General features: G+C 38.4%; 24 protein-coding genes, 3 long non-coding RNA genes and 2 pseudogenes across 35 annotated transcripts; 16 read left to right on the top strand and 13 right to left on the bottom strand.

Annotated features, from left to right (window-relative positions):
- The first annotated feature begins 5284 nt into the window (after positions 1–5284).
- On the top strand, positions 5285–9349 carry LOC103400832 (uncharacterized). The gene is made up of 5 exons (XM_008339511.4): positions 5285–5460; positions 5568–5736; positions 7573–7656; positions 8759–8962; positions 9075–9349. Exons 1-5 carry the CDS (start codon positions 5395–5397, stop codon positions 9161–9163), a joined length of 612 nt encoding a protein of 203 aa, XP_008337733.1. The 5' UTR covers positions 5285–5394; the 3' UTR covers positions 9164–9349.
- Positions 9350–13370: 4021 nt separating this feature from the next.
- Positions 13371–14894, top strand: LOC139192148 (uncharacterized). Its single transcript, XM_070813583.1, has 2 exons — positions 13371–14145; positions 14260–14894. Exons 1-2 carry the CDS (start codon positions 13487–13489, stop codon positions 14387–14389), a joined length of 789 nt encoding a protein of 262 aa, XP_070669684.1. The 5' UTR covers positions 13371–13486; the 3' UTR covers positions 14390–14894.
- A 5587-nt stretch (positions 14895–20481) lies between these two features.
- Positions 20482–22309, top strand: LOC139192147 (uncharacterized). The gene is made up of 3 exons (XR_011576014.1): positions 20482–20583; positions 21122–21190; positions 22122–22309. It is a non-coding gene; the product is annotated as an uncharacterized lncRNA (long non-coding RNA).
- Positions 22310–24450: 2141 nt separating this feature from the next.
- LOC103415880 (L10-interacting MYB domain-containing protein-like) lies at positions 24451–24929 on the top strand. The gene is made up of 2 exons (XM_008354159.2): positions 24451–24810; positions 24903–24929. Exons 1-2 carry the CDS (start codon positions 24451–24453, stop codon positions 24927–24929), a joined length of 387 nt encoding a protein of 128 aa, XP_008352381.2.
- Positions 24930–33393: 8464 nt separating this feature from the next.
- On the bottom strand, positions 33394–34803 carry LOC103415872 (UDP-glycosyltransferase 91C1-like). The gene has a single exon (XM_008354152.4). The coding sequence runs from the start codon at positions 34801–34803 to the stop codon at positions 33394–33396; it is 1410 nt and encodes a 469-aa protein (XP_008352374.3).
- Positions 34804–42812: 8009 nt separating this feature from the next.
- On the top strand, positions 42813–43574 carry LOC139191730 (secreted RxLR effector protein 161-like). The gene has a single exon (XM_070812736.1). The coding sequence runs from the start codon at positions 42813–42815 to the stop codon at positions 43572–43574; it is 762 nt and encodes a 253-aa protein (XP_070668837.1).
- An 8463-nt stretch (positions 43575–52037) lies between these two features.
- LOC103400830 (uncharacterized) lies at positions 52038–53702 on the bottom strand. Its single transcript, XR_011576698.1, has 2 exons — positions 52995–53702; positions 52038–52920 (listed from the first exon to the last, which is right to left on the bottom strand). It is a non-coding gene; the product is annotated as an uncharacterized lncRNA (long non-coding RNA).
- A 14838-nt stretch (positions 53703–68540) lies between these two features.
- On the bottom strand, positions 68541–78495 carry LOC139191729 (lycopene epsilon cyclase, chloroplastic-like; annotated as a pseudogene).
- Positions 78496–86679: 8184 nt separating this feature from the next.
- On the bottom strand, positions 86680–87030 carry LOC103450648 (acyl carrier protein 1, chloroplastic-like). The gene has a single exon (XM_008390017.4). It carries the CDS (start codon positions 87028–87030, stop codon positions 86680–86682), a length of 351 nt encoding a protein of 116 aa, XP_008388239.3.
- A 296-nt stretch (positions 87031–87326) lies between these two features.
- Positions 87327–87638, bottom strand: LOC103453298 (blue-light photoreceptor PHR2-like). The gene has a single exon (XM_008392838.3). It carries the CDS (start codon positions 87636–87638, stop codon positions 87327–87329), a length of 312 nt encoding a protein of 103 aa, XP_008391060.2.
- Positions 87639–89598: 1960 nt separating this feature from the next.
- MYBR13 (single myb histone 3-like) lies at positions 89599–101014 on the top strand. The gene is made up of 6 exons (NM_001293977.1): positions 89599–89826; positions 98367–98716; positions 99436–99520; positions 100144–100227; positions 100392–100602; positions 100695–101014. Exons 1-6 carry the CDS (start codon positions 89677–89679, stop codon positions 100724–100726), a joined length of 912 nt encoding a protein of 303 aa, NP_001280906.1. The 5' UTR covers positions 89599–89676; the 3' UTR covers positions 100727–101014.
- A 328-nt stretch (positions 101015–101342) lies between these two features.
- Positions 101343–103433, bottom strand: LOC103400828 (glycylpeptide N-tetradecanoyltransferase 1). The gene is made up of 2 exons (XM_008339506.4): positions 103145–103433; positions 101343–102901 (listed from the first exon to the last, which is right to left on the bottom strand). Exon 2 carries the CDS (start codon positions 102853–102855, stop codon positions 101554–101556), a length of 1302 nt encoding a protein of 433 aa, XP_008337728.1. The 5' UTR covers positions 102856–102901; positions 103145–103433; the 3' UTR covers positions 101343–101553.
- Positions 103434–103976: 543 nt separating this feature from the next.
- LOC114821741 (THO complex subunit 6-like) lies at positions 103977–104760 on the top strand. Of its 2 annotated transcripts, XR_011576790.1 has the most exons (4): positions 103977–104287; positions 104349–104380; positions 104491–104591; positions 104685–104760. XR_011576790.1 is itself a non-coding variant. In XM_029094968.2 (3 exons), the coding sequence occupies exons 1-3, from the start codon at positions 104042–104044 to the stop codon at positions 104516–104518; spliced, it is 306 nt and encodes a 101-aa protein (XP_028950801.2). In that variant the 5' UTR covers positions 103978–104041; the 3' UTR covers positions 104519–104658. The 2 variants fall into 2 exon arrangements, 1 of the variants encoding a protein (XP_028950801.2); XM_029094968.2 differs by lacking the exon at positions 104685–104760 and having other exon boundaries at positions 103978–104287; positions 104491–104658.
- Positions 104519–107830, top strand: LOC103400826 (THO complex subunit 6; the record flags this gene model as incomplete). Its single annotated transcript, XM_070812735.1, is given in 12 exon segments — positions 104519–104583; positions 104698–104774; positions 104934–104979; positions 105123–105183; positions 105305–105375; positions 105496–105575; positions 105793–105843; positions 105846–105908; positions 106055–106167; positions 106270–106380; positions 106848–106964; positions 107387–107830. Coding segments are annotated over 12 exon segments (945 nt in total), but the record flags the coding sequence as incomplete, so codon positions are not given.
- A 318-nt stretch (positions 107831–108148) lies between these two features.
- On the top strand, positions 108149–111315 carry LOC103400827 (eukaryotic initiation factor 4A-11). The gene is made up of 5 exons (XM_008339505.4): positions 108149–108362; positions 108954–109020; positions 109178–109284; positions 109460–109890; positions 110385–111315. Exons 2-5 carry the CDS (start codon positions 108956–108958, stop codon positions 111018–111020), a joined length of 1239 nt encoding a protein of 412 aa, XP_008337727.1. The 5' UTR covers positions 108149–108362; positions 108954–108955; the 3' UTR covers positions 111021–111315.
- A 2956-nt stretch (positions 111316–114271) lies between these two features.
- On the top strand, positions 114272–120807 carry LOC103400825 (diacylglycerol O-acyltransferase 1A). The gene is made up of 16 exons (XM_008339502.4): positions 114272–115222; positions 115397–115477; positions 115587–115660; positions 115783–115858; positions 115944–116011; positions 116455–116578; positions 116795–116893; positions 117652–117753; positions 117847–117983; positions 118120–118201; positions 118317–118337; positions 118825–118887; positions 118992–119039; positions 119792–119854; positions 119949–120002; positions 120424–120807. The coding sequence occupies exons 1-16, from the start codon at positions 114833–114835 to the stop codon at positions 120526–120528; spliced, it is 1587 nt and encodes a 528-aa protein (XP_008337724.1). The 5' UTR covers positions 114272–114832; the 3' UTR covers positions 120529–120807.
- Positions 120808–121889: 1082 nt separating this feature from the next.
- On the top strand, positions 121890–122276 carry LOC103415871 (uncharacterized). Its single transcript, XM_070812734.1, has one exon. The coding sequence runs from the start codon at positions 121890–121892 to the stop codon at positions 122274–122276; it is 387 nt and encodes a 128-aa protein (XP_070668835.1).
- A 1444-nt stretch (positions 122277–123720) lies between these two features.
- LOC103415870 (casein kinase 1-like protein 1) lies at positions 123721–127827 on the bottom strand. Its single transcript, XM_008354150.4, has 13 exons — positions 127151–127827; positions 127013–127053; positions 126519–126588; positions 126289–126437; positions 126097–126192; positions 125903–125973; positions 125678–125739; positions 125481–125544; positions 125296–125380; positions 125080–125206; positions 124835–124978; positions 124412–124548; positions 123721–124237 (listed from the first exon to the last, which is right to left on the bottom strand). Exons 1-13 carry the CDS (start codon positions 127224–127226, stop codon positions 123980–123982), a joined length of 1380 nt encoding a protein of 459 aa, XP_008352372.2. The 5' UTR covers positions 127227–127827; the 3' UTR covers positions 123721–123979.
- A 3252-nt stretch (positions 127828–131079) lies between these two features.
- On the bottom strand, positions 131080–132597 carry LOC108169592 (uncharacterized). Its single transcript, XR_011576789.1, has 3 exons — positions 131905–132597; positions 131688–131743; positions 131080–131570 (listed from the first exon to the last, which is right to left on the bottom strand). It is a non-coding gene; the product is annotated as an uncharacterized lncRNA (long non-coding RNA).
- Positions 132598–137674: 5077 nt separating this feature from the next.
- On the bottom strand, positions 137675–141063 carry LOC103400821 (IQ domain-containing protein IQM1-like). 2 transcript variants are annotated; one of them, XM_008339498.4, is made up of 8 exons: positions 140516–141063; positions 139846–140384; positions 139572–139752; positions 139349–139437; positions 139183–139270; positions 138852–139082; positions 138625–138726; positions 137675–138460 (listed from the first exon to the last, which is right to left on the bottom strand). In XM_008339498.4, the coding sequence occupies exons 2-8, from the start codon at positions 140334–140336 to the stop codon at positions 138002–138004; spliced, it is 1641 nt and encodes a 546-aa protein (XP_008337720.1). In that variant the 5' UTR covers positions 140337–140384; positions 140516–141063; the 3' UTR covers positions 137675–138001. The 2 variants fall into 2 exon arrangements, with proteins under 2 accessions (XP_008337720.1, XP_008337721.1); XM_008339499.4 differs by having other exon boundaries at positions 139846–140381; positions 140516–140988.
- A 13045-nt stretch (positions 141064–154108) lies between these two features.
- Positions 154109–174797, bottom strand: LOC114821321 (uncharacterized). Its single transcript, XM_070812732.1, has 5 exons — positions 173501–174797; positions 173161–173356; positions 155486–155623; positions 155317–155400; positions 154109–154250 (listed from the first exon to the last, which is right to left on the bottom strand). The coding sequence occupies exons 1-5, from the start codon at positions 174795–174797 to the stop codon at positions 154109–154111; spliced, it is 1857 nt and encodes a 618-aa protein (XP_070668833.1).
- A 10397-nt stretch (positions 174798–185194) lies between these two features.
- Positions 185195–187018, top strand: LOC103425011 (uncharacterized). 2 transcript variants are annotated; one of them, XM_008363096.4, is made up of 4 exons: positions 185195–185354; positions 185586–185826; positions 185944–185996; positions 186507–187018. In XM_008363096.4, the coding sequence occupies exons 1-4, from the start codon at positions 185315–185317 to the stop codon at positions 186866–186868; spliced, it is 696 nt and encodes a 231-aa protein (XP_008361318.3). In that variant the 5' UTR covers positions 185195–185314; the 3' UTR covers positions 186869–187018. The 2 variants fall into 2 exon arrangements, with proteins under 2 accessions (XP_008361318.3, XP_017184955.3); XM_017329466.3 differs by having other exon boundaries at positions 186477–187018.
- Positions 187019–188120: 1102 nt separating this feature from the next.
- On the top strand, positions 188121–209421 carry LOC103425019 (BTB/POZ domain and ankyrin repeat-containing protein NPR1-like; annotated as a pseudogene).
- Positions 209422–210130: 709 nt separating this feature from the next.
- On the bottom strand, positions 210131–212577 carry LOC103425010 (heat stress transcription factor A-2-like). 2 transcript variants are annotated; one of them, XR_527852.4, is made up of 4 exons: positions 211858–212576; positions 210532–211386; positions 210392–210446; positions 210131–210295 (listed from the first exon to the last, which is right to left on the bottom strand). XR_527852.4 is itself a non-coding variant. In XM_008363095.4 (3 exons), exons 1-2 carry the CDS (start codon positions 212458–212460, stop codon positions 210541–210543), a joined length of 1449 nt encoding a protein of 482 aa, XP_008361317.3. In that variant the 5' UTR covers positions 212461–212577; the 3' UTR covers positions 210131–210446; positions 210532–210540. The 2 variants fall into 2 exon arrangements, 1 of the variants encoding a protein (XP_008361317.3); XM_008363095.4 differs by having other exon boundaries at positions 210131–210446; positions 211858–212577.
- A 10892-nt stretch (positions 212578–223469) lies between these two features.
- Positions 223470–228816, bottom strand: LOC103400820 (uncharacterized). Of its 2 annotated transcripts, XM_070813802.1 has the most exons (9): positions 228552–228816; positions 227035–228302; positions 226749–226817; positions 226493–226621; positions 226285–226335; positions 226031–226171; positions 224534–225843; positions 223970–224433; positions 223470–223841 (listed from the first exon to the last, which is right to left on the bottom strand). In XM_070813802.1, exons 1-7 carry the CDS (start codon positions 228727–228729, stop codon positions 224554–224556), a joined length of 3126 nt encoding a protein of 1041 aa, XP_070669903.1. In that variant the 5' UTR covers positions 228730–228816; the 3' UTR covers positions 223470–223841; positions 223970–224433; positions 224534–224553. The 2 variants fall into 2 exon arrangements, with proteins under 2 accessions (XP_070669903.1, XP_070669902.1); XM_070813801.1 differs by having other exon boundaries at positions 223970–225843.
- A 3396-nt stretch (positions 228817–232212) lies between these two features.
- LOC103400819 (small ribosomal subunit protein bS16m/bS16c) lies at positions 232213–234106 on the top strand. Its single transcript, XM_008339495.4, has 3 exons — positions 232213–232536; positions 232842–232887; positions 233591–234106. Exons 1-3 carry the CDS (start codon positions 232404–232406, stop codon positions 233811–233813), a joined length of 402 nt encoding a protein of 133 aa, XP_008337717.1. The 5' UTR covers positions 232213–232403; the 3' UTR covers positions 233814–234106.
- An 846-nt stretch (positions 234107–234952) lies between these two features.
- On the top strand, positions 234953–238271 carry LOC103400818 (nucleosome assembly protein 1;2). 2 transcript variants are annotated; one of them, XM_008339494.4, is made up of 12 exons: positions 234953–235196; positions 235305–235348; positions 235508–235603; positions 236018–236110; positions 236411–236495; positions 236592–236653; positions 236748–236932; positions 237061–237238; positions 237320–237363; positions 237487–237682; positions 237798–237815; positions 237932–238271. In XM_008339494.4, the coding sequence occupies exons 1-12, from the start codon at positions 235151–235153 to the stop codon at positions 237992–237994; spliced, it is 1110 nt and encodes a 369-aa protein (XP_008337716.1). In that variant the 5' UTR covers positions 234953–235150; the 3' UTR covers positions 237995–238271. The 2 variants fall into 2 exon arrangements, with proteins under 2 accessions (XP_008337716.1, XP_008337715.1); XM_008339493.4 differs by having other exon boundaries at positions 234953–235199.
- A 1275-nt stretch (positions 238272–239546) lies between these two features.
- LOC103400817 (DNA repair protein recA homolog 3, mitochondrial) lies at positions 239547–243448 on the top strand. 2 transcript variants are annotated; one of them, XM_008339492.4, is made up of 8 exons: positions 239547–239833; positions 239999–240056; positions 240465–240682; positions 240855–240942; positions 241536–241708; positions 241931–242077; positions 242308–242442; positions 242767–243448. In XM_008339492.4, the coding sequence occupies exons 1-8, from the start codon at positions 239777–239779 to the stop codon at positions 243151–243153; spliced, it is 1263 nt and encodes a 420-aa protein (XP_008337714.1). In that variant the 5' UTR covers positions 239547–239776; the 3' UTR covers positions 243154–243448. The 2 variants fall into 2 exon arrangements, with proteins under 2 accessions (XP_008337714.1, XP_017178896.1); XM_017323407.3 differs by having other exon boundaries at positions 239548–239833; positions 241536–241717.
- Positions 243449–254565: 11117 nt separating this feature from the next.
- Positions 254566–258497, bottom strand: LOC103400870 (putative transcription factor bHLH041). Of its 2 annotated transcripts, XM_017322745.3 has the most exons (9): positions 258039–258497; positions 257694–257954; positions 257476–257598; positions 257277–257382; positions 257168–257182; positions 256866–256928; positions 255885–256673; positions 255212–255622; positions 254566–254799 (listed from the first exon to the last, which is right to left on the bottom strand). In XM_017322745.3, exons 2-9 carry the CDS (start codon positions 257882–257884, stop codon positions 254722–254724), a joined length of 1776 nt encoding a protein of 591 aa, XP_017178234.1. In that variant the 5' UTR covers positions 257885–257954; positions 258039–258497; the 3' UTR covers positions 254566–254721. The 2 variants fall into 2 exon arrangements, with proteins under 2 accessions (XP_017178234.1, XP_017178235.1); XM_017322746.3 differs by having other exon boundaries at positions 257690–258491.
- Positions 258498–259120: the final 623 nt, after the last annotated feature.

Here is a 259120-nt window from a genome sequence, read left to right as displayed (position 1 = left end):
CATAATATTTTTTTTAATACTGACATGAAAAATGTTAAACTATAAAATAACAGAAAATCATTGAAGATTTCCACTTTAAAAACATCTGCTTAGGATTTCTTTTACATGAAATTCATGTTTTTTTTTTTTTTTTGGAAACTGAAATTCATGTTCTTTGTTGTTAATGAAGTTCTTTCTCTCTAGGCTTTAGCTTTTAGTTTCTATAGACTTCGATTTATTTCCAAGATTAAAGTGGCTTATTTTTAATCACATTGACCCAAAAGCTATTGGTCAACGTTGTTAATTTCAAAATTACATGTGATTGATAGTTACATAATTATTTAAGTACAAGTCTGAAAGAAGAACAAAACGGTACATGTTTGAAGACTAGCATGCGGTACGTACGCGGTGACTCAGGGCTGGTTTAGTATTGCTGTGCTTTGAAAAAAAGCTGCTGTGAGAATAAGCGGCTGTGCTGTGAGAATAAGCGGCTGTGAAATAAAGCCAGTAGAGTGTTTGGTAAACTTTTTTGTGAAAGTGCTTTTGGAAAAAAAAAGCAGGATGATAGTGTGTCTTTTCATTAAAGGAGCACTGTAGCTCCATGTGCTTTGAAAAAACTGGCTTTTTTTCAAAGCAGCAAATAGCAGCTTCAGCTTTTCCTTTGATTTTCAGCTTATTTTCACAGCAGCTTCCAAAATAAGCTTTTTTTTTTCAGTTTACCAAACACAAAAATGACCCTCAGCTTTTTTTCACAGTGGCTTTTTTTAAAATCACCTCAATCCCAAACGGGGCCTCACACACCTACATCATCGGCTGTTTGACATTTTACATGTCGACTTAAAACATTGCAATCGCAACCCAAATAAATTATAACCATAATTATTTACATGTATTTAGCGTGAATTATTTTGCAATCTAACACGGTTCACCAAAAATATAAAAATGAAATCAAATAACTCAAACGCCAGTTCGCTATATTAGTTTGACCGTCTCATTCCACTTGAGATTGAATTCGTAAGTTAAAGTAATTTATAATTCAAATTTGCAACATTTTCAATAGAGATAAAAAAAATTAATGAAAAAGACTTAGAAATTTTAAGTTTTAATGATAAGGACAAAATAAAAGGTAAAATGAATAGTATTAGAATTAACTTTTTGGCATAAAAATATAATTTTTTATTAAAATAAACAGTATCATAAATTTTTCGTTAAAATTCCCTAAAAAAATAATGACGGACTAAAGCATGATCTCATTCGCTGGCCATCCCCCATAGGTTTTTGAGTTTTGTATTGTTTTATTAGCAGCTTGACTTGCATGTCAATTGTCAACAGATTTTATAGTCTTCTTCCCTTTGGAATTATTGACTTTCAATTTATTTGTGATATGATATCAGGCTTATAATTAATTAAAATACCCATATAAATTAGTCTCTATTTTTTTATCAAGTGGTTGAAAAGCCAGCTCTTAGATTGTTATAATTATTTTTCAATGGCAATACAATTTTATTCATAATTAACCAAATTAGGCACGGACATAGGACCTTACCGTGTCACGATGAGTGAGATATGAACATAAAAATATTACAAAATTATAGTAATGATCTCTCGATTAAAATTTAATTAGAGCAATAATTTCTTAACAAAAAATCTATAATTATTGGTCCCTTAATTAGGGGTGGGTTTGATTCCTTTCGGTTCGGTTTTTGGTCGAAACCGAAAACCAAACCGAAGTTACTATTCGGTTCGGTTCGGTTTGATTTTTCCTCGGTTTTTTTCGGTTTAGTTTTTTTCAGTTTCAGTTTTTTCCGGTTCGGTTCAGTTTTTTCCTTTTTAAAAAAAAAATTCTGCATATTGGTAAATTAGCCCAAAAGGGACTTGCCAATTTAGCCCAAAAGACCCAACAAATGGTAAAGGCCCAAGCCATAAAATACAAAAAAAAAAAAAAAAACTGGGCTTCCATTGAAGCACTCGCCGCCACCAACCAACCGATGCCTCACCGATTGCAACATCCAGCCATGAGCACCTGTCCGAACACAGCCAAACAGACGAGAACCAAGGGTTTTAATAAAGAGTAAATACCCAAAAACCAAAGATCTTTACCACATAGACAAATCCAAGAACAACATCAGCAAATTTTTGTTCAAAAATTCATCACTTAACCTCGAAAATAAACAATTGAGACTTGTTGGTTTATTCGGATACAAAATTATGAAATGAACTAATACTAATCTTCCATAAGAACAAGCAAAGTAAAAGTGAATGCATAAGCAAATTTCAGAAAAAACAAAGCAAAAACAGAACCAAACCTGCAATGCCGGCAAGGCTTACTTCACCGCGCCATCCAGCGTGTGCCGCGTGTTGATGAGCGCGCCTCTCTCCTCCGACCTCTGTTCCCTGTGCATAAGGAAGACGAGGCCCATGTGGTTCGCGGGACCTTCAAGAGCCACGAGGGCAAGGTCGTCCAGGTCCACCGCCGCAAATGGGTCATCCACATCGAGCGAATCACCCGCGAGAAGGTCAATGGCTCCACGGTGGGAGAGAGAGAGAGAGAGAGAAAGACAAAGAAGACAGAACTAGGAGTAGATGAAATGGGAGAGTAAATGGGGCAGCTAGGGTTTTGTGTTTGGAAATCTTATAATGAATTAAAGATCCAGAATCAGTATAAATATTTTACTAGTACAATTTTAGCAACAGAAAGCCTGTTGTCAAGTTGGCTGAAACAAACACTCTCAACCAAGAGGTAAGGAGTTCGAAACACCTTGCCTCTAGGTTTTGAGTATTTATATATGATTTATATAATTAATATATATTAAATAATTATATAAATCGGTTCGGTTTGGTTCACTTAGTTTGGTTCGGTTTTTTTCGGCTTCGGTTCGGTGTTCAGCTTGTTTTTTTTTCGGTTTTTTGAACCCATCCTTACGCTTAACTCCTCAAAACGTGCAATTATGATCATTTTCATCAACTCCGTCAAAATGAGTCATCTTAGAAGAATTATTGCTACAGTTGGGTTAAAGTTAATATACCATTGTTCCAATTGGGTTAAAGTTGAGGGACCAATTTCTCCAATTGGGTTAAATTTGAGGGATAATTTCTCCAATTTTTCTCATTTAGTCTCCTATATTTGCCCTTTAATTCAGTCTCATGTGCATGGCACGTGACTCATTTTAATGGAAGTTTTAACGGAGTTGACGAAAAAGATTATAACTGCATGTTTTGATAAGTAAATAGATCAATGGTCATGGATATTTAGTTGATAGATTATTACTCCAATTGAGTTAAAGTCTTTCACCATTGCTACAATTTTCTGAAAATATTATTTTCGTGACACGTAAATCATCAATACTACAATCCATAACATGTTTAGTTTAAGAGTGAGGTACTACATTATTACAAGTTATTATAAAGGGAACTTTAACGAAAAGCTCATGGTACTGTTCATTTTAACAAAAAATCACATTTTTACACTAAAAAGTCAATCTTGGTACCATTCACTTTACCATTTATTTTGTCTTTATCATTAAAACTCAAAGTTTTTAAGCCATTTTCTTTAGTTTTCCTTATTATAAGGGGTGTGATATCCACACACCCCATTTTACTTCTCATACATCTTTTTAATTTTCAACCGTCGGATCGGATGAATTGAAGAAAATCAATGGACATAAATTATCAAGGGGTGTATGTATAGCACACCCCTGTTATAAACCCAAGGAGTTTACCTAAGCCTTAAGAAGAATATGTGTTTTTACTGAAACTCGGTGATATTACTTGTCTTTAAGCACTTAGTACAATTGGTGTACCTTTCTTTTTTATTTATTTATTATTTTTAAAACATGTGTTCACATTATACAAGTGTTTTGCAAGTGATCATATATGTTTTTGAGTACATTGATATTTTTGCACTAAGAAGAGGGGGAGTTCGGCAAATATGCTCAATGGGCAGCCTAATTTGGTATCGAATTCGCCATTCACGAGATTCGAACCTAAGATCTCTCACTTTCAAGTGAAGAGAAATACTATCAGATTGTAGTACTGAGTGACATATATATGTTACTATATCAATCATAACAACTGACAAGAAGTGAAGAAAATGACATGTAAAAATTATTCTCTTTATTAGAACCAAGCCTAGAAATTAAAAGCCATCATGTGGGAAAATCAATTCTTTATGGGGGGCAAATGTGAAATTTAACCTCTCACAGTTTCTCTCTAGAAACCCAGATTTAAACCTTTTATTCGGCTTCAACTTTCAGTCGCCGACCCTTACTCTTGCTTGGGGTAGGTAGCAACCCGCTACTTCCTAATTTTTTCAGTCTCATTCTTCCCTCTTCTTCCCCTTCTTCTCCCCTTCCCTCATTTGCCTTTTTCTTCTTTTCCTCCCCCATTACTTCCTCTGCTCCACCCATTCCCTGCATCCATCTCTTCTTCTCATCTTTCCAGTCTCTTTCTTTTGTTTTATTCTTGATTCTTTCTGAGTTTATCTCAGTTTTTCCTGAGCTGGGTCTCAACTATCCCAGAGCTTGTTTTAGATCTAGGCTTCTTGCCACTTATCCGGCATCTTTTGCCTACTTTTACTGTTTTCTGTCTTTTAACTTTCTGTCATCCTTCCTCCTTAGTTGTGATCCCACCCCACCATGTACTCGGATAGGCGGGCTACAATTAGGAATGGGATACCAAATCCACTTCCCTCCTTCACTCCCTACCCTCCCTAAACGGCATACATATGCCATAACCCTATTGAGGCCAAGTGTTGGGTATTTTACATACCCCCTTAGCCTCATCCTCTACCCATATGATACTTTGTTTGTATATATTTGCAAGGGCTCGTGAAGGAGAATTGGATCTGGTGTCTACTTTCTCTGTTCGGAGTTTGGCCTACTCCGAGGACGTGACGGCAAAAACGACATAGTCTTTGTTGATGGAGATTAGGGTTTTTTTATTGTCTGTTTTCTGCTGCCTTCGGGTCTAAGCTTATGTGGGCCTCGTGTTGTACTACATAGTATTACGGTCTAATGATACTTATCTTCACTTGTAAATTAGAGGTTTGAGGTTTGATTTTAAATCATATTATTGCTAGCCTATTGTGAGGTTAAGCTCACCCATCTTTTTTAACATACATAATATCATTTGTTAAAAAAAAAGAGGGAACTGTTATTAGCACTCTAAAAATCTCATTTTACACTTCTCACAAATGTATTTTTCTAATTATAGAAAATTTGAAGTACCAAATGAGATTTTTGAAATGATAATAACAATTCCCAAAATAATAACCCCAAAACATAAAGTAATGGCTCGTGATTTTTCTAATATTTTCTAATTTATTTATTTTATTAGTATATCTGCAAAAACATTGCGAGGTAGGAACTGTAGGGAGGGCCTGGCCACAAAGAACACAAGAAACAGACAAAAACCCAGATGAGCAGCTGCTCTTCCATGGCTTCCCTTCTCATCCCACCTCCCACCCTTCCCCTCCAACTCAAGGTAAATTTTATTATATCACGCATTTTTCATTCTTCTTTTATTTATTTATGATTACGATTTAATTTTACTTTATTTAATTTGGGTTTTGTTTATTTGATCGATTGCAGGAAGATGGGATTAGAGTCAGCACTTTACTTACGAACCCATCATCTAAAATTGACCGGACCGGTCTGAGAAGTTGCAGGCGTCACGGACGGTGTTCTGTGGCGAAAGCTAAGGCGACCGTTGAAGAAGATGTACTGGAGAAGCAATCAGTCGGTGCTCAGGACAAAAATGGTAACTCTTCTTATTCTTTGGTCACTTTTATTTGATTGCCAAAAATTGTCTTCTAAGTTGGGTCTTGGAAATTTGGGAATTTGGTGTGACTGAGACTTGTAAAATGATAAAATCCATGGCAATAAAGATAAATTTTTTGTGATTGTTTGTTGTTTTAAGAAAAGATACGAAGTATTTGGTCTTAACGGAAAACTTGATGCAAAATCGAGCGTAGTTACGCTCTAAGGTTCATACAGCCGAATTTAGTAAGATAAAACTTTGTTGTTGTTGTTTATTGTTTTAAGAACTTCAATTTCGTGTTGCATCCCCAACCTCATGCCACTTAGTACTACAGTCTAGTGATATTCCTCTTTTCTTTGTAAGTGAGCGGTCTTAAGTTTGTTGGCGGGTTTGAACTACATTATTACTAGCCTATTGTAAGGCTAAACCCACCCCTCCCTGCGTAGAGAATATTGTTTGTTAAAAAAAAAAACCTTTAATTTCACGTTTGAGTTTCGGATGAACCATTTTAAGTTATTTTTTGTATGATCGTACAATGTTTTGAACAAGTTTCTAAAAAACGCTAGGCGCTAGTCGGGCGGTGGTTTAGCGCCTAGCGCCTAGGCGGATTTAGGTAATTTTTTTATATATTATATGAATTAATTAAATTTACTATATCAGATGTAAATAATTATTGAATAATATGTTATTTCTTATAGAAGAACATACATATGTGAATGTTTTATGTACATATCTAATATGCTTGCCTAGGAAAAAAAAACAAAATATTATCTAAATGATTTATAATTTATAATTTATATAACATTTATATACATATAATATACATCCCAAACTTTTAAAACTAAAAAAAAAAAACCCATGGGTGGTTTCATATTTAAAACCATCTGATGAGTGGGTGGTTTCATAATTAAAACCATCGGACTCTTTCACATCACCCAAGAACCCATCACCAGCTTTTGAATTTCGTTTCTTCTTCTTTACCCTTTCATAACCTAATCTTTTAGTCTCTCTTGGCACTCTCTTCCCTCATGCCTCATCTTCCCTCTTGCCTCATCTTCGTTCTTCTTCTTCGGCCTTTCACTTTCAGAACCTCAAAATTGGATCTCAAATCCAACTTGCGCCACCACCGATTGAAATGTTTAATACTCTCTCTCTCTCTTCCCTCATCTTCACAGAGACACAGAAATTCCCTGAAGCTCTGCTGCTATGTACGAGATCGGAAGTTGTAGATCCGGTTGTGAAAATTGCAGCGAGATTCAAACCGTCTAGACGGCCGCCTAGCACCACCTAGTGAGCGCCTAGGCGGCCGCCTAAGTCCTCCCCGCCTAATTGAATGTTTTGGTCTAAATCGAGTTGGAGCTCCGCCGCCCAGCGCCTAGGCGTTGCTTAGGCCGATTTTTAGAACACTGGTTTTGAATAAAACATCCTATTTAAACAAAAAGTGAACTTTAATTGCATGATGTGATATCGTTTCACACACTCTAATTTGCGTGCTTAACTCAATCTTTGGGACATGTTTGTTTTGAACACTGGTTGCCTCATTACATGAAAGGACCAACCTTTCTTATGTATCTACAAATCACAGTTTAACACATATGTTACAAAATACTCTAAAAGTTAGTTTGAAGCAGTGTGCTCCCTCTCCACTCTTTATTGTAGACTATGGCTCGAATCACAGAAAGACAAGTTTTTGTATGCGTGTCAAGTTTCAACTGTGATTTGTCTGTAAGGAGAAACGCATGTCGCTCATGTTACCCTAAATTAGATTTTCCTTGGTAGTGCTGCATATGCATTCTCTGATGCATCTTACTTGTTCATCTTTTGATTCTCATGCAGATTTTGGAGTTGTTAGTGTCCACCATGTCGGATTGCTGTGTGAAAACCTTGAAAGATCTCTCAGCTTTTACCAGAACATTTTGGGTAAAATTTTCAAAATTCTCATCTTTTACTTGCATATTAAAAGTACATGATTTGACATCATTGATGGATAAAAAAAAGCGTATACTGTCGATTTGCCCCCTAAACTTTCACCTAACTTTCGATTTCCCCCCTGAACTTTTCGATTGGAAAATTAAGGACCCAAATTAATTTTTTTAGCCAATTTACCCCCTACCGTTAGTTTTTCAAACATTCCATCCAAATTTCTGTTAAGTAAGACCATGTGCACAACATGTGAGGGTAGTTAAATCATTTCTCTTAAAAATGATTAAAAAACTGAAAATAATTTAAAAAAAAAACAACTTTCCCTCTATTTTTTCCCTCTAATTCCTTTCCTAAATTTTATTTTTCACTCATTCCTATGCATGAGAAATGACATATGGTGTTATTGTCTTCAAAAGTATCTAAGTTAGTCTTTTTCTTGAAGCATGTACTGCCATTTTTATTTTCTCTAACAAATTAATAATTTGACAAATCATAAAAAAAAAGCATATCATACCCACGCAGTTCCACAAAGCTTTACTTGCCTCCTCAAAGTACAATGTTTTCAACTAATAAATTAATTATAAAAGAGAAGAAAGTGCACAACTCAACTTAGAATCAAATGTTGGATATTTCAACTGCATTCTTGCACATTTAACACCATGAGCATTTGTCAAATTATTAATTTGTTAGAGAAAATAAAAATGGCAGTACATGCTTCAAGAAAAAGACTAACTTAGATACTTTTGAAGACAATAATACCATATGTCATTTCTCATGCATAGGAATGAGTGAAAAATAAAATTTAGGATAAGAATTAGAGGGAAAAAATAGAGGGAAAGTTTTTTTTTTTTTAAAATTATTTTTAGTTTTTTAATCATTTTTAAAAGTGAAATGATTTAACTACCCTCACATGTTGTACACATGGTCTCACTTAACAGAAATTTGGATGGAATGTTTGAAAAACTAACGGTAGGGGGCAAATTGGCTAAAAAAATTAGTTTAGGTCCTTAATTTTCCAATCGAAAAGTTTAGGGGGGAAATCGAAAGTTAGGTGAAAGTTTAGGGGGCAAATCGACAGTTTACTCTAAAAAAAAAATAGGGCTTGAAATAAATGAGGCAAGGCCACATGATAAGCTCCCCTACAGAGGTGCTTGGTTATGGGTTGGTTCAGAGATGATTCATCTCATGGAACTTCCAAATCCCGACCCTTTGACCGGAAGACCAACGCATGGAGGCCGCGACCGCCATACTTGTATTGCAATCCGGGATGTGTCTAAGCTGAAAGTAATCCTCGACGATGCTGGTAAGCTTTAGTTTTCCTCATCTGCAGTTCATATCATTTTCAATAACATGTCGGACGGATGTTGATCTATGGAAGGAATGTGGGCGACTTATACTGCTATCTGCTACTGCAGGTATCCCCTACACGCTGAGCAAGTCCGGGAGGCCGGCGATTTTCACTCGAGACCCGGATGCAAATGCTCTGGAGTTTACTCAAGTTTAATAGCTGAGAATTGCAGCATCCATATCGTAACCAGCTTTATATGTTGATCCCAGCTAATAGGGATTATAGACTGTGTACAGATTGTTTATACATTTGAAAGCTGATTGTTATATGGACTGTTGGCGTAAAAAGCTACACTATCAGATTATGATCATATAATAAAGTACTTAATTTGCAATGTTTGAATGGTTGGAGTAACTTGGTAAGTAGTCACAGCTTTTCTTTCTTCAAAGAGATGTATGAAGTTGCTGGTCGTCGGGGTCTTGGAATGGACGGTAGAGGAGTCCATGCCGCCATCTTCCAAGATCGAATTCTAGGTGGTTGTCACCCACAGGGAGTGGCGGCTAGAAAAAAGAAATTGCCTAGGTCGACGGGTAATTCGAGATCGTTCTAGGTGGTTGTCACCTAGCTCGTTTGGTTGTGCTTTTGAAAGAGTCAAAATCGTTTCCTAATGAGTAAAAGCGCTTTAGTTTTAAAAAATGATCGTTTGGCAAATACTTTAAAAGTACTTTTAGTTAAAAGTAGAAGCACTAATAAGCATTTTCTAAGAAGCACTTCCTAGGTGCTTCCTCCTAAAAGTGCTACGCATAGAAAACAAGGGAAGCACTTTGCTTCCTTTAATGATTTTTTTTTCAATTTCCGAATTATCCCTATTTTTTAATTTGCAAAGTCTAAAATGTCATTACACTTGGAAAAAAACATCAAAATTGCCATCACCAATTTTTCTAGGTTTGCACGTTAAAAACCTAGAAGTCTTTTTATTTTCATAATATTTTGGTGGCTAGAGAAGTGATCTTGGTCTCCATCTTTTCCTCTCCATCTTCCCCAAATCTCTCTGCATCTCCATCGCCTGAAATTCTTGTGGAGGTATGTTTGCTATTTCTTATCTTAAAATTTGTATGTAGTTTGTGAATTTGATTGTTGGTATGTATTTTTATCAAAATTGTTGTGATTTTTGAACTACACAAAAATAATTTTAGGGTATAGTGATCGTTCATTGACATTCCAATGCTATTTTCTGCATTTTTTTATACATTCTTCAGAGTCACTCTAGGTACGGGCGGGTGATCTAGTTTGTTGCTAGGTATCATTGTGAACATATATTTACAACTTAGTTTGCTTCGAAAATTAATTTGTAAATACTACATGAAAATTAATTTGTAAATACTACATGCATTTGAGCAAGTTAAATATTTCTAATCAGGTTATTGTTAGAGCGAAATTTCCTACGGGAAGAAATACCTCCACAGATTTGTTGTCCGCAATCCTCACGTTCGCCGAATCCTTCGTTAGAGGTGTCCTCGAATAGTCTTCCTCCATAGCTTGCCTGGGTGGGGTTGCAAGAGATACTCCGACGGTCAAGTTAGGCAATTGATTTTCTATTCTCTGGTTTCTCTCGAGTTCTCCTTACGTCCCTTGTTCTTTGGCACCTATCTTCCTCTCCCACTTCTCCTCCGTAGTGGGAGCAGTTATCTAGGCACGTTCCTCTTGCGTCTGTAGGGGTAGTTATCTAGACACATTTCCCTTGCGTCTGTAGGGGTAGTTATCTAGACATGTTTCCCTTGCGTTTGTATTTTTCTTGTGGGCTTTCCTCACAGTTTATCTTGCACAACACCTTCTCCTTAGATGATTGGTATTGGCCCATGAGTCGAAACCGAATTTTATCCTCCCACAATGCCCCCCTTTTCCTTTTTTTTTACCGTATGTAAAATAGGGGAAAACTGATTTTTTCGATCATGAGGCCTTGAAACTATATTCTTTAAGCCAAGCTAAAATCATTTCTTGCTAAGGCCAAATTTGTAGAAGTTATTTTTTCCAAAGGCCAAATTTACTGACGCCTAAACCATAATTTACGACCGCTGCATAACTTGTTAAGGCCGACAGAGATCTTTGCATGCTTTATGAACGCCAATTGACATCTTACCACGGTTTACGAAAGTGGACTAATATGATTTACGAACGAGGGTTGACACCTTGTTGTGAAAGTGGACTAATATATGATTTAAGAAAGTGGACCAACACTTTCGTGTGACTTACGAATGAGGATTTATGAAAGTGGACTGAACACATTCGTATGATTTACGAACGTGGATTTACGAAAGTGGACCACTTTCGTGTGACTTACGAATGAGGATTTACGAAAGTGGACTAACATATGATTTAAGAAAATGGACTGACACTTTCGTATGACTTACGAACGAGGATTTATGGACTGACATGATCTACAAAAGTTGAAAGTTGACACCTTTGTATGATTTACGAACAAGGATTTAGGAAAGTGGACTGACACTTTTGTTTGGCTCACGAATGAGGATTTACGAAAATTGACTGACATACATATATTTATGTATATTTATTATATAAATTTCTATCCCATCTTGTCTGCACACCTAGTTTGTTTCCTTCTCACACGTACGATCCACAATTCTGTTTCCTCCTCACACATAGCTGCACACCTAGCCTGCATGTCTGCATCTACACACACACACACACACACATATATATATATATATACACACGTGTGGCTCCAAAGCTTGGTTGTTCACCTGCACATAGTGTGCTTTATCTGCACGCCTAGTTTGCACATATATATCTACACACGCGCGCGCGTGCGCATATATATATATGTGTGTGTATGTATATGTGTGTATGTATATGTGTACACACATATCTGGACGCCTAGTTTGTACGTATATATATGTGTGTATGTATATATGTATATGTATATGTGTACACATATATCTGAACGCCTAGTTTGTACATATATATATATGTATATGTATACGTATATGTATATGTATATGTGCGCTCGCGCATATATATATATATGTGTATATGTATATGTATACACACATATCTGGACGCCTAGTTTGCACACATATATATGTATATGTATAAGTATATGTATATGTATATGTATATATGTGTGGCTCCAAAGCCTGGCTGTTCACCTGCACATAGTGTGTTTTATCTGCACGCCTAGTTTGCACATATAGGCTCACCGACCGACATTTACACACACATACGCATGTGCATATCTTTGCTCACCAACATGCGTATCTCTGTACACACTTTTTCGTACCTTTATATATATATCTCCCTCTCTCTCTTTCTCTCTCTCTCTCTATACACACACATATATACATATTAGTGTGTAATTACTTGGGCTCAACATATTTCATATCTCTAACTTTGGAACATGTGCTTCGGAACAAGCTTTTTTCTTTCGCTCTCGTTGTCAAATCTACGTCTCCCGTCACCTAGATGGTGACTACACATTGAAATATATATGAGAAAATGACACCTTACTTTCACGTCCTATCCCATCCATCAGGTTGTCTATAGCTTTTGTCCTCTAAATTGGAGTTTCATCTATCCTATAGGGTTGGAAATTTACATCCAAACTGCCCTCATTTCTCTTCTTATAAATTGAATTTCTCCAATCCTTGCTTTTCTTCACTTCATTTGCTCAGTTCTCCACCAAGTTTATGATTTCTCGTTTCAGATTGGCCTATTGGCTTACAAGTAATTTTTCCATTTCAAACTCCTCCTGTGGGAATCTTTCAAACATTCCACTTATGTTTATAGGTACAAATTCCTCTTCTTGTCTTCTCGAATCAATTTTGGCCGGCAAGTCTCCCATCCCGTTCCTCATGTTAGGACGTACACATTGGTCTAAATATGGAGTATCACCACACTTTGAAATCGTCAAGGTTAGTGACCAATGCCACGTTCCAGATGACATGCACATCAGCCCACTTCCCACCGGAGCCGACATGTACTCGGGCTCCGGTATCCCAATTCAATCTACCGTTTGTCTCTAGACCATTTGGGGACCATTAGTTTTCCACTCCACCCCATGATTCATCTCATCTTATTCTTCACAAATACTCACCCTATGCAACTGAACCCGAACTCTTACTTGGTTATGTCGACCTTCCTGGCATTGGGTCTGAAGCTAGGCGTATCCTTAGGTTTGAAAGACTTCCTCTATCTCTTCGACTTAACCACCATTAAGGGCGAAACTAGTTTCTTTAATTTTAAATCTAGGTATTGCAAGAAATTCTTGTCATTGGATCCCTCGAAAGACAGAGATTGGAAGAACCACCTTCTTCTGATTTTGGGGAACTGGAAGGCTCCCGAGCTGTCTCAACTATTTATCTATTCTACTTTTGGTCCTAAACCTGGTATATAAATTTACTTTTGCTATCAGTTTTTCAACAAATATGTAAACATAACTTACCATGAGTTTCTTTTGCAGCTTTATCGGATGGTCCCGAACAAATAATCTCCAAAGGTCAAAAGTGTTGGCTAAAGAAGTTTATGACGAAGAAAATATGGAGCTCTAGAGAAGTTGCCAGCACTCTTACTCAAATCATTTCTTTCCACAACTCTGTCATTTACTTCCCGTATTGCTTAGTCGATCGGTCGTTGCCCCCAGATCCCTTGCTTAAATCTATCTTCGTTCTTGATATTGAGCTTCAATTTAACATAGACTCTCCCATACTTATGACCGACTCCCAAACAGAGGGCTTAGAAGAAGGAGACAAAGGAGAAGAAGATGAGGAGACAGGGCAAACAGACACAGATTCTGACTCGAATTATTCTCCCATGATGGCTTCACCACCTTCTAACATTCCACTGCCCCGCTGCATTGCATCGCCTCATCGTGATCTTCCAGTGCCCAGAATTGCAGGCAGGTCAGATAAACGTCCTCTGGCAGATAGGCCCAAAAAGCCTAGGCGTGGTTCACCGACTATCTTTGGCACAACCCTTAGACCCATGCAATGGCAATCGGTTCCTCCCACATTCGGCTCGGCTAGTGGCGATGGTTCCAACAATTCATCTCAAGCTTGGAGGCCTGAATTCACAAAAAGAGATGGGAGTTTCGTCACCCTTGGCGATGATCTATGGGGTAATGCAAACGCCACTACTGCTGTGGTGAGAGGCTTACTCATCTTAATGATGCCAGTCGCTTTGAGGTAATGCTCGATGACGATGTCGACTCCTATGAATCTCATTGTCTTATGAAGGTATTCTCTCATTCTCTCATGTTTCATCATTTTTGTAACCTTTAACCCTACCGTTGTTTTCAGATGGCTCTACTTCAAAGGGAAAAATCAGATAGACTGGCTGCTAGGTTGGAATCCCTCAGCCTTAAACAGTAGCAGGTCAGAAAGTGTCAGGCTAGACTTTACGAATATGAGGAAGAGATCTCAGGTTTGAAGGGAGCTCGCGATGTTGTGACGTCTGAAGTACGCTGCACGAAGGAAGAGTTGGTTGAGGTCAAGCAAGCGAGGACCACTAAGCGTGAGATGAACATGCAACAAATACGCAAAAAGATGGCCTCTAGCTTCAGATTTAGTTGGGTACAAAGCCAGCAATGTCCGAAACATCGATTTGTAGCTGATTTTGACGTGTATAAGTGGTACGAGGGGATGGATCCTAAGGATCGGAGACCCTCAAACCAGCCTGCTTCTTCTGATCCTATCCTAAGCAGCGGGTTTAGGCTTTGGAGGCTTTCAATTCGGCTCTCGTTTTGGCGCTCAGTAACTCATGCAATCGCGTGATCTATTCTTATGGGCTAAAACCCTATTTGTGTTTGTGATCTATTCTCATGGGCTAAAACCCCATTTGTGTTTGTATTTACCGTATTTTACTTATTATATTTGTTTGTATTTTTGCGTAATTGTCGTTCGCAAGTTGGGCATTCGCCCTTCCATTGCCCCAACCCTTTATAGCTGTTTCTTTTGATTTTCAATTTTAACTGAATGTGATCAATATCATTTATCCTTAAATTTGAGTTTTCAAACGAGAGATTAACTTATCACAATAAGATACGATCATCTTAGATTTTGAATTCTTATTTCTAGCAACCTCGAATTGTCTATATATAAAGCGGTGTTTGAGAGCCAGTAGGTAGTATCTGGATCATATGGTTAACAATCGAAGAGTGAAGCTCAACTACCGGCTCTATGCTGATGTCCCAAAAAAAGGAAGCTCCTGGAAGGGTTATAGGAATGTTATCGAGCTATGTTATAATTCATCTTCTCGTTCGCCAATGAGGGTTTCTCACTCTTCTGAAGTCCTTAACACTTTTTGTGAATCCACGTACCGGTCTCGAACAAGGTCGGGTGGAAAATAGGCTTTAGACTTCGTTGTCGGTGGAAGGATTTCTCCAAGGCTGAAATATACCACTCGAGCTCATAATTATGTTATTGATAGAATGGTCTCTTCGGGAAGGAGTTACGCGACTTGGGCTTTTGACTCTATCGCTCATTCTCCTTACCCTTATGCAAGAGATGAAGCGGGCGCTTCTCGCGTACATTCCTGTCTCCACCTATGCTATCCCCAGTGCTTCGACTATTCCTTGCTATTGGACGAGCGTGAAACTCTGAAGGGATACTTGCAACACGCTGAACACCGAGTGGATCGTCTCAGGGGGGATTTGATGGTTGCTGATCGTGCCGTGTCTGTTGCTCACTCAAATGACATACATGATGGTTTTAAATAGGGCATTCACTATTTTTGCTCCAAGAAGAAAGAGGCATTTCCCTCCGTAAACTGGGATAGTCTCTCCACCTCGTTAGACTAGATGTCATTTTGCTTGTAATAAGTTGGGCCCTTTGGTCCAACCACTACTAGGATATCTAGTAGTGATGTTGTCTTTGTTTTCACCTTCTACTTGTAGGTTTACTTCTTTTTTCATTCTTATCTTTTATCTCACTATGTATCCAACATCCAAGAGGTTTTCCTCTTTTAAATAAATGATATTCCCTTTTATAGCAGGAAAACAATGTCCCATTGCTTGAGCTTTTACTTTTGCACATGTAATGCCTCATTTTCCTCTGCAAACACACGACGTGTTCGAGGAGGAAAATCAGATTTATTAAATTCGCCCTTTCGTTATCGATCTCAAAACCGTTCAACCTTGAATTCTACTCTTAATCAGTTTTTTACCTATTTGATCTTAGATTTTCGATCTTGGTAGACCTTTGCTCATTCGATCTTTGTTTTCTTTTCCCGCTCGATCTTAGATTTCGATCTTGATTGGGTCTTTGCCCATGGGCTTTCCTTTCCTACTCGATCTTAGAGTTTTGATCTTGATTGGGTATTTGCCCATTCAATCTTGGGCTTTCTTTTCCCACTCGATCTTAAATTCTCGATCTTGACTGTGTCTCCGCCCATCCGCTCTTAGGTTTTCTTTTCCCACTCGATCTTAGATTCTCGATCTTGATTGGGACTCCTCCTATCCAATCTTGGGTTTTCTTTTCCCACTCGATCTTATGTTTTTGATCTTGATTCAATCCCAATCCATGGTTTATGCTCTTCAACTTTAGACTTTAGTCGAAGATTTGAATGAAATGCAACTTTATTTATCATACAATAAGGAGATGTCAAGAGACATCTAGGGATACACTATTTGACATGCAAGGAAGACAAGAAGGGATTTACCCTTCAACATTGCTGGAAACAGAAATTTAAATACAGAAAACATAAACACGAAAAGCTAAATGTGGTACTTTCTCAAATGAATTGCATTCCATGGGCGTGACACATACTGACCTGTTTCAACGTGCCTGAGTTTATAAGTTCCCTTTCCGAAGGTTTCGGTCACCTCATATGGTCATTCCCATATGCGTCTAAGCTCCATTGCATTCAAATCTTTTGTGTTTTCCATGACCTTTCTCAATACCTATTCACTTACCTTGAACCTTTTTTACTTGACCCATTTGTTGAAGTAAGTGGCAACTTGGTTCTGGTAGTTCGCAAGTCGTAGTGCGGCGATTTCCCTTTGTTCCTCGACTAAGTTAAGGTTATGGGCTAGCTGTTGATCGTTCTGGCCATTTTCCACAACTGATGTTCTAATCGTAGGTAGACCGACTTCTGTGGGGATAACTGCTTTAGTGTTATAATCGAGAGAGAATGGGATTTCTCTTATTGGTTTCCATTTTGTGGTACGATATGCCCACAATACATTGGGGAGTTCCTCATGCCACTTTCCTTTGCGATGTTCTAACTTTTTCTTTAAGCAATAAGAAATCGTTCGATTTGTCTTCTCCACTTGGCCATTACCATGGGGATAACTTCTAGAAAAGAATTGTAATATGATTCATTTCTTTGTGCAATAACTTCTAAATCTTCGATTGTCGAACTGTGTCCCATTATCCATCACAATCGCCTTTGGTATGCCAAACTAGCATATAATGTTTCGCCATACGAATCTTACAACGTCATCTTGCGTAATAGAAATGTACGTTTCTGCTTCCACCCACTTAGTGAAGTAGTCTGTGGCGAAAAAGACAAACCTGTTATTCCCGGACGTCCTTAGCAACAGGCCTACGATGTCCATTCCTCATTTATTGAATGGCCAGGGTCCTACGATTGGATTGAATTATTCGGCAGGTTGTCTAACAACCGGTGCATATTTCTGGCAATTGTCGCACTTTCTTACATATTGCTCTGCGTCTCAAGCCATGTACGGCCAGAAGTAGCCTTGGGTTAATGCTCGATGCACTAAACTTCTTCCTTCAAAGTGATTCCCACACATTCCTTTATGTAATTCTCTTAAGACCCATTCAGATTGCCTTGGATTTAAGCACCTTAGGCATGGTCTTGAGAATGACCTCCTATAGAGCGTGTCATTAAGGATTGCATATCTTACTGTTTTTATTTTGAGTTTTCTCGCTTCCACATGATTTTCTGGCTGGATCCCTTTTGTCAAGTAGTTTATGATTGGTGTCATCTAACAGTCATCATCTTCAGCTTGAGCATGCTCTAGCAACGAGTTATCAAGTCTCACCCCTTGCCCATCTACCTGCATCACATTTGATCTCACTACCTCGATACTCAGGGAGTACAGACATTCTACTTTGGTTACCCGTAGGTTCTCTTGTACGGCTAACGCCGCACACGCTAGTTGATCCATTTTTTCGTTCATTTTTCTAGGTATTTGCTTCAGCTCGAAATACTTGAATCCATTCGCCAGCCTTTTAACCAGCTACTGATATGCTTCTATCCTCGCATTTTTAGTTGTATACTCTTCAGTGCTTGGCTAACGATAAGTTATGAATCATTATGCACGGTGAGACGACTTATCTTCAATTGTTTCGCAAGTTTGAGGCTTAGTATCAGAGCTTCATATTCCACCACATTGTTGATGCAGGAAAATCCAGCCGAACCGAACGCTCTGAGTCTACACCCTCAGAAGAAATTAAAATGATCCCTGCTCCAGCTCCTGCTTGATTGGATGACCCATCCACATACAGCTCCCACTTGGTCTCATTAAGGTCGACTTCCGCAATTTCCTCGCATTCACCCTGCAAACTTTCATGAGGATAACACTCTACAAGAAAGTCAACAATTACCTGTTCTTTAGTTGTGCTTCGAGGCTGATACTTTATGTCAAATGAACTAAGTTCAATGGCCCACTTCGTAATTCTTCCCAATAAGTCCAGTTTAGATAAGATAGCCCTGATTGGTTGATTAGTTAACACCACAATGGTGTCTGCCTCGAAGTACTGACATATCTTCTTCTTTGCGGTTATTAAGGCCATCATCACCTTCTCAATGGGTGAATACCTCTTCTATGCATAAATTAAACTTTTGCTCAAGTAAAATATGGGTTGTTGAACTGAGCCTTCTTCTCTGAATAATGCAGCACTTACTACCCTTTCGTTTACGGCCAGGTACATGCACATCGGCTCACTTTGCTTGGGGATAGTTAACAATAATAGGCTTGTGAGATACTTCTTCAGTTGTTTGAAAGCTTCCCTTTGCTCATGCCCCCACACACTTCCTCTCCTGTTTTGTATGGCTTGAAAAAAAGGTTCACATTGATTGAATGATCGTGAAATGAAACGGATAAGGGCAACAACTCGCCTAGTTAACACTTGAATGTCTCTAGGTGTTATTAGATCCGACATGTTACACAAGGCTTCAACTTTCATTGGGTTTGGTTCAATGCCTCGTTTGTTCACTATGTGCCCTAAGAACTGCCCAGATGATACACCGAATGCACATTTTTCTGAGTTTAGCTGCATGCGATATCTTCTCAATACGTTGAAAATGTTGTGTAGATGATCGATGTGTTGGCACCTTTCTCGGCTTTTGACAACCATATCGTCAATGTAAACCTCCATTGTATTTCCAATTTGATTTTTAAACATCTTGTTCACTAACCTTTGATAAGTCGAGTTGGCATTCTTGAGTTCGAAAGGCATGACGATGTAACAATACAACATACGCTTAGTGATAAAAGCAGCTTTCTCTTGATCTTTAATAACCATAGGAATTTGGTTAGAACTGGAATAAGCGTTTAAGAAAGACAACAATGCATACCCGGCAGTAGCATCCACCGTCTGGTCAATTTTTGGAATTGGAAAACAGTCTTTCTGGCATACCATGTTCAGGTTGGTGTAATCCACATATACACGCCATTTTCCTTTTTCTTTCTTGCCTACCACCACGACATTTGAAACCCAAGTTGGGCACCAGACATCACGAATGAATCCAACTTTGAGGGGTCTATCGACTTCTACACTGATAATCTGATTTCGCTCTAGCGTAAATCTCCTCTGTTTTTGTCGGTGTGGAGGACAACTCGGATCCACATTCAGCTGGTGACATGCCACTTCCGGGTCAATTCCTGTCATGTCCCTATGGAACCATGCAAAAACATTAGTGTTGCTCCTAAGAAATTTCAACAACTCTTCGACTTCCGTATCAGATAGAAGGAAGCCCACCCATTTTTGTTTATCAGGATCGGTTGAATCTAAAACCTATTCCCTCAGTGGTTTTATAGTCGGGGGTTCTTGATTGTCACAGTCCGTCCCGGAATTTTAATTCCGAGGACGTGAAGTTACGAAAATGTCCCTAAATGGGACTAAAGTGCGTAATTTGGACACTTGTTTTTACTTAAGGTTCTTAAACTTTGGTGAATTAGAATATTAATTGGTTTTAGAAACCTAAGCCAAGACTTTTACTTAGGTTTCTATGTTAAAAGTTTGAAATTGAGATTGAGTTGGACACGGGGACCCCCACATCCCTCAAAACCTTCCCCAATTCCCGTACCTTGTCATTCTCTCTCTCTCCTCCTTCACGATTTCTCACTCTCTCTGTCTCTCTCTCCTTCGAACTCACGGACCAACTTCAAAAACACCCTAAAACTTCTACCAAAGTCGGATCTAAAACCACCATTGCATTCCTGAGGACTCCACGATCACGTAGGTACCAGTTTAAGGTAAGTTTCACTTCGAAAACCCTAGTTTCTAAAGTTGCCGTGAATGTGTACTGTTCATGAGCTTTGAATTGGTTGTGTTTTAGGCCAAACCAAGCTCACAGTGAGCTTAAGGAAGTCCCAAGGAAGCTCGGAGTGCTTCGTTGGCATGAATTGGACGTCGGGATCACCTAGTTCAAAGGTAGGCCGAATTTTCATATTTTTGGAAAGTTTGATTCCGTTGTTTTTGAAGCTTAAAATTAGTCCATCGTGATAGCTTATGATTGGGGCTTCAAATCGGTATAAATTACGTGAAAAATGGATGAAAAACGAAGGAGAATAGCAAGTTTGAAAAATTTCCAGAAACCGGCGAACAGTCGCCGGAGAAGACAGGGAATATTCCGTCAGTTTTGACGGAATATGCTAACGGCGTGACTGACGCCGTTAATTATTTAACGGAATATGCTAGGATTTAACGGAATATTCCCTAACTGCCGTTACTGTGCCGTCAGTGTGCATGGCACGTGGCCGCGCGTGGGGGGCGCGTAGGTCCGTGCCACGTCAGGCGCGTGGGGGCGCGTGAAACCTCCAAAAATTATTTTAAAAATATGGGGATGATCCTGAGGTTGTGTAGGTCACAGTGGTATATTCATATACCCAATTTGAGGAATATATGAGGAGTTATTAGCTAAGAATTGGGTTAGGCGTTAAATAACGCCAAATTGGTTACTTTTGTATAGGTGAGGCTTATGCGGGCATCGGGCATAGCCAAGGGATGCTCAGGGACCTTCGACACGTTGATGTATTCTGTGAGTGGGCAGTTTTGTTTTCCATATACATATATACTTGCCGTTTTCCCAGAAATTGAAAATGCATGAAATTATGCTTTAAATGAAAATGTATAAAAGTATATGAGATATATTAGTTGAAATGCCATGCATAGAAGTGTGCGAAAAGTATACAGAATTATATGAAAAGTATATAGAAATGTGAATCGAATTGCCATGCATGAAATTATATGAAATGATATGAATTGAGATATGATGCATATATATGAAATGGTGCGGTGGACACACAGGTGAGTATCAGGTGAGTATTATTATTGTTATGATGATGTTGATGTATATTGAGCTCAAATCCTGCACCATAGTTTAGTGCTTATAGTATTCACCGCATCGCACGCTCGTCTTGGATCCAAGTAGATGCTAGTCGTACAGTCCACGCGGAGTGGGTACGACAGGCCAGTCGCGAGAGTGTTAGTGAGATTCCGACTGGTGGGTGACCTTAGATTATGTGCACAGATGATTTATGAGAAGCACTAGAGCGTAACTTGTGTGCAGAAGGCCGTACAGGTCACGCGGAGTGACTCCGGCAGAGTGTGAGAGTGATAGATTTTGAGCTCTAGGTTCAACCGGGCTAATAGAGGGCCTCCGGTTGATTATCTTATTGCACCTGATATGATTTATGTTGATGCATTCATACCTTATTACTGTTGAGATGATGTGGCATGGCATAATTAATATGAGAAATGTTGAGATGATGTGGCATGGCATAATTATGATGAAAATGTTGAGTTAATGAATTGAAGTATTGAGAATATATATATGTATATTTATATTTTATATTTCTGGGAAAGTATACAGGTTTTACGGAGAGGGGTTACAACGTTTTGAGAAATGTTTGGATTTGGAAAAGAATTGTTTTACTGACCCACTCAATTTTGGTTTTGCGCCCCTCCAGGTTCAGGAATCACAAATGTGTGGTGACTACGAGGAATTTGACGGTGTTCTGACAGATTGGACAAAATTAGGACTCACCTTCGGGTGTATCAACTTGTAAATTGTATTTAAAAGCTTCCGTACTGTGCAAATGGTTACGTCACTCTCGCGTGACGGCCAGCATGCCCTCCTTCGGGACGGGGTGTGTCATTGATGGTCACTTTTCTGATCTTGTTGTGGTGGGTCCTCCGCTAATTGCTATAATGGTTTATTCTCATGAAAGTCCAAGCTCTGTTGTACTTCCCTGGTTATCTTGATGTTTGTTGCCATGCTGTAGCACTTTCTGGCCTCCAGCTGATCCCCTTTAATGTCGATTGTTGTTTGACCATCCGTCGACAAACACCTCATTACTTGACATATGGTTGACGCTTCCCCATCCATTTGATGGATCCAGTCCCTTCCCATAATGGCATTATACGTACTTGGTGCGTTGATGATGACAAAAGTGACGAAAATAGTCTTACCTGCTGCAGTGACGGGAAGAGTCACGTCTCAAATGGGCTGGGCTTTAGTTCCTTCAAACGCACAGATGGGAGTTGGATTCAACCTTATCTCTTTCTCGTTTAATTCCATCATTCTAAATGTGCTCCAAAATAAAACGTATGTGCTGTTCCCCCCATCAATCATTATCTTTTTCACTCTTGAATTGGCAACGCGTAACGTCACGACCAGTGCATCATTGTGAGGGAATTAAATTCCTTCGAGGTCTTTTTGGCTAAAGGAGATGACTCCGAAATTCTCTAATGCTTTGGACGCTTCAGGGGTTGATGTTATGCTATGCACGCGTCTAGACTTCTCAGCTTCTCGACTTTACGATCGAGAGCGTGCTTCGTGTCCCTTAGGAGGTTGAGGTCCACCATGTATGACATTGATATCCAACAACCTTTCATCCGCCCCGATGTTTCCTATTATTGCTTTAAGTCCTTTGTGAACGGTGATTTGTGGATCTTTCTGGCCGTTTCTAAGGCAAGTTTCACCGGGGTCTGTGGTTTGTATCCCTTCACAATCTTCTCAATTTGTTCTTATAGATCAACATCTTTTACTTTTTTCGATCCTTTTCCCTTATGATCTTCTTCGCCCTGATTTTTCATCACTTCATCACAATTGCTGGATGACGCGCTACTAGAGCTACCCTCCTTATCTTCATCTTCTGCACACTATCTCTTGGTGCCGATCACATCTTCCACTATGTTTCTCGCTTTAGCCTTCTTTAATGCCTCATCTGTTGTCTTTTTTTATTTTAGGCAATTCCCTTGTTAGCTTTCTAAATTGTTCCATGGCGAGACTCGGTTCACTATTTTGGGATTGAGACCTCGCATGCACGGATCGAGTCCCTGCATCTCTAGAGGCATCTGGAACTTCTTGTGTGGATCTAGTCATGTTTGTAGCTTGATTTTGTTTCGGTTCCTGCAGACAGCGCCAACTGTTGGAGCGAAATTTCCTACTAGAAAAATACCTCCACAGATTTGTTGACCACAATCCTTACATTCGTCGAATCCTTCGTTAGAGGTGTCCCTAAATAGTCTTCCTCCATAGCTTGCCTAGGCAGGGTACCTGCAAGAGATACTCCTACGCTCAAGTCAGTCAATTGATAGGATTGCATGATTAAGGATCAAGTACCACGACCTGTCCTCATTTCCCACTTCTTTTGTGGTCCTCCGTCATATGATTGCATGCTTTGGAAACAAGTACCATGACCTGTCTTCCTCTCCCACTTCTCCTCCGTAGTGGGGGTAGTTATCTAGGCACATTCCCCTTGCCTCTGTAGGGGGTAGTTATCTAGACACGTTTCCCTTGTGTTTGTATATTTCTTATGGGCTTTCCTCATAGTTTATCTTGCACAACACCTTCTCCTTGGATGATTGGTATTGGCTTATAAGTTGAAACCCGATTTTATCCTCCCACAGTTACTCAAAGGCCTTCATGTTTGAAGGCTTGTATTGCTGTCGAGATTTGATGCCGCATTAACGATTGTAGATACTACTAATAGCAAATTAACTTCCAATGATAACAGAAAGCAACACTATGAATTTATTGTTAATGGTTACATATCATGCATTATCTATACAAATACTAGATACATATTCAGTGGTGTTAGCAATGGTGTAAGCAGTGGCGCACTGCAGTCTTGGAAGCAACGGTGTAGTGCATTATTATATATAACAAATACTAGTTACAAATCTTGCATTATTGCTTTTAATTTACTTTTGTGTTGTTAGCTAGGACGTAAGTAGTGGTGTATGCTCTTATTATGTGCTATGGTTTTTTTTTTTCCACTTCTCTTTATAGATATGTCTAATAATATAGCTAAAGATATACAAGATCATGGAGAAGGTAACGAAAAAAAGAGCAAGGCAATGTGGGATGATGCAAGTGTTGGGATATTTATAAGTGTTTGTGTAGCTGAGACATTAGCCGGAAATCAAATAGGTGGTCATCTTAATAGAATTGGATGGGAAAATGTTATTAAAAAATTTAATGACCTTACTCAAAGGTCATATGTTCATAAACAACTCAAGAACAAATGGACTGCACTTAAGAAAGAATGGCAATTGTGGGCATCATTAGTTGGAAAAGAGACTGGCTTAGGATGGGATCTTGTGAAGCAAACTATCATTGCAAGTGATGAATGGTGGGAGAAAAAAGTGAAGGTGAGAAATTATTATCTCATATCCATGGAAATCTAACTTCATATTTATGTTCTTTTATCATAATTTGTTAATTGTAGTTGGTCATATTTCAGGAGAATTCTAAAGTTGAGAAATATTGAAATAGTGGACTGAAAAATGTTGACTAACTAGACATTTTGTTTAAAGAATGAGCTGTTACATGTGTAGGTGCATGGGCACCCTCACAAGGGTTGATGAGTAATAATGTCCAGAAAGCTCCAACATGCGAACAAAATGACGGTCAAGATGATTTGGAGAATGACATAGATAGGGGCTTGACAACATAGCCGATGAAGGAGCAAAAAGAACAAGAGATTCCAAAAGAGTTGGAATTGGGGCCAAGATGATAAAACAATTAGATGGTATTTTAGAAGTTGTAAACAATTGTTCTAAGAGCATAGATAAGCCTGGTTATAGCATTGAGGAAGTGATGCAAGTTTTGGAAGGAATGCATGAAGTTGTGAATGATGATGAGCTCTTTATGAAAGCGGCTGATATCTTCACTGAAAGAAAAATAGAGAGATGTTTGTTGCATTGAAGCAATCTAACCGACAAATCATGTGGCTCAAGAGCAAGAAAATTTGATTCGTCACATTTATCTTAGGATTATATTTTTCGATTTTTTTTTTGGTGGTTGAATAAGTATTTATTATGTAATGAATTGGTTTTATTATGTAATGGATTGGTTACACATATGTGCCTTTAATATCTTTAATTATATAATTTTTTAGAACTTTATTCAGAATGTGATCTTTATTTTTGCCATGATTATATATTCCTCTTGTATTAAATTTTTCTTTTATGTTTACAAATATGAGTTCTAGTAGCAATGACAGTAGCAATACAAACAACTCTACTGATGGAAGTGATGATGAATTTTATCAACTGGTTTCTGCAAGCTGTGTCACGGCTGTCTCTAAATGGTTAAAGTAAGTTGACAAAGAATCTTGTAGGACTTCTTCGTATATGGGATATAGATGGGTAATGGAAGTTTTAAATGGTCATCCTATAAGATGCCATGAACAATTTAGGATGGAACATGTTTTTAAGGACTTGTTAGAGACTTTGAAGCGTGATTATGGCTTAAAAAGAATTGGAGATACAACACTGGAAGAAGCATTAGCAATGTTTCTTAGCACATTAGTTCATGGGCACACTAATAGGATGGTCCAAGAGAGGTTTCAACGCTCTGGAAAGACTGTTTCTAGGTGGTTTGGGATACTATTAGATGTTGTTTCTCACATGGCTACTGATATTATATGTCCACATGATCGGCAATTCAAGAGAGTATCAAATAAAATTAAGGATGACAATTGGTATTGGCCATATTTTAAAGGTTGCATAGGGGCAATTGACGGAACACATGTCCCAGTTGTGCCTAGAGAAATGCAAGTGCCATAAATAGGTAGAAAAGGAAATACAACTCAATGTTATGGTTGTATGTGATTTTAATATGTGTTTTACATTTGTCTGGGTTGGATGGGAGGGTGTTGCTCATGATTCACGTATATTCATGGAGGCCTTGAGAAGACCAGAATTGAAATTTCCTTATCTCCCTTCTGGTTAGTAATCAACCTTAGTCCTATATGAATGTGTTTATTTATTTATTATCTTATGAACACAAAAATCTTTATATTTTTCTTTTCAATTATGGTGTAGGCAAATATTATTTAGTTGATCTTGGATATCCACATATGAATGGATATATTGGACCTTATAGCGATGAACGATATCATCTTCCTGAATTTCGACGTGGGAGTCAGCCAAGAGGGAAAAAAGAGATATTTAATCAGAGGCATTCATCCCTAAGATGCACAATAGAAAGAACTTTTGGTGTTTGGAAAAATAGATGGACAATGATTCGTCTCATGCGTAACTTCCCTTTTGAAAAACAGGTACAAATTGTTGTTGCTTCAATGACCTTACACAATTTTATTAGGAAGCATTCCATGACAAATCAAGAGTTCCAACCTTATGATGATGATGATGAGCTACTTCCGCCTAGACATGAGGAAGATCATAAAGATGAAGAAATTGTTGATAAAAATTTTACTCATAGGCGAGAGATGGATGTTGAACGAAAAAAGGATTGCTAATCTTCTTATATCTAGTTAATGCTTATTTCACATTTGATTGTCATGCAACTATAACGTGTCATTTTGTTTTTAAGAAACAAACATATATTCTTAATAAGTATGTATCATTTTGTTAGTGATCGTTGTTTTTTGTAATTGAATTTTCATCAACCCTTAATCAAGTTGTATGCTAATTATATACAAAAAATACTTATGCAAAAATTATTGAGAATTATTAATGAAAGCGCCTTTTCATTTTGTTGATGCACAAAATCAGTGAGGACTTTGGTATAACAGAAAGTGTTAAGTTTGTGACCTTCGCTAGATTGCTCCGGTCACTAGTGTGGATAAGTATGTAAATGGATAGAGACAGGGAAGCAAACACAAGATGTACGTGGTTCACCCAGATTGGCTACGTCCACGGAGTAGAGGAGTTCTCATTAATTGTGAAGGGTTTACACAAGTACATAAGTTCAAGCTCTCCTCTAGTTTCATTCTAACATTGACACGTGTTGTGTTGTGATTGGCTTCTGATGTTAACACGTGTTGCGCTATGATTGGCTTCTGATGTCGACACGTGTCGCGCTGTGATTGGTCTCCTGGTTGGAGGGAAACTCTTATGGGTCCTTGACGGTATAACGTTGACCGGTGCTCAGTAGTTTCGGGATTGGTCAAGTATGATACAAACACATTTGACAATCAAACACACTATTTAATATAAAAAACGCTTCTATCCAATACAAAAGCGCTTAGTTGGTTGCATGCCAAACAACAAACTACTTCCTCATAGAAGCGCTATTGAAAAGTGCTACAAACAAAAAGCGCTATTGAGTAATAGTGCTTTGAAGAGTAGCACATTGAAAGAGTAAAAAGCGCTTCCTAATGAGTAAAAGTGCTTTAGTTATAAAAAATGGTCGTTTGGCAAATATTTTAAAAGTGCTTTTAGTTAAAAGTAGAAGCACTAATAAGCATTTTCTAAGAAGCACCTCCTAGGTGCTTCCTCCTAAAATTGCTACACAGAGAAAACAAGGGAAGCACTTTGCTCCCTTTAATGAATTTTTTTTAATTCCCGAATTATCCCTATTTTTTAATTTGCAAAGTCTAAAATGTCATTACACTTGGAAAAAACATCAAAATTGCCATCACTAATTTTTTCTAGGTTTGCACGTTAAAAACCTAGAAGTCTTTTTATTTTCATAATATTTTGGTGGCTAGAGAAGTCATCTTGGTCTCCATCTCTTCCTCTCCATCTTCCCCAAATCTCTCTGCATCTCCATCACCTGAAATTCTTGTGGAGGTATGTTTGCTATTTCTTATCTTAAAATTTGTATGTAGTGTGTGAATTTGATTGTTGGTATGTTATTTTTATCAAAATTATTGTGATTTTTGAACTACACGAAAAATAATTTTAGGGTTTAGTGATCGTTCATCGACATTCCAATGGTATTTTTTGTTTTTTTTTTAAATTCTTCAGAATCACTCTAGGTACGGGCGGGTGATCTAGTTTGTTGGTAGGTATCATTGTGAACATATATTTACAACTTAGTTTGCTTCGAAAATTAATTTGTAAATACTACATGAAAATTAATTTGTAAATACTACATGCATTTGAGCAGGTTAAATATTTCTAAGCAGGTTACTGTTGGAGCGAAATTTCCTACGGGAAGAAATACCTCCACAGATTTGTTGACCGCAATTCTCATGTTCGCTGAATGTTTCGTTAGAGGTGTCCCCGAATAGTCTTCCTCCGTAGCTTGCCTGGGCGGGGTACCTGCAAGAGATACTCCGACACTTAAGTCAGTTAATTGATTTTCTATTCTCTGTTTCTCTCGGGTTCTCCTTACATACCTTGTTCTTTGGCTCATTTCCTTATTTATAGGATTACATGATTGAGGATCAAGTACCATAACCTGTCCTCCTTTCCCACTTCCTTCGTGGTCCTCCATCATATGACTGCATGCTTTGGGAACAAGTACCACGACCTGTCTTCCTCTCTCACTTCTCATCCGTAGTGGTGGCAGTTATCTAGGCACGTGCCCCTTGCGTCTGTAGGGGGTAGTGATCTAGACACGTTTCCCTTGCGTCTGTAGGGGTAGTTATCTGGACATGTTTCCCTTGCGTCTGTATATTTCATGTGGGCTTTCCTCACAGTTTATCTTGCACAATACCTTCTCCTTGGACGATTCGTATTGGCTCATGAGTCGAAACCAGATTTTATCCTCCCACAGTGCCCCATTTTCCCCTTTTTTCCGTATGTAAAATAGGGGAAAACTGAGTTTTTCAATCATGAGGCCTTGAAACTATATTCTTTACTAAAATCACTTCTTGCTAAGGCCAAATTTGTGAAAGTTATTTTTTCCAAAGGCCAAATTTACTGACGCCTAAACCATAATTTACGACGCCGCATAACTTGTTAAGGCCAATAGACATCTTCACATGCTTTATGAACGCCAACTGACATCTTACTACGGTTTACGAAGTGGACTGATATGATTTAGGGTTGACACCTTGTTGTGAAAGTGGACTAATATATTATTTAAGAAAGTGGACTAACACTATCGTGTGACTTACGAACGAGGATTTACGAAAGTGGATTGACACTTTCGCATGATTTACGAATGAGGATTTGCAAAAGTGGATTGACACTTTCGCATGATTTACGAATGAGGATTTGCAAAAGTGGATTGACACTTTCGTGTGACTTACGAACAAGGATTTACTAAAGTGGACTGAACACCTTCGTATGATTTACGAAAGTGGACTGACACTTTCATGTGACTTACGAATGAAGATTTTACGAAAGTGTATTGAACACCTTTGTATGATTTACGAACGAGGATTTACGAAGGTGGACTGACATATGATTTAAGAAAATGGATTGACATTTTCGTATGACTTACAAACTAGGATTTACGAAAGTGGACTGACACGATCTACAAAAGTTGAAAGTTGACACCTTCGTATGATTTACGAACGAGGATTTACAAAAGTGGACTGATACTTTCGTATGGCTCACGAATGAGGATGTGGGAAAGTTGACTGACACATACACATACATATACGTATATATGTTTATTGTATAAATATCTATCCCATCTTGTCTGCACACCTAGTTTGTTTCCTTCTCACACATACGATCCATAATACTGTTTCCTACTCACACATACAATCCATAATGCCGTTTCCTCTTCACACATAGCTGCACACCTAGCCTGCATGTCTGCATCTACACACACACACACACACACACACACACACATATATATACACGTGTGGCTCAAAAGCTTGGGTGTTCACCTGCACAATATCTATCCCATCTTGTCTGCACACCTAGTTTGTTTCCTTCTCACACATACGATCCATAATACTGTTTCCTACTCACACATACAATCCATAATGCCGTTTCCTCCTCACACATAGCTGCACACCTAGCCTGCATGTCTGCATCTATACATACACACACACACACACACACACACACACACACATATATATACACGTGTGGCTCAAAAGCTTGGGTGTTCACCTGCACATAGTGTGCTTTATCTGCACGCCTAGTTTGCACATATAGGCTCACCGACACTTACACACACACACACATGTGGACATCTTTGCTCACCAACATGAGTATATCTGCACACTTTTTCGTACCTTTATATATATCTCTATACACACCCATATATACATATTGGTGTGTCATTACTTGGGCTCAACATATTTCATATCTCCAACTTTGGAACATGTGTTTTTCGAAGCTTTCTTTTTTCGTTCTCGTTGTCAAATCTATGCCTCCTGTCACCTAGATGGTGACTACACATTGAAATATATATGAGAAAATGACACCTTACTTACACGTCCTATCCCATCCATTAGGTTGTCTATAGCTTTTGTCCTCTAATTTGGAGTTTCATCTATCCTACTTAAGCCATCTCCAATTGAAAGGTCCAGAGGGCCGAAAATAGCCCGAAAACTGTCTCTAACCTAGGGCTAGGACAGAGGGCTGTGGAATCAGAGAGGGCCCCACGGAATCCGAAAGGGCCAAAGGCCTAGAGGGCTAGCCACTTCCAACCAACCAGCCAACCCCGGGCTGGCCAGAATTTTTTTAAATGTGTCGGATTTCCTGTCGATTAAAACCGATAGGAATACATTCTATTACTTAATATAAATGTATTACTGTCGGTTATAACCGACAGTAATACATTTATACTAAATAATATAAATGCAACCTAACCGACAACAATTCTTAATAAAAAATTCAAATGCAACGGCTAGTCATTCAAATGCAACGGCTAGCTGACTAGCCATTGCATTTGATTTTTTTTTTACAGTTTTATTATTATTTTTATTTACAAAATTTTTCATTTAACTTCTATTTTTTCCTATAACTTTTATTTTACAAAATTTGTTTCATATTTTTTTAAAATTCCATTTTTTCCTATAACTTCTATTTCACAAAATTTGTTTCATTTTATTTTAAATTCTTAGCCGTTGGATTTGAATTTAAGTTGTAGTTTTTAAAAAATAAATTATATTTGGCCTTATGGCCCTTTGAACATCGGTTGGAGACGGTTTTTTGTGACATGGCTAAAACGAGCCATCTGGCCATCTAGCCCTTGGTTGGAGACGGAGGCAAATATGGCCATGTACTGTTCATTAAAATATTAATATCTTGGAAGATCTTGGAGAGCCAGATAGCTAAAACGAGCCATCTGGCCAGCCCTCATTTGGAAATGGCCTTAGGGTTGAAAATTTACTTCCAAACTTCATATGCCCTCATTTCTCTTCTTATAAATTGAATTTCTCCAATCCTCGCTTAGGCACTTGGGTTATCACAAGAGGTCGGGGCTCGTCGGAGCAAGAAAAAGCTCTGATTCCGCTCGTCGGATTTCACCAGACTATCCATGTTAGACTTGAAACTCGAGAGGTCGGGGCTCCTCGGAGCAAGAAAAAGTTATGATTCAGCTCGTGAGACCAGCCTAATCCTACTTAGGCACTTGGGTTACTTCCAGCTTAGACACATCCCGGATTGCAATACAAGTATATATGGCTGAATTTCGACCTGCAAAATTTGGCATAGAAATAGGTATCAAAATTTCAGATAAGTTAAAAGCAACGAGAGAGCATCCATGACAAAAAACCAATGCAATCAAAATTTCTTATCAACTGCATCAGCTCATATTCAAGGTAGTAACAAAATTTGTTACATTTCAGTTTGTTAAAAGGAATTGCCACTCGTCTAAAGTCATAGGCTAGATTAGATGGATGGCAAGGATTATAAGTTGTTAGTGTGCGACTCTCTCTCCTCGTGTAACCGATAGTGAGATCAGATCCCTACCGGCTGGCTCTCTTCACGTAATATGTGTATGAATGAATGAATGTGTGAATGAGGTCATGGCTTCTGTAATTCTCTCTGCAATTCTCTTCCATTTCCAGCTTCTTTCTTCTTCATTGCATTCATCATTTTTAATCATTCTGTGTGTCTAACTCTCCGTAAAACTTCACTCACAAGTTCAAATACACTAACATGGCCTCAGAGCTAGGTTGCATTTCTGGGCGTCAGAATCTGTGAAATCCGACGAGCCCCGACCTCTCGAGATTCAAGTCTAACATGGCTGGTCTGGTGGTAGAGAGCAACGAGCTCCGATTTTCAATGGCAACAACTTCAACTTCTGGCAAATCAGAATGAAGACCATTTTCCGATCCCATGAGCTGTGGAATCTGGTTGAGAAGAGCTTTGCTACTCCAGCGAAGGAGGAAGAGGTCACATAAGCTAAGAATAAGCTCTTGCGAGAGAATCTGATGAAGGATGCTAGAGCACTTGGCATCATTCAAGGTGCCGTTTCAGATCAAATATTCTTGAGAATCGCTACGCAGGAGACTGCAAAGGCAGCTTGGGGTATTTAGCAAGCAAGAATTTATTGGTGATAAACAAGTAAGATGCGTAAAACTTCAAGGTCTTAGACGAGATTTTGAATATACTAGGATGAATGATGATGATTCATTGTTTGTGTATTTGGCTAAACAGTTTAATTTGATTAACCAAAGAAGAAGTTATGGTGATGATTTGAGTAACCAACGAATCGTTCAGAAGTTGTTGATTAGTCTACCTCAAACCCACGATGGTGTTGCCTCAGTCTCCTTTAATGTCTCCAAATGCTTTGCTTTCTCTTCAGCGGCAATTTTTCTGTGTCTCCTCACTTTCAGGGTCAGCATTCACTCTGCTTGTTTCATCAACGCATTCACAAGAAGAAAGTAATTGCACCTAGAAGTATAGAGAAGATAAAGATAATGAATTAAAGAAAAGACAAATTATAATATCACATCCAACATCATATTCATTTTAATCGTCTTACACCGTTGTAGTTTTATATAAAAATTTACTAAACATTAAACTGCTTTATTGTACAACTATTTATTCTTACAACGCAGTCGAATCAATTTTTATAAAAGCACACCAATAAAGACCGTCACATAAAATATCCAAAGTTGATTAAGTTGAAGCGGGCCAAGTTTCAAGGACCCGAGTGAACTCGTCCAAGCACTTTTTGTTCAACTCTACGTTGCCAAATATCTCCTTCATGGCCCGTGCATTTGCCCGTACTAACTCGCCCTCTTTCTCCACCATCACTCGCCTAATCAACTCGGCCACCGAGTCACTCGTAAACGACCCATCTCGCTCGTCCCTCGGTATCTCCAACCCAACCTGCTTTTCGTGCATTAGTCTCGAGTTCAACCCTTGGTCCGAATTTGCACCCGAAAACAAAATCAAAACCCTCCCAAACCCTAATGCTTCAATAATTGAACTCCAACCGCAATGAGTCAGGAATCCTCCAACTGAGATATGACCCAAAATCTTACGTTGTGGGGCCCAACCCCTCCACACAAAGCCCCAACCGTCCACTCGGGTTTCAAATCCGAGTGGAAGGATATTAGACCCCAACGCGTCCTCCACTAACGGGCGATTGTTGACCACCCAAATAAAGGGCAACCCCGATTTCTCTATCCCGTGAGCCAACTCGTGCATAAGTTCTTGACTCAGAGTCACCTCGGTGCCGAGTGCGATGTAAACCACCGAGTTCGGTTTCTTATTTTCGAGCCACTCTCTCAACACTTCCCACTTCTCATCCGCTCCATCGTTAGTGCCGCCGGGCTGATGCGGTGCTGAGCTGGTCGGCAGCAGCCCGAGTGGAACAACGGGTTTACCGTATAAATTTCTGAGCAGACTCACCGCGTCAGATTCAACCTCGGTGCAGCTCCGTATAGTCACAAAATTACAATCTTGAACCGTAACCGCGAGCCTCTGAAAATCGGAGACATTGTCGTCCATGCAATCCCAATGACTCACCATCTCGTGCAGCTTATAAGCGACGGTGGAAGGATAGTCGAACCACTCGGGAACGACCGTAAAGTCCTCCGGCCGCCGGCGTTTATCGCCGAGTAACTCAGACGGAGGACCGCCGAAAGCTAAGGAAGTGGCGTTGATGATGCTGAAGAAGACCGAGTTGACTCCGAGCTGAGTGGCGACTTGGGGCAGCCAGTAGCAAATAACGTCGTGGACGACCCAGTTGACGCCCGAGTGTTGGACGAAATGCGTGACTGCAGGCTTGAGCAAGTCGTAGGCTTTTTTGAGGTAGGGGACTTTGTTGATTGGTAGCTGGGAGGTGGACTCGACGGATTCAGGTAAGCCGTCGACGGCGGGGAGAGGAAGCTCAACGAAATCGATGAGTAGGGAAAGGGAGGATGACCGGAGGCGATTGATGTTTTGGGGGGTGGAGATGAAGGAGATTTGGTGACCTTTTTGAGCTAAGAACTTGGAGACCTCGAGAAATGGCATCAGGTGGCCGTAGGCTAGCCATGGGAACATGGCGATGTGAAGTTTCTTCTCATCTTTGCGCTCCATATCTGAGAGGAGGGACTCTCAGGCCTTTGATATCAGAAGTTGTAATTAAAGGGGCAGTAAGAAAAGGTACCATGTTGGCCAATTTATTGGATTGGTTATGATGGGGGTGATTAATTAGCCTCTAAACACGTAATTAATCACTCATGGTGCCTGTGATTAATATTTTCATGGCTAATCTTTAGCCGCGGGTCTAGATGGTGATGATGATAAAACAGTAATCCACACGTAAACTTGTTGGATGGTTTGACAAGGTGGTGGCGACGTGATTCTACGTAGAATTATTGACATGGTGATACTATGCATGCAGAAAGGTTAGGTGGTTAGAGGCCCACGTGCAGAAATGCGAGTTGGCGTTTTCCAATCACACCCACGTGCAGAAATGCGAGTTGGCGTTTTCCAATCACACCCATGTGTAGAAATGCGAGTTGGCGTTTTCCAATCAGAGTTATTCAGCTGTCAGGTAGCTTATGGCCAATTTGAAGATGTTAGGTCATTTCCAAGTGAAAGCTAGCTAGATTGTCAGTTTTAGCCATCTGGTTCTCAAATATATTAATATTTTAATGAGCAATACATGATCATATTTGTCTTCATCTCCAACTGAGGGCCAAAGAGCCATATAATTCATTTTAACCCGGTCACAAAAAACCGTCTCCAACCGAAGATCAAAAGGTCATAGGGCTCATTCAAGTGGTAGTAGGCTAGCCATGGAACATGGCGTTATGAAGTTTCTTCTCATCTTTGCGCTCCATGTGTGAGAGGAAAGACTGTCAGGCCTTTGATAATGCCATGTGTCTATGGGTTTTCAATGGACTGAGTGGGTTTGCATGAATTTTAATCATGGCTTTTTATTAATTAAAGTAGGAATAATGTTATTCATAACGTGTTTTTGTACCACATTTTCAATCTTAGGTGATATTTGATGTGGATAGCCACATCATTTGAATTAATCAAAATTTTAAATTTAGTTCATTATTTAATAAACTAATAATGAAGAAAAACTAGTTAATTAAATGATGATTGGAGTATATGAGAAGTCTTTCTCCTTCATTTCCTTGGGTTTTGCAAAATTTTCAAATGATGTGGCTGTTCACATCAGATGTCACCTAAGGTGGTATAGAAATTTGGTATAAAAACATGATATGAATAGCATGACTCTTAAAGCAATAGTCCATGTGAACATGGCCTTCTAAAGCGATGGTGATGTTATTGATAGGTGGTAAAAAATGGATTTGGATCCTTTCCTGAGCCAATGGAGAGGATCCTCCTGACCAACCATTGTGGGCTGTTGGATTTTTATCCAACGGCTACAAACAGGGGGGTCCCTTTAAAGTTATAATAATTATAGCCGTTAGATTTTCATCCAACGGTCCACAATGTTTGGTCAGGAGGATCCTCTCCATTGGCTCAAGAGAGGATCCAAATTTGTCAAAAATGACATTGAAATTAACAAGATGGGGACTTAGTGTTGTCAGGTTGGTAAAGAATTGATGATGGGATTAGTAATTTGGGTAAAAGACTGTTTACTACCCTCATGTTTCGTGGTTTTCAACATTTAGTACATCAAGTTTTTTTCGTCTCAGATTCATACCTAGAGTGTAAATTTTGGGACAGTCTCATACATTTGTTGGTCAAACTGTTAAGTCTCCCGTTAACTGTGACGTGGCGCACTGACTGGGCACCACGTGTTATCCACGTTTTTTTTTCTTTTTTTTCTTTTCTTCTTCCTTCTTCTTTTTCTTCTTCTTCTTCCTCCGACTGTAACTTTTTTTTTTTCCTTCCTCCTTCTCCTTCTTCCTTCCTCATTCATTCCCTTTCTTCCCATTCTTCCTTCTTCTTCCTCCGAATCTGGGGAAGGTTTTTTTTTTTTTTTCTTTTTTTTTCTTTTTTCTTCTTTTTTTTTCTTCTTTCTTCTTCTTCTTCTTCCTCCGAATCTAGGGGAAGATGAAAGTTTCTTTTTTTTTTTTTTTTTGAGGAAGAAGAAGAAGAAGGAAGGAAGGAGGAGGAAGAAGGGGAAGGAAGAAGGAGGAGAAGGAGGAAGAAAAAAAAAGTTGCAGTCGGAGGAAGAAGAAGAAGAAGAAGGAGGAAGAAGAAGAAGGAAAAAAAAAAAAAAAACTTCCCCAGATTTCGGAGGAAGAAGAAGAAGAAGAAGAAGGAAGAAAAAGGAAGGAAAAAAAAAAACTTCCCCAGATTTCGGAGGAAGAAGAAGAAGAAGGAGAATAAGAAGGAAGAAGAAGGAAGAAGGAAGAAGGAGAAGGAGGAAGAAAAAAAAAAGTTGCGGTCAGAGGAAGAAGAAGAAGAAGAAGGAAGAAGAAAAGAAAAGAAAGAAAAACGAAAAAAAAACGTGGATGACACGTGGCGCCCAGTCAGTGCGCCACGTCACAATTAACGGAAGACTTAACAGTTTGGCTAACGGATGTATGAGACTGTCCCAAAATTTACACTTTAGGTATGAATCTGAGATGAAAAAAACTTGATGTACTAAATGTTGAAAACCACAAAACATGAAGGTAGTAAATAGTCTTTTACCCTAGTAATTTAGTATGCATGCAGAAAGGTGAGGTGGTTAGATGCTTTAAAGGGAAGGGGATCATTTTCAAATCCCTTCCACCTAATCCCCTTCATCAAACAATCCGGATTCTTGAAATTTGATTTAAAGACTAAAGTTATTTTAACTTTTAAAGTGGGCCTTGTTTTTAGCGGTTGGATCAAATTTCAAGGGTCCAAATTGTTTGATGAGAATGATTAGATGGAAGGGATCCAGTGGATCCCTTTCCCTTTAAAGGAATATTCAGGGTGTCCATGACATTAGATTGTCTCCCATTATAGCCAACTTTGGTGACTCATTTAAATGCCTTAAAGGAATATTCGAGTTTTTAAAATAATATTGTCTGTAATGAAAAATTGTTATAGTATAATCTTCAAATATAAACATGCAAGACTCATTAAGCTTTGTAAAAACCCTTTGAAAAACCATGCAACTCTTAAGAGGGTGATGTTTGCCTTAAGTGAAATTACAATTTCTAATCACAAGAAGCACTCCTCAATTTCAGGGTGATGTTTCCAACAAAAATTGCATCAAATTACTTGTCTAAATACTCTAATGGCCGCGAATCATTAAGATGATTAGATAGTTTAAACACGGTGATTAATAATTCAAAACAAGGATGTATCCATTCAGAAGAAATTAATAAAATCACATATTCATGCTAAGGCTCATGGTTTCGCCCTAGCAAAAGAACTAGTTACGAACAATCATAATAAAAACTAAAGAAAATATCATTACCTAGAAAAAGGATTGAAAACACCCTGTAGGTAAAAAGTCTGTAATTCTCCAACCATAATGCCTGTGTTTTCCCCCTCTTAGCTAATAAGCTTTATTTGTGCTACTACAAAGTAAAACTCTACCTAGTGAATGTCTTAGAATAAAACTATGAAACATAATAAAATAATAAACTAGCAAATAAAAGATTTCCTATTTGAACTGAAATTCATACTTCTCAGAAAATCAGACTTTTGACCAACCAAATCAACTCCGATTTGATCCCTAAAGGTTTATTTTGAAAGCTTAAGTCGCCCCCAACAAATCATTAGAAGGAATCTTCTTCAAAATATGACATCTTAACCTCCAAAATGTCCAAAACGTCCAAAAACGTCAATATGGAAAAGCTGCGCACTGGGCCTTTATTTCATTGCCACGGTCAAACGGTTCAGTAGAAAAACCTGAAACTTTGATACAATTATCTTAACACACTCACAAACATCTTCCAATTAGAATTGCTCCACAATTCGTCTGTTTGACTACTTTATGCTCAAGAGGAAGTTGAATATCCTACTTTAGAAATATAGTTCAAAGTATCAAAATCTCACCAAAATAATCAATAAAACTAATAATAAAATTAGAGTAAAATATACTGTAAAATATCGGCTCATCAAACAGTATCAAACAAATTGCCCCATCTACTACATCCTTAACCAAGCACTCGATTGTAACTCTTAGGAACTAATGTGTCATATGCTTAGGGGCATTCTTTCAAGTCTTGAGGTGACTCGCGAGGGCCTTTTTGCAGGCCAATGGGCTATACATGATCCTATCATGTCTGCTCTCATCCCTTTACAATTTAAGGCTTGGATCACTTCGATGAAATGATTTATTCGAAGGAACAAGACATCTTCAAACCACCAAATGTCAGCTGCATCTTGAAACCTCGAGTTCTCTGCATTGTTTGGCAGAACATTGAAGCTCTGTACTTCATCAGTTTCAGAACTAAATGCATTAAGATTTGTACAAGCTGTTGACTTTTGTATTTTAGGTAGGATCCCTAATTGATATGTAATCACTTGTAATTAGTTTTCTTTCCTTTTATGTTAGGGTTGTACACCTATAAGTTCCTCTTATAGAGAAGAATATCATAATTAAAAGCATTCTCTTCTTGGCATCAGAGCCAGGTTGAAAAAAGGAAAAAAAAAAAACCCCATAGCTGCGATAGCACTGTTGCGGCTCAGCCATGTGTGGTGCGCCGACCTCGATCAGTGAGCGACTGTTGTCATTGCTACCCTCTGTGAATTTGAAACGAACAACGAGCGACGCCGTCGTTGCTGACCTGAATTCATCGAATCGTTTCACTTTCTGATTTGATTTGAAGCTGTGAAGGATTGCACAGATTGCAACCCAACGGACTTGTGTTGTTGCGTCGTACCCGACTTAAGGTCCGACTGACCCAGGATTGCATGCCTGCTACTCATCACATTCTTGTTGCACTGCTGCACAGACTACCACCGGACAACCGTTGTTTCTGACCCACAGACCCGCTACACCATAAACCAGACCTCGATCAAACCCGCTTGCATCCGCATCTGAACCCAAATTTGTAGCCGCTGTTGCCCTACGTTGCTGCAGTCCAACCCGTTTGCATCTAGACTTTGTTCCTGCATTCGCACAGTTGCACCTTGTTTCTGCACTCGTGTTTTGCAGTTCTTTCTGGAGCAGCCCACGTAGAAATGAGGGAAAGAATAAAGGAAAAAAGAAAAAATAGAAAAGGGCAAAAGGAAAAGGGGAATCAGAATTAGTGGTGTTGAAAAAAGAAAAATTGGGCTATTTGATTAAGGCCCACACGGCAAAGAAAAATTGTGGTTTTTTTTTAGATTATTATTATTTGTAATTGTTGTTGGGCTATCCTTCTTGTTGGCCCGTGCAAATTGACACTTCTTGGGCTTGGTTTGCTTGGAAATTTGGGCTTTATCAATCACCGAGTGACGTATTGATTGAAGTTGCTTGGGAATGGTAGTCTGGACTTGTGATTCTGCTAATACAGGTAACAATGGTACGGCTTTAAAGGTTTCTACCTCTGTTACGAATAATACATGGATAATTGATTCTGGTGCTACTGAACATATGACTTATGATCAATGGTACGGCTTTAAAGGTTTCCACCACAACTGCCGTCAGTGTCGTCAATGGTAATCCTGCCCCTGTTATCGGGGAAGGAATCGTCTCCCTTTCAGATACCCTTAGTCTTGATACCGTACTTGTTGTGCCTTCTCTTAACTATAATTTATTAACTGTTGCTCAAATAACTGTCGTCCTGCATTGTCTTGTGATTTTTTGGCTTTTTTTGTGTGTTTTTAAGGACATTCGGACTCGCAAGACGATTGGTTATGGTATTAGGAAAGGGAAGCTCTACTACTTGGAGCTGAAGTCAAACAGTTCTCGAATGTTGACTCAAGCTCTTGCAGTGGACGGAAATCCAGGGGATAGGAATAAAGCTTCGGAGGTTTGGTTGTGGCATCGTCGACTTGGACATGCTTCTTTCGACTATCTACGGAGGTTGTTTCCTAGCCTATTTGTTAAGCATGATGTTTCTAGTTTTAAATGTGGTGTTTGTGAACTAGCTAAAAGTCATTGTGCTTCGTTTCCATCCAGTTTGAATAAAAGTTCTGTTCCATTTATGATAATTCATTCTGATATTTGGGGTCCATCTAAAACTGCTACATTTGGTGGTGCTCATTGGTTCGTTACTTTTATTGATGACTGCACACGTATGACTTGGGTTTGTTTGATGAAATCCAAATGTGAAGTTACTTCTTTGTTTCAACAGTTTTACAAAATGGTACAAGTACAATATAAGTCACAAATACAGGTTCTCAAGAGTGATAATGGTGGCGAATACGTTAACTCTGAACTTCGTGCCTTTCTTGATCATCATGGAATTGTTCATCAAACTACATGTCCATATACTCCACAACAAAATGGGGTTGCCGAACGCAAGAACCGTCAGCTTCTGGAGGTTGTTCGTGCCTCTTTACTCGAGGCTTGTCTCCCGTTATCCTATTGGGGAGAAGCTCTCACCTCAGCTGCGTATCTCATTAATCGTGTTCCATCCCGATCGGTTGATTTTCAGACAACCCTTCAGACACTTTCTTCACATGTTGATGCTCATGCAATCCCTAATCTTCCACCTCATGTGTTTGGTTGTGTGGCCTTCGTTCATCTTCATAAACAACAGCGAAGTAAGCTTGAACCTCGAGCCTTATGATGTGTGTTTGTGGGGTATGCATCAAGGCAGAAAGGATACCGTTGTTATCACCCACCGACGAATAAGTTGTTTGTCACTATAGATGTTGCGTTTCATGAGAATAATATGTACTTTGCCAATCCCGAGTCTTCATTTCAGGGGGAGAATCAGAAAGAAGTTCAAACTCTTAATTATACTATTCCAGATATAGATAGAGTGAATGATTTGGATTTAAGTGGTGACGTCTTGGAAATAAGTGGTGATCATTCACACGAAAATAATGATGTGAATGAATTGGAATTAAGTGGTAATGTCTTGGAGACAAGTGGTGATCATTCACATGGAAACAATGTTGAAAACCTTGAAAGGGATGAGTCGACATCGCTAGATAACTCACTGCTTGATAGCTCACTGCCAGTTTCCTCACCACCGGACAACCCTGTGTCGCCAGCTACCTCACAGTCGATCTTGAGTCCCAATAACCATAATCAATCGTCTTCGATCCCGGATGCACCACCACCACGTCGTCTCCCTGATCGCGTCAACCGAGGTATTCCTAAACTTACTTATGAAGCCGACCCTAAATGTAAAACTAGGTATCCGGTGAGTAAGCCCAACCCTGAGTCTAATGTGTTATACCCGTTAAGTAATTATGTGTCTACCAGTCACCTGTCAGAATCAAATAAGTCGTTTATGCATCAATTATCTACTGTATCTATTCCTAACAGTGTGCAGGAGGCTTTAACTGATCCACGTTGGCAAGTAGCAATGAATGAAGAGTTGAAGTCTTTGAAGAAGAATGCTACCTGGGAGATCACAGATTTGCCAGCTGGCAAGAAACCTGTGGGATGCAAATGGGTCTATACTGTGAAATACAAAGCAGATGGGACGGTGGATCGTTTCAAGGTAAGACTGGTAGCAAAAGGATACACTCAAAAATATGGAATCGACTACACAGATACATTTTCACCTGTAGCCAAGATCAACACAGTTCGTGTTTTGTTATCCTTGGCTGCAAATCTTAATTGGTCCTTACAACAGTTCGATGTGAAGAACGCCTTCTTGCATGGAGACTTGACAGAAGAGATTTATATGGATCTTCCACCGGGATGTAATGCTCCAGATAAATACAAAAGAAAAGTGTGCAGGTTGAAGAAATCCTTGTATGGCTTGAAGCAGTCCCATCGAGCATGGTTCGGAAGATTCACAAAATCTATGAGAGCATTTGGTTACAGACAAAGTAACTCTGATCATACTTTGTTCTTGAAAAGACAGAATGGGAAGCTTACTGCACTTATTGTGTATGTAGACGATATGGTGGTAACATGTAATGATCCGGAAGAATGTGCGGCCTTGCAAAGATACCTGTCTACAGAATGTGAAATGAAGGACCTTGGATCCGTGAAATATTTTTTAGGGATTGAGGTGTCAAGAAGCAGTTCTTGAATTTTCTTGTCTTAGAGGAAGTATATTATTGATTTGTTGCACGAAACTGGCATGTCAGCTTGTCAGCCAGTAGCTACACCATTAGAAGAAGGATTGAAGCTTAGTGTTGATCCTAATCAAGTACCAGTTGACAAAGGAAGATACCAAAGGTTAGTAGGCCGTTTGATGTATTTGGCACACACAAGACCGGACCTTGCTTATGCCTTGAGTGTAGTGAGTCAATACATGCATGATCCTAGAGAACAACATATGAATGCCGTGATGAGAATATTGCGATATTTGAAGGGAAGTCCGGGCAAAGGAATTTTGTTTAAGAGGAATAATCACTTTAGTGTTGAAGGTTATACTGATGCAGATTGGGCAGGTTCTATTGATGATAGACGATTAACATCAGGTTACTTTACGTTTGTTGGGGGTAACTTGGTTACATGGAGAAGTAAGAAAGAGAATGTGGTTGCTCGTTCTAGTGCAGTAGCAGAATATAGAGGTATGGCTTTGGGGATTTGTGAAATTTTGTGGCTTAAGCTTCTGTTAAGCGATTTGGGTATACAACATGATCAGCCCATGAAATTATTTTGTGATAATAAAGTTACTCGTGACATTGCACATAATCCGGTACAACATGATAGAACAAAGCATGTTGAAGTTGATCGGTTCTTCATCAGAGAAAAATTGGAAGGGAAAATAATTAAAGTACCGGCGATAAGAACAGAAAATCAGTTGGCAGATATCCTCACGAAAGCTATTTCGAGTCACAAGTTTTCAAGTTTCTTACACAAGTTGGGCATGAACGACATATATGCACCAACTTGAGGGGGAGTGTTGACTTTTGTATTTTAGGTAGGATCCCTAATTGATATGTAATCCCATGTAATCACTTGTAATTAGTTTTCTTTCCTTTTATGTTAGGGTTGTACACCTATAAATTCCTCTTATAGAGAAGAATATCATAATTAAAAGCATTCTCTTCCATCCAAGCAATGGCTTCCGTGCTCCATTTTGACATTTTCAACTTTTTAGTGAACAAAGAGATCGATTCTTAGCTTCTCAAAATCTGGAATGTGTCTTTCCAAGAAGAAAATATCAAAAAGCTCGAAAAAGTCAAAGTTTTGGAAATCAGATTTCCTTGTTCAAAATCATCACTCATTTCCAAGAAATGTGCAGCGCAATACAGCGGATCTATGTTGGCAGCGGTTAGATCAACCTTCCAACCATAACAGAACTTGACTACAAATTCGAAAACTTTTGCTTCGCCTGGAAGATTGTCTAACTGGATTCTGGGGCTGGCATCTCTCTCTACACTAATTCTTTAGAATACTATTTGATTCAAGTAACCACTTCTCATGACCATGGGAAACTTGTGCAAGTAAAAGTTGGAGTCACCAACTTGTATGATAAAATTGTGAACACGGAAAATTCATGAAACGAAAGAGACAAGAACAACGTGTACAAAATAATATTTGTGTTTGATGATTTTGGGTTACAATCTCTCTCAAATTTGATCATCTGATTCGATCTCCGTAAGGTGTTGATTTGTGGATGTTTCGTTGATCCAAGGGCCGTCGAGGCTTGATCTTGGATGAACTGTTGGAAGTTTCTTCAAGGGGCCGTGGGCTTGATCTTTGAAGGTGGATTTGAGCGGATCTTCAAGGAGCCGTTGGGGCTTGATCTTGAGGATGAGTGTTTCTTCAAGGGCCGTTAAGGTTTGATCTTGAATAACGGTGATGAACGGATCTTCAAGGGCTTTTGGGCTTGATCTTGAAGAACGGTTGGATGTGTGGATTTGTTGATGTTTGTTGATCCAAGGGCCATCGGGGCTTGATCTTGGATGAACGGATGATGAACGATGGTGCTTTCTTCAAGGGCCGTCGGGGCTTGATCTTGAATTGGTGATGAACGGATCTTCAAGGGCTTTTGGGCTTGATCTTGAAGAACGGTTGGATGTGTGGATTTGTTGATGTTTGTTGATCCAAGGGCCATCGGGGCTTGATCTTGGATGAACGGATGATGAACGATGGTGCTTTCTTCAAGGGCCGTCGGGGCTTGATCTTGAATTGGTGGATTTGGTGATGTTGTTGATCCAAAAGGGCCGTCGGGGCTTGATCTTAGGATGAACAGTTGTGTGGATTTGTTGATGTTATTGATCCAAAGGGCCGTTGGGGCTTGATCTTAGGATGAACAATTGTGTGGATTTGTTGATGTTGTTGATCCAAAGGGCCGTTGGGGCTTGATCTTAGGATGAACAATTATGTGGATTTGGTGATGTTGTTGATCCAAAAGGGCCGTCGGGGCTTGATCTTAGGATGAACAATTGTGTGGATTTGTTGAACACTTTCTTCAAGGGCCGTCGAGGCTTGATCTTGAATTGGTGGAAGTTCTTCAAGGGCCGTTGGGGCTTGATCTTGAAGGAGGAATTTCTTCAAGGGCCGTTGGGGCTTGATCTTGAAGGAGGATTTGACGAAGAACGAAGAGGGCTTTCTTGATCCTTCGAGATTTGCTTGAGAGCTTTAGAGTTTCAAAGCTTCAAGGATTTTGGATGTGTGGGGAGTATTCTCTTCCATTTTGGGAGTAGAGAAATGTATTTGTGAATTGGTTTCTTGATTCTTTGATGGAGGATCCTATTTATAGGCTTTGGGAACGAATCACCACCATCCATTTGTTTTGGTGGATGTTGTAGGTGAATTTTGGTGGATGTTGTAGGTGAAACTTGGTGGATGTTGTAGGTGAACTTAGTGTATGATGTAGGTGAAGTGAATGAAGGTTGTAATTTTAATACAATGGTCAACATTTATTTCACCAAAATTTCAATGTTTACAAATGTAATCTTAATGCAATGGCTAACATTTATGCCACCGAAATTTCAATGTCTACAAATGCCCCCACTTCAAGGCGCGTTGTATACATGTGCTTGTTACATGTAGGAGATGCGTTTTGAAGTCCCTTAATGTAGTTGTCAATCCAAGGGCCATCGAGGCTTGATCTTGAATTTGGCTGGAGATTTCTTCAAGGGCCGTTGAGGCTTGTTCTTGGACGTTGTTTGAAATTTCTTCAAGGGTCGTCGAGGCTTGATCTTGAAGGTTGAAATTGGACCACAATGAGCTTTATGTGGTAGATGATCTTTGGCTTTGGTAGTGGATGAATCGGCACGTATTTGTTTTTGCGCTTTGTTGACTTTCCACAGCTTTGATCTTGAACTGGGTTGGAGGATTTTTTGGATTCCTCCAATTGTTGATTTTCCACAGCTTATTCTTGAACTGGATTTGATTCAAATATGGTGGACGCTTGATCTTGAATCGAACTTGTGATTTCCTCAAGGGCCGTCGAGGCTTGATCTTGAATTTGGCCGGAAACTTCTTCAAGGGCCGTTGATGCTTGATTCTTGAAGGTTGACTCGAACACATGGCAAGCAGGCACGAGGTGAAGGTGACGACTTGTTGCTTTGTTCAATCTTTCTAATTCACACCTGAGCGGTTTGGTCAACGGTATGATCTTCAAGATTGATGGGCTCTTCTTCCAGTTGGTGACTTGATCTTTAAGGACTTGATTCAAGGGTGGTGAAACGGCACATGCAGCCCACAACGCCTAGCAAGTCGACCCAAGAATTTGAGGGTCAAAACGAGTCCTCCACCCAGAGTGATTGCAAACCTGATGATATGAGATACTTTTGATTTTGAAGAAGTAGCGGGTGAATCGACACGTGCTTTGTTGTGCTTGTCTCCACATGCTTCAATATATCATTTTCCCTTGTCTTATCTATTCTTCTGGTAGAATGTAGCATCTTATCGAGTTCTTCAGCTCAGACTCCTTCTGCTGAGCTGACTGTGCAGGCTGCATTTTTCTCTGCTTGTTTCTTCAGGCAGATGTGGCAGCTTCTTGAGTTCCTCAGCTCGGACTCCTTCTGCTGAGCTGACTGTGAAAACTGTATTCTTCTCTGCTTGTTTCTTCTGCACGTTGTCTCCACATGCTGCAAGGTATCATTTTCACTTGCCTTATCTGTTCTCCAGGCAAATGTGGCATCCGAGTTTGAGTGGAGGTTCCGGCATATTGTTTTCTTTATCCTTGTCTTTGTAGGTAAGAACAAGGAAAAAGGAAAGGACAGGGAGAACACATGATATGAGATACTCTTGCTTTCTACCCTGGTGATATGAGATATTTTTGCTTTGGTGTCATTTGTTTGCAGAGGTACCCCAAGGAATAAGAAACACTGAGTGACTCGAGAGGCTTCGTTGGGAAGGCATTTTCGGAGATGAAGAAAAGTTCTCAGAGATGAAGAAAGGTTATGTATGTCTGCCTTGCTATGGAGGGTGAAGGTGGACAGTTATAGGAAATTCTTTAGTACCTGTAGAGGTACTATTCTTTTACTCGTGTCGGCAACCAATGCGTGATTGATCAGTATGGCTTCACGTGCTTTCTTCTTTATCAGAAATCTTCAACAAATTGTCCGTAATTTTCGTTAAGCTGAGTGTGCATGTGACATGTGTTGACGAGGCTGAAAAAGACTGGCGCCTCTTCGATATCTGGGATCGGCGCTTCGAAAAATTGCCCGTGATTTCCGCAAAGCTAAGTTTACGCGTGACGGGTGCTGACGAGGCTGAAAAAGACTGGCGCCTCTTCGATATCTGGGATTGGCACTTTAACAAATTGCCCGTGATTTTCGCAAATTTGAGTTTGCGCGTGACGGGTGCTAACGCGTCTGGAAAAGCAAGATGCTTCTCCGATTTCTGAGCTTACCTCTTTGATTTTTGAATTGGCCTATTCGAATTCTGAGCTCGCCTCTTCGATCTTTGAAATCCCGTCGAGTGTTGATCTTTATAGAGGCACGCAGTTCGTTTCAAAGCACACTTGAATTTTCGCTTGTAGAAACTCCCTTCTTGCACTTCTAAGATCTTGATTTGTCCGACCTCTTCTTTCTTCAACACCTTTGAAAATGTCTGGACCCTCCGACCGTCGTTTTGATTTGAACCTTGGTGAAGAGGTAGTCCCGTCTTCTCCAGATAACATATGGCGCCCATCCTTCATATCCCTTACTGGTCCTCTTACCGTTGGGGATTCGGTGGTGAAGAATGATATGACCGCTGCAGTGGTGGCCCGAAACCTTGTCACTCCCAGAGATAACAGACTACTTTCCAAACGGTCTGATGAGTTGGCTGTTAAGGATTATCTGGCTCTCAGTGTGCAGTGTGCAGGTTCTGTGTCTAATATGGCCCAACGCCTATTTACTCGAACCCGTCAAGTTGAATCATTGGCGGCTGAAGTGATGAGTCTCAAACAGGAGATTAGAGGGCTTAAGCAGGAGAATAAACAGTTGCATAAGCTCGCACATAGCTATGCGACAAACATGAAGAGGAAGATTAACCAGATGTAGGAATCTGATGGTCAGATTTTACTTGATCATCAGAGGTTTGTGGGTTTGTTCCAGCAGCATTTGCCTTTGTCTTCTGGGGCTGTACCGCGTAATGAAGCTCCAAATGATCAACCTTTGGCTCTTCTTCTTCCTGGAGTTCCGCCGAGTGGTGTGGCTTCAAACAGTCAACCTCTGGCGCCTCTCATTTCTGGAGCTCTGCCGAGTGGTGAGGCGGCACTTGATCGTCCTTGAAGATCCCCTCTTGTAAATTTGATTTGATTTTTTTTTTAAGTATGTAGAATGCAAATTTATGTAAAATTTCCAGAAAAAATAAATAAAAACGGACTTTATTTCTCTCAATGCATTTGTTTTTTTTTTGTTTTTTTTTTTTTGTAAATACATAATAACATATGTATTTATTTATTTATTCTTTTGTAATAAAATTGACTTTCTTTAATAAAACTTTTATATTTTTTTTTTATTTTGATATGACTGAACTCGAAATTGAATGTTCGAGCCGCCTACGTACCCTTCCAAAGAAGAGATCAAGCCATAACGTAGTTCAAATGAGTGATGAATTTAACAGTAATTTTGATGATGATTTTTCCGTACACAGTTTATGCTCTTGCGGGCCAGGAGTTTTGGTTCATGCAGTTTAGGCTCGTGCGAACAAAGAGCATTGGTTCGTGCAGTTTAGGCTCGTGCGAACAAGGAGCATTGGTGTTTCCTTTTATGCTCGTACAGACCAGGAGCTTTGTGCCATGCAGTTTAGACTCGTGCGGGCGAGGAGAATTTGTGAATTTTGTCAAGCAATTTTGGAGAGGCGTTCCTCACAATCTTCATAGCAAGGAGCCTTGACCGAGTGATTGAAGAAGTCTTTGGGAAAGAAATCACGCATCGTGATGGGGATGGACGATCTATATCTCGAAATTTCATCATCTTCAACACGTTCACGTTGCTTTGAAGGTTGACAAGAGCTGCTTTGCCCCCTTTCCGATTGGCGGACTTGTGGAGGAGACGTATGCTTCTTGTGCAATTTCTTAGGAGTGACTTGAGTCCATCCTTCAACTTTGCTTGTCTTGGAGGATGCCCCCTGAGGTTGAGGTAAAAATTTTGAGTCGGAAGAGCCAGAAGTGATGGTGGTATAGTTTGACTTCACCACATCGTCAAGATCTAGCTCGATGATTCTCCTCAAGCTCCTTCAAAGTGCGTCTATGCATCTCTTGATCACGAAAAGCTTCAGCTTGAATCGCCTTGCCTCGTGTAGGGATTTTGACGGGAGATGTGTTGACTATCATTGCTTCCTTGGTGGATTTCCACGTAGCCTTCTCCACCTTTTTCTCAAGAATTTTGTCGTTCTTGTAGTCGGCGATCGGTTCCTTCTTCCTATGATGGGCGATGCTCAACTCCATGTCATGGACGCGGGTGGCCAATTCCTCGAAGGTCCGTGGTTTAATGCCTTGAAGGATGTATTGCAAACCCCATTGCATGCCTTGGATGCACATCTCGATTGAAGAGGTTTCCGATAGCCTGTCTTTACAGTCGAGGCTTAGAGTGCGCCATCTGTTGATGTAGTCAATGACTGGCTCGTCCTTCCACTGCTTTGTGCTTGTTAGCTCTAGCATGCTCACAGTGCGGCGGGTGCTGTAGAAGCGGTTGAGGAATTCCCTTTCCAACTGTTCCCAGCTGTTGATGGACTCAGGCTCTAGGTCCGTGTACCACTCAAATGCGTTTCCTTTCAGTGAGCGCACAAACTGCTTGGCGAGGTAGTCTCCCTCCGTCCCCGCGTTGTTGCAAGTTTCGACGAAATGTGCAACGTGCTGCTTTGGGTTTCCTTTTCCATCAAACTGCATGAACTTTGGTGGTTGATATCCCCTCGGGATCTTTAGGGCATCAATCTTCTTTGAATAAGGCTTTGAGTACAACCCGGAGGTATTTGAGCTCCCTTCGTACTGTGCCTTGACGGTGCTGGCAATCATCTCTTGTAACTGTTGGATAGAAAGAGATCCCATGAGTGCTGCTTCTTGGTCTGGCTCCGGCTTCACATCAATTCTCTCCACCGTAGGCTCATCTTCTGGGTTAGGGTTCTCGCCGTCATGTGGCTCCAGTCGACTGACGAGTGCAGCGATTTGCAAGTCTTTTTCTTCCACAGTTCGGGTTAGCCTTGCGATTGCTTCATTCATTTGAGCCAGTTGTTCTTCGATGGAGGTAACGCCGATGGTCATGACTTGTGCAACCAATAGACGTGACTTTCCTTTAGACATCCAAGATGCTGACGAAGAACGTCGTTGGTTGTTTTGGGATGTCATCTTGTGTGCCTCAGTAGCATGCTTCGGTGCCCCAAACGATGTCAGGTTGATGACAGACTCACACCTTTGATGCTCCCTTTGCTCTTTTAGTGGCACCAACTTTGAAGTGGCATGTTGATGAGCGGTTGTGGCGCCAATGGATTGTCCATTTGCGGCAGAAGTGCTTAGGATCCTTCCCTCAGTGATTGCGAGAACTGCTTGTCCCTTGCTTGATGCCATTGACTTTGAGGTGTGTTTGGATTCCTTGAACGGAGAAAGAGATGAGAGGTAGAGATTGTCCCACCGAGCGTGCCAATTTGTGAACACGGAAAATTCCTGAAACGAAAGAGACAAGAACAACGTGTACAAAATAATATTTGTGTTTGATGATTTTGGGTTACAATCTCTCTCAAATTTGATCATCTGATTCGATCTCTGTAAGGTGTTGATTTGTGGATGTTTCGTTGATCCAAGGGCCGTCGAGGCTTGATCTTGGATGAACTGTTGGAAGTTTCTTCAAGGGGCCGTGGGCTTGATCTTTGAAGGTGGATTTGAGCGGATCTTCAAGGAGCCGTTGGGGCTTGATCTTAAGGATGAGTGTTTCTTCAAGGGCCGTTAAGGTTTGATCTTGAATAACTGTGATGAACGGATCTTCAAAGGCTTTTGGGCTTGATCTTGAAGAACGGTTGGATGTGTGGATTTGTTGATGTTTGTTGATCCAAGGGTCGTCGGGGCTTGATCTTGGATGAACGGATGATGAACGATGGTGCTTTCTTCAAGGGCCGTCGGGGCTTGATCTTGAATTGGTGATGAACGGATCTTCAAGGGCTTTTGGGCTTGATCTTGAAGAACGGTTGGATGTGTGGATTTGTTGATGTTTGTTGATCCAAGGGCCATCGGGGCTTGATCTTGGATGAACGGATGATGAACGATGGTGCTTTCTTCAAGGGCCGTCGGGGCTTGATCTTGAATTGGTGGATTTGGTGATGTTGTTGATCCAAAAGGGCCGTCGGGGCTTGATCTTAGGATGAACAGTTGTGTGGATTTGTTGATGTTATTGATCCAAAGGGCCGTTGGGGCTTGATCTTAGGATGAACAATTATGTGGATTTGGTGATGTTGTTGATCCAAAAGGGCCGTCGGGGCTTGATCTTAGGATGAACAATTGTGTGGATTTGTTGAACACTTTCTTCAAGGGCCGTCGAGGCTTGATCTTGAATTGGTGGAAGTTCTTCAAGGGCCGTTGGGGCTTGATCTTGAAGGAGGAATTTCTTCAAGGGCCGTTGGGGCTTGATCTTGAAGGAGGATTTGACGAAGAACGAAGAGGGCTTTCTTGATCCTTCGAGATTTGCTTGAGAGCTTTAGAGTTTCAAAGCTTCAAGGATTTTTGATGTGTGGGGAGTATTCTCTTCCATTTTGGGAGTAGAGAAATGTATTTGTGAATTGGTTTCTTGATTCTTTGATGGAGGAGCCTATTTATAGGCTTTGGGAACGAATCACCACCATCCATTTGTTTTGGTGGATGTTGTAGGTGAATTTTGGTGGATGTTGTAGGTGAAACTTGGTGGATGTTTGTAGGTGAAACTTGGTGGATGTTGTAGGTGAACTTAGTGTATGATGTAGGTGAAGTGAATGAAGGTTGTAATTTTAATACAATGGTCAACATTTATTTCACCAAAATTTCAATGTTTACAAATGTAATCTTAATGCAATGGCTAACATTTATGCCACCGAAATTTCAATGTCTACAAAAATCATTTGCTACTTTTGTCCTAACAAACCTTAATACCATCTTATACTCAGATATGATTGAGTACCCTCCACCCTTGTCTCGAATTCCCATAAGGTAGTTGAATTCAAAACCAACAACAACAATTGCATCATTATAAAAACCACCTAAAATCTGCAGTGCATCAACCAGTTGAGCAGTAGCATTTGTTTCCACCGAAGTGGTTTCAACTTCCCTTGAAGATTTCAAATTAAAGAGCCCTTGAATAGTTGTTCCGCCTTTGTCACACATGTACACATGGAAGCCAAACTCCAAAGAAACAATTTTGAATGTTTGCTGCATTCCAACAAACACATGGTGGGCATACATTCCAACCGATTCTTTTTGGCATTCATCCTTAAGTATTGATGGCTATGCTTTCATAAACTGATAGGAACCCACAAAACCCACTACCATTATCTTGGATTCATCATTTTTTTTATCACAAAATTATGAACAACCAGTTCAATTTTGTCCCGAGGATTCGTGGTACCATTTTGAAAAAATTCACCATTACAAACAAGAAATGTAGAATTGTAAGCATCTTTGACCTGAAATTTGGAAGTAAAATGCCCAGTAATAAGTGTACCCCTCGAATCAGAAATCGGCATATGATAGCCAAATTAAAGAACATAAGTATTTGTTGAGTGCGGCAATTCGTCGAACATGTTGTGGCCCAAGCGAACGCCAACTACTTCTGCTAGAATTAACATCTGTTTCGCAACAAGAATGATACCCATGTCGAAACGGATCTGAAAATCTATAATAATTCCATCAGATATAGAAAAATTAGGTGACTTGAATCTTTCTTTGATAGAATCAAACATTTCGTACCCATGATCTGTGAAATTCGACTTTTGCACATTAGATACAAGGAATGCAAAACCCAGAATGCAAGTAGAATCAAGAAGTAGCCTTGTTGCTGGTAGTAATGATTGAAAGCCAAGAATTGGTAAGAGGCTTCGCGTTCCTTGTCGTTGTGGTATTTGTTGCGAACCTTCTTGAATTTCTTCAATGTGGGTCGCAAATAAGGACAGCTCTTAGGCTTGTATCTCTGACGAAACTGAGAGAAGAACTCGTCTGCTTTCTCTCGGGCCTGAATCTTTTCCTCGTGGAAGGATTGAAGCTTGAGAATGACTTGATTCAATTTCACAAGGGAGATAGGAGATGTCATCTTGATGAATGGCTGATGCACCGGTGCAGCTGTAGAAGATTCACCACTATATTTCGCCATAAGCAACTACAATTGAAGAAGAATGAAATCCTGGGTAGTCCTGAATTCATTCCGAAATTTGGCCCGAGAAGTCTTGAATCCATCGAACTTGGTTTTCAGATTGGAAACTCTTGATTCCATCGTCTTATATGATGTTTACCACGTTATACAATAGAGAAGGATTGAGAGGAACGAACGACTAGCTGATTGTACAAAAAGAAGGTATAACAGAACAACAATACAATTCATTAACTGCCTTTCTTCTCTTGGCATCCTAACAGAAGATACTAAAAATTATGTCCGAGCTTTACTGTAGAATTTGAAATTGTATGAACAATTATGTTGGAAAAACTACCAAAGTGAAATCTAGTACAATTTGTAGATTTCTTACTCTACATTAGTATTTAAATTTGAACTAATGAATGTATCTATAACTTTCTAGAAGTGTTTAAATTGAAGATAATAGATATAAAACTCAGGTTTCAAAGTGTACTAAAACATTGATCAGAACTATCTGAGCAAAGCAAACAATAGTATTTCCTCTTGAAATATCCTTGTCTTGTTACTTTACAAAACTAATTTGTTCTAAAAGATTGAAAGTAAGTGGCTTTCATTTTTGAAATGCCATAACATGAGTAGATTAAAGAAAGATCTTAGGAAAATTCGTTTATATCTTGACCTGAAGTTTAAGAGTTGTTCTAATAGTATTCTGGTCTACCAGTCGAACTACACCCCCGAAGTTGTTACCTTTGAGCATATCTATAATCTTTCATACGCTATATGCAAAGAAGACCCTTGAAGAGGTTATGGAATCCGAAGTTCCATATTTGACTTCAACTTTGCGCTTTGTTGTATTTAGCTCATTGCATTAGACATGACATCTCTTTTGTTGTTGATCTATTGGTAAAGATGCAGCACATCGCCTACACGCATTCACTGGATTGATATTAAAGACGTTTTCAGGATCCTCAAAGGTACTATGATTTGGGCTAATCCCAACGCATCCTGAGCGGATTCGACCCCGTTGATCCTCGAAACGATGCTTGCCTTATTTTTTATGTTGATGTAGGTTACTTATCAAACCCACGCAAGGCACATCCCCAAATGGTTAGGCCATCTCCAACCGAAGGGTCCAGAAGGCCAAAAGGCCGAAAATAATCCGAAAACCGTCTCCAACCGAGGGTTAGGCTAGAGGCCTTGTGAGCCCCACAAAATCTGAAAGGGCCAAAGGGCTGGCCAGAAATTCCAGCAATCCTGTCGGATATAACCGACATGAATATATTTAATATAATATAAATATATTCTTGTTGGTTATATCCGACATGAATGCTTAAACAAAAATTTGAATTCTAGCCGTTAATTTTGATTATATATATATATATATATATATATATTTCTTTTACAGTTTTATTTAATTTTTTTATTTACAAATTTTTTTCTATAACTTCCTATAACTTCTATTTTACAAAATTTGTTTCATATTTTTTTTAAATTCTATTTTTTTCCCTATAACTTCTATTTTTCAAAATTTGTTTCACATTTTTTTTAAATTCCATTTTTTCCTATAACTTCTATTTCACAAAATTTGTTTCATATTTTTTTTTAAATTCTATTTTTTTCCTATAGCTGACGTCACTTAACCGTTGGATTTGAATTTAAGTTGTAGTTTTTAAATAATAAATTATGTTTGGCCCATGGCTCTTTGACCTTCGGTTGGAGATTGTTTTTTGTGACAGAGCTAAAACGAGCCTTATGACCCTTTGACCCTCGGTTGAAGATGGAGGCAAATATGGCCCTGTACTGTTCATTAAAATATTAATATCTTAGAGGCTAGAGGGTTAAAACGAGCCTCTGGCTAGCCTTCAGTTGGCGATGGCCTTATGTCTTTACCATTAAGGATATCATAATATCTTAGAGGTCCACGATATGACCTTAGTTGCGAAATCTTCAAACTATTCCAAGACTCATCTAACTTTAGTACGCCACACATGAGGCATGGTTGAGAGCTCTTGTTGAGAGGAACAAACGACTGGCTGATACCTATGTTAGAACTCTGCTCTACATCTTCTATGATTGTACAAAGAGAAGGTATAACAGAACATCAATACAATTCATCAACTGCCTTTCTTCTCTTACAATGTACTATTTATGCTAATACCCAACTCTAACTGTCAACGCAAGATGAGCATCCTAACAGAAGATACTAAAAGTTATGTCTGTGCCTTACTGTAGAATTTGAAATTGAATGAATAATTATGTTGGAAAAACTACCAAAGTTAAATCTAATACAATTAGTAGATTTCTAACTCTACATCAATATTTAAATTTGAACTATGTTGTGACATATGTTCTAATACATATTGTGATTGTGTAAGTCCCAAGTAGAGATGGATTAGGAATCCTTTGGGATCTAGAAGATCTTTCCTAATAGACTTTGTATTACTTAGAGAGCAAGTTTTTCTCCTCTTTATTACTATAAATAAAGGCACAAAGACTGGGGAATCAGCACATAATTCCTCAAGTCTATTCTCCACTCTCTTTCTCTTTATGCCGCACCCTTTAGTATAGGCCATAACATGTTATCAGCACGTTCGTTGCGCTGTGCTAAAGAGAATTTATTCATCTTCAATTGGATGAGTATTACGTTTCAATTATTTTAATTGATTAAATTTTGATTTTCTTGAATTCATATACTTTTATTGATTCAATTTATTTCCTTATGTTGAAGTGATGCAAGCTTTGGAGATGGAAAGCCAAAATTGAAGGAATAATTTTTTGCATCAAAACAGTTCACCAATATTATCACGCAATCAGGTTCTTCCAAAACAACGGTTTTTATCTCGATATTTTTGCAGCCCTGATAGCATGAACATTCACCATAATGCATGACCCAACTTTACGTTTTTTGAATTCTAGATTCTACATAAATTGTGTATGCATTATATTCATAATCTTGTTGAATTATGTGAATTGATATTGTGATATTACTATGAATTATTATATGCAATTGAATTGAATTGAATTGAAAAAACTAAAAAATTAAAAATATGTTAGGGTTTTGGTGGAGATCCAACGAGCAACTGAGTTCCCCTATGCCGAGCCACAAGCCATAAGCCAAGAAGGCCTGCAGCCCTCCATTAAACCCAGAATGTGACACCCATGGCGTCATCCATGTCCTTTTGGGCTTAGACCTGTGCACGACCGCCACAACCAACTCCAATGACCTGCAATCATCGTTGATGAAATCCCGATTTCGAATCCGTGGGTTTTTGGCTCTTCGGCGTTAAGAGTAACCTTCTCCATCACTCATGCATGGCTCTCCGTTGGAACCTGACTTTCCCTGATGGTCCCGACCCAGAACATAACTGCCAGAAGCGGCAGCGCTTGTCTTCCTTTCCTATGAGCTCACCTAACAGCAGCTGAGATGTTTTCTTAGTCCACTCGAGCCCAATTGGGCCTTAGTTCTTCCTAGCCTGAAAAAAAAAACAGTTTTTTTTTTCATTCCTTTGGGCTCATTGCTTTGGCTTGGCCCGTATAACCTCAGCTCGTGGGGCTACGATGTCTTAGTACACAGCGAAACACACGATCGCTGCCGTTTTGGATTGTTGGATCTTGCACAATTCAAGGCCTACTTCTTGTACTGCTCGGCCTGAATTGACCCCAGCCTAATTTTTTGGGTTTGGGCTTCCCGATTCTATTTTTTTTAAAGCCCATGTGGGCATTGGTCCAGCTTCGGCCACCAATTGTATTGCCTATTTTTTTTAGGCCTTATGGGTTTTAAATTTTTTCGCCCAACTTTTAATTTTGGCCATAATGCCAAATAATTAAATTATAATTCTAGACATGAAGATTTATTTGCACAGTTTTGTATATATTACGTTTGTTTGCATGTATTATGAACTTGAAGTTCATATTTCCGAACCCGAAGTTTCAGATAAGTACCATAGAAACCTGAAGTTTCTTAATGCGTAATACTCATGTTGAGACCCGAAGTTCTCCATGCTTAAATTTGTTTAAATCAAACCATGTCTTAGAACCTGCATGTTCTAACTTTGTTGTTTATGCAAATTTTATTTCCTAAAACACCAATCACATTCATGTTTCCGCCATTCAGCATATTATCGAACCTCAACAAGTTTGATTTCACTGATTTGGAAGTTTCAAACAAGAAACTACTTTATGTGGATACAAGACGTGACACCTTACTTGACTATGACTAGTTGCGCAACCATATCACATAATAAGAGCATACACCACTAATTCCATCCTAGCTAACAACACAAAAGTAAATTAAAAGCAATAATGCAAGATTTGTAACAAGTATTTGTTATATATAACAATGCACTACACCGTTGCTTCCAAAACTGCAGTGCGCCACTGCTTACACCATTGCTAACACCACTGCATATGTATCTAGTATTTGTATAGACAATGCAGGATATGTAACCATTAACAATAAATTCATTAGTGCTGCTTTCTGTTGTCATTGGAAGTTTGCTATTAGTAGTATCTACAATTGTTAATACGACATCAAATCTCGACAACAATAGAAGCTTTCAAACATGAAGGCCTTTGAGAAACTGTGGGGGGATAAAATTCGGAACTCATGAACCAATACTAATCGTCCAAGGAGAAGGTGTTGTGCAAGATAAATTATAAGGAAAGCCCACAAGAAATATATAGACGCAAGGGAAACATGTCTAGATAACTACCCCTACAGACACAAGGGGAACATGCCTAGATAACTACCCCCACTACGGAGGAGAAGTGGGAGAGGAAGACAGGTCGTGGTACTTGTTCCTAAGGCATGCAATCATATGACGGATGACCACGAAGGAAGTGGGAAAGGAGGATATGTCGTGGTATTTGATCCTCAATCATGTAATCTTATAAATAGGGAGATGAGCCAAAGAACAAGGGACGTAAGGAGAACCTGAGAGAAACCAGAGAATATAAAATCAATTGACTGACTTAAGCATCAGAGTATCTCTTGCAGGTACCTCGCCCAGGCAAGCTACGAAGGAAGACTATTCGGGGACATCTTTAACGAATGATTTGGCGAACGTGAGGATTGCGGTCAACAAATCTGTGGAGGTATTTCTTCTTTTAGGAAATTTCGCTTCAACATTTGGTGTCATTTGTGGGAACCGAAACAAAATCAAGCTACAAATATGATTGGATCCGCACAAGAAGTTTTGAATCCCTCCGGAGATGCAAAGACTCGATTGGTGCATGGGAGAATTTGTTCTCAATCCCAAAATAGTGAACCCAATCTGGCCATGGAACAATTTAGAAGGCTAACAAGGGAATTGCATGAAACAAAAAAGACAGTAGAGGAGGAGTTGAAGAAGGCTGAAGCAAGAAACGCAGTGGAAGATGTGACTGGCACCAAGAGATAGTGTACAGAAGAGGAAGATAAGAAGGGCAGCTCTAGTAGCGCGTAATCCAACAAATGTGTTGAGGTGACGAAAAATCAGGGCGAAGAGAAACACAAGGGAAAATGATCAAAAAAGGTAAAAGATGTTGATTTGCGAGAACAAATTAACAAGATTGTGAAGGTATACAAGCCACATACCCTGACAGAACTTGCCTTAGAAGCGGCCAGAGGGATCTGCAAATCACCGTTCAAAGATGACTTAAAGCAATAGTGGACCCCAACCTCCTAAGGGACGTGAAGCACACTCTTGGTCGCAAAGACAAGAAGCTAAAAGTCTAGACTCGTGCATAACATAACATCAGCCCCTGAAGTATCCAAAGAATTAGAGAATTTTAGAGTCATCTCCATTAGCTTGAAGGAATTCAATTCCCCCATAATGACGCACTGGTCATGATGCTATGCGTTGCCAATTCAAGAGTGAAAAGGATAATGATTGATGAGAGGAGCATCACATACGTTTTATTTTGGAGCACATTTAGAATGATGGAATTAAACAAGAAAGAGATAAGGCCAAATCAAACTCCCATCTATACATTTGAAGGAACTAAAGCCCGGCCCATTGGAGACGTGATTCTTCCCATCACTACAGCAGGTAAGACTTTTTTCGTCACTTTTGTCATCATCGACGCACCAAGTGCATATAATGCCATTATGAGAATTGATTGGATCCATCGAATGGATGGGGAAGCGTCAACCAGATGTCAAGTAATGAGGTGTTTGTTAATGGATGGTTAAACGACAATCAACATCAAAGGGGATTAGCTGGAGGCCAAAAAATGCTACAGCATGGCAACAAACATCAAGACAACCAAGAAAGTACAACGCAGCTTGGACTTGCATGAGAATAAACCATTATAGCAATTAGTGGAGGACCCACCACAATAGGATAAAAAAAAGTGACGATCAAGAACCCTCGACTATAGAACCACTGAGGGAAAAGGTTTTGGATCTAACCAATCCTGCGAAACGAATATGGGTGGGCTCTATCCTATCTAATATGGAGCAACACTGATGTTTTTGCATGGTCCCATAGGGACATGCCAGGAATTGACTTGGAAGTGGCATGTTACCAGCTGAATGTGGATCCAAGTTATCCTCCACACCGACAAAAGCAGAGGAGATTTGCACCAAAGCGAAATCAGATTATTAGTACAGAAGTTGATAGACTCCTCGAAGTCGAATGTCATAGTGGTAGGCAAGAAAGAAAAAGGAAAATGGCGCGTGTGTGTGGATTACACCAACTTGAACAGGGCATGCTGGAAAGATTGTTTTCCAATTCCAAAAATTGACCGGACGGTGGATACTAAGGCCGGGTACGCATTGTTGTCTTTCTTAGACGCTTATTCCAGTTATAACCAAATTCCTATTATTGTTGAAGATCAAGAGAAAACTGCTTTTATCACTGAGCGTGGGTTGTATTGTTACACCGTCATACCTATCGGACTCGAGAATGCTGGCTCAACTTATCAAAGGTTAGTGAACAAGATGTTTAAAAATCAAATTGGAAATACAATGGAGGTTTACATTGACGATATGGTCGTCAAAAGCCAAGAAAGGTGCCAACACATTGATCATCTACACAACACAACGTATTAAGAAGAAATTGCATGCGACTAAACCCAGTAAAATGTGCATTCGGTGTATCATCTAGGCAGTTCTTAGGGCACATAGTGAACAAACGAGGCATTGAACCAAATCTAGCGAAAGTTGAAGCCTTGTGTAACATGCCAGATCCAATAACACCTAGAGACATTCAAGTGTTTATACCGTGAAGCTGTTGTTTATTTATATAGTCTTGTTGACATATACTTAGACTTTGTTTCATGTTGGAAGCATTCATGTTGAAGCTTTGAACCCGAGTGTTTCATTGCTAGGAATGTAAGAGGACTAGGACTGAGTTGTCTAAATCACCTCTTTATTGAATTCATGCCAAATAGTCTTCGTTACATAGGATGCCGAACGACTGAAGCTTAACACTTGTACAATGTGAGTTTACTTGTAATAGTACTTCAAGTGATCAGCGTTCCATGGCTGGCCAAGGGTCTTGCCATCGGATCTTCTAAGCTTGTAGGAGCCAAGACGACTGATGCCAACAACTTCAAACGATCAATCCCAGTTTGGACAAGTGTTCTTTCACTCGGGACTCTGTCGCAGAGTAATCTTTTCTTCAATACCCAGTCCCCCACTTTGAAATAATGAGGTTTGACCCTTGAGTCATAGTAGTTAGAGATGTGCTGCTTGTAGACGACATTCCTCAAGTGAGCCTGGTTTCTGTGTTCCTCGACTAGATCTAAGTTGAGGGTAAGTTGTTTATCATTTTGACTTTGCACGTAGTTTTGGACTGGGAACGTTGCTTGCTCAAGCTCAACTGGGACAACTGCCTATGTACCAAAGGCAAGTGAGGATGGGGTTTCTCCTGTTGATGTCCGATACGAAGTGCGGTATGACCAAAGAACTTGGGGTACAAATTCTGGCCAACAACCTTTAGCCTTGTCCAAGCTGGTTTTCAAAGTTCGCTTGATTATTTTGTTGATGGCTTCAACTTGTCCATTAGACTGGAGATGAGCTGGGAAGGCAAAACATAAGTTGATGTTGAACTTAGAGCAGAACATCCTGAACTTATTATTGTCAAACTGTCACCCGTTGTCAGTGACTATCGCATTGGGAATGCCGAATCTGCAAAAGATGTTCTTCCATACGAAGTCTTCTATTTTTGCCTCAGTAATGGTTGCTAAGGGTTCTACCCCACTTTGTGAAGTAGTCAACTGCAACGATTGCATAGTGAACCTTGCCCTTCCCTGCAGGCATTAGATAAATAAATTAACCTCCCAACTAACCTTTGATAACGGTCTCGGTTAGTGGGAACTTGATCAGGGTGCACGACAAGATGGTGATTTTGGACTATAGGGGTGTTAACCGGTTTACAATTGAGCATTCCAGTTTCGGCTAACAAGTCAAGAACATATTTTCTTTGAGATAGAAATATACCCTGTTTAGATTGAGCTACTTCTATACCCAAGAAATATTTCAATCCACCAAGATCTTTCATCTCGAACTTAGTTGCTGAGTAATCTTTCAGGTTTGAGATTTCCTCTTTATCATCACCCGTAACAATCATATCATCCACATAAATAATAAGTGTCGTCAATTTACCTATTCGACGTTTCAAGAAAAGTGTATTGTGATCGGAATTGCTCTGCCTGAACCCGTACTTCCTCATAATCGTCCAAAACCTACCAAACCATGCCCGAGGTGATTGTTTCAATCCATACAATGCCTTATTCAACTTACACACCATTCCGGGTTGTGAAACCGATGCATAGCTAGGTGGAATATCCATATACACTTCTTCTTTAAGATTACCATGTAAGAAAGCATTTTTCATATCAAATTGCTGTAATGGCCAATCCAAGTTAGCCGCCAATGAAAGTAACTCTCTTACCGTATTAATCTTTGCTACCAGAGCAAATGTTTCTGTATAATCAACACCATACATCCGAGTGTATCCCTTGGCCACCAATCGTGCTTTGTATCGTTCAATTGACCCATAAGCTTTGTACTTGATGGTGTACACCCATCGACATCCCACTCTCTTCTTTCCTCAGGGTAGCAGAACTAAATCCCATGTTTGATTTTCTTTAAGTGCATCCATTTCTTCCTCCATTGCCTTGGTTCATCGATCATCAGATAGTGCCTCCTTCAATGAACTTGGAGTGCTATCATTGGATATTTGTTGTACAAAAGCTTTGTCAGATTCTGATAATTTATGTGATGACAGATAGTTGGCAATGGGATATTTAGAGCCTTTTGTTGTTTCTGGTGAATATCGATTGGGTGGCTTTCCCCGGTTGTGCCGAAATGTAACTGATAATTTGGAACATCGGATACATCAATAGGGATAGTAGATCTTACCTCAAGAATATTCTCTAGAGTATGGTCATCTGGCGATACTATATTTTGAGATAAGGGGGAGTAGTATTAGTAGAAGTCTCAAGATCGACAAGTGGCAGCACTGTTGCCGTGGGTGAGGAAGGCACTGACGTGCCTGCTGCTAGTTTTGTGGGCAGCGATGCTGTTTCTGTTGGCTGGGCTGGCACCGCAGCCACTGCAGGCTTGACTACTGGCTCGGCTAATAGTGGCAGCAGCCATGGTCCAAACCTAATCGTCATGCAGTGTCTCCCCATGAAGAGGAAGGTTGGAAGAAGCTGGAGAGTAATACATCTCAAACTCTGAAAAAGTAACATCCATGGTAGTATACATCTGACGTGAAGAAGGGTGGTAGCAACGGTACCCTTTCTGATGTAGTCCATACCCCATAAAAACGCAACGTAGAGCACATGGGTTAAGTTTTGTCCGTTGATTTTTATGTAGATGAACAAAGGCAACACATCCAAAAACTAACGATAGGAGCACTAAAACGAACAATAGAGGCATGAATATAACAAGAACTTGTAAAGGTGTAAGAAAATGCAATACTTTGGATGGCATGTGGTTGATAAGGTAAGTGGCAATCTGAAAAGCAACATCCCAAGAGGAGCGGGGAACATCCGCCCCAATCAATAGCGATCGAGCAGTTTCTAATAAATGGCGATTTTTGCGCTCAGCCACCCCATTCTGTTAAGGAGTCTGAGGACAAGTAGTCTCGTAGAGTATTCCGTGATTAGTTAAATAATGTGTAAAATCATTATTAACATATTCACCACCATTACCAGAACGCAAAATCTAGATTTTAGTAGAAAACTGTGTCTGAACCATGGTGTGGAATGTCTTAAACGCTAGAAACACATCACTTTTATGCTTAAGAAGGTATAACCATGTCATCCGTGTGCAATCATCTATGAACGTTACAAACCACCTAATACCAGAAGAAGTAGTAATCGGAGATGGTCCTCAAACATCCGAATGAACAAGACCAAAAGGAATATCACTTTTATTAGAATTTAACAGATAAGAAACACGGTGACTCTTAGCAAGTACACAAGTGTCACATTTGAAGTCTGAAACTGAGCAACCAACAAATAAATCCGAAAACATATGCTGTAAATAACTGAAAGATGGGTGACCCAAACGGCGATGCCATAACCATATCTAATGCCGTTTGTGATCAATGGCTCATTGGGCGAGATTGACCCGTCCTGAATTGACATTGTCCACAAAACAAAGATCCCCCCTCTTAGTACCATGACCAATTATCTCATTCATGAGAATATCCTGAATAAGACAAAACTTCGGATTCAATAGTACACAACAGTTCAATTGCTCAGTAGCTTGGCCAGGAGACATCAATTTATGCTTTAGTGAAGGTACAAGTAGTGTATGCAGCAAAGAGAGGGTAAGCGTGAACTGTACAATGCCAGCACCAGTTACCGATGAGGTGACACCATTAGCATTAGTAATATTTCATCGAAGTAGAACATTATCACAAACTAAATCAGTGGGTCATAGGTCATATGGTCTGTGGCACCGGAGTCAATGATCAAACCGGACTGAGTATCACAATTATTCATATTAAAAGCGTAACCACAATTACCTGAGGACTCCGGAGGCATGTCGGAAGAACTCGAAACAGGAGGATACATGGGAAGGTCAGTTAGGGTAGTAGTGTTTAGGGTTGTAGTGTTTAGTATAGGGGTAGGATCGGTTAGGATGAAATTGTTTCCATCGTGGAGTGGTGGTAGGTTCTCCATGGGAGGGCCGAATTTGATTGGGGGAATGGGCAGAGCAAAAATTCTAGGATCTCTGCTCTGATACCATGCTAATTATGGCTTATTTTGGGGTTTAATTTTTTGATGCTATTCTTCTCACCAAGGAGGGAAATATATATTGTACAAGATTAATTTACAAGGAAAGAAACACCAAATAATATCTATCCTAATTATATCCTAATTACAAGGACCCAAACAGGTAACTAAGCTAATTACAAAGGTCAACTCCCCAACAAAATGTCACATCCGTTAAGCACCAGTTTGATTTCTATACATTAACTAGGCCAATCAAAGCTTTCAAGACTAGCATAAAGGTTGAGATGAGGTTTCGCTGGTTGTAGATTGAGATTGAGGTGGAAGGGCTTGATATTTTCAGATCTTTATTTTTGTTTTTCATCTTATTTATGAATTTGTTTATTTTATTTTTATTTTTCACCTCATGTCTTTTGAAGTTATTTTTATTATTACTTGTGTCCAAGTAAGTTAAAAAGTAGGACTCATTGTCGACACATGTACATCTAACGGAAAAATTTACTGAGGCTTAAAGAATGTAACATTTTCAATAGATTAGGTATATACTTGTTTGAAATGTTTCAAAATGTTGAGACTAATTCGAAATGCGACTGAAAGGTCGAGTAGTTTTAAATACTTAATCCAAAATTAAAACGCGCTGGATTACTATTTGAATTCCTTTTAATTGAAATGTATTTTTGAAATTCATGAGGGACAATTTATAGTATTTAGAATGTTTCATCATATTGGATGCTTCCTTGGTCCTTTTATACACGAAGATAAACACAACTGCACCAGTAACCATGGAAATTGCTAGATTGCAAAGACATAGGTAGAGAGATCTTCGTTATGATTTTATCACCCTCTAAGGGCTTGAGTGCTCGTTCTTTAAATTGTTCATTACTAGATTTGATGCTCTTATTTATAATACAATGTCCCCATATCTTCAAAATCTTAATGTCTGAATGAATCCAATGAGTATTCAAGTCCAATCTTCTGTTGGTTTGATGTCTGCTAATGATTCTAGATTGGCATTTACAATATAAAACTTGAGCCGTACTTGAAACACCAACTTTTATGATACCAACTTATGCGGTTTTTCTTGTTTATGCCCACTTTAAAGGAGTAGGATTCTCTCCCTTCCTAATCTCTCTCCCCTTCCATCCACTCCTATATAAACGGTTGCAATTACGCCACATGTACATTTTGTTTTGAATTTTTTATATAGAGAATAGATTAAAAAAAAGTGTGAGAGGAGGGGATGGTAATAGGAGGAGAGAGAATTCTGCTCCCACTTTAAAACCTACTTACGTTAAATAAAAAGTTTTCACAGTTGATAACTAAAAGCTAGTGTCTTTAGTATTATAGTGGAAAATTGAGTCAGCTTCAAGATCTCGTGGATGACATAAAGATGTGAAATTTCAATTATTTTTATGCAATTAGTTAAAATGAAGGTTTCTCAAATAAAATAATTGTTTATGCTTATTATATTAACATTTCACAAATTGTTGAATAAACTTCACATACTTAATACACTTCACATTTACTTTTTCACTTAAAAATTATCTTAATACACCCTATATATTTTCCCATAATATCCCCACACCCCATATTCTCAATATACATCTTATATTTTGTATATACATCCCACATCTAATTCAGCAGACCCTTCGACAACGGTTTACTGACTTCACAGTCATTATTATTGCGCATCGTATAACATTTGTTCTTGACAGTGACATGGTTCTGCTTCTAAGTCACAGTTAGTATTGCCAGATGAATCCATTCAACTTTCCTAATGATCCTCGTAGTTATTTACTGTAATGTGTTTTTGATCGTGTTGCAGGGATCCAAAAGAAGAAAAGGGCAAACAAAAAACTCCCAACACAACACCTCCAACAAATGCTAGAGATAAAGCTTTTAATTTGGACCAAAAATGCCGACTGGAATTTGACAAAAATGTTGCCTGGGATTTAAATCATATACGGGTTTGTTTTCAATTCCACCATTAAAACTTATCTCGTCTGTTTTTAATATTTGGTGGTAATTTAGGTTTTTAATTCTTCATGTAATCCTTGTGATCCCTAAAGTTTAAATAACGAAGCAAACGCAAGATTAAATAATTATCGATGTCGTCAAAATCACTAAAACAATGAAAAATATGAAGTCTTACCTCATGTGAAGCTTCTGAAACATCAATTTCGTGTTCCATTCTTCAAAAATAATTTTTCTCAATCAACATGTAGTTTCATTGGTTAGGGTTTTGTTCAACAATGGAGGGTGGGAGAGTTTTGATAATTGTCATTGCCTAGTGGGGTAAATAAGTCATTTAATATTAAATTTTAATGTGGAATGCATTCAACATTTTGTGGAGTACTAATATAAAAAGCCGATTAAATATTGACAATATTATTGATTAAATGTTGACAACTTAATAACAAAATTATGAAAAGTGATGATTACACATCAATTGAAGTTTACATTTTAATTATTTTAATCAATTTTCCATTATTTTACAAAATGGGTTGCGTACCCTTTTAACTGTTATTAAAGAGAGGAAAAGAGTTCGAAACTATACAATAATCTAAAAACTGAGTTTTGAACACAAGACTCATGGGTAGTTACTCAACATCTTATCTACTAAGGGATTGGACCACATGCGTAGTGACGGAGCTACGTGAGGGCGAAGAGTGGCGGCCGCCCCTCCCTTCGCCAGAAAACATGTCTAGGAGCTCTAGTTCAGCCCCTTCACACTCGTCGAAGATGAAGGCTCGGTGGGGATGAATCTTCTTTTCTCCATGTTTGTGGGGTTAGGAATGGAATTTATGAAAGAGTGTTGGGGATGAAATTGGGGTGGGAACGACGGAGAAGGGGATGAGAGTGGGATCCATGGGGGAAGGGATGTGATTACGATGGTCGGCGGAGGGGTTTGCGGGATAAGATTGAAGGAAAGAGGTAGGGTCTATAGGGCGATGGGCCTAGGAAAGAAGGACGAAGATGTGTGTTTGGTTATGGGTTTAAGATGAAAGTGGGGTGTTTGGTTATGGGTTTAAGATGAAAGTGGGGTGTTTGGTTAACAAGACAACAAATGCATGTGAAGAGGTTAAGTGACAAATGTTTTAATATTATTGGGCCATGTCATTGGGTCAGTGTTTTGGGTATTGAACAATCAGTACCCAAGTATTGTCCTTTTTTTTTCTCTTCTGACCCAATCTTTTTTTGTGGTTTGTTAACCCAAACCTCTCTTCTTCTTTTTTATTATTCTTGTATGTATTTTTTTTTCCTTCTTTTAAGACCCCAACGTATTTATCTTAAACTCTCACATTATCTATAAATGTTGTATTAATTTTTAAAAAATAATTTAAATATCATTTAATGCTTATTTTACAATAACAGAAATTCACTTAAATCCATCTAGGCCCCAGTCCGCTACCTGATTAGCGCCTAACTTTTTTTAGAATCTAATCCTTACCAATTTAAGCTTCTTACATGGCTTTAATCTTACCGCTTACAACCGCTTAGGTGGAGAGACTATTTTCTGTTATGAATATTGACTCAAAACTTTACACTCTCCAAATGTGAAAGCAACCGCTTCGGTTGAACCTTGCACTCTTTTGAATTTGGCCCTTACCCTCGGCAAATCTTGACTTCGCCACTGCACATGCGGGCTACGAACCCTTGGAAGACCTAATTCTGGTCCAACTTTATTTTCTTAGAATTAGTCATCTTCATTGGGAGATGTTGTGAACAAAAAATGATACACACAACTAAAAATGCTACAAACAAACAAGTGACCTTCAAAAGGGAGTGTGCTATCCACACATCCCATTTTACTTCTTACACACCCCTTGATAATTTTTGTTCGTTGATCTTCAATTCATCCGATCCGACGACCGAAAATGAAAAAGGTGTGTGAGAAGTAAAATGAGGTGTGTGGATATCACATCCCCTTCAAAAGTAGGGTGGGATCTTACTTCTAAGGGTACTGTAACTCTTATTATGTAGGAGTAGGACTAATTACGGAATGTGAGATAAGTTCTAATCATAGTGCCTCCAGAAGGATCACAAAGTAGACGTCTGACGAGGCCCTTTCTCAGGTTATTTGGAGCAAAAACAAACATGTACAACGCAAAAAGAATGAGATCAGCCGAGGACAATGTAGAGCCAAGGAAACCCTGCCACATCCTGCTATGGAAGCACAAACATCGATCAGTCATTCAAGTTCATCTAATTTTTCGAAGAAATCTGTTCCAAGTTTACTTCATGAAGCAAGAATGTCTAGAAAAACGACGCATAAGATATAGAGAATTGATCGTACCAGGTGGGTAAGCGGAAGAAAGTATGAAAGAATGTCCTGATGCCGTTGGTATCCTGTTGCAGAATAAGCGCTAGTCCGAAAAGAAAGAATGCTCTCTGGCGTTTCATTTCTTGCGGCCACAGTGTATTCCATGCTGAAAGGAAAAGAGTGAATCACAAATTGCAACTATGCTGGCTAAGTATGGATGACCGGTGACAAAGCAAGCATAATTCAAACACGAGGCAGGTAGATTTTTAAAGAGAAAAACATATCGATGCAGCTCACTCTGTGCCTAGCAAATTACCGAATAAGTGGGGAATGAGAATTGAAGGTTTCTAACTCAAGGCTCGTGCAACAAGAACACTAATACCATGTTAGGGAATGCGCCAATAAAGTATATGAAGGTCACAACACACAGTTCTTGCTCGTATTTTAGTTATTTTAATTGCATGACTAACAACACCGACTATGGCTGCAAGTTTACAAATTCTGACAAAGTAAGAGCAACAACATGTAGACATAGAGAGATGATTTTCCTCTTCAAGCTAATATTTCTAAAGGTAAGCTAAAAACATCGAGAATAAGGTCAGTGCAGCTATCTTTCTATGTATGGAAATGTCTGGCACACTCGTTCTATATGTTTATTTTCCGGAATGTACTATGCAGATAACTATTCCAAATAAACCAAACAACGGTTGATGATGATAAATTTGAGGCTAATTTTGACTGAAGAATTGAGGAAACTGCTCTGATCAATGTATTCGGTTTAATTGTTACCTGTGGCTGGATGTACAATGCAAGCAGCAGCACCAAATGCTAGGTTCTTTTGCTCTGTATTTGGTAAGGAGCCACCAACTGGAATCCAAGACCATTCCTGCATAAATTACTGCAGGATTATGCCTTGAATTATGAAAGTAAGACCAAATTCCTGATCAGACACTGCATCAACTTTCAAGATACATATGTGATTGTTCCGCTACACGGCAAGGCATGAAGCCTAGTTGAGATAGTTCAGAGATGTTCATCATAAAACTTGAGGCATTGTAGCCTGTCATATAAACTTTACCTCTTCTTAAGTTTTTGTTGTAAACTTTATGTGGTTATATAATTAAAACACAAAACAAGGAGTTGGCTGACCTGATCATGAAGTAATAGCCCTTGGATACCAAGAGGAATGATGTAGGATGCGGCAACACCAAAATCTTCGACAAAGCACCTAGCCGGATACAACTACTTTATGGGAAGCGTTTGTTGTGTTTCTAGGGTTTGCAAGGACCTTAGTATATATACTGGCTAAGGTATTAAGGTTCTGTCCATAAAGGAATCCCAAATCCCACATTTTTAGCCTATCAGTTAGGTATCATAATCAGATAAAATCAAGGATTCCATCAATCTTACTTGTATTACAAGACACCTAATATAAGATTGATATCTTTAGGAAATCAAATCACAATATATATATATTAATCTCCAATATTACATTCCTATTATATGTTGTAGACCATTTAAGGTTGATTTACATCGGAATAAATCCAACATTTGTAATATGAGTAAATTGTACAAATGGTCCCTCAACTTTAATCAAATTGGAGCAATGGTCCCTCAACTAAAAATCCATTACTTTTGGTCCCTCAACTTATCAAAACGTGCAGCTATGGTCCCTCAACTAAAAATTCATTACCATTGGTCCCTGAACTTTAATTCAAGTGGAGAAATTGTCCTTTAACTTTAACCCAATTGTAGCAATGGTCCTTCCAATATAACTCGTTTTGACAAATTTTTTGACATAGTTGACAAAAAAAACCATAATTATACACTTTGATAAGTTAATGAACCCTAATTATATAAATGGTCATTCCAACATAGCTTATTTTGACAAAATTTTGACAAAATTGATGAAAATGACTATCGCTACACATTTTGATAAGTTGAGGGACCAATGGTAATGGATTTTTAGTTGAGGGACCATTGCTCCAATTTGATTAAAGTTGAGGGACTATTTATATAATTTACTCTTTGTAATATGGATTCCCATTGTCTTTAACCGTGTCAAGAGCATTTTCTTCGATAAATCAAAAGGCATGGCCTCTTCAGAAGCCATGCAAGTTTCCTGCAATCAATTTCTCTTAGTACTTTGAAAGCAAATTAAGTAACGGATAAAGAAACTGATGTACATCGAGCAAACCTCAAAGAACAAGGTTGTCGGGGTCATAGGCATGACATAAAGAAATGATGGATATTATGCTCCTAAAGAAGGGTTGGTTCACGTGTGAGTTCGTCTAAACTAAACGAAGGAAACGTGCCTATTGAGAAGGGTTGACTTGAATTCAGGGAGTGAATCCCTTCCTAAATGTTTTGACAAAATATGTTTTTGATAAGTGAGCTGATGAGATGATATTATACTATATATTTTACTTTATTCTTAGTTATAGTTTATTGGTTATTTTGGTAGAATTTTGATATTTTTGTTATATATTTTCAATGTAGGACATTTGACTTCCCCTGAAGCAAAAAGTGATCAAACAGATGAATTTTGGAGTGGTTCTAATTGGAGGATGTTCGTGAGTCTTTCAAGATGATTGTGTCAAAATTCCAGGTTTTTCTACCAAGCCGTTTGACCGTGGCGATGAAATATAAGATTCAACGCGCATCTTTCCTAGATTGATGTTTTTGACGTTTTGGTCATTTTGAAGGTCAAGATGGCATAATTTGAGGAAGATTCATTCATGATTTGTTAAGGACGTCTAAAGCTTAAAAAAAAGACCTTTTGGGACCAAATCGGAGTTTATTTGATTGGTCAAAAGTCTAATTTTCTGAGACGTCCGAATTTCAGTTTAAATAGGAAACCTTTTATTTCCTAGTTATTTTATTCTATTATGTTTCCTAGTTTTTAGAAGACCTTTTCTAGGTAGGATTTTATTTTATAGTAGTATAAATAAGGTTTTTTAGTCATTAGGAACGAGGCATCAATTTGGAGAACTTAGCTAGGCTTTGACATTTTGTATTTCAAGGTGTTTTCTATCATTTTTCTATTTCAATAAAATTCTTTTTGTTTTATGGTTGTTCATAACTAATTCCGTTTGCTAGGGCAATGCCTTGAGCCTTAGCATGAATATGTAGTTTTTATGTAATTGCTTATGATATTATGCATGCATACTTTGAATTATTAATCATTGTGTTTAAAATGTCTCTATATCTTAATGCTTGGCTACCATTAGGATGTTTAGATAAGTAATTGGATGCAATTTGGTCGGAATACCACCGGAGGATTGAGTATTGCTTCTTGTGATTGATAGTTGTAATTTCACCTAGGGGTCTTGCATGGTTTTTCGAAAGGTTTTCACAAATCATAATGAGTCATACATGTTTATATTTGATCTGAATACCACAGACGGATTGTATGTTTGATATATGTTCTACCTTGAATACCATGAGTAGAATATGCATTAGGAAAACCTAACCTTCAAAGTTACATGGGTAATTCATAAGGAATTGGTAAATTTACATAGAATTGTTAAGGGGATGGCGGAACTTTTTGCTTCGTGTAGTTTCTATAATCCATGAAAACCATCACGCTGGGATCATACGGATTATTTTCCACCTGAAATTGTAAGAATGGACATAATAGCAAGTCATCAAAAAACTTCTGCCCCGGAAGTTAAGGAGCCAATCATAACCATCCCAGAGTACAATTGTTCCTACCTCAACTTCGATACCATATGCTGTTTGGACAGCCACTTTCGGACCACCCACCTCGTACTGCAAAAGCTTCCCAGAAGCGGCTCCCGATGCAACAGTAGCTAGCCTATAACACCAGTTAGATGTTTGAAACAGGGCATGGAAGAAGTAGGAAACAAAATATACATTCTTTAAACCGAAGAAATGTTAATCCGTCTTTACCTCGTACTGCAAAAGCTTCCCAGAAGCGGCTCCCGATGCAACAGTAGCTAGCCTATAACACCAGTTAGATGTTTGAAACAAGGCATGGAAGAAGTAGGAAACAAAATATACATTCTTTAAACCGAAGAAATGTTAATCCGTCTTACCTACACGAAACAACGATAATGTGCCCACAGGCTACTAGACTAATGCCATTGCTAGCTTCAACAATACTTTCCACCCTTGAATCGAGGTACGAAACACCTGACTCCACACACCTAATAAAAATGTATATAGAGAGAATTACAATGCCTGCAAGCATAAAACGAGTAGAAATGTAGTTCTCAAAAGCTCCTCATGTAGCATATATTGGCAAACACGACCATAAGCGCGAGGGATCATAATGGGGTCAGAATCATCGTCGAGGTACACAATGGTGTTCTGACAAACATGTTCAATACACCCTTCAAGTCCAAGATCTGGAAATGTAAAAATCAAAGCGAATATCGGATGTGAGCAGAGTTTGTGGAGTTCCTTTGAAATGGGTAGTTCACAAATCGTACAATCAACAAGACAATAGTAAAGTTAATACCTTTCAACTCATCCTCCCAACACCATAGTTGTTTGTGAAAGGGAGATCAGGGCCAATAAGCCCAACTTTCACTCCCAACTTGGCTGACTCTGCAGCCAGAGCAAGACCTGCTGGACCCCAACCAATCACCACCAAATCCAGAACATTGTCTCCTACTGGTATTGGCGGTAGCTGCAAATGAATCCATAACAGCAATACAAAGTTAGATTTCGGGTTTTCAGGTTTCAAGTTTCGAACATGCACACTTCAATCTAAAGGAAAAATATGCACAAATAGAACCATTACAAACTTTTAATAAAAATAAAACTTGACATGCACTAAAATCGCCAATAAGGGCTTATCCTAAACATGTACATTTTTTTACTTAAAAATCCCAAGTTTTTTTTAAATGCTTTCTGAATACAACTGAAAAGTGATTTTAAGTTTTTCTTCAAAGGGTAATGCTAGGGAGACAATATTTGGAAACCAACTAAATTTGCAAGCTAAATGATGTGTCACCAATAAGAATGAGCATGTTTATCAATGCTTAAGTAATAAACCAAATATTAACTTGTATGTTTTTTTTGTTTCCTAAATTTTGTCTACAAATTTAGTTTTCATAGTGTTGATGCACAAAACCGGAGGGGTCTTGGAACAACGTAAATCCGACCGTGAATCTGCAAGAAAGTAAAGAACACAAGATGTATCGTGGTTCATCCCAATGTTTGGGCTACGTCCACACTGATGTTGAAATTGTTTCACTCTGAATGGTGAACATACAAGAAGGCTAGAGGCAGTGTGCTCTCTAGCCTATTTTCTCTCTTCCCATGACCTGAATCCTAACCTCAATCTTGGCTTCCCCCAAATGAGGAGAGTGAGGAGTCATTTTATAGAATAAGGGCTCATCACTTATTACATATTTGCCCCTTCATTTATTACATAATTACATTTAAGTCTCCCGAGTATTTATACGAGGTCTAAATACGGAGGCCCAAAGTATGGTACAAACAATAGTCCCCCAAGTCTTCAGTCAAGAAAGTCTTTTGGCTGGAGACTTGAAATTCAGTCCATGTATGGGCCGAAGTAACTAGATGTCGTCTAGAACTAATACTCGATATAAGGCGGTGCTCAATCTGAAATGATGTTCAACTAGAGGTAGCACATGTTGCAAGGCTGCTCGGTTTGTGGCTTATGTTGCCTTGGTTGGCTCGGCTTGTGGCATTGAAGGTGAGGGAGTCCCTTTTATAGAATAAGGGCTCGTTCCTCAATACATGAATGATCGGCTAAAGTTGATGCTCTCTAATGATGGTGAGGGAGTCCCTTTTATAGAATAAGGGCTCGCTCCTCAATACATAAGTGATGGGTTAGAAGTGATGCTCGCGGCGAGGCGGTTGCTCAGCAGGCGGCGATGCTCTCTAATGATGGTGAAGGAGTCTCTTTTATAGAATAAAGGCTCACTCCTCAATACATGAATAATGGATTAAGTCCCCCGAGTATTTTTCATGAGGCCCAGTTGCGGAAGCCCAATATATGATACATAGTGTAGTCCCCCAAGTCTTCAGTCAATAAAGTCTGTTGGCTGGAGACTTCAAATTGAATCAATGTATGGGTTGAAGTGGCAGTTGTTCGGAGGCGGTATTTGTATACCCTGCACTGAAGCTTTGTAGATGAAGCTTTGCAAGTGAAGCTTTGAAGCTGGAGCTTTTGTAAATGAAGTTTTTGAAGCTGGAGCTCTCGAAGCTGGAGCTCTGTAAATGAAGCTTTCGAAGCTGATTGACATGAGTGATGCTCATGAATGTTTTATGTTGATTGACATAAGTGATGCTCATAGATGTTGACATGAGTGATGCTCATGAATGTTGACATGAGTGATGCTCATGAATGTTGACATGAATGATGGTCATGAATGTTTATGTATGATTGACATAAGTGATGCTCATTACTGTTTATGTATGATTGACATGAGTGATGCTCATGTATAATTTTGGAGTACTGGACGTACTTTTGATCACCTAGTTGGTGATAATAACGGCAGGCTGCCGAATAATTTTGGAGTACTGGACATACTTTTGATCACCTGGTTGGTGACAATAGCGGCAGGCTGCCGAATAATTTTTTGTAGTACTGGACGTACTTTTGATCACCTGGTTGGTGATAATAACGGCAGGCTGCCGAATAATTTGGGAGTACTGGACGTACTTTTGATCACCTGATTGATGATAATAGCGACAGGCTGCCGAATAGTTTATTTTGTAGTACTGGACGTACTTTTGATCACCTGGTTGGTGATAATAGAGGGTCTGGCTCTTTTGGGCATATGGGCCTTCGGCCTCCACATAACATTCCAACCCATTATTTTGGGCTTGCCCTTTTTTTTTTTTTGGATTACCCTATGATGGGGTTATACAGATGTCTCCGAAAGATAAGAAAAATAAATCACATCATTCAAAAATAAATCTGACCCTCTGCTCAATGGGTCACGCCTATAATTCCCTTTTCTGCATGCCATCACCACCGCAATTATGTCTGCTTCTTTTTATCTTCTTTTGCTTTCTGCTTTTGCTTTTTGCTTTTACTTTCTGCTTTTCTTTCTGCTTTCTGCTTTTGTTTCCCACTCCATTTCCAGACATCCTTTTGCTTTTTCTTTTCTCTTTCCACTGCGCCTCTCTCTCTGTCTCTGTCTCTGCATTGCTGTCCATTTGTAAAAAGCATCTTTAGAGGTCATCACTCATGAGCTCCGCAACCACTTCTTTGGAGGTCATCAACCCACCTGTGCTTGCATGCACCTGATCAAAACCCATTTCATCCTCAACGGTGGGTAGATTACGAGAAATAGGTTGATCCCCACTGGTAAATTGAATAAAATCAGGAATAAAGAAGAAGAAATGGACAAGAAGGGCTAGGAATGCAGCCCAGATACCATATTCACCCTTAATCCATGAGATGACGGCAGCCGGCGCTTGTAGAAGAAATAAGGGAACAAGAAATGATTGCTGAACAGCAGTCCCTTTTGCAAGCAACAAAATTGCTGTAGAAATGGTGGAGATAAACTAGAGGGTGTTGACAGAGAGAGGTGCAGCGTAAGTGTAACACATCACACCCGATCCCCTCCTCTTACCCTTCATCACCACAAACTCATTCTTTCCATTAATTGAAACTTTGATAGGGTTGCGGTGGAGTGAGCTCAGACGAAGACAAGAGCGCTTGGCCGGCCTCGGTTGAAAGGCAGAGAATTTGGAGGTGGTAACACCGTTGTTGCTGACACTGTAGAGAGAGACAGTCGGTGGTGAAGTGGAGGAGAGTGAGATCAACGGACTTGCAAAAAGGAGAAGCAGCAGCATGCTCAGAGGCCTGAGTGTTCTTCTTCTCCAACTGAGCTGCTAGCTTTGGCGACAGAGGAACAGAAAAAACCTCATTTTTGGCTAATGGAGAACTCAAGCCTGCTGCTTAACCCACATCAACCTCAGATCCATTAGTCATGGTAAAAGCCCATTTCTCAGAACACCCATCAATGGCGTCAGAGAATCCTCTTTTTTTCCCTGACACAGGGTTCTTTAGAGGGTTTGGAGAAAACCCAATTGGCTTGTTCTTATTCCTCTGGTTCTTCTGAACGATGTCTGGAGTCTGGCCACATTAGGCTAATCTCAGAGAACCAGCCGGGAATAACAACGGAGACAGAATCCGGCTCCTTGCCACCGTCAGTCTCCATGGACACGGCTGAAGTAGCATCTTCCGCGTTGTTTTCTTCTTCCTCTCTGGGCCTCTTCACAGGTAAATTAGCGGACCCCACCACAATCTCGTCCGCCATAGCCAAACGCACCAAAGGAATGAACCAATGAAACCTAAGAAGGCGATATGAATAAGCGAGCCGCCAGCGAGCGAGTTTCCAAGCGGTTTAAGGACACTCTAAGACAGAGAGTGTGGTAGAGAGAAAAAGCAGAGTTAAAGAGAGTAAGGTAGAGAGAGAAAGAACAGAGAAGAGATGGGGGATTGAAGTTGGAGGTTTAAAGCGTGTACGACAGTTTAGCTGGTGGTTCTTGGAGGAGAAGGAAGTAGATTGGAGGTACTGATTCTGCTTCTTAAAAAAAATAGTGGGACGCTTTTCGGTGTATTTTGGGTTTTTTGCAGATTCACAGTGGAGGTGAAAAAATGAAAGAGAACAGACATAGTTTTTCGTGTCAATTTCCACAGACGACGCTAAATGTTGATGCACAAAACTGAAAGGGTCTTGGAACAACGTAAATCCGACCATGAATCTGCAAGAAAGTAAAGAACACAAGATGTATCGTGGTTCACCCCAATGTTTGGGCTACGTCCACACTGATGTTGATATTATTTCACTCTGAATGGTAAACATACAAGAAGGCTAAAGGCAGTGTGCTCTCTAGCCTATTTTCTCTCTTCCCATGGCCTGAATCCTGACCTCAATCTTGGCCTCCCCCAAATGAGGAGAGTGAAGAGTCCTTTTATAGAATAAGGGCTCCTCACTTATTACATATTTTCCCCTTCATTTATTACATAATTACATTTAAGTCCCCCGAGTATTTATACGAAGTCTAAATACGGAGGCTCTAAGTATGGTACAAACACATAGCATTACTGATCCTAAATGTAGTAAAAAATGTTTATGGTTGTCAAGAACCACTTTTGCTTCCATTGTAAATCAAATCTATATTCAGATCAACTTTGCATTTGAACTACCAACATATTCCACATGCATGCATTCTTGCTAACCCTAATATCAATAAACCCTAGTTTTTTCAGAAACTAACAGTGCACTTGCAGTCGAAGATACGTAGTGTCATTTAGTAGATATTTAGTGTTTTATTTGTGGTTAAAAATTTTGTAACCATTCGCCCATATTTCACTAAATACACATACAATAAAAAGCCACATAGCCACAGAGACAGAGAGAGAAAGATAAACCTTGTCAGCGAGCTTGGGCTGCTTCGCCATGGCCTTGTTTTACAGCATTTGATTTAAAAGCAGCTTCGGCCCGCCGCTCTTCATCCAAATCCTCCCCGTCTGCAAACCCTTCCTTCACCGTCATGCTCACACCGGCGCCTGCCCCTCCCGCACAAGCTCTCACTCGCAGAAGAGAAACCTTGTTGCACAACCCATAACGGAAAAAAGGACCTTCCCTTCTACTCGCCAATCCTCCTCTTCTCCTCACCCTCGAGGTCGAGCAAAACGACGCTGTCATTGCCGCAACGCAGTCCATGGTACCAGCTTATATCTCTTCCTATTTGTGCCTCAGATACCCTTGCAACTCTTATTTCCTATATAAAAACCCACCTAATTATAAACATCCAAATAAAACCCAAATTTAAAAATGATTGTCATGTAGGAAAGTAATTGACCTATTAATACAAAATATTTACAACTTGTACCACAAATTCAAAATAAATCAATAAATATTATTACTCACCTTAATTACAATGAACAAATAATTTATTGCATATTATTACCTCTAACACACACATATATATGTTCAAATGTATATAGTACTACCATAAACTCAATATATATATATATAGTTTACCTATATATATATAGTACTACTATACGTTCAAATATATATATATATATGTGTGTGTGTGTGTGTGTGTAGTTGTTGACCCTAAAAACTACCAAGCCTACGTGGCGCGCAGGCCGAGTAATCTATGAGCTAACTACGTCCTTCGGTTGAATGCGAGGCGTGCCAACTCGTCGGCCGAGCTCGGCCGAGGAGTAAATTTGTTGATGTTGCGTTGGGTGCGCGGCTGACTTCTGAGTCTTGCGATTGCGGCCGAGAAATGTGAAGGAAGATTTGTGAAAAACATGTTCATTTAAGCAACATCTATAAGCATGCAATTAACAATTAAAGGCGGAATCATGCTTGCATGCACTTAAAAACAAAACATTAATCATGAAATTCAAAGCCTAGTAGATTGGTGAACCAAGACTCAACTCAAATCAAAGTGAGTTGAGAAATTATACCTTTGTAGATTCCTTTTTGCATAAGCAAAGGCTAATCACCCAAAGAGAGGGCCTTCATTCCTTGCATCTTAGATCTATGGATTTGGATGGATGAAATGGTTCTCCAAGTTCCCAAACTTGAGAACCTCTAAGTCTCCACACCAAGGTAAGATTGATGAAGAAATGAGTGACCTTGGAGGAGAAAGATTACTAGCTAATCCCTCCAAGGGGGCCGGCCTCTTTAGAGAGAAAGGGAGAGACATGTTCTCTTCAATTTCCTAAAAGAAACCCTAAATGAATTTTTGGCTATAAAGTCATATTTATACCTTAATTCATTGGAGTGGCAAACTTGTAAATAAGTCCAAAACCCACTCCATCTCTAAATGGCCGGCCATAGGGTTTCATTGGGCTTTTAAGGCCTTTGTGAATTATTTGTCATTAGGTTGTCATACAACTTAAGTCAATAGGCTTGACGTTCGAAGCCCATTGGGCCTTGAGGGCCATAACTAAACCCGTGGTCTTTAACGAACTTATTCGTTTGATTAATTAACATATTAATTAATCCTTGCCATAAATAATTAAACCATTTAATTATCCTTACTCATCTCCTTTGTTTCTTCAATCTCCACCTTACACGGTGAACGATCCATTAGGTTCCTTTTAGCGAGGCAGTGGGCGATTAAAACCATTTCAAATCGATTGTGAATTGAAACTTTCAATTCTCCCTTTAGTGATTATACATGTTTAGGGCTTCCACAAACCATGAGTGACACCTAGCAGCATATCATGGTTACCCAAGCTAATCAGAAGAGGTGGAGAACCTATTCAGTTTAGGATTACAAATGCAATACGGTCTTTCTCTAATACAATACTCTTGACCACATTGTTTGGTTTGATAGTTTATTCATGTCTACTATCCAATGTGATTTGTGTGCTTATATGATTACCTTGAATATGATTTGGAACGACTTCCTAAATCTCATTCATACTCTGGCCAGAGATTCTTAATCATATCATAGAGTATTCTCCCTCAAACAGTTTGAAGGTTAGAGATCCCTTGTTGCGCATTCACTTGCCTCCATGGCTAAGTGGCTTAACCCCAACTATGCCGTGGACACCCTCCTTTTGGAGTGACTTTTGACATAATCAAAGATCAAGGACTTAACCACAAGACAACTATGATGCCTCAGGTCAAATGACTACTTTGCATTATCCCAACCATGAGTTATCATGTGACATGAATATGAGAACTCTTCGTTGATCGTGTTCAGTGAACTCATTCTCTATTGAGCACCTATGTACTTGTCTTGATGTCACACACACCAATGACTCGAGACTAGTCACTCTCCCTGAGAGAAGACACGGCACGTACTGATCTTAACGGACTGTCAATGCCCAATTGGCAATCCTATGATCAGGAACGTTTAGGATATGTATACGAAAGAATGGTCTCATGAATCTAACTTCTTTAGATTGCATTCTCCCAATCACATATTCCTTGGACTTATCGTTTAAGCATATAACATTTATATGAGACGGCTTAAAACAATAATCTTTGCCCTTTATATTTAAACTACATTAGTTTAACTTGTGAAATGTCCGTAAAGTATCATCATATGATTGGTTTTAGGGCACATTTCCAACAAAAGGAACACGTCTCGGCCTCTTGGGTTCTCGAACCTGAAGACAAGGCTACTATTCTTACGAAGTTCACGAATCGTCATCGTTGGATTTGGTCACAGTGATGGTATTCGTCAGAGTAAACTCACGCCGAATCGACACCAAAGTGTAAAGGCACAAATACTCAAAGCAGATATGAGTCTTAATAGTGAACGTGGTTCGGCCGTCTGAATGCCGAACTCTAAATCCTACTTGAGAATATCCAATCATAAAATAACTCGGCGTACAATGCGCCGAGCTCAGTAAGCTGTAACACTTCACTTCGCCGAGAAGGCTAATGAGATAACCTCAATCAATAAGGATTTGGAAACCCTTCTCGACCGAGACTTGGATAGGTAACCAACCGTCCTCGCCACAGTGCTGTTAATGACAACGGAAGATGTTGCGAGATCGGCTGATTCTACGGCGACAGAGCTATCTATGCCGACTGAAGATATCACCAGTTGCTTTCACAGTGCTGTTAATGCCAACGGAAGATGTGTCAGCGAAAAGAGAAAATAAAAAATCTCAAGTTGTTGAGAGTTTGCGCAGGGCAGTTGTGTGTTGAATTTGAGGGCTTCTCATGCTGCACAACGCCTTGTATTTATAGTAGTAATGTACCTTCTAGGTCGAGTTAACAACCTACTCGGATTAGGATTTCTTCTTCTAATCAAACATCCCCTTGAGTACTCCTACTCCCATCAGGATTTTGAATTTATCCTTTCATCAAGCCGGATTCACTTCTGGGTTATTAATCTCGCCGAGACTTCTTATTGCGCCAGGATTCGACTCATCTTGCAGTATGGCTTAACCGATCTAGGTTTGAAAGCCCATAAACTAAACGCTCCATGGTAACCTTGTCGTAAGGCCTCCTGGGCCGAGAATGACTCTACACTCGGCCCAAACTAATATTTTGGGCCCAAACAACAGTACTACATATATGATCAAACATATTATACTAATTAATCTCCCTATATGTAAATTTATGATGAGCAAATAACATATATTTTGTAGGTATTTTATTTTGTATGTATCATCATATATATTGGGCACATTTTATTATTATATGTACAAAATAATAGGTAAAATAATATTGAATAAAGTAATAATATTTTTTTATGTAGGTACATTATCTTGCATACATTGGGTTTGCTATATTATGTAGGTAATTATTTTGCATGTATTTTACATATAGTGGGGAAATTATTTTGCTTTTTTAAGCAATCTAACATTTTAAAATTTGAATAGTAGGTGCACTGAATCAAATAACATTTTTTGTAGGTAAATTATTTTGCATGAATTTTTACATATACCAGGCTTCTTTTTTTCTTTTTTGTTATATATATGTGTGTGAAATAATTTACCTACATTTATATGTAAAATATAATTTATTGACTTAACTAAGCATGTATTATTACATATATTAGGTGTAAGATCCCAAATCGCCCAGGGAAGTGGATCTTGTAAGCCTTATATGTATATTCTCATCTCTACCTAGCACGAGGCTTTTTGGGAACTCACTGGCTTTGGATTCCATCTTAACTCCGAAGTTAAGCGAGTTCACGCGAGAGAAATCCCATGATGGGTGACCCACTGGGAAGTTCTCGTGTGAGTTCCTAGAAACAAAACCTTGAGGGCGTGGTCAGGGTCCAAAGCAGACAATATCAAGTTACGGCGGAGTCGAGCCCAAGATGTGATGGGGGCCCGGGGCGGGATGTGACTTAGGCATGTTTTGTTGTTATTATATATTAGGCAATAAATTTATTATTTATTATTTTGGTAAAATCATTAATTCTCCCTTACAATATGTATCAAACATTCAAATAGGGGTGTTTTGGGCATCGAAAATTTTTATATGTGTAAAGTCAAATATAATTAATGAATTTGCTGATGTGGAATCTAGTCAATAGGTTTTATTTGAGTAAAAAACTTATGACGGGTTTTATGTGAAGAAAAGTAAATTTCAGGAGCTAAAGTCATATTTGTTAAATAGTTTTAAGTTGAATGCTCACGTTCTAATTAGTATTGAACATGTCGTGAGAATGGGGATGACAAGGGTTTAAAAGATTGAATTGAGAACTAAATTCAAACTTGGAACATCTTTTCACGTTAACATTTACTTATATTTTCGGGAATTGGAGTGATATGGGGTAAAGAGGGAATGACACCTAAATTGTTCAAACATAAGATAAACATATCACTGCTGGTAATGATACTTTATTAAAATTGAAAATGGGTACATATTTTAAATTAAGACTCACTTATTTATTTATTTTTGTGTGTTAATAAACAAAAAAAAAATTAGAAAAAAATTAAATACTCATACCTTATATTCTCATTCTTATGAGTAAAACATACCATAAAAAGAGAGATAGGATGGTAGGAAAGAAAGCCGGCAGCCTCATCACTCCAGACATTTTCCCTTTGAAACTTCCTTTTTCTGATCATTTCATGTGGAAAGCATCTTTACTCAAAACAATATGTTAATATTGAAAATAAATACTTTATATACTAGAGGCTCAATTCTCTTTTGTTATTGTGAATAGAAAAAATAATTTAAGTACACGTTATTTGTAACGTACATTTTATAATTTTTTTTATATTTTCTTTCAGGTCGGACTCCACACATTTCTCATATGATGTAAGAATTGTCCTCTTAACTAGGCTATCCTATCGAAGTTGATAAGCGCAAATTATTCTACCTACTTTACCCCGAGAATAACATTTTCCCGTGATATTTTTTATTTAAATGAAAGGAATTGCATGTTTCTTGTGTTTTGTGGCTAGATTAATGAGATGGAAAAAATCATATTAAAATTCTATAATTGCTAGTCAAGTGAATTTGGAGAATGTTTTGATTGTCATTGATCCCTTGCTCTAATTATTAAATTATTTGTCTGTTGACATATTAAGAGCTGTTACATGTGCAACTGGATTATGTAATACATTTCTATCATTTGAATTTTATGAAGGATGATAAAAGAGAGAGGAATTGCATTCATAAGAGCTTTGCCCTTATCCTCCCATTAGTCACATGACTATTTATAAGAAAGTGAGAAGGAAAACCCTATTCTTTTCAGCGCAGCTAATACAAATATTAGTCATGCCTTTCTCTCGCAAAGACCATGAAAGAAGCCAACGACATATTACAGTGAGTAAACTGAAAAGGCTCAAGATCGAGAATACGTTGGTGCTAAGCTTTCGTCGGTTATAGCAAAGGAAAAGAAAGAGGAACGGCTGGAGTGCTTGGAATTAATTCATCAATAGTGGGGCTGATCATTATTGATCATTGAAGAAAGGAAATAAAGGGAAGAAGCACGCAGATAAAAATAAGATGATGGGAGAAAAAGGTTGCGGCAGGTAGAGATCAAGGGGAAGAAGGCAGCGGCAAGCAAGAGATTTTCAGGTTTTTCTAAACTTATTTTTTTCCTTTTAATTTTATGAATTATGTTGATGCATAAAACTGGAGGTTTTGGGACAACGTAAATCCGACTGTGAATTTGCAAAAAATGTAAATAACACAAGATGTATCGTGGTTCACCCCAATGTTTGGGCTATGTCCACACTGATATTGTATTTCTCTGAGAGGATTGTGAGGGAGAGAACCTCTGTAATGTGAGAGGGGATGTGAGAGGGTGAGGGGGCTTCAGGCCTAAGAGTTGGCCTCCTCAATTGTGAGGGTGAGGGGTCCTTTTATAGAATAAGAGCTCCTCACTTATTACATATTTGCCCATTCCTTTATTACATAATTACATTCAAGTCCCCTGAGTATTTATACAAGATCTAAATACGGAGGCCTTAAGTATGGTACAAACAGTAGTCCCCCAAGTCTTCAGTCAAGAAAGTCTTTTGGCTAGAGACTTGAAATTCAGTCCATGTGTGGGCCGAAGTAACTAGATGTCGTCTTGAACTGATACTTGATATGAGGCGGTGCTCAAAGTGAAATGATGCTCAACTAGAAGTAGCACATGTTGTAAGGCTACTCAGTTTGTGGCTTATGTTGCCTTGGTTGGCTCGGCTTGCGGCATTTGAGGGTGAAAGAGTCCCTTTTATAGAATAAGGGATCGCTCTTCAATACATAAATATGGGCTAGAGTTGATGCTCGCGGCGAGGTGGTTGCTCAATAGGCGGCGATGCTCTCTAATGATGGTGAGGAAATCCCTTTTATAGAATAAGGGTTCGCTCCTCAATACATGAATAATGGGCTAGAGTTGATGCTCTCTAATGATGGTGAGGGTGTCCCTTTTATAAAATAATGGCTCGCTTCTCAATACATGAATAATGGGCTAAGTCCCCCAAGTATTTTTGGATGAGACCCACTATATGGTACATAGTGTAATCCCCCAAGTCTTCGGTCAATAGAGTATGTTGGCTGGAGACTTCAAATTGAATCCATGTATGGGCCGAAGTAGTGGTTGTTCGGAGGCGGTATTTGTATATCCTGCACTGAAGCTTTGTAGGTGAAGCTTTGCAAGTGAAGCTTTGAAGCTGGAGCTCTGTAAATGAAGCTTTTGAAGCTAGAGTTTTTGTAAATGAAGCTTTTGAAGCTAGAGCTCTATAAATAAAGCTTTTGAAGCTAGAGCTGTTGTAAATTAAGCTTTTGAAGCTAGAGCTCTATAAATGAAGCTTTTGAAGCTGGAGCTTTTATAAATGAAGCTTTTGAAGCTGATTGACATAAGTGATGCTCATGAATGCTTATATTGATTAAGATGAGTGATGCTCATGGATGTTGACATGAGTGATGCTCATGAATGTTTATGTATGATTGATATGAGTAATGCTCATGAATGTTTATGTATGATTGACATGAGTAATGCTCATGTATAATTTGAAGTACTGGACGTACTTTTGATCACCTGGTTGGTGATAATAGCGGTAGGCTACCGAATAATTTTGGAGTACTGGGCGTACTTTTGATCACTTGGTTGGTGATAATAGCGGCAGGCTGCCGAATAAATTTGGAGTACTTGGCGTACTTTTGATCACGTGGTTGGTGATAAGGGCGACAGGTTGTCGGATAATTTTGGCGCCATAGGGCCTAGCTCTTTTGGGCATATGGGTCTTGGCCCTCCACATAACATTCCAGCCCATTATTTTGGGCTTGATGTTTTTTTTTTTACCCTCTGATGGGGTTTATACAGATGTCTCCGAAAGATAAGAAAAATAAATCACATCAAGAAAAGTAAATCACATCATTCTGGTGGGGTGTTTATTCCTTGCTTTTTCTTTCTCTTTTGCTTTTGTTTCTCCACTTGCATGTATGAAAACGTGGGTGGCTGCCTTATGCCAAAAATTTCATCATGTGTGACCAGACATAAAGTGACCATGGTACCTGTAAATGTCCATTTCAAGAATAATGGGTCCATTTTTCAGAGCATGCTCCTTTGCAGATTTGCATGCCTGCTTTACAACAAACACACCCATACCATCCACCAGTAAGATTCAGCTCAACTAACTAAAAAGTTACCCTTCTCTCATGGCTTTCCTGGTCGGTGGTGTGCCATGTCTGGGCCTTCTCCATGGCAACTTGATCCGCCTCTGCCGCTGCTGATTCTAATTGGGGATCATCTTGCTCTTGATAGGCTTCAAAACCGTTATAGCCTGTATCAAAATAAAGATCATCGAATAGAGACCAAGAACAATCATTTCCAGAAGAACCCACCTCCTGATTCACGTCAATTTGGCTCGAAAGCTTCATGTTTGTGTTGGTTTTCTGCAAACTTCATTAAGCACTCTTCGCAATGAGATCCTCAATCAGATCAGCTGCATCTTGAATAGTGGCGATGGTCTAGGCATTTTCTTCCTCCACGGTGATGCCAAATGCCTCCTCAAGCCCCATCACAATCTCAACTGTGTCAAGAGAATTGGCACCAAGTTCTGAAAACTTTGAGCTAGCAGACACATCCACATCTTTAGCTAAAGCCAGCTGCTTCTTCACTATGCTACACACCTTGGTGATAATCTCCGGTTTGGCTGCACAAGAAATTTGGAGGCTCCCAGGTTGGGAACTCAGAGATGGAAAACGCTTTCCAGTGACGAAAAAGGAAACTGATTTCAAACCAGAGCTCCTGCTGCTAGGTGCCAAAGCGGGCTTGAAAGAGGTGGAAAGGGCAGCAGAAGCTTGGGCGAGGGAAGCCATTGCCGTCGACAGATGAGAGATCTGGTATCGAAAGAAGTGAGAAATTGAGGAGAGAATGGGGGGCGGAGAGCACAAAGAGTGTCTAGAGAGAGAGGAAATGGATCTGGTGTCCCTGTGTGGGTTAGTAAGAGGTCGACAAATGATTGGTTAGCATTTGGTCAACCATTCACAGATCGAGTTGGCATGCCAGCTGTAATAGGAAGTGGTAACATGCCTTCTGAATTGATGAGGCAGGCCTCTGCTCCGGTTCTCCAGTCATCACCCAGTCGCCATTTTCATGAGGGCAGACCTTTCATCTAATCCAAAGCTTCAATCATCTTCTTCACCTCCAATCCATTCACCTTCTCTCTAAAATCGCCGTATTTCGTCGGCATATCCTCCAACATAAATGGCAAATCATGCGCGTGGTACAGAGTGCTTCCCCAAAAGTACTTAACCTCCATATTCTCCTCTTTCATTGCTGCCTCGATCTTCTCCTCCTCCTTAACTTTGTCGCGTGAAACCTCTATGTGCGCATAAATGGTGTCGGCGCCTATGGCCTTTGCCAGCTCCATCAAAACAGTATCAGGCTTCCCGATTCTGATTACCAAACCGGATCTTCTACCCATAAATGGTGTCGGCGCCTAGAGATTCTTCCGGAGGTCCGAATGGGTCTCACTTGTTGAAGAGGCGGAGACTGAGGATGAGGCTGAACTGGCGGCAGCAAGAGCAGATGATGATGCTGTGATGGGGGTCCAAACTTTTTTCTTGGATTTTAGAACTTGGTGTCGTCTTCGATCTCGAGGCTTATGTGAGTGTCTCGGCACCAAGATTAGGAGGTTTGGGATCCTGACTTGCACGGCTGAGCCCGATTTATGAAAAGCAACGAAGGTGGAAGGGCTCGGACCATGGCGATGGAGATTCTATGCATGCTTCTGATTCTAAATCGTACCTCTTCCTTCTCTATGTGTGGAGAGCCAGAGATAGTTTGAGAGACTTTTTGAGGTTTTCTTTTTGTTTTTTGTTTCTGTGTATGACTGACCGAGAGAGGAGAAAGAGAGAGATTTGGTTTCTTGGGTTTTTGTGATTTTGCAGATTCACGACGGAGGTGAAAACTTGAAAGAGAACCGACGTAATTTTTTGTGTCGATTCCCACAGACGACGCCAAATGTTGATGCACAAAACCAGAGGTCTTGGGACAACGTAAATCCGACCGTGAATCTGCAAGAAATGTAAATAACACAAGATATATCGTGGTTCACCCCAATGTTTGGGCTACGCCCACACTGATATTGTATTTCTCTGAGAGGATTGTGAGGGAGAGAACCTCTGTAATGTAAGAGGGGATATGAGAGGGTGAGGGGGTTTTAGGCCTAAGAGTTGACCTCCTCAATTGTAAGGGTGATGAGTCCTTTTATAGAATAAGGGCTCCTTACGTATTACATATTTTCCCCTTCCTTTATTACATAATTACATTTAAGTCCCCTGAGTATTTATACGAGATCTAAATACAGAGGCCCTAAGTATGGTACAAACAAATTCAATAATATTTCCGATTATGTTCCAGAACTAATTTCTTTTCGCTAGGGCTACGATGTAGCCTAACGATGAATTCTTAATTTCTCAGTTTAATTATTTATGAATTTTCATTCAAGTTGAGTATCATTTTGCCGTGCTTATGAGCTTGATTTTAATCTTGGTGATTGGCCACCACTTTGGTTTGAGTTGAGTGTATTTGATGCAAGTTAACACAGATGCCATGTTGTTAATTCGGTTTTAGTGTCTTGCAAATGGTACCATGAATTCCTTGATGTAGATGTCATACACTAGGTTTCATGCGGTCTCTTAAGTAATTCTCAAATCGTTAATGAACTCGTGTGTGTTTAGTAATCTAGATGCCATACATTGTTAGCACATATGAGTATACATAGTAATCTAGAGGCCATGGATACTATATGAATTAGAGGAACTAGACTGTCAATTTGGATGGTTACTCATTAATAATTAACTGTAGGAATTGAGTTGGATTGGTTATGGTGAATCGGATGCTCTAGTGTCTTTTGCAATTGATTTATAATTTGATTTCTTTGTTGTTCTTGTCATTTATTTAAGCTCATTTGATTTTTGTTTATGTTTACAATTTCAAAGTTCTTTCTCAAATCATCAATTCTTCCCTTTCAATTCAAGTGCAATACAAATTAAGTTATATTATTAGAATTGTTTCAATCCTAATTGGAACGATCTTGTGCTTGCCTACTATACTACTTAACGATTTGTACGCTTGCGAGCATTAAAATTTAGAATTAATTGGATTGATTTCGGTTAATCTAATTTTGGCAACAGAAATCTCTTGGTAGAAGTATAATTACAGAGTAAAAAACAAGGATGTATTGATAAAATTTCTCGGTGCATTTAGAAGCCTCTGCCTTGGTCATGGACGCGGCCTTTCTTAATGGGCCAAAAGTTACGGAACCGGGCCTATAAGATCTGCACAGAATCCAGTTCAAACGACGCCGTTCAAGAACCGTCTTTGATTCAATATGTAGTTGAAGAAGTGGTACGAAAGCCAACCCTCGTTTTTTGAGAAAGAAAACGTGAAAGCTTCTTCGCGGCAGTCACAGGCTCTGTGCTGCTGAGAGGGAGAGAGAGAGACGGAGGGAGAGAGAGATGGGTAATCCGAAGCAAAAATGGACGGTGGAGGAAGAAGAAGCTCTGAGAGCGGGGGTTAGGAAACACGGCACTGGCAAGTGGAAGGACATCCAGAAGGACCCCGAGTTCAACCCCTTCCTCTCCTCTCGCTCCAATATTGATCTCAAGGTCTCTCTCTCCTCTATATATTCATATATATCGATGTGTATATGGAAAATCCAAAATTTGAATTTGCTGTATATTGTGGTGGTTGTTTTTGAATGTTTTGTGATGTTGAAATAATGGGTTTTATTTGTTTTGGTTTTTTTTTTTTTTTTTTTTTTTATCAAATGCGAGATTAGAGAATGTAAATTGCCTGGTTTTGTGATGTGATTAAAGTTAATTATAATGATGATGCATGGTTGAGTCTGGATTTGTGGAGTTTTGGACTAAAATGGTGTACCCATTAGAGCTACAAATAGCTAAATGTTTCTGGCATAGTGTTTGTTGATTTAGGACTTCGGTTCGAAATTCGCCCGCTTATTGGATAGTTGGGAGCCGCTCTTTGAGTTACTTGATTTTCAATTTTCCCTCATCAGTTGGCTACATGTTATATAACTCTGCCGTGTAAGTTTATCTTACATTGCCGGTCCCAAGCCCGGATAAAGGAGGAGGGGGAGGGCGTCAGGTAGTCGACAGCCGGCACTCCATGATCACGTCGAATCCTTATGAAAATGAATCCAGAACGAAATCGCGCTAAAGCTAGGGCGTCACCCGTAAGTGGCGCGCTGTGTGGCCTGAACACAGTGATAAGTGAGCAAGGGTCGCTGTATCTCCATCGGCACCCGGATGCAGTGTTAAATGAGCAAGGGGGCTATAGAAACTTCTTTTCGAACGACTCCACTCAAAGTTGTTTGGGAGCATATGCTCCTATCAACTTTACACGGGACACACAAAAGAAGTACTTTGATCCTATTAGATGGGGAAGGGTGAAGAAGCTAGGACAGAAGGGTAGAGTTCAAGAGAGCAAAATGCGTTTAGGAACGTGGAATATAGGAACCTTGACGGGAAAATCTATGGAAGTAGTAGAAGTTATGGTGAGGAGAAGGATAAATATTATGTGCCTACAAGAAACTAAGTGGGTTGGTCGTAAGGCAAAGGATCTAGAAAACTCAGGGTTTAAACTATGGTATTCGGGCACAAATAGAACGAGAAACGGTGTTGGCATCATCGTGGACAAGACCTTGACACAAGATGTTGTAGATGTCAAGAGGGTAGGAGATAGAATCATGGCAATCAAGATTGTAATAGGACAAGAACTTATCAATGTGATTAGTGCGTACGCACCTCAAGTAGGGTTGGATACGAGTTCGAAGGAGAAATTTTGGGAAGACCTTGGAGACTTGGTGCAAGGAATTGCTCAGACAGAGAAGTTATTTATAGGAGGAGATTTAAATGGACACGTGGGCAGGGAGACAGGCAACTATGGAGGTTTTCATGGTGGCCATGGTTTTGGGGAGAGAAACGAGGATGGAGAAGCTATCTTGGATTTTGCAATGGCATATGATCTCTTCTTAGCCAACACCTTCTTTAAGAAGAGAGAAGAACATGTGATCACCTACAAGAGTGGGTCGTCAAAAACACAAATAGATTTTCTTCTAATGAGGAAAGGGGATCGTATAACTTGTAAGGATTGCAAAGTTATACCAGGAGAGAGCGTGGCTAATCAACATCGCTTGTTGGTGATGGATGTACATATCAAAAGAGTGAGAAAAAAGAACAAGACTTGGAAGTGCCCAAGGACTAGATGGTGGAATCTAAAAGAAGAAAAACAAGCCATTTTCAAAGAGAAAGTAATCACCCAGTGTGTGTGGGATAGAGAGGGGGAAGCTAACCAAATGTGGGATTGCATGGCTAGTTGTATCCGAAAAGTAGCAAAAGAGGTATTAGGAGAGTCCAAGGGCTTTGCCCCACACCAAAAGGAATCTTGGTGGTGGAATGAGGAGGTACAAGCAAAGGTGAAGGCTAAGAAGGAATGTTGTAAAGCCTTATACAAGGATAGGACCGATGAAAATGGTGAAAGGTATAGAAAAGCGAAGCAAGAGGCGAAGAAAGCTGTGAGAGAAGCTAAGTTAGCGGCTTATGACGATATGTATAAGCGACTAGATACCAAAGAAGGAGAGTTGGATATCTATAAACTAGCTAGAGCAAGGGACAAGAAGACAAGGGACCTAAACCAAGTGAGGTGCATCAAGGATGAGGATGGAAAGGTTCTTGCTACAGAGAACGCGGTTAAAGACAGATGGAAAGGTTATTTTCATAATCTTTTCAATGAAGGACATGAAAGGAGTGCTTCTTTAGGGGAGTTGAGTAACTCAGAAGAGTGTAGAAACTACTCTTTTTATCGTAGAATCCGGAAGGAAGAAGTGGGTGTAGCTTTGAAGAAGATGAAGCATAGAAAAGCAGTAGGCCCAGACGATATACCAATCGAAGTGTGGAAAGTTTTGGGAGAGACAGGTATAACATGGCTCACTAACCTTTTCAATAGGATTTTGAAAACGAAGAAGATGCCAAATGAGTGGCGAATGAGCACTTTGGTGCCTATCTACAAGAATAAGGGCGATGTACAAAATTGCATGAACTATAGGGGTATTAAGCTAATGAGTCATACAATGAAGCTCTGGGAGAGAGTCATTGAGCATAGATTGAGGCAAGAGACACGGGTTTCGGACAACCAATTCGGGTTCATGCCAGGGCGCTCAACCATGGAGGCAATCTATCCCTTACGAAGATTGATGGAAAGATATAGAGATGGGAAAAAGGATTTACACATGGTCTTTATAGATTTGGAAAAAGCGTATGATAGGGTCCCAAGAGACATTCTTTGGAGGATTTTAGAGAAGAAAGGAGTACGAGTAGCATATATCCAAGCTATACAGGATATGTATGAAGGAGCAAAGACTGCCATAAGAACTCATGAAGGACAAACCGAAAGCTTTCCCATAACTGTAGGATTACATCAAGGCTCATCCTTAAGTCCTTACCTTTTTGCGTTGGTAATGGATGAGTTAACAGGACATATTCAAGGTGATATTCCTTGGTGTATGCTTTTCGCAGACGATATAGTGTTGATAGATGAAACTCAGGAAGGGGTAAATGCAAAGCTTAACCTTTGGAGAGAAGTGTTGGAATCTAAAGGTCTTCGCCTAAGCCGATCAAAGACAGAATATATGGAGTGCAAGTTCAGTGCAAATGGAGGCCAAAACGAGTTAGGGGTGAGGATCGGAGATCAAGAAATACCAAAGAGCGACCGTTTTCGTTACCTAGGATCTATCTTGCAAAAGAACGGAGAATTAGATGGAGATCTCAACCATAGAATACAAGCTGGATGGATGAAGTGGAAGAGTGCATCCGGCGTGTTGTGTGACCGCCGTATGCCACTGAAGCTCAAGGGAAAATTTTATAGGACGGCAATAAGGCCGGCGATGCTGTATGGCACAGAATGTTGGGCGGTGAAGCATCAACACGTACACAAAATGGGTGTAGCGAAGATGAGGATGCTTCGTTGGATGTGTGGGCACACGAGAAAGGATAAGATTAGGAATGAGGATATCCGGGGTAAAGTAGGAGTAGCCGAAATTGAAGGAAAGATGAGAGAAAATCGGTTACGGTGGTTTGGACATGTGCAAAGAAGGCCTACTGACGCTCCGATTAGAAGATGCGACTATGGGACAGAGGTTCAGGGCCGAAGGGGCAGAGGAAGACCTAGGAAAACTTTGGAAGAGACCCTAAGAAAAGACTTAGAGTACTTGGATCTAACGGAGGACATGACACAGGACAGAACACAATGGCGTTCTAAGATTCATATAGCCGATCCCACTCAGTGACTTGGATTTTCCAAGTCTCCAACCAAGAAGTTTTCCTCACTCGGGAAATTAAGGGAACACTACCTCAACCTATATGCTCCACTCACAAAGCTTCAACATACAAGCTTCAACAAAAGAAAATTCAAAGAACTTAGCGAAGAAGGCTTTGGTGTATTTAACACAATACGTTGAAATGAAGGAAAGCTTATTTATTGATATCCCCGATAAGTTACAAATATGTACATATACTTGAGTCAAAATAAACAAACAAGAGGGAGCCTTCACAAAGGTTGCTTAGGAGAAGTTTCAGCAGGCGGTAGAGCCCCAGAAAGAGAAGGCACCGGAGGAGGATCATTCGGAGCTTCAGTACTGGACAAAACCCTTGAAGGAGGAGGCATCAGAGGTTGATCATTTGGAGCTTCATTACGCGGTACAGCCCCAGAAGACGAAGGCAATAAATGCCTTTGGAACAAACCCACAAATCTCTGATGATCAAGTAAAACCTGACCATCAGATTCCTTCATCTGGTCAAGCTTCCTCTTCATGTTTGTAGCATAGTCATGTGCGAGCCGGTGCAACTGTTTATTCTCATGCTTGAGCCCTCTAATCTCCTGTTTGAGACTCATCACTTCAGCCGCCAATGATTCAACTTGGCGGGTTCGAGCAAATAGGCGTTGGGCCATATTAGACACAGAACCTGCACACTGAACACTGAGAGCCAGAGAATCCTTAACAGCCAACTCATCAGACCGTTTGGAAAGTAGTCTGTTATCTTTGGGAGTGAGAAGGTTCCTGGCCACTACCGCAGCGGTCATATCATTCTTCATCACGGAATCCCCAACGGTAAGAGGACCAGTAGGGGAGACGAAGGATGGGCGCCATATGTTGTCTGGAGAAGGCGGGGCTGCCTCTTCAACAAGGTTCAAGTCAAAACGACGGTCGGAGGGGCCAGACATTTTCAAAGGTGTTGAAGAGAGAAGAGGTCGGACAAATCAAGATCTTAGAAGTGCAAGAATGGAGCTTCTACTGGTGGATATTCAAGTGTGCTTTGGAATTTAATGTCAGCCCCTATAAAAATCTGCACTCGACGAAGCTTCAGAAATCGAAGAGGCGCCTGCTCAGAAATCGAAGAGGCGTTTGCTTTCTCAAAAGCTAGGCTGCTCAGAGACCACGAGGGTCAATCTCAGAAATCGAAGAGGCGTTTGCTTTCTCAAAAGCTGGGCTGCTCAAAGACCACGAAGGCCGATCTCAGAAATCGAAGAGGCTTGCTTTCTCAAAAGCTGGGATGCTCAGAGACCACGAGGGTCGATCTCAGAAATCGAAGAGGCACCTACTTTTCCAGCCTTGTCAGCACCTGTCACACGCACACTCAGCTTTGCGGAAATTATGGGCATTCTGTCGAAGATTTCTGACGAAGTAGAAAGCACATGAATCGTACTGTTCAATCACCCACTTCCCACACGCAACAGTAGCTCATGGGTACCACAGATAACTTTGCCAAAGTTCTCTGACAAAGTTGAGACACGTGAAGCTTGCAGCTCCCACTACATCGCTCTGACCAAGAAGGGTAAAAGAATTGCAAAGAAACAACACTAACAAAGTTTAAACACATAAATTTTGAAGGTCTAGCTACCATATTATTACCCACAAGGGTAAAGGAACAGTACTACTGCTGGATAATTGGAAAGTCCCGGTGTGTCAACCTCTGTGCTTCGTGGCAAGGTAGACTAGCAAACATGCCCAACCTGTACTCACATTCGAGAAAACACTCCCAACAAGATTGCTTGCTCCAAAATCGAAGAGGCACCGCCCTCCGAATCTCGAGAGCCAGACTCCCAACATGATTACTTTCTCAAAATCGAAGAGAGGGTAAAGGAACAGTACCACTGCTGGATAATTGGAAAGTCCCTGTGTGTCAACCTTTGTGCTTCGTGGCAAGGTAGACTAGCAAACATGCCCAACCTTTACTCACATTCGAGAAAACACTCCCAACAAGATTGCTTGCTCCAAAATTGAAGAGGCACCGCCCTCCGAATCTCGAGAGCCAGACTCCCAACATGATTACTTTCTCAAAAATCGAAGAGAGGGTAAAGGAACAGTACCACTGCTGGATAATTGGAAAGTCCCTGTGTGTCAACCTCTGTGCTTCGTGGCAAGGTAGACTAGCAAACACGTCCAACCTTTACTCACATTCGAGAAAACACTCCCAACAAGATTGCTTGCTCCAAAATCGAAGAGGCACCGCCCTCCGAATCTCGAGAGCCAGACTCCCAACATGATTACTTTCTCAAAAATCGAAGAGACACCGCTCTCCGAATCTCGAGAGCCAGACCCCCAGCAGGATTGCTTTCTCAAAAATCGAAGAGGCATCGTTCTCCGAATCTCGAGAGCCAGATCCCCGACAGGATTGCTTGTTCGAAAATCGAAGAGGCACCACTTTCCCAACTTCAAGAGCTGGATCTCCTTGGATAAAGCTTGTCTGTAATCTTCACACGCAACATCAGCTTTCCAGATACCACAGACCACTTTTTCAAAGTGCTCTGACAGGGTTAAAACATGTGAAGCTGGCAGCTCCCACTACCGTGCTATAACCAAGCAGGGTAAAGGAATAGCATTATTACTTGATGTTAGGGAGACTCCTATATATGTCGACCTCCATCCCTAACGGACAGGCAGACCTGCAAAAATGCTCAACCCTTTCTCTTATCTGAGAGGGCACTCCCAACGAAGCCTTTCGAAATATTCAGCTTTCTTTCCCCCCGATAATACCTCTGTAAACAAGCTATACTAGAGCAAGAATATCTCATATCATCAGGGTTAAAAGCAAGAGTATCCCATATCATGCTTTTTCCCTGTCTTTTCCTTTGGCCTTGTTCTTACCTGCAAGACAAGGAGAAAGAAAGCAATCAGTCAGCACTTGGAATCAAGCTTCCAGCCAGGAACTGACTGCCTGGAACCCCTTACCTGATTACTTACCTGGCATTGCTCTCGAGTACTCATCTTCAACATCTTATGCTTCCAGGGAAGATACCGCATCTGCCTGAGGAACAAATAGGGCAAGTGACAAGGATACAAGGAAGCATGTGGAGACAAGCGTAACAGCACACGTGCCGATACATCCACTACTCTGTCAAAAGCAAAAGTATCCCATATCAGCAGGGTCGAACGTACTCTAGATTTGATGGACTTGTTTTGACCCTCAAATTCTTCAGTCGGCCTTATACTCTGGAGAAAACCAGAAAACCCTCCAGCCCAGTTCAAGAATAAGCCTGTGGAAAGTTACTTCTTCAAAAGCAAAAGTATCCCATATCATCTCTCCTCATTTTTCTTCTCTTTATCCTTCATGCTGACTGCAAGATAGGGAGAATGTGAACAATCAGCCGGAGCTCTGATTGCTTACCTTGTCTGTCACCTCTTTCAGCAGATCCCCTAGCTCGGCGACTTGGGGGACTCCTACTACATGGTTTGTATCGCGCTTGACCAAGCATGAAACTACAAGTAAGCTTCAAGTGAAATTGATACATTACCTTGTGCATCTCCACCAGTTACAGATACCACCCCTGGATGGAGGAAGAGTACTTCCAGAGAAGATGCCACATCTACCTATGAGACAGATAAGGCAAGTCAAGACGATACCACACTCCGGTACTTAGAAGTTTCGTGGCTACGAGATCATTCTCCCACAATATTTCCTAATGTCATTTGTACTAAATCATTCACTTGTACTCACTAAAGGAGAGCTTGAACCTATGTACTTGTGTAAACCCTTCACAATTAATGAGAACTCCTCTATTCCGTGGACGTAGCCAATCTGGGTGAACCACGTACATCTTGTGTTTGCTTTTGTGTAAACCCTTCACAATTAATGAGAACTCCTCTATTCCGTGGACGTAGCCAATCTGGGTGAACCACGTACATCTTGTGTTTGCTTTCCTATCTCTATCCATTTATATACTTATCCACACTAATGACCGGAGCAATCTAGCGAAGATCACAAAAAGTGACCGTTTTCGCTACCTAGGATCTATCTTGCAAGAGAACGGAGAATTAGATGGAGATCTCAACCATAGAATACAAGCTGGATGGATGAAGTGTAAGAGTGCATCCGGCGTGTTGTGTGACCGTCGTAGGCCACTGAAGTTCAAGGGAAAATTTTATAGGACGGCAATAAGGCCAGCGATGTTGTATGGCACAGAATGTTGGGCAGTGAAGCATCAACGTACACAAAATGGGTGTAGCGGAGATGAGGATGCTTCGTGGGATGTATGGGCACACGAGAAAGGATAAGATTGGGAATGAGGTTATCCGAGGTAAAGTAGGAGTAGCCAAAATTGAAGGAAATATGAGAGAAAATCGGTTCCGGTGGTTTGGACATGTGCAAAGAAGGCCTACTGACGCTCCGGTTCGAAAGTGACTACGGGACAGAGGTTCAGGGCCGAAGGGGTAGAGGAAGACCTAGGAAAACTTTGGAAGAGACCCTAAGAAAAGACTTGAGTACTTGGATCTAACGGAGGACATGACACAAAACCGAGCGCAATGGCGTTCTAGGATTCATATAGCCGACCCCACTTAGTGGGAAAAGGCTTTGTTGTTGTTGTTGTTGTTGTTGTTGTAGTTGGCTACATGTTATATAGGCATGAAAATAATTTTGAGAATGGTATGAAAATCGTGCGAATGGTGTAATTTTATATGAAAAGCATTTGAAATTCGCCAATTTGACCGCCAATTGCAAGATGTTATTTGAATGAACTAATCTTGCTTTATATCAGAACGATTGGTAGACTGTATCTAATGTGGTATGAAACATTTTCTAGATGATTACTATGTCTATGGTCTGTTTCAAATTGATTTTTGCTTGTATAGGACAAATGGAGGAATATGACTGTTAGTGGCACGGGTCCCCGGGAAAAATCAAGGCCAAAAACAAGAACAAACCAAGATGTTACTGTTGCTCCAGTGTCTGTTCCCCAGACTTCTGCTGCTGCTCCAGTTAGATGCGATTCACCAGCAGCAGCAGCTCCAGTTAGACGTGATTCACCAGCAGCAGCTCCAGGCGGACGTGATTCACCAGCAGCAACTCCAGTCAGACGTGATGCACCAGCGGCAACTCCAGTCAGACGCGATGCACCAACAGAAACTCCAGTCAGACGTGATACAACTCCTGTTGCGGATGATTCGGCTACCGGCTTATCTGATGCAATTCCTGCACCAGTGTATGATATTTGTTTCTCCTTGCCTTGGTCTTTTATTAAATATGCAACTAGTTACCTGGGTTTTTCACAGAATATATTTGCAGTGATACTGCGTGACTGGAATTTGCTCAGTTTCCATGTGAGAATGATGAGTGGAAAAAAGACAACTGGAATGCGGAATGATATAGCTCTTTAGACTCTTATGAATTGGCAAAGTTATGGGGAGGGGCAGCCCAACTAATCAGTGAGGGTGAAGGGGAGAAGAAAGGAGTTAATTGTTGATGATGCCAAAGTATCTTCAATTAGAAACTGTCAGGTTTTAAAATTATAGTCATAATATGTTCTTAGACAACCCCAGTGAAGAAATACCCCATCCTAATAGAAACTGCAATTCTGGTGCATAATCTGGACTATTAAGCTATTTTCTGCAACAATTTTTACTCGATGCAACAATTAGCTGAGTGGCCGGCTTGCATTGCTTTATTCCGGAACCATATTGTATGATGGTGTAGTCCAGGGTTAGCCATAATTTTTTGCTTTATTAATTTTTAGCCTGTCAAACTTAGGATCTGTTGATTACAATAAAGAAACAAAGTATATTGAATGATTTTTTTTGTACCTTGTTTTATATATACCTACATTTATCCGTTGCATATAATAAAATTCAGTACCTCCAATAGCCAGAGTACTTTTATCAATATTAGTATTAGTTTTTAATTTCATTTTGGTCAATACATTAGGTGCAATGCAATGATTTTTGAAGCTCTTTCAGCCTCAACAGATCCAAATGGATTGGACACTAGTGCTATTGCTAGCTATATTGAGGTATGCTTGAAATTTGTGATGTCTTTTTATTTATTTATTTAAGAAAAATGAAATAAAAAGAATCTTCTAAGTTTTTATTAATTGGTTGTCTCAGTAGGAAGCTGTATATTCTCATGTTGACTGGAGTGGTAAGGTCATGAAATGATAATTGCTTGCATGAAGGATAATAGTTTGCTCATATATAAACTCTTGTAGATTTATGTTCCAATTAATCATGGTAGGGAATTGTTATTGGCACTCCAAAATCTAATTGTGTACTCCAAACTTTCTATATTTAGAAAGAAAAATACTCTTATGAGGAGTGCACAATTAGATTTTTGGAGTGCCAATAAAAGTTCCCTTATGGGTAAACCTATTATTTCTCATATTAGCTACTTGATAGATAATACCTAAATCGAAGTTAGTATTTCAATACCCGTCGAGCTCATTATATTTTTCGGTTACCTTCAGATATATTTTTTATACTTGTTTGCTGGTGAGAACGAGATTTTCCAAAAAGAATTTACAAGGAAAACCTTCCAATTCACTGTTGATGTCTCTGATGATGTATGAAGTGCTAATGCTAGATACTAATTTTCGCGTTTTATAATCACTTGACTTCCATGATAAAATTACTCCTGCAGCAAAGGATTGAGGTCCCCCAAAATTTTAGAAGGTCATTAACAGGTAGGTTGAGAAGGCTGGTTCTGCAAGACAAACTTGAAAAGGTGATTGCTTGATAGTTCTAATATTTTTCATCTCAAGTTATTCACTCGATATTTGTAACCCAGGATTTATCTGGCTCTATCGATGTTTGATTCGCAAGCTTTGTTTTTTATGAAATCGATATTGAATATCAGCTTATATAAATTAATATGTCATCCTAATGTAGATTCAAAACTGCTACAAGGTGAAAACCGATTCCTTGAGTGTTAGTAGTGATATGTTAGAGGAATCAGCGCGGGCTGCTGCACATAGCATTGCCGAAGCAGAATACAGATCATATTTGGCAGCAGAGCAAATGAAAGAGGCAGAGAGGATTAATTTTATGGCTGAAAACACAGAATCAATGATGCAGTTGGCTAACGAGATTTTGGAGCAATGTAACATCCAAAAGTCCGAATTATTTGCATCCATTTGCATAGATTTCCCACTTCCATTTGACTATATGTTGAACGATTTCCAAATTTGACAGGTTCAGAAGGTGAAGTCCTGATGGTGGCGTGAGATATGAATCATGTGACTAGAGCTTGTAAAGTTTCTTCGCTATACTTCCTTTCGCTACTGAGGTGCAACTGAAGCGAAATTATCTTTCGCTCTTTTTGCTAATAATAGTGTTATACAACCTCTTCAGACTGGACCTGGTGTCTGGTGATATGGAGAATTGTTTTTGAATTATCTGTCTATCAAAGATCACACGCTCTTATATTTTTTTGGTTGGAAAATGTCACTGGTTTAGTCATGTAGTTTTATGATTACGTCTATTGATTAAGCTACAGCTTTACACTCATTAAACACTTACATATCGTGGATTTGTTAGTTTTTAAAATTAATTGCGACGCCACTGTAACACTACAGTTTAGTCCTTCTCACCTGTAAGCGGAAGGTCTTGTGTCCAATCCACATGAATGACGAGTTTGAGCCTAACTCAGAATGACTTTCCGGGACTATTCGTCATAGTCCCCCGGAGGTCCTAGGCTTGATTTCCTCCCCCCACAGTCAACGTGCCTTCGTGTTGCGGGGAAGGATGAATGAAATGCAGAAACATGCAGGTAAAATAAACAGTGATCCAAATGAAGAGGCTAAAAAGAATCAAATAAAATCTTCAAAATTCAAGCTCAACTTTTGCTCCAAAATAACCATTTCAATTGCAAACACCTAAACCCTAAGCATTGCAGGTGAAAAAAAAAAATGCATTGCAAAATCTCATATTCTTTGATGATAATCCAAAGGAGCAAGGGCAAATGAAAACAACAGCTAGCCACGAAAAAGGAACCGAAAAAAGAAACAGAAATGATTTGTCAAGTCCGAAGTGCAAAACCAAGACCGGAAAATTATAAGAGTACAAGTCCAAGCTCCGAGGGTTTCAATGCGTTCCTCATCCGGTAGTTGTAGAGATAGTAGTGAAGTTGCCCATCGCCAGGTCCAAATTTCAGCTCCTTCAAAAACGACTCATTCTGCATGACATCCAATGCATTGAAAACATCGAAATCCTTCTGTTTTGCGACAATGAGTGCATCATTCATCAGCTGAAGCAATGGAGTCTTTGTGGAGACGTTATAATAGGAGTATGCAGCCTTCAAGATTGAGTACGTCTGATTGCCGAGGATTGACGAAGGAAGAGTGTAGAAGCTGCAGAAGTCAGTGATGTCATGATTCTCTGGGCTCTCAACCAAGTAACTGTCCACCACATTCTCCTCTGGAAGAAGCCAATGCTCGACGTCGTTTTCATCGAAATCTGGTGCGACCACAAACTGGCTCAAGTAGTTCCTTAGCAGCCGAGTAACAGCAGGAACATCACGAAGTTCCATTTTTCTGAATCCAGGAGTAGCGGGTGAATCTGGCAGCTTGTAAAGTTTTATGGTTCGGCTCATAGTCATCCTCGCACCAAGCCTTGAAAACCCAACATCAATAAGCTTCTTTGGGTTCAAAGACCTATGCCAGTACTGGCAAGTTGTTATCGGAGTTGGAAGAACAACTCCAGCGGTGTAAGCTGCTTGCCATATGTTCTCCAAATGCACCCTCCTCGTGACCTCCTTGATCATAACTGGTGCAAGTCTCTTCGACCTCAGCTTCTTATGCACACATAAGAAATTAATCTCAGCCATTTTCACGATTGCATCACGGACCCGGATTCTAGCAGGAACACCAGTAATGAAAGCAACCAGCTTCTTATTAGTCTTTGCACGAACCCCGATATGCCAGCTCTTGTAGTAACCAGGAGGGTGCAAAGCCCACCTAAGAAACTCCTTCGAGTAGTTGAACCTAAACATGTTCTCATCATCCTCGACATAATTGTTCTTCAGCAGATTGTAGACCTCAGTGCAGGTGTCTTCCGAGTCCAGATCACACGTGGTCCATTCATACTGAGTTGGCAGATTGTACGGCTCTTGCTTGACCTCAGACAGCGGGGTAGGGGGCTCAATCGGTCCCTCAGGCAAACTCACATCCCCAAGATCCTTAAACTGCCCAACCGGTTGAGTCTCCCAAAATGTGTGCTTTTTCCCAACCGACATCGAATCTTGGAACTTTCGGACTAAGGTTTCCAATGAGCTATCATCCTTAACAAGTTGGTTTGCATCAGAATCATGATCTGCCTCCTTAGGAGACCCAGGTGGCGAATTGTTATCACTCATTGCAACTACTTAATCGAATCGATTCCTAACCGAAAATCTTTGCTATCTGAATAAAAAAAAAAACAACAGATACAAATCAAGAGCAAGCACACCAAATCCAACCGATTAAAAAATGGGGGAAAATTTACCATACCAACATTTCAAGAATAGCAAATTCCACAGAAAACCCCCCAATATTAATCTTTTCTAATCCAATTCCTATGTTAAAACCGACCCATGACAGTAAAAATCCACACGAACAATCAACAGATCTGTTAAATCTAACGCGAAGAGCGAGAAATGCACTCACAGTTTCAGCGGACGGAGCTCGCGATGCCGTGAGATTGCCGCGATTAGGGCTTAACAGATCCTGATTTCGATTCGGGTTCGTCGAAAAGGAACGAGAATCGCGTAGGGTTTATGGTGGAAGCAAGCGGCTTTGAAGTTGCCGCTGGGGTTGGGGAGAATACAAGGAGTTGCGCTGCTGTATGGATTTCTGCAGCATATTCGCCAACGAGGGACTTTACCATTTTATGATTTTCATCGACTAAACTTTATTTTTGCTATCCATTTTTCTTTTAGTGACATTTGAGGGATTCAACCCTTTGTTACATCCTAATCCTAAACAAATACCGCGGTTTCACTGTCACGTATTGTTGTCAATTAACGATATCCACTTAAAATTTTTATTTTAATTATTTTAAGTTAATATAGATAATAATTGAAAATAATATTAGAAAAAATATTTTTAAATTCTAAAAGCACTTGCTTCTTATTTCTTAAAAGAAACACCAATTATTTAGAAAGCACTTATTTTTCTAGAATTATCGTTTTAAAAACACTTTCAAGCAAATTTATGTCGGGTACAAAATGTTTTTGAAATTTCTATCCTAATTATCGATCACGTGAGAGCGAAGATAGAGAAGGAAATGCAACTAGGATTTATTGGGGGAGTTGCATAAAATGTTACAAAAACAAATTAAATGCCATTTCAAGTTGGATTCCACCCTCCCTATTGGATCCAAACGTCGGCCTCAATCTCGTGTACCACTACCGAACCAAAGCTTGGGCGATGGGCCTACAGTACACACGAGAAAAGCCCATTAAAATGTGTTCTTCCATATCCAGCCCACTTATGATTTGAGCCTAACCGGTTAGTCCATGTTTGATTTCCGCTCCACCAGAAGCCATGGCCAAACACTGAAAAATGCTCAGAGATTTTCACCAAGCTCAGCTGAATTTCCTGCCTTCCGCCACCAAATCAACCACCAGGTGCGGTGACGCAACGAACTGGGACGAAGAAGTGTACAGAGAATCCATATTAAAGGAGAGGGAGATCCAAACCCGAAGCGTTTGGGCTCAGTCGCTTAACCCTAGCCCCGAAACCGTCGTCGTCGCCTCCAGCTACGGATCGGTTTCCTCCTACTCCATCCCCTTCCTCATCTCCAAGCTCGTACGTCCTCATTTTAAATTTTTTAATTTTTGTAATTTTTGTATTTGGATTTTGGGTGCAGCCACTGGGTTTTAGCAATGTGAAAGCTCCACAGTAAGTATTGCCTGACCTTTACATTGTTTGTGCTTCTTCGACGTTGTATTGACTGTTGATAGCAGCTGATTTTTGCTTTACTTGTGGTGGAATTTGAATTTTGGTTGTAGGTTGTTAATGGCGGAACTTACTTGCTAAGCGCATGGAGGGCCTGCTTACGATGTTAAGTTTTACGGAAATGGTGAAGATTCTGTTTTGCTGAGGTTGGATTGTATGTTCATACTAAATTGACTAGAAAGAACCATTTTCTTTTAGTAATTTCTTTGTTTCAGCATGTTTACACCATTGGATTTTTTTCTCGGAGTTTTTACATGTAGTTGCGGCGACGATGGACAGATTCAAGGATGGAGGTGGAAGGATTGCGAAGAATTATGTGTGCCTCTTCATTTGCAAGGTGATTTCGGTTTTTGACGGCTTAAATACTACCTATTTCACTAACATTGCATTGCGTTTTTTAATCCGATATGTTGTTTTTGTGTGTGAATTTTGAATGTGGTTCTAACTCCATGGATTAAGATTTACTTTATTTACATTTGTTTTCCTGTTTATGTAGGAAAGCACGTGAAGCCAGTACTTGACCTTGTGAATCCTCAACATAAGTAAGTTACTGAAACGAAAAAAACACGTGGTGGCAACTCTTTTGTTCCCCTGATTGTGTTAATATTGATTCGAACATGGGTTATGATAAGTCCCCAGCATTACTTCCTTTGACATTTCTTGTAAATTACTGCCGTCTTTTTAGAGGTCCATGGGGGGCTTTATCTCCAATCCCTGAAAACAATGCTCTTGCTGTTGATAACAAGGTATGCAGGTTTTCTAGTCCTATGTGTCTTTTTGTTTTATTTTTTAAGTTAATTATTTTGATGAGTATAGAAAGGAGTATGTTTTCAAATGAGTGCGTTAACATCTCTTTGACAACGATAGGAGGGATGCATTTTTTCTGCTGCTGGTGATTCTTGCGTCTATTGCTGGGATGTGGTATGCATTTGTTCAAGGTGAATTTTCCAATCGTGTTACGAAGTGTCTGTCGAGAAACATTTTTGCATATTACATTGTTCTCGATCTAATTTCCTAGATGACTGATCCAAGCATGATTTGTATCAGAAATGTTTCAGGAAAGAGGTCAAGTCAAATGACTTTCAAGGGGCATGCATACTACGTGCATTCTGTTGTTGCTCGGAATTCTACCAATCAGGTCAGGTCATATTCTTCTTTGTCTTCAGTTGATCATTCCTGTCACTTCTCTTTGTTCTGAGTTATGTTAATTGTTATGCAAACAACCACCCCTTTTAGTACAATTGGAGCGACAAGTATCAGAATTAACAATTACATTAGTAGCACTGTGTATTGAGGTACTAGATTTGGTGCAGTATTTTTCTCTCTGAATGTGATTCTTTTGATCTTTGCATCAGAAACTTCAACAGAAGGTTCCAAACTGATAAACTCTGAACCAGTTATGATCTGAATACCGGAAAAGATCAAAAGAATCACATTCAGAGTTCAGAGGATGGGGCAGCACGGAGATGGGGTAAAAACCTAGCTTTTTTTTTTCAATTTTGAAGGATTGTGGCAGAAAATTGTTAAGAATTTATTGTTTTCCTTTACAGTTAGTATGATTTTGTATTAAGTCACATGAACTTGTTCTTAGAAGCATGCGTTTATGGTTTCACCCAGATTGCAAAAGTGGAAAGTGTGTTCAAGTATATGAGCCAGCCAAGGGTATTAAATTGAAAGGATTTTTTGCGTGCGTTAGTTGCATTGCTCTTGATGCAAATGAAAGCTGGTTGGTAAGCATTTATGTGATGAGAATGTAGTTGCTTTAGTACCATTAACTAATTCTGTTGAAGTTTCTTGCTGCTATAACGTACTAAGTTTTTTGTCTTCTGTAGGCTTGTAGTTGTGGTCAGAGTTTATCAGTTTGGAACCTTCTTGCTTCTGAATGCATTTCAAGGGTTTCAACACGTGCATCCATACAGGATGTAGTATTTGACGAAAATCAAGTGAGATCCCCCCTCAGCCCTCTATTAATTAATTTAGTTAATACTGTTGGCATCTAGTGCTATTAACAAGAAATATTTTAGTTTAAAGGGGAGTGAATTTTCTAATGGTGCCATATCCCGTTTCCAAGCAAAAGGGTGTAAGCAGTAACTCTGTTGGTTTTCGTTTGTTAAGGATATTAAACTAAGTTTCTTAACGGGATAAGTTGAATTGGTAAGATATCAGCAAATGAGCGATGATTTCTCTTTAGATTATTAGATGATGATACAGTGATACTGTCCCTAAATCTTCAATGCCAACGAATGGGGCTGGAAGTAACATGTTTGTATACTCTCAGTGATGGAAGCAATAAGCATAAGAATACATTATGCCTGGGGCCTGTTATAACTTGTAAAGAAATGCTAGTTTGTAGAAAATAGGCACGAAGGAAATCCAATATCCCAAGTTCACTGTTGCTTCTCGTTTCCAGGTATTAGCAGTTGGAGCAGAACGTCTACTTTGCCGTTATGACATAAATGGGGCAATTCTATCAAAAATGCAATGTGCTCCTCAGTCTGCCTTTTCCATCTCATTACATCCATCTGGGGTACGTTTAACTTAATGTCTCTTTCCCCTTTATTATTTGTTAATAACTTACACTAAGGCGTTTTCTGTCTTAAATGTTGGTCTTACCAGCATTATCCTTGGATTTAAAAGATTATGCATGTCAAGGTAGGTCGATTGACACGAGTGATAAAAATCATCCAGCTTTTCAAATCCTTTTGCATAGCTTTTGTACTCGACTCAACAACTATAAATAGTCGGCATGGCTAGCATAAACCTTCAATATTCTTACTTAGCTGCTAATGCCAATATTACAAATGAAAGAGCATGCTGAGGGACATGGTCTGGGACTCTAGGTTGAAGTTAATACACATAAACAATAAGAACGAGAAAGAGATTTCTAGCTTCATAAGTTACCAAAATCCGTTTTTAGTTCTCACGTCAATGAACCATTGTTTTGTCCAGGTTATCGCAGTAGGAGGTTACGGTGGTCTTGTGGATGTTATGTCGCAGTTCGGAAGTCACTTGTGCACATTTGGCTGCCGATGTGTTTAAAAAGAGTTCACTTGTCCTGCAGTTTTAAGAGGCAGTTGAAAGATGAGTATTGCGTGGCCACTCTGGAAAAGTTATTGTGGGTAAATATTGTAAAGCATGGATCTGCCGAGAGTACCACATTTTTTCAGAAGCTGTAAAATTTGTTCCGACCTTGTTTAAACCGTAAAGGTTGTAAAATTACTAATTGGCCCAATTTTTTAGCTTCTTAAGGAAAAAAGTATCCAGACAGTAAAGATGTAAGAAGTGGGGTGGCGCGATCCACCCACTTTTTTTTTACCTTCTATGCGCTTTTTTTCGATTTTAGGCTGTCAAATCGAATGAACTGAAAAAGATCAAAGAACATAAATTAACAAAGTGTGTGTAGAACGTCAAAATGAACATGTGAGATATTGTCTTGTTTATGTTAAAATGTAATTTGCAGTTAAAGAATAATAGATAACGTCTGGTACGGATTTTTTCTTTTCCTTCCATGTTTTTGAGACGGATTTGATTTTTAAAAAAAAATTCAATTGGGCCCTAATCTTTTATTTGAGGCCCATAAACACGTGCAAATTTGTTTCAGTTCGTTTTATTCTCCTATTCCACTCCCGCCAATCAATGCCCGCCACGTACCCGAATCGAATCTGGAGGAACGCGAAGACCGTACTCCCTTCGAATTGCAATTAACCCTATACAATCACAAACCCTGACTGGCACGGTTTTCACTACTCTCACTCGTCAAACGCCCAAACCCTCTCTCTCTCTTCCTCCTTCGCGCATTCCTTAACTCCGCGGCTTAGATCCGAGGAGTTCGGGAAACCCTAATTTCCAGAAAAACCAGTACAAAGCTCTCTTCCGTTGCTCTCTATCTCTCTTCGCCTTCAACTTTCTGACTCATCACCCGCAGGTCTTCCTCCCGTGCCTTTTCGCTTTGTATTTTTTGCACTCGTGCCGTTGTTCGATCCTGTTCTATCTGGGTTGTATTTTCGTACCGAAAATATATAGACTCTGAATCGGCATGTGTCCGTACTCCGTTGATGATGATTTGTTGTGAATTTTTGTTGTTTGATTTGATTTTTCCTAAATATTCAGTAGGATAATTTCTGCTTTTTTTTTTAATTGTTTTAATCTACTTAGATTTGAGAATTAATTTTGCATAAATCTTTTAGTTCGGTGTTTTTATGGGTACGTTGCGTGTTTATCCTATATTTTGATGTGAATCTTGTCGTTTTGTTATGCCTGTGAAAGTTTGGAATTCTCGCATTATTGCTGCTAATGCTGTTTAAGCCTTGATTTCTATGATATTCTCGTATTAGTGGTCCCAAAGAGAAGAGTTTTTTTATGTAAAACTTTGTTTTGAGTTCTCAATTTTTTGATACAAAAGTGCTTGACGATGGATATATCTGTAGAATTTAGCATCTTTGAATAGTTGTCTGAACTGGTTGTGAAGATTTGTGGAGTGTTTTTCTTTTAAATATATTTTTGTTGTAATTTGCAGTCATGGCAGCAGCACCTGAAGGATCGCAATTTGACACTCGTCAGTATGATACCAAAATGAGCGAATTGTAAGAATTCTCTCAGTTTATACTTATTAACTGCATGTTTTGGGTGTCTACGAGTACTGCTCTTGGATGTTTTCTTTATTATGTTGTTTAATATAACTTGTCACATCAATTTGGCAGCTAACTGTTTCTCTTGTGTTTGGTAAATTGTTGTATGCAGACTTGCAACTGATGGGCAGGAATTCTTTACATCATACGATGAAGTTTATGATAGTTTTGACGCTATGGGTCTTCAAGAGAATCTTCTCAGGGGAATCTATGCTTACGGTAGATACAACTAGCCTTTACTCTTTTCTCTTTTTTTATTAGGTTATGTATTTTATGGTATCAGGAAAAATTGTAGAACTTTTCTATTTTAATGTCTTCATGAAGTTTTTTATTTTTTCTTCTGTGTTTTCTATGGACTGGTGAATGATTGAATGAACGATAATTCTTTTTGCAGGTTTTGAAAAACCCTCGGCTATTCAGCAGAGGGGAATTGTTCCCTTCTGCAAGGGTCTTGATGTGATTCAGCAGGCTCAGTCTGGAACTGGAAAGACAGCAACTTTCTGTTCCGGTATCCTTCAACAGCTTGATTATAGTTTGACAGAATGCCAAGCCTTGGTTCTTGCACCCACTCGAGAGCTTGCTCAACAGATTGAGAAGGTTATGAGGGCTCTTGGAGACTATCTAGGTGTAAGGGTGCATGCTTGTGTTGGTGGAACCAGTGTCCGTGAGGACCAACGCATTCTGTCAAATGGAGTGCATGTTGTTGTTGGAACTCCCGGTCGTGTTTTTGACATGCTTAGAAGGCAGTCACTTCGTCCTGATAGTATCAAGATGTTTGTTTTGGATGAGGCTGATGAAATGCTTTCCCGTGGTTTCAAGGATCAGGTCTGTTTTCAACTTAATTGTGTCCATTTGTTTTATGTGTTCCCTTGATTTTTATGGATGCATTATGTTCTGCATAATGATATTTTAGGTAAATAATGTTCTTCTCATGTGCAGTGATGAAACAATAAATAGTATATCTTGTGACTAAGTAATTGCTCTGTTGGGTTGTCGGGTAGGAAATTTTTTGTAACTGTTCTTTTTCTACTTTTCATGTTTCTCCCTACCAGGCGTTTTAGAAATATCCATTTAAATTTCAGAATATGAAATATGTTGAGTGGCTGAGCTGTCCTCTTGTTCTGTATAGATACTTTCTTTTTATATGTATGATTGCACCACAGCTAGCTAGAGTAGCCTGCTCCACCAATACGTTGCTTAATTATTTGGTTTGGGCTACATTGAGATATTGCATCCATTGGAGTTCCTTTTGGTTTTCTGAAATCAATACAATTTTGTAATTAAAGTTCTATCTAATACGAATTCTTTTGGGTATCTAGATCTACGATATATTCCAGCTTCTTCCATCAAAGATTCAGGTTGGTGTGTTCTCTGCGACAATGCCGCCTGAGGCTCTTGAGATCACAAGGAAGTTCATGAACAAACCTGTGAGGATTCTAGTGAAGCGTGATGAGCTCACCCTGGAAGGTATAAAGCAGTTCTATGTCAATGTCGACAAGGAGGAATGGAAGCTTGAGACTCTTTGCGATCTTTATGAGACCTTGGCCATTACCCAGAGTGTCATTTTTGTCAATACTCGACGCAAGGTTGACTGGTTGACTGACAAGATGAGGAGCAGAGACCATACAGTTTCTGCCACCCATGGAGACATGGACCAGAACACCAGAGACATCATCATGCGGGAATTCCGTTCTGGGTCATCTCGTGTGTTGATCACCACTGATCTTTTGGCTCGTGGTATTGACGTGCAGCAAGTCTCCCTTGTTATTAACTATGATCTGCCCACCCAGCCCGAGAACTACCTCCACAGAATTGGTCGTAGTGGACGTTTTGGAAGGAAGGGTGTTGCCATCAACTTCGTAACAAAGGATGATGAGAGGATGCTGTTTGACATCCAGAAGTTCTATAACGTGGTTGTGGAGGAGCTGCCATCAAACGTCGCTGATCTCCTCTGATGAGATTTTGTCTTCTTAATTACTCAAGGAAAAATCCGGTAGTAAGTGTTGATTTGATTGAAGTTTATTTTCTGTTTTTCGTCCATTGAGGCCGCCACATCCCGCCATTTTGTGTCTTCTCTTATATTATTATAGAGTCTAGTTATTTAATTTACGGTTGTTGGATTAATTTAATTAAAGTCGCACAAGTTAAACTTGCAATGTGAAAACCTTCATTGCCTGAATTGGTTGTGGTGGCCAATCTGTTGTTGCATACTTTCTACCATATTATTAATGTATGTATTTTTTTGAGCTATGAATTTTTCTATGCTTTAAATTTGGTTTTGAATGTTCTTTGTGCCGTTGTATGTTCCCATCAGTCACAGTACAATGTCACAGTTGCATCCCATGCTAATGATACAATGTCATGTTGAGAGAAACAAGCACGTCGAATCATTGGCATAGGGGACGCCAGTGTTGGCGTACCCTTGTCATGCAAGTCTTTCTGTAACAATGACTCCTCCTAACCATCCGTGCAAATTATGGTGATAATGTATTGTCAAAGCGGGTTGGGGTAATATATATTACACCGGTTGGCTCTTTGCATGAGAAGAGAAGAATTGTTTCTTAATTCTTCGTACTTTTAAATCAGTCTTAACACGTGCAAAGTGAAAGCATTTTCTTTGTTTCCTTAGAGCAGTTTCACCGGGGAACTGATAGGCCAGTACCCATCGAAAAAACCAATTCGACACCCAGGCTATCCACTCCAGCCGAGCATTTTGACCGGCACCCAGCCCAAGCTAAGCAAGAGACCGGCCTAAAATCAACAGACCCACATGCTGGGCCATTTGACGTCAGCTGGGCCATCAACCTCCCGCACGATCAATGCATCGCAGAGCTCCTCGGGGCGGAGGGAGATTCCGAGGCCTTGGTGCAGAGCAACGTTTCCTCTTCCCCTCTATTTCACATTTTATATGTTTTCGCGTTATTTGTTTTTTTGTAATGCTCTCAAGAGGAGAGAGAGAGAGAGAGGAGAATCAGAAGCATTTCGGACCATTTTCCATTGTTTCCGAGATGCTCGCTTTCTCTCTCAGGTACCCACCATCACACACACCCTCTCTCTCTAGAATTTTTTTTGTTGATATGTTTCTAGGGATTTGATTCTTGAATTGGGGATTTGTTATATTTGTTGAATTTTTGTTGGTAAGAGTTCTACTGGAACCGGAGGTACCTGACTTATCCTTTTTCTTTATAATAAAAATAATAATATTTTAATAAAATTGACTAGGCTATTTTTTGTTAGGGGTGGAGATGCTTTGGCGTATTACTGTTTACAAGAGTCTATTATTGTTTAATTGAGTGAATAAATACGTTGGGTGCTGGCGCAAAGTCTTTAAAGGTGGAATTACTCTTAAAGAAGAAGTAAGAAAAGATTATGGGGAAAATTTCCTTTTACTTAATCTTCGGCATCCTCTTATTTCCTTGTTTAATTAAGGAAGAAGAAAGACTGTTGGTCTGTCTTTAAGCTTTACCATAATTGTGGAGTCAACATCTAGTTTGCGGTGTCGGCCTTTTTAACATGATTCTTGGAACCGGGCGCCTTTGACCCTAATATGAAACGACAATGACATAACCGCGTTTTGATTTGACATGCCCCTCCCCTTTGTTGGATTTGGATCCTCTCCTGAGCTAATGGAGAGTATCCTCCTGACCCATCATCGTGGGCAAATCCAACGGCTATAATTATTATAACTTTGAAGAGACTTTCTGTTTATAACCGTTGGATAAAAATCCAACAGCCCAAGATGATGGATTAGGAGGATCCTCTCCATTAACCCAGGAGAAGATCCAAATCCCCCTTTGTTAAAGTCTCTTTGTCGGTCAATAATGTATTAGGATTAAGGCATCAATTGGATGGAAGGCAATGCGATGACGAAATGAAGACCCACAAAAAGCATTATTCCTGGGTTTTTACTCTAAGCTTCTGCTAATTTTGCTAAACCAAATAATTGTCTAGTCATTATCATTGCTATAGAACTGACCATGAAGGGTAGAACCTTAAGAAAATGGATCCTCTCCGGATCCTGTAATTACAAGTAGAAAAAAATATTACTAAATCATAATATTAAATGATGTAAGAAATTTTAGATAGAGAAGATAGTTGATCGAACTGCATGGTAAGAAAAATCTCACACTAAATGAGACCAAAATATAGTTGGGCAAATATTTTTAAGTGTTCCAATGTACGGATACTTCAAATGTTTTTAAATATTAAATCTTGAATTTTGTATTTTTAAACAAAAATTTAACAATTAAAACATTTATGTACCGGATAGTTTAGAGCGTTCAAAAATGTCTCTTACTAGGGAGGGTCTCTTGCTAAGAGGCATAGTTTGTATACACATAGTCGGAGTCTTGCTCTCCTAAGGTCCTCATTTTGAGGACCTGTGAGGACAAATGCATTATTAGTCACAAAAATTATATTAGTTTATATCCAAGGGCTAAAAATATTTGGCAACATAATAAAGCAAAACAAGAAAATGAGTTTTCTAATGGTTCGAGGATTTTAAGTTGGCTTTGCTTGATTAAGTTGTCAAATATTTTAGGTCATTGATCTGAAATGATATAATCTTGTGGCTAATATGCATTTGATTCTCACATGTCCTCAAAATGAGAAACTTAAGAGAGCAAGATTGTAGTCGGACATCCTTGCACAAATATTTATTCACATCTCACGATGTACTTTCCCATATAAAAAAAAAAAAAAATCAGCATCTTTTAATTGGATGCTACCCTAAAAGTGTTTGAAATATGGATATAGTAAAATATTAACATGCAACTTTATGAAAATATTGATGGATATAATTATATATGTCATTTTCGATGAAAATTGACAATCAGGTGTGTACATCAACTCATTGATATAGAGTTGTTTGCATTCACACCTCCTAATCGACCCTTGATTTTATTTATTTTTATTTAGAAGGTAGTATCGACAATTTCGTAAATATTTTGAAGATTGACTTAAGCTAACCTATTTTGTTAAGGTTAATGTTAGAGAGACTAAATTTTTAGATAAAATTTTTTAAACTAAATAACATAGAAGTTAATAATTGAGTTAGTACTTTTTTCTAAGTATAAATAATTGAGTTGAGTTAGTACTTAAGCATTGATAAATGTACACATTTTTATCGATGACAAATCATATAATTTATAAATTTTGTCTAAAAATTTAGTCCGATGATATTATCGGTTTTGTTAATTTAATAGTTAAATTACTTAATTTGGGTTGGGAAGTAGCGGGAGCCAAGGAAAGGAAGGACCGGGAAGCGGTTTGTATGCACAAAGCTCCACGGGACCAGGTCTGCAGCTTCCTGCCTTCCTCCCTCTCCCCCTGTCACACTCTTACACGACGATACTGTTTTTCGTTAACCGCCCGCTTGTCGTTTTTCCCCCTTCTACCGACCCTCCTCCCTCCCTCCCTCCCTCCCCCACTCTGACATCATCGCTTCGTCATCATACCTGCAATCGCCAGCTCTCTCTCTCTCTCCTCTGTGTGTTTTTGGTGCTTATTATATAAAGACCGCTCAACTTTCCCAGTCATTCACCGCCACTTCGCGAATTTTCTCGCACCCCATTTATTCTTCCTCTTTATCTTTTTCCATTTGAAATCTCTCTCTCTCTCCCTCTCTCTCTGCATGAACTCTCTGAAATCTCGCACCCCATCATTTATACTCTGAAATCTGTCTCTCTCTCTCTGTTCTCCCTCTTTCTTCATCTCTCTGGGAAAACATATATTACATATAATTTACATATATATTGGCGGTTGTGTCATGGCGATGGCGGATTCGCCTGAGGCAGTAGTCATCGCAGGCGCCACCACAAGCCCCCGCGCGGACTCAGATCTCAACCACACGCTACGCCGCAGACCATCGGCCTCCACCGTGGCGGAATCCGATTCCTTGAACGATTTGGTTAGGGACTCCGGCGGTGATGACTCGGTTGGCGCCAAGCTCGGCGGCGGCGGCGGCGGCGATAACGGCCGTATTGGAGGCTCTGACGGCTCGGCTGAGTCCGTCAATGCTGTTCAAGACAAGAAGGGACTCGGCGAGAATGATCGGGGCGGTGATCCCTCGGCCGTGAAATTTGCGTATCGGCCGTCCGTTCCGGCTCATCGGAGAGTTAAGGAGAGTCCTCTCAGCTCTGATGCCATCTTCAGACAGGTATTTAAGCCTTGCTTAATTTCACTTGTAATTAGTGTCGTTAATCCGTGATTAATTACCAGTAATGAAAATGTTTGCTGGGTAACAAGTTTTTGTCTTTTAGCGTTCTGTGGAGCTTGAAGGAGATGCTAATTGCAAGCTTTGATCTTTTTTGTTTGGTTTGCACTTTTGCAGAGCCATGCCGGTCTCATCAATCTGTGTATAGTAGTACTTGTTGCTGTAAACAGCCGGCTAATCATCGAGAATTTAATGAAGGTTTGCCATGTGCCCGCGTCCTTTGTTTTTTGGGCTAACTTTACGCCCTTTGATAATGTTGTTTTACGGACATTTATAGATATTTCTGACTGTTCAATTATTGTTGCAGTATGGTTGGTTAATTAAAACTGGTTTCTGGTTTAGTTCAAGATCATTGCGAGATTGGCCACTTTTTATGTGCGGGTAATGTTTCCTTTTATTATGCTTCGATACGGTGTTTGGTTTAAGATACTTAGTTATCGTTACCATCTTTGAATTACAAGTGGTGGGAAATTTATTCGGCTTCTTTGTTCTTTCACTTGCAGCCTTACTCTTCCTATCTTTCCACTTGCGGCCTTTGTAGTTGAGAAGTTAGCGCAACAAAAGTGTATATCTGAAGCTGTGAGAAACTCATTTTGTACTGCTTTAAAAAATAGGTCTCCGCAACTCTGTATCTGAAATCTGAATTTCTTGTCTGGCATTGCAGGCTGTTGTTTCTCTTCATATAGTCATTACAACAACTTCAATTTTGTATCCGGTTGTGGTGATTCTCAGGTCAGTTTGAACTCACTGCAAATTAAGTTTCCATTAGTTGCATTCCCCGATTTTTGGTATTAGTAGGAGGTGTAACCAGTTATTGTATCTTGGCCATGGTGCTGATTGGAGGATTTGGGTTTGAACTCTCACTGTTACGTTCTCGTTTCTGGTCCATGACATGTATTTCAGTGCTTTTCATTTATTAGCGTATTTTCTGGATTTGCAATCTTGTCCCAGCTCTTGAAAGATGCTTGTTTCTGTGGAGATCTTAGAAACTTCATTGAGGGGATAAGTACTTAAGCTGAAATTGACATTGGATGGAAGTACTGCCTGAAAGATTGTGTCTTTATGTAATAGGAAAGGCTCTTTAAAAAGAAATTGATTGATGGCATCTTTTAGCTGGCTAATATGTGAATAGCAGTGAAAATTTTGCGTTTATTTTATTTACTTCATTTCTGCAGGTGTGATTCTGCAGTTTTATTTGGTGTTGCGTTGATGCTCTTTGCTTGCATCGTATGGTTAAAACTCGTATCTTATGTGCACACAAACTATGATATGAGAGCACTTCACATAGCAGTTGAGAAGGTAACTATGAACTTGTGAATAAGGTTTTTATTTAACAGTGAATATTGTCTTTTCCTTTCCCGCTTTTTAGATTAAATATGAAGTTTGAAGAAAGTTTAAAAAGGTCCTAAATCTTAATAGATGTTTTCTTCCTCGAGGAGATGTTTAATGTTCGTCAACAGTTTTTTCTTAATAAATGATTGTTTTCTAATTCTTGAAGTCCTTGACTGATTGCAGGGGGATGCCACACCTAGTTCTCTGAATACAGATTACCCTCATAATAACAATTTAAAAAATATGGCATACTTTATGGTCGCTCCAACATTATGTTACCAGGTAATTGCACTACTATTTCATAAATTAACCTAGGTTTTCTTATCCGTCAATCCTTATTCAGAAAGTACAAATTTATGAGTTTTGATGCTTTAGTCAGTTTAAGTCACCTGTTCTTGTATGTGTTTGCCTTTCCCTTGCCTGTTTTAAAAATGAAAAAGAATATGGCATTTTTTACAAACTGAACAAATATTTTCCCTCAGTTATAGACTGTCATGCGGTCTCTTAAACTTCATATTTGCTCCAACCTGGTGTTGTGAGTTTTGCCGTTACAAGTTTGAATTCTGCTTTAATTTTCTTTATAACTCTTATATTTTCACGACTCATTATTGTTTAATTAGTATGTAGGTCGAAGATGGCTAAATTATTTTTTTTTCATTCTAAAATGATATTAAATGAATCATCGGAAAACAATATGATTATTTTCTTACGGTATATTATTGGCATCCTTAGAGGTCGCACTTGGTGCGATGGCAAGTGCCTTCGCCCATGAGCGGTAGGTCTCGGGTTCGAGACTTGGGAGCAGCCTCTCCATAAATGGAGGTAAGGCTAGCCGACATTCACCTCTCCCAGACCCTGCGTAAAGCGGGAGCCTTGTGCACTGGGTACGACCTACATATTATTGGCATCCTTAATTAAAAGAATGGGTAATTCATGTTTTAGTCTTTAATTTGTGGTTCTTATCATATGAGATTAACTTGTACATTACATGATTAATGGAGAACTGAATTTAATTTTGATTTATCTGACCCTTGTTTCAGACTAGTTACCCTCGCACAGCATGTGTTCGAAAAGGTTGGGTGTTTCGTCAACTTGTGAAGTTGATCATTTTTACTGGAGTGATGGGATTTATAGTAGAACAAGTAAGTTGGTATTTGTTGTTTTCAACAAGCTTTTAATGCTCTTTTATTTCATTTTGATTATTAATGAATTCTGCCATGTGTATTTATATGCAGTACATCAACCCTATTGTCAAGAATTCAAAACATCCTTTGAAGGGGGATTGGTTATATGCCATAGAGAGGGTTTTGAAGCTTTCAGTTCCCAATTTATATGTGTGGCTATGCATGTTCTATTGCTTTTTCCACCTCTGGTTCGTCTTGTTTCATCATCCTCCTTTTTTTTTCTTTCTGATGTCTCTATAGCTGCTTGGAAGATGCTTGTTATACTAAGTTTGCACTTTCATTTCAGTTTTGAGTTTAAGCTTACAACCAGTGTTATAAATATAGGTTAAATATTGTTGCTGAGCTGCTTTGTTTTGGTGATCGGGAGTTCTATAAAGATTGGTGGAATGCAAAAACTGTTGAGGAGGTGTGTTTTATGTTATATGCAATTTATTCTTAGGTTATGTTATTACAGCTCCTTGCTGAATTACAAATTTTACTGTTTACTTTTGTTGCATGGCTCTTCTGGTGGCTGTCATCAGTATTGGAGAATGTGGAACATGGTATGTATGTTTAACTCTAATTCAGTTGTTATCTTTTCTCATATATTTAAAGTACTACGATAAATTATTGTTTTGACTTCCATTCGATATCATTTTGAATCTAAGTTGCTTATGGGACTCTAGTGAGTTTGGATTTTAATGTGTTTGAATTTGTATCAAAGAATAGGTGTATTAGCATTATCGTTTAATAAGGGTTATAACTTATAAGCCTGAAAAGAGGCTGTATAAGCCCAATTTCATGGTCATCAAAGCTGCCATGTAATGACAAAACGCAGTTAGATGGTATCTGTTGTTTACATTTTACAATGATAACAACCCTCTCTATCCCGCTTGCCTTATTCACGAGGCAGCTGGATGCAGTGAAGACTTGAAGTTGTGTATATAACTATATATTGACTTATTTGAAAGAGCGCTTGTGGCCTTGTAGTTCTTATTTATGCTAATGCTCAAGTAAAAGTGTAATACTGATTGGGTGTATTCATTTCAGCCTGTTCATAAATGGATGGTTCGCCACATCTATTTTCCATGCCTACGTCACGGAGTACCCAAGGTATATAATTTCTCTTTATTTCAATATTAAGTGATGCGTGATGGATGTACCTTTAATTTGTTTTAGAAAGTAGTAAGTACAAAACTAATTTGTTTTTAATTCAGGGAGTTGCCATCGTAATCGCCTTCCTAGTATCTGCCGTATTTCATGAGGTATTTGCTTTGTTTCTGTGAGTTTAATGTTTCTATTTAGTGACCCTTTCCCTCAGGATAATGACTATTCTATTGCTCCTCCCTTCATCATATTCTATTGTCCATAATGAGAATTAGCACTCTCTCGTTTTGGAACGTGAGTGTTGGTAGAAAGTGGGATTCTGGAATTTGATAGTGTCATGATTATATGAACGACTTATAGGATTTGAAACTGAAAGAATGGCTTTGAAGCATGTCATTTGAATCAAGCGAATCATCATCTTAGTACTAACCAAGACTTAAGCTATTTAGATGTACACCACCCTGGAACGTGCACGCTTGGTAATTTGCTTTTATAAAGTAATTGTTATCAAGCACAAACTTGAAGGGTTATGCTACCATTGTTTGTCGAAAGGTATTGCTGATCAAACACTCCTGATTACCTTACAATAGTAGAATACCCATACACGTAAGAATGAATTCCGATGTCTTTAGGTAATCGCAATATGAGCTCTTAACATTTGATTTGGGCCAAAAGCTAAAGACTAAGTTTGAGCATGGAAATATATAATTATATTAGAACCAGAGCTCCTCATCGTGATCACCAATGCAAACTCCACGTGAAACATTATCTGGGGGTCATCTGAAATATTTCCCCCTTCTGTTTTGTGTCTTACTCGGATCTGAATTATCATGGCTTGTTTCTACAATGAACCTTGCATAGTTGTTTGTGTTTCTATTATCTTATCCAATATTTTTTGACTTGTCTCCAGCTATGCATAGCTGTTCCCTGCCACATTTTCAAGTTGTGGGCTTTTATCGGAATTATGTTCCAGGTAAGAACATTTTAGTTTCCTTGCCACATTTATGAGTCCTACTCATATTGATGATCAATGGTCCTAATTTTCTTTTGTTGCGTTTTCGTCACAGGTACCACTTGTCTTGATCACAAATTACCTGCAAAATAAATTCAGAAACTCGATGGTATGTCCTTGTTTTAAAACATACTATTGCAGAAAAGTCATATTATTGTAGCATAGTTTTGCCTACTCAGTTGGGCGTTAGCCACCAGTTAAATATTTAGTTCCTAGAGAGAATTAAATACTTGGAGCGGTCCTGCTGGAGGGATAGGGGTATAATGCATCGTTCTTCTAAGGAATTTCCATGAACCCCAAATTCTACATTTTTCGAAAGTAAACCCCGCAATAATAGTACCTGTAGGCCTTTAATTTTTTTTAACTAGTTCCGGTACTCTATTCGTGCTCTATGGATTGTTGAGGGCACATATACTTTCGACATGTCTGAGTTCTATTCACCCACTTACGCCATGCTTCATGATAGATCCAAATTCATACCATTTCGATACTGGTAATGTTTTGATCACGTTTTTGAATCTTATTTCCAGGTGGGAAATATGATCTTCTGGTTCATCTTTTGCATTCTTGGTCAACCGATGTGCCTGCTTCTGTATTACCACGACTTGATGAATCGGAAAGGGAAACTCGACTGAAGGTTTAGTCTCTAAGTATGGATCGAATCGCTCTGGAAGCGGTGTTGCCTTCCGATAAGCCGGCTTTCCTCCTCCGTCCAAGGCAACTCTAACTTATAGCTGCTTCCTCTGGTTTCAACGTTTTCATGTTCCATACGTTTTTCATTTTTCTTTTTTCTTATATATATATTTTTGTTAATTCAATTGATTTTATATACAATTTTGAATATCTTTCTCTAACAGTGAGCTTCTCCTGGTTTAGTTATTGCGGTATATATTTAGTTGGGAATTTTGAGGAAATGGTTTCAATATCATCCCCCAGTCCCCACCCTTATATCATATACCCCGCCTTGAAATGTCTACATCTCTTTTTCTTTTCTTTGGGTCGAAAGAAAGGTCTACATCTCGAATCTTGATGTAAAGCTATTTCAACATGATTTTCACGATATTCTGCGTGCGCACTCGATAAAAAAAATTAAGATTTGTTTAGAAGGGTTTTTAAAAAAGCTAAAAACGCTTTTAGTATAAGTATTATTCGAATTAATCTTTAGTAAAATTGTAAGTGAATTTTGAAAAAAACAATTAAAGTGCTTTGTGCAAGAAGTAATTTGTGCTTCTTGCAGGAAGCGCTTTTGAAACTCAAAAACTAAAAGCATTAAATGAGCCCGTAAACATTTGAAATCAGTCTTTTGATTTATTGATTCACACTTTTATTTTTAAGAATTGTATTAGCACTTTAAAATAGTTTTTTTTTATTATTTATTTTTGGGTTGAAAACAAAAACTTATCTAAATTAGTTATAACAGAATTTTGTGATCATGATGATAACAAATTTATATGAAACGAGGTATACAGCCATATAGCGTCTTAATTCAATAATATATATCATTTGAAAAAAAAAACTTACATATGATAATGCATTATTAAACAACGAACCTCACATAACGGTTAACTTGTTTCATGTAAATTCTTTCAGTAGTCATGGGAATGCCTAAAATGAGTTTTGAAAAAAGAATGGTATTTATTTTTTCTTTAATTATTAATGTAACAACCAATGAAAGAATGAAATTAAAAAAAAGAATGGTACAAGAATATCGGCGTCAAGTGAAAAAAAAACCAGTGCAGAGAAGAGGCCAGTAGTAGTACACCATTCATTCTTTAAATATAATAAGAAAGTAAAAATATCATTAAAATTTCCTAATAAATAAATAAACATTGTTCTGCGACAAACCACGATCCCAAAGATTCTCTTCCCCCCTCTCTGCGCCAAATTCAAACAATCTGTTCTCCACTGCAGTGGACGAGCTCCAGAGTCCAGAGAGAGAGAGAGAGAGAGAGAGAGAGGAGGGAGAGAGGGACAGTGTGAGCTAAGTGAATTCTCAATGGAAGATTTCAGATCCAGATCGTGCGGTCACGGAAGTTCGCAGATGGAGAGCTACAATGGCGGCAGCGGGTCGGCGGGACCCGCTTCATCGGGGGTCAATGGGATGCAGGATCTCAGGTGCTACAGCGCCTCCTACGCGACCTCTGTGCACCCGCAACAGCAGCAGCAAACCCAGGCGGGAAACAACGGCGAGAAGATCAGGAAGGGGAAGTCGGCGAACGGGTCGGCGACGAAGAGCTGGAGCCTGAGCGATCCGGAGCTGCAGAGGAAGAAGAGGGTGGCGAGCTATAAGGTGTATACGGTGGAAGGGAAGCTCAAAGGGTCGCTCCGGAAGAGCTTCCGGTGGCTCAAGGAAACTTGTAATAGAGTCGTCTATGGCCGGTAATCATCATTTCTGAAAATATATTATATAAATTAGTACCATTATTTATTTATTTATTTTAATTGTTTAATTTATGCTCGGTGTTATTAATTTGTAAAATTGGAGTGTTTGTGTTGGAAATTATGAAGTTGTAATGTGATTTTTTTATGAATATTTGTATATTGTGTATTTTTGGTGGTCTGAAAATTATATAAATAAATGAAACGTAAGCCTTTTTTGGTGGTTCATAATATTTTTGTATGAAATTAGTTTCTAGGCATCATATAACTAAATTAGTTTTTGCTAATCTCCCGCGTACCTCAAGGAGGAGGTGTGAATGAGGTTCTGAAATATGAATTCCGTATTCGATTTCCGGTAATATTATGGTAGGTTTTTAGTCAAAATAGTCTTTGAGATAGGCATAAAGTCCTCATTTTTTGTCCATGAGATTTAAAATCAATAGAGCCACTTAATACTACGGTCTGGTGGTATCCTTTTTAATTGATAAGTGAGAGGTCTGATTCTCGCCAAATGCGAATTTAAACCACATCCCATTGTGAGGCAGCCTACTCCCCCAACTCTCTTATTGTGGATGACATCGTTTGTTAAAAAAAAAATATATATATACATATATATAAATGGTCCATGAGATTGTTCACTATCGATGATTTTGGTCATTCTCAAAAAAAATTTCGTTAAATTGAAGGAACCACAAGTTTAAGTAGAGATGTTGATTTGACAAAAATACCTTCAATTTAACAGAAATTTTTCACGGAATGACAAAAATAATTGACGTTAGACAATTTCAGGGACCACTTCAATCGATTTTAAATATCAGATATCAAAGTGAGCAGTTATGCCAATTTGAGTGACCATTTTGACTAAATAGCCTATTATTATTTGTTGGTAACTTGTATGATCCTCATTACCGCTTTCTTTGTCATGCATTTCGGAACCATTTTCGATTTCCGACATGTATGCAAACCCTTGCTGAATGCATTGTCTGAAGAAAGATTTCCGGGAAAATAACAAAGAAATGGCGTATAGCAGTGCAAATTGGTTTGTCATTGATCCTGTTCGGTGGCAGTGAGTAAGCTTTTAGCTTTCCGGATACATTTTCTCGTACCAACTGAGCTCAGTTGGCTGCCTCCCTGTGACATCCTTGTTTCCCCAATTAGGTCATCGTTAAGCTATCTTAGAGCGTCCCTCAATTTAGTAATTCAATTTCATGTATATCGTAGTTATGTTCGAGCGTGACAGAGCAGCCGGGCAAAGGAGAATATCGACGATTGTACAATTTAGCGATGACCGTTCCGCTATTCTGCATCCTTAGCTAGCTTGTCGTCTCTCGTCTGTGTGCCTATGCATTGAGTGTGCTTTGGGGGAAATGGAAAAGGGCAGGGAAACTCAAAATTGTGCCATTGTTTTGAAGCAAAGTGGAAAAGTCCATGAAAATTACCCACAAAGCTTAGGAGGTAGAATTTTGTACGTGAATTGGCAAAAAAATTTGAAAATATTCAAAAGCCCAACAAAATTGGGCTGAGAAGCAACATAAATTTAGAAGCCCAACAAATATGGGCTGAAAAAATGGGCCTTTACCGAAACTGACCCAAATTTCGGTAAACTAAAATAATCGGTGCGGTTTCGGTTTTTTTTACCCTTCCCTAACTGTTCGGTTCGGTTTCCAGTAAGGCCATTTCGGATCAGTTACCAAACCAAAACCACCCCTATTCTAAATGCAGACCTTCGATGCCTTTAACGGTAGTCTCGTAGTTCCCCGTTTGCGATGTATGTCTACGGGTGGGGTCCGATGACTCGACTGGTGAACTTCTTCGACCACTTGAAATTCTGTGTCCTCCAGGGCTAGCATCGGTTGTTCGAGGGCGAATGTCAGACTCACTTCCGCCAAATGCATCACGGCTGCCAGAAACAGCGACTCTCCTTGATGATCCGGCTGACAGGCCATACATATTGCTATTTGACGTCTGCAAGGCCCAAGCATGGACGAGATTTTTGTCACAAGGCATAAAAGGCACGCAGGGACGTCCTTAAGAGGCTCAAGACTCGAGACATACGAATAAACACTCAACTATTCCTGTTTCATATAACCCCGCAAAAACGATTGCAATTCCATAAATAATGCATTCCAAACATCTCACCTCTCTAGTTAATGAAGCATCATTAGCAATTGGATTCTTCTGCCTCGAAAGGCTCAAGGAATTAAGCGCCGGTCCAGGTATTCTCCGCTGAGAGGCATCCAACGATCTTAAACCAGTTAGCCGCCCATCTTCCTCACCTATATGGAAGCCGTGAAGCAAAATGTTAGAAAATGCAACGCTAATATAGGAGAAATGACACCCGGATATCAGAAAACCTTTAGTAATAAGTTGTCGAACCCGAAAGTGAACAGAGAATTCCTTAAATTTATATATTAACATACAGACAAGTCAAACTTTAAAATAAACAAATAGGAGAGAAAAACATGTGGTAATCTCCAACACCACCATCCTCTAGCTGTGACGAATAAACTTACCTATAAGAATGCTGTTTAAATTCATCTAGAGCAATGCTAAACAACATACCTGCCAGTCTGTCCGCATTAACAGCGGCATGGGGCATCCCAGAACTTGTTCCAGCACCGGGAAGGGCACGGGTTGGAGGAACAGCCAGCTGTGACTGCTGATACTTCAAAATTGTCCAGTCAAACACATAATCAAACTGGAAGCCTGAAGCAAAATCCAATGGATACAATCAGTGTAAATAGAATGCTCACTGTAATGTGGAAATCCGCTTACAATGCTCATTGTAATGACAATAGAATTCAAACCTTCACGAATGAAGACATCCCGGAATATTTTTTTCAAATAAACATAGTCTGGTTTATCATCAAACCGTAGTGAGCGACAGTAATGGAAGTACGAAGCAAACTCTGTCGGATAACCCCGACATAACGCCTGCAAAATCATTAAATTCTTTAGTCAAAATATGCGACACATGAGGCCTGAATTGTATACAACCACATTAACATTCACAAGCATCATACCTCAATTGAAGTAGAAACCTTTTTTTCACTAATTTTTTCATACTTCTGTTTCTTAGTTCCCGCTTTTAGTCCCTGCCAAGGAAGACTAAAGGCAAAAAGAATTATTAAACAAAACATCAACAGATAGCACTACAACAACAAAAGAAAAAAAAAAGAAAAAAAAAAGGGACTTCAGAAATAATCACCTTCCTCTAAGGAAATACATAAGGACATAACCAAGAGATTCTAAATCATCCCTCCGGCTTTGCTCTATAAAGCGCAGAATGTCATAAAAGAATTTCTAAATCAATGTCAATAAACCAGATGGTGGATTTAACTGGAACAAAAGTACATTAAAAGGGATACAAATGGCAAAAACAAAGACTAAAGTCTTAAGACATACCAATTCCAAGGTGAGTATTCATGCTTGCATATCTTGCAGTTCCAGTCAGATTCTTGTTTTCCCTGCACCATTCATGCCGATGTACAACGATAATATGACAGGTGAAGTTATAACATCAACTACAAATCTTGTAGTGCAAGTCCATTTCTAGTATACTGCTATATTTCTCTAGAATCATATTCGGAGAACATATTAGAGAACACAGAAAAACAAGCATCATCTCACCTATAAGGAATATGCTGACGGGTTGAACTATCTCTGTATTTCTTAGCCAGACCAAAGTCTATCATGTACACCTACGTATAACGAAAAATCAATTACCGTATTAATATAGATTCATTGGCATATGAAATATGTGCATTGAAACACAAGCATATATAGACCTACAAAACCATGTACACCAAATTAAGATAGAAAACCTGATTTGCACGCCTTCCCAAGCCCATAAGAAAATTGTCTGGCTTGATATCTCGATGTAGAAATGACTTACTATGGACAAATTCAACACGACTGATCTGAAATAAATGTCAAGCACAGAAACAGTCAGTATCTTCCCCACAATATATTAAGCCAATACAATGAAGTGCAATTGTGCATGGACTCACACCTACCATTTGATCCGCCAGCATAAGAACGGTCTTCAAAGAAAGTTTCCTACTACAGAAGTTAAACAAGTCTTCAAGACTAGGGCCCAGTAAATCCATCACCAAAACATTATAGTCTCCTTCAACTCCAAACCACCTCACATTTGGAATTCCAGCTGCAAGAACCAAAGTTAGAAAATCAGAAAACTTGCACCAGAAACTGCTGATTAACTAGAAAATGCAGCAGTTTCACTTACTTCCTCCTGATAGGATCCTGTATAACTTGGATTCGTACAGCAGCTGAGGGTGTTTTGTCTTCGCATTTTCCTAAGTATAAGAAACAACAAGACAATTAGCTTCATACCGCACACATTCATCACGCTAATAACAGTTCATAAAAGGAAACTTCAACACCACCACCAAAACTTGAAGACCTCTATTTACAAAAAAAACACGATCCTCCTACGATAATTTTCTAGATACTAATCAATCAATCAAACACATACATTGATCCAAGGACTAGTCGTTCCACAAACCTTTGATTCCTAGGCATTTCTAACGCAAGGTGAATGCCGAAGCACGAAAACTAGACCATGAACTTAAAGAATCATTCTTACCAATTCTCAGGCCACGGATTAAACTTAAATTAACACATAAGTAAAAAGCAAGCAAATGGGCATTTAAATCACCCAAAAATAAATAATAAACAATCACAACTCGTAGCTGAATTGGAACAACGAAAAACACTCACAAGCTTAATCGCAACCTCTTCATTCGTCTGAATATTTGTACCTGCAAACAGGCAATTCAAATCCACAATTAACCACCCAATTACATACATAATTACATACAAATCCACAACTAACAGGAAGATGAAGAAGCAACAAACCCAGATAGATCTCTCCGAACGAGCCGCTACCGATCTTCCGGCCGAGCCGAAACTTATTCCCAACGCGAGGCTCCATATCTTCCAGAGCAGCCCGAATCGGTTGAAATCGAAACCCTAACCCTAAAATTACAAAAACTAAAAAAAAATGGATAACAAATTGGACGATGATTCCAAAAAATCAAAACAACAACAACGACCCCGCATCAGCAGAAGGCAGTCGGCCGACTCAACCGCAACGACATCGGATTGTCCATCCAATAAAAGCAAGAAAGAAAAAAAAAATTATAATGCAAAAGCAAAGCAAACAAATTTTGTACGGACAGCTATGCGCTGGGCCCTCTCTGGGTTCTTTCTTGTTGGAGATCTAGGTTTGGATTCTCCTTTTCCTTTTTTTTTTCTTTTTCCGAATTATTATTTTTATTTAATTTCTTTTATTTGTTGGGTTACCGTTAAAAGCACTTTTGGATTAGAAATTACAAAAGGAGAACGGGAAAAGCAAAAGCAGCAGCTGGGCTTGTTGGCTTGTGGCTATCCATACCCACCCACCAGCCACCATCTCTCCCTTGTTTCCTGCTTTTGATTCACCTGCAACCTAAAGTTCGGTAGATAGAGAATACCTTTCGCAATATAAAAATAGACGAGTTCTCAATCAATTCATTTCTTCTTCTTCTGTAAATATCGTTGTATAAATAAAATAAAATAAAATATAAATACTTTAATCAATAGCGCTGTAGAATTTTTGTGTTTTTTTTTATTGTTTGGGAGTGATGTCACGTGACTTTTTTCACACAAAACTGGAGGGACCCTGACACGTGGTCCAACTGCGTGTGATTTGAGTCGGACGTTCTTTATTTTCAAAGACGGACTGACCCATGAAAAACGTGACACCCACTCCATTTGCTGAGTCTTTCACACTTTATTTTCTTCGAATATTACATAATCTATTGTGTACACCGATCGAACTTACTTAATGCAAGCGATCATAGATGGGCGGAACATAATGTTCCCAACCACTTGAATTCTGAGTTCACTTGAATTATGAGTTACTCACATGCCAGCATTTGTTATTTGGCTTTGTATATGTGGAACTTGAGAGACACTTTAGATAAATGTCTCGTATTTGTCAAGTGTGTCACATAAGCAGTGACAGATTCAAAATTTGAACCTTGGGCTCAATATTCAATACAAGTTTCTTAGATATAAACAGGGTACGAAGCGTGCAAAAATAAAAAATAAGTTTATTCACTTTGCGGGCTTGTTGCGCACATTGCAACAAATATCGCCATATGCCGAAACAATTTAATGAGTGATATAAAGAGAGAATTTGTCGAATGATGTCGACGCAACAAATCGAGATATATTTAGCATGCATTACATTATACATTTTAGTAAGCATAAAAGGGACCGTACCCGGGGCCTGCCCTAAGGGTAGCCCAAGTAGGCGCCCGCCTAGGGCCCCACTTCAGAAGGGTCCCTAAAAAAATTTATATTCTGTAATTAATATATAAATACAAAAAAGTAAGAAATAGCGTAATTCATTTGTTTGTGCAGTGGAAATGTTGGCTTCATTTTTCTTTGGGGTGTTGAGTTTGAAACACGAAGCTGCCTTTCAGTCACTAGATTTTTCTTAATTTTTCTTGTTTTTCAAATTTATTGCTGGTCCATCTGTCTAACTCCCAAGCCATCTATCCAAATGCATATAAAGCTATAAAACTCAAGTCTCTTTGCAATCTTTTTTCTTTCAACTTCTCGTTCTCTCAATTTCTATCGAATATTTATACCAACTTCCTATTCTCTCAATTTCTATTGAATATTTAAACCAATTATAATATGGTTTTAAAGATTGTACATTAAGGTAATCAAAACTTTGAATTTTATATATTTCTTTTCAATAACTTTTTATTCAATGGATTATTTTAATATTCAATTCGTTAGTGTGATGTTGATTTTAGAAGGAAAAAAAACACAACAAAAACAATTGGCGTTGAATTTATTATATTCGTCAATCAAGTTTTATTGTCATTTACTCTCGTGATCATCAAGTTTTACCGTTCTTCAGTTTCAATCTTAAACTCTTGACTACAAACATTTAGTATAGTTGTGTCTAAAAAAGTAAATCATGCAATGTTTAAATAATATTTGTATATTTATCTTCTTTTGATATTAATTTTTAATGATATTTGATGTGAAAATAGAACTTTTTATGTATTTAGCGAATTTTTTATTTATACAAATCAATATACAAAGGACCGGAGATCAAAGAATTTTAGGACCCCACTTCAAATGCTCGCCTAGGGCCCCGAATTCTCAGGGCTGGCCCTGACCGTAGCAACACTCGAAGGATCGTCAAAAAACCTTCACATGTATATTTTTCAGATATAGATGGTCCTAAGGCCATCTTGATTCCTTTTTCCATCCGCCCTTGCACACAGGCACGTAGTCAGACACTTGTTTTCAAGCTTTTCGTATATGACACATTTTTTTTTTACAAACAAATAACAGTTTGACGTATTCAAATAAAAGTTCTACTTTTACATTTTATCACGCAAATCTATATATGTTAAACTGTAATTTACAGACAATAAAAAGACAAGTACTGTTACGCTAAGACATTTTTTTTCTTGTTTTGGAATTAGTTTTCTTTAAATTCTAACTTGTTTGGAGGGTGAAGAACATTACTACCAAATGTGTACTGGTAATTTTCAATGGCAATAATTTCAGTGAAAGAAAGGTAAGGTTATACCTTACATGGAAATTAAACTAAGAGAAAATTAGGTTCACATCTTTATTTTTGTTACTCCATTGATTAAAATCCTATTCATTTTCAATTTTTGATCAAGGTCCTTGGGTATTAATAATAACATCATTAATTATTTGAATAATAAAATATTTTTATTTTTAAATATATTCCTTTAATGTTAAAAATGTTACAATTGGTATATTTATATTTATGGCTAAATTTTTTATCATATATTTTTATTTTTAGTTTGTACCTATTTTTAATTTGCAAATATTTTTTAATTTGTACCAATTTTCTTTTCATTTTTAATTTGTACCCATATATTAGTTTCTTTTTGTGCCCATATTTTTTAAAGTTTTATTTGTGTTTGTACTCATGTGTAGACCGTTACGTGACATTGTATATTTAATCAATAATAGAAAAATAACATATGGTATATTTATGTTTTATGCCTAAACTTTGTATCATATATTTATATTTTTAGTTTGTATTCACTTTTAATTTGCAACATTTTTTTTAAATTTGTAGTATTTTCTTTTTAGTTTTATTTTGTACCCATGTATTAATTTCTTCTAACGCCTATATTTTTTAAAATTCGTTCGTACTCATAATTTTTAATTTTTTATCTGCACCCTAATTTATTTCTAATGTCCCCATTCTTCTTTATTAATGTACCACTTTGTTATATGTGAAATGTACCAAATTTTTTAACACTACGGATACATTCTTTTGCCATTTTTTATTTCTTACTTTTACATAGTTTTTATCCATTTATTCAATCAAAATATTTGAGTTTTTTTATTGTTACCGTTTCTAATAGTATTATAATGAGAGATTTTAAATTTATAGGATTATAAATCTCATAAAATATCAAACAATTAATGTCAAAACTATAAATATATAAATATTAATAGTAATATAGTGAGATGTACAAAGTCAAGAGATTTTGATAAAAAAAATGATAAGGACTAGAAACCACATCCAAAATATCCTTTAAACTAATTATATGGGAATTGGTAGGTTCCATCTTTTATTAAAAGTCGGGTTTGTACTGTTATCATTGCTAATGTATTAATCACATGTTAATTGATACATTTTGTTGTTGACAAGTTAATTGACAATAATGTCAATACCTCATCGATATCAACAGTATATTTATTAAATAGCATTGTGCATAAATCATCTCAGGTTCTTTTTAACACAATAATATTCTATTAGATCAGTTACAATTAGTAGATATCGAACTCCGAACTCGTCGTAAGTTTTACCGTGTGATTATAACTCGAACCTCAGAGCCTGTGCCCAGCTAGACTCCTAACTGTGTAAAGCTTAAAAAAAAATAAAAAAAACAAAAACGAAATTTTCGGTTTATACATCGCAAGCCTCCTAGCAAGAGCATGAAGTTTGAAATAGCTAGCGAAAATATTACTATGTTCCGTTGAAAACCGCTTGAAACAGAACAATTTTTTTTTATGGAGTGAAGAAAGTAGAGCCACATTTGCATCTCCAACCCTCAGGCTCATAATTTGCATATTGAACTCCAAAGTGGTCAGTGGTTGTGGGTGTCTGAACTGGAACACATGGCTCGCAGCTTCCACATACGTGCTTACAATATGGTGGTCTTGACCCCAGCCTACTCAGCCCTCTGTACTTTCTTTGTTCCATGCCTTCCTCAACTCCCTAAAGACAAACCCTAATTATCCGTACACCCAAACACATACATATATATACACAAAAATATTATAATATATGTTATATATACACATAATATCCAGAGATGGAGAACCAAAGATGTACCTGTTTTGAGTGAAAGGTAGCTCCTGGGGAATATTGGTTTCTCTCTGTTTGATTAGCTATAAGAAAAGGTATTTGGGTAAACATATAACTATATGAAAAGACTTGATTCTAGCATACAACCGAAAATATAGTGATGAGAAATACAGAGATACGGTGATAAATTCCCGGAAACAGCTGAGAATCTCCCATGAGAAATATGGTACAAGTAGCTTTTTACCTTCTTGATGGGGAACGTCATAGGATGCAAAGGGCCTGCTTGTAACAGAAACCCAACACAGAAGAGTAACCACTACAGTAATGCAGCATGTCCTTCTCTTCATTTTTGTTGGAAATATCCAAATGGCAAAAGTGATGACCTGTTTTGTGAGTGGCGGGGGGACAAAATGCAAGCAATGCCATATATGTGTGTGTGTATATATATATATATATATATAGAGAGAGAGAGAGAGAGAGAGAGAGAGAGAGAGAGGTAGAGAGGTTTGAAGACCAGTGGAAGAAGACAAAATATACTGTTTCTTTCTTTCTTCTTGTGGCAGTGATTATGGTGCACTCTGGAGGGGGGAGATTTTCTACAGAGGAAAGAGAGAGGAGAGAGAGAGAGAGAGAGAGAGGAGGTGAATTTATTCGACCTTCTTGTCCGCCTTCTTGTCAAACAGAACCCTAAACCAAGAAACAAAATGACATTGAGAAGATTGGAATTTGGGGAATGCTCCCTTTGGTTGTCTTTCTTTTGACAACTCAATCAGTCCTACGGTCTGATCAATAAAAGAGGGAAAACAATACATAGAAAACGTGAAAACTGTCTGATTTATGTGAAGATATGGACTCTGACCCTGTCCCTTCGGACGGATTGGTCAAGGCCACAAGAAATTTCGAAGTTGAGAGATCTATTTGAAACAAAAAAAAGGCTAAAATAATAGTGTCCCAAATGTCATGTTTTATCAAATAGGGTAAATTACACAGTAGCCTCTCAGTTTTAAGGTCTATTACAACCACATACAATATCTTTAAAACATTTCACTTTCATACCTCACGTTCTATTTTATTTCAAAATAATACATCCGTTACATTTTTCATCCATTAATCTGTTAAATGCTGACGTGGTTGCCACATTTGCGCCACGTGGTTGCCAAATGTGTGCCACGTGGCAAAAAAAAATTAATTTTTTAATTGTTTTTTTTTTAAACCTAAATCTTCTAAATAAATTATAAAACTAAAAAAATAAAAAAAATAAAAAACCATACAAACCCAGAAACCCCCCGACCCACTTCTCCATTTCCTCCTTCTTCGCCCTCCCATCCCTTCTCTCTCCCCAGACCCACACCTCCCATCCCTTACAAACCGTCACCCTCACCCTTCTTCTCCAGTTCACCCGTGTACCACCGCCGCCGTCTTCCTCCTCAAACCCCCTGCTTTGTTTATCCAAATCCATCAAACAAAACAAAAGCAAAACCAATTTCACATTTTTACAAAAAATTTAGAAATGCCAATTAAACCCAAGTCAGTCGGGAACACAATCGATTCGGAGCGGGACCTGCGAACTCCAATCAATTAGGAACGGTGGGTCGGAGGCCGTGACCGGATCGAGAAGAAGGGGGGTTCAAAAGATGCAGCCTTGGGGGGTAGCCATTTGCGTGGGCGAGCTTCCAGTGCACGAGGTCGAAGAGCTTGGGTTCATGGTGGGTGATTTAGGATGGGAAGAAGAGAGTGAATTTTTTTCCGGTTGGGCTAGGGTGGTGGTGGGTCGAGTTCGTTGGGGTCCAGGGGGGGGGGTGGGGGGAAGGGTGGGAAAGTTTCTGGGTTTTGGTTTGCGGGGGTATGGGTTGCAGGGACGTGTCTCTGACGTTTTTTTTTTCTGGGTTGCGGAGAAGATGAAGATGGGTGCGGTGGGGTGTGTAGAGGAGGGAAGAGGGTGGGTGCAGGGGGTGGGTGCGCGATGGGTGCCACGGGGAAGATGAAGATGATTTTTGTTTTCCTCCTCTTCTTCTTTTGGGTTGCAGGTTGGGTTTTGGGGGGTGGGGGAGGAGGAAGGGAGGGAGGGAAGACGAAGTGGGCTTTGGTTTTTGATTTTTTTTTTTTTAGTTTTATAATTTATTTAGAAGATTTAGGTTTTAAAAAAAATTAAAAAATTATTTTTTTTGCCGCGTGACACATATTTGGCAGCCACATGGCACAAATGTGGCAGCCACGTCAGCATTTAACAGATTAATAGATGGAAAATCTAACGGATGTATTATATTGAAATAAAATAGTACTTGAGGTATGAAAGTGAAATTTTTAAAGATGTTGTATGAGATTGTAATAGACCTTAAAACCTGAGGGGCTACTGTATAATTTACCCTATCATATATTTACACATTTTCATACACCGTTGCATAATTAGTTTAAGTTACTGTCTTTTTAGCGTTATGTTTCGTGTTTTGGAACTAGTAACTTAGCTTAGGTACTCTCTTATTCAGAATTTCAACCATATGACTAAGTACCTGAGACACCAATCAATAAGATGCTCTCTGATTTAATTAGCCTACTAAATAGTAAGTTAAAAAAGTCGTTGAAGTCTGAACTTGGGGTCAATTTTCAAACAGGAAGGGTTGATGGAGAACACACAGTCCATCTGGCTGTGCCCTCTAAAGTCTGAAATTTTCAGTGAATTGATGAGTCAAAAAAGATTTTATTGTGTTGGGATTGATGCTTTTCTTGCTTATGGTCATAATGCTGTTGCAATAACGACTTATTCAATTTCCTGTGAGTAGCTCACATCAAAATCTCATTTACTATCTATCGTGAAGTTTGTTGTCATTCACCCTTTAATTTAGTCCAACTCATAGCTAGCTATTAGCTACACAAGCTTTATTAGTGTTAACGCTCAAATTTGAGAGTTTAACAAAGACCGATGTGATCGGTTTAAGGTGTGCTCCAAGTTAATAAGAACTTAATAACAAGATTTATGTGGTTTACATTTAAAAACTGGATTACATTAATTGTGGTGCTCGGATATATTGAGTATAGGTTAAAATAGGCGCTTAGTATAATCTAGTTTATTTTTGCACAATTTCTTGTTCGACCTGTTACAAAGGGTGCGTATACTCGCTCTCCTTATATAAGCCCTCCATGTGCCTCAAGTCTGGCTTGAGTTTTCCACTGCTTTCGCATTTATTAAACCAAGGACGTTGACGTAATCTGCTAGTTGCCCCTTTTTCTTTAGTGCACACATGGTGGCAAAGTGACACTTGCTCAGATCCACTTGCACGTTTTATGAAGGCAACACATAACGAGCTCCTTGCTCAGTCTTGGAGTTGGTGGAAACCCAAGCCAAGCGATTGATGTCTAAAGAAGTCTACTCCTAAGACTTTGTTCTATGAAGTTGTTAGTATGCCAACTTGCTGCCAATGGTCAGTAAGTACCTTATTCGGATGTGCTCGGCTTGGCAAGCAAACCATACTATTGAGCAGTTGTTCATAGCGCTCGGAATTGTCCATCCCAGTTCTATTGGGCCTTGGCCTCCCCTTCTTTGGACGTTTATCTTCATTTCTTCCTCCAGGTCCCCCAATAACCCTAATATCATGTTATCAAACCCAAAAATGAAGTAAAAGAGGAAATTGTGAAGGGACTCTTGTAAATTTGTACATGCATGCGATTATGCAAATGCAGTCTCCAGAAACGTAGGCCTCAACATACACAGAGATTGCATGTGGCTACTACTAGACATGAGCCCTACGGGGGCTACCCTATAGACCTGCCTTTTCCTGTTTTCCATATGTAGAGGATGCATGACATATTGACACGTGACGGTGAAAGCAATTACCATACAATTATCATATATTTAGGTATAGAATTTTCGATACATTTGTGTTTTTGCATAATTTCTTATGTACCAGTAATTCACTACAATATATTTATGTACAAATATTTTGGTATATTATTTATTTCTTTTTTTTTAATGAAAATGTCAATCCGAATGTATTAGATTTGACAACAATCCTCTCCGGATTCTAGTTGTGGGAATCATAAGAATCCCTCATTTTAACCGTTAATCGTATATCATGCGATCAGTTTTCGTTAAATATTATTTATGTTTAATTTTAAATAAAAAAAATCAGAATAATTTTTTACAGCATGAATCAACGGTTAAAATGTGAGAATACCATTTAGAATCCGAAGGGATCCACATCCTATTAGATTGACCAACAAATTTATCTATGGACCCGGCTTCTTTGCCCTCTCAGTTCCTATATGTTCTCATTCCCTTCTATTTTGTGCAGTCACGATTAAGGCACGTCAACATTTTATATTAATTTTTTTATAGAAATAATTAAATAAAAAATAATAGTGATATAAAATAATAATATCGCTTATCCGTGACTGCATAAATAAAAGATGATGAAAATATATGAGACCTGGAAGGGTAGAGAAGTCCTTTAAATCCAACCCCACAAACCCACCCAATGTTAACCCCTACTAGCATCGGTAGCCAAGCTATCATATGGTTATGAATGAGGCCGTACTCTTAGCATCTATCGACATCCAGACCGTGAGAGAGCGAGATAGAGGGGGATGGGGATGGGATTCTGCATTGCATGACATGTCTAGCTAGCTAGTTTAGGGTGGTCTATGACTATATATGAGACTGATCAGAAAATGGAATTTAATTAGGGAACTTTAACGAAAAGCACCCGGTACTGTTCACTTTAACGAAAAATCACATTTTTACACTAAAAAGTCAATCCTGGTACTATTCACTTTACCCTTTATTTTGTCCTTATCATTAAAACTCAAAGTTTTCAAGCCCTTTTCATTAGTTTTCCTATTTAATTAAGCAGAATGCTTCTTCTCTCTTAAAACAGCATACCTAAGATAATCAAAGAAGCTTTAATAATTACGGTTTAATAATATTTTTTTTTTATTTGTAACTTTATAGATAAGATGTTTTAAATTCGATTTCTTTCAAAGACGAATTACTAGTTCATTTTGAAACTCAATGCACTCTTCCACCCTTTTAACATAAATACTATTGCTAGTGAGAAACGTATATTCGTCATCTCCATGGAAGTTTCACTCCTAAAATAGAACAAAATCTTGTGTCCGGGCTCCCTTAAAGGGACACTGACAAAAAGAATTGAAAGGTACCAAAATATTGGAGTAAACCGCTTAAGAGAGGATTATTAACAAAAAATTAATGCGTCATTTATAAAAGTTAAGCATCAACTTGGAGACAGTTTTGTTTTTCATTTTCATGTCAAACACTCATATATTCACAAAAAATTTAGAGAAAAACTTGCATAACACAAGTATATCGTTTACAAAGTTCCATACTAATAACTCAAAGACATGTGTTAGCTTTTAACTATATCATCTTATATTATTAATAGAACGTTACTGTGATGATGTAACTATTTCATGCTAATTGTTCTCCAAAATTTGGGCGATGAAGAAGAGAGATCTGGTCAAGCGCAGTGCAGTGCAGGCTACACAAACTCTAGGTAGGTCTGGTGACTCTGCATTTTCATCTTTTTGTCTTATTCTGGAGTGTGTCAGCGAGGTTTGATTGAGTTGAGTGATGGATTGATTACTCTCTCTGCCTCTCTTGTCTCCCGAACCAGACACAACCATATGATGTCATTGAAAATAACATAATATAAAATCATAATATATTCCTTCTAACTCTCTGTCCATCTTTTTTCTTCATACCAATACAAAAATTATGTATCATTTTGTTCCTAAAAAAGAAAAAAAAGTCATGTATCATTTCGCAAGGACTATTGTAGATTTTTTTTGAAGGAAATTTTAGCGAAAAATTTCTAATACTATTTATTTAAATAAAAAATTATATTTTTACATTAAAAAGTCAATTATGGTATTATTTACTTTACTATTTATTTTATCTTTTAAAACTCAAAATTTTCGAATCATTTTTATTAATTTTCATTTTTTTGAATGCTTGCCAAAAATAAAAAATTATTGTTGACGCTCTAAAATAGAACAATTACTAAACGAAAATTTTGAATATTACATTTCATTCAGTGGCCTCGACTTCCTGGTATACAAATAATGAATAAATTAAACCCGACCCGACCCAAAAAATACATGAGTCAAATCAGTAGAAAATTTGACAGAAAGAAACCACTTGGTTTACAATGCATGTACAAAAAATCAAATGATCGAGATCGAAGGAACGAAAAAATTGGGTTAGTTCCCTTAACTCCTCCTTATTGGGCTTAGCGAGAGGCCCACCATTCTTGTACGGCTGCTTTGGCCCATTATTAACCTACTGCTACCTAACCCAGCCCACGAGCCTAATGTTCCCTTCGGCGAGCTTAGTTGGCTGCGGGGATTGGGGTCCTTGGGCTAGGAAGGCCCATATATGAGAGCCGGGGTGAGAGCCAGACGTTTGGGCTGGGCCTTGGAGATGGAATTGGGCCATAACGTACTGACGGTCCAGGACCGACCCGGGGAGATAGGTTAACGTGTTCAAGTGCCCTGAATTGTAGCTCGGTCGGGTAGTCCCGGACACACCCGATTCGGGGTCCAGTTGCTGTAGTCCATTTGCATGACAAGCGCTTGTACGCGTCAAAAACTGGTGGCTTGGCATTGGCAGTGGCACTATCAACCTTCTTAGTTTGTTCTTGAACGGTTGTGATTGGAGCCTTGCTGGCCAAGCCATGTGAATCAGTTTTGTTTGCACCGTCCGATTCGGTCGATTTGAACGAACCCTCCTTTGTTGATTCCGCTTCAGTGGTCTTCGTATAAGAAGAGTCATCATCAATTGCGTACCTCTGAGGAAAATCAAGAGAAATATAAGTTAGAACGTGAACAAACAAGCACACAACCGTGATCATTTGAGCTAGTGACCTCTAGTTTTCACTTTATCTGACGAGGTTCTGAGTTTAAATTTCATAAACAGCAGTTATTGGATAAGAAATAGACATGAAGCATTTACCTTGACATTGGAGAGGTCGACGTGATTATCTTCTAGGAAGCTGATAAATTCCATGAAGTTCTCTTCTGTTGGGTGGTAATGACCACTGTATGGCCAAATAGCCTGAAATTAACAGTTGAAATTAAGTTAAGAAATGACATCAAAGTTACTTGGACCATAAGAAAACACACAATGCATTGCTAGCCTCTTGGCCTGCGCTCACACGTATGTAGGGATAAATTTCGTACCTCAAGAATCCCGTCACGGGCAACCAATCTTCCAGCTGCTGTGGTAGCACCACCTGCTAGAAAACTCGAGTGTTGGAACTGACCCTTCTTCTTCTGCCCAACGTACAAAGACCTTGTCGTGCTGAGGACAAATATCCATTTGGAACCTTCGCTTGTGTTCACAAGCACCCCACTTTGCCTGTATAAAAGTTTTCCATTTTCCAATACTACTTCATATGCTTCTCTTTCAATCTGAAAATATTGCAGGCACAAAAAAAACACAATTAAGTATGCAATTAACAAGCATTATGTTGGTGGTAAACGAAATTCGGGTTTAGGGTATGTGACTAACCGGTCCAAGATACTTGATGCATTGACGTTGTAGGACTGTCCTCGAGCATTTCTCGAGGTTTATTTCTTTCCCGTCTCCGACATCCAGCCTGCATTACACAGATAGATCAGTAATTGAGATATAAACCATCTTAGAAAAAATGAACAATATAAACACTACTACTTACCAGTAGAAGAAAGGTTGGCTGCTCTCACTTTCAAACCAGAGATCATAGTAGAAGTGTAAATTGTGTCCATACCGATGTCGTGGATCAATCTGCATAAAACATCAAGAAACATCTGAATGTTAGATCATGAATCCCATAATCTTTTTGAATAAGCACAAAAAGTCATCGATTTTTTTAAGGTCAGAGTCAGATAAATCGTTGTTGAGTTTTCGCAAGACCTTACCGCTTCAAGCCAGTGTTGAAGAGCCAATTTTTGTGCCTTCTCATCCTTGGACAAACCCTTTCCAACCTTGGCTGCTCTAGTCCTAGCTCTTGCCCACCGCGAAACAGCGGTTTCCGGCTTCTCAACATTGAAGAACGACACAGAACTCCTCTTCAGAGCTGCAAAATCTAATGCCTTCCACCTAAAGGTTTCGAAAAAACGAAAATTAATCAAACCATTTAAAAATATTGAAAATTTGATCAAATCAATGGAATGAAATTGCAAAAAGACTCACCATAGCTCCTCAACCACCACAGCACAATCTGCAAGGTTTCTTCGGGTCCGGTAACTCTTGTAAACCTTCTGAAGCTTAACAGCAGCAGCATCAAGCTCGCTAACCGGCCTTGGCGAAGAAAAAACCGGCGGCTCAGGCAGAGCAAGTGCAGGCATTGGTTTGTGCTTCAATTCATTTTTGCCTTTACAAAAATCTAACCCCATGTCTTGTTGCTCTTGGACAAGACCTTTAAACGAAAGATTCTTGTCGAGTATCACATTTTCGGGTTTGTATTCCCTCAAGCGAATCGAATTGTTAGTCCCCGACTTGCTAGAACTGTTTGAATTAACTGTCATGGATTCGGATTCTATTTTCTTAAAGCTGTGTGTTCTTCGAATAACTTGTGCTCCAATATCTCTGGGAGTTAAACTGATGTTGTAGGTCAACTCGAAGAATCTATGCCTCGCAATTTCTTCCCAGGCTGAGGCAAGTAGTGAGAATGATAGCCCCATAAGAATTGCTCAACAGGTTCAGGTTGAAAGGCGCAAAATCGTCACCTGCTAATTAATTAACAAGAACATAATTAGACTAAAGATTCAAACCACCAAAGATTTAATCAAAATCCCATAAAATTTAATCAAATCTACAACTTGGGTTGTTAACAGAATTGAGAGATGAAACATTGCCTAACCTGAAATGGGATTTTTCACAAAGTCCTGAAAAGTGCTTTTGAAATTCCAAAACTCCAGAGAGATGTTGAATTGAATTGGAAGATGGGATTTGAGTGAGTCTGACTGCTATATGCTTATATATATATATATATATATATACACATAAATTCGCCTCAGCAAACAAACAACTAACCCCACTAGTCTCCTTCGAATACGTGTCGAAACGACGGAATTGGAAATTTGGAAGATGGAAAAAATGGAAAACGATGAAACTTTGAATTCAAGGTCAATAAAAAAGTTTTGGGGATTTGGTTGCCGTGGAATTGGAAGACAGAAGAGGGAATGGTGGGGGGAAATTGTTTTGGATTCAACGCTTGAGTTTTCTTTCCCTTTTTTTATTTTCTTTGGTTCAAAGCCCACGAGTTGTTGATGTATTCAAAGCTTTGAGAAAAGCACTTATAAACTGCTTCTCACAGATGTGAACAGGCTACTTGTAGAGCTTGTGTTGTTCATAACATACAAAACATGAGCATTAGCAGCTGTAGAGAGAGAAAGAAAGAGGGGAGATAGAGAGAGAGTGGGCGGTCAAAAAAGTAAGCTTGGAGTTGGAGAGGCGGTTTCCGTGAAAAAACACAGAAGTGCTTATTTTCCAAGGGGAACACAGACGTGCTTCTAAGTGCTGGTTTGTTATTGTTGTGTTTTGAAAAAAAGCTGCTGTGAGAATAAGCGGCTGTGAAATAAATCAGTAGAGCGTTTGGTAAACTTTTTTGTAAAAGTGCTTTTGGAAAAAAAAGCAGTCTGATAGTGAGTCTTTTCATTAAAGGAGCACTGTAGCCCCGTGTGCTTTGAAGCCAGTTTTCCAAAGCTGCAAATAACAGCTTCAGCTTTTTCCTTTGATTTCAGTTTATTCTCACAGCAGCTTCCAAAATAAGCCATTTTTTTTCAGTTTACCAAACACCTAAAACCCTAACAGTTTTTTTTCATAGGTGCTTTTTTTTTAAGCACCTCACTCCCAAACTAGGTCTAACTCTGCAGAAACTGGGATTTTTGTGTGCTTTTTTGCAGAAATCTCAACAGTCAACAAACAACAATCAATTAAGAAGTCGGATGGATTTGTCATCGACGCGGATCTTTTGTTGGAGTCACTGGATTTGAAGGTTTTTTGTCCCTTACTGTTTGTTTGTCGCTGCCCTGCTTTTATGTCCTTCTTCTACGAACAGATCGAGATTACCATAATGCCCTTCCTTTTCCATTTTCTACCGGGAAGTGAAGTGATGGTTGTTGGTGGCGGCAGCACGCGCCAAAGCTCCAAACCCTATAAAGGTATTTGCCGTGGTTACTATTGTGGTCAAAGTTCTAAGTTTCATGATCAAGGGTAAGTTTTGAAGATCAAGTTTATGTTTTGTGCTTAAATATTAAATATTGGGGGTTCGGAAATATCACACAAACGATGTTCTAAACTAACTAGAGGGTCGAATCAATTTTGAGCAAATACATTTCTTTGGAGAAACAATATATCATGTAGTCTCTGTTAATGATTTGTTGACCGTCATCTTATGCATGTATGGAAGAAACACATTCATTCTAGAAATGTGAACATGTCTACTTCTGTAAAGTAAGATATTAACAAAACATTTTATTATAAATGTTATGTGGTCATCAAGTCTAAAAACTTTCTCTGTGAGGGTGTCCTGATTCTCATCAAATAGTTTTTTTCACCCTTCAAAGATCAAGAGCAATTTAGTTGGGGAGCAAAACTGCGTGACAAGTAATGTGTGTATACTACTAGTAGTAGAATACGTAGAAAATTTGAAAATTTTGAAATAAATATCTTGCTAAACGTAATACTTTCATGCAAGTGTTGCAAAGTATATTAACAGATAATACTACGAGAAATACCAGTAGAGTACTACAAGCGAAGTGCAACGAGAATGTACTAAGATGTTGGACAGGAATAATGTTGGTGATATTGAAGCTAAACAAGTCAACAACCGAGAAAATTAAACAAGATTATGCAGAGGAAGTGGAGCATGTGGAAATTGGCATTGGAAAACTTGTCCACAAGAGTGTGTGCCTTTGAATTGATGCTCTCTACAATTGTGATGCGGGAGACGCGTTTGATCACTGCACATAGACACATTGAGTCCCAATAACACAGAGTCAAAAGTCAAGATTAAGGAATCCATATATTTATTCAATTTGCTTGTCAAACAATCAAATGCAATCTTTCCCACCCATCTCAAAGATTCAAGACATCCATAAACCAAATTTAAAAAAAAATCTGTGAATTCATTAAGATAAGATTATAGTTAAAAATAAAGGAAAATTAACGAAAAATAAAAATAATAATTTAGTTTTAATGAAAAATGACAAATAAAGGTGTAAGTCAATAGTACCAAAAAAGGAAAAAATGTGGATTTTCGTTAAAAATGAACAGTACTGGAAGTATTTTTTTAAAAATCCCAAAAAATAATTGATACCATTCTGGAGTTTTAACTTAGTAAATTTACGCCCATGAACGACAAGAAAATTGGTTTTGTAATGAAGTATATTTTGTTATGTTTGTAGGGCTCGTCACGTGACTAAAAAAATATTAACTCATTTGAAAGTGCTTTTAATATGGTTAAAAACGTTTTTGGTGAAAATATTTTTGAAAACAATCTTTAATAAAAATGTAAGTAAATCATGTAAAAGTGATTATTGGAAGAAGCACAAAACTAGTTTGTTTTGCCAGTGCGTAGCAAGGATTTTCAAATAATGGGGTCATAATATCAACCAAATAAGCTTCATCGGGCCATTTCGTCAAGCACCTAGTAGGCACATGCCAATTCTTATTAACATATGCCCAAAGTTTATGCCAACATATGTCGACAACTACTATTATTTGTAGAGGCTTGTTAAATGTGGAAGCAGGATAGTAATGTTGAAGGATGCCAAGACTTTTCAACTAAAGTATTTCATACAAGAAGAGAGAAAAGGAAGACAAATACGATAGAGGAAAATAGAAGAAGTAGGAGAATAAGGTTGTAATTTAGTTTGCCTTACGTGTTTATAGGGTCAAATACAATATACAACACAAATATATATGGGGCTTTTGAAGTTGTTGGGGTCAAGGACAACCAAAGAACCCATGTTGGCTCCACCACTATGTCTTGCAGAAAGCACTTCAAGTGCTTTTGCAACCCAAAAACATATTCTTTAAAAGCGTTTTCGGTCATTTCAAACACTTCCAACACTACTACAAAATGGGACATCACTAACGGTGTAAAACCGACAAGAAACACCAATTAATGTCGGATTTTTGGTAAAAATCCGACATTAAATAGTGCAATGTTGGATAGAAGAACTATAACATCCCACATTGCTCAGGGGAGTGGATCCTGTAAGCCTTATATGTATATTCCCATCTCTACCTAGCACGAGACATTTTGGGAGCTCACTTGTTTTGAGTTCCGTAGGAACTCCGAAGTTAAGCGAGATCGCGCGAGAGCAGTCCCATGATGGGTGACCCACTGGGAAGTTCTCGTGTGAGTTCCTAGAAACAAAACCGTGAGGGCGTGGTAGGGGCCCAAAGCGGACAATATCGTGCTACGACGGAGTCGAGCTCGAGATGTGGTGGGGGCCCGGGCCGGGATGTGACATTTATTGTAACATCCCACATCGCCCATGGGAGTGGATCCTGTAAGCCTTATATGTATATTCCCATCTCTACCTAGCACGAGGCCTTTTGGGAACTCATTGGTTTCCGGGTTCCATAAGAACTTCGAAGTTAAGCGAAATCGCGCGAGAGCAATCCTAGGATGGGTGACTCACTAGGAAGTTCTCGTGTGAGTTCCTAGAAACAAAACCTTGAGGGCATGGTCGGGGCCCAAAGCGGACAATATCGTGCTACGGCGGAGTTGAGCCTGAGATGTGGTGGGGGCCCAGGTCGGGATGTGACAATTTGGTATCAGAGCCAATCCCTGGCCGGAAGTGTGCCGACAAGGACGTCAGGCCCCCAATGGGGGTGGATTGTAACATCCCACATCGCCTAGGGGAATGGATCTTGTAAGCCTTATATGTATATTTCCATCTCTACCTAGCATGAGACCTTTTTGGAGCTCACTGGTTTCGGGTTCCTTAGGAACTCCGAAGTTAAGCGAGATTGCACGAGAGTAATCCTAAGATAGGTGATCCACTGGGAAGTTCTCGTGTGAGTTCCCAGAAACAAAACCGTGAAGGCGTGGTCGGGGCCCAAAGCGGGCAATATCGTGCCACGGCGGAGTTGAGCCCGGGATGTGATGAAGGCCCGGGCTGGGATGTGACAATTTGGTATCAGAGCCACTCTGTCGTATGGTGTGAGTGTGCCAACAAGAACGTCGGGCCCCTAAGGGTGGTGGATTGTAACATCCCACATTGCCTAGGGGAGTGGAAGCTTTATATGTATATTCCCATCTTTTCCTAGCACGAGGCCTTTTGGGAGCTCACTGGCTTCGGGTTCCATCAGAACTCTGAAGTTAAGCGAGTTCGGGCGAGAACATTTCCATGATGGGTGACCTACTGGGAAGTTCTCGTGTGAGTTCCCAGAAACAAAACCGTGAGGACGTGGTTGAGGCCCAAAGCGGACAATATCGTGCTACGGCGGAGTCGAGCTCGGGATGTGGTGGGGGCCTGGGCCGAGATGTGACAAGAATCGACACCAATACTACCGTCACCAAAAGGGTAATGACGTTGCTTAACCCCCTTAATCTGCCACCAAGAAGCAAAGTAATATAAAATAAAAATGAACAACACCGCCACTTAAAAGCGACATCGGCTTTTACATCGCTTATAAGCGACATTAAAATTTGATATGATAGCGGTCAAAACCGACATTAAGTAACAAATAAACAATAAAAATATCACACTTAATGTCGGTCCAAACCGACATCATGTAATTTAAATAAATAAAATAGTTGAGCTACTGTCGGTCGTAACCAACATTACCTAACATCTCCATAAATAAAATAATTATGTTGTTGTCGTCCATAAGCGACACCAGATATATAAAAAAATAATGGGTTAAACTCTCTGTTTACTACCCTCATGTTTCATGGTTTTCAGCATTTAATACATCAAGTTTTTTTCATCCCAAAGTCATACCTAAAGTGTTAGTTTTGGAATAGTCTCATACATCCGTTAGTCAAACTGTTAGTTCTCCCGTTAAGTGATGAAGTGGTGCCCAGGTGGACAATGATTGGGTGCCACGTGTCATTAAAAAAATTAATTAAATAAAAGTTGAAAAAAAAAACCATTCTTCCCCCCAAGCCAGAAGAAGAGAAAAAAAAAATCGAATCTGCAACCCAGAAGAAGGAGGAAGAAGGAGAAGAAGAAAAAAAAAGAAAAAAAAAAACCGAATCTGCAACCCATAAGAAGAACCTTCTGGGTACGTGTTTGCGGTCGCGGTGGGGGGGGGGGGGGGGAGGACGAACTGGGTTTGGGTTGTTGTTTTTTTTTTCTTCTTCTTCCTCCTCCTTCTTTTTCTTTTTCTTCTTCTTCTGGGTTGCAGATTCATTTTTTTTCTTCTTCTTCTCCTTCTTCCTCCTCATTCTTCTTTTTCTTCTAGGTTGCAGAATTGTTTTTTTTTCTTCTTCTTCTTCTTTTTGGTTGCAGATTCGGTTTTTTTTTTCTTCTTCTTTTGAGTTGCAGATTCGTTTCTTCTTCTTCTTCTTCTCCTTCTTCCTCATTCTTCTTCTTCTTCTTCTCCTTCTGGGTTGGGGGGAGGGATGGTTTTTGTTTTTAACTTTTACTTAATTATTTTAATATTTTTTAATGACACGTGGCGCCCAATCATTGTCCACCTGGGCGCCATGTCATCACTTAACGGGAGAACTAACAGTTTGACTAACAGATGTATGAGACTGTCCCAAAATTAACACTTTAGGTATGACTCTGGGATGAAAAAAACTTGATGTACTAAATGTTGAAAACCATGAAACATGAGGGTAGTAAATAGAGTTTAAACCAAAAATAATATATTTTAACAGAACTTCCTCAGTTTTTAGTTAATAATAATTACAACAAATTATATCAAAATAATTTCAACTATATTTCATACATAGGCCGAGGCAACCATTAACAAATACTCATAACAAACATTTTATATTTCACATAACATACAAAAACCCATCCGTCATAACAAACATTAAATCCGACATTACAAATACAACATACAAAAAAGAAAAAGAAATAGAGACTATAAATGCTAGCACAAGTGTCATACATAACCGACAAGAAAGCGAACCACATACACTACTCAGCAGAACTGGAGCCCGAATGTGACCCAGTTCCTTCCCTGGATCATTCTTCAGATCCTTCTTGTGATCCAAAAACCTTCGCCATGTCAACATATAATGGAGCACCTGCGAGCATTCCAGAAAACACTCCAATTGGAACATCCGGGCAAATCCCATAAGAAGAAGGCATCTTGGGTCGATATAAAGGCATTTGATATGGCGGTTGCTGCCTGTATGACATGGAAGGCTGCTGCATGTAAGCCATGGGTGGCTGCTGCATGTATGTCATGGGCTGTGTCGGATACATCGGATGTGAAGGAGGTTGCTGATTATAGCTTGTATAAGGATACACAGGTGCATCAGCAGAAGTTTGACTTTAGGTTGACTGTTGGGTTCCTATACTCATCAAAAAATTCAAGCAAATTAATTATTACTATAAACATTGACTTATTCTACTCTCTTCAAGTAACAAAAAATATTTATACCTTTATTCTATTTCAAAAAGCTTCCCTGCCTTCTTCCTTGATCATACGCCAATCTCTCACCAATAGAATATTTCTATAATTTCTAACCTCTGCCGCTACATGTTTGGAAAAAGCACTTGAATTTTCACTAATACATTTTCTAGAAGCATCAAAAGAACAAGGTTGTTCCTTCTAATTGGGAATTGAGGGTCCTCTTCCTCGTTGAGTTGATCCTTATAAATACAGAAAAAACAATAAAAAACCAAGGAACAAAAATCAATTTTCAATCTAGGCATGATACTAGTTAGAATACAAAACAAAAAACGAAAATTAAAAACCATAATAAATTAAAATTGGACCACCTTCGACTTCTTCCTCGTCAACATGTTCATCTTCCAAATGATGATCCATATCAACAGTTTCTGGAAGGAGAAGTACAAAAACTGAAAAGGGAGAAGAAATGGAAGTACAGACGAAATTGGGAAGGAGAATGAGAGACATAAATTAGGGAAGAAACGAGGGCACAGATGAAATGGGGAAAGAAGGGGTTTAAATATGGATATTGAGTTAGCGTCGGCTAAAACCGACATTAAGTCACTGACGTCGAATTAAAACACACGAGCGTCGAAATAAGTGAGGCTTGATGTCGATTGAAACCGACACCAACATCTGACACACATTACGTCGAGTTAAATCTAACCAATTATGACAACAATTATTAAGCTTAACGTGGCGTCAGTTTAGTTACATTTTGTGTCGGTTGAAATCGACACCACCTTCTGACATACTTTACCGATATACACGTCGCATCAAATCAAACCACCAGTTTCTAACACAGTTTCTTGAAATTCATGTGGCGTCGGTTTAGTTAACCTTGGTGTTGATTACAACCGACACCATTTTATGCCTAGCTTTACTAAGATGCACGTGGCGTCGGTTTAAAACCACACGATATCAGACAACTGATCTCCCCCTTCCCAAGTGACTGATTGAAATTCCCATTCCGAAGTGACTGATTGAAATTCCTCTTCCCAAGTCAACTTCACATCGTTTTTAACTGACACTACCCACATGACATTGAAATAAATGAAGCTAGCGTTGAATTAAAAGACACTAGTGTCGGTTCCAAGCAACATTACTTACTTGACATCAAATTTAATATAACTCGCATCGAATTCAATGTACTTGGCGTCGGTTAAAACCGATACTGACTCATGCAAAACAAGTGGGAAAGTTCCCGCCTAGTGGATTTCAAATTATCTGACCAATGCTGTCGCGTAAAAGTGACAGGAAAATAGTTTTTTTTTTTAAATGTTTAACCCATACCAAAAAAATAATGAGTTTTTTTTTTTTGGTTATCTCATATAACATTTTAAGATTTTAATAAATAAAATTGAACTTAAATAAAATACGTAATAAAAAACAAAAAATATAGTCTAATTAATACTTAAAACACATAAAACAATTAATATATTTATTCCATGTCATCATCCGTTGTGTCGTCGTCGGCATTGGCATAACTAGCGAACTGGGTAGGCAACGGTAATGATTCATGAAAAGGAGTCTCTTCCACGCCAACCCTTGTATGAAAATTTTCATGGTCAAGTATCTAATCATCCAAATTTGGTATGGCATAATCATAAATTGCATCATTATCCTCTAATACGTCAAACAAATCCTTGGCTGCGTTCGAACAACTATGTGCCAATCCTTTTCAATTGTGTCCTTAACGTAAAATGCTTGTAATGCTTGTGATGCTAATATGAAGGGATCCTCTTTAAATTCTAATCAATTGAAGTTCACCATAGTAAATCCATATTTATTAGTCTTCATTCCTCGTGGACTTTCACTATTAACCCATTTGCACTTAAATAACATCACAGTTCGACCCATATCTCCATCCTCAGCATGACCACAATATTTAACCTCAAACATATCTACAACTCTGCCATAATAATTCACTTGCCCAATTGCACCAGGAACATTTACAGGTACAAAGACACCACAATTTTGATTCTTATGCTTATCATCCACAGATTTTATACGAAATATGAACCCATGAACAATGTGACTTTTATATCTACTCACAACCCTGCTAGGATAATTAGCTAGCCAATGCAAGTCTTGAGATATCAACGTGTCATTAGGATGACATCTTGAATTCATCTGTAATAAGAATGAAGATAAAAGTTGACATGATAACTATAAACATGTTATAATTAAAATATAAAAATGTAAATAAATAATGCGATTGTTGCATCAACTCACATGTTTCTTGAACCATTGTGGAAATTCTTTCTTGCTTAGCTCTTTGATTTGTCGCATAGTTAACCTTTCTCGATGATGTTTAGTTTTCAAGAATTCCTCATGTTGCCTGGGCATTTATGTCCAAATTTAGATAATTAATTATTCAAAGTTAAGAAAACCAATAAACATTAGGACGTATGATTAAATGTTCTTACCTTCTAAATGGGTAAGAACATTTAGATCGAGCTCCACATTTTCTTCTGAACACATATAACCTCATTTGGAGTAAAAAATTGATAACCCACCATACACTCTACGTCCAATACCATCTTCATTTCGGCCTCTACGGGTGTGATGAGACTCGACATCTCTAAGATACATGGAACAGAAGGACAAGCACTCATCCACCAAATATGCTTCAGCAATAGAACCTTCAGGATGACCCTTATTATGAACATAGCGCTTCAACGTTTGCAAATACATTCAATTATAAACGAAACACAAATTATTATAATTATAAATTAAAGTTATGACTACAATTTTAAACAATTTATTAATTACCGTTCAATTGAATACATCCATCTATATTAAACAGGCCCTGCAAGAGCTGATTCATCTCCCAAGTGAAATGGAAGGTGCACCATTATATCAAAAAATGCAGGAGGGAATATTTTTTCAAATTGACATAATGTCAAGGCAATTCTTGACTTCAGTTGCTTGAATCCTTCCTCAGACTCTTTCCTACTACACAACTGTTTGAAAATTGCACTCAACTGTAATAATACCATAGTAACAATTTTAGGCAAAACCGGCCGTATTGCAAGCGGGAGTAACTGCTGCATTAAAACATGACAATCGTGACTTTTCAACCCATGTATTTTTTGTTCATTCACGTGCACACATTGCGATAAATTTGATGAATATCCATTCGGGACCCAAATAGTAGACAACATTTTGCAAAACGCAGTTTTTTCTTCTTTTTTCAACGTGAACAATGTTGGAGGTAGAAATGTTCTATTTCCCTCTCTACTTGGGTGTTGACTATGTCTTATGTTCAAGACTTCAAGATCTGCACGTGCAACCAATCCATCTTTAGACTTTTCTATATCTAGCAATGTTCCCACCACACTGTCATATATATTATTCTCGATATGCATAACATCAAGATTGTGTCTAATCAACAAATGCCTCCAATAAGGTAGTTCATAAAAAATAGATTTCTTCTTCCACTGACTGTTACTACTTATACTGCTCGAAGTTCTTTTTCTGCGTTGCCCAACTGAAGCATATTTCTTTGGTTTTCCAAAAGTAAATCTCAATGTAGAAAGTTCTTTGAGACATTGTAAACCAGTCTACTGCCTTGGTGCACTACGATGCCCTCGACAACCATTAAAAGTTGTGGTTTTCCTTCGAAACCTATGATTATCTTCAAGAAAGTATCGATGCCCCATATAACAAATCTTACGACTCGCCGGCAAATAAATAGATTCTTTATCATGCATGCAATGTGGACAGGCTTTATAGCAATATGTACTCCATCCTGACATCATTCCATAAGCCGGAAAATCACTTATAGTCCATAAGACGGCAGCCATCATCGTAAAACTTTGGTTGGAATATGCATCATAAGTGGGAGTGCCCACCTCCCACAACTCATTCAACTCGTCAATCAGTGGACGCATATATACATCAATCTCTTGACCAGGACTGCAGGGTCTTGGTATTAATACAGACAACAACAAATCTGGTTGCTTCATGCACATCCAGGGTGGCAAATTGTAAACAGAAAACACCATAGACCATGTGTTATGGTCATGCCTCATTTTCCCAAAAGGATTAAATTCATCACTGGCCAACCCTAATCTGATGTTTTGAATTTCTGACTCAAAATCTAGATATAAATTATCCAAATGCTTCCATGCTGGAGAATCTGAAGGATGCCTCATAAACTCATCCTTAGGACATTCAATTATGTGCCACCTCATATGTTCAACCGTATGCTTCGACATAAAAAAACTGTTGCAATCGTGCTTTTAAAGGAAAATACCACATAACCTTAGCTGTGATCTTTTTTCTCGAGCTATCCTCTGCGTTGGTAATTTTATATCTTGATTCACCACAAACCGAGCACATAGTCAACTCTGAAGTATCTTTCCAATAAATCATGTAATCATTGGGACATGCATCAATTTTCACATACGTCAAACCCAAGTCATTTATAAGTTTTTTTGCCTTATAACAGGATTCAGGCAAACAATCCCCTTCAGGCAACATTTTTTTAATTAACTCCAGTAAAGTGGTCAAGATCTCGTCTGGCATTCCCGCTAAACACTTGATCTAATATAGTCTTACAACAACTTTTAATTTCTTAAACTCTTTACAACATAGCCACAAATCTTGATCTGCCTCTTCAAGCAACCTAAAATAAGTCTTCACCTCTTCTGGATGCCCTTCCCCAATAAGGGGTTCAGTAGACGGCCTAACACCTTCTTCATCTCATGTTTTACCACTTTACGAGGATAAAATATTACGTTGACACTAAGATGCCTACAATCTTTCAATCCCTATCATGTAGGCATAACTATTAGAATTTTCAATTTCTATCTTTTAACCCTCCAACTCTATCACGATTGCAATCTTTTAATTTTCAACCCCTATTATGGTAAAAACAAATTAAAATGACAACAAAAAGTTATCAAAGTTATCAAAATAACAACAAAAACAAATTAAAACACAATTAGAGTGCAAAACAAATTAATTTAACATAATATATTCTTATATTATTAAATATTATAAGTTTATGTTATATTTAATATTGTTAATTTAACATGAATGCTTATAAATATTATTCATTTCCATTTTCTCATAATAATTCAAGTGACAAAATTAATTAATTTGACTAAATATTTATTAATTTAACATAAATAATAGAATTTATCTAAGTACTTAAATTAGAATTTTTAAATAAATAAACTTGTGTATTATACAATTTAAAAAATAAAGAATTCATTGATAGAAACCTGAATTATGGAAGAATTCCGTCATCCATCAATTCTTTATGTACTCAACCAGCTCAAATAAATTCCCTACAAAAATAAATTATAAATAAAAATTAAACATAAGAGGAGAAAATAAAAATATTAGAAGCAAGAAAAACTTATTGTGGTGAAGAAGGAATTAATGAAATTAGAAGAACAAATAAGAAAGATGAGAGAGGAACAAGAAAACACCGGGGGAGGGTTTATAAATGGGAAAAGCAAATAAGAAAGATGAGGGAGAGGAAAATGAAAACACGGGGAGAGTATATAAAGGAAATCAATCTGTTGCCTACAACCGACACTAGATTTCAAAATATTTTAAAAAATTAAAATTTATGTCAATCAGAACCGACGCAGGCTTTAAAATATTTAAAAACAGCAAATCCATGTCCAGGAACACTAAGAAATTGAATATATTACACAGTACATTTTGTTATGTGTACATGGCTCATCACTAGTTGCACGGCGGATTCTGTCCCTTGACAACGCATACAAAGTGGACCATAACTACAAACGGGTCCAGAGATTTTGTTGTTGTTTAATTACAACTTGCATGGCGGTCTTTATTCCCAAAATTAAGTCAAAAAAATAAAATGGTCGTTGAACAGTCAAGGTCACGATTCTTTTTCCATGAAATTTCCCAAATTCACAACCATAAATAAACAAATAAATTATGGCACGACGGAGCAATAAATTGAAAATTATTTTCTTCCTCACGAAATCACGAGGTAGTTTGATGCAAGATAAATAAATTTGGTTTTCACACTTAATTTTCTTTTTATAATAATAGTTGAACGTTATGCAACGCAATCAAAATGAAAAAAGCGTTATAAGATTACAAAAGAAACTCAAAAATAGCATCTTATTAAGAAAATGGGCTGACGTAACACAACATGATACAAAAACAAAAGTTGGTCGAGAAGAGAACACCAATCGGTCGACTTTAAGTTTACGACATGTACTGTTTATCAACGTGTTAGACATAACAAATAAATTATAATTAACAAATGTTACAATTGATAATTGGGAGGTATAAATTATTAACAAATTATCGCTTACATTAGTAAACACAGTCAATCTATTTTATAATTATTTTTCATTCATGCCCTGTGTTCATGTGACATATATATGCAACTTGTACGAGTCACCTAATCACAAAATTCCTTATTATTCATTTGACCTACACATATATATTGTAGGGTTAATTTATAAATTATTTATCTTATTTAAAACGACCTGTTAGATGAAGAATTGAGTACCAAACATTTTCTTTGTATTGTCGAAGTTTTTTAAAATAAAAAAAATATAGTTCACACTATTTATTTACACAAGTAAAAATCATACGATTATGAAAATAACACTTATATATGTATATATCCATGATCGTAATTTTATTTTACGTATCACCGACAAGCAATTCACACTTTTCACATAATGAGATCCACACTCGTACGTACGCGACAGATTGACTGACCGTACGGTTCAAATTGAATTTTTGTTTTTCTTTGTTGAAGAAACAAATCCAAGGGTTGAACAAAAGTAGGCAAACGGACAATATCCAATTCTCCAGTGGGTCAATCATAAAATTTCCCAGAGGATGTATTGGGCATTTATGTAAATTCCTCTATGGACTGTCCCCACATTCCCCAGTTCCCGCCACAGCTGTCTTGGTAGTTGACTATTCTCACTGCTGACGTGTACTGCTTTATCTCCTTGGGAATTTGATCATCTCTTGAGCGCAAGCTCAGGAACCTGACCAACATACAAGAACTGTTAGATTTTGATCTAACGGCTATCCTGAATCTAATCTCAGGACAAGATCCAATTCCATCTACTTGCTGCATTGCATGGTTGCTGGTTTAATAGTTAATTAACATAATATATTAAACTTAATTAATTAAGGCTTAATGACGTTCTCAAACTATGTTTTTGCCACGCGTTTGGATAAAATATTACAATTTGCTCACACCCCAAAATGGTTGATTGATCGATTTATTCATCTCTTTTCATATTTTGTGGGATTTAGGCATCGACTATCGCTTTCAAAAAATTTCATTAAATAGATGTTTTCATTGTATTTCTGATGCGTTTTTGCTCTTTCATGATCGCTAGATTAGTTGAAAGAAGTGCTTAAAGATGATGCAGCACATTAATGAAAGGGTTTATGATCATTTTGATGATTAAATGTCATTCATGCATCTCATTAATCATCCCTATTGTAATCGCTAGTGCATTTATCTTAGATTCATGCATTACAATTGTGTAGTCATTATTTTGCATTTATGCAGCCACTAGCCATATAAGGGAGGCTTGTTCCCTTAACTTTTCTGTATTCCAATAATAAACTTACAGACTATCTAAAGTCTCTCATTGAAGAGTGCTAATTTCCTTGTGGATTCAAGGCTTCCTAGTAGAATACGAAGATATTCTTCTAGTTTCCGCTTCAGTTCTACATTAGTTGGTACCAGAGCCAAGTTTTTCCTTAGGCTGATGACCAATTCCCCTAATGGCAATGAACGTCAGGAAGAGGCTCTTACAAGAGCCAAATTTTTGGCGTACCAGAATCAAACCCAGCAGACGTTGCATGAAATCTAGACAGCTCTTACCAGGTTGATGGTGCAACCAAATGTTAACAATCAGGGTCCAAGACGAGAATGTGCTTTAAAGTACCAAGATCGACGTCAGGTAGCCAATGAAGATTTTAACGATGATGAAAAACATGCTGATGAGATATTCAGAGGGCTAGGATGAGATAATGGTCCTCCAAGACGACATGATCATGATGTAAACAGAGATTATCGTATGAAGATTGATTTACCAAGCTTCAATGGTCATCTTCATATCGAGGATTTCTTGGACTGGCTGAATGAAGTAGAGAGGTTCTTTGAATACATGGAGATTCCTGAAGAAAAAAAAGTCAAACTTGTTACCTACAAGCTGAAAAGTGGACCTTTTGCTTTGTGGGAGCAACTTCAGATATCACAAACTCGTCAAAGAAAGACCCATATGCATTCATGGATGAAGATGAAGCCGTTACTGAAGGCAAGGTTTTTACCTCCTGATTATGAACAAGTTCTTTTCCAACAATACCAAGAGTGCAAGCAGAGGAGTAGAACTGTCCAAGCCTATACAAAAGAGTTTTACAGATTAGCTTCACGCAATGATCTCATGGAAACTGAAGCGCAACAAACAACCATATACATTGGTGGATTGCGACTAGCCATTCAAGATAGGGTTTGTATGCAATCAGTATTCACCGTGGTGGAAGCTGTTAATTTAGCTACAAAGGTGGAAGCTCAAATGGACAGGTCGAAAAATCAAGCAAATCGAAGTTTTACTTTTGATTCGTTGTGATTTGTAGCAAGCAAAGGGAAACAAACTTTCTTATCACAGCCAACAATTGGAAATATTAGTAATGAAATTCGTGGCAACAATAGTTCTTCACAGAAACCAGAAACAACCAGAGGGCGTAAAGATGTTCCCCAAGATCTCTATGCAAAGCCTAGGGAAGATAAATGTTACAAGTGTGGGCAACATGGGCACTTGTCCAACAATTGTCCTAAAAGGAGAACGTTGAATTTGTTAGGAATAGAAGAGACAAGTGAAGAGCAACCAATTGAAGATTTGGAAGGTGCTGCACTCACTTATGAGGAAGATAAAGTTATTGGAGGAGATGATGGACAATCACTTGAGAGGTCTTTGGTTATCCAATGGCTGTTATTAGCACCAAAATGTGAAGAACCTCTTCAACATCATAACATTTTCAAAACTCGATGCACAGTAAATCAGAGGTTTGCGATCTGATCATTGATAATGGCAGTAATGAGAATGTTGTTTCCAAGAAAATTGTAGAAAAGCTGGGATTGAAAACAGAAAAGCATCATGCACCTTACAAACTTGGGTGGATCAGGAAATGTGTGGAATCAAAGGTGACTGAAACCTGCCCCATTACTTTTTCAATTGGAAACAAATATGTTGATAAAGTAATATGTGATGTGGTTGACATGGATGCATGCCACATGATCTTGGGGAGGCCATGGCAATATGATGTTGACGCAACTCACAAAGGGCAAGACAATGTGTATATTTTTGTCAAATGATGATGGAAAATTATTTTGGGGCCAATGAAAGAAACCGAGAAATCAAATCCATCTGGAAAGACAATATTTCTGGTGAACAATAATGAGAAATTTTGGCATACTGAAATGAAAATAGGTGGACAAGTTTATGCGTTTGTGGTACAGGAGAACAAATCTCACAATCTGCCTATTCCAAAAGCAATTCAACCTTTGCTTGCGGAGTTTGATGACATGAAATAGACTTTATTTCGGGAGCTAGTCTTCCTAACCTTCCTCATTACAGGATGAGTCCTAAAGAGAGCAAAATCCTACAAGACAAGGTCGAGGACTTGATGCAAAAGGGGTTTATAAGGGAAAGCATGAGCCCTTGTTCTGTCCCTGCACTTTTGGCACCTAAAGGCGATAGTCGAGCCATTAACAAAATCACAGTCAAGTATCGCTTCCCAATTCCAAGGTTAGACGATATGCTTGACAACTTGGCTTGAATTTGCTTCGAACAGTCTTGAATTTGCTTCGAAGGTTTAAGAATTGTAGTTGCCCTCCATTAATGAAGCTTTTGTTAGCACCATAAATTGGTTTTGTTTCACACTATCTTGATCAAGAGTGTGTGAAGCTTTTGAGAATTGTGGTTGAACTCCTTTGATGAAGCTTTTGTTGGCACCATAAATTGGTTTTGCTTCACATTGTCTTGATCAAGAGTGTGTGAAGCTTTTGAGAATTGTGGTTGCCCTCCATTAATGAAGCTCTTGTTGGCACCATAAATTAGTTTTGCTTCACACTGTCTTGATCATGAGTGTGTGAAACTTTTGAGAATTGTGGTTGAACTCCTTTGATTAAGCTCTTGTTGGCACCATAAATTGGTTTTGCTTCACACTGTCTTGATCAAGAGTGTGTGAAGCTTTTAAGAATTGTGGTTGAACTCCTTTGATGAAGCTCTTGTTGGCACCATAAATTGGTTTTGCTTCACACTGTCTTGATCAAGAGTGTGTGAAGCTTTTAAGAATTGTGGTTGAACTCTTTTGATGAAGCTCTTGTTGGCACCATAAATTGGTTTTGCTTCACACTGTCTTGATCAAGAGTGTGTGAAGCTTTTGAGAATTATGGTTACCCTCCATTGATGAAGCTCTTGTTGGCACCATAAATTGGTTTTGCTTCATACTGTCTTGATTAAGAGTGTGTGAAGCTTTTGAGAATTATGGTTGAACTCCTTTGATGAAGCTCTTGTTGGCACCATAAATTGGTTTTGCTTCACACTTTCTTGATCAAAAGTGTGTGAAGTTTTTTAGAATTGTGGTTGCCCTCCATTGATGAAGCTCTTGTTGGCACCATAAATTAGTTTTGCTTCACACTGTCTTGATCAAGAGTGTGTGAAGATTTTGAGAATTGTGATTGAACTCCTTTGATGAAGCTCTTGTTGGCACCATAAATTGGTTTTGCTTCACACTGTCTTGATCAAGAGTGTGTGAAGCTTTCTACGAGTTGTAGCGTTTGTATTGTTACAGAGGGGAAATGTTTGAAGCAGATGCAAGAGGGCTGAATAACTTGATCTTTGTATGCCATGCACTAAAGTTGTTATTGGCTTGCAATAAGACTTTGTTGGTGACTATAACTCTTGTTGGGCATAAGTGCTCCCCTAGTTGAGTTGTCAAGCTTGAGGGTTTTTGATTATTTGTGAATGCTAGGAGTTCACATGTACAAGTTGTACCACTCGTCTTCTGGTAGGTGGAATGAATAGTGAGTTGCTTTAATCACTTGGTTGGTGGTACGAATGTGAGTTCCTTCATCACCTTTCATTACCTAGTTGGTGGCACGAGGATGAGTTCCTTTTTCCCCTGGTTGGTGGCATGAATGGCAAGTTTCCAAATGATATTAGAGTACGGGTTGTACATTTCATCACCTGGTTGGTGGCATGAAGGAGAATACAGGTTGTACGTTTCATCACCTGGTTGGTGGCATAAAGATGAGTTCATTCTTCACCTGGTTGGTGGCATACGTGGCAAGTTGCCAAATGATATTAGAGTACGGGTTGTACATTTCATCACCTGATTGATGGCGTGAAGGAGACTATAGGTTGTACATTTCATCACCTGGTTGGTGACATGAAGATGAGTTCATTCTTTACCTGGTTGGTGGCATGAAGATGAGTTCCTTCTTCACCTGGTTGATGGCATGAGTGGCAAGTTGCCAAATGATATTAGAGTACGGGTTGTACATTTCATCACCTGGTTTGTGGCATGAAGATGAGTTCCTTCTTCATATTTCATCACCTGGTTGGTGAGAATAAGGGCAAGGTGTCGAGGCACATTGTAGCAAGTGTCGAAGACACAAAGTATGTTGAACCCTTTCGAAACACAGTTGGCTTATGTATGGATGTGTTGGAATGTATGAAGTTTATGTATGAATGTGTTGGAATGTATGATGTTTATGTATGAATATGTTGAAATGTATAATGTTTATGTTAATTGATATGAGTGATGCTTATGAATGTTTTGCTATGCATGAAGGGATCCATGCTTTTGATATGTGAACCATGTTGGTTGTAACACTTAGTATCACATACTTTGTGTCAAAGTACGCATGTTGAAGCTCTGAGTTGGAGTATAAGGGTAGGTCATCATAGACTAAGTGTTCCAGTGCTATGAACGCAAAAGACTTAGAAGAAGTTGTATGAATTCCCTATTCTTTAAATATTTGTCGAATGGCTTACGTGACAAAAGACCTCAAGCGGTTGAGAGTCAAAACATTTGTAATGTGTAAGCCTTCTTATAATAGCATTTTCTTCAGTACCTAGTCCTTCACTTTGAAAGAGTGAGGCTTGGCCCCATAGTCATAATAGTCAATGGTACATTCACCCCTGGTTGTCCTGATACGAACTTTTATCCCTCTTGTTGTAATAGGCTTGCTAAGAGTAAAAATCCTTCATCTTACCAAGAGACAGATACGTTTGGTGACTTAGCGAGTAGCTACATGAGGCAGGAAATGATGCAATGGGTGTCTGAATGGCCAATATCTCCTCACTTGGTAGAACTTGACTTCCACTTCCCATTTGTTGATAAGGGTTAACCATATGGGGGTTCCCTTGGTATGTCCTTGCTTTGGCGAAAGCGTGGTTGTAAGCCTGTGCCATCACCTCAGACTAAGTCTTCCAAGTGTTGGCATTGATCATGTACTTGAAGAAACAATCACGTAGGCCTGCTGTGAAGGCCTTGAGGTCGGTCTTGTCATCTACCTCAGCACAACGAGAATACTCATGGCTGAAGCGACCGACATACTCTCATAGTGACTCGTCCGGCTTCTGGCGAATAATGTACAAGTTATCTGCAGAATGCAAGTGATCAATCTGGAAGATGTGTTGAGAGAGAAATAGTTTCCTCAATCCCTCAAATGAGTCTACTGTCTCAGGTGGAAGACGGCAATACCAGTTTAGAGCTCCGTCAGAGAGGGTAGAGGGGAAGAGAAGACATCGCTCTTCGTCGGTGTGCATCCGATATGCCATGGTGGACTCAAAAAGGTTAAAGTGTTCAATTGGGTCCTCCCTTCCAGTATAAAGTTGTAAACCAAGCTTTTGTTTTGTCTTCGCTTGAAGAGGGGTGTTGATGATCCTTCTTGTGAGATGGCCAAGCCTCGGTTGGTTCCAGTCAGGTATCTCAGCCTGATGTTTGGCCTTCAACTTATTTACTTCCTTAAGGAGCTGTAGAACAAGGGGGTCCTGAGTGGAGTCATGTACCACTGGAATTTTCTTTCGTAAGTCTCCATCGCCTCTTGGAAGTAGGAAAGTTTGAGTAAGGGCGTGTGGTTTTTTTTTGGACTCGCTGTACTGACTTCTAGGGCGAGTCTGTTGGAATACCTCAGAGTCCCCCGTACCTTCATGTTCCTCTAGGACCTGTTGTTCTTTCCCTAAATTAGCTGCTGGCCTGGATCGTGGGAGGGGACCGAGTCTTTCAGAAACCCTTGGGTCATTGATCTTCGAGCATATGTGGAAGGGATTCTCTCGACGTTGCTTTAGAAAGTCTCGGCAGTCGCGATAAATGGCTTTCGATCCTTCCAACCCTTTTGTAAGGAGGTGTCTTCATCTACTTCTTCTACTTCGAGTCGAAGCATCTGGGTTGAGAGAAGTCTCATGTTGATCAATGTTTTGATGATTAGCTCGCTCATCATCAGGGATACCCATGTCGAAAGGAGGTGACCCTCCGTATTGGGGGGTACCCAGATGATGGTTGATGTCCACAAGGGCAACGAGCTCGCGTGTTTGAGTACGCCTAGTTTCGTGGAGCGTCTCAAAGAGCTTCTTATACTGCTCTTAGAGGACCTCATTCTTCAAGTAGAGGAGTTATCATTAATTGTGAAGGGTTTACACAAGTACATAGGTTCAAGCTCTCATTTTGTGAGTATTAGTAAATGATTTAGTAGAAATGACATTTTGAAATATTGTGAGAGAATGATCTCTATTTATAGAAGAGAGTTTCTAGTTTCATTCTGACATTGACATGTGTCGAGTTATGATTGGCTTCTGATGTTGACACGTGTCGCGCTATGATTGGTTTCTGATGTCGACACGTGTTGAGCTATGATTGGCCTCCTGGTTGGAGGGAAACTCTTCTAGGTCCTTGACGGTATAACGTTGACCGGTGCTTAGTAGTTTCGGGATTGGTCAAGTATGGTACAAACATAGTGGATACCACCAAATCCGCATACGACCTGGCGATGAGTGGAAGATGGCTTTTAAGACAAAAGAATGGCTATATGAATGGCTAGTAATGCCGTTTGGGCTTTCCAATGCGCTAGGCACTTTTATGTGGCTAATGAATCAGGTATTCAAACTTTTTACTAGAAAGTTTGTTGTTGTATATTTTGATGATGTTCTAATATATAGCCAAGATGAAGATGAACACCTAGCACACTTAAAAAATGTGCTAATTGTTTTGCAAAAGAATAAATTGTATATTAACTTGAAGAAGTGTAGTTTTATGACCCATCGGCTAGTGTTTTTGGGATTTGTTATTAGTGGAGATGGAATACATGTTGATGAAGAAAAGGTCAGAGCAATTCGTGAGTGGCCAACTCATAAAACTGTGCGTGAAGTTCAAAGCTTTCATGGTTTGGCCACCTTTATCGGCGATTTATTAGAAACTTTAGTAGCATCATGGCTCCAATAACTAAATGTTTAAAGGAAGGAAAGTTTCATTGGGGCGAAGAAGCTGATCAAAGCTTTGCCTTAATAAAAGAAAAACTTTCAACAGCTCCAATTTTGGCATTACCAGATTTTGACAAGTTGTTCAAAGTGGAATGTAATGCTTCAATTGTTGGGATAGGACCTGTTATATCACAAGAGGGAAGACCAGTTGCATTATATAGTGAAAAGCTTAGTGAAGAACAAAAGAAATGGTCTACTTATGAGCTAGAATTTTATGATGTTGTTCGAGCTCTTAAAGTTTGGGAGAATTACCTAATTCAGAGGGAATTCATTCTTTATATCAATAACCAGGCCTTGAAGTTTATAAATAGCCAGAGTAAAATAAATCGCATGCATGGTAGCTGGATCACCTATATACAACAATTCACCTTTTCTTTAAAGCACAAGGCAAGAACACAGAACCGTGTTGCTGATGCTTTGAGCAAGAGATCATCATTACTTATGCATTCCTAGAGGGTCGCTAAGAGAGCATTTAATTCAAGAGCTTCATGGTGGTGGGCTGTCACGCCCCAACCCGCAAATAAAGACTATTCACGAGTTAGGGTGTGAGTCATATCTTAGCTATAGAAATAAATTCTACAACCAAGATATGGTGGAAAATAAAATAAAATTATAACAATTATACCATACATCAACAAAATTTTACATAAAAAATTAATGAATACGCAACGGAAATAGAATAGTACATAAATTAATTCACAAAAAAAAAACTACCAACAAAATAATAATTAAATTGTAACAATTCTTTCAAATGCATGAAATATATGCAAATGGAATGGATGAATGTACTCACTCCCTTCTAATCCCGTCAACACATACATAAGGCACCCAAGCCTGCACGTCCCATACCATGCTTATACCACTTGGCTCCGAGTACGTTAGAATATGAGTTAACTCCCATTCATCCCTTAAACCTAATTTTTGTAATTAAATTCTCAGTTTCCACTTTATTAAACAGCCACTTCACCCGACGCCCAAATGTATATTCAAGCCCTGCACCTTACGCCTGACATATACAAGATTTCATTATTTTTAATAATCAACCAATTGTATACTCAAACCCTGCACCCTACACTTGACATATACACGATTCATTATTTTATATTCAAGGCAAACTTTAGCCCTTAAATATCCTCACAACTTAAACACTTGCCTGTAACTTCAACATAAATCAAATTGATTAGTAACAAGGGTAATATAATCATAATATTAACAAAATAATAATCTATAATTCATCATATAAAATGTTGCTCATGGACCACTCCATATATATTTGTTCATCGTCTCGTCCATCTTGGTCGGGCAACCTGTTTTTATTAGAAAAGAATAGGCATCCATGTTAAAGAAAATAATTGTTAGAGTGAATTATATGTTTCAAAGGCCACAAGGCATGAAATTATGTCTCTAGCTTTCCCTTTCCAAACATCATCTTTTATTTTTATTTTAGCCCACCACTTCTACTTCTTTAATATATAGCTGAAACTATCAGCTGTTCAAACTGGGATAGAAGTCAGCACATAGATTAGAGTGTCGTGGTTTTTGGATATGTTATAGAGGAGATGATAAGGAACAACTTTTGTGAAGGAAATGCTTCGATTCGAGTTACGAAAAATAGGGTTTTCGTGCTCATAACATGACTCTCCAGTTTTCTGCGGGATTAGAGATATGAGTTGGTATTTCAGACATATTGGACGATCACACCGTTGGATGTTTCGGACATTTTGATATATCACGGTAGAGAGACAGACGAACAACTCTCATGAAGGAAGTATTATAATATAATATATGGATGATGGTGTTTTGATCTGTTAAATAGGCTGGACGAATTTCTAGTTTTTTGGATATCTTTCTTTTTATAGATGAAAATGATAGTAGTTTTGATGGAGAGATTTGTTGGGTAAGGTCTCATGTGTTTTTCTGGGATTTGTCCCCCCCCCCCTCTTATTTTACAACATTCTCAAGGGAAGTAAATGGATATTTTTGATGGTTTAGTGGGAGTGCTCTCTTAACAATGATCTCAAAATGTAAATAACACAAGATTTAAGTGGTTCGCCAAATCGACTACATCCACTGGGGTTTTCTTTCATTGTATTTCACTATATCTGAGGGACTTACAAATACAATGAAAGATGGCTTAAGGCCTTAACAATATGTAAAACAAAAAGTAATTGGGTAATATGAAGGGGAGGATGAATTTTTATTGGAGTTGTTCTTTTTCTTTTCTTCTTCTTCTTCTTCTTCTCTCTTTTCTCCTTCTCTCTTCTCCATATCCTCCGTTGGTTCTTTGCTCCTTCCTTTATAGAGATTGCATGAAATCTTCCTCTCCAAAGAATCTCCACAAGTGTGCCAATAGAAAGAAAGCAAGTTTAATGCCAATCATTAAACATAAAATGTGTTCCAATAGAAACACACCAAATGTTAACCTAATCATCACCATGAAATGTGTTCCAATCACAAGGCAACAAATGTTGTCCTAATCCTTATCAATGAAATGTGTTCCAATGGAAAAACAACAAGTGATAGATTAATCATGAATTAATGAATATCATGCAAGGTGTTCCTTGCACCCAAAGGCCACTCCAAACAATTTGGGGAATGAATCCTCACCAATTATCAACCATGATATGTGGTTCAATAGCAAAACGACAAATGTGAAGTTAATCAATATCATGCAAGGTGAACAAACGCTCAAAAGCCACGTTCAAAGTCTAAGGGATATGCATCCCACCCGTTCTCACCTCATTTGAAAATTTGGAATGATAGATTGAAGCATTGAAGAGAGAATATAGACAATTAATTGAAATTCCCCTAGGCTAGAGAGTAAGCATTCTAAAACAACAACAACATATTGCCACATGCATGCCAATACATACACATAACTAGTCTATAGCACCTCTCCAATGTTTAGGGGTGAGTAATCTCTCTACATTAACTCAACTTGCCAACTCACTCCTACTTGGTAAAAATATCAAACCAAACTCAACACTTAGCCACACATATAAGCCAAAGGCTTCCCGCCTCCACACCCTAATTATTAGCTTCTATTAATAACCAACTTCCACCTTAACATATCTAGAGTGGTGACTAACCACTCCTCTTTATTCTCTAATGGTTGGCAAAACTCTACTTAGTCTTTATGAGAAAATAAAGCCAAACTCATGCACTTAGACACATGCACGTATGCTATATAGACTTCCACTCCACATTTAGAGTGGTGAGTAATCACCAAATCATTAACTCCTAATGTTACAAACTCTCCACCTCATCTTTGAGAGAAAATATCAAGATAAAATTACTCACTTAGTCCAACCTCAAACTCTCAGCCCTTTGTGAGGAAAATCAAACCAAACTCATTTAAATCTCCCCTCTCCAATTCAAACTAAAAATATCACTAATTACATATTAACATGAAATAGCTAGTTTTTGAAATAATTTGTATCAAAAAGGATTTTACATTGAAACTATTTTACATAATGAAAATAGGTTCTTGTAAAAATAAATCTAATAAAATCATTACGTAAAAATAATTACCCACACACACATATATAATCAATTTTTTTTTTAAATAAGGGGTATTACATGGGCTTGGTGGACATTTGGGAAGAGATAAGACAGTGGCACTTGTAGAAGAAAGATACTAGTGGCCACAGTTAAAGCGAGATGTTGGAAATTTTGTGAAAAGATGTCAAGTCTGTCAAGTAGCAAATGGACAATCTCAAAATACAGGTCTCTATATTCCATTGCCCATTGCAGAGGCTACATGGGAGGATTTGTCTATGGATTTCATTTTGGGATTACCTAGAACTCAAAGAGGTGCAGACTCAGTGTTTGTTGTAGTTGATCGATATTCAAAGATGGCTCATTTTGTTGCTTGTAAGAAAACTGCTGATGCTACCAATGTTGCCAATCTTTTCTTCAAGGAGATTGTTCGTCTGCATGGTGTTCCTAAATCCATCACTTCTGATCGGGATACTAAGTTTTTGTCCCATTTTTGGAGGACTTTATGGTGACGGTTTGATACTTCTCTCAATTTCAGCAGCACTAGTCATCCACAATCTGATGGACAAACAAAAGTTGTCAACCAAACTCTTGGAAATCTCATTCGTTGTACCTCCAGAGATAAGCCAAAACAATGGGACGTGGCATTAGCACAAGCTGAGTTTGCATATAATAGCATGGTTAATCGTTCCACCGGAAAGTGCCATCTAAAGTCTCTCATTGAAGAGTGTTAATTTCCTTGTGGATTCAAGGCTTCCTAGTAGAATACGAAGATATTCTTCTAGTTTCGACTTCCCTTCTAGTTGACTTCATTTGACTTTTGTTGTGTTTACGCTCTGTAGTAAACACAATTCTTACTTCTATGTCATATGTTCGTGAAATCACAAAGTGCCATTGTAAAAGCGCCAATAAGCATGATGTATACTGTTTTAATAAAATAGTTAATATATTCACAGTGGCATTACTTCATAAACGGTTTTTGGTATTTACTTTAGGTGAATGTACTATCCTTTTTTTCGACAAAAAAGAAAAGAAAAAAGATAGTACATTCTCACTGAAGTAATGCCAAAAACCATTTTTGAAGTGGTAGTTGTGCATAAACCTTATAGTGTACATAGTATTTATGCACTTTTCCCTTCTTTCTTTTTTCAAAAATTCCTGCGTATATGTAATGTTAGGCATGGTAGCTTATTGTTATACCTAATTAGTAATTATTGACTAATTATTTGTACATAGAAAACATTATCCCTAATTGTGCATAGGGGTATACTTGCATAACCTCACACGATAACACCTAAGGCCATCTCCAACCAATATGGCCAGAGGGTTGAAAATAGTCTCAAAATGACAAGAAAACCGTCTCCAACCGAGGGCCAGGCCAGAGGGCTCGTGGGCCCCACATAACCAAAAAGGAGAAAAGGGCTAACCGGCTGGCCCAAATGAGCCAGCCAGCTAGCCCTTGGCCGGGCCATAAAGCCATCTTTAACCGAAGGTTAGCCTCTGGCCCTCCAAGAAATTAATATTTTAATAAACAGTGCAAAACCATATTTCTTATCATCTCCAACCGAAGGCCAAAGGGCCATAGGGTAGTGTTATTTAATATTGTTTAATATTATTTAATGTTGTTTCATGTTACTTAATATTATGTAATGTTTAATGGTTTAGGAAGTTATAGGGGTAAAAAAGAATTTTTACAATTTTTAAAACATATTTTGTAAAAAAATTAAAAAAATACTATAAAAAATTAAAAATAACGGCTAACTGGCGTCAGCAGCTAGCTGTTGCAATTTGAATTTCAGCCCGGCCTGGGGTCGGCCAGTTGGCCTTTTGGCCCTTTTTTGTCCAGTGGGGCCTACGAGCCCTTTCGCCTGGCCTTTGATTGGAGACGATTTTTGGGCTATTTTCGGCCCTCTGGACCATTTGGTTGGAGATGGCCTAAATTTGAAACCAACGACTAGCTAATGTCAATTACCGTTGGATTTGAATTTTTTTTTTCGGTCAAAATTTAAAAAAAAATATTTATAGGCCGATAAAGGTATGATTAGTTCAATGTTGGGGTGTTCCTTTTATAAACTACTCAATTCTCTCCCACGACTGATGTGAGACTCCATATAAACTTGACAAAATATTATTATCATCCAAATTAATGCTATTAATTGGACACTTATACATGTAACCCTAAATATAAGCTTCCAATTAGAGATGGTAAATGTGCATTTATACATGTAACTATCTCAAACTAAGTTGTACTAGTAATTGGACACTTAAATTAAAAAAATTAATTTAACATACAACCGTTAATCGCCGCAAGTAGACATGAAAGCAACGCCAATTACTACGACGAAGTAAGTGTTTTCACAATTTATTTTAAATATTTAATTATATTACATTTAATTTGTTGTAATTGTAGTTTTTAAATTTAAGTTGTTGTAGTTTTAAAATTTAAATAATAAATTATGTTTAGCCCTATGGCCCTTTGACCCCTTGGTTGGAGATGGTTTTTTGTCACATGGCTATGTTTGGCATATGACCCTCTGCCCTCCCAGAAATTACTATTTTAATGAACAGTGCAGACCCATATTTCTTACCATCTCTAACCGAGGCCAAAGGGTCATAGGGCAAAACATAATTTATTATTTAAATTTAAAAACTACGACAACTTAAATTTAAAGTATATAATCATCATCATCTTCATCATCGCCATTGTATGAGTATAGTCGGAGGTAAACAACTGCCATTGGGCCATAATTCCCTTCTTTTTCCTATCAAAATAGGTCTTACTCATTGGAGTGTAATCCGAAGTGTTCATTTGCATATTCTTATCGTCCATCTCTTCTTGTATTTGTTTAGCCCGTTCTTCATGCCTACGGTTTCTTTCTTCCTCGGTAATGGCATTTTGCTCCGCCATGAATCACAAAGAGGTTGCCATTTCATGTTAAAAGGCGATATCATCCCTTGCCTTGCCCTTTTCCTTCAATTTTTGAGTTTTGTTTCGTCCCATAAATCTAGGTATGGAACCTTCACCCGAAGATAAATTTTCTACCCTTGTTTCTTGAATGGTAAGAAATCTATCTTTATCCTTATCTACAGCTGAGGATGCAGTTCCGAACACTGGCGTATGACCTACTCTATGTTGAGGTGGATCTTTAAAGAACACCCACCTTTTATAAATTTCTCAGTAACCATGATACTGAAAGGGTTTCGAGTTGCCCTCCATATACAATTCCTCCACTTGGTGTACCTAGAAAATATAATTACAAAAATTAAGGGAAATTAATTTATGAAATTAAATGTAATATAATTAAACATTTAAAATAAATTGTGAAAACACTTACTTCGTTGTAGTAATTGGCGCCGCCTTCATGTCTACTTGCTGTTGTTAACAGTGCTTGATGTCATTTATTCAAACTTGGATGAAGATGTTTCTTCCATCTTGAAGAACAACTCTCGTGGTTTCAGGTATTCAGTGGAGTGGTGCCTTCATAGAACTCCAAGTATTTTTTTGGACACACGAGTCCAAACACCTTTACTTGTTTGAGAAGTCCCCCTCACACTATCTTCCGAGACCCATTTATAAGCCTTGCAAAGAGCTTCATCTTCTTTTTGGGTCCAAGCCCTACCTTTCATTGCAGATATGACCATTTGAAAATTATTGAAAAAATTGAAGGAAAAATTATTGGAAGAGGTAAGAAAATAGAATGTGAAGAATTGAAATAGAATGAAGTGAGATAATATGGAATGGTGAAAATTATGTGAGAAATGATGTAGGAATGGCTTAGGTATTTATAGGAAAAAATTGAATCCAACGGTAACTGACGTCAGCTAGCCGTTGCTAGTTAGCGTCACACTGATGTCAACTACCTTTGGATTAAAAAAAATTGACCATTCTTAGGCCAGCTGGCTGGCTGGGTTGGACCAGCCGGTTGGCCTTCTTCTCCTTTTTTGGTTCGATGAGGCCCACGAGCTCTTTGGCCTGACCCTCGGTTGGAGATGGTTTTCATGCCATTTCAGACTATTTTCGGCCCTTTGGCCGGATCGGTTGAAGATGGCCTAAGGTCTTAGGATTCTAATGGCTCATTATTTGTTTGGAACCATTATTGGAATTCAAAAAATTTAATTGTTCCTTTCTAATAGTATTTTCCTCTTTACTTGTAAGTGAAAAGCCTTAAATTCAATTATTGCCAAAGATGAATTTGAATTACATTATTATAGCTAGCCTAGTATGAGGCGTAGGCTACTCCTCACTCCCCGTTAGGCCTCCTCTAACCCTGGGGGCTAAATGCCAAATTACCTCATTTATCCCCCTCCCCCAAACACCACCCAACCCATGCTAAAACATTAGGCTAAAAGTCAAATGCTAAACCTCGGCCAAATACCCCCCCTAAATTCTCCCTCCCCCCTCCAACGCGTGGACTCGCCTGCATTTGGGCCACTCACGGCCCGCCCACTCGCTGACGCGCCTCACGCGGCCCAGATTAATTCAGCTCCCAACAGCAGGGGGCCCACTGCCAGGGCCCTTGTCGGCCACTTCCCCGACCCAACAACTCTTTTTCGCATTGAACGACCACAATTTAAGGATCGTTGGTTGATCCGACGGTCCAGATTTAAAATCTATTTTTTTAAATATGTTATTTTAAAATACATTGAATCCAATGGTTGAGATCGAATATAATCAAATATAACGGTAAAAAAAAGATCTAATGGCCCATATTTAAATCCAATGGCTAAAATAATTAAAAAAAATATTTAACTCAAAATTCACCTAAAAACTCTATAAATACCTATGTATTTGTTCAAACATCCACACAAAACTCAATTTTCTCCTACAATTCTTCCAATTTATCTTTCTACCATTTCTTTCCATTTCCAAATTGTTCAACATGGCAAGATAACGTATTAGAGGTCGTAATTGGATCTGTGAGGAAGATGTTGCTTTATGCTTGGCATGGATTTCTGTTAGTGAAGATGGTGCAGTTGGCACAAATCATGACACAACTCGACCTAGATCGAGGCATGTTGGCCGTCACGTGAGGGTGACGTGGCCATGTACACAATGCGGAAGTAATAAAGATATAAGGAAAAACGAATAAATAAAAACCAACTAACTAGAGCACTAGATAAGGTAAAGAGCAAGTGAGACATTAAGTGTGAGTTCACTATCAAAGCATAAGTAGCTTAAGTGCAGTCTAGCAAGACGAATACTAATTATACAACACCAAAGATAATCCTACATTGGTGATAATCTGTCAGAGCTGCCGTGAATTCCTCGTAAGCCACCAACAATCACTCCTAACTAGAACCTGGAGGGGTGCAAAACAGAAAGTGTGAGTGGGAAAAAACAAAGCCTTTCAAAACCATTTCATTTAACAAAAGTTCTAACCCATCGCCGTAAAACGTGTATAATTTCCCAAAAAATAGAATGTATATAAATACATATCTCAAAATCATGCTTAGAAAATGATAATCATAAGTATGCCATGCCAAATATCTCAAAATAACAGAATAAGTAACTCAGGTGAAATAACATATTAGCCAGATCCACCTAAAGTGATTTGCACGGCTGAATCTATAGCTCAACAAGTATGCCTGCACACGAGTCGGAACCACCTAAAGTGCTTTGTATGACATGACTAGGTGTAAATAAATAAATACGCTCTAGTGTTACGATCACGTGAAGACTGTGCGAATAATCGCAGGTCATCTATGAGTTGGAACCACCTATAGTGGTCTGTACGATATGACTGTGCACCTAACTTAGATCCAAGGTGAACGTATGGTGCGGAAGGTGTACATCATGTGAAGGTCTGTGCCCTAGCCATGGGCGGAATCACTAACACCGAGGTGCAAGTTTATAAATTCTCAACACATCTCCCATCATCATCAAATCACATATAAATATAGTCTACAACTTACCTGGTACCTACCTGAGTGTCCACATCGTCAAATCACATTTATGCATGCTATACTAATTCATACATAGGCATGGCAATTCAAAACTTAATTTCATTTAAACACATTTTCTAGGAAAAATACCAAGTATATAAGTATATACTGAAAACCAAAAGCCCACTCATTGATATGTGGAAGGGTCGTAACCCCCGAGTCTTGCTTGACTGCGCTCGTCCTCAGGATAGGTATCACATATATGAGAAACAGCTATATAAATGTTATTTAAAGTACATACACAAATCTAGGAAATAACTTCTCATACATAGCTCAAATGGGGTATTTGAATATACCACCGAGACCTACTCAACCTCAGGAACACCCCCATATTTTTAGAAAAAATTTCGAGCACCCATGCGCCTTCACGCGACAGCTAAGTCACGGCCAGACGCGCAAGCACTTGCCTGGCACACTTACGGATTCCCTAACTGCGTTATGGAATATTTCGTTAAAAATCAATATATACCGTTAAATATACCTGACGCCGTTAGCATATTTCGTCAACTTTGACGGAATATTCTCCTCCTTCTTCCTTGGTTTGCCGGAGTCCGGCGCCGGCCATCGCTGCTATCGCCGAATTATGGAATAAATTTAGAACTTCATATCTCTTCCATTCTTCAGCCAAATTCAATGAAATTTGTACCAAAATGAAGTTTACAGCGAGTAGAACACATTCTTACCACTTTGGGGACCCAAATTCAACGGAAACTCGCCGAAAAAAACTCGAGGAAACTGGCCAAACTCTGTAACTATATAAACCCGAGTGTTCTTACGTAAAAAACACTCCAAAATTGATCCAACGTGCTAGAAACTAAGAATAATACCTTCTTAGGTCTTAAAACAACTTAAAACCTTCGCGATCACGTCAGAGGAAAAATTACCCCTCGCTGGAGTTCGGATATCTCGATTCCTATAGGTCATTTCCTCAATCAAAAGGTATGACTTTGCTCCTAAGCTTGTAAGGAGTTCAAAAATGTCCTATCTAGCTCGATCCGTGAGTGATTAAGCTAGTTTAGAGGTTGACCGTACGTATTGTATGAACAATGGAAGGAAATCAAGAGAGAGGGAGAGAGAGAGAATCAACGGGATTGGTTGGTGCGTGTGTGTGGTCTAGATTTGTCACCAAACAAAAACAAACAAAATCTTGAGTTCCAATTGGGTCCAAATCTTTAGGAAAGGAATTAATTGGTCAAAATATTAAGCTCAACACACAACGCAACTCAACGTCCAAGGGTAAATTAGTCAATTCACACATACGATAAAATATATTTCGGGACGGGCTGTCACAAATCAAAATAAAAAGGTTTTGTGGGATAAAATCATCGCAAAGTTTCAACAAAACTGCAACGGCGGCGAGGCGAGACGGTGGTGATATTTATGATCAGTGGAAGACTATTAACAAAGCATGCACTTTATGGAATGGAAGCTTGGAGAAAGTCGTGGTTGGCATGGCTTGTGGAAGGAGCGCCACAGAAGTTGTGAGTTTTTTTCTTGATATTTTATTTGTCATGTACATAATATTATTTTGCAATCTGCATTGGTATTGTGTCATCTGCATTGCCCTACTACCAATGGCGAAGCCAGGATTTCTCAGGGGGAGGGGCGAACTTAAAACAGTGCAAGGTTAAAAAAAAATAGAAACAACTAAATCTTTGTATATAATAATGTCTTCCATAATTAATCAATAAAAACAAATTACAATTGTTGTCGATGAGGTTTCATGTCATGAAAACGTCGCATAATAGGCTCATTATCAATAAAAGCAAATACATCTCTCTCAATGTAAACAATCATGCTATCACTCAACCATTGATCTCCCATTTTATTACGCAATGGTGTTTTCACAATCTTCATAGCAGAAAAAGCTCTCTCCACCAAAGCGGTTGCAACCGGTAACACCAAAGCCAATGTAAGAAGCTTATACACTAACATATAGCTTTCACACCTCCCAGTCTTCGCTAACTCTTTTGCAAGATCACTGATTCCTCTCAATGATGAAAACTCACTATGCATCTTCATATCTTGAATGTAATTGTCAAGTTGAATTGGAAGATTCATGAGGTCCATACGATCAAAATCTTGAGGATAAAGTTGGGCTAAACGAACAATTTTTTCTTTGTCAAAATATGCAAAATTATTCACTGGACTCAAACATGCCATACAAAGAAGCAACTCGGTGTTTACCTCATTGAAGCGATCATTCAATTCCTTTAGTTGCATATCAAGGACTTGAAAATAGAGGTCTACACGATAGTAATGGAAGTTTGTGATTTTTGGAGCTTTACGCCTTGATTTTCCAGGTACGAAATGCAAATCCTCCATGTTAGGAATGACAATATCATGCTCCTCACAAAACTTTTCTACATCAGGCAACAAGTCCCCAAAGTCATCATCTCTAAAGGATTGTAGTCTTTGCTTGCATACTTCCACTAACGTCATTGCATTCACAATATCTTGATCTTTCTTTTGCAATGCTTGCGATAACTCATTTGTAATTCCCAACATAAGTCTCATCAAGAAAAGGTGAAACACAAAATCAAAAGTTTGTATGTCTTTGAATAACCCAGTAGCTTCACCGAGATTATCTTGGTTGCGATCACTTTTAATCCATTCAACCACCTCCACCACGGCTTCAAACATAACAATAATACTAACTATAGTACCATAATGCGAGTTCCACCGTGTATCACATGGACACATGAGGCTACTTTCTTGATTTAACCCTTTACCCGTTTCAAGATTACCAAGATGAAGAGCTTTTTGAATTTGTTCTTGTTGTTTCTCTCTCAATGCATCACGACGCTTGCACGAAGATCCAATAAGATTCACCAATCTATTAGCATTGATGAAGAAATTGGCAACATCCTCATTTTCCTTTGCCACAAATACAAGAGCTAGTTGCAGTTGGTGTGCAAAACAATGAATATAAAATGCTTGAGGGTATTTGTTCAAAATCTTTGTTTTAAGACCATTTAACTCACCTCTCATATTACTAGCTCCATCATAGCCTTGTCCTCGTAACTTGGACACACTCAAATTTGTTGTAGCAAACAATCTCTCAATAGCCTCTTCAAGTGAGCTACTAGTTGTAGAGGAGACATGTTGAACACCCAAAAACTTTTCAATTGCTTCTCCTTTTTTGTTCACATAACGCAATACCACCGCCATTTGCTCTTTATTGGAAGCATCACGTGATCCATCAACCAAAAGAGAAAAAAATGTACCTTCCATATCTTTAGTGATTGCATTAATAGTTTCAATAGCACAAGCACGAACAAGATCCTTTTGAATATCGAAAGAAGTATACTTGAGATTCTTGGGACCATTCTCAAACACAACCTTTCTAACTTTCTCATTATGATCGGCAAGAAATTGCATAAGCTCTATATAATTACCCCTATTGCTCGATTTCAAAGATTCATCGTGCCCACGAAAAGCCAAACCTTGTCGCAACAACCATCTTGGGCAATCAAGTGCTCCACTCAGTAAAGTGTGATAATTAACGCGAGCTTCATCAGTTTGCTTGATCACAAATGTTTCAATGTGTTGTTTTTGTGTCATCAAGTCTTTAGCTTGTTGCATAGCCTTATTATGAAGACTTCCAACACCTCCCTCGTGGACTCAAAAATTTTTGGGTCCTTTCCTCCAATTTGTAAACCCTTTTGTAGTGAACACATCACTTCCACTACCACCCGCTTTATCAAAATCACATTTAAAAAGATAGCAATAACGGCAAAATGCAGCATCTTTTACTATACTATACTCCAACCACTTAAAATTATCAAACCAACTTGTAATAAAACATCGATTGTCGCTAGCTTTCCTTGGCATGATGTGAGACTTAGGTTGACAAGGTTCATTTTGAAGCTAGTATCTACGAATTGCTTCACGACAATTGAGTGGATAATCAAGCATTCGACGTCTCAGTCCAGGGTCTGCCGGAAGATTAGCTAATATTTCATCCAACTCAGTAATCTCATTTTGTTGTGCACTACTCGGAATACTAGAAGGTGGAGGAGGACTACCCGGAATATTTGAAGGAAGAGGAGGACTATCCGGAATATTTGGAGAAGGATTTAAGCATTATTTCTTATAATATCGTTCCATTACGTAACTGTATAACGAAAGAAAAACAAATATATCTTAGACTCTTAGTCCTAGAGTAGACTACGAATTTAATTAATCAGTACCAACAATCATATCATATGAATAATCAATTTTTATTCTATAGTAGAGTATGTAGACTACAAATGTAATCAATAAGTACCAACAATGCATTTGAATGAGGGTTTTAGTTAGTTGAATTGGGGTTCATTATGTTAATGTATATATAATGTATCAATCCTCTTTTATGTACTTCAAAAAAAAAATCAATAATCATAGTATTCATATGAATAATCTATAATCAATAACCATATAATGTATAACCTTGTAATCCTACATCAATTAAACAAAAATTTATATTCAATAATCAATTAGGGTTTGAAATAAATTAAAATTTTTACCTTAATTGGAATTTGGAGTGGCTGTGCAGTGTGCTTGCAGTTGTAGACTGATGTGTCTGGTCTATCTGCTACAGGACAGAAGGTTTTGTCGTGTGAGGGGGGGGGAAGGGGGAAAAGGTGGAGTGGGGGGACTGATGGGATGGGATTTGGGGAAAAAGGAGAAGGGTTTTTAATTTGGTTTAGGGTTTAGATGGGGATGGGGACCAATGGTCCCCCCGTTTATATATTTTTTTTATTTCATTCAACCAAAACGACGCAGTTTGCCAAAAAATTTAAATTTTTTTTTACCAGGCCCAAAACGACGTCGTTTTGGCCTGGATTTTAAAATTAAAAAAAAATACCTCCCTGTCGTCTTCCCCGAGCTACCTCTGTTTCTGGTTTCAGAACCTGGTGCTCCCCAGTTTCCGGCCAAACCAGGGGGGTTCAAGCGTTGCTCCTGCCTTTGTTTTCCGGCGAGTGGAGGGGCGAACGCCCCCCTTCGCTCCTACGTAGCTTCGCCTCTGCCTACTACTCCTTCTTCTATCATCCATTGATGAGATATTGAGGATTTTTAGGAAACAAAAACACTTTCAAAGTTGAAATATTGGTGAATATAGAGGATGATTGAAGGTTGAAAGATCGTATGATCAACTAATATTGAACTTGTGTTTATATAGAGGATGATTGATGAAAGTTGAACGGTTGGTGAAAGTTGAAAGTTTGGTGATGAACGGTTAGTGAAAGTTGAAAGATTGGTGGAAGTTGAAGTATTGCTTTGTGGAAAATTTAGTGATTTTTCAATATTTATTTGAATTTAAATATTTTTAGATTAAAATGTTCATAAAATTAATTTACGATAATTAACATTTTTTTTTAATTTAATTTAAGAAAAAAATTAGCATAAGTTCATTATTTAATAATTCCGGGCTAAAATTTTAGGCCAAAATGGTTGGAGCAGAAAAAACTGTTTCTAGGCTAAAAAATTTGGCTTTTAACCCAAGGGGTGGAGATGGTCTTAGTGTAAATAATATCGTTTGTTAAAAAAAATATTTTTCTTTCTAAATATAAAAAAAAAGTGCAATGTTAAATTTTTAAAGTGTTAATAATATTTTTATATTTTTTCTTTATTTTTATATTATAATTTAAATTTATTTGACCATTAATGATGGAGGTCCACAACCCTAAATAAATATCTAGATATTCAGACTCATAAATGTGTCAAAATTATAGTTTGGGGCACACATACCTCATATTTTGCTACGCTGAATTAAATACCTCACCAACTCGGATTTTTCAACTGCTTTCTATTGTCATATTTATAAAACTTCAATAAAAAAATGCATATAGAAATATTAAAAAAGTTAAAAATATGTAATGGGGTTGGATTTTCCAACTGATTGCAATGAATTATCGTACTTCTGTAAAAAAAAAAAAAATGTATTCTGATCAATGCGTATTCAATTTCTATTGATTTCTGTCTCATAATAATTAATAACTAACTTTATTCCAAAATTAATAACTGACTATTTAACTTACTAATCAATCTAGTAAATAAATGATATAAATAAATACAAGAAAATTAGGTTGACTATTTGATTTCAATTAGCCGCCCACAAGGCACCCAATTTTTTCCATGAGCTCAATAATTTTCCATTTTAAAAGTATTTTATGCAAATGCTGCAGTCTGCAAGTGCATATAATTTAGGCTAATTAATGCAGACGTTTGAAGATGTTTATTGACTTGACGTACAAGGTAGGTCTTCTAAGTTATGTCTGCAGCCCTCAATTTCAAACCTTTCAATTTTTTGAACAATCGATATTATTTATACTAAAAGGGAGGGGGTTGGGTTTAGCCTCACAATCAGCTAGTAATAATTTAATTCAAATATGTCTTTGGTGAGAATCGAACCTAAGATCTCTCACTTACAAATGAAGATGAATACTACTAAATCGTAGTACTAAGTGACCAAACCTTTCAATTTTGAGTGGTCAAACTGACGCCACCAAATGCAATATTATCAGGAAACAATTTAAGACTTCATAAAATCAAGTAAAAATTAAAATTGAATGAAAAAAAAGAGAGAAAAAAAAAAGTAATGGGTGCTGCCAAACTGGGCCTTGAGTATTTAATGGAAGAAAAAAAATATGGGCCTGATTATTTGAGTCAAGTGGGCTGGGCCTATCTTAGCTATTACCCAAGTCCATGGACCCAGCCTTGTGCAGATGCAAGATCTCTCTAACAAATTGGTTATTAAAAGACCTGTATACAGCTTTTAATAGGTTGGGCCTGGCCGGCAGCGACACGGGATTTAGGAGAATTAAACCCAAAATTTCAAGTTCAAGGTGAATGTCTTTACCTAATTGAAATAGGAAATTGTTGTTAGCATTTCAAAAATTTCATTTAACACTTCAAACTTTTTATAATTAGAAAGAAAAATACACTTGTGATGAGTGTAGAATGAGATTTTTGGAGTGCTAATAACAATTCTTATATATTAGTCTCTTACACAAACTCAAGAAAAATGGCATTTTCTTAATTTTTATTCAAGGACGAAATACGCGTAGGAGATGATTTTTTTGGAAAGGAATCATCTCCGGATCCCTTCCACCAAATCCACCAATCCAAGCCCTTGAAATTTGATCCAACATCTAAAAATAGGGGCCTACTTTAAAAGTTATAATAACTTTAGCCGTTTGATCAAATTTCAAGGGCCTAAATTGGTGGATTTGGTGAAAGGGATCAGAGAGGATCCCTTTCCGATTTTTGGTACTCACTTTCTTTATTGTGCTTTTATGTTTAGTTCAGACATTTAAACTGAATTAACTAAAATAAATAAATGAATAAATAAATGGAAGAGTGAAAAGAAAAAAAAAAGCATGTATGTGTGTGTGTGTGTCTATCTATATACATAGAGAGAGAGAGAGAGAGAGAGAGAGAGAGAGAGAGAGAGAGAGAGAGAGAGAGAGAGAGAGAGAGAGAGAGAGAGAGAGAGGAATAATTACACACTCATTTTTAGCCCTTGACACCCTTGTTAATTTTTTTTCATTAATCTTCTTCAATTCGTTTAATCCGGTGGTCAAAAATTGAAAGGGTGTCCTATTCCCCAACTAGAAAGACGAATTTATATTCATTAATTTAACTAGATCACCTTAAGCCTCATTCTTTTCAAGCAAAAATAATCTTAAATTAGATTTCTTGTGAGGATGGATCTTCTCTTCTAGCACCAGATTCTCTCTTAAGGTTGAAAAACTGAAATCTTTAATTGAGCAATCTAGCTCATCTTCTTCTAAAGCAGACCTGAAAAAGGTTTTACAAATTCTTGAAGACTTGGTAGATGATAATGGAGACGGCCGTTATGGGATTCTTTCGCCCATTCCTTAGGGCAAAAAAGCATGAATTGCTTTTCTTATGAAAACAAACAAGATAAGAATAATTGAAATGTTGCCTGATATCAAGACAAGAAAATAATTATTCTACTTTTGAATAATTTGCTACTTTTAATGCAGCTATGTGCATCTGTTTGATTCTTTATTTAAGAGTTTTTTTTTTTTTTGTTCATCTATATGAAGTTGAATTAGGTCTACTGAATAAAGTGAATATATCGTCCACTATGTAAGGCTGCTTTATGATGACCCTCTACTTAGGCAACACCTAGAAGATTATTTCTTTATCGTTTTGATTTTAGGTTTTGTTATAAGAGCCTTGGTGCTCAGTTGTAAACAAGTTTTTCTTCAAATTGTAAAATTGTAGTCTAAAAGTATGACAGTGCTTTCGCGTCTGTTATAACTACGTTGTGTGCATCTTTCTGACTGAAGATATATTAAATGTGAGGTTGTTTTATTATTTTCTTACATCTTTAATTTGCTTTATGCTTCTTTTAACTATTTTAATTTCCTTTTACTTTATATTTGTTTATTTCAATTGTTATTAATAATTTTATTATGTTCATACATATATTCTGTCACATCCCGGCTCGGGACGTACCATTTCCCGAGCCCGCTCCACCACCGTAGCACAATATTATCCGCTTTGGGCTTACCATTCCCTCACGGTTTTGTTTTTGGGAACTCACGAGCAACTTCCCAGTGGGTCACCCATCCTGGGAGTGCTCTGGCCTCCTTCTCGCTTAACTTCGGAGTTCCTACGGAACCCGAAACCAGTGAGCTCTCAAAAGGCCTCGTGCTAGGTAGGGATGAAAATACACATTTAAGGATCACTCCCCTGGACGATGTGGGATGTCACATATTCTCTTCCAATTACAAATTTAAACAAGATTAGACGTCTTTGAGTCATATATATTAGGCCTGGCAATTCCTGACACGACCCGATAACCCGACACGACACGAAATTAACAGGTGTTCGGGTCGACACGATAACGAAACGGGTCGTTATCGGGTAACCCGATAAGCACCTGTTAAGATAACGGGTTTGTTCGGGTATACACGTGGGTAACACGATACACGATAAGCAGAATATTAATTTAATAATTTATAACCCTAAAAAAATACTATAATAATTATATATATATATTAATTTAACAATTTTATACCCCTAAAAACTATAATAATTATATATATATATATATATTAAATTAACTATAATAATTATAATAATTATATATACTATAATAATTATAACCAAAATATTAACTATAATAATTATATATATATATATATATATTAAATTTTATACCCCTAAAAACAATAATAATTTTACATACAAAATAAATAGATTTAAATCTACTTAATAAATAAATATATATATATACACACACACACCATTGAACTTCATGGGATACGAATTATACGAAACTAATTTCAACGATCCAACCGTCAAACATGTTTGTATATACTTCGAGATCGCATACGCCAAAAAATGTAAAAAACAAACATTCAGAGAGCAAGTAACGGGACAAAACTTTTTGACAGTTATAAACAAAAAATCACGATTTAACGGTCATTTTAACTCCGATTTTGAAGATTTTTTACAACCACACTCCTTGACCCTATATGAATACAATGATTGAATTCGATCTTCAATTTAAAATATTTACACTAGTGGATACCACAAAATCTTATGTTATACTTAATAAAAGTATGAATAAACTCTTAAGTATTAGTGAATCTATTGTTTTGATGGGATACTCATTCTACAAAACTAGTTTCAATGATCCAACCGTCAAACATGTTTGTATATACTTCGAGATCACATACGCCAAAAATTGCAAAAAACAAACATTCAGAGATCAAGTAATGGGACAAAAGTTTTCGACGGTTATAAATGAAAAATCACGATTTAACGGTTATTTTAACTCCGATTTTGATGATTTTTTACAACTACACTTCTTGACCCTATATGAATACAAGTAATGAATTCGATCTTCAATTTAAAATATTTACACTAGTGGATACCACAAAATCTTATGTTATACTTAATAAAAGTATGAATAAACTATTAAGTATTAGTGAATCTATTGTTTTGATGGGATACTCATTCTACGAAACTAGTTTCAAATATCCAACCGTCAAACATGTTTGTATATACTTTGAGATCGCATACGTCAAAAATTACAAAAAACAAACATTCAGAGATCAATTAACGGGACAAAACTTTTCGACGGTTATAAAAAGAAAAATCACGATTTAACGGTTATTTTAACTCTGATTTTGATGATTTTTTGCAGCTACACTCGTTGACCTTATATGAATACAATGATTGAATTCGATCTTCAATTTAAAATATTTACACTAGTGGATACCACAAAATCTTATATTATACTTAATAAAAGTATGAATAAACTATGAAGTATTAGTGAATCTATTGTTTTGATGGGATACTCATTCTACGAAACTAGTTTCAATGATCCAACCGTCAAACATGTTTATATATACTTCGAGATTGCATACGCCAAAAATTGCAAAAAACAAACATTCAGAGATCAAGTAACGGGACAAAACTTTTCGACGGTTATAAACGAAAAATCACGATTTAACGATCATTTTAACTCCGATTTTGATGATTTTTTACAACTACACTTCTTGACCCTATATGAATACAATGATTGAATTCGATCTTCAATTTAAAATATTTACACTAGTGGATACCACAAAATCTTATGTTATACTTAATAAAAGTATGAATAAACTCTTAAGTATTAGTGAATATATTGTTTTGATGGGATACTCATTCTACGAAACTAGTTTCAATGATCCAACCATCAAACATGTTTTTATATATTTCAAGATCGCATACGCCAAAAATTGCAAAAAACAAACATTCAGAGAGCAAGTAACGGGACAAAACATTTCGACGGTTATAAACGAAAAATCACGATTTAACGGTTAATTTAACTCCGATTTTGATGATTTTTTACAACTACACTCCTTGACCTTATATGAATACAATGATTGAATTCGATCTTCAATTTAAAATATTTACACTAGTGGATACCACAAAATCTTATGTTATACTTAATAAAAGTATGAATAAACTTTTAAGTATTAGTGAATCTATTGTTTTAATGGGATACTCATTCTATGAAACTAGTTTCAATGATCCAACCGTCAAACATGTTTGTATATATTTCGAGATCGCATACGCCAAAAATTGAAAAAAAAAAACATTCAGAGAGCAAGTAACGGGACAAAACTTTTCGACGGTTATAAACGAAAAATCACGATTTAATGGTTAATTTAACTCCGATTTTGATGATTTTTTGCAACTACACTTCTTGACCTTATATGAATACAATGATTGAATTCGATCTTCAATTTAATATATTTACACTAGTGGATACCACAAAATCTTATGTTATACTTAATAAAAGTATGAATAAACTATTAAGTATTAGTGAATCTATTGTTTTGATGGGATACTCATTCTACGAAACTAGTTTCAAAGATCCAACCGTCAAACATGTTTGTATATACTTCGAGATCGCATACGTCAAAAATTACAAAAAACAAACATTCAGAGATCAATTAATGGGACAAAACGTTTCGACGGTTATAAAAAGCAAAATCACGATTTAACGGTCATTTTAACTCTGATTTTGATGATTTTTTGCAGCTACACTCCTTGACCTTATATGAATACAATGATTGAATTCGATCTTCAATTTAAAATATTTACACTAGTGGAAACCACAAAATCTTATATTATACTTAATAAAAGTATGAATAAACTATTACGTATTAGTGAATCTATTGTTTTGATGAGATACTCATTCTACGAAACTAGTTTCAAAGATCCAACCGTCAAACATGTTTGTATATACTTCAAGATCGCATACGTCAAAAATTACAAAAAACAAACATTTAGAGATCAAGTAACGGGACAAAACGTTTCGACGGTTATAAACGAAAAATCACGATTTAACGGTCATTTTAACTCCGATTTTGATGTTTTTTTACAACCACACTCCTTGACCCTATATGAATACAATGATTGAATTCGATCTTCAATTTAAAATATTTACACTAGTGGATACCACAAAATCTTATACTATACTTAATAAAAGTATGAATAAACTATTAAGTATTAGTGAATCTATTGTTTTGATGGGATACTCATTCTACGAAACTAGTTTCAATGATCCAACCGTCAAACATGTTTATATATACTTCGAGATTGCATACGCCAAAAATTGCAAAAAACAAACATTCAGAGATCAAGTAACGGGACAAAACTTTTCGACGGTTATAAACGAAAAATCACGATTGAACGGTCATTTTAACTCAGATTTTTGATGATTTTTTACAACTACACTCCTTGACCCTATATGAATACAATGATTTAATTCGATCTTCAATTTAAAATATTTACACTAGTGGAAACCACAAAATCTTATGTTATACTTAATAAAAGTATGAATAAACTCTTAAGTATTAGTGAATCTATTGTTTTGATGGGATACTCATTCTACGAAACTAGTTTCAATGATCAAACCATCAAACATGTTTGTATATATTTCGAGATCGCATACGTCAAAAATTACAAAAAAACAAACATTCAGAGATCACGTAACGGGACAAAACTTTTCGACGGTTATAAACGAAAAATCACGATTTAACGGTTAATTTAACTCTGATTTTGATGATTTTTTACAACTACACTCCTTGACCTTATATGAATACGATGATTGAATTCGATCTTCAATTTAAAATATTTACACTAGTGGATACCACAAAATCTTATGTTTATACTTAATAAAAGTATGGTATAGTACTATTGTTTTATTTTTTTTCATAATTATTTTGGTAAACTTCTCATAATTTGAATGATTTTTAATGTTTGGTTTTTCTATGCTTAGTTTATGCAGAAGATAGTTATGACGTGGAAAACCTTACTGAAAACATCATCAACATAACTCTTGAAGGCAATAGATCAAGCCAAAGTTCCAATGCAATTTCATGATGATCGATGTAAATCGAGGATTTTGTAAATTGAGGTTTAAACTTTTGAGAAAGATTTCACAACCTTGAAAACAAAAACTGTTTCATTTTGCATATCCTTGCACATTTAAAATTTGTAATAGATTAGTAGTGTATGTATTATTTTTTTATTAGGCTCATATTTTCGAGTGTAGATGTAGTACTTAAACGACAAATGTGTTTTAATGTTTTGAAGTAATATTTATGTGGCAATGTGTGGTATGTGCAAATTTAAGAAAAAAAATATATTTTTCTTAACGGGTCATAACGGGTCGGGTCACTTTACTCGTTGGGTAAAGTGACACGACCTGTTAAGGACCCGTTAAAATAACGGGTGTGACACGACACGACCCGTTAAGATAACAGGTGTTACACGAAAACGACACGAACACGACTGACACGACCCGTTTGCCAGACCTAATATATATATAAGCCTTTTAAGGATGATTAACATGTGATTCACTTTTAAGAGTAAAGTTGCTTCAGTATTTGACGACAAAGTAGATGAAATTTCATCGAATCTGTCAATGAGAAGGTTAATTGGCTGATTTCAAATAGTTCATGAGGTAGGAATTGACATTTTACCACAGTGATAGAAATGTGTTAAAATTATTGCATGATGGCGTGGGTTCAAACTATGACAAAACTAATCTAACAAAATCTATTGTTTGAAAAAAAAAATTAGGAGGTTAATTAACTAGAAGATTAGTTTACAGGGTCATTTTCAATTGGCTAATAGCTTAGAAGGTCGAACGACAATTTATATACATACTAGGCCTGACAACTTCTTACACGACTCGTTAATCTGACACCAAACGACACAAAAATAACACATTTTGGACCAAGTTGTTAAATAGTTAGGTTGTTATTAGGTAATCCGTTAACATTTCGGATCGTTATCAGGTTAGCCGATAAAAACCCAATAAACTATTATAAATGCTTTAGAACCTTGTGATAGGGGACAACCGGTCCTATCTCGAATCGCATTCTTTTCTCTGTTATAGCGGGTCCAAGCCGCCGCAATAGACTTAACAGGTAGGCCCTTTGTCCAATCTGGCATCTTACACGTTTTGATTCGATTCTATTTTCTCACTTGTCATCCTCTCGTTTCGCCAACTGATCTTCTAACCATCTCCGTCTCCCTCTCTCTCTCTCTCTCTCTCTCTCTGACAAGCAACTCCAATGGCAGAATCCAAACCTGGAACAACGCAAGCTCCGCCTGGTACGATTTTTTCCAAATATCTAATTCTCGTTTTACTCCCGAACCCCCATTTGTTAGATAATCCAATTTGATCATTTTCTGGATCTAATTATTGTTTCGGATTCGATTAGTTCTGCTGAATTTCCTTAAAGTTATCTAATTTTGGTAGATATTAATGTGTTTGTGTAGAAAAGAGGATTATCGTTTAATTAATGGGATGAATTTCTTGTAAATGTCGAAAATTCGTAACAGATAAGGAAGTAAAGGCACCTAATTTGCTTGAAAGAGCAAAGGAAGAGATTGAGGGAATGCGGCACACAGACAAATCACATCATGATCACAAGGAAACTCATGGATTGCGAAATGATATCGATGAAAACACCCCGTTAGATGGTGTCAAAGCTCCGAATATGTTCGAGAGAGCGAAGGAGGAGTTTGAGGCCATAGTTGAAGCAATTCATCCCAAGAAAGAGTCTCCCACTCATGGAAAAAAGTTGGTTTTTATTTTCCCGTTAATTTGAGCAAATTGAAAAGTTGAAATGTAGGATCAATTTGGCCTTTTTGATGTGCTTAAGTTTGTGCCTCGTCGCGTTTGTTGATTTGATTGCAGGGACGAAAGTAAAAAGGAGCCGAAAAAACAGGAGAAAGCTGTTTCTCTATCAGGTATGACATTCATTACAATGTTGTTGCATGTATGAGATGATTTCTCGGAACTTTTGCATCGGTTCGGTTTCCATTAGTCGAACTAGCAGTTTTAAGAAGATAAAGTAAGGGTCAAGAAAGACAATACGCTGTAGTTGTACTTGTAGTCCTCTATGCTCACCTTGAAGGTCTCATTGGGTTTCCCCAATTGGTGGTTTTGAAATTCGATCGTAACCCTATTTTCCTCCATTTTCTTGAGCGTCCCAGGCTTCGTCTTGATTGGATTGTGGTCCAAACTGTTCTGTGTTTGTATATAATTTTGCCTCTGAGTCTTCGATCTTGTCCATTATTATTTGTTATACTGCAAACGCTAAGTTTAATATTCTAATTGTTAAGGTCCACGCGATTGTTTTTATGTTGCTTTTCCGACTCACATGTTTATACTATAGTCTATATATCTCAAACTTTGTAATCTTCTCCGTTTGACCAAAAAGAAAAAAGAAATCTTTTCCATTTGTGGCATGCTGGCAGAAAATCATGTCAAGATAGCCAGTTTGATTGGGAAAGCCAAGGAGAAGATTGAGACAATGATGCACCATGAGAAGTCGTTGAAGAATCATGATAAAGAAACACACGAGAAGTCACCAAAGCATCATACCAAAGAAACTCACGGAAGGAGTAATGACATTGACGAGAGTATCCCAATCGATCATGTTAAGGGTCCGAATGTTTTTGAAAGAGCAAAGGAGGAAATCGAGGCCATTCTCGAAGCGATCCATCCCAAGAAAGAAGAGAAAAATCCGGTTTCCACACCTAAAAAGGAAGGTGGGTTTGGGGTGTCAATAGGAAGAGGTTTGGAGAAGGTGTGCTCCCCTCATGGAAACAAAGATTAGTTGTGAGTTTTTTGTCAAGTTGTGTGATACTTCATCCTCATTCTTTTCTGCCTGATGACAAATCAGGGGATATACATGAAAAATTGTAAGATTTTTTGGTTACTTAAGTTTCTGTATGGCATTCATGTGCATTATATATCCTTCTTATCACTTGATGGCCTCATTTGGAGTCCGGGATTGGATCGGAATGGATAACTTACTATAAATAATCCTTGCACGCTGAAGAACAAAATGAAAATTTTGGGTCCAATTTGAATCGAGAAGATAGATTACTCGTTATGGAAACTTGTAGGTAGGATTAGGAGGGATAAGTTTCATTTATGTCCAATCTATCTCCTCAAAAAATGAAATTCATTCACCTCTAGAGCTTAAACAGAGTGGTTTATCAGTTCCTATTCAATTGTAGAGGCCGATATGTCTCTTTATCTTCATCCACAATAGAAACAAGACGTGGGATCTCTAGCATGAATTGGCCATTTATCCGTTGATGATCGTTGATTGCTGTGAATCTCACACGTGGCGGGGCTCCCCAAATCTTGCAAAAACAGGTCTCACAAAGCAACGAGACCTTGCCTTTTCATGCATAACAGAGCTAGAGTGTTACACCACTACTTTTGTAGCAATAAATTAGAGCTAAAAAACAGAGGCATGAGTATGTGGAAGGTCAGGAAACAGAAGCCTTCACAGTGAAGGCAGGGCAATTTAGTCACTAGCAAAGCCTGCAGAACGGTGGTCATGACGATCGTCCGAAGACTCCGACCCCATCAATGATGCCATCGGTGACATAAAACCAAACCCCTAAAGGCGAAATTGGGCTTCAAATTCGAGAATTTTATCTGCATCGGGATGACACCGCGATAATATTCTGAGTTGATCGAGAACTGCATTACAATGTGTTATTGACTTGAAAAACCGTCGGAGTAGCATACGTTGTTCTCATCGGTCACAGTCCCAACACAGAACAACTTTTTGCATACTTCAACCTGGAACTTGTGAATTGTGATTGATCATAATTTACGCAAGGACAAACAAGAAATTGTTAATTGTTACAAAAAATTTAATTTTTAAAATTTGATCAGCAATTTTTGCGTAATTGAGATTTTGTTTTCACTGATCGTCACCCATGTCCTCTCTCCTCCCCCTCTCTCTCTGCTCTGACTTCAAAACTCATGTATTTAAACGACTTCGAATCGACCCGATCAACCCACCAACTCACAAACTCGGATCACCCGACTCAGTTCTCTTGTTCCCGATGAATTTTATGAAAATCAGCTTCTCGGACTCGAACGACGTTGTTAGCAACAGTTGTAAGAATATGAACATAAGAAAGCCTTATAGGAAGATGAATGTGAGTTCTTGTTGATAGAGGAATCTATCATGGAGATGAACTGATATAGATTAGGAAACATGAGTTGTTTCCTAAGCGGATTGTAATAGGAAATCCTCATTAGATTAGGAGAGGTATGTGTGTGTGTGTGTGTGTGTGTGTGTGTGTGTATATATATATGCTGTAATCTCTGCTCTCACAGACACATGCTCAATCAAGAACTAAGCCCTATTCTTAGTAAGAGCATTAAGAGTTCTGCCAGAGAGGAGAAGAGTTGCAACATACAGAGTTTGGACTGCTGCAGCCATGACGTTTTCCAACGGAGGTTCATCAGGTTAGTGTGAATGCATTAGTTCATACGGAAAAGACTTTGTGCTTTCTTGGTTGTGTTTACTGTGGCTTAAATCTTGATCTTGGCTATTTAATTCTTACATGTGGTATCAGAGCCATATGTTTGAGTTCTTAAATTCAATCAAGCAAAGTCAATAAAAAAAATAGATAATTACGGTCATCTAGTTTCGAAACCGGTTGCAGGTTTCACTACAATTTTTCCTAAAACAGTGCGTTTTGGTAAAATAAGGTTAGAATGTTATGACTGTCGGTATTTGAAATCTATTATGTTTTTTTTTTGGGGGGGGGGGGGTTTGGGTTAGGGGAAAGAAGACTTTATCTTGTTCCTTTAATCCCGACTCATTCATAAGCAATATGAGGAAATTCAAATCATGTTATTAAGTGTTCAACATCTGTTTTAAATGTTTCCGTTGCTGGGTGTTAATGTTTGTCCTTTTAAAAGGTATGTGATCTTCAAAACTCGGATTAGCAATATGAATATCATAAATCTTGTATAGTGATCTGTATAATGTTTTTTGATGAACATGAAAGAAGTCATTCTTAGCATATGATTTAGTTTCTTAAAATAAGGCATCTTAATGGTCTGTATACTGAAAGAAGCCATTCTTAAGATGATTATATTTGGTTAAATTTATGCAAATTTATTGTCGCCATTGAAATCATGAACTGAGATGTATGGAACAAATTAGTGTAATTAATGGTTGGTTCTAATTATACGGTGATCAGTTCGTAATCTATTCTGAAACCGATAATCCAATACGTGGCTACCAACTGTTTGTTGTTAAGATTGTATATATGGATATTGGTTATAAAGCTTTGATGTGCAATAGACTGTGAAACGAAATCTGAACTTTGAATGTTCATATGGTGATTTCAGGTTCATCAATGTCTGCAATATCAATGAAGACCTTAAACTTAGCAAATATTATGATCCTTACTGGTGGTAGTAATTACAAGAAGTGGAGGAAGGACATCAACTTGCTACTGACTCTCAATGAGTTTGATATAGAAATTGAAAATCCCAAGCCTGTAATTAGTGATCAAAGTACCAGAGCTGAGAAATATGATTATGACAAATGGTCAAGGGCTAATAAGGTAGCACTTTCCATCCTAGAAGTTGGTATGACTGACACTATTAGAGGAGGAATTGAGAAACCAGAGCTTGATGTGGAATACTTGGTTGTAATTGAAAAGAAATTTAAGGAGTCCGAGAAGGCAGAAGTAAGTCAGTATATGTTTGTATTGACTTAGTACAAGATAAAAGGTACTGGTTCAATAAGGGATCATATAATGAAGATGTCAGATGCTGCCAAGAAGTTAAACTCCATGGATGTAAATATTGGAGATAAGCAGCTTGTGTTCATGATCCTTCAAGCACTCCTTGCCAAGTATAGTCAATTGAAGGTCTCTTACAATACACAGGACAAGAACTGGGACATAGATGAATTAATTGCATAATGTGTGCAAGAGGAAACTCGGCAAAAGCAAGAGAAATGCAAAGAGATCGAGGAATCATACTATGTGCAACTTGGAAGAGAGAAGAGAGCATTCAACAATAACAGCTCATCTGGTTCTGGTAAGAATTCTAAATTCACTAAGAATTCTAGTAAATTCAATATATCTGCTAAACAAATTACTCCCCTAGAAAATCTAACAAATTTAAGGCTAAACCTAAAGATGTGTCTAAACTTAAGTGTTTTTGGTGCAAGACTAAAGGGCATTTGAAAGTGAATTGTGAGATTTTTAAAGATTATGTGAAGAGCAAAGAAAAGGAACAAGTACTTGTCTGTGTTGAGTCAAATCTTTGTGAAGTACCTGTTGATTCTTGGTGGTTTAACACTAGATGCTCGGTCCACATAACTAACTCTTTAAAAGGTTTTCAAAAACAAAAGGAGATCGGAAATACTGTGTATCATGTCTATGTGGGGGAAGGGACTAAGGTTGCAGTGCATTCCATAGGGGTAGTGAACTTAAAACTGAATTTTGGTTTTGTTTTACAACTGAAGGATGTGCTCTATGTAGGGCTGGAAAAAATTCCCGAAATTCCCAAACCAAACCAAAAAAATCCCAAACCCAAACCGATAAATCCCAAACCGAAATAATCCCGAACTTTGGTAATCCCGTACCGAAAAATTCGGTATGGGATTGGTTTTCAAATTTCATTTCTTCGGTATTCCCGAAGTCCCGAAATCTTCTTTAGCTTTTGCCTTTGTTCCTACTTTCCAGCGCTACATCTGCAAAGAACAATGAAAAACTAAAATAAAAAGCAAACCTTTCGGTTCCACTAGCAAAGGCACAAAAATAAAATAATATGGAAAAGGCATGTGATGGTGATGCCTTGTCGGTTTGGGAGAAAAGCACAAAGCTTTTTTGGAAACAAAAATCACAAAGCTTTTGTTTTGGTTTTGAAACTTGATTCTTGAGGCAGAGAGAGAGAAGCAATCTTCGTGTTGGGAAAGCAGAGATAGGAAGAAGCTCTCTCGTCTCTGGCCTCGACCCATTTCTCTCTCTATCCTCTTTGAAGCTCTCTCGTCTCTGGGTTACGAATCCTCAGTGCTGCACAGGCACGATCCATAACCCACAACAAATAATTCCATTTGATGATCACTGAAGCTCGAGAGAAAAAGATTGGATTTTTGCATGTGGGTTTTGAAGGATTTGTGCAGAAATGGCATAAGAAGATGTGATTGTGGAGAGGAGTGGGTGTGGCCGTGTGGGGTTGGGAGCGAGGTGGACTCGGAGTCGCTGCCGTGCTCGAAGAAAAAGATCGGATCTTTGCATGTGGGTTCTAAAGGATTTGTGCATAAATGGCATGAGAAGATTTTATTGTGGAGAGGAGTGGGTGTGGGGTTGGGAGCTAGGTGGATTCGAGTCGCCGCCGTGGTCGTTGCTTTCTGAGAATGGTGGAGGCGGCGGAGGAGAATGGTATTAAGATCTCTCGTCGTAATGGCCTCTTTGGCCTTGCCGACTACTGTGATATTGCATCAATTGTCCGAGTCCATAAAACCTTTAAGCATATGCAGTTCATCAATTGGACCAATATTAGCTTTTTTTGTCCAAAACCCCAAAATTATTTCGGGATTCCCGATTTGTCCCGAAATCCCGAAACTATTTCGGGATTCCCGAAAATTTGGTTTGGGATCGGTATTGAAATTGGGATTCCCGAAAATTTCGGTATGGGAATCGGGACAAGGGTTTCGGTATGGGATCCCATACCGAACCACCCCTAGCTCTATGTGCCCAAAATGAGAAGAAACTTGCTTTCTACTTCTAAAATAACAAAAGATGGATATGCATTCTCTGCTAATGATGTATGTTTGAAAATCTTTAAGAAAAACCGTTTTGATACAATTTTGGGAACTGCCCTCTTGTCTGAAAATCTCTGGCGTCTAGAGTGTCTAGTTAAGTTTGTTGACCAGTCTGTTTTAAATGTCAATTAAAAAAGAATGTTAGAACATTATTCATCTTACATTCTTTGGCATAAGAGGTTAGGGCACATCTCTAAAGAAAAGATTCTTCAACTTTCCAAAGTTGAGCTAATTCCCAAATTAGATTATGCCACTGCAACATAATGTGTTGATTGTTTGAAAGGAAAAATGACCAACTTTAGAAAACTAGATGCCAAAAGAAGTCAATGGTTGCTTGAAATCATACACACTGATATATGTGGTCATTTTCCAGTCCAAACCATATGTGGAAGCAAGTATTTTGTTAACTTTGTTTGTACCATACTTGACCAATCCCAAAACTACTGAGCACCGGTCAACGTTATACCGTCAAGGACCCAGAAGAGTTTCCCTCCAACTAGGAGGCCAATCACAGCGCGACACGTGTCGACATCAGAAGCCAATCATAGCGTGACACGTGTATTAGAAGCCAATCACAACACGACACGTGTCAATGTCAGAATGAAACTAGAAACTCTCGTCTATAAATAGAGATCATTCTCTCACAATATTTCCGAATGTCATTTGTACTAAATCATTCACTTGTACTCACTAAAGGAGAGCTTGAACCTATGTACTTGTGTTAACCCTTCACAATTAATGAGAACTTCTCTACTTTATGAATGTAGCCAATCTGGGTGAACCATGTACATCTTGTGTTTGCTTCCCTGTCTCTATCCATTTACATACTTATCCACACCAGTGACCGGAGCAATCTAGTGAAGGTCACAAACTTAACATTTTCTGTTGTACCAAAGTCCTCACTGATTTTGTCCATCAACAAACTTTATATATGACTTCTCTACACTGGGATATACCTTTCTGATTAATGAAAAGTCTGATGCCCTTAAATGTTTTATTGTTTACAAAACTGAGGTTGAAAAACAGTTAGGTAAAGTTATTAAAACTGTTAGATCGGATAGGGGAGGAGAATACTTTGGCAAGTACACTGAATCAGGACAACAAAAGGGACCATTTGCACTTTACTTATAGCAAAATGGCATTGTAGTTCAGTATACAACACCTGGGACACCTCAACAAAATGGAGTCTCGGAAAGGAGGAATAGAACTCTTATTGCTATGGTGAGAAGCATGATGTCAAGGTCCAAGTTGCCTGGTTTCTTGTGGGGAGAAGCCTTGAAGACAACCAATTATATTTTGAATAGAGTTCCAAGCAAGGCAGTTTCTTCAACATCTTTTAAGTTATGGCATAAGAGAGTTCCAAACTTCACTTATTTCCATGTTTGGGGCTGTAAATCAGAAGCTAGGTTTTATAATCCTAATGAAAGAAAGCTGGATTCAAGGACTCAGTCCTGTTACTTCATAGGATATCCAGAGAAATCAAAAGGATACATGTTCTATATCCCTCAAGGTCACACTCGGATACAAGAAACACATAATGCAGTTTTCTTAGAAGATGAAGATGTTTCAGATCTATCAAGGGAAATTTTTGTTTTTAAAGAAATGGATCAAGATTCTGGTAATACTACACAAACAGGTTATAATCAAGTTTTGTTATTTCCTTCAACAAAGTCACCTGCCGTAGAAAACTTGAATGAAGAATTGCCTTCTGGTGGTGAATTGGGTTCGGGCACTGAAAACACTATGGAGACAGATCCAGTCTCAACAAATTCTGATATCATCACTGGATCATAACATACAGCAGCCATTGAAGATGTATCACCTTTTGAGCCCAGGAAGTCAGCTAGAATAAGGAAGTCGACAGCAGTAAGTGATTATGTTTATTTCGACATTGGGGATATTGATGACCCTCTCTCATACACTCAGGCCATTGAAAGTTCTCAATCAGTTCTATGGCAAAATGCAATGAAGGATGAGTTAGATTCGATGTACAAGAACAAAGTTTGGATACTTATGGAGTCTAATTTTGAGATCAAGCCTATAGGTTGCAAGTGGGCGTATAAAACTAAAAGAGATGCTCTTGGTCGTATTGAAAGATACAAGGTCCTGTTAGTAGCAAAGGGTTTTACACAAAGAGAAATGATTGATTATAATGACACATTTTCTCCAATATCTTCTAAAGATGTTATGCAAGTTGTCATGGCTTTGGTTGCATATTTTGACTTGGAGCTGCATCAAATGGATGTGAAAACGGCTTTTCTCAATGGAGATTTGGAAGAGAACATTTACATGAAGCAGCCGACTAAATTTGTTGAAAGGGGGAAGGAGAATATGATTTGTAAACTTAATAAGTTGATATATGGGTTAAAATAGGCCTCTAGACAATGATATTTGAAGTTTGATCAGATTGTGTCTTTATTGGGGTTCGAAGAAAACAAGTTGGATGATTGCATTTACACTAAATATTTTGGCAGTTTATCTTTTTAGTGCTCTATGTAGATGACATTCTTCTAGCTAGTTCTTGTCTCCAACTGTTACATGTTACCAAAAGGATGCTAAGTGAAAAATTTGACATGAAGGACCTGGGGGAAGCACATTATGTGTTAGGGATTGAAATTGTCCAAGATAGACAGAAAAAAAGCTTGGTTTGTCTTAGAAGGGTTACACTAATAGAGTATTACACCGGTTTAATATGGAAAACTGTAACTGTGGCCAAGTTTCAGTTAACAAGGGGGATAAATTCTCAAAGAATCAGTGTCCGAAGATTGATTTGGAAATTAAGAAGATGCAATCTAAGCCTTATGCTTCACTGGTAGGGAGCCTTATGTATGCCACCATATGTACATAACCAGACATTGCTTTTATAGTAGGAATGTTGGGAAGGTTTCAAGCAAATCCAGGAGAAGCACATTGGATATCTGCCAAAAAGGTTATGAGATATTTACAAAGAACAAAGAATTTTATGTTGGTTTATGGTAAGTGTGAATCTTTGGAACTTGAAGGATATAATGACTCAGATTTGGTTGGTGATGTAGATGATAGAAAGTCAACTGGAGGTTATATTTTCATGTTCAATGGTGGTGCAGTTTCTTAGAAGAGTGCTAAGCAAACTGTGATAGCTATATCCACTATGGAGGCTGAGTTTGTAGCCTGTTTTGAAGGAATGAAACAAGCTGTGTGGTTGAAGAACTTTCTGACAGATTTAAAAGTTGTAAAATCGGTTCAGAAACCAGTAAGGATGTTTTGTGATAACAACTCTGCTGTGTTCTTTGCCAAAAATAACAGAAGAACTTCTGCCTCAAGGTTAATGAATGTAAAATTTCTTAAAGTAAGAGAGGAAGTAAAGAAGGGGATGATTAAAGTTCAGCATATTAGCACTGTTTTGATGATTGCAGATCCTTTGACTAAAGCGCTGCCTGTTGGAGAGTTTCAAAAACATGTATCTCGGATGGGAATATTGGAGAGTCTAGATCAGTGGGAGTAATTGGGCTGTTTCGGAAAAACTGGAAGATTGCAGTCATGTGAGTAACTGACTTTTGGGATTGTGATTATAGTTTTGGTCTGAGCTAGTTTACTTAGTTGTGTTTAGTTTGTTATTTTGTTTTGTACTTTTAATAAGTGTCTTTACCTCAAAGCTTGATACTTTGGTTTGGAGTATTATGGTTTTGATGATGGACTTGTTAGATTCATATGATATTTTGAGAAACAATTTTGTTTGTTTTAAAAGATTATATAATTCATGAATTTTATTCAATCATTGAAATGTTGTTTTTCATTGAAGATTAATATATGTTATGATCTTTTGAAAAGTGGGAGCATTTTCTGGACTGGCTTTTGTGTTGATCATGAGTCATATTTACGGATTGGATACATGTGAGTCTTGAATCAATGCTGCTTTTGGTTGTAGTACGAGATTCCTAATTTCTGTTTTTTGAAATGCAAAGGGACATTGATCATGATGATAAAATCTTGAATAAAATCTTGAATAAGGCTATGTGATCACTTCTTATAATTGGTGAAGGTTGTGCTTGTTCTATGTCTCATGTACAAGTGGGAGAATGTAAGAATATGAACATGAGTATTCGGTGAACTGGCATTAGCTATTTGGACCGATTAGTATAAGAAAGCCTTATAGGAAGATGAATTTGAGTTCTTGTTGATAGAGGAATCTATCATGGAGATGAACTGATATAGATTAGGAAACATGAGTTGTTTCCTAAGCGGTTTGTAATAGGAAATCCTCATTGGATTATGAGAGGTATATGTATATATATATGCTGTAATCTCTGCTCTCACAGACACACGCTCAATCAAGAACTAAGCCTTAGTTAGAGCATTAAGAGTTCTGTCAGAGAGGAGAAGAGTTGCAACATACAGAGTTTGGACTGCTGCAGCTATGACGTTTTCCAACGGAGGTTCATCAGGTTAGTGTGAATGTAGTAGTTCATATGGAAAAGACTTTGTGCTTTCTTGGTTGTGTTTACTGTGGCTTAAATCTTGATCTTGGCTATTTAATTCTTACAACAACAACTCCAACAGCAGCAGCATCTCATGCATGGCATTACCCCACAACCTTCCCCCACCCGAATCCGCCCTCAACCGTCCTTCCGACAACCTCGAATCGATCTTCGACTCCGCTCACTTTGGCTACTTCGTCGATGCCAATATCATCGTCAACGCCACCTTGGAAGTTCCCGTCCATCGCTGAGCCTTGTCGGCGAGAAGCTCATTTTTCAAGAACGTGTTCTCGGTGAAGGACAGAGGATCATCGTTGGCGGCTACTCGATTTGAATTAAAGGAGTTCGTGAAGGAATACGATGTTGGATTGGACGCGCTCCTCACTATTTTGGGGTATTTGTACAGCGGGAAGCTTAGGTCATTGCCCAAAGGCATTTGCGTCTGCGTGGACGACGCTTGTGCTCATGTCGCTCGTTGGTCGGTGGTTGATTTCATGGTGGAGATTCTGTATGCTTCTACAACTTTTCAAATCTCCGAATGGGTCTCACTTTATCAAGTAAAAACTTCACTAGTATCTTTTTGGGTAAAGTACAAAAAACTACCTCAACTATTGGTGTCACGACACTTTCATACCTCATCTTTTAAAATTGACAATGTCATACCTCATCTTACGAATTTGATCCAATGTTATACCTTCCGTTACTTGGCATTGAATTTTTCAGTTGAATGCTGACGTGACTTGATTCGGGACCCACTTTTTATTAAAAAATTAATAAAATATAATTATAAACTAAAAAAATTATTTAATATTATTAAATTATTAAAATAGTACAAAAAAGTTTAAAAAAAACCCTCAGTTCGTCATCTTCTTCCCCCTTCTCTCTTCTCCTCCGTCATCTATTTCCCCCTACCTGCTTAATCTTCAACAAAAAAAAAAAATTTGAAAACCCATCAACCCCATCCCCCCGCCCAGATCCCGTCACACACCCCCCCCAAATATCATCACCACACCAAACCCCCCAGATCCCATCACCCTACCAACCCCCACCCCTTCCCAAAACCTGGATCCCTCCCACACCTGCAACCCAAGTCAGAAGAGAGAAGGGGGAAAGAAAAAAAAAAAAAAGAAGGAAACCCAGTTCGTCTGTCCCCTCTCCCCAGCCCAACCTGCATAAGAAGAAGAAGAAGAAGAAGATCCCTTCCACACCTACAACCCAAATCCACCACCCCCCAACCTGCAGAAGAAGAGAGAGAAGGAAAAAAAAAAAAAAAAAAGGAAACCAGTTTGTCCGTCCCCCTCTCCCAACCCAATCTGCAGAAGAAGAAGAAGAAGTAGAAAGAGAGAGAGAGAAAAAAAAAACCCAACCTTCAAAAGCAGAAGAAGTTGAGGGAGAGAGAAAAAAAAAAAGGAAACCCCCAAGCCAACCTACAACCCAGAAAGAAGAAGAAGAAGAAAGGAAAATAAAAATGAAAAGGTCGTCTATCCCAACCTGCAGGAGAAGAAGAAGAGAGAGAGAAAAGAAAAAAAAATTACTTTTCTTTATTATTTTAATATTTAAAAAATATTAAATAATTTTGTTTTAGTTTTTAATAATTTTTAATAGAAAATGGGTCACGAATCAAGCCACGTCAGCATTTAACTGAGAAATTCACGACCAAGTAACGGAAGGTATAACATTGGCACAAATTCATAAGATGAGGTATGACATTGTCAATTTTAAAAGATGAAGTATGAAAGTGTCGTGACACCAATAGTTGAGGTAGTTTTTTGTACTTTACCCTATCTTTTTTATACTTACACGTGCTTACGTCGTCGGACTGCAACTTCAACGTCATACTAGTTATTCGCCCGATACATGATCAAAATCCGTAGTATGACGATAAAACATATTATGTTAGGGTTGTTTTTACAGTGATTAGTTTGAACATTGAACGATATTTTCCAATAATTATTCCGACTTCGACGAGAGGTTGAGATTCACATAATGATAATAGAAGATTATTATGTTGTCGTATCATTAATTTGAACTCTATATAATTAACCGGGCTAATTATTGTGATTTGCAGTCAGACAACGTAGATATCTTACATTCTTTCATAGTTTAGCAGATGAACAAATTTGGATACTTTTTAGTGTTTGTATACGTGCATAACAGTGAAAAATAAGGGTAATGTTGTGTACGATAAATGTTTCCCCAATCTTCATAAGGCCGAAAGCCTTGTTAGCTTGGAGCTGCCATTTTTATATACGTGCATAATAGTGAATGATGTTTAAATTGTTAGCTATCAGCTTTCTAAAATTTCGTTTATATTTTTGTTGTTACCATGTTCGGTTAACACCTAATCACAATAAAGATTGAGATCCATAGTTTGAATACGTAAACATCTTAAATAGTTTGACGAAAGAACATTCCACTTTCTGCGTTCATACGTGTGTTTATAGTAGTGATTGATGTTTATCAACTTTCTGAAACTTTGTTGTTAGTTTGTTTTGTATTGATGATTAATTTCCAGAGGCATCTGCTAGATATTCTTGAAAAAGTTGCCATAGATGACGTACTGGTGGTTCTGTACGTCGCCAATATGTGCGGCAAACCGTGCGAGAGATTGGCGGGGGAGGTGCATTGAGATGATAGTGAAGTCCGATGCCAATGTTGTAACTCTGGAGAAAGCCCTGCCGCAACACACTGTGAAGCAGATCACCGATACCAGGCTTGCATTCGGCTTGGACAGCCCTCAGCAGTGCTCCTCTAGTGCTAGTACTAGTCATTTCCCAGATAAACACACCAAGAGGATACACCGGGCTTTGGATTCGGATGATATCGAGTTGGTGCGAATGCTGCTGAAAGAAGGGCATACCAATCTTGACGATGCCTTTGCGCTGCATTATGCTGTGGCGTACTGTGATGCAAACACCACAACGGATCTGCTTGATCTTGGAATCGCAGATGTTAATTGTAGGAATCCGAGGGGGTACACTGTGCTTCCTGTTGCGGCGATGAGGAAGGAGCCTAAGATCATTGTGTCCCTTCTCACGAAGGGTGCTTGCCCTTCGGATCTTACGCTGGATTGGAGGAAAGCGGTGCAGATCACTAAGCGGCTTACCCGGGCTGCAGTTTTTTAGTCTAACGACGACGGCAAGTCTTCTTCCAACGATCGCTTGTGCATAGAGATTTTGGAGCAAGCGGAAAGAAGGGTTCCGTCGCTTGGAGAAGCCTTGCTTTCGCTTGCTATGGCCAACGATGATCTGCGAATGAAACTCTTGTACCTTGAGAATAGAGGTAAATATTCACTCTTGTTTGTGTTTAAATTAGAGTGTATGAGTGTGTTCGGGTTAAAACTTAAACTTTGGGCTCATAAGGGAACTGGCCCAAAAAGAGGAGAAAAGCCCGAAGCACAGCCCAAACCCAGAAGGCAGAAAAGGCCTTTCCCGACTAGGTGCAGATCATTTGCACCACTTGTTCACCTACCCAAGGGTCAAGTGGTATAGACCAGCCAGCTAATCAGCCCAAAAGTACTTTATAGTGGCAGTACAAGTAAATAGCTGATGAGTCACTATCCTTCAAACTGCATTCGGGCAAGAATTTTGCTACAGGAGGCCAAGCCAGAGTGTCTATAAAAGGAGAAAGAGAAATCAGAGTTAAGGACACTCAAACAAACCAACAAATACAAGCACAAACTCTGCTCAAAGCCAGATTTGCCTTCAAAATGAAGCTGTAGTCAGCCCAAGCCTTCATCCCTTTTGGGGTAAACCCTTTGTAATAGCTCTGCTACCCTGTTCAACTCTTGCTGTAGTATCGATTTCTTCTGTAAACTCACTTCCCAACCGCTTTTCTAAGCTTTCAAACCTCCTGATAAACCACAAAGTAGGAAGTTGCAAGACGATCAGCCTTGCCCGACAAGGTTAAACCTTGCCTGACCCTCTTTGTTTTTGTCTTTTCATTCATTAGCCTAGCAATATGTTGTATACTACAAGTTGTATCCAAGTTATTTCTAGTAATATGGCTATTAAAAGACTCTCTCAGCGCTTGAATCCGATTTGAATATGTCTTCACAGTTCAAGCCAAATCTAAGTTCTAAACCCTCGGGCATGTAAGATTTGATCACTTAAAAAGTCCTTGGCCTCAAGGCATAAAAAAGAACCTGATGTGGACTTAACCCATCCACGACAAGCTTTGATAACAAGAAATCCGAAGTTACTTGAGGCGCAAGTAATCGAATTGTCACTTAGTTTTATTTCTATTATATTATGATTACCATAGAACGTTCGAGTACGAAATGAATTCTGATGGGAAGCCTCAAGGCCTATTCAAGGCCCTAGAAAGGCACCTATTTGGATTCATCATGTTCCTCGGGCTAGAACATTGAGTATAGAAGGAGTTCTGATAGGAAGCCTCAAGGCTTATCTAAGGCCCTACAAAGGCACCTATTTGGATTCATTCTGCTCTTCGGGCTCAGGTAATCAGAAGTATAATGGTTATAAGACTCATATAACCAAGAAAATGAACCTTATGTATTCGAGTACTAAGTTAGTTATTAACGGGAAGCCTCAAGGCCTACACCTAAGGCCCCACAAAGGCACCTGTCAATAACTAACATAGTCTCTCGAATATATATATAATTAAAACTCAACATCTGTTCTACATCTGCCATGTTGAAAATAGCAATGGCACGCCTGAGCACTTAAAAGTTAATCTTGATTGTGAGCCTCAAGGCCTACATTTAAGGCCCCACAAAGGCACATTTCAAAGTTAACTCTGTCCTTCTCTTTCAGCCTTGCCCGACAGGCTTTGCCCGACAAGCCCGCCAGTAAAGCAGAAGCCCGACAGAAAGCCTCAACCGGCGCCAACCTCTCGGGGAGCTGTGTGCTCGTCGTCTAGGAAGCATCCCCGACGAAAATTCCTGCCACGAACATAGTTTTGGCACGCCCAGTGGGACACTTTGATCAAAGAAGTATGTCAAAGGGATCAGAAGATTTGCAAACTGCTTTGTTGCACATGCTACGAAGACTGGAGAACGCCTCTGCAGGCTCCAGCAAGGAAGATGACCCGGTTCTAAGACCACATATTCCTATATCTTTACCTCACCTTGGGGAGAAAGATGATAGGGAGAAGAGGGGATTTAAAACCAACCGACTAGAAGAAGCTGCAGTGACGGATAAACATACGGATCCCTTCTCAGAGGCCCTTATAAATATGATCAGTATGGCCTGGGCGGAGAAGGGGAAAAAAAAGGTCACAAAAGAAGAAGAAAGAAGACTGGTTGACAAACCCATAAAAGGGGTGGTTAACTTGCCCGAATATCTAAGAGCCGCCATAATCAAAGGGAGGTGCTGTGCAGTAAGTGCCAATGCGAGTGTGAGCTCGAAATACCGCCCATAGAAGCCCTCATAGATCATGAACTGATCAGGAGGAATGAAGAATAAAAGAGAAAATAGGCACAAGAGAAAGCTCGGCGGACTGCAGGAAGGGATACCTCCCGAAGTATCTTTCAACGGTTAGGAGGCGATTCCCAACCGAGAGCTTTATCAGAGATATTTCGTAACCATGAAGTTTCTGAGGAGGCAGAGGATAAAGATGCCAAGAAGCCAAAAAAAAGAGTTGTAGAGCACTCTTAGTACGACCATATGGGAAGAGAGGTCATGAGGAATGACAGGATAACAAATTCTGTCAAAAAAGATAATCTTGCCCGCCTTGGGCGAAAATGGTATGTGGTTGGGAAAAATGGACAGCCCGTTAAGCAAATGGGAGCCTCCATGGTCAGAAGGGTTCAGAGGCAACACAAAGCCTACATGAATTCCTTAAAAACCCCTGCGACGTCGGAAGCATCCAAAAATCAAAAGTTGGAGAAAACGTCATCTGAGGGGAGTAGTCAGCTCCGCTGGAGAAGTAAGAAGGAGGTGGAAAATGCTAATAGCAAGACTGAAGGCGAAGGAAACCATGTGCCACAAAGCCTACACCCTGGGAAATATAGAATCTTGAGGAGAGCTCAAGAAGATATGGTTATGGTGCCAACTCCCGGATGGAAGAGAGAGCAGCTTATTTGTTTTGGAACTGTCTCACCTGAGAGAAAACAACCTTCTCTATCATTAGAGGATCCCTTCGGGGAAGTTCCAAAGCAAACACCATATTCAGGTGTGAATCAACTAGAGGGGGCACCAGAACCACTGCTACCACCAGATGCGATGGCTTAGTTGGATGAGTTCATGGACCAGATTGGGAGCAAAAAAGAAGAACTACCAGAGCCTAGCAACTTTCAGATAAACATGGCGTATGTGTTATTTGCCATGTTTGTTGCCCAACCAAATCAGCCTGCCTCCATGGAAGGAGATTACGTAACAACGGAGCCGATGATGGCTCATGTCAATGTGGAGATAGCTGAAGAAAGAGAGTCGGGAAAAGTTGAATCATCTGAGGCATCCAAAGAGGGTCCTTTAAGGATCTATACAGATAAGATGGTGTTCAGTCGCCCGAACATTTCACTTGCCAATCATCTGAAGCCCATATATGTGACAGCTCATTTGGAGGGGGTGCCCTTCAAAAGGATTTTGATTGATGGAGGGGCAGCTGTTAATGTACTGTCGGCCAAGCAGATGAAAAAGTTGGGGAGAGGCACATAGGATCTTATTCCTACAGACCTCACATTTTCTAGTTTCTCGGGCGCTATCACCAAAACTCATGGGATATTGCCTTTAGAAGTAGATTTGGGGTCTAAACAGATCATGTTGGCATTCTTTATGGTGGACTGCACCTCCATCTATGGAGCCTTGCTCGGAAGAGATTGGATTCACCAAAGTCTTGCTATACCCTCCACCCTACATCAACAAGTGGCTGTTTATCATGAGGCATGCGCAGAAGGGTCAGGCTTTTGGGAGATGGTAGAGGCCGAATCACGGCCATTTCTTCCCACAGCCAATGTAGTGGAAGCAAGTTTCTACAATCCCAACGTAGGAATCTTGAAATGTTCGGGAGCAAATGAGAACGGCCGCCCTACCAAGGTGATGGCCCAAAAGCTTCTAGAACAAAGAATGCTCCTTACTAGAGAGGAGTGGGATAAACCTTGTATCGTCCCAACACCCCTACACCATCAATGACAGAACAAAAAAGGAAGGATCAGGTAATGGCAATCAGATCCCTGATTAAACGACTGTTGGTGTATGGGAAAGGAAGAAGACAAGAAAATGAGCTCTTAGACAGAGAAGAGCAGGAATGGCAGGTAAGAGCTTCAACCAGCCAGGATGAAAGCAAGGAGGAATCTTGTCGAAAAGAATTGGAAAGGGCCATTCAAATGGCCGAGTGCATAAATGACCTAGATGGGCCAGACGACTTGCCAAAGAGCCCGGAGCTAGTCAAATTTTTGTGTGCAAAACCTGATAAGCCACCACCAGAGGTCCAAGATCCTTTGGAAGTTATTGAGCTAGGAACAAAAGAGGACCCAAGACCAATACAAATCAGTGGTTTATTGGAGAGTGAGGATCGGGCACAAATTATCTGTCTCTTGCAAAAATTTAGAGATTGTTTTGCTTGGCATTACACTGAGATGCCAGGTTTAGATGTAACCTTGGTGGAACATAGAATGCCCATCAAGGAATGATATAAGCTGGTTAAGCAAGCACCACGAAGGATGTCGAAGGAGATAGAAGAGAAGGTTAAAGAAGAGATTGAGAGGCTCGTAAAAGCCGGATTTATCAGGCCAGCCAAATATGTGGAGTGGTTAGCCAACATTGTACCCGTTTTAAAAGCCATAACAAAAGCAGTACGATGTTGTGTTGATTACAGAAATATTAATGGCGCTACACCTAAAGATGAGTATCCCATGCCCATGGCAGATCTATCCATAGATGCAGTAGCAAAACACAAAGTCTTATCTTTTATGGATGGAAATGCCGGGTATAATCAGATAAAGATGGCCCCGGAAGATATACATAAAACAGCTTTTAGGTGCCCTGGGCATGTGGGGGCATATGAATATCTGGTCATGTCCTTCGGGCTCAAGAATGCTGGTGCAACCTACCAAAGGGCGATGAATGCCATCTTTCATAATCTGATTGGCCATAATATGGAGGTGTATATTGATGACATCGTGGTGAAATCCAAGACAGAAGAGCAGCATCTGATAGACCTCAGGCAGGCATTGACAAGAATGAGGATCCACAAATTGAAGATGAATCCAAAGAAGTGTGCGTTTGGAGTGAGAGCGGGCAATTTCTTGAGATTCCTGATTCATCAAAGAGGTGTAGAAGTGGACAAAAACAAAGCGCGGGCAATAATGGAGTCGCATTCACCCACCAACAAAGTGCAACTCCAGAGGCTGCTGGGCAAAATTAATTTCTTAAGAAGATTTATTGCCAATCTAGCAGGCATGATCCAGCCGCTGACTCCTTTATTAAGACTGAAGGATAAGGAGAATTTCGAATGGGGACCACCACACCAAGAGGCTTTCGATAGTATCAAAGCTTATTTGACTTCTACGTCAGTGTTGGTACCACCTCAAAGGGGAAAACCCTTAAAGTTATATATCTCCGCTTCAGATAAATCAATCGGGAGTTTGCTAGCTCAAAATAATGAAGGCGGGAAAGAGCAAGCAGTGTACTACCTCAGTAGAATTCTGATCGAGGTAGAAACAAGGTATTCCCCAGTAGAGAGATTGTACTTAGCTCTGTATTTTACTGCCAATAAGCTGAGGCATTACATGTTACCTTGTCACGTGCACATCATCGCTAAGACAGATGTGATAAAGTACATGTTGTCAAAGCCAATGTTAACAGGAAGGATTGGGAAGTGGATTCTAGCATTATCAGAATTCAGCTTTCAGTATGTCCCCTAAAGGGCAGTAAAAGGCCAAGCAATTGCTGACTTCTTGGCTAAGCATCAAGAATCTCAAGATGAGATAATCAATATATCAGGACCCCTGGAAGTTACTAATGTTTGGATCCCGCCAGGCAAAGGGATCTCGGGCAAAGAGGAGTGGATCCAGCAGGAGATAAAAAAAGTGGCTGGTTTGTGGATTACTCATTGGAAGCTGTATTTTGATGGTTCTTATACTCAGAAGGCTTCAGGAGCTGGGATTGTAATTATCAACCCTCAAGGGATTTATCATTATTACTCATTTCTCTTGGATTACCAAGGGAATACCAATAATCGGACAGAGTATGAGACCTTAATAATTGGTTTGGAAATCTTGATGGATCTGGGGGCAATGGACTTCATCGGGCAGATCTACCCGGCTTCTAGCAATGGGCACACTTTCATAATTGTAGCAACGGATTACTTTACCAAATGGGTAGATGCCTCGGCTGTAAAATCCATAACCTCAGCTGCAGTCAAAATTTTTATTGAGACCAAGATTCTGTATAGATTTGGGGTGCCCGAAACCATAGTGACGGATCGAGGGCCATCTTTTATTTCAAAAGAAGTTGAAGAATTTGCAAGCAAATACAAAATAAAAATGATCCAGTCCAGTCTTTACTACCCGCAGTCAAATGGCCAGGCAGAATCCAACAACAAGATTTTGGTAAACATTATCAAAAGAATGGTGATAGATAATCCGGAAAAGTGGCATGAAAAGCTGGGGAATACTTTGTGGGCATACAGAACTTCCAAGAGGGCAGGAACAGGGACAACTCCTTATGCTTTAACTTTCGGGCAAGATGCAGTGCTTCCCATTGAGATCAATGTAAGTTCTGTCAGAATTCAAAATCAGTTTGGGTTACACAACGAAGAGTATATCAAAGCCATGTGTCAAGGGATTGAAGACTTAGATGTAGCCCGAATTGAAGCCCTGAACCAAATTCAGGAAGGGAAGAAAGTTGTTGCCCGAGCTTATAACAAAAAGGTGAAAGCAAAGTTTTTCAAGGAAGGAGATTTGGTGTGGAAGACAGTCCTTCCTCTAGGAGCTCAGCTTAGAGGCTTTGGAAAATGGAGCCCGACATGGGAAGGTCCTTTCATGATTAGTCGAGTATTAGACAAAGGGGGATATTACTTGGCGGACCTCGAATGGAATTGGCAGAAACATCCTATTAATGTTAAATTCTTGAAAAAGTATTGTCCTACATTATGGGATGTTAGGGATTGTTATATTGAAAAGGATGCAAAGTAAAGCAGGTTTCAGGATGCTAAAGTGCAGTGTATATTCATCAGTCATTCTAGAAGACAGAAAGACACAAGATTGTTAAGATAATGTTTATTTCATTTCGACAAATTGGTGAAATTTACAACAAATTCAATTCAATTCCGATGTGCTACGTTCGACTCCTTCCAGGTGCAATGGTGTCTCAGCTGGTTTTCTGATGTCTTCATGGATAGAATCCGATCAGGTGATCAGGTTGTGCGGCCAAGATGGGCTTGGTAGAGGATCCTCAGGCAGAGTCATCACCATGTACGATGGTGAAGCCTGACTTATCATGATGACGAGCGGGAAGGCAAGTCTTCATGAGGAAACCGCCTGACCAAAGGTGTTGGAGATAGCGGGGTGTTTAACCAAAGATGTTGGGGATAGTGGGTATCTGATGAAAACTCTTTTTCTCACGAAAAAGGAGTTTTAGGAAACCCCACTTGAATCCTGAAGAACTCATTTCTCAGTTTTGGGAAGAAAACTAAGAAGGCAAAAGTACTCAGGGTTAATAAAAGCGAAGGCTGGAGGAGGTTTGTTGGCTGAACAAAAGCAAAATCAAGCCTGAATTTATAGAAACCTCAGAGGATAACCCAAAGGTCGTGAGAAGAGCAAGAGACGTAGGGTCGTAGGCATCCTGTCTAAAAAACACAAGTTCCAAGAGCAGGTATACAAGTATGCGGATGTTCAATCAATATTGGCACCTGGAATTCCAGTCTGAATATTGATTGAATGGGGCACTGTTCGGGTTAAAACTTAAACTTTGGGCTCAAAAGGGAGTTGGCCCAAAAAGAGGAGAAAAGCCCGAAGCACAGCCCAAGCCCAGAAGGCAGAAAAGACCTTTCCCGACTAGGTGCAGATCATTTGCACCACTTGTTCACCTACCCAAGGGCCAAGTGGTATAGACCAGCCAGCTAATCAGCCCAAAAGTACTTTATAGTGGCAGTACAAGTAAATAGCTGATGAGTCACTATCCTTCAAACTGCATTCGGGCAAGATTATTGCTACAGGAGGCCAAGCCAGAGTGTCTATAAAAGGAGAAAGAGAAATCAGAGTTAAGGACACTCAAACAAACCAACAAATACAAGCACAAACTCTGCTTAAAACCAGATTTGCCTTCAAAACGAAGCTGTAGTCAGCCCAAGCCTTCATCCCTTTCGGGGTAAACCCTTTGTAATAGCTTTGCTACCCTGTTCAACTCTTGCTGTAGTATCGATTTCTTCTGTAAACTCACCTCCTAACCGCTTTTCTAAGCTTTCAAATCTCCTGATAAACCACAAAGTAGGAAGTTGCAAGACGATCAGCTTTGCTCGACCCTCTTTGTTTTTGTCTTTTCATTCATTAGCCTAGCAATATGTTGTATACTACAAGTTGTATCCAAGTTATTTCTAGTAATATGGCTATTAAAAGACTCTCTCAGCGCTTGAATCCGATTTGAATATGTCTTCACAGTTCAAGCCAGATCTAAGTTCTAAGCCCTTGGGCATGTAAGATTTGATCACTTAAAAAGTCCTTGGCCTCAAGGCATAAAAAAGAACCTGATGTGGACTTAACCCATCCACGACAAGCTTTGATAACAAGAAGTCCAAAGTTACTTGAGGCGCAAGTAATCGACTTGTCACTTAGTTTTATTTCTATTATATTATGATTACCATAGAATGTTCGAGTACGAAATGAATTCTGATGGGAAGCCTCAAGGCCTATTCAAGGCCCTACAAAGGCACCTATTTGGATTCATCCTGTTCCTCGGGCTAGAACATTGAGTGTAGAAGGAGTTTTGATGGGAAGCCTCAAGGCTTATCTAAGGCCCTACAAAGGCACCTATTTGGATTCATTCTGCTTTTCGGGCTCAGGTAATCAGAAGTATAATGGTTATAAGACTCATATAACCAAGAAAATGAACCTTATGTATTTGAGTACTAAGTTAGTTATTAACGGGAAGCCTCAAGGCCTACACCTAAGGCCCCACAAAGGCACCTGTCAATAACTAACATAGTCTCTCGAATATATATATAATTAAAACTCAACATTCGTTCTACATCTGCCATGTTGAAGATGGCAGTGGCACGCCTGAGCACTTAAAAGTTAATCTTGATTGTGAGCCTCAAGGCCTACACCTAAGGCCCTACAAAGGCACCTTTCAAAGTTAACTTTGTCCTTCTCTTTCAGCCTTGCCCGACAGGCTTTGCCCGACAAGCCCGCCAGTAAAGTAGAAGCCCGACAGAAAGCCTCAATCGGCGCCGACCTCTCGGGGAGCTGTGTGCTCGTCGGCTAGGAAGCATCCCCGACGGAAATTCCTGCCACGAACAGAGTGTTAGTTTGCTCTTCTTTTTAACTTGCATTAGATTGCATTTGCTTATCAAATCTGATTGTGTTGTTGATTGATTGTTTCTTGTCAGTTGGACTGGCAAAGTATTTGTTCCCCATGGAAGCCAAGGTTGTAATGGATATCTCCTAAATCGATGGCGGCGCTTCTGAGTTTCCAAAGGATTTGGCCAGTTCTCAGAGGACGATTGTGGACTTAAACGAGGCACCCTTCAAAATCAAGGGAGAGCACCTTAACCGTCTACAAGCTCTATCTCGAGCTGGTATAATCTTGTTTCACAGTACTATCCATCACTTCTTTTCTTTGTTTGATAAGACGATATATTAAATCAATCTAATCTACGAGGAGGGGATTTGAACTCGCCTGACCCACGTCTGCTAAAGTTTCAGTATCTGAAATTTTTCATTGCTTTGCAGTCTTTCCTCGCTGCTCAGAAGTACTGAATAAGATCATGGACGGTGATGACATATCACAACTTCAATACACGAGGAATGACACGCCAGAGTTGCGGCTCACGAAGAGACGAAAGTACATGGAACTCCAGGAAGTACTAACCCAGGCATTCGACAAGGACAAGGAGGAGTTCGATCGGTCCGGGATATCTTCTTCATCGTCATCCACATCGATAGGCGTGGTGAGGTCTAATGGTGGTAAGATCACCATAAAGAAATAAGATAGTTTTTGCCAAACCAAATAGGTAGAATGTTCATTCTCTCTCTCACCTTCTCTTCATTTTTTTCTTTCTTTCTTTTTGATACATAGATTATAGGAACGCTTCTCGTAGCGATGATTTCGCGTTTGTATACTGTTCGTTTTAGATCGTAATTCTATGTTAAATCATGTACCTTTGTTAATATTATAATCACGTTCTTGGTTAGTATGAGATGAATTTTGTAGCAATGGCTCTTTAACTATGCCCCGAGTTGTTGCATTTTCGTCTCTGAACGTCTCTGAACTCAAATAGCAATAGGAGCAAATAATGTATAATGTTTTGGGGTTAACTTGTCTCTCCACACTATTTGTGCTTTATCAAGAAAAGTTTAGGTGATAAAAGGCTACCCCATCCTAAGGCCAGGGAATACCAAGTCTCTTCAAAGACTTACAAAGGGGTGTTAGCTCAATTTTGGTTCTTACGAACTCGTGTTAGCTCAATTTTGGTTCTTACAAACTCAATCAATCCTCATTGACAAAAATAATGTCATTTTAACACACAAACTTAAAAATATTTCGGCAATGTGATCAGTTTTATGTGTCTAAATAACAATATTGTTTTGTAAAATGTGGTTCCAAAGGAGTTTCGTATTGTGTTGTATTAGATATGTTCACCGATTGGCGATTGTGTCCCAAAGATGAGACAATTTCCAACAGAAAATACTTGACTCTTTACCCATAAAATGTCAAATATTTAAATCAAAATTTGATTTGCGTTACACTGTGATTTACATTTAAAGAGGAATGTAAGGAGCTAAGCAATGTTCATTTCCGAACCCCTCATGCGAACAGAATGAACATATTTGTACTATGCAGAGTTTACGTTCTTAACCAAGCTGTGCAAAATCAGTACAACAGAGAGAAATGTTTAAAACTTAGGGATTAATACAGCAAAAGTACAAAACATTACTCCATAACTCAAAAAGTCTTACAAGATTGAGGAGTTCTTGATTCACCTGTGGTTGCATCTTCATTCTTAGATTTATACTGTAGAAGCGAAAAACCCGAAACAGATTATATTTTTCCGCAGTCAGCACACAGTTATATTGAAGAGAAGATAAATGAATTCTACCTGTGAAATTCAAGGCACTGAGCCAATGCAACCAGCTTGCTCCACCAAGGAGTTACTCACATACGCGCTCCAATCGCACGGCTTGACAATCAAATCCTCCAATTCTTGGTATAAACTGGAGTCGTTCAGTGCACATTCATCATTGAAAACTATATACTCCTCCAGAAATTTATCGGACATGTCATCATAAGCAGAGGGCACATCCTCCGAGCTGCTTGTTCCGGCCATCACACAAGGATTTAGATCTTGACCTGCATGACATGATTTATCAACTTTGGGAGATGATAACGGGGTTTCATTTTGTTTGGAAGCAATTCCCTCTGAGATTTGTTCAGCAAGTGCAGACTGCATAGGCACCAGTTCTTCCTCAATTTGGCCTCCACAATCAAAACTGAGGCTGGCATTTATCCACTCATCAAAGCTTTCGATGTCTTGGGCCGGGGACAATCTCCTTCTCTTGCTTAGATCACCTCCATCCAACTCTCTCTTTATCACTCTCTTCAGCATTAGCTGCTGCACAAAAATGGGATTCATGGCGGTTTTGGTGAGGAAAAAGAGCATACTTTGCTGCTTACACACGGAACTTCGAATTCGTTGTTCAACCGCAGTCAGTTGATGCTGAGAGTACTTTTGCTGTTGTCTGAGATTCAAGATTTCCAACCTCAAAAAGTCCTGGTCTTTTTTTAGGGACTCAATTTCGGCTTCCAACCTGGCTTTGGTTGAATGGGCAGCGACTGGGGTCGGCTTCTTGTTATACCTTCTTCTTCTCTTGATGTTCTTCAGCAAGTGCTTCTTCCCACCCTGGAACCCTTCACTTGCAAACTCCCACCTGTCCGGATCAACCTTTTTGAATCCCTAAAAACGTAACATTCAACAAAATCTTTCAAAAACTCAAAGATTACGAAAGCTCTAGCATAAACAAAGGGATCCGCACACCCTCATCTAATTTCTTTCATTATCTACTTCAATTTATTCAATTTGATGACCGAAAATTGAGAGGTGTGTGAAAGATAAAAAAGAAAAAAAATTATAAGGTGTGATTCAATTCGATGACCTAAACAAATCAAGATGACAAACAATTTATAAGCATTCAAGCAAAATTAACAAATTAGTGGGGAAAAAAGGCCATGCAACAAACAAATCATGTAAGAGTAAGAGTTAGACACCCTATCCTAACCAACTGGCCTGAACTCTAAGTCTATCAACCCAAATAATCCTTGAAATCAGAAACATGCATACAATTTGAAGCTGAATTCAACCTTTTTTTTTCTTTCATATGTTAGTAAAAACCAAGTAAATTAGTAAAAAACAAGATAGAAAATTTACGTAAGTGTTGAGCTGGCGAATAAAGCTTGAGATATTGTTGTGCTTGAAGTATTTGGGCAGGAGAGTCCTGGAGAATTCGTACAAGTCCCAAACAATGAAGCTCTGCCGAGTATCACTCCACGAAACGACGGAATCGGTTTCCGGGTCGTCCACCATCTGAAAAGTCTTGTTCAAGAACGGCGGTGGGCCCACCTTGCGCAAACCCTCCATGGGTTTAGGCAGCTCCATGGAAGAAGACCCAAAATCACCACCACAGCCGTTGATGGTGTTGACGTGGTCTCCACCGTCGAAGTCATCATCCTCCACAACCACAACATCTACTGTTTCTTCCTTCACGTGGAGCAATTCCGCCGCTGGGTTCGGCGGAGCGGCGGAGGAAGGCGAGGAAGACGAGAGGTCAAAGTTTCCGCCTTTGGAAGAGGTCAATGCCTTTAGCTCTTTTTTCAGTTCGGTCACTTCTTCTTTGACTTGATCAAGCTCGTTCTCTGATTGTTTCAAACCATTGCTGGTTTTTGGAAACTGGGTTTTCGACGACAATGGCCGGGAAGGCGTCCCATCACCGTCTCCACCGCCAGAACTTTCACCACCGTCGGGAACCACCATTTTTCTCTTGAATAAAAAACAGGGTATTTTGCAAGCCTGAAAAAATCGACTCGGGTGGTCTACTGGAGGTCGTATTTTTTATTTTATTTTTTATTCTTTCGATGCTTTACAAATGAATTGTGGCGGTTGGTGAAACATTTCAGAGTTTTATATGCATACGGAAACACAGAAAATCATGTACCAAGAGGCAGAGATTTCTGTTTTATTTGGGGGTTCTTTTGTCCTCTTCAAATCTTGGGTATTTTTCTTTTCTTTAAATTTTTTGGATTTTAATTGAATTTGCCTCTTCACTCTCTCTGGGTTTTCAGTCGGTATCCGAGTGTGTGTGTCCACGTCTCTGTGCTTATTCCATTTTTGGGTTCACTAAATTGACCCCACCTACTCACAGTCCCTGCCTCTACTTTCTAGAAACTTCCTATTTACTCCATCTTTTTATTCTCTAGTGCATCACCAGAACCCTAATTTCAAAATTTAAATAGAGCGGTGAATCATGTGTTGCACAGCTTAGAGCAACTCCATCCCTTCCGATCTTCTTGTAAATCGGGTGGTTCAATCCCGCTACCCTAACAAAAATTGCTCTAGCTCACCCAAATCCCCGTTGTTATTCAACGGGCCCAACCCCAACACACCAAACAATAGACCATTATCACCCGTCTGTCTGCCTGAGTAGGTCTGACGTTAGCCACGATCACATGGCCTTCATGCACGAATGGGGATTGAGCCAACTAAAAATTGTTGGTGGGACCCGCGCTGCTAGCATTCAGTTTCTATTCAAACCTGGGCCGTTGAATTTCTTAAATTCGATGATCCACATTAATCGATCTTTTTTAATTTATAAAAAATAAATAAAATACGAAAAAAAATCTGAAAATTGGTTGAGCTCACGTGGCACAACCTGAGATGTTGGATTGCAAAAAATTGTGACACAATGGTCTCTACCATTCATATGAAAAAAAAATTAAAAATTATTAAAAAACACAACAACAAAAAATGGAGAAAAGTTAAAACTAACAGATTTTGAAATTAAACATAATATTTTTATTTTTATTAATTTTAAAAAATAATAAATTGTTAATGTCAATTGCCCGGTACGGAGTGGAGATGTGCTCGGGCAATTACATTGTATTATTGAATGGAATCGCTTAACATCACATTGTATATTTAATCAAGATGTCACATACTGATGAATTCGTTTTGTATAAGTTACTCTTCAACGTTTAATTTTGTTAAAGAACCCCATAATCCAAGGTCACATACTGATGAATTCGTTTCATATGAGTCACTCTTTAAAGTGTAAGTTTGTTAGAGGATCCCACAATCCAAGTGCCAAGTGTGAGACTTGATCAATAAGTCTCAATAAAAATAATTTCAAACTAGAGTCCCACAACATCCAAGCACAAGAGTTAAGACTTAAGATTAAGTGAAACATCCCGATCCGGAATGTCCACTTGGACTCCGAATCGAGCTGTGTTGGCCGACACCTAGAAGGTGACGAAGTCATAAAGTGTAGTGATGTGAAAAATGTGAATAAATTTAAATCTAAAAGTCCCTAAACATAAGAGTGCGTTGGTGAGCGGGAATGAACTCATTTCACATGTGATGACAAAGCATAAGTACAATACAGAAGGATAGGGTGAGAATTATACCATTAAAGGTAATCACCAATACTAAGATTTGCCAAAAGTCCTCGTCGATGCGTAAGCTTAGCTACTGAAACCTGGAGTGGCGAAAAATAAGGGTGAGTAGGCTTAAAAATAAAGTTTTTAATAAAAACCTTTGAAAATGTTATAACCCCTCACCGTAAAGCATGTATATTTTTCAAAATATACATACTACGTATAGTATGAAAATACTTACCGTAGCCTGCAAAACGTAAATAAGGCATGACATACCAAAATCAAAAAATCTCAACAGTAATATAAGAAAAATTAAGTGCTCAACAACCTATGCTAGCACACCAGTTAGAGTCACCTAATGCGACATGTACGACAAGACTGGGTGTAATCATAATATACGCTTTAGTGCTACGATCATGTGAAGACTGGCGATAATCGCAGTCACCTATGAGTCGGAGTCACCTAATGCGATATGTACGACAGGACTGACACCTACTTGGATCCAAGGCGAGTGTGCGGTGCTGAAGGTGAACATACAGGTGAAGGATTGACCCTAGCCCGGGATGAACACTAACACCGGGGTGCAACTATGATGAGCAGATTACATGAATATAAGCATGCCATAATGATGCAATAATTCTAGTCAACATAATAAACTTACTTGCGCATCCCGTACGATTATTTTGGCATTTCACAACAGTGCAACATATCTTATAACATTATTTAATCATGGCATGATATGCATAAATCAATTCAAAAGCATTTGTGAAAACTATAAAGTTTATATATATACTATAAAAAGGAAAAGACCCATTCACTTGAAGTCCGCACTACAATTCCCTAACACGAATATCGAGGCATCACGAACGATCGTTGCCAAGAACAAATATCAAATCACGTCTCAGAGTTCTTTTTGATAGAACATGTAACTTACATAAAACATATCCCCAAGGACGTTCTAGAATGATTTGAAATCCATTAACCAAAAGTTAACCGTCGGTCAAAGGTCGACGGTAAGGTCCATAACCCTACGTAACTCAATTCGAAAGATCTACACCTCGGATTTCCAATCTGTAACTTCTCAAGGGTTTCAATAAGCTTCTAGAACAACATTCTAAAGTTTCGGAATGATCCAATGGTCGGATCTCGGCCAATTGCTAAAATTAAGTGGCGATCAACATTTTATTTACGAACTTAGGAATCCAATTCGAGAAGATCCGTAAGTCGGATTCCCGATCCGTCAGTTCCTATTGTCCTCAAATATTATGTACTATAAAGTGTTAAAGTTTAGTGACGGTCCAATGGTCAGATTGTCGAAACATAAAATGGTCAAGTGACATAATATTCCATACTTGGTTCAAACTATCAAACTATAACAAACGGTTATCAAATTGACATCAGAACATCAAATTTAACTAAAAAATGCAGCATCGACCCATTGGTCACGCGCTGCCGCGCATGGCGATCGGCCGCCCCGACTAGCCCGAAAATTCAACTATTTTAAAAAATTCTCAAATTTTACATAAATGAATATCTCAACGATTAGAGCAAGTTTTATACCTGTGATCAAGTCCAATTTGGCCAGAAAAAGCTCCAATTTGTCTCGAACCCGCTGAAAACTCTAAAAATGGTGGCCTTCAATTCGGCTTCTCCGGTGCTTTGCCACCTCCAAGGTTGTTTGGGGTTTGTTCCTGGGCTCAATGAGAGTCTAATAGTGGTGGTGGTGGTTGATGGATTTTGTTTCAAAAATGGCGGATTGCCACCATGGGTGCTTTCGAAGCCGTCGATGCGAAATCACAAAACCTAGGCTTAAAATCCACCAATTAATAGATAAAAATGGATGAGGGGAGGTCGTGTGATGGTTTTTAGGTGGTGGCTTGGGTTAATTTGGTGGAATGTGGCCTAAGGAACCAACAGTTCCATTGTTTTCAACCAGATCTGGTCGCACGGTTTGGGAGCGGGATCCATGATCCCTTGCCTCACTCTTCTCTCCCTTCCCCTCATTTCTTCTTCTTCTTATTGGTCTTTCTCTCTTCTCTCTCTCCTTGATTGGGCAGCTTTTCTTCCTCTCTCATCTTCCATCTTCTCTCATTTTTCGCCTACCACTATCTTCATTTCTTTTCTTTTCTGATTGGGCAGTAGCCCTTTCATTTCTTCTCCCTAACTTTCCATTCATAGCCACGCACGTGGCTCCCTAAAACAAGTCACAAAAATATCTCCCAAATATGAAATTTATCAATTTATCTTCGGTACTCGAAGTTTCGTAAAATTTTAACCGTAGGTTCAATTTTGATTCCGCTTGCACCTACACGTTTGTATCGTCGAGTACTTTGAGAATACGATAAAATAATAGCTCGTACGAGTTACTAAAAGATGGTCAACTAAAGTCAACGATCTCGCTTCTAGGGCATTATCGTCAATTCATCCATTTAAAAATTAATAAAACTGTAAAAGTAGGGATGGGTTGTCACATTAAGTGCCCTTCAAGGATGTTGAAGTTTATTATAATAGTTTCAAATTCTCCCTTTCTCTTTTTTAATGGTAATTTTAAAAAAAAAAAAAAAGGAATGATCGATATAGGTATTAGGTCGGCATTGTAGTAACTTCGAAATAATTCTTATGCATTTGAACAGGTGGGGCTTAGAGAGGTCCACAATAACGTTGTGAGGAGTCGCACACGATATAATTTGTCAGTCACTCACCTATACTACACGGTAGGGGTGGGCAATTTAGTGGGTCTACAGACCAACCCGATCAACCCATTAGACAAGGGTTGGATTGGGTTGGGTTCTGAACTTTAAAACTTTAATTTTGGTATAACCGACCACACATTTAATAGGTGGGTTAAATTGGGTTAAAGTATGTTAGTCTGATTTATTACATAGATTTAAAAATAAAATTTAGTAACTTTTAATTGCACTTTTTTTATAAAGGAAAACTAATAAAAATAGCTTGAAAACTTTAAGTTTTAACGATAAGGACAAAATAAAGGGTAAAGTGAATAGTACCATGATTGACTTTTAGTGTAAAAATGTGGTTTTTCGTTAAAGTGAACAGTACCATGAGCTTTTCGTTAAAGTTTTCTTTTTATAATGCTTGATTTGAATATTGAAATTTATTATTAGGCTTGTTTTATATAAGTATTGATTACTTTGCTTTCATAATCACAATAGGAATAAGAAAGAAACTAATCAAGCCTAACCTTTGGAACCTGCCCAATCCAACTCGTCTCTAATTGGGTTGTGTTGCCAATTTTCTTAGGTAACAATGAGTTTGAACAATTCCAACCCGAGCCTATTGAGTTGATCAACGGATTAAAGTCCAATCAAACTAACCCACTAGACCACGACAATGTGTTTATGTTTTGAATTTTTTTTTTTGTCTAAATTAGAGGATTAAGTGGCAATTTCTTGACTTTAGATTTGCTTTCAATAGTTTAAACCGTCAAGATTATGCAGTCACTTTTGTCGATTTTTTTCATTTGCATGCACTCAGTTGTTTGTCTTTATTTACCAAGTATGGAGCTCTACTGACGTTGCTTGAATTCCCATAAACGTTATTCATTCAAAGTATCATGTGCCGTTGCGTGAATGAAGTTAAAGTTATAAAAGTAATGTGAATGCCCACTAAAAAAAGTAGTATGAATGAAGACTTTGAAAGATGATTAAAGTTTACTATTCACACAATGACTTTGGTTCCCATTAATGTATTAAAATAAGGGTGGTCTTAAGGAAACACCTTTGGTATTATTCATATTTAATCTTAAAAGACATTCTTAGTATAAAAAGTCCATAATTGTCAAACGTTTTTCTTTATTTACTCTTATGCCATTATTACATTCATCATGGTGGGTCCCACAATGATGTTTACCTTTTTGTTTGATGCTTGAATTATTGTACATAATTTTGCATGGTGTTATTGTGATTTGTTGCATTATTGTGCTACTTTTCATCTTTTGCTAGTCTGCTGCCAGTTCTTTTATACTTCCATCATGTTGTTGATGTGTAGTTCCTCTTCTATCATAATGTTCCAATATTGTTCATCTTCTTTTTCTAGTTCAACCTCTCTTTCTCTATTTTCTTTTATCTTGTAATAAGTATTTGCAGTTTCTCCTTTGAAATTTTGAGACTTCTAATAGGGCTGATGACGAGTTTTTGTTTTGTTGTAAATGTACATTTCTTCATCTTCTACTACTAATAACATATCATACTAACATTTGGATTCCTCGATATCTCATAATAATTAGGTGTAAAGGAGTCCATCTGTAGGGTGCTATGGAAGACAATTCATCTAGTATGACATTATGCCTAGCTTCTTCCTTATACATATGCATATACCAATCCAAATGACTATGAATAAAACTTATACAAATATCTTTCTATTCGTCTAAGTAATCTTGCACTGCTTTCTTAAGCTTATTAGGGAATAATTCTAATAGGCGACTATGGTTAATAAATATTTTATCAAGATAGCCAAACTATAATAGTAAGGTTGGGGTAACTTGTACTATGTTATGCTTCTTCTGATACTTATAATTAAAATGCCATAGCCTAAAATCTCTCATGTTAATCCTGGCCAAAGCTATGCTAACTTTTGATTTACAAATACAACTCTATGTACTATCACAAAGATATGGTGGAGATATCTTTGTAATAATATCTATCTCTGATTTGGGATCAAAGATGGATAGATATATAGCACATTGTAATTGTAATTGCAGTTCTTACATGAACTGTGATGCTTTGTTTAAAATTGTTGGAAAATATTAGTATTTAGGTTTACTTTAATATTTGGTTTTCTGGGCTTAGCCCGTTAGCATTAGGGTTTAGGGTTAGTTTATTATAAATAGAGTGCTTTGTTATTCATTCGAAATTAAGTTATTCACAATGTAGCTTGTTAGGGTTTTTGTAGCCGTTTCGGCATTCAATTTGTTTAATAATATTTCTATTAGTTTATGGTTTTGTTTGTTCCGCACTCTGATATTCAACTTGGTATCAGAGCAGGTTCAATCCTTTGGGATTTAATCTGCTTGGTCGGGTTGGTATGTTATTTGTCAGTTTGTATGCTAGTTTTTTGTTGTTGGTTTAGTTTGTAGAAGAAAACAAAAAACCTGAACCTTCCACTGCGTCCAGTTCCCTGTGACATGAACCCTGCACCTCGCCTGCTTAAACCACCGCACCACCATCTCGCACCAGACCACCAGCCTGCATTCGCATCTGCCTGAACCGTACCCGCCATCGTTTCTTCATCAGATCACCACCACGCTGCCACCGGAACAACCTGCTTGCACCTGCACCTAGATCCCTTGCCGTCGTCCCGCGCACCCAATCACCATCCACCCAGGTTGCCGCTGCTCATCACATCCTTGTTGCACCGCCTCCTGAACTCACCGCCGCACAAGACCAAGAAACATGTTGCTGCAGTTCTGAAGAAGCCCAGCAGAAAAGAGAAAAAGGAAAGAAAAAAGAAGAAGAGAGAAAAAAAGAGAGGAAAAAAAAAAATTGTTTGGAGTTTTTTAAGGCCTACACGGGCAAAAGTCAAAAATATGGTTTAAGTTTGTTTTAGGCCCGCAAGAATTGTTGGTTGCCTTGTTTGGAATTGTTTTCGTTGTTTGTTGGTATAATTGAGATATGGAAACCTCGTCCGTTTAGTGACGGGTTCTTTCCATACTCTCAACTCTAGCCAGTTTGCCAGTCAAGTCAAGTCAATAATCAAGTTAAGTCAAGTTCGCAAGTTCACCAGTTCGCAAGTCAAGTCAAGTCAAGTTTGCATACCTGCCTGTCTGTCTGTCCGCGTTGCGGAGCCTGCCTGTTTGTCTGTCCGCGTTGCGGTGGAGCCTGCATGTCTGTCTGTCCGCGTTGCGGCGGAGCCTGCCTGTCTGTCTGTCCGCCTAACGGAGTCAGTCCGCATCTGCTTGTTTGCAAACCCATGTCGTATACCGCCATGAGTTTGACGGGGGGTGTTGGAAAATATTAGTATTTAGGTTTACTTTAATATTTGGTTTTCTGGGCTTAGCCCGTTAGCATTAGGGTTTAGGGTTAGTTTATTATAAATAGAGTGCTTTCATTCGAAATTAAGTTATTCACAATGTAGCTTGTTAGGGTTTTTGTAGCCGTTTCGGCATTCAATTTGTTTAATAATATTTCTATTAGTTTATGGTTTTGTTTGTTCCGCACTCTGATATTCAACTCTATGCTAACTTTTGATTTACAAATACAACTCTATGTACTATCACAAAGATATGGTGGAGATATCTTTGTAATAATATCTATCTCTGATTTGGGATCAAAGATGGATAGATATATAGCACATTGTAATTGTAATTGCAGTTCTTACATGAACTGTGATGCTTTGTTTAAAATCTCATACTACATATCTATTGGCATTATACAAAGCACATTGTAATTGTGATTGCAGTTCTTTCATGAACTGTGATGTTGTGTTCAAGATCTTATATTCCATATCTATGGACATTATTCTTAATTTTGCTGTTGAAATTCCTTCTAATAAGATATCATCTTTTTTTAAGTCTAATGGTATAGTCCTAATAAATCTTTCATATTTCTGTTTTTCTTTGCTTGCCTGATGCTGCTCCATTTCAGCATCTCCTTTTAAAAGCTTAATCTTAATCTATCTCTCTTTAACGGGCTCATTAGCCACTTGTTCTTTATTAATGGGTTCAATAACTTCTTTCTCTTTATTATCATGCTGATCATATTATGTGCCAATTTTTAATTCTCTTTTTAAGGTGTTACTTGTCGTTTTCATTTCTCTTTTCAATGTGTTACTTATCATTTTCAATTTTCAATTCTCTTTTCAAGGTGTTACTTGCCACTGCATCTTGGTTTATTTTGGTGAATTGGATAATTAATGCCTCATGATCTCCAGAAAAGGGTTTGGATGTTGTGTTCAAGAGAATGAATATGGTGTTGGCTTTGATGAAAATTAAAATTAAACTATCAAACTCTTGCTTTAAATCTCTAATTAATTTTGTATGACCTAAGCTCATACTCGGTTGCTTAATTTGAACATTCCAAAAGTTATCTAAGAGAACCCTTCACTTATTAGTGAGTCCTGATACCTTTGACCTATGCCTCATAGTAGGATTTTAATTCTTTCAACTACAAGGCCAATAAAGTTAAGGTAGGTATTGGTGGTGATGTTGGTCTACTTATGCTATTTTGGAATCCCCTGAATGATGGAGGTCCATGATGCATCATTATGGTACTGAAAGGTTCTCTTATGCCTTGTGGTCATATGCTATTTAAGGATGATGGTCCATGATCTTTCATTCATGTCCAATGAATTAGTCTTGATAAAATATCAGCTAATGTATTATCACTACCTTTAACATGTCCAAAAATTAGTTTAAAACCATTCCCAGTAATCACTGTTCTAAAAATCCCTGCCTAGCACCGCCTAGGAGTTAGGCGGCTGGCCACCGCCTCGATTAATGTCTAGGTATTTAAAAATTAAGAAATGGTACCTAGACCTGTTGAGGCGCCCACCTAAACCGTTTAGGCACCCGCCTAGCCCGCTTAGACCTGCCTAACCCACTTAGACCCGCCTAGGTTGCGACCAACTTAGATAAAAAAAAAAAAAAAAACCTTTCATTTTGCATTTTATTTTTTTAATAAATTGTAAATGACTTGTTGGATACTTAAATGAACACATTTTATATGCTAGTTTCCCATGTTTTCATTACATTCCAATACTTCATATATATATATATATATATATATATATATGTCATTATATGTTGTAGTTATGATGTAATTACATATATTTTAAGTATAAACACATTTATTTACATGAAATATAATAGATTTACTTAAATCTGCCCAAGCGCCTACCTAGGCCCTGCCTAGCCAGCTAGGCACTAGGCCCCAGCCTGCCGCCCGACTAGCGTATTTTAGAACCTTGTCTGTAATTGAATCAATGAAATCGATCCATCTTCGGACTCCATTAGAAGATTACGTGGCAATTCCTTGATTGTTAGATATTCTTTCGATAGTTTAAATCGTCATGATTATACGGTCACTTTTGTTGATTTTTCTCATTTGCATTCAATCAGTTGTTTGTCTTTATTTGCCAAATATAAAGCTCTACTAATGTCACTTGAATTTCCATAAACGTCATTCATTCAAAGCATCATGTGCCGTTGAGTGAATGAAGTTAATGAATTTTCTTTTAAATTTTAAAGTGTTTATTTACTTTATTTATTTGGTAACATGTTATTAAAACACTTAAAAGTGTATTTACTTTATTTATTTAGTAAAATGTTATTAAAACACTTTAATTTTAATAAAATATTTCCGTTATAGCAGAAGACAACCTAAAATGTTTTTCTGATGTGTAATTTATTTGCAATATAGCAAAAGACCATTATATATATATATTATAAATCGTTTGAAAGTATTTTTAAAATGACTAAAAACACTTTTTGTAAAAATATTTTTGAATCCAATTCTTAGTAAAAATGCAGGTGAATCCGAAAAAACACTTGAAATGGTCTCTAAGATTGTCCACCATCCATGATTTTGGTCATTCCGTTAAAAACCCTTTGGGCAATTTTCAAGTTTCGTAACTCAATCAATTCTTAACCAAATTCAACCCATAATATATCAAAATGAAGATAAGAAAATGTAGAACAAGATTATACCTATTTGGAAGCCCAATGATTGCCGGAGATGGCCAGAAAATAGCCTGCAAGGTGACTGGTCCACGGGAAAACTAGAAAATTCACCGGAAACTGGGTAAACTTTAAACGTTCATAACTTCTTCAATACTCAATGAAATCGAGTGATTCAAAACGAAAATCATACTTCTCGACGAGACGAAGAGAATGGCATCTTTCTTGATTGCTAACTCACCGTGGTTTGGCCGGAAAACTGCTCAAAAGTGGCTAACTTGAAAATGGTTATCCACCTTCGCGCCGTTGTTCGACCAAACCACGGCAAGTTAGCCTCCGAAAAAGATACCATTCTCTTCGTCTCGTCAAGAAGTATGATTTTCGTTTTTGAATCACTCGATTTTGTTGAGTATTGAAGAAGTTATGAACGTTTAAAATTTACCCAGTTTCCGACGAGTTTTCCAGTTTTCCCTCGGACCAGTCACCTTTAAGGCTATTTTCCGACCATCTCTGTCAATCATTGGGCTTCCAAATAGATATAATCTTGTTCTACACTTTCTTATCTTCATTTTGATATATTATGGGTTGAATTTGGTTAAAAATCAATTGAGTTACGGAACTTTGAAAATTGCCCAAAGAGTTTTTAACGTAATGACCAAAATCATGGATGGTGTACAATATTAGACACCATTTCTATTGATCATGCAAATCTCAGGGACTATTTTGTATAATAAGCCTAAGATTAACAAAGTTGCAATATGTTTAGTCTAACATCTGAAGATTAAATAAGTTAACAACACAATAGCGCCAAATATCTTACATACAATCCAATAGCTACTGCATTACAAAAGTTCCCGCGTAATTTGACTAGCCCAAGTTACGTGCTGGATGATCTTACAGCAATAACATGCCGAAATTCAAGGGTCTAAGAGAATTTAGCGAGTCGATCTGAGTCACTTAAAATGCAATGTATGCTACACGTTCATGTATAGTACGACTCCTTGGATTATTAGAAAAGAGCAGCAGATTAGTAAGTAAATCCGATACCTAAACGATCTGTTTTCCAGCAGTGGCAGAAAGTGGGTGGATTTCCACTTTTCCAGAGTGATGCAAAAGAATGTTATCACGAACATCTGTTTTACACAAATATAGCACATAAGACTTTAGGTTTTTACTAAACCGAAGCATGAAAGCAACAAGAACAAAGTTGCAACCGAAGAAGCAAATAACTAAAGAAATTGCTAGGGAGTGGGAACTCAACTTTAAGAATGCAGCCACATGAGATTGGTATTCATCGAGTATCGATTTACAAAATTTGGCCAGGATGAAATTAATTCAATGAAGAAGATCCTGAGTCGCCAAAATCCATTATATTTGGAACCATCAAATTCCTTGAATTTACTTTTAATAAAGAAATAGAAACAACATAAAATTAAAAGAAGCCTTTACCTGTTAAACCACAGTGCCAAATTACTACCTCTTCAAGAACATGTAAGGAAATATTACTTACATCGATATTTGAAAAAATGCAAACTGTACCTTGTTGACAGCTGAATTTGTACGAATGACTTACTACTTGTGCAGACTAAGAGCACGTGAGATGCCGCCTAGCCTACTACCTTTCTATATTTCACGGTATATTTGACCAATCTGAACAAACAACAATCTCAGTTCTGGCAGCAGTATCCCCTTCTTGCAACTCAATCCTGTCTACAGAGCCATTCACTGTTTAACACCATGCAACACACTCACCGGTTGGTTTTACTACCAATATGAGACAAGAAATCCAAAATTTCAAAAGCTTTTGCTGAATCATTCTGCGAACCTGTAGCTGATGCTGCTATTCTAGTTTCCTTTATCGACTTGAGCATCAGTTGAACCAATTGACTGGTTCATGTTTTGAGCTCTATACTTCGCTGCAAATGCTAGGGTAGAAAAGAGTCCCCTCTGGAATGAATTTGCTGTACCTTTACAAAACTTGGATGCTACATGATCTGAAGATTGACCTGAAGTAAGTGGAGAAGGTGGCAGCCTCAATGAGACCGCACTTGAATTTTGGGGTTTATCAGCTGTATTTTGACTCTCACGGGAATCCCTATTGCTACCATTACCCCAGCAGGAAGTCAAGCTATCTGGATTTACTGTACTAGAACTAGATACCGAAGATTTCTCGAAAGGATTAAGGCTTGTTCCCTGCGATGCTGACGGTTGATGAGCCTGTAGAATCCCTCTCAAGTTTTGGTCACTACTAAAACTAGTTACAGAAGATTTCCCGAAAGGATTAAAGCTTGTTCCCTGCGATGCTGCTGGTTGATTATTCTGTAGCATCCCATTCAAGTTCTGGTCGCTACTAGAACTAGTTACCGAAGATTTCCGGAAAGGATTAAAGCTTGTCCCCTGAGATTCTGCTGGTTGAATGCCTTTCAAGTTTTGGTCACTACCAGAACCAGCTAGCGAAGAGTTCCCAAAAGGATTAAAGTTTGTTCTGTGCGATGCTGCCGGTAGATTAACCTGTAGCATCGCATTCAAGTTTTGACCACCAGTAGGACTAGCTACCGAACATTTCCCAAAAGGATTAAAGCTTGTTCCCAGCGATGCTGCTGTTTTATCAGACTTTAGCATCCCATTTGAGTTTTGTACAGTCTCTGACACACCTGGGCTGGTCTGATGGCTGACTTGGCTTTTACCTCTTGCAGCATCTGGTGAAGCCTTGGCAAATGATAAAAAATTTATTCCTTTAGGAGTGGTTACTGGTGTTCTCTTTAAAATCTCATTGGAATTTTGAATGGAACTGAATGGACTTTGATCTATTTGGCTCCCAGCTTTGGTACCCGTATTCCTATCAGGGGTTACGCCTCCTTGCTTAGACATACTAGAATGAACCAATGATGAGTTCTCAACAGAGGGAAAGCTAATCCCTTTGGTAGCTAGTTCAGGTTTCTTCAAAACATTCTCCGTCACATTCTGTTTAGTATTATTGCGAGAATGGATTCCCGTTGAGAAGCCCAAGGCATGGACATTCTGCTGGGATGCACCACCGATGTTTACTTGTTGAGACCTGGAATTACTCTGTACCATGGGAGGCTTCAATTCAGGTTTACAAGCAGTAGTTTCACTCTCTTCCTTGGATGGCATCTGAGAAACATTGTAAACTTGATTAGCGATTAAACTTAATTTAGCAGCAAATGTACTAGGTAAGCTCTAGTGATAACTATTCAGGATAGATAGCTGGCAAAGATAAAGATGTAACATAGTGTAATGATATACCTTTCCATTACATTGCAAGTGACTGAAATTAACAGATTATAAAGACAAAGTTTACCTTGTGTGAAAACAGACAACTATCACCTCTGCCGCAGAAACCATTGTCTTTGAAATGGTGACAGAGATACTTAGAGAGGTCATGATCATATCCGCAGTCATCCCCTTTCATGCACTCATTCCGTGCAAATTTGCCACAGGGCTGAAGCACCAGAATAGAAAATAAGGAAAATTCATTAGACCTTTCATGTATCTTCAAAAGGGCAGTGGCTTAGCAAATAGGGCGTATTAAAAACACAGTCGAAGTGGGCGTACCGTGGATTTTGTTAACGGCACTGTATCATGTGAATACTTGCACTGGTCACCCTGTTAAACAAAGATAAAATATGATAACAATAAGTCAATAAGCAATAAGCAACAAGAATGCACCCTGCTCTAGGAGATTCGTAAAGTGAAACTCTAGTCAGTTAAACATTCAGTATAATGAAAAAACAAATGATATAACTGAGAACACAATACATACCAGATTGCACTTTCCGTTCAGGTAATGGCGGCAATATGCTACAGGCTTTGGTTTTTGTAATGGTTGCAGTTTCAGCCTTTTAACACCAAGTTCCCTGTTCTTCTCTGCTCGTTTCTTTCGTTCTTTTGCCTGTACAATGCGTTGTTCATAAAGGAGATATTTATATAAGCCAACAAGGTATTGGAATGCGTCAGGGCGAGTTCTTACGAATATAACAATAAGATCTCTTTGAAACAAAGTAACAACTGCAAAATACCTTCTTCCTTTCTTTCTTTTCCTTATTTGGAGGACCGCGCTTTCTTTTGTTACAGGCACCAGCATCCCACTGCACACAATAAAAAAGAGACCAGTAACATATGGATCAAAATTTTGATGACGATCCAGCATTAAAAATACTCATTGAATTGCATACAAGGTCTAGAGAATGAAGCATTCAAACAGCTACAACAGTACGAGTATACAACAATGAAACAACAATGAAACAAAAACCATCCACATGTATGCAATCTTAGGGGAAAAAGAGTATACAAGTGAAACAATACCTTTTCTTCAGACGCGGTTCCATGGTTTCCAGCTCCAGACCAGTCAACACCCATTTCAACTCGATTATCTTTCATTTCAATTCTTCCACCATCTAGCAAAGGATGGGAGTCACTTACATTTTGACCCTGAACAACCCCCGGTCTACAAACCATATCAGTCCTTCTACTTTCCCTGAGTTCCACCCCTCTGCCAATTTTTCCATCCTCAACCACGTCCACCAGAAATGAACTGGAACCAAAATCCTTGTAATTTACTTCCTCGCAAAGCTGCTCTTTTCTATCAATTACATCTTTAGATATCTGCCCCTTGTGAACCTTCTGTTCCCCAAGTACTACTGTATCTTGCAAAAGCTCATCACTTGGTCTGCCATCCATCCCATCGTCACCAGAAATTTCTCCCTCTTCAATATCTCCATCATCTGTATGGTTGGTAGAACTCATTGCCGTTATGTCACAAACTGGTTTCTCCGTTTCCTTAAACTTCTCAGGCATTTCAAGTACTACTTCTAAGGAATTAGTTTCTGGTAACAAACTTTTGTCTTTGCTATAATCAGTAGGCTTTGAAGCTTCAGCAACCATATCTTTATTCAAAGAAAAATCAAAGGCTTCAGGGACATTTTGACTAAAGATTTCTGTCTCCTTAATCGCTCCAACTTCAGTAATTGGAATAGACAATTCAATCGCACCCTCGGCAGAAACAGGAGTCTGTAGTTCCATTGATTCCAGTTGCATTATAGGCTCTACATCCAATGCGCTAGTCTTCGACAAGGAATGTTTCTGTTCAGTAGACTCTCTTGGATTTAAACTTTCAGTCAACTCAACAGTTTTTAAAGATGAACCATGGCTTACAGAAACCATTTGAACCGAATCTTGAGATGTCACAGTTTCTACATGTTCTTCTTCGTTAGTCAACAATGCAGCCTTATCACTGCCATTCTGGTTCTGGTCCAATGATGCGGCGGAGGGTTCACAATTCCCTTTCACAACCAACTCTGGCTCATCCACCAGCATTTGCTCAGGAAAATACCCCATATCTTTTAAATCAATGGCAAGAATATTTTCTATGCCTATCGTGTCTTCCAGTCCTGAAAAATCCTCATTTTCTTCCACGCTCAGTAAACTCTCTATCTGCTCTATCCTTTCTCGAAAACCATTACCATTACAACACTCATCAGCCACTCTGCCCTTCGCACCGTCAGGGCCAACCAATTCAACATTCTCCGGCACTTCCTTTTCAGCTTCTTGCACCGATTCGTTGTTGCCATTATCTTAATACAAAATCAAGAACATCAAAATCAGAACAAAAAAACACAATTAGAACTAAAGTTAGGTCCTTAATTAAAGAAAACCAAAACTTTGCAACTAAACCTAAACATTCCAATCGCCAAAAACCAATGTTTCACTTTTGGGTTTCGAGCAACCAAATGATAAACAATTCAATTCAAATTCAACTAATAAAATTCATTTTCTCAGTAATTAAACAGAAATTAAAGACTGAGCTGTGAAAATTCAAATACCTCGATTAAGCTCTTGAGGTACATTTTGATCGGAAACTAAATGCTGGGACTCGTCGAAGTGAGAGAATATTCGAACCAATGTACGGTACGTTCCGCTGTTGAGGTGCCTTCGACGGCGAGGAGGGAAAACGATTGGAGTTTGGGAGGGCCTTTCGGTTTCGATTTTGTTTTCCTCCATTGTTAACCAACTTACAGGAGAAATTCGAGTTCTTTTAGTCAGAAACCCTAACGATCCATGAGGGTTTTGAAATCTCGTTCAGATATTCAGCGGGTAAGCGTTAACCGCCTTCATCATGTCACCGGGTCATGGGCCGGGTGTACACTCGATACTTCCGGCCCAAATGGCTAGTTAAGAGTTTTTTTTTTTTTTTTTTTTTGTTTTTTCAGTGAACCAAGTTAAGAATTTGTTCGACACTTCAAAAACCTTAAGAATAACATTTGATAGGAAAACCTTAAAACGGCTTATGGGTCGAAGCACTTTTTATAAAAGCACTTGGTAAATGATTTTTCAGGAATAACTTAAGTATTTTAGAATTACTTGAAATTTTAATAAAAATTTGTCATATTTATTATAAGCATACCTCAATAATGTTCATAAACAAATTTCTTTTTTCTGAAATGAACAAAAATATTTTCTATAAATTCATAACGAGACCTAAGTACTTATCTAGAAAGTACTTATATAAAAAAAATTTCTAAACGATGTCACAAACATTTTTAGTTGGCAAATACATTTTGCTTTTAGCTTTTTCAAAATGGGTTACCATTGAGGGGATATTTATTTTTTAACACACATTAGACACCTATTTTGTATGATATATTTCGTAGCTTTATTTTTAAATCTAATCATTTATTTTTTGATTTATTATTTATAGATCATCTTTTTAAAAAATTAGATAAATAAAAAACTATTAAAATATTTTTTTGTAGTAAAGTTTATTGATGAATACTGTCACAGCCCGTCCCTGATTTTAAGAGTTTTTAAAGTTTTAATAAAGGATTTTACAAAAAATGCCCTTTGAGGCACGCGCATTATTCGAGGTTAATCGTTATGTCGTGCCATCTAAGATCTGTTTTCTTGACATATCCTCGTAGTACTCGTCGCTACGGAAGTGTGGGCGCAGGCGGTTCGTGATTTGGAGTTATAACGAAAAAGATTCTAAAGTTTGAAGTTTGAGCATTTTATGAATTTTATTATAAAATTTTGGTGTGCCATTTGGATGGCCCATATTAAAGGAAATCTGAAATGGATGGCTTGAATGTAAGGGAAAGCAAAAAAAAAGGAAGGTTTTGTGTGTGTAAGTGTGTGCGTGACTGGTGAAGAAAGAAGAAGAATGAGGATTGGGCAAAACTGCCCAGCCAGAAGGAAGAAGAAGACAGCTCTGGGAGAGAAAGGAAAGAAGTTGGGCGAATGGGGAGAAGAGAGAGAGGCTTCTGGCCAATCAGAGAAGGGGAAATGAGGAAAGGAGAGAGGGCGAGAAGCGGAGGAAGAAGAACAGAAATGGGTTTTCAACCCATGACCCGCACGACCCGATGGGTTTTCCACCAATTTCCGTCGAAATTTCTTCACTTTTCCGGTGAGTTACTTCAATTGGAAAACCCTCTATGATCTTCCCTCTTCCTATTACACCCCAAAAATAAAAGAATTTGGGCTTGAAATTGGTTGAAATCGTACGGTGTGTGCGGTGGCTTAGTGTACAAATTCTTCAACTCTTGAAACGTTTTCTTTCAATTACTAACACCATTAGCATTCTCTTAGGACCTGGAACAAAGCCCAAGCATTAGTTGGAGCATCAGAGTGGTTTTGGGGGTCGAATTGAAAACACCCATTTCTATGGTTTTTCACGGGTTTGATGGAATTGGAGCCTTTCCCGGTCAAATTGGCCTTGGCCTCATGTATAAAGTTTACTCTACTCATTGAGATCTTCATTTCTATAAATTTTGGTAATTTTTGGAGATAGTTGGATTTTCCGGCGAGCCGGGGCGGCCGACCGCCACCTGCAGCGGCCCGTGCGGCGGCGCGTGACCAGTGGCCCACCAATGTCATTCTTAGCATGTGTTTAGTGTTCTAGGTTCAGTTTTGATAATTGATTGACGTAAATTGAGTAATTGAACCTAAGTTCGTTATGATTCGTGGCTAGGTGAAAATGTGAATTGACGATCCGACCGTTGGATCGTCACCAAATTTTGATACGTTGTAATACGTAATATTTGAGGATTATAGGAACTTATGGATTGGGAATCCGATTTACAGATCTTCCGGAATTTGAGTTGTAAGTTCATAAGATAGAATGTTAAATGTCACTTGGTTTTGGCAATGGACGGAGATCCGACCGTTGGATGGTAATAAAATTTTAGGATGTTGTTCTAGAGATATATTGTGGACCTCTGGAAGTTATGGATTGGAAATCTGAGTTGCAGATCTTCCGGATCAAACTACATAGTGACATGTTTTATATAAGTTATATATTTTATCGATATGATTTTTGAGGTTTGATTTGATGATTGTTCTAGGCGCCGATCGTCATGACGCCTTGATGTGTTGTGCTAGGGAGTTGTAGGGCGAACTCCAGGTGAATAGGCCGTTTTGTTTTCCGTATATATCTATATAAATGAGATTTTTCCCAGGAAATCAATTTAAGTGAAATGTGATATGTAATGCAATATGAAATGCCATGCAAAATATATGTTTAATTATTTATGCATTAGTAATTGCATACATGCATGATTGGTGCTGCGGACGCACAAGTAAGTGCCAGGTAAGTTATTAAATTATGTAATTGTTTAGTTGATATGGTTGAAAGCTCATAAACCTGCACTAGGGTGATTGTGATTTAGTAGAGATGATTCAGGCCTATAAATATATTTAGTCACCCCCGCACCATATGCTCACAATTGGATCCAATTTAGGTGTATGTCGTACAGACCATTAGAGGTGGTTCCGACTCGTAGGTGACTGGCGATTTATCGCATAGCTATCAGGAGAGGATAGCGTGAGCATAACTATATTACACCCAGTTCAGTCGCATAGACCTTTTCAAGGGTTATGACTCGTGCGCAGTGTAGTGCCGTACATGTCACTTGCGATGACTCTGGCTAGATAAGATTGATGAGATTGATTATGAGCTATAGATTCAGCCGTACAGGCCACTATAGGTGGATCCGGTTGACATATTATTTTGCATAAGTTACTTATATGATTTGATGAGATATATATATTTTTTGGCATGGCATATAATTCACATATCACTACTTCTAAGTATGGTTTTGAGACAAGTATACGTATTACATATTTCTGGGAAAGTATACGGGTTTTACAGCGAGAGGTTAGCGTTTTGATAATGAGATGATTTTCGAAAAACTTTGTTTTACTGACCCACTCAACTTTGTTTTGCGCCCCTCCAAGTTCAAGATAGTAAAGCTTTGGTAGCCACGAGGAATCCAACGGTGTTCTGACAGAATTCACAAAAGTAAGACTCATCATCGGGTGTTATATCTTAGTAATTGTATTTTTAAAGCTTCCGAACTGTGTAAATGGTTACGTCACTCTCACGTGACGGCCATCATGCTCTCATTCGGGACGGGATATGTCAAATACGATTTTTCATTTAATACTAAAATAATTATATTTTAATCTAACGGTTATATAATTTCGAATTTGAGTAACGTTCGTAGTTATTATATTTGAGAGAATATCTAAAAATAAACACTTGAATCGTGAAAATAGATATTACAAAATAGAATACGAATCCTAAACTTTCTAATTCTCAGTTCCTTAAACCCTAGAAAGCAGATGAGCGCAGTGTGGACTTACTGAATTTTCCCAGGCGATCGTTTGGTGGAGCTGAGAAAATGGTGGTCAGGATCCGATTGGCGAGATTCGGATGCAAAAACAGGCCGTTTTATCGCGTCATGGCGGCCGATAGCCGATCTCCGAGAGACGGCAAGCACCTCGAAGTCTTGGGCTACTACAATCCCTTGCCAGGTCTTCTCTCGCTTCTTTGTCTTTGTATTTGATTTCGTAATTTATAGTTTTTTTTTATCAAACATTTTCGAGCTTCTGATTGGGATTTGTTTAATGGAAGTAGCATATTTATATTGGTAAAGCAGAATTTACTGAATTTTGTGCAAAATTCAGATGGATGGTGTTTGGCTGCGAAGAAAATGTTTGAAAATTATGTCTACCAGATTTTGAATGTGAATGGTCAGAGAAAGTATTGGGCTTTTTGTCATCTGAGTAATATAGTTAGTGATATGCTAATGCTCTGCAATGTTTATGGAATTTTACAGGCCAAGATGGTGGAAAACGAATGGGTATGAACTTTGAAAGAGTGAAGTAAGTGTCTTTCGGCAATTCTCATTTCGTATGTTTAATTATCCGTGAATTGCCTGTAGTGGTACTTGTTTATCAGTTAAAATTCGATTTTTTTGTCCCCAGTTATTCAAGAATCAAAATCAATGTTTTTAGTTTTAACTTTGGGAAGATGTGATGTAGTTGATTATATGCTTCTTAATGTTCCTCATGCATATCAGCATATACAAATTATCGCTCGACCCTAACTTGTAATGGCTTATGTGCCAGAACTGAAGGGTGTGCCGTGTGCATGTTTATCACGCGTAAATCTTGACCCGCTAATGATGACGGAGGCTAGATGTTTTTCGAGTCTATACATATGGAGCATATGTGCTCAGTGCTCACCGAAAAGTTGTCACATTTTGATCAATGGACTATGTTTGTGGAAATTATTGTCAGTTATCTAGATCTCAATCATGGAGTTGCTTTCGTCCAAAAAAAATCATGGAGGTGCTTGATTCTGTGCTTATTGTAATTCTGTGGCTACTTTAAGTCGAAAGTTAAGGAATTCTTTTGAAATACTGAGAAGCCGAAACAACTTTTTCTAGGAGGCTTATGAGATAGTTAATGTCTCCTGTCGAATTTTAGTTTTCTTTTGCTAGAGTATTAGCTGCTAAAGTTTCTTGTGTTTTGAAATTAGGTTTGTATACTGTATCCGATAAATTTTTGTTCACTCTTTTTGCAGGTATTGGCTATCTGTAGGAGCTCAGCCTTCAGATCCCGTGCAGCGCATTCTTTTCAGAGCAGGGCTGTTGCCTCCACCACCGATGGTGGCAATGGGACGTAAGGGAGGGCCACGTGACACACGACCTGTTGATCCTATGAGTGGACGGTTCGTGACTCCTGAGAAGCCAGCAGCTAGTGGTGATCAAGGGAAAGATGCGGAAAGAACTGAAAACGATGGTTAAGACGGCCCAAGATCTTCCATTTCCCAAAATTTATAAGGTCGTTTCTTTGTATCATTTTTAAGGCAAGAGGGGTTGCAAGAAACAATCTTTCATGTTGGATTGCAGGATAAGCGGCTTGGTATCGGTCAATTCTAAACGGCTTGTGAAGAGATAACAAGTACTTAACTTCAGATGTAGGCATAAGTGCTATCTAAATAGTGTTCCAGAATATTATTGTATTGAATGTTTGATTTTGTTTAGTTTGTGTAATGACCTTCAAGCTTGTTCTTGGTATCACCTCATCATCGTTGTCATTTTCTATTTTTCTAGGTGAAAATGCAAAGATAATTGAGGCTAGTTTGGGATTGCTTTTGTAGGAAGCACTTTTGCAGCTTTGCTAGAAGTACATCAAATTTTTTATTGAAACACAAGTGCTTCTTGAAGAAGCATATGACAAGTACTTATTCGGAAAATGCTTCTATGACCTAGATGATTTTAACTTTTTCTTTCAAACGCATCACGCTATTAGAAATTTTCTCAATACATTTTTGTAAGCAAACATGCCATCCATGATATAGCTGAACGTTAAAACATGCCAAAAAAATCTTTTTAACATAAAAGCACAAGTAATTGGTAACGTATGGGCTCGTTTGGAAGTGTTTTTAAAATAGTTGAAAGCCTTTTGATGAAATGTTTTTGAACCAATCTTTAAAAAAAATGCAAGTAGATCATGAAAAAGCATTTGAAATGCTTCCCACAAGAAGCACATAACTGGTGTTTCTTGCATGAATCACTTCAAGTGCTTTTGGATCCCAAAATATTTTCAATCATTTTAAAATCACTTCCAACTATGTATGGAATTATTAATTAGCTAATGATTTTGTTTAATCGTTTGGTTCAAGACTGACGATCCAACGCAGCAAGATACCGCATATTTGAAAAAAGAACGTTACTCTTATACAAGTATAAACACTTAGTGAATATTTCCTCAATCGACCCAACATTTCCAGATTTTATACTATTGTCACAGATGATCCTAAGTTCAAAATTTTCGAACCACATTCTTAGAAGAAAGGAGATAAAACATAATTTTGGGCCTTATTGCCACCAAATCAAGCCCAATGTAAACAATAAAATTAGAAATATTTTAAATTTTGGACAGATCAGCACTACCATCCAGAATAATACCGAGAGAGAGGAGAGAGAAGGGGTTAGGTTTTTAAAGGGGGAGAGAGGATTTAACGGAGGCCACGTTTTGAAATCCCCATTACCCTTTCCTCCCCCTCCCACCGCTTCTAGGGTTTTAGCTTTGCCGCCTTCTTCTTCCTCCTCCTCCCTCCCTCTCTCTGCAAATCGGAATGAGCAGCGACAAGGATAACATCAACATGTCCGATCTCTCCTCTGGTGGTACTCTCTTTCTCTCTTCCCCTCTCTCTAACTTTCTAATGTTTGTATTATCCGATGCGGTGATCTTACTCGGCTTCTGTTTATTTTTTTGTTTTGTTTCTGTAGCTCTCAACGACGTGGATCGAGCCGGCCTCGTCAATGCTCTCAAAGTCAGTATTCAATTTTCTCGGCAACCAAACAGATTATTATTCTGTTACTATAGGACATTTCAATTTTATCGTTTGATTGAATTTCAGTCTGTTTGTTAGAACAAAGAAGTTAAGTGTTTGATTGGCTTATGGAGTTTGTTTTTCTTGTGTGTTTTGCAGAATAAGATAGAGAGTCTGGCCGGGCAGCACTCTGATATCCTCGAGAGCCTATCGCCTGTTGTCAGAAAGCGCGTAGATGTTCTTAGAGAGATCCAGGCATGATTCTCTCTCGCTCAGAAGCTTGTAGTTTAGTGCTTTGATATACTGGATTACTCATAGTTTCATGTCTTTACATACTTTATTTGATTAACTGATTGATAAGATTAAACCCTTATATCATTTATAATTTGATTTAGTTAGCATAATTTTGATTGATATGACGGATTTCCGCTACATATTATAGTTTAACAATTTTTTACAATTGGAGTTTTGGTTGACGTTTTACTTGGGTTTGTGCAAAATGTTCATTTTAATTGACAAATTGGTTGGAGTTGATATCTCATGAACTGATGGTGTTGTTTGTTGAGTGCAACTTCTTGAGCACTGTTTTAGTATTACGTGATGGGATATGAAAAAAAGTGTGTATATTACCCCGAGCGTGAAACACCCTGAGATTTTCTTTACTTGCAGACCCAACATGATGAACTTGAGGCAAAGTTTTTCGAGGAGAGAGCAGCTCTCGAAGCCAAGTATCAGAAATTGTATCAACCTTTGTATACCAAGGTATTCTACTGTTCTACATACCGCACTGATTATGTATCTTATATTGGAACATGAATAGTTCATCCTTGCTGCTTTATGTGGATTCTGTACGTCTATGTGGTTTAGTGGCTTGTCACAACTCTACTTGAGCGAGGTAGAAGTGGCACCAGTAGCCTGTGTTAGTGTGATTGATCTTATTTTTTACTGCATTTTAGGTTCTGTTTTGCTTATAGGTCTTTTACTATATTGTGCATGAGGAGTAAAACTCCATTTCTTTGTATGTATTTGGTTTTAAAATAATTTGTACTGATCACTCTGCAGAGATATGAGATCGTAAATGGTGTTGTTGAAGCTGAAGGCGTTACAAATGAAGCAGCAACAGATGAAGAGGGTAAAGATTCCGAAGGTATACTCTTGATAGATATTCAGGAGTCAGAACCTATATAGGTTTTATTTATTGTTGGCAAATTTTAATTCTTTTGTTTGCGTATTTATTTTGCAGAAAAAGGAGTGCCTGATTTCTGGCTCAATGCAATGAAAAACAACGAAGTGCTAGCTGAGGAGGTGGTTATTTGTGCATAAAGTTCTCATATTTGATGTTTATAATTATACTGTTGTTGTCAGCTCAATTGTTTCTTATTTATTTTCCTATCATCAGATATCTGAGCGTGATGAAGGTGCTCTTAAATATCTTAGAGACATCAAGTGGTTTAGGATAGATAACCCTAAGGGATTCAAACTGGAGTTCTACTTTGACACCAATCCCTTTTTTAAGAACTCTGTCTTGACAAAGACTTACCACATGATTGATGAAGATGAACCCATTCTCGAGAAAGCAATAGGGTAAGTTCGGTTCCCGCCTTGCCTTGTGCTAAATAGTTCGGTTTCTTAGTTTATACTTCTGTTACCAAGGTGACTTATACGTGGTTGTTTGAACATACTTACAATATCTGCTACCTGGTGGTTTGTAGGACCGAGATTGAATGGTATCCTGCTAAATGCTTGACACAGAAGCTTCTTAAGAAGAAGCCTAAGAAGGGATCTAAGAATGCTAAGCCAATAACTAGAACTGAAAATTGCGAAAGTTTCTTCAACTTTTTCAGTCCACCTCAAGTCCCTGAGGATGACGAAGATATTGATGAAGATGCTGTAACACTCTCTTCTTTACTCTTTGTTTGTCTTTAAGGCTTATTTTTTTGTAGTTTCTTATTTGTACCACTTTTTCAACAGGCTGAGGAACTCCAAAACCAGATGGAACAAGATTATGACATTGGGTGAGTTTATAACTTCTACCCGTAGACGGATTTCTGAGTTTGTTACTAGTGCTGCATATTTTGGTAATTTTCTAATTCAGTGCGTTGTTTAAATTGTTTTTTTTCTCACTCATTTTTGTGCAGGTCTACCATTCGAGATAAGATCATCCCTCATGCTGTTTCATGGTTTACTGGAGAGGCTATTGAGGGAGAAGATTTTGGTGACTTGGAAGACGAAGATGAAGACGACGAAGAGGAAGATGACGAAGAGGAAGAAGATGAGGACGAAGAAGACGAGGAGGATGAAGACGATGAAGATGAAGGCAAAACCAAAAAGAAGGTGCAGTGTTTGTAGAATTTGGATCATCTGTCTCCGCTTGCATTTTTCTCTTCCTTGTAATTATTGTAGTTTGAACTGACGGTTATTGTTTTTTGTGGAATTGATTCTGATGCAGACATCGGCCAGTCACAAGGTATGTTGCCTAGTTGCTTAAATTTGTTTATAACTTGAAGATCTTATACGAGTCTTGTTGCGTCGAAAATAAACTATTTTATGCATATACTGATCACTTGTGTTATATAAATGTAGAAGAACGCAAGAGCACAAGTCGGGGAGCAGGGTGAGCGGCCTCCAGAATGCAAACAGCAGTAGAATATGATTGTTTCGGAAAGGCGGGCTAGTAGCTGCGAGTTCTTGTTGGACCTTGAGACTGTTTTGATAGAAAATGGTTGCTGGGCAGTTTTATATGGTCAATGTATTTTTTAACCTTACGCTATATGATGAGTGATAGTCGGAGTCATTGGTCTTTCTTTTCCATGTTGGTTTAGGGGGAATGTGACGAAGATGGTTTGGATGTCATTGTGATCTGTTGACCTATGTTGGAATTTGATGGACAACGTTTTTTAGTAATCTATTAATGATTTGTGTATGATGACTTATATGGAATGGGTTCACCAACACGTAGTGACCCAATTCAGTAAACAATGATGTGTTGAAATTCAACACCCTACAATCGAAACGGGACACTGTTGGGGGTGAGTCTTGTCAATTCATTTCATATAAGTTGTACTCGAGATGTGGCCTTTATTCCCTTCCAGTGGATTATTTAGTTGTTAGCGAGATAGCACCGATACCTAAAGTTTCATTATTTTTCTTTTAGGCGCCTGAAGTATTATTCCCACAACGGTAGAAATGCATTTTTGAATCTCAGAAAATGCCTTTTAAATGTTTTTTCAAGATTCATTTATTTTTTACTAATGGTTCTAAAATCACTTTTCTTAAATGTGTTTTTTTGTCATTTTAAACGCACTCTCTTCAAACACGCTTATTTTTAAGACTTTTGGAATTAGGGTGAGCACTTAGTGGGTTTACCGATCAACCCGACCAACTCAATCAAAATTCGTTGGGCAGGGCTGGGTTGTAAACTTTAAAAAAATCATTTTCGGGTTGAAACCGAACCACCCGTTCAATAGGTTGGTTTGTTGGGTTGAGGTAGTTTTAATCCGATTGAAATTGACTCACATGAATATCAATAATTCTCACACGAATATCAACAATTCTTAAACCTAAATGTATTTACATGACATATACATAAAATTAATTGTTGTTTAAGTTAATTATGATGTGTATTTTGGATTATTTATCCTCATACTCACCTTAGGAATAAGAAAGAAAGTAAATAATTCACAACCCATTGAACCCACCAAAACCAACCCGCCTTTTAATGATTTGATTGAGTTGGTTTGCCAATTTTCTTGGAGGGAAATAGGTTTCAATAATGTCAACCCAAGCCCATTAGATTGGTTAACAAGTTGAAGTCCAACTTGACCAACTCACCCAACGTCCATCCCTGCTTAGTAGTGTTCATTTAAAAACAAGTGGAGGAATCAGGCTTCCAATTTATTCAACTTCTGTTTTTAAGGAAATCCGAATGAACCTACTTAAAAGGCATAAATGCATTCTAAGTTGTATAGTGAGTCAATTTATTATTCATTTATACTAATACCATGAAATAATGTCATGTCGTTATTGAAGGAATGACTTGGCCTTTACAGAGCTGAACATTATCCGAGCATTTATCCATGTATTCGAAGTTTATAATAATGTTGTATTTTGCTTTTTATAATAAAAATAAATACAAAATTGGAAATGAGATTATGGGAAAGGCCCATTGTATTTAAATGGGTCGTGAGCCCAACAGTCAGGTCTCCACTCTCCACTCTGACACTCTTCCGCTTCTCACTGCGATACTCCAGCATTTCAAAAAGGAGGGAAATAAACCCCAAAACCCTAAAACCCAGACTCTCTTTCTCCCTCTTCCTCTGCCAGTGCCTTCATATGCATGGCTTCGCGAACTTGATTTTCCGGTCACCGTTTACCTCGCTCATCTCTTCACTAATTTGATTCCGGAGAGAAGCTTGGAGGTTGTCACCTATGGCGAGGCTTCTCCGAAACGCTTTTTCTATGAAACGTTTCCTATTCCCGCCACAGGTTTTTTCCATTTCTTCATTTGTGAAACACGAAAGTTTTTCTTTCTGAATATTGTAGCTTTCTGTTTGGTTACTAGGAAAGTTTAGAAAAAATAGTGCCTGAATTAATCAAAATTATGATTTTTAAGTTTCCGGCATCTAATTTTTTGTTTGCTTTGTTTCGCAGGTGAATCAGAGAGGAATGTTAGGGACATCTACTCAGTTTTGCAATTTTTCTTCTAAAGGTGCTTGCTTTTAGTTTTTTAGTTTTAATTCTATTTTCCTTGATGCTTTCAATAAGTTGCATTCGGGAAATGTTAGATTTTTTGTATTTGTTTCGAATTAATTCGGGCATTTTATAAGGGAGTTTTAAGTATATCCAAGGAATACTATATTTGATTGCTATCAGAAAATATGAGTGAAAACTGGACCGAAAAAGAGACAGTGTGATGGTATTAAGATGTGTTGTAAACTTCAATAACTTTGTGGCCTCGTCCGAACGATTGCATTGCATGAAGTGTATTCTGTATGGCGTGGAATTTTACTGATTGATTTACTAACTTTTTATAAAAGGACCGCTATTATCCATTATGTGTTGACACAACATGGTTTGTGCTCCTTGCGAGTTAAAAAATTTGAAATTCTTTCTGAAGGTAGAAAGAAATCTAAGTCGGATGGAAGTGATTCCTGTGATGAGAATCTGTCGAAGAAGGAGTTAGCCCTGAAGCAAGCTCTTGATCAGATTACATCCTCATTTGGAAAGGGATCTATAATGTGGCTTGGTCGGTCCGTCTCTCCTAGACAAGTCCCAGTGGTATCTACGGGTTCTTTTTCTTTGGACATAGCACTGGGAATTGGTGGATTTCCGAAGGTATCATGCTTACGTAATCAGCTGAATGTTTAGGGTCGTTTTAGCAGCTTATAAGCTGTAGTCTTGGTCATATGAATGTTTTTGTGCATAGGACGTGAGACAGATTTGACCTTGTACTTCACCACGGAATATGTATTTGCTTCTTTTGATTTTCATTCATTGAGTTTTGCAGGGACGTGTTGTGGAGATATACGGTCCTGAGGCATCTGGGAAAACTACTCTGGCTCTTCATGTAATAGCTGAATCACAGAAGCAAGGAGGTTAGACTGATATTTCTTACTATTATTTGGTGGTAAATTAACGTACTACACTACACATATAGAACATGGTATGGCTGTTATATGCGAAAGGCACTCTTACTTTTTCGTTCTTTGTTTCAGTTGTTCGTTATATGTTAACACGGTACTTCCACACACACACATCTAAAATGTGTTTCCAAAACATCTCGGTTTCTTGGAATTTGAACAGGTTTTCGGAGTTTTTATCCTGTAAAAAGTATATCCGATGCTATCTATCACTGTGTCTCTTCCCCTGCATCTACAGTTTCTTGATGATCTACTCTAGACAAATTAGTAAATTTCTCTTTCTTTAAGCTTGAAATGTTGAAGCGAGCCATGCATTGGACCTTTAATCATTGTGTTTGATGCACATTTAATGGTATGACTGGTGTGTAAAATGTAAATTCTTCATGTTTCAACATTTACTAATGAAGAATTGATGAGACCATCTTTTGGTGCGGGTTAATCTGTTGATGTCAATTAACATATTAATAATCTTCCGTTGGTGATTTTTATATTGGCTGCTGTCTGTCATGATATTGAGTTTCTTATCTTATGCAACTTAATTTATGTAGGGACATGTGTTTTTGTTGATGCTGAGCATGCTCTTGATCCTACACTGGCTCAGTCTATTGGGGTAAACACTGAGAATCTGCTTCTATCACAACCTGATTGTGGTGAGCAAGCCCTCAGTCTTGTAGACACTCTAATCCGGAGTGGTTCAGTTGATGTTGTTGTTATTGACAGTGTAAGTAAGGTGCTTTTCAGTAACATTTTGTTTTCAGGGCAATTTATTCACATTAGCCTTTTCCATGTTCGTTGAGATGTGTTCTTATAAATTCTCTTTGGTTTTTGTTCTTATTGAATGTTTTTCACCTTCATATCATCTCATGAGGCTTTTGTATATGTTTTTAGACAGTGTTTGTCTTTTCCATTGTACGGTAGATGAATGCTTTCTATATGATTACAGGTGGCCGCACTTGTGCCTAAAGGTGAACTTGATGGCGAGATGGGTGATGCTCATATGGCAATGCAGGCTAGACTAATGAGCCAGGCACTTCGCAAATTGAGTCACTCTTTATCTCTATCACAGACAATATTAATCTTTACAAATCAGGTGTCAGTGCTCGTTCGATTTCACTATTATGTGTGATACTATTATGCAACATACAAATCTTTTCATTTCATAAAATTTATATGGTTTCACTTGATTTGTGTGAAAACTTTTGTGCAAAAACTTTCATTTTCTAAAATTTATGGGTTTCTTATCTGAAGATAATTTGATATTCACCATTTCATGAATATTGTTCAGAGCTTAGACATCTCTAATTATTTGTCTATTTTTAGGTCAGGGCGAAGCTTTCTACTTTTGGAGGATTTGGTGGGCCAACTGAAGTTACTTGTGGCGGCAATGCTTTGAAGTTTTATGCTTCAGTGCGCCTTAATATGAGGAGAATAGGACTTGTAAAGAAGGGTGAAGAGGTAGGTACCGGTACCATTTTCCTAGTTTGTTCATGAATTTGAACTTCGCTTTTTGGAGTGAGGTAGTTCGCCTTGTAGCCATTACCTATGCTTATTTGAAACTTTGAATTGTCGTCGAGTATCCATTTAATGAAGCCTGAAATTATCTTGGTTTTATTTAGGCTACTTTCAGTGACTATCCAGTCATCTGATAAAAAAAATTACCTGAATAGAGTAACATAGCCTATTTACATGTTCTTTTTTGTGTATTTTTTTTTTTCGGTTTGAGGATTAGATGCTATGTTATTGATGCATCCTTTTGAAACAAGTTAATTTTCCATGCAGACTTTAGGAAGTCAAGTTCAAGTGAAGATAGTGAAGAACAAACTTGCCCCTCCATTTAGAACTGTTCAGATAGAGCTTGAGTTTGGTAAGGGTATATGTCGGGAATCAGAGATCATTGATTTGGGATTGAAAAACAAATTCATCACGAAGGCTGGTGCAATGTATGACTTAAACGGTCAAAGTTTCCGTGGCAAGGATGCTTTAAAAAGGTTTTTGTCCGAGAATAGTACTGCTCTGGAGGAACTTACAGCAAAGCTCACAGAGAAGCTAGTTGATGATGTGGCAGCCAGGGAAGCAGAAACAGAACTTATGGGTGAAGGTCCTGCAGAGGAAATTGTTTCACCTGATTCTACTGACGAAGATGCAGTTACTGCAGTAGGAGCGTAAAGTGTTCGGATGGCCTCAAACTGTGGAGATAAGTTTTTACCTGTTTTACCTGGCAGGGTTCGATGCTATAGGGGAGCGGCTACTGCATTCTCCCGAGCAGCTAGTAGAATCACCTGCTCTCCTTGGAATGACATGGATGTGGTGAAATTTTGTAGGTTCAAAGGGGGGGGGGGGAATTTGGGAAGGATGCAGCTTGTTATTACTTGTTCAGCTACAGTTTGTATGTCAGTGAGGTCAGTATTATATATCATTTGATTTACCAAAAGGAATGTTATATATTGTTTACTGAATTCTATTTCGAGCTCTCGTTGCCGATTTTTCTCAGCACTTCAGACTACTTGTTGACGTAGTTCTCACATCGTCCGACTAGTACATTACCGTCGGGGTGGTAATTTGGGAATGAGCAGTCGAACATTATCGCTGCACACGCACTACCACATCAATCATCAAAACTTTGAATCCGGCGCACCGCGACTTTAAGCACACACGACTACTGTTCTCACTCATCTGTTTTGGTAAATTCGGAAACGGTTGATCTCAGACCATCGCGTAATCATACCATCAGTGCAGATCAAAATCTGAACCCTACGCGATGGTCGGAGCTGGAACAACAAAACGTTTGGTGGTCTTCCCGTATACCGTATTCACATGTAAATTAACGACGGAAATAAAGAACCAAAAACGTGTAGAGCAATAAGAGTAGGCTTCCCACAAGCCTCTCAAGCCCATATATGATATATGTCCAGAACACGCCGGCTCCCGCAGAGAATGCAGTGAATGATAAATGAGTAAACTGTTATATATATATATATATATATATATATAAAGTGTAATTGTGTAAATTCTAGATAGATTTGATTATTAATTATTTTTTTCCTATTAAAATTGTATTTCTTTGGAGGAAAATGATTATTCTTCTCCTTATTACTATAAATAAATGCATTAGAGGAATAACACCCTCAAAATATCACATATTTCTCCACCCCTCTCTGCCACGCCCCCTCTCCCTTGTTAGATAAATTACCTATAACACGTTATCAGCATGTTTCTCCGCTACACTAGAAATTTTTCTGCATCAAACCAATTTATCAATATCATTACGCAATCAGATTCTTCCAAAACAACGGTTTTTATCTCGATATTTTTGCAACCCTGATAACATGAACATTACCATAATGCATGATCCAATGTTTACGAATTTTAGATTCTACATAAATTGTATATGCATTATATTCATAATTGTTGAATTTTGTGAATTGATATTGCTATGAATTATATATATTGAATATGCATGAATTGAATTAAAATTGAAAAATTCATTAAAATTTAGGGTTTTGGCCTGCAACAATGCCTCTACCCAGGTCACCGTCCCCGACGACCAGAAGCTTGTCTCCGACGAGCCTTGACTTCGAATCTCATCGGAATTTCTCGAAAAATCCGATTCAATTTTTCTAGGGTTTTGGTTTTTGAAACATTGAGATTTAACCTTTCTCCGTTCACCACCGTAGTCGCCGTTGAACCACGATCTTTCCATGAGGTTTTCCCAACCAAAGCATCGCCGCCAGAAACGATGGCTCCAGTTTTTTTCCCCAGTGAACTCACCTAGCACGGCTAGGATTTTTGGTTGGACCAAACCACGGCCCCTTCGGCGTGGATTCACCTTGGCCTGCAGTAGAAAAAAAGAGAGCCCACATGGGCTTTGGTGTCCTTGCCCTGCGCCACACTCGATCCCAACCCTGTGCTGGTGTATTCGTTCTCTACACTCACGCGATCCCAGCCAGCAACTGATGCTTCGGTGCACCGCACAGGATCTATGCCCATTTTGGGTATCTGATCTCTTGGGCCTACAGCCTACCCCTTTGTAAAATTGGGCCTACCAACTAGCCCAACTCGATTTTAGCCCAGTTTTGGGCCTGGGCCTCACGATACTTATTTGTAAAGACCACCTGTGGGCTTTGGCCCATTTTTTATTGTCCAGTTTTAGGCCTTTTGGGTTTTTAATTTTTTCGCCCAACCTCTAAATTTGGCCCCAAGTCTAATATTTAATTCAATTATTATCGTTGGCCCCAAAGACTTACATGCATATATTTGTTGCATATTTTTTGTATATATTTATGTTTGTTTGCAAGTACACATGAACCTAAAGTGAAATCCAAAATTTTGTTGTAAATAATGGATGTCCACTCATCCACTCAACAAGTGGATGTCCAAGAAGCTTGCTCAACACTACTCATTTTTTCTATAAAAGCAAACCCCAGACAATATCAAGTGGGTGATTCATGGGAGAGATAGGAAGGAAGAGAGGAAGAGAGATAGGGAGGAAGAGAGGAAGAGAGAAAAGAGAGGAAGAGGAGATGAGATAATAGAGAGAGTTATCTTTGTACTCCTATTATTCCAAATTATTGTGAAAGCACCACTGCTGCCCCGAGGACGTACTCCAGTCACACTGACTGTAGAGGAACCTCGTAAATTTTGTGTCTTATTTGTTTATTCCACTGCACACACCGTCGATTTTACAACACGTTATCAACACGAAAAGCTTTCATGTCAGTGGAAAGCACAACACCAAAAATCCGGTGAAGCATTATCTACCTCTCACCTCCGTCAGCTAAAACCTCACAGAGTAGAGACGGCAAGCCAGACATGTCAAACAGGGAAGATCATCTTGTCACAAAATTCCATCAACCTTTCTTTTATCACTCTAACTATTGATGTGCTAATCCTTATCCCTGCTAGACTTGCAATGTATTTTCTCTCTCGTGGACAAGAGAGATGGAGAGATCTTACAGACGAACAAAGGTGCAGCAAAACAAGCAAAGGTATGTCCATTCTTCGTTTCTCCCACTGCGCCAAAAGCGCGCCACCGAATTCCGGTGCGAATTGAAATTTACAACGACCTGAAGTCGTCACGAGATAAGAAAACTGGTACCTGACAACTGGTTTCTAGAGATCCAGAAGAATCTCATCAGACATGGAAACCCAGATCGCGTCGTTTTTTTTACGGATCTCGAGGACTCACAGTAATTCTAGCCTTGAGTTTTACATTGCTCGGCCTGGCGCCCATGGCCACCGTCTTTTGATGGCGTTGTAATCCTCTAAAATAAAGCTTGGCGTTTCAGACCCTATAATTCTTTCTCTGTCTGAATTAAGTTTAAAAATCCCCAGAGCTCACTGTTACCTACAAGAAGTTGAGAGATAAATATGTAGGATGGTTTCTGCTCAAGGTAAAGAAAAGCCAGCGCCATAAAACTCTAGAAGAGCTCCTTTGATGCGTTGGAATTGTGCACATAAAAAATGAAAAGGGAAATGGGGCCAAAGATTTGGAAAGGTGTGTTGCACCATGTAAAATGAAAGAAAAAGGCAAAGTTTTTTGGAATGGTGTAGAATGTGATTGAATAAGAAAATAATAAAATAAAAAAAAGGTAAAGATTTTTTGATGGTGTTACACCATCTGAAAAGAAAGAAGAAAATATGTATATATTTATTTATGTGAATGGTGTTGGCTTAAAACACTTTCACAAGTTCTATTTATTTAAAGCAATTTATTTACAGTGGGTAGAATTATGACCCTTTGCTTTAAAGCTTTGATATTTATGTGCATGGTGTTGGTTTAAAACCCATGTCACAAGTTCTATTTATTTAAAGCAATTTATTTATAGTGGGTAGAATTATTACCCTTTGCTTTAAAGCTTTGATATTTATGTGCATGGTGTTGGTTTAAAACCCATGTCACAAGTTCTATTTACTTTAAAGCAATTTATTTATCATGGACGGTTTTATCGCCTACTGCTTTAAGTTTGATTTATGTGAATGGTGCTGAATTAAAGCCCTCGTCACAAGCTTTATTTACGTAAATGCAATTTATTCATTATGGCTGGAATTACCGCCTATTGCTTTAATTTATTTATTATACTTATTTTTGTTATGATAAGGACATACTGGACCTGAAGTTCCTTGATCAGATCACAACCTGCAGTTTCTTGATCCTCAACATATAAAAATGATTGGACCTGAAGTTCCATCATGCAAAAAGATCGGGCATGAAGTCCCTTGATCCTAAAGATCAGGACATGAAATTCCTTGATGAGTACCGTAAGTTTGAAGTGCCGTAGTGCCTCAACTTAATTGTAATAAAGGACATAAGAGTCTTAGTCTACAAACTATTTAATAAGGACCATAAGTTCCTTATGTCCATACTCAAAATGGTTTAGCAAAAGCATTTATTAAATGGATGAAATTGATTACCCGCGCTCTGCTCATGAAAACGAAATTGCCAGTTTTTACATGGAAACATGTCATTTTACATAATTCATTATTAAGTTTGGTTGAGACCAGTTACCAAACATCGATATTTCTCAGTACAACTTGTGTTTAGACACCAACCAAACATTATACATTTACGAGTTTTTGGTTGTGTTATCTATGTGCCTATTGCACTGCCACAACGTACTAAAATGAAGCATCATCGCCAATTGGGCATTTGATGTTGAACACTATCTATCATTCAATATTTGGAATCCTTGACTAGGGATATGTTTACCGCGTGATTTGCGGACTGTCATTTTGATAAGACAATTTTCCCGCTGTTAGAGGGAGAAAATAATATCATTCCAGAAGAATGATAAGAAAAGACTGTTCCAGAAGAACGAAGAGAATTTGTCTTATTTTGATTCACGAAGCAATCAACATGAGAAAATGAAATAGGAATAATTGAATGATGCAACGAAAGTGATGAAATCATATATACTTGTTGCAAATGTGCCTACAAGAATTGATGTTCTTGTTGGACAAAATAATGAGACAGTAAATGATTTATTTGTTACACGCCTGAAGCGTGGCAGACTTTCAGACTCAAAAGGTTTAGTCATTTGAAAGAAGAAAAATATGGCACTACTGAACTATTGCATTCCTGAAGCATAACTGTTGCATGCAATAAGCATGACAGTCGCCGCATGGATACACGTCCCAGATAGGACAATCCACGAACATGGGAATATTGATGTCTCATGCATGAAGCATGATAGATGTATAGGTTCCAATGACTCAACTCCCAGAAGTGAAGATTAAAATCCAAGCTCTATAACACTTAAGAAGAGGTTATGATCCGCATTCTTTAAATTACGACTATCCTGGAAGAGATAGTGTAATGCCTTTGAAGAGGCAATGAATATCCAAAAGAAATGAAAAGCTTTTATGCATGCGCATGCACATGAGAATATGGGATCACGGATTGATAATAACCAATGGTAATTTTGGTTTTTACAAGTAGCTACTAAATTCATCAATGAGCTGTGTTAATATTGAGCCACTTTCTTTTCTTCGTCGACAAAAGGAAAATTATTGGCCAAAATGGAGAAAGGCAATTTCATTACAATTTTGTAAGAACGTGGAAAAATGGACCTATATATATTTGAATACAATACAAATAGCCAAAATATGTTGAATTAAGGAGGTTACATATGGGCATTTGTAATACAGTGAATTACACTCACATGATATGACACAAGGTTACTAATTGAAACTTGAAATTATACTCTTGTAAACGAGTTCATATGAATGGAAAATTATATACGAAGGGTTGTGAGTCGCTCACATCATATCTCCATAAGTAAATCCCTCAAGTATACATGGAAGCAAATTGCTCTGTAAAAATTCCAAAGGAAAATGTGTCATAAAGTGAAGAAAATCCATGAAGGATTCAAATTGCTTAAAGTAAGCCCCCGAAGGGTAAAGTATAAAATATGTACTCAATACCAATGGATGGTATAAATTGCCTTAGTGAGTACTATCATTATGATATTATTGCAACGTACTAAAATCTCTTGCAAGAGTCAATGACATTAAATTAGAACTCCTGAAGAGTTGATGAAATTAAATTGAGACTCCTGAAGAGTAAAGAAAGATTATAAAGTGTTGAGAGAGATATTGTCTCGAGCTGCATAATGAACAATCTACCAACACGAATCTTATCCATAATGTCGATGATATTAAAAGAACCATATAGATTGAAGATTATGAGTTGAATACTTAAATGATGTAGACACTAAGAAAGATCATTTAACTTCGTAAGGGTAAAGATAAACGGATATTTGGTCGAGAAGTACCACATCTTAGTGAAGTATATGCTTTATTGTATTTGGCACAATACATTGAATGACATAAAGCTTATATATTAATATCTCCAAGAAATTACATATATGTATATACACATGAGTTAAAACAAACAAACAGGATGAAGCCTTCACAAAGGTTGCTCATGTGAAGTCTCAGTACTCGGAACTTCTGGGGAGGTACTGGAGATTGACTATGTGGCACCCCAGTACTTGGCAAAACACCAGAAGAGGAAGGCATCAGTTGCTTTCGAAATCTAGCAACGAACCTTTGGTGATCACTTTGAATCCGACTTTCGGATTCCTGCAGTTGGTCGAGCTTTCTTTTCATGCTCTTTGAGTAATTATTTGCAAGCACATGTAACACTCTATTCTCGTGCTTGAGCCATCTGATCTCTTGTTTAAGACTTGCCACCTCAGCCATCAATGATTCAACTTGGTGAGTTTGAGCAAGTAGGCGTTGACCCATATTGGAAACAGAGCCAGCACACTGAACACTGAGAGCCAAGGAGTCTTGAACGGCCAACTCGTCAGACCGTTTTGAAAGGATTCTGTTATCCTTTGGAGTGAGAAGATTCTTAGCTACCACAGTAGTGGTTATGTTATTCTTCATCACAGAGTCCCCAACTGTAAGAGGACCATTAGAAGATAAGAAGGACGAGCGCCATATATTATCCTGACGCTGCTCGTCTGTATCACTTCTAAGACTCAAATCTAAGCAAATGTTAGATGGGCAAGTCATTTTCAGAAATGATGAAGAAAAAAGAGGTCAAATAAAATTTCAAAAGTGCAAGAAGGGGGAAATTTCTCAGGCAGCAACTTTCTGAGCATACTCTTGAACATAATGGATGTCTCTATAAAAGAAGAGGCAATAAAGCCACTTGTTCAAAGATCGAAGTGGCACGATTCTCCGAATTTCAAAAGCCAGATTTTCCTGAATAAAGTTCGTTGGCATTTTTCAGCCGCAATCTCAGTTTTTCGGATATCGTGTGCAACTTTGTCAAAGATCTCTGACAAAGTTGAAAACGCGTAAATCTTACTGTTCTATTTACACCACAGTTGCTGATAAGAGTACAAGCACAACACCACCACTTGCTATTGGGAAATCTCTATATATGTCGACATCCATTCTCCATAACAAGGCAGACCTGCAATAATGTCCAACTCTTCCTCATCTTCGAGAATGCATCTTCAACAAAGCATCTCAAAATGCTCAGTTTTCTTCCTCTCTGAGAATACCTCTTCAAACAAATCACACCAGAGCAAGATGATCTCATATCTTCAGGGACGAGAGCAAGAATATCTCATATCATGCAATCACCCTATCATTTCCTTTGTCCTTGTTCTTACCTGCAAAGACAAGGATAAAGAAAGCAATATGTCGGAACTTCCACTCAAACTCCCAGTAAGGAACCGACTGCCTGAAACCTTTCCTGATTGCTTACCTAGCTCTCGAGTAGTCATCTTCAACTGTTGTTGGAGCTGGGTCTCCAGTCACCAAGAAGTGATGAACCATCCAAATGCAAGGGTTGCATTCCATTCCTGCATCAGAGGGCAAATACTGCAAGAGAAGATGCCACACATGCATGGGGGAAAAGTAGGGAAAATACTACTTAAGCAAGGGAAGCAAGTAAGGAAAGTGAAAATGATACATTGAAACATGTGGAGACAAGCGCAACAAACACGTGGTGATTCATCCCCGACAAAGCCGAAGATCACTTGCCACGTGAAGCTCCTCATGGTCCAATTTCATTCAAGATCAATCATCGAAGTCCTTGAAGAAATCACAAGTCCGATTCAAGATCAAGTGTCCACCACTCTTGAATCAAATTCCGCTCCAGATAAAAGGAGTAAATTCAGATCTTTGATGCAAGTCTAGCAGAAAGTCCTACAACCCAGTTCAAGAAAAAGCCTGTGGAAAGTTAACAACAAGTAAAGCACCTCTTTCGACAACTCTTTTCGCTAAGAGATTGAAGCAGAATGATCAACGATCAGCCTAAATGATTTGAAATCAGGAGGAGATACTCATCAGGGGGAGCATCAAAGACAAATCAAGATTTTAACAAGACAATCGAAGACTTGTGGCCATCCAAGGGGGAGTGTTGTAAATAATGGATGTCCACTCATCCACTCAACAAGTGGATGTCTAAGAAGCTTGCTCAACACTACTCATTTTTTCTATAAAAGCAAACCCCACACAACATCAAGTGGGCGATTCACGGGAGAGATAGGAAGGAAGAGAGGAAGAGAGATAGGAAGGAAGAGAGGAAGAGAGAAAAGAGAGGAAGAGGAGATGAGATAATAGAGAGAGTTATCTTTGTATTCCTATTATTCCAAATTATAATGAAAGCACCATTGCTGCCCCGATGACGTATTCCAGTCACACTGACTGTAGAGGAACCTCGTAAATTTTATGTCTTATTTGTTTATTCCACTGCACACACCGTCGATTTTACAATAAGTTTTAGAAAAATATGCATTTTGAAAACCCAAAGTTTTCTTAAAACATCACTCATGAAAACTTGAAGTTTTTCATGTAAATTTCAATCAATACATGTCTATTAGAACCCGAATATTCTACTGCTATGTGAATGGATTGATTTGTCTCCATTACACTAACCGCATTCTTGTCCATTTATTTTTTGACATTATCGCTTTAGACGTCTCTAGAAGAAACTACCTTACGTGGGTCCAAGATGTGAAACTCCACCTTACCGCTAAGAATTTAGAGCATCCATTGAAGCTAAGACATATAACTTGGTTGGCGAAGCTGAGAAAGTCACTGCCATGATCTTCATCTGAAGACACATTCATGATGCACTGCAAACTGAGTACCTTACTATGGAAGATCCATGAGCTTTATGGGTCGTTTGCCCGATCGTTTTGATCACAAAAGGGACATCTTATTGCTTGAAGCAAGACACGACTGGTAGCATATGCGCTTCCAAGACTTTTAAGTCTATGAATGAATTCAATTCTAAAGTTTGTCGAATCCGATCACTTCTCAAGTTCTGTAACGAGAACTTGACCGAAGAAGATCTCCTTGAGAAGACCTATTCGACATTCTCTACGATCAATATTGTCTTGCAACAACAATATAGAGCTCAGAAGTTCACTAAGTTTTCGAATTTGATCTCTATCTTATTTATTGCTGAAAAGCAGAATCAGCTGTTGATGAAGAATCATCAAGCTTGACCTATTGGTGCAACCGCTATGCCTAAAGTACATCATAGTGAGAATCAACGCCTGAACCATCGTTCTAGGCGTGTTAATTATGAGCTAATTAACAAATGATTGATATTATTGCACCACATTAATATGTTTATCCAAGAATGATAATGCTTTGTTCATTATCCGAAATTACCATTTCATTTACTTTGCATTTTTAGATAATCTTTTACTTCACTCTTTTCCCCTACAATTGTAATCACAACTAACAAACAAAGCCACAAGTAAACAATATTGATGAATTTCAAATAAGCTTTGTTGGTTTACCATTTCCATATAAAATTAGGACTAGATTGTAAACCAGAACTTTCAGCCAACTCAGGGGACTGCAAGTGAGAAAAGTACTCAGCTCTTTGGAGTGGGAAAAGCTACTAGTATTGCTCCCTAAAAGCCCACTAAAATATTGACTCTAAACTTTGCTAACATAACTTATAATTCTTATAATTCGGTTGGTTAAAAGTATTTATCTTTACGCTTATGTATTCGAATTACTTCCCCATTTAGATAAATATGGTTACAGCTATTAACAATACTACAGTTATCCACCAATTTGACCTAAGTTACCCATTAATTTGATCTTATTTTACTAGAATTATTAACCAATTCTACCTTCTTCTTTTTTATCAAAATATTTAGATGCTTTATTAAAAATCGATTCTACTCTCCTTTCTACTAATTTTTCTCTTTGCAATTATTGGAAGATTTCTACAGATTAATCAAGTAGGATAGCAGAAGGTTCGTAAAATTAAATTAAAAACTAACATAACTATTCTATTTCTTGAACAAGTGCATGCCATACACAACAGGGTCAAAACCGCCGTCTCCAAACCCCTTTATTGATTCCCTTGAAGAAAAGTAATTGACTGGCCCTATAATTTCAAAGCAGATATCGTGGCCAAATGACTAAAGACAAATGGGATTTAAATATCATTAATCTAAGATGTTTGATACATGAATCCTATCTCAGCCTCAACCACTCAACTTGACGTGGCAGATGGATGTAGCTGCCAGCTGTGAAAATGTTATAAGTGGTTTTGAAGCAACCAGAAGATCCTAGCCGGATTCTTCAATCATATCCGTTTATCGTACATCGTACGATCGTACATCGTACGATCAGAAATCATTATAAATTTTTTTATTTAAAAATTGAATATAAATAGTATCTGACAATTAGTCGCACGATATACGATAATCAAATATGATTGGAGGATCTCTAATTTCTCACACAGAGAATCCAATGAGAATCCTCTCTCTTGAAGCAACTATTGAAAAAGTGAATTTTTGACGTACCAATACTTTGAATACCGTTTTTCTGCATCATTAACCAATCTCTTTTTGGTCGTATTGGCGGTTTACTTTCCATTTGCAGTCAATTTGGGCGACATAAATGCGTACCAAGAAACAAAGAACAAAAAGGGAAGATGGAAAACGGATTTGGAGCCTCTCCTGAGCTAATAGAGAGGATCCTTCTGATCAGTTATTATGGGTCGTTGAATTTTTATCTAACGGCTACAAATATGGAAATTCTTTTAAAGTTATAATAATTATAGCCGTTGGATTTTTATCCAACGGCTCATGATAACTGGTCAGGAGGATCCTCTCCATTAGCTAAGGAGAGGATCCAAATCCATGGAAAACATACTTATATTGGGTGGGCTTGACTGACCCCGACAGCTGGAGCTCCCAACAAAACCATCCCAAGCTCCTAACAATTGTTGTATAATTAACTGATGATTAAATAATAACATAAAATATAATATAGGGAAATGTTCAGGAGACTTTCTTAAAATGAGACATTTCATGGACAATTTGAACCTCATATTTTAACGTTAATTTTCGCGCCAATATTATAAAAATTGTGCAAAAAATATAAAGTAACAAAGATTCTATAGAGATTCCACTTTTGAAAAAAAATTTCTCTGCAATATAAATTTCTTATGAAGATAAGGCAAATTAGTGAAAGAAACCATTAAAATTGTTACCTTTCTATAAAAAAATAAAAAATCTTAAAAGTATTCTACACTTTTAATCGAAGAAATAAAATATTAGTTGTTGGTCAATAAACACAATGAAATGAATGAAATTGATACGTTTGATCGTCTAATTGAATGGTGGTTATACCGGATGTGATGGGGTTCAAATTGGGAAGCATCGATGGGTGCCCACAGAATGCAATCCATATATCAAAATCTTGACTAGTCCTACAATTTCGACTATAATAAAAAGAAGACTAGTCTATCCTACGTACTAAGTCAGCAACCACCCTTCTCACTGCTTCCTGGAAAGCAGCCTCGTCCCATTCAGTTCCCTGTGAAAAGAATAAAGCAACTACTCAGTTTCCTTCTAATTTCCTCAAAAATAGGCTTCTCATTGCTAATCAGTGACCTCATTAAACCCTTCAATTATTTGTGTAGTTAGCACATTAAATCTACAACATGAAATTAACAAGGCTACATATCAACTTTCTCTCAAAAGCAAGCTTGTAATTTAAGTGGTTATAAGCGTTTATCTTTGTACTCAATGTTCAATGTCCTATGTTAAAATCCCTACGTGTACATATTATTCCATTGTTTTCTGCTGTTTAACTTTTTGTAGTTGTAAAAGCTTATAAAAGGTGTTCTATATACCCTAGGTGAATTTCATTCACACATGCTTCAATACCAGGGAGCATATTAATAATTAATGAGTTTAAGAAATTTTGTAAGTATTTTATTACATACCTGATCAACTCTTAATCTCAAGATTACGCGGTTGATGTTAAAATTTGATTCTGATATCCAAGTATTGGCTTCCATGGACATCAAGCTTACATTCTCAACCCGCTTCAAGAATTCCAAAATGCGGATCACCATATCTTCGGTGCAGCTCTCTTGTGATCTTAGAATCACTTGCAAGTCAATAATTTGCTCATCTTGATCCGGGGATGATTCGGTTGATACACGCGTAACCGTAAGACTACATCTTTCATTTGAGGAGCCTGCAGCTGCTGCTGCTGCTTCATTAGCTCCTAAGCTGGCAAGTGGCAAGAGCCTTGCCTCTAACTGCTGGTTTCTTTTGCTAAGCTCAGCAACTTGAGCTTTTAAACTAGTCAAGTACTCCCTTGCAGTTGTAAGAACTGAGGCTTTGTCTTTCTACACTACCAAAAAATTTAATTAATCACGATTGCAACGAAACCAATATATATACCAATGCAAAAAAAAGAGAAAGATGTTCTAATGCATTGCCCAACAAATGTGTAAATTAATATATAGCTATATTGGACCGTGTTTAACTGAACTGGAATACTAAAACTACGCTCAATATAATCTAGTTTAGTATAGTTTATTGTAGTCCAATTCAATCCAGTACGGTCCAATATCCTTTTATACAACAGAGTATATGCATGTTAAATACCTTGGTTCCCGGAGGAAGTAGTGATTTCAATGTATGAAAGCTTTCATTGAGCTTCTCACGCCTTTTGCGCTCTGATATCATATGATGCAACTGGCTGCTTGTGGGGCGGGTGGCTTGGATACCTTCGCGAAGCCTCGTTAGATTCAAGCTTCTCAAGAAGGAAATGGATCGCTTGTGCATGTTTTGCTGGCGTAAATTAGCACTCATTTGCGTTCTTGGGGCTAAAACTGAGGTGTTGTAACTCTTGAAAGCACTGGCCCTTGGAGTTTGCAAGTGATGATCAGTAGTAGAAGAAGAAGAAGGTGGATTAGTTTGTGGGGGTGGTTGATATGGAGAAGAAGACAGAACTGCAAGGATGGCTCTTGTCATCGTGGCATCTTCGATCTCCGGAGTTGGGAATTGGATGTTTCGGATTCGAGAAATTGCTTGAATGGCTTGTTGATGAGGACTAGTAGTACTAGTAGAAGAAGTAGTAGTAATGAGATTTTTGGTTGGTAAAGGTTCCAATGAACTAATATTGATTGGTTGCAAGGGATTGGAAGATAATTGTGTAAAGAGTTCTGGGATGTTATGAGAAATGGTGGTAGTGGTGGTGGGAATGTTGAAGAGGAGGGAGGAATATTCAGGACTATCCATTGTGGAAAGTGATCTCAAAGAAGATGAAGATGATGAAAGTGGATATTGTTGCTGACCGTTGATTGACCTGCTGGCAACTTCTGTATGTGGAGATAATTGTCCTGGAAAAACTTCTGGCAACCAGGTTCTCATCATTTCTCTTTTTATATTTATCTGCAAAACAACAAAAAATAAATTAGTTAATTATAAAAACCTCAATTATGCATTAAGATTCTTAATATAATTAAAGGCCACTTGGATCAGCCTGGTGGGGGCGGGTTATGGTAGGTTTAGGGTTCGAAACCTCCGTGTAACCAAATTTTTTTCATAAAAATAATTCCAAGTAAGGTTATGACTTGGTCTTACTTGACACACATTGGACATGCCCAGCTCAATTTCTCCACTCTTGCACCCCATGAAAACTGCAGTCTGTAATTTAAGAGGAAACTATAAGAGAAAAATACCGATTAATTAAGGATAATGCTTGTGTTCACCTTATGCGGGAACCTACTTATTTCCTCACTCTTGATTAATGAATCTCTACCATCAGAACATCATAATTGGAATAATTCATTCTCTTTGTCCTCATCTAAAGATCATATATGCAAAAATATTCAATTTGGAGATCTTTATCCATTAATTATTGTTGTAGACCAATATGAACAAACCTTAATCCTTGCTTCCTGTTACAAGCAGATTAAAAATACTCAATTAGCGCACGATATTTTGCCTGCGTAAATGAATGAATATACTTCAGTTATATTTTAAATTAGTTACCTGATAAAATTGCCTCTGTTTATCATCTGATGCCAGTCTTTGTAGGTCCATTTCTTGCAACTCCACAAATGAAATACTATTCCTGAAAGCGAATCCTGGAACACACCTGATCATGTACATATATACATGCAGCAAAAAACTTATGAGAGAAATAGCAACATTAATAATTAGAAGCAAACCAATAGGCTTAGTTACGCACTCGTTTTCGAAGACTTTGAAAACTGATAGCCGATACTCATCGAAAAGCCGCCGAGCCAAACTGCCGGAAGAAGAGCTTGGTTGATTTTCTTCATCATAGACACCATCGAGAAAGAATAAGCAGCTGCACGAACACATCAAACCAACATTAATACGAGCTCCTTCCACATTCGATGTGTGTGTGAAACGGAGAGTGAGAGAGGAATGATGCATACATACTTAGAAGGAGGTGGCATATAAGACCACAAGCAAATGTAAAAGCAGCCAAAAGATTGCATGACAAGTCGAAGGAAATTGGCGCGAGAACCTTCATCGAGGTGGAAAGCAGTGTCCATAGACAAAGGTGGGAAATGGGAGTCTCTCTTGATCTCCCCGCTACACTTCAATCGACCTTTATGTCTTTTGGTCATGACTATAGGATGACCCTACCCAATATATGTGCTCCTTATTCATCTTGAATTATATGCGGAACCTCATGAGCTACAGAGAGTAAGAAGAGTCGTTTAACTAGAAGGTGGCAAAGGGAAAATCATAATAAGATAATAAGTATAGGGCTCCGCAAACCTGAGTTTAGCTAAGTTGGCTAGAGCAATGTGTTCTCATTATGCAACTAAGTTCTTCTCATAGAATTTAGTGTAGAATATACTATCGGTTGTCAAAATGAAAAGTAAAGGGCCAAACAGCATGAATATATGTTGGGGAAAGATGTGAGCAGATTAATAGTGGCTTTAATCATGGAAGAAGCTGGCACAGATGAGGGAGATTTGAAAAGTGGTGATATTTATACACATAGATAAGAATATTAAAAGAAAGCATTCATATTAGTGATGGAAGAAACTGAAAGAGGAAGAAGAGGAGGGAGACAGGTGATGAGAGAGAAAATTAGAAGTTTCTGGTTCGTAAGTGCTTGAAAAGTAGAAGGATGAGAACATGAAAAGTAGTAGTACTGGTAAGCAAGTTTAGAGAGAGAGAGAGGGAGAAGCAGCCAGGGAAGGAGGGGAGAGAGAGAGAGAGAGGTAGGTTAGAAAAGTAGTGGTCAAAGTCCACCTATGACTCAAGGGAGGATATATACCTTAATTAGTTGTACATGTGGAATTGAAAAGAGTCAAGGGAGGAAGGCAGACTCCCCTCTTTATTTTTTTTCTACGTTCCCGCATTTCAAAAAAGAAAATTTCTTCCTCTTTTTATAAAATTTTCAGTGTTTTGTTTATTTGATCTACCAATGAACTTGGTTTATGAATTTCACCATGTGGGTATGAACGCTCTTTCGCAACACCTTCTTCTGTCACATTTAAAAATAAAGGGATCGATCGATGCAAAGGTTTGTCTAAAGGTTTGTGACGTTTGTCTAGACTTTGTTTGAGTAGATCTTTTGGCGCACCTAATATTGAATTACAGAATCACCCGAAGCTTCTCTTTGATTTGGCATATTATAATGCAATTAGAGTTTGAGCATGAGTATCTACGAGGGCAGTTGAGTTGACTACATTGATTTAATATACACTATGTTTTTAGTGTATATATTTAGTTTTAGCGAGTAAGCACAAGTTAGTTAATACGATGCTAAATATTTGTTTTGAGTTCACACTGTACTTTATTGAAAGATCACATTTGCAAATTTTTACTCAAATTAAAAAGCGTTTAGT

Source organism: Malus domestica, chromosome 15 (assembly GCF_042453785.1).
Source record: "Malus domestica chromosome 15, GDT2T_hap1".
Classification (NCBI taxonomy): domain Eukaryota; kingdom Viridiplantae; phylum Streptophyta; class Magnoliopsida; order Rosales; family Rosaceae; genus Malus; species Malus domestica.
The sequence above is the reverse complement of the archived record's forward strand: the minus strand, read 5'-3'. Positions and strand labels throughout refer to the sequence as shown.

Excerpts from the sequence above, each read along its gene's own strand:
- LOC103415872 (XM_008354152.4), bottom strand. The coding sequence starts at position 34,803 with ATGGAGCGCAAAGATGAGAAGAAACTTCACATCGCCATGTTCCCATGG.
- LOC139192148 (XM_070813583.1), top strand. The coding sequence starts at position 13,487 with ATGACGAAGAAAATATGGAGCTCTAGAGAAGTTGCCAGCACTCTTACT. Across the intron at positions 14,146-14,259 it reads ATGATGCCAGTCGCTTTGAG|ATGGCTCTACTTCAAAGGGA; the intron begins GTAATGCTCGAT and ends CGTTGTTTTCAG.
- LOC103400818 (XM_008339493.4), top strand. The coding sequence starts at position 235,151 with ATGAGCAGCGACAAGGATAACATCAACATGTCCGATCTCTCCTCTGGT. Across the intron at positions 236,933-237,060 it reads ATTCTCGAGAAAGCAATAGG|GACCGAGATTGAATGGTATC; the intron begins GTAAGTTCGGTT and ends GGTGGTTTGTAG. Across the intron at positions 237,239-237,319 it reads AAGATATTGATGAAGATGCT|GCTGAGGAACTCCAAAACCA; the intron begins GTAACACTCTCT and ends CTTTTTCAACAG.
- LOC103400819 (XM_008339495.4), top strand. The coding sequence starts at position 232,404 with ATGGTGGTCAGGATCCGATTGGCGAGATTCGGATGCAAAAACAGGCCG. Across the intron at positions 232,537-232,841 it reads CTACTACAATCCCTTGCCAG|GCCAAGATGGTGGAAAACGA; the intron begins GTCTTCTCTCGC and ends GGAATTTTACAG. Across the intron at positions 232,888-233,590 it reads ATGAACTTTGAAAGAGTGAA|GTATTGGCTATCTGTAGGAG; the intron begins GTAAGTGTCTTT and ends CTCTTTTTGCAG.
- LOC103400827 (XM_008339505.4), top strand. The coding sequence starts at position 108,956 with ATGGCAGCAGCACCTGAAGGATCGCAATTTGACACTCGTCAGTATGAT. Across the intron at positions 109,021-109,177 it reads GATACCAAAATGAGCGAATT|ACTTGCAACTGATGGGCAGG; the intron begins GTAAGAATTCTC and ends TGTTGTATGCAG. Across the intron at positions 109,285-109,459 it reads CAGGGGAATCTATGCTTACG|GTTTTGAAAAACCCTCGGCT; the intron begins GTAGATACAACT and ends TTCTTTTTGCAG.
- LOC103400817 (XM_017323407.3), top strand. The coding sequence starts at position 239,777 with ATGGCGAGGCTTCTCCGAAACGCTTTTTCTATGAAACGTTTCCTATTC. Across the intron at positions 241,718-241,930 it reads TTATTGACAGTGTAAGTAAG|GTGGCCGCACTTGTGCCTAA; the intron begins GTGCTTTTCAGT and ends ATATGATTACAG. Across the intron at positions 242,078-242,307 it reads TATTAATCTTTACAAATCAG|GTCAGGGCGAAGCTTTCTAC; the intron begins GTGTCAGTGCTC and ends GTCTATTTTTAG.
- LOC103415880 (XM_008354159.2), top strand. The coding sequence starts at position 24,451 with ATGTCTAATAATATAGCTAAAGATATACAAGATCATGGAGAAGGTAAC. Across the intron at positions 24,811-24,902 it reads GGTGGGAGAAAAAAGTGAAG|GAGAATTCTAAAGTTGAGAA; the intron begins GTGAGAAATTAT and ends GTCATATTTCAG.
- LOC139191730 (XM_070812736.1), top strand. The coding sequence starts at position 42,813 with ATGTCAGCTTGTCAGCCAGTAGCTACACCATTAGAAGAAGGATTGAAG.
- LOC114821741 (XM_029094968.2), top strand. The coding sequence starts at position 104,042 with ATGCTCAGAGATTTTCACCAAGCTCAGCTGAATTTCCTGCCTTCCGCC. Across the intron at positions 104,288-104,348 it reads CCTTCCTCATCTCCAAGCTC|CCACTGGGTTTTAGCAATGT; the intron begins GTACGTCCTCAT and ends TTTTGGGTGCAG. Across the intron at positions 104,381-104,490 it reads AGCAATGTGAAAGCTCCACA|GTTGTTAATGGCGGAACTTA; the intron begins GTAAGTATTGCC and ends TTTTGGTTGTAG.
- LOC103400870 (XM_017322745.3), bottom strand. The coding sequence starts at position 257,884 with ATGACCAAAAGACATAAAGGTCGATTGAAGTGTAGCGGGGAGATCAAG. Across the intron at positions 255,623-255,884 it reads TACTTCCTCCGGGAACCAAG|AAAGACAAAGCCTCAGTTCT; the intron begins GTATTTAACATG and ends TTGGTAGTGTAG. Across the intron at positions 254,800-255,211 it reads TGAGATTAAGAGTTGATCAG|GGAACTGAATGGGACGAGGC; the intron begins GTATGTAATAAA and ends TTCTTTTCACAG.
- LOC103415871 (XM_070812734.1), top strand. The coding sequence starts at position 121,890 with ATGGAAGATTTCAGATCCAGATCGTGCGGTCACGGAAGTTCGCAGATG.
- LOC103415870 (XM_008354150.4), bottom strand. The coding sequence starts at position 127,226 with ATGGAGCCTCGCGTTGGGAATAAGTTTCGGCTCGGCCGGAAGATCGGT. Across the intron at positions 125,740-125,902 it reads CGTCAGCATATTCCTTATAG|GGAAAACAAGAATCTGACTG; the intron begins GTGAGATGATGC and ends TGAATGGTGCAG. Across the intron at positions 125,381-125,480 it reads ATGTATTTCCTTAGAGGAAG|TCTTCCTTGGCAGGGACTAA; the intron begins GTGATTATTTCT and ends TTTTGCCTTTAG.
- LOC103425011 (XM_017329466.3), top strand. The coding sequence starts at position 185,315 with ATGGCAGAATCCAAACCTGGAACAACGCAAGCTCCGCCTG. Across the intron at positions 185,355-185,585 it reads AACAACGCAAGCTCCGCCTG|ATAAGGAAGTAAAGGCACCT; the intron begins GTACGATTTTTT and ends AATTCGTAACAG. Across the intron at positions 185,997-186,476 it reads GAAAGCTGTTTCTCTATCAG|AAATCTTTTCCATTTGTGGC; the intron begins GTATGACATTCA and ends AAAAGAAAAAAG.
- LOC103450648 (XM_008390017.4), bottom strand. The coding sequence starts at position 87,030 with ATGGCTTCCCTCGCCCAAGCTTCTGCTGCCCTTTCCACCTCTTTCAAG.
- MYBR13 (NM_001293977.1), top strand. The coding sequence starts at position 89,677 with ATGGGTAATCCGAAGCAAAAATGGACGGTGGAGGAAGAAGAAGCTCTG. Across the intron at positions 89,827-98,366 it reads GCTCCAATATTGATCTCAAG|GACAAATGGAGGAATATGAC; the intron begins GTCTCTCTCTCC and ends TTGCTTGTATAG. Across the intron at positions 100,228-100,391 it reads TGCAAGACAAACTTGAAAAG|ATTCAAAACTGCTACAAGGT; the intron begins GTGATTGCTTGA and ends ATCCTAATGTAG.
- LOC103400820 (XM_070813801.1), bottom strand. The coding sequence starts at position 228,729 with ATGGAGGAAAACAAAATCGAAACCGAAAGGCCCTCCCAAACTCCAATC. Across the intron at positions 226,818-227,034 it reads GAACCGCGTCTGAAGAAAAG|TGGGATGCTGGTGCCTGTAA; the intron begins GTATTGTTTCAC and ends TATTGTGTGCAG. Across the intron at positions 226,172-226,284 it reads TGCCGTTAACAAAATCCACG|CCCTGTGGCAAATTTGCACG; the intron begins GTACGCCCACTT and ends CTGGTGCTTCAG.
- LOC103453298 (XM_008392838.3), bottom strand. The coding sequence starts at position 87,638 with ATGGGTAGAAGATCCGGTTTGGTAATCAGAATCGGGAAGCCTGATACT.
- LOC103400828 (XM_008339506.4), bottom strand. The coding sequence starts at position 102,855 with ATGAGTGATAACAATTCGCCACCTGGGTCTCCTAAGGAGGCAGATCAT.
- LOC103425010 (XM_008363095.4), bottom strand. The coding sequence starts at position 212,460 with ATGGTGGTTCCCGACGGTGGTGAAAGTTCTGGCGGTGGAGACGGTGAT. Across the intron at positions 211,387-211,857 it reads TTCGCCAGCTCAACACTTAC|GGATTCAAAAAGGTTGATCC; the intron begins GTAAATTTTCTA and ends TTACGTTTTTAG.
- LOC103400821 (XM_008339498.4), bottom strand. The coding sequence starts at position 140,336 with ATGGGGCTATCATTCTCACTACTTGCCTCAGCCTGGGAAGAAATTGCG. Across the intron at positions 139,083-139,182 it reads GCATCAAGTATCTTGGACCG|ATTGAAAGAGAAGCATATGA; the intron begins GTTAGTCACATA and ends CAATATTTTCAG. Across the intron at positions 138,727-138,851 it reads CCCGTGACGGGATTCTTGAG|GCTATTTGGCCATACAGTGG; the intron begins GTACGAAATTTA and ends TGTTAATTTCAG.
- LOC103400825 (XM_008339502.4), top strand. The coding sequence starts at position 114,833 with ATGGCGATGGCGGATTCGCCTGAGGCAGTAGTCATCGCAGGCGCCACC. Across the intron at positions 116,579-116,794 it reads TTCACATAGCAGTTGAGAAG|GGGGATGCCACACCTAGTTC; the intron begins GTAACTATGAAC and ends GACTGATTGCAG. Across the intron at positions 119,855-119,948 it reads TTATCGGAATTATGTTCCAG|GTACCACTTGTCTTGATCAC; the intron begins GTAAGAACATTT and ends TTTTCGTCACAG.
- LOC114821321 (XM_070812732.1), bottom strand. The coding sequence starts at position 174,797 with ATGCAACAAGCTAAAGACTTGATGACACAAAAACAACACATTGAAACA. Across the intron at positions 155,624-173,160 it reads GAGTTAGCGAAGACTGGGAG|GCTTGGACAGTTCTACTCCT; the intron begins GTGTGAAAGCTA and ends TCTTTTGTATAG. Across the intron at positions 154,251-155,316 it reads AAGATGACCATTGAAGCTTG|GTTCCTGAGCTTGCGCTCAA; the intron begins GTAAATCAATCT and ends TATGTTGGTCAG.
- LOC103400832 (XM_008339511.4), top strand. The coding sequence starts at position 5,395 with ATGAGCAGCTGCTCTTCCATGGCTTCCCTTCTCATCCCACCTCCCACC. Across the intron at positions 5,461-5,567 it reads CCCTTCCCCTCCAACTCAAG|GAAGATGGGATTAGAGTCAG; the intron begins GTAAATTTTATT and ends GATCGATTGCAG. Across the intron at positions 8,963-9,074 it reads AGTAATCCTCGACGATGCTG|GTATCCCCTACACGCTGAGC; the intron begins GTAAGCTTTAGT and ends CTGCTACTGCAG.